Below are 288,358 nucleotides of genomic sequence, written 5' to 3'. Positions count from 1 at the left end.
CAACACCAGCCTGTGAAAGCAGCCAGGAGGGCAACTGTACCCTGCGAAACCATGGGACAGATCTTCCCAAGGCTGTAGGAGCCCACCTCTTGCATCAACATGACCTGGATTTGAGACATGGAGTCAAAGGAGATCATTTTGCAACTTTAAGGTTTATTGACTGCCCTATTGGATTTTGGACTTGCACGTGACCTGTACACCCTATGTTTTGGCTAATTTCTCCCATTTGAAACAGGTGTATCTACCCAATAACTGTGCCCTTCATTGTATCTAGGAAGTAACTAACTTGCTTTTGGTCTTACAGGCTCTTAGGTGGAAGGTAATTGCCTTGCCTCAGATGAATCTTTGGACTTGGACTTTTAAGTCAATGCTAAAATGAGTTAAGACTTTAGGGAAGTGTTGGGAAGGCATGATTGTGCTTTGAAACGTGAGGACATGAGATTTGGAAGGGGGTAAGAGTGGAATAATATGGTTTGGCTGTGTTCTCACCCAAATCTCATCTCGAATTGTAGTTACCATAATCCCTATTTGTCATGGGAGGGAGCCTTTGGGAGGTAATGAAATCATGGAGGAGGTTACCTCCATGCTGTTCTCATGATAGTGAATGAGTTCTCAGAAGATCTGGTGGTTTTATGAGGGGCTTTCCCCCACCTTTTCTCTGCACTTCCTCTTGCTGTTGCCATATTAAAAAGGATGTGTTTACTTTCCCTTCTGCCATGATTCTAAGTTTCCTGAGGCCTCACCAGCTATGCTGACCTGTGAGTCAATTAACCCTCTTTCCTTTATAAATTACCCATTGTCAGATATACCTTTAGTAGCAGCATGAGAATGGACTAATACAATAACAAAGCGCACTGCATTTCAGCCTGGGTCTCTTCTGTTAGTATAGCCTCACATAGAACCACGTTCTTTCGATTTATATGGTTTACTTAGAAATAGTAATAATTTGTGTACCTATTTCAATAAAATGTGCCTCCCAACTACACTGTTCATGAAGGAAAGGATTGTACGTAATTTTGAGCACAATTTTATCTTTAGAGAGTAGAAAAATACCTGTCGTTTATTGATAAATTGAATAAATTACTAAAAATAAAAGCAAGCAGTAAACTGAGTCCAGCAAAGTGTAAAAATAATTCTATACCAGGACCAAGTGGGATTTATCACAGGAAGGCAAAGTTGCTTTAACATCTAAAAATCAAAAAAAAAAAAAAAAAAAAAAAAAAAAAAAAGCCCACCATATTAATAAGTACAAAAAAACCACATGATTATCTCAAATGATTCAGAAAAAATACTTGACAAAATCCAACACCTTCATGATAAAAATGTTCACAAGCAGCTGGGCACGGTGGTTCACACCTGTAATCCCAGCACTTTGGGAAACTGAGGCGGGTGGATCATGAGGTCAGGAGATCAAGACCATCCTGGCTAACATGGTGAAACCCCATCTCTACTAAAAATACAAAAACCAAATTAGCCAGGCGTGGTGGTGGGCACCTGTAATTCCAGCTACTTGAGAGGCTGAGGTGGGAGAATGGTGTGAACCCAGGAGGCAGAGCTTGCAGTGAGCTGAGATTGCACCACTGCACTCTAGCCTAGGCAACAGAGGAAGACTCTGTCTCAAAAAAAAAAAAAAAAAAAAAAAAAAAGTGTTAACAAGCTAGTAATAGAAGGTAATTTTCTTGATCTAATAAGAGACATATAGGAAAAAATAAAACAGAGCCACATAATGGTGAAAGACTGAATTTTTTTTTTTTTTTTTTTTACTTAAAATCAAGAACAAGTTAAGAATATCTACTCTTTGAATTCTATTTAAAATTGTACTAGTGGTCCTAGCCAAGGCAGTTAAGTAAGAAAAAGAAATAACGGATTCGGCACAGTGGCTCACACCTGTAATCCCAACACTTTAGGAGGCTGAAGTGGGCAGATCACTTGAGGCCGGAGTTCAAGACCAACCCGGCTAACATGGTGAAAGCCCATGTCAATTAAAAATACAAAAATTAACCAGGAATAGTGTTACGCACCTGCAATCCCAGCTACTCAGGAGACTGAGGTGGGAGAATCACTTAAACCAGGGAGGCAGAGGTTGCAATGAGCCGAGATTATACCACTGCACCCAACGTGGGTGACAGAGTGGGACTTCATCTCAAAAATAAAAAATAAATAAAAAATAACAACATCCAGGTTGAAAAATAATAAATAAAATTAGTTATTTTCATATATGACATGCACTTATAGAGATAAATCCTAAGTAGTCTATGAAAAGTTATTAGAACTGATAAATAAATTCAATAAGATTTCAGGATAAAAGATCAATACAAAAATATGAGTATTTTTATATGATAACAAAGAGTATTCCAGAAATAAAATTAAGGAAATAATTTTTATCTGAAATAACATCAAGATCAAAAGGCTTAGAATGAATTTAATAAAAGAAGTATAATACTTATGCAATGAAAGCTACAAAAGAATAAATTAATGAAAATATAAATAAGTGGAAAGACGTACTGTGATATCCTGGATCAGAACATAATGTCCTAATGGATTAGAAAACATAATATTGTGAAGATGGCAACACTGCCAACTTCATCTAAAAAGTTGATGCATTCTCTATCTGAATGCTAAATGCCAGATTGGTGTTTTTTGTAAAAACTGACAATCTGGCCATAAAATTTATATAGAAATGCAAGGGATCCAGAATAACCAAAACAAAATTTTAAAAAAGTTGGAGAACTAACACATCCTCATTTCAAAATTTACTACAAAGCTACAGTAATCAAAAAAGTATAGTACTGGCATTAGGAGAGATTATATATCAATGGAAAAGAATTGAAAGCCAAGAAATAAATCTTTACACTTATGGTCAGATGATTTTCAACAAGGATGTCAAGACAATCAAATGGAAAAAAATACTCTTTTCAACGAATGTTGCTGAGTCAACTGAATATCTACATGAAAAAGAATGAAGTTGAATTCTCACCTCAATCATACACAAAATTAACTCAAACTGGATCATAGACTTAAAAGTAAGATTTTAACATTTAAACTGTAAACTACTTAGAAGAAAATATGAGAATAAACATCCTTAACTATTGATTAGGCAATGTTTTCTTAGAAAGGATAATAAAAACGTAATAAAAATAGATAAATTGAATAACAAAATTTTTTAATGTTCATTATGTGTTTCAATAACACCATCAAGTGAGTGAAAGATAATCTGCAGAATGAGAAAAATGTTTACAAATCATATATCTGATTAAATACTTGTATCCAGACTATATAATGAACTCTTACAACTCAGTAATAAAAATACAAATAACCCAATTAAAAGTAGAAAAAGGATCAAATAGATATTTTCCAAAGAAGATATGCAAATGCTCAATAAGCATATGAAAAAATACTCATCATTACTCATTAGTGAAATACAAATTAAAATCACAATGGGATACCATTTTACTACGGATATAATAAAAAAGACAAGTGTTGGCAAGGATGTGGAGAATTAGAATCTGCAGACTTTGCTGGTGATGATGTAAAATCACCAAAGTGCAGCCACTTTGGAGATCAGCAATTCTTTCAAAAATGTAAATATAGAGTAATCATGTGACTCAATTATTCTTCCCAAAAGTGAAAACATGTATCCATACAAAACATCTACATGAATCTTCATGGCATTATTATTCAAAATAGCAAAAAGTGGAAAAAAATGCAAATATCAACAAAAGAATAGATAAGTACTAAGCAGCATATTGAAACACTAGCATATTATTTGTTAAATAAATGAAATACTAATACATGCTATACCTAGATGATTCTTGAAAACATTATACTAAGTTACAGAAGCCAGTAACAAATGCCACATACTGTATTACTGAATATTAAATATCCAGAATAGGCAAATCTGTGGAGGAAATCTGATTAGAGGTTGGTGAGGGATAGGGGTGCTGTGGGGAGGCAATAGATATGGAGCTGATTTTAGGTGGGAAGAAAATGTTCTAAATTTAGAGTATGGTAAAGGTTTCACAACCCTATAAAATATTTTAAAACATTTAAGTTTATACTTTAAATTGGTGAATTGTATGGTATATGAATTATTTCTCAACAAAGATGTTTAAGAAAGATTGAATGAACAAATTAATACTGAAAAATGGTAAACATTGAAGATAATTAGAAATAAATATATTAAGTATGTTAAAGTTTGTTGTATGCTTAATGAAAGAAAATGTAAACTATTCTAATTGCTATGTTAATTAGATATTTCCAACCATTTCTAATGCAGGCTTTATGGAGGCCATTAGCAAACAACAGTTTGAATGTGTAACCTGTTTGTATCGTTCCTAAAACAGTCTGTGGTTTTTATTTCCCAACCTTGAAGCAGGGCTTGACTTTTCATCTTAGTTCTCTGACTTTACTTTTTAAAAATTTTTATATTTATTTACTGATCTCTGAAAAAGATTGAGAAGCCTTCTGACTTCAAGTCTACTACCACATCATTAGTGAGATGTGTGTAGATTTCAGTTAAAAAAGGTGGGGGGAGTCATATTTAGGAGAGGAGATAACAAGTGTTTATAAAAAATTCCATGTGGAAAATATTTTAATAAATATATCATTTGGCACTTCAATCCTCCCATAAATTTCTTCTTCACCTGTCACATGTTTTTCACCTCTCTGTCAACTTTCCTCCCACAGTCTAAACCTATTTTTTTCCTGCCCAATTGCTTATTCAGAATTTCTTGGTGTTATTACAGTGCCAGCTCACCCACAGCCCTGGACATATAGCTTCTCTCTTAGTCAGTCTTGTGTTGCTATAACAGAATTCTATAGACTGGATAATTTGTAAAGAAAAGAAGTGTATTTCTTACCATTTTGGAGACTGAGAATTCCAAAAGCATGGTGCTTACATCTGGTGAGAGCTTTCATGCTGCAATATCCCATGGCAAAAGAGCAGAAGGGAGAGCAAGCACATGCAAGAGAGCAGAACATCAGTGGCTGGCCTCACTTTTATAACTACCCTGTCATATGATAACCAACCCATTCCTGTGATAACAACATTACTCTATTCATGAGGGTGGAGCCCTCATGACTTAATCACTTTTTAAAGACCCCACCTCCAAATACCATCATAGTGGCCATTAAATTTCAACATGAGTTTTGGAGGGGACATTCAAATCATAGCAGCTTCCAAGTTTATCATGTTTTACCTCAATAAAACTATTGATATTTTGTTACTATGCAAACACATACAGAAAATTTTTTTTTCTACATCTAGATCCTTATAAATAAATTAATGAATATTGTTAAGGTATTTTGAAAAACTGAATTTATTAATATGAACAATTAACATGTTCATGGTACAAAAATTTTGCAATTTAACCAGTTTTATTTACTAATATTTATTTATTAACACTATGTGTCAGATATCATGGTAGATGCTGAGTATATCCAAATATTGAAGTCATAGTTCTCCCACATAATTGAAATTCACAATTCAGCTCTTTCACAAGCATGATCTGCATTTACATCCCCCCAACTGTGAAAGGAAACTAAAGCAATATGAGAAAATTAAGGCTCTGGAAGATGTTGATGAGTCATGCAACTACTGTCCAGATTTGTACTCACAGTTTCTAATAATAAATGTGTGGGTTTTTTTTTAATTGGGCCAGTGAATCACACTGACTACAAAAGTGTGCATACATTATCTGATTTAGGTTTCATATAATCCATTTTTGGATTCAGAAATATTTAATCAGCATAGCTTGGATAGGTATCATTAACCCCTGTATCTGTCAGGCCAGCTCATGTTTTTGCATCTATGTATTACCTTCCTTCCTCCTGCCATAACTGCTTCGTTAATGAACTCAAGCAAAATCTGAGATGGTTGTATAAGAAAAGCTAATTGATATCAACAGAGTGGTTTATTTTGTTAATTACTGACCATATCCTCAGCAGCTGGATGAACACTCAGATAAGACAGTTTCTCCCAAACTATACTCATTTCAAGAAAAACCTTTCCAAATTTTTACCAACATTCTATTCTTATTTACATAAAACAGAACCCACTATTGCTAATTGATATAGTTTGGCTGTGTAGCCACTCAAATCTCATCTTGAATTCCCACATGTTGTGAGAGGAACTCAGTAGGAGGTGATTGAATCATGGGGGTAGGTCTTTCCTGTGCTATTCTTGTGATAGTGACTAAGTTTCATGAGATCTGATAGTTCTATAAGGGGCAGTTTCCCTACACAAGCTCTCTTTAATCTTATCTGCCACCATATGAGAGGTGCCTTTCACATTCTGCCATGATTGTGAAGCCTCCCCAGCCACATGAAACTGTATCCAATAAACCTCTTTTCTTTGTAAATTGCCCAGCCTTGGGTATGTCTTTATTAGCAGCATGAAAATGGACCAATACAGTAAATTGGTACCGGTAGAGTGGGGCACCACTCAAAAGATAACTGCAAATGTAGAAACAACGTTGGAGCTGGGTAACAGGCAGAGGTTGGAACAGTTTTCAGGATTCAGAAGATGACAGGAAAATGCAGGAAAGTTTGGAACTTCTTAGAGACTTGTTGAATAGCTTTAACCAAAATGCTGATAATGATTTGGACAATGAAACCCAGGCTGAGATGGTCTCAGATGGAGATGAGGAACTTGTTGGGAACTGGAGAGATGATGACTCTTGTTATGTTTTATCAGAGAGACTGGTGGCATTTTGCCCCTGCCCTAGAGATTTGTGGAACTTTCAACTTGAGAGAGATGATTTAGGGTATCTGCAGGAAGAAATTTCTAAGCAGCAAAGCAGTAAAAAGGTGACTTAGGTGCTGTTAAAGGTATTCAGTTTTCAAAGGTAAACTAAGCATAAAAGTTCAGAAAATTTGCAGCCTGACAATGTGATAGAAAAGAAAATCCCATTTTCTGGGGAGAAATTCAAGCTGGCTGTGAAAATTTGCATAAGTAACAAGGAGCCGAATGTTAATCCCCAAGACAATGCAGAAAATGTCTCTGGGACATGTCAGAGGTGTTCATAGCAGCTCCTCCCAACACAAGCCCCGAGGCTCAGGAGGAAAAAATGATTTTGTGGGCCAGGCCCAGGGTCCCTGTGCTGTGTGCAGCTAGGGACTTGGTGCCCTGCATCCTAGCCACTCCATCTTTGGCTGGAAAAGGCCAACATAGAGCTCGGGTCATGGCTTCAGAGGGTGCAAGTCCTAAGCCTTGGCAGCTTCTACATGATGTTGAGCCTACACGTGCACAGAAGTCAATAATTGAGGTTTGGAAACCTCTGCCTAGATTTCAGAGGATGTATGAAAGTGTCTGAATGTCCAGGCAGAGGCATACTGCAGGGGTGGGACTGTCATGAAGAACCTCTGCTAGGGCAATGCAGATGGTAAATGTGGGGTTGGAGCCCCTCACAGTATTCCTACAGGAGCACCACCTAGTGGAGCTGTGAGAGGAAGGCTATCATCCTCCAGACCCCAGAATGGTAGAGCCACTGACAGCTTGCACTGTACACCTGGAAAAGCCACAGATAGTCAACACCAGCCCATGCAAGCAGTCAGGAAAGAGGTTGTACCCTGCAAAGCCACAGGGGTGGAGCTGCCCAAGATCATGGGATCCTACGTCTTGCATAAGTGTGACCCAGATGTGAGACATAGAGTCAGGGAGATCTTTTTGGAGATTTAAGATTTGACTGGTCTGCTAGATTTTGGACTTTCACAGGGCCAGTAGTCCCTTTGTTTTGACCAATTTCTCCCATTTGGAATGGTTTTATTTACCTGTACCCTCATCGTATCTAGGAAGTAACTAATGTGCTTTTGATTTTACAGGCTCATAGGCAGAAGGGACTTGCCTTGTCTCAGATGAGACGCTGGATTGTGAACTTTTGAGTTAATGGTGAAATGAATTAAGACTTTGGGGGACAGTTGGGAAGGCATGATTGGCTTTGAAATGTGAGAACATGAGATTTGGGAGGGGCCAGGGGTAGAATGATGTGGTTTGGCTCTGTCCCCATCCAAATCTCATCTTGAATTCCCACATGTTGTGGGAGGGATCCAGTGGCAGGTAACTGAATCATGGGGATAGGTCTTTCCTGTGTTGTTATCATAATACTGAATGAGTCTCATGAGATCTGATGGTTCTATAAGGGGGAGGTTCCCTTCACAAGCTCTCTTTTCTCTTGTCTGCCACGATGTGAGAAATGCCTTTCATCTTCCACAATGATTGTTAGGCCTCCCCAGACAAGTGGAACTGTAAGTCCAATAAACCTCTTTACTTTGTAAATTGCCCAGTTTTGGGTATGTCTTTATCAGCAGCATGTAAATGGACTAATACACTAATTTGAGATAAATGAAATTAATTACAGGACATTCAACATGTGGGTAGCATTTTGGCATGATAGTTAGAGGGGCCACACTCATTTTGATGCTTTACAACGTTTCTGGGACCACATATTTTGGTTTGGGGAAAGAAGAAAATAGCACTGTATATTAATTGCTGATTCAGAATATATACTACCTCCTGAAGAACTGTTCCAAAGCATCTCAAGGTGTATCTTCTAGCAGGTGCTGTAACTGTCTTCAATATTCTTTTCCTCTGGTAGTTTCTAATTCAGATGATTTCTAAGTGATGAGGTACATAATGAAGACAACAAATTCTGTGACCATAAGCTCCATTGCCTTACTACTTTTGCAAGATGAGTTTCTTGAACAGAATAAATATTATAAATAAATAAATATCATGGTATTAAATATTTTATAAGATATGAGTACAGTTATTACTGTTCTTAGAAGTGTAGTAGGCAAGAAAATTATAACTATATACCAAATATGTGTTTATTACAATAAGAACAAATTTCCTTCTAATGGAATTCCTAGTTGAAGGAAATCTGGTATGAGGTGGTTTGTTTCTTAATCATATAGCCATGTGGAGGGCTTGGGGCCGGAATTGCTGCTATTAAATCACGTAAAAATTGGTGCAGAAAAGTCAGCTTCAATGATGGCTAGCTTGTGCTTCTGTGTCTATGTATTACCTCTATTCCTTCTACTGTAGCCATTTGTTAATGAACTCATTATACAAATTCTGGGGTCGCTGAAGAAAAAATACTGATTGAAAGCCATACAACACTTTATTTTGTTAACTTCATTACTGAGCATATCCTTAGAAGCTGCATAAGCTTTTCTGTAGGACAAACTTTCTGTCAAACTGAACTCATTCCAAAAGCACAACTTTCCAGTTTTTTGCCAAATCTCCATTCTTATCCCTTCCAAGTCCATGATTATCTTAATCCATTTTTAGATGATTCTCTAACATTTAAGATGAACTTTAGTGTGTGTTATATATACATTATATTATACATTATATATATATAATTTCCAAGAAAAAATTTATATTTTGCCTATGAGGAAGTTTACTCTGTTGCTCTTTAGGGCCAAGTCCAGGTGGGGTGATAATGCAATCATAGTCCACTTCCAGAAAGCGCAGCCACATTGCATAAAGCCATTTGCAAACTAAGCTGGTGGGACTTACTATCATCTCTACCATGCACGGACACTTCAAACACTAAGGTGCTTAGGGAAATGGCCTGATAACAATACTGTCTATGAAGAAAGCTAAAGGAAACTTGTTTCTTGTAGGTAAGCGCTGCAATTTACAATTTTCACACAACTAGAAATTGAGATCACATACCAACAGCAAATCTTATTACAGAAAGCACTGAAGGATGTATTTACAAATAAGAAAAAGTATTCAGTAAAGAAGATCTAAGGGTGCTAGATGAAAAAATAAAAAAAGAAATTGGTAAACAACTGGGAAAATATAAAATAGCAATATTACCTAATTTGGAAATTTAACTGAAGTTATATATATAATGTATAATTTTATATATAGCCTAATATTTAATCCAATTACTGAGACTGTGTAAAATTCAGATATGTGCTATTTAAAGGAAATGTAATTAACAGTAAGCATACAGAAAGAATGAAAAATAAAGAGAAAAGAACACGCCACCTAAATACTAACCAGAGTAACGCTAGATAGTGATATGGTTTGACTGTGTCCTCACCCAAAATCTCATCTTGAATTGTAATCTAAATTGTAATCCCTATGTGTTCAGGGAGAGACCTCGTGGGAGGTGATTAGATCACTGGGGTGGCTCTCCCACGCTGTTCTCGTGATAGTGAGTTCTCACGAGATCTGATGGTTTTATAAGGAGCCTTCCCCCACTTCGCTCTGCACTTATCTCTCCTGCTGCCATGTAGAAAGACATGTTTTCTTCCCCTTCCACCATGATTGTAAGTTTCCTAAGGCTTCTCCAATCATGTGGAACTGTGAGTCAATTAAACCTCTTTCCTTTATAAATTGCCCAGTCTCGGGCAGTTCTTCAGAGCAGTGTAAGAATGGACTAGTGCATATGGCTATTTTAGAAATAGATAGAAATCAGAGGACTTGGAGCAAGATGACTAAATAAATGCCTTCAGTGATTGTCTCCTCTGCGGGAATACCAAATTGTATCCACACACAAAACAATACCTTCATGAGAACCAAAAATTGAGTGAGCTCTCACAGTACCTTGTTTTAACTTCGTATCACAGAAACATATGAAGGTTGTAACTTCATGTCACAGAAGCAGGCACTGAAGAAGGTAGGAAAGACTATCTTGAATTGCAGACACCACCCATCTCCTGTCCCCTGGCAGCAGCTGCATTATGTGGAGAGAAAAATGTGTGCACTCGAGGGAGGGAGAGTGCAGTGATTGGGAGATTTTTGCATTGGAACTCAGCGCTGCCCTGTCACAATGGAAAACACCAGACAGAACTCTGCTGATGCCAATGGAGGGAGCATTTAGATCAGCCCTAGCTAGAGAAAATTTGCCCATCACAGCAGCTGGAACCTGAGTTGCATTAATGCTTGCTACCATGGACTTGAGTGCTCTGGGATCCTAAATAAACTTGAAAGCCAGTCTAGGCCGCAAGGACTGCAATTCTTGTATAAGTCCTGGTACTGTGTTGGGCATGGATCTAGTGTACTTTGGGAACACATTACCGAGGGAGTAATCTTCAATCTTTCCATTTGTTTGTGTCCTCTATTATTACAAGTAATCCATGATAGATTATTTGTTCCATTTTTTTCATTAAAAGATAGATCAAACTAAAGTATAAGTTGATTGGAAGGAAATAGACTGACATATAAGGATGAGATTCATTCCAAAATGAATGTTAAAAACTACACAAATTGTACCGAAGTTACAAAATTAACTGTCTCTGTATTTATGTGTTTATTTGACTAATGTGTTTCTGCCATCTTTAAATGTGATCAACCAAAAACCTTTGAGAACAAAGAACGTTTGGTTTTGTTCATCACTGCGTATTTTTCAAGGCCTGACACATGATAGTTTACTTGTTACTTAGTTATAATATAATGCTTATTAGATTATTGTTTATTAATTATAATAAATGAAAAACTATTCAAATATCGGATAATTAAGGACTAATTGACAGTAATCCAGCACATGCCTAATGCTTGATTGATATCTTGACCTTTATATTTGAAAAAAAAAAATAGGTCAATGGGCGTTTCCTAAGGTTTTGCTAACCCCTATTCTAATTTAAGGTAAGATTACTAGTACTGAATTCAGATTTAATTTGAAGTAAGGATTCTCATAAATAGTTAATACGTTTTAACCTGTACTTCCAGCACCATTAGTTTAAGTGGCTTTTCTTTCCTTACTCAATTGCCTTTGCAGCTTTGTATATGTGTAGGGATATTTGAGGACTTTTTCTTCAGTTCCATTGCTCTATTCATTTACCTTTACACTATTTCCATGGTTTTTACTACTGCAGTTTCATTGGAATCCCAAAATAATCTAGAACATCTCCTGAAAATGTGTCCTTCTATTTCAAGTGTTTTCTTTATTCAAGGCCCTTTGTATTTTTCAAGCCAATTTTAGAACCAATTCGTCCATTTCTACCAAAAAAAAAAAAAAAGTCTATTGGAATTTTGATTTGGACTGCATTTAATCTGTGTATTTTTTTGGGAGTGATTGACATCATACTTTATTATTATCTTCCAAATTATGAAGATGATATATCTCTCCATTTATTAGGTCTTATTTAATTCACTCAACAATATTGTATAGATTTCAGTATAGAGCTCTTGCACATCTTGTGTTAATTCATAAGTGTATTATTTTTATTCTATTTTAAATGGTTTCTCAATTTCACTTGCCAATTTTTCTCCTTATATGTAGAAATACACTTAATTTTTGACTCAACATTGTATTCCACAGCTTGTTAAATTCACTTCTGATTTGTTGATTGATTGGGGTTTTCAGTGTATACTGTCATGTTGCCTAGGAATAAAGGTAGCTTCATTTCTTCCCCTCCAAACTTAATTCCTTTTATTTATTTGTCTTACTTCCTTGTACTGGCAGGTTATTATGTTGATAACTGTAGGTATTTTATAGATACATTTTATCAGATTGAGGAAGTTCTCCCTGTAGGTACTATGCTGAGAATGTATTTTATTTATTATAAATGAGAGTTGATTATATTGATTTTTTAAAAATTTATTCTGTTAATAATCAATACAATTGATTAACTTTTAAATATTAAATCAATATTTCATTCCTGGGATAAATTCCAATCAGCTGTAATATATTACACATTTTACGTGTTGCTGTGTGCAATTTGCTAATATTTTGTAAGGGTTTTTGTATCAATTTTCATGATAGTTTTTGGTCTATAATTTTCAATGTGTTTGCATAAAGGTTTACACAATATTAATATTATTACTTTTTTAAAAGTGAATATAATTCATCAGTGAAACCAGCTGGTACTAGAGAATAATTAGTGTATTTTTCAGGTACAGAGAAGAAGAATAAAAGAATTCTTACAAAGAAGTATTTTGCCAATCTTTAACACTAGCCTCTATTTTTTTATTTTCCTCTCATTTTTCATATAATTGTTTAATATTGTGAGTAAAAAGGGAATTGAGACAGTAAAGATATCGCTAAAAATTCCCATCAGAGCATTTCATTTTCCTTGGTGAATAAAACTAGCTGGACAAAATAGAACAGAAACTGCTAAAGGAATCACTCAAATATAATATTATAAACTATACATCTAATAAAGGTCCAACACCCAGAATCTATAAGGAATTTAAACAAATTTACAAGCAAGAAACAAAGAACCCTATTAAGAAGTGGGCAAAGAACATGAACAGACACTTACAAAAGAAGATATACATGAGGCCAACAAGCATATAAAACCACCTTGGCCAACATGGTGAAATCCCGTCTTTACTAAAAATACAAAAATTAGCTGGGTGTGGTGGCAGGTGCCTGTAATCCCAGTTACTTGGGATGCTGAGGCAGGAGAATTGCTTGAACCTGGGAGGCAGAGTTTGTAGTGAGCCAAGATTGTGCCACTGTACTCCAACCTGGGCAGCAGAGCAAGACTCTGTCAAAAAAAAAAAAAGAAAGAAAGAAAGAAAGAGAGAAAGAATGAAGAAAAAGAAAAATGCTCGACATCACTAATCATTAGGTAAATGCACATCAAAACCACAATGAAATACCATCTCACATTAGGCATAATGGCCATTATTATGAAGTCAAAATATAACAGATGCTGGCAAGATTGTGGGGAAAAGGGAATGTTTATACACTGCTGGTGGGAATGTAAATTAGTTCGGTCATGTAGAAAGCAGTGTGGTAATTTCTAAAATAATTTAAAACAGAATTATGATTCCACTCAGTAATCTCACTACTGGGTATATGCCTAAACGAATATAAATCATTCTACCGTAAAGACACATCCATGTGTATGTTCATAATTGCATTACTCATGATGGCAAAGACATGGAATCAACATAAATGCCCATCAATGGTAGACTGGATAAAGAAAGTGTGGTATATATACAGCATGGAATACTACACACACAGCTATAAAATCAAATGAGATAGTGTACTATCAACAATATGGATGGAGCCATAGGCTGTTATCCTAAGCAAACTAACACAGGACCAAACCAAATACTGCATGTTGTCACTTATGAGTGGGAGCTAAATATCGAGTATATATGGACACAAAGAAGGGAACAACAGACTCCAGGGGCTACTTGAGGGTGGAGGGTAGAAGGTGAGGATCAAAAACCTACCTATCGGGTACTATGCTTATTACCTGGGTGATGAAAGAGTCTATAAACCAAACACCTATGACATGCAATTTACCTATATAACAAACCTGCACATTTACCCCTGTATCAATCATACTACTTTTTATAAAACTTTTATTTTGATCTAAAATAAAAGTTTAAGATAAAAGTTTAAAACCTAAACTAATGTAAAACTTTAAAGTTTTTTAAAAAGTAGTATTAGTACAGGAAGTCAGTTGTTCTGATTTCTTTTTATTAAGGCAAAGTTATCAAGGATCAGGAGAGTTTATGCGGGTAAGACAAATGGAACAGTATTTTTTGAAATTAGAGTTCATTCATCTGTTAAAGATGATGTAAATGTCAATATAATCTTCCTTGCAATCAGAATTTCCTCTTAGCTAATTGAGAAATGGATAGATAGAAATTCAAATATCTATGTCTTCCATATCCTCCTCCCTATTCCAAGCCCTGCTGCCTTATTCTTAGAAAAGTGTAGATTAATCTGTAATCAGTAACAACTCTTTGTTTGTCTAATTTCTATTGAGCTAGTTAATATTGCAGAAGTTTAATTCTACAAATACTAGCCTAGTTAGCATGTTTAACACGTATGCATACACACACACACACACACACACACACACACACACACACATCACTCATATTTGAAAACTACCACACATAGTAGTGGCATATAATATATGAAGAAAATCACTGTCCTTTAAGGAGAAAAATATAGCGGAAAAAATACAACCCTTGTTTATGCAGCTCATCACATGCAAAAAGGCAGTACTGGTCTGCTATATTATTATATTGTTCCCCACTTACTTTGCCTTTATGCAGCTTTTTAGCCAGCATTTTTAGATACTTTGCCAAGCAGAGTGATTTACATTTTTAGTTTTTAGACATGGAAGGCACTTTATAGTTCTTCCTGACAAAATTAGTAACATTCCTAAAATACTTATTAGCAAACCTATTTTCCTTTGATATTCCAGAGGTATTAATCCAGAAAATGTGACCTTATTTTCAACCTCCTCTCATAATGACATTAATAATCACAAATGATTAGATGAGATTCAGTTTTTTTATGTTTTAGTTTCAGTTTCCAATCATTATCATTCCTGGTTCTCAGTTGAAAATAAATGAATTCATTTTGGCTAGTTTTAATAGAAAGGCATATTCTAAGGATTATGGACAGCTTTTCCAAATTATCATCGGAGCAGAAGCATTAGCTCTTGTTTGAACCTCAAAGAACAAGGCACTTCAAAGATGCTTCAAATTCTGCCATTTTCAGGCTATTACAATATCAGCAAGCCATAGCAAAAGCTGCTAGTGCCAAGAGCATTTTGACTTTGTGACAACACAACCAGAAAAATATAGATCCCATTCTTATAAAATCTAATTCTGCGTTAGAAAGCCTTGCGTGTTCACATCTGATTGGCTCAAAAGTGATCACATAGTGAGCTAAAGCTGCAAGAGAATCTGAAAAAAAAAATGTACTTTTTATTATTCTATCTCCTCTGCATGAGAAGTGGTTTGGAATGGGTATTGAGCAGTTCATTTACAATATAAAATACTCTTAGGGAAAAACTACTTCTTTTCTGAATAATTAAACCTCTACTCTATCAGAGCACAGAGTAGAAAACACAAAACATCCTGCAAGAGAGCTTCCAAGCTCATCAATTTTCATCTTCTACCTGAAGCCACTGAGGGGACTTCAATAGGACATTATTGCTCTTCCAGTGTTTCTAGATATTGGGTTGCATAACAATACCAGTGAATCTCAAACATATGTACCTATTAGCTTACTTTATTTCTCCATTAAGTGCATTGGTATGCCCATGCACTACTGTGTGGAAATACATGATGGAATGTAGAGAATTTGGTAAGCCCACAGATGACTACCAGAGGTAAATTCAAACTGTGTCTTAAAAGAAAATAAAATGTTGGCTGCTCACTTCATGATGAAAGGGACCTAGTAGAATCAATCTACCCCCAGGTGACATGTAGCGTACCTTAATTCATGTTAGCATAAGGGAGTCTCAGGAATGGTTGAATTGCTTAAAATGTGTGACTTCAGTTGCCACATAGGGTTCCAGATTGTCTTTACCTCCAGATTGAGGTACCTTCTCCTGAACCCCTGACCATCTGACTACACTGTTAGCCACTGGTTGCTCTACCTCTTCTTCTAAGTCAAGTAAATAATAAAAGTGTCCAACTCAATATTCACCCATTGCCCTTTCAGGACACTAGTGATACAAGCTGTATTGGCACAAGATTCTATCTAGATGGAGTGGACTTATTTTTAGCAACTCACAGAAGCTTAAATTTTACTTTATGACATCATCAGTCTAGAATTTGGGATCTAGATTTGAGTCTTTTATGTTATTTAGTGCTGTCAAAAAATACATTGTATATTTCTCTTGTTGTGGCCCCTTTCTATTTGCTTTAAAATTTTATACACTATCATTTGTTCCATTCCTTAGAGTTTCAAACTCAGTGAACTTATGGTCAGTAGATCACAGGAGACAACCTGATTAACTTGTTTTGTCCCCATGTATCATAGGCTACTTGCCATCCTCTGATTTAAAAAGGACTAAATACCTATCAATCTTCCTTGGCCAGACATTTAATTCTAAATATTCCACATGTCCCTAAAGATCTATGCCTAGCATTCACTCTCTGGGACCTATAACTGTGCAATTCAAGGTTCCACTTTGTTGACAAGGAACAGAAAGCAACGCTGGAAAATTTATTGATTTATTTCAAAGATTTATTTTAAAAATAGCTGGGGTAGAAAACAAAAATCGAAGAAATAACTAAAAAAGTGAGGTCAAGAGAAAAATTGAATCAGGAAATTTCTGGAAACATTCACAACAGTAATAAACAGGTCTCTCTAAGAACAGTTCATCAAAGTAATTCTGTTCCATCAAATTCTTTTGTTACGTTGCCAGTTTTCAAATTCCTTGGGTAACTTCTCTGACTCAGTTTAAAATTGTTTTTAAGAGAGTAGATTTGAAAGGGCAGAGGCCAGGTCACATGGCAGTTAAGAGTTAGTGGGTCTCCTGTATTGAGGTTGTGTCCAGAGAAAGGGAAGCCATCAGAATATATTAAACTATTTTCTTAGGACATCATGGTAAGATAGTGAATCATTAATGACACAGGTCATGCTTAATATGTCTCTGAAACTTTGTGTCTAACCCAGATGTTGTTCTTTCCTCTCTACTTTTTCCTCAATATTGGCAGTTATATAAAATTCTCATTTTTTCCCATTAAATTTGGATGATATATTAGTCTCTCTTAGAGTTTACCAGTTGTATTCTTTATTAATACATTTGCTAAAATCATGATTCAACACGCTATTATTAAATTTTTTCCCTTGTAGGGTTGAACCATTTATTTCAGCTAATTTAGTATCTGTTAAATATTTCAACACATGTAAAATCCATAAAATGTATATTTTGCTACATTAAAATTTTATTTCACTTGCCTGGAGCTTTTATTTGCATTTTAAAAAGTTATCATCAGAAATGTGCTGAGAATGGAAAATAGCACTCAAGTTTCTGAAGTAACTATTTAGTCATTTAATTGTTAGTTTTATTTAGAAAGAGTTTCACTAAGGTCAAATGCAAAGAAAATTACTAGACAAGAAGATCATTGCTATTAGACAAGATTCAAGAAAGACAAGAATTGCAAGATCATGGCACCCAATATTATTTTTTACTCTTCCTTTCTGGCTCTGGAGCACTTTAATTCATGCCATGGTCATTTGAATGTCATTGAGTTGGATGTTGTGTTCATGCAAAAACCTTGGCAGGATTGTGTAAATGTAAAAGAAGACTGGAGAAACTGTTGTCAAAAAAAAAATTATTTTGTGATTTGTAAATGAAGGTAGGCTGGATAATTGCTACGTTTGTCACATGAAAGAAGCTATGTGATTACACTTCCACATCTTTAAATAACTTCAATGATTTTACACTTTTCTCCATTGTACATTTATATTGTTCATTTGGCTATGTAATACTGTTTCTTAGTCTTTGAGACATTTTTGGGGAAGATACCAAATGTTTCTGCCTTATTCCACATATTTGGAATAATTTGTGGCTGGCATAAACTCTAACAATAAGAAGATAATTTTTCACAGGAAATAGTTTCTAAGTTACATTTACTAACAATATAAAGAGGTGTGGTTAGAAAAGGTTGTAATGTTTAAAAAATGACTGCTAATCCACACAAGAGCTATGCACACAAATTTACCACTAGATTAATGTACAAGGAGAACATACTGAGGAAGGGGGCTTGAAAGAATAACTTCAATGAGGGACTAGACCTTGAGGCATGTGAATGTACTAAGCCATGATACAAAACAAACTGAAAAATGAATATTGTATTATTAAGAAATGGTACTGAATAATCAAGTATAAGACACAATGTTAGTCTTCAGAAGGTAAAGAAACATATGTTTGCTATGCTCTTTGTTTCCATTTTAATTAAATCCATATGTGTACAAATTAAGTAGAATTGATTAAATACTATTTGAATATGCCAATAACATAAGAACACAGGATACAGTCTTGGCTACTAATAGTCTTCACAACAAGACAGAGAACCATTTGTGTAGGTGGAGACATTTATTATATACATTATATCCTGCAATTTTAGATAAATGTCTGCATTGGGCACAAAGAAAATAAGTAATTTTTTAATATTTTGAATGAAAAGTATGAATAATAAGCATAAGATTTATTTGGCATGAATAAATGTAAAAGAATTGTTTTATTTGGGTGACTAGTGTCTCCTGCTATAAATCACCCCTAAGAATTTATAACGGATGCCAGGACAAATGACATGTAGGCACTAATGTATATAAAATAAAGTTTATTACTCACACAGTAAGCCACAAAAATATTTCCTAAGGTGAAGGGCTCAGATTTTGAAAGAAATGAAACGAGAAAAGCAGAGGGCAGACTTTGGGGTCCTTATAATGGCTAGGGGTTGTGGCTGGAGAAGAGACCACATGCAGGGTGGGAATTCACCAGAGTTTGCACCCAACCTCAAAGGATAAATGGAGCACAGAAACTCCTTTATCTTAGTTGCCCAGTGTGGGGTAGCAGGAAAGAAAGACGGGAATCTGAAAGCCGCCAGGTCAAACACTAAAAGAGGAACCCATCTCTTAATTATTAGAATAAAAATAGAAGAAATCAATTGTTTTAGAAGCTGTGGTACAGTAGGAGAAGATGGGGATAGGAAACAGGGCTTTAAATTAGAAAATGAGACACTTGTATAGGTTTGTCAGGTGAGAAAATTGCTGTAAGTCTAAGAATTTGGGCAAGACCTGAGCACTATCTCTGGGAGTCACGTTTATGTGACTAGGAGCTGGAGTGTGCTAAGAGGTAATTGAGAAGGAGAGGATTTGAGAATGGTTTTGACAGGGTCTACTTAACTGATGTTACTTACAATAGTAACAGGGGATGTGGTGTGAATATCACGGGGGAATATTTCCTTTTCTCATTCAGAGAAATGTCCAAAGCAGGTAATGCATGTTGGGTTTGAGAATTTAATAATAATCACCTTTAGTAAGACAGAGTATTTAAAGTTTCTTAAAGTAAAATTATACATTTTCTGAAAAATGATGTAATCTATAAATATTTATTGAAAATCTACCTGATACCATGCATTGTATTAGAAGCTGTAGTGCATATAAAGATTGATATCTTCAAAAGCATAAATATTATCCTAGCATGTAAAATATTGTTTTCCAGAAATATAGGCTTTGTTGGGAAATACTGCATATTATAAAACCTGATTGTTTTCTATATCTTATATTCAGTAAATATTTTTTTCCATGCTAAGAGACAAAACGTTATGCCACTCATTCATCTTAAACATTTTTTTGGAGGGTGCTATGGTTTTACTTGTTTTTAATTTTTATTTTTAGTTCTGGGGTACATGTATAGGATGCACAGGTTTGTTACATAGGTGAACATGTGCCATGGTGGTTTGCTGCACCTAGCAACGCATCACCTAGGCATTAAGTCCAGCATGCATTAGCTATTTTTTCTAATGCTTTCACTCACCCCACCTCACCCCCGATAGGTTCCAGTGTGTGTTGTTCCCCTCCCCGTGTCTATGTGTTCTCATTGTTCAACTCCCACTTATAAATGATAACATGTGATGTTTGGTTTTCTGTTCCTGCATTAATTTGCTGAGGATAATGGCTTCCAGCTCCATCCATATCCCTGTAAAGGACATGATCTCATTCCTTTTTATGGCTGCATAGTATTCCATGGTGTGTATATACCACATTTTGTTTATCCAGTCTATCATTGATGGGCATTTTGGTTGCTTCAATGTCTTTGCTATTGTGAACAGTGCTGTAATGATCATACACATGCATGTATCTTTGTAACAGAATAATTCATATTCCTTTGGGTATATACCCAATAATGGGATTGCTGGATCGAATGACATTTCTGCTTCTATATCTTTGAAGAATCACCACACAGTTTTCCACAAAGGTAGAACTAATCAACATTCCTACCAACAGTATAAACTCCATCTTGAGTGAATTTATAACGTGTGAGGAAGGGGTTCAGTTTTTTGTTTGGTTTTTTTTTAATTTCTCCGCAACCTTGCCAGCATCTGTTGTTTCCTAACTTTTTAATAACTGCCATTCTGACTGGCATGAGATGGTGTCTCATTGTACTTTATTTGCATTTCTCTAATGATCAGTGATGTTGAGCTTTTTTCATATGTTTCTTGGCTTCATGAATGTCTTCTTTTGAGAAGTGTCTGTTCACCTCCTTTGCCAACTTTTTAATGGAGTTGTTTTTTTCGTGTAAATTTGTTTGAATTCCTTGTAGATTCTGGATATTAGACCTTTTTCAGATGGATAGATTGCAAAAATGTTCTCTCACTCTGTAGGTTGCCTGTTCACTCTGATGATAGTTTATTTTGCTGTGCACAATCTCTTTAGTTTAATTAGATCCCATTTGTCAATTTTGGCTTTTGTCGCAATTGCTTTTGGTGATTTCATCATGAAATCTGCCTGTGGCTATGTTCTGAATGGTATTTCCTAGACTTTCTTCTAAGGTTTATATAGTTTTGTGTTTTACATTTAAATCTTTAATCCATCTTGAGTTAATTTATAACATGTGAAGAAGGGGTTCAGTTTCAGTTTTCTGCATATGGCTATCCAGTTCTCCCAGCATCATTAATTAAATAGGGAATAATTTCCCCCTTGCTTGTTTTTGTCAGGTTTGTCGAAGATCAGATGTGCAGTAGATGTATGGTCTTATGTCTGAGTTATCTCTTCTGTTCCATTGGTCCATGTGTCTGTTTTTGTACCAGTACCATGCTGTTTTGGTTATGTAGCTTTATAGCATAGCTTGAAGTCTGGTAGCATGATGCCTCCAGCTTTGTTCTTCTCGCTTAGAATTTTTTGGTTATATGAGCCCATTTTGGTTTCTTGTGAATTTTAATATAGTTTTTTTCCTAATTCTGTGAAGAATGTCAGTGGTAGCTTAATGGGAATTAAGCACTGAATCTATAAATTATGTTGAACAGTATGGCCATTTTCACCATATTGATTCTTTTTATCTATGAACATGGAATATTTTTCCTTTTGTTTGTGTTCTCTCTGGTTTCCTTGAACGGTGATTTGTAGTTCTCTTTGAAGAGTTCTTTCTCTTCCCTTGTTAACTGTGTTCCTCGGTATTTTATTCCCTTAGTAGCAATTGTGAATGGGAGTTTATTCATTATTTGGCTCTCTGCTTGCCTGTTGTTGGTATATGGGAATGCTCTGCATATTGATTTTGTATCCTGAGATTTTGCTTAAGTTGCTTATCAGCTTAAGAAGCTTGTGGGCTGAGACAAATGGGTTTTCTAGATATAGGATCATGTCATCTGCAAACAAAGACAATTTGACTTCCTCTCTTCCTATTTGAATACACCTTCTTTCTTTCTCTTGCCTAATTGCCCTGGTCAGAACTTCCAATACTATGTTGAACAGGAGTGATGAGAGAGGGCATCCTTGTCTTGTGCTGGTTTTCAAGGGAAATGCTTCCAGCTTTTGCCCATTCTGTATGATATTGGCTGTGGATTTATCATAAATGGCTCTTATTATTTTGAGGCATGTTCCATCAATACCTAGTTTGTCGTGAGTTTTTAACATGAAGGTATGTTGAATTTTATTGAGGGCCTCTTCTGTGTCTATTGAGATCATCATGTGGTGTTTGTCTTTAGATCTGTTTATGTGATTAACTACATTATTGATTTGCATATGTTGAACAAGCCTTGCATCCTGGGAATGAAGCCAACTTGACCGTGGTGGATGAGATTTTTGATTTGCTGCTGTATTCAGTTTGCCAGTATTTTATTGAGATTTTTTGCATCAATGCTCATCAGGGATATTGGCCTGAAGTTTTCTTTTATTGTTGTAATTCTGCTGCTAGGATTTTGGTATCAGGATGATGCTGACCTCATAGAATAAGTTAGGGAGGAGTCCCTCCTTTTCAATTGTTTGGAGTAGTTTTAGAATTAAAAAAATGATATCAACTCCTCTTCATATTTCTGGTAGAATTCAGCTGTAAATCAATCTGGTCCTGGAATTTTTTTGGTTGGTAAGCTATTTATTACAGTTTCAATTTCAGAACTTGTTATTGGTCTATGCAGGGATTCAATTTCTTCCTGGTTCAGTCTTGGGAGGTTGTATGTGTCTGGAAATTTATCCATTTCTTTTAGATTTTCTAGTTTATTTGCATAGAGATGTTTATAATATTCTCTGATGGTTGTATTTCTGTGGGGTTAGTGGTGATATCCCCTTTATCATATTTTATTGTGTCTATTTGATTCTTCTCTCTTCTTCTTTATTAGTCTAGCTAGTGGTCTATTTTATTATTTTTTTTCAAAAAACCAGCTCCTGAATTGATTGATGTTTTGAAGAAGTTTTCAGGTCTCTATCACCTTCCGTTCCACTCTGATCTTGATTATTTCTTGTCTTCTGCTAGATTTGGGGTTTGTTTGCTCTTGGTTCTCTAGTTCTTTTTTAGAGTGTCAATTTAAGATCTTTCTAGCTTTTTGATGTGGGCGTTTAGTGCTATAAATTTCCCTCTTAACACTGCTTTAGCTGTGTCCCAGAGATTCTGGTACATTGTATCTTTGTTCTCATTGGTTGGAAATAACTTATTGATTTCTGTCTTAATTTCATATTTACCCAGGAGTCACTCAGAAGCAGGCTGTTCAATTTCCATGTAGTTGTGTTGTTTTGAGTGAATTTTTAAATCTTGAGTTGTAATTAGATTGTGCTGTGGTCTGAGAGATCGTTCGTTATGATTTCACTTCTCCAGTTATGTAATCAGTTTTAGAATAAGTGCCATGTGGTGCCAAGAAGAATGTATATTCTGTTGTTTTGGGTGGGAGTTCTGTAGATATCTGTCGGGTATACTTGATCCAGAGCTGAGTTCAAGTCCTGAATATATTTGTTAATTTTCTGTCTCAATGATCAGTCTAATACTGACAGTGGGGTGTCAGAGTTTCCTACTATTATTGTGTGGAAGTCTAAGTCTCTTTGTAGGTCTATGAGAACCTGTTTTATGAATCCCGGTGCTCCTGTATTGGGTGCATATATATTTAGGATAGTTAGCTCTTCTAGTTGAATTGACCCCTTTACCACTATGTAATGCCCTTTTTTTTTTCTTTTTTTAAATCTTTGTTGGTTTAAAATCTGTTTTGTCAGGAACTAAGATGGCAACCCCTGCTTTTCTTCTGTTTTCCATTTGCTTGGTAAATTTTCCTTCATCTTTTTATGTTGAGTCTATGTGTACCTTTGCATGTGAGATGGATTTCTTAAATACAGCACATCGATGGATTTTGACTCTTTCTAGCCTGCAGCTCTGTGTCTTTTAATTTGGATATTTAGCTTATTTACATTTAAGTTTAACATTGTTATGTGTGAATTTGATCCTGACATCATGATGCTAGTTGGTTATTTTGCAGACTTGTTTATGTATTTGCTTCATAGTGTCACGGGTCTGTGTACTCTGTATGTTTTTTGTAGTGGCTGGTAATGGTTTTTCCTTTCCATATTTAGTGCTTCCTTCAGGAGCTCTTGCAAAGCAGGCCTGGTGGTGATAAATTCCCGCAACATTTGCTTGTCTGAAAAGGATCGTATTCCTTCTTCACTTATGAAGTTTAGTTCGGCCAGATATGAAATTCTACATTGGAAATTCTTTTTTTAAAGAATGTTGAATATTGGCCTCCAATCTCTTCTGGCTTGTAGGGTTTCTGCTAAGAGGTCTGCTGTTAATCTGAAGGGTTTCCCTTTATGGGTGACCTGGCCCTTCTCTCTGACTTCCTTTAACATTTTTTTCCTCCATTTTGATCTTGGAGAATCTGATGATTATGTGTCTTGGGGTCGATCTTCTCATGGAGTATCTTACTGGGGTTCTCTGGATTTCTTGGATTTAAATGTTGGTTTGTCTTGCTAGGCTGGGGAAGTTCTCCTGGATGATATTCTGAAGTGTGTTTTATAATTGGGTTCCATTCTCCCCATCTCTTTCAGGTACCCCATCAGTCATAGGTTCAGTCTTTTTATATGATCCCATAGTTCTCAAAAGGTTTTGTTCGTTCCTTTTCATTCTTTTTTCTCTAATCTTGTCTGCCTGTCTTACTTCAGCAAGATAGTCTTCAAGCTCTGATATCCTTTCTTCTGCGTAGTCTATTCAGCTATTAATACTTGTGTTTGCATTATAAAGTTCCTGTGTTCCAAATGTCCATCAGTGACAGACTGGATTAAGAAAATGTGGCACATATACATCATGGAATACTATGCAGCCATAAAAAAGGGTGAGTTTGTGTCCTTTGTAGGGACATGGATGCAGCTGGAAACCATCATTCTCAGCAAACTATCGCAAGAACAGAAAACCAAACACCGCATGTTCTCACTCATAGGTGGGAACTGAACAATGACATCACTTGGACTCGGGAAGGGGAACATCACACATCGGGGCCTATCATGGGGAGGGGGGAGGAGGGAGGGATTGCACTGGGAGTTATACCTGATGTAAATGACGAGTTGATGGGTGCTGACGAGTTGATGGGTGCAGCACACCAACATGGTACAAGTATACATATGTAACAAACCTGCATGTTATGCACATGTACCGTAGAACTTAAAGTATAATAATGATAAAATAAAATAAAATAATGATAAAAAAAGTTCCTGTGTTGTGTTTTTCATCTCTATCAGATCATTTATGTTCCTCTCTAAACTGGTTCTTCTGATTAACAGCACCTGTAATGTTTTATCATGGTTCTTAGTTTTTTTGCAGTGAGTTAGAACATAATCCTTTAGCTCAGTGGAGTTCATTATTACCCATTTTCTGAAGCCTACTTCTGTCAATTCATCCATCTCAGCCTCAGCCCAGTTTTGTGCCCTTGCTGTAGACGTGTTACAATCAACTGGAGGAGAAAAGGAACTCTGGCTTTTAGAGTTTTCAGCGTTTTTGTGTTGATTTTTTCTCATCTTCATGGGTTTATCTACTTTGATCTTTGAGGCTGTTGACTTTTGGATGACATTTTTGAGGGGTCTTTTTCTTTGATGTTTGTGTTGTTTTCTGATTGTTTTACTTTTAGCAGTCAGGCCCCTCTTCTGTAGAGCTAATGTGGTTTGCTGGGGGTCCACTCTTGACCCTATTCTCCTGGGTCTCTCCCACCCCTGGAGATATCACTGGTGGAGTCTGCAGAGCAGCAAAAATGTCAGCCTGCTCCTTCCTCTGGGAGCTCTGTCCCGGAGAAGCACAGACCTGTTGCCAGCCAGAACGCCCCTATATGCAGTGCCTGGAGACTCCTGTTGGGAGGTCTCAGTCAGTCATGAGGACCAGAATTCAGGACCCATTTAAATAAGCAGTCTGTCTGCTCCTTGGCTGGGCAGGTGTGCTGCACTGGGGGAAATCCCCTCATCTGGGCTCCTCTGACTCTCCAGTACCAGCAGGCAGAAAAGACTAAGATTGCTGATCCATGATGCCACAGCTGCCCCTCCTCCTATGGTGAGTTTCTATAGCATTGTGCTTGGGACCCAAGGCTATGGTGGAGTGGGCTCAGAAGGGGATTTCCTGATCCATGGGTTGCAAGGATCCATGGGAAAAGCATGGTTTCAGGGAGGGGAAGCATAGTCCTTCACCACCTCCATTGGTTGGGAAAGGGAGTTCCCATTTCCCCATGTAGCTCCCGTGTGGGCCCTTGCTCCACCCTAGTATTCTGCACTCTCCAGGATTCACACCAACCACCAAGTCAGTCCCAATGTTCCTTAATTGAAGATGCAGAGCTTACTCGCAGTTTTCACCCTTCTTGGTGGGAGCTGCAGAGCAGAGCTGCTTCTATTCAGCAGCTGCTCCCCCAGTGCTATGATTTTAATGTGTCCCCTCCAAAGTTCTTGTTAAAGTTTAATCCCCATTGTGGTGGCGTTAAGAGTTGTGGCAGAGTTTGGGTAAGCAGACCCCTCATGAATGGTTTAGTGACTTAATTAAAGAGCTAGAGGACCTAGCTTAAGTCCTTTTTTGCCCTTCCACCTTCTGCCATGTGAGGATAGTTTTCACCTTCTGCCATGTGATGATGCAACAAGAAGACGTTCACCAGACATTGAATGCCGTTGCCTTGATCTTGGACTTCTCAGCCTCCAGAACTGTGCAAATTCATGTGGCTGTGTCACCACTTATGGGGTGCCACCAATGTTACTAAGTAACAGGGGATGGAGGGACAGGCAAGGCAATCCCCACTTTGAGGGGAGAACCAGGCTGGGCCCAGAACCACGCAGGCTGCCATTGAGGCCATCAGCCAAAACTGTGTTTTTTAGTAGTTTAATTAATAAGTCTAATAAAATGTGTTTCATATTTTTTTACATATTTTTATAGAGAAATCCAGATTTGCTTTATATCTATCTGTATCTTTATATCTATTTTTATATCTATTCCAGTATGAGAATTATTTTTATTTATTTAGGACTGAATTAAAGACATGTCATTGAAACAGGATTCTTTTTCTATTTTTAGGTCATTCCAATAAACTATCATAGTTCCAGCAGCCTTTAAGGGCTTAGTACTGACTGGTGTGTGGTTAAGAGGAAGAAATTTCTTAAGCAAGGTTTTAAGATATGGCATTTGGAAAATTAAGAAAAAGTCATGAATGGTCTCTTTTACTTCATTAGCCAAAAAATAAATTATACTATAATAGTATTATTTGGGTAGCTTTCAATCCTGAAACTCTTGGCATGCAAAGAACTTAATTACAATTTGATTGACAGATGGACCAAAGACCTTAACAGACACCTCACCAAAGAAAATATGCAGATGACATAGAAAAAGATACTCCACATCATATGTCATCAAGGAAAAGCAAAGTGAAACAGTAGTGAGGTCCCACTACACACCTATTAGAATGGCCAGAATCTAGAATACTGATAGCATCAAAAGCTGGTAAGGATATGGAGCAACAGGAGTTCTCATTCAATCCTGCTGGAATGAAAATAATATAGTCACTCTTGAAGACATTTTAGCATTTTGTAAACAACTAAACATACTCTTATGATATGATCCAACAATCACACTCTTGGTATTTGCCCAAAAGAATTGAAAACTTATATTTTCACATAAGTACACAAAAGTTTGTACTAAGATGTTTATAGATGTGTATACATAAGTACACAGAAACTTGTACATATATATTTATAGAGGCTTTATTCATAGTTGCCAAGATATCCTTCACTATGTGACTGGATAGTTAAACTGATATATCCAGATAAGATAATACTGTTCAGAACTAAAAAGAAATGAACTATCAAACCGTGAAAAGACATGGAGGAACCTTAAATGTGTATTACTAAGTGAGAGAAGCCAATTTGAAAAAGGTACATAGTATATGATTCTAACTATATGACATGCTGGAAAAAGCAAAACTATGGACACAGTGAAAAGATCAGTCAGTTAAAATAAATAAATATGGGCCAGGCACAGTGGCTCACGCCTGTAATCCCAGCACTTTGGGAGGCCGAGGCGGGTGGATCACGAGGTCAGGAGATCGAGACCATCCTGGCTAACACATGAAACCCCGTCTCCACTAAAAATACAAAAAATTAGCCGGGCACGGTGGCGGGCGCCTGTAGTCTCAACTACTCAGGAGGTTGAGGCAGGAGAATGGTGTGAACCCGGGAGGCGGAGCGTGCAGTGAACTGAGATTGGGCCACTGCACTCCAGCCTGGGCAACAGAGCAAGACTCTGTCTCAAAAAATGAAATAAAATAAAATAAAATAAAATAAAATAAAATAAAATAAAATAAAATAAAAAGTTTTTAAAAGTCAGTAGTTTCCAGGTATTAGGGAGGAGATAGGGATGAATAGACAGAGCATAGAGAACTTTTAAGTCAGGGAAATGTCTTTGTATAAAATTCTGTAGTGGTACATGCCATTAGACATTTGTTTGATCTCACAGATTGTACAGCATCAAACATAAATGCAAAATAAACTGTGGAATCTTGGGTGATAATGATATGTCAATGCAGATTCATGAGTTGTAACATATGTACCACTCCAGTGGGGAATGGCTATAATGGGGAAGGCTATGTGTAGTGGGACCTCATTATTGTTTCGCTTTGCATTTCCTTGATGACATATGATGTGGAGTATCTTTTTCTATGTCATATACATATTTCTATGTCATATGCATAGGGGCAGAAGGCAAATGGGAAATTTCTGTATCTTCTGTTCAATTTTGCTGTAAACCTAAAATTGCTCTAAAAATAGCCTAAGAATGGTTTTATAATAACAGTATGCCATTATTCATGTTAGCATTGTCATTATAGTCATGAATATAGTCTTCTGTTGACTATAGGGAACACAGTGCTTTTAGATTTCCTAGCATCCATTTAGCTTCCATGTTAAAAATAGAACAACACTAAGAACTTCTATATCATATGCACTATAAAACCATATATTGTAGCTCACTAATTTATTTGGTAATAAATTGCTAATTAGTGACATAATGCTCACTTGAACAAGTTAGCTGAATGGTGCTAATAATCCTAGAACACATCCTGAATCTCCATCAGACTTCTTTTTTTTCATTCAGTTGGTCACAAGGAGAAATAGAACAAATGTAATGAATCAAAACACATCCATAAATTATACTAGAGAAAATAGCTCAAAATATATGTCCAGCAGAGTTATTCAGTGCTGTTAACTCCCATTTCCCTATTACCATTTGATTACTACACAATACAGTTGAATTCAACCCTCGAGCTCTTTTTGCTTTATTTGATGGTTATATTTATTGTGTATATCAGGGATACATATTTTAGTGTATCCAATAGCGAGCCACATTAGTACATTGGACCTTGATGAGCTTAATCTAAAATTATAATCTGCAATAACTTTGTAATACTACATAGAATATTACTAAGCCAATAAAACATTCTCATTTTTGTTTACCTTTCAATTTACACATAATTTAAATCTGCATTTTATCTAATTAAAGCCAGATTGTTGGACTCTCAAATGTCTTGAGTGATCTATCACTTACTGAAGTGCATGACACTTTTAAAACATAAATGAAAACTTTAGAGAATTACAATTTATATTATACAAATACAACTTCTGTCAATTCTGTCACAGTCAAAACATAACCAGCTGCCTCTGCAATGATATCAAGTGGCAATTAAAATAGCACCAGTAATGTTACACTACAGTGAGGTGCAGAAAATATTTTGTCTAGTAAAAGCAAGAATTATATTTAGATGGTTGAGATTCATGTTCCATATTAAAAGAACAAATGTTCTGAAAGATTAGTCTTTGGTGCCATCATGTCTATTTGTGCATAATCCTGGACACAGGGTGGCTTGCATGAGGCAGATATCTGTCTTGTCCAACTTTAGTCCACTAAGCCGTGGTCTCCACGTATCTTCTGCAGACCATTAGTTCAATGAAATACTAACAGGAATTTTGTCAAAAAATAGGTTCTATGATCACAGAGGATTTGGAAATGCTATATTAAGCTTGCACATTTTTCTCCCCAATGAATTGTCAACTCTTTAATGTACTCACATGCACTATGGATTTTTTTAAGAGAAAATGCATAACTTCCCCCAAATTATTTAATTATGGAACATATGCCAGAATAACCATTAACTTAGATAAAATACATGTTTGGGACAAGCAAAGTTGGAAAAAATTATGTCGTTATCTGATATTTGCTTAAGCCATCAAGGAAGTTAACACCAGGAAAAATGAAAATTTTGTTGGCTTGGTTACATTTGTTGCACAGTCTAATGTGCTTATTTTGGTAAGCATAGTGGGTGTAAACTTGATTTTTTTTAGTGCTAACGGCCTTTAATGGAATTGATCCAGAACTCTTTTTTCAAGGAAGATCTACTGGAGTAATGTGGCAAGGAACACGTTTACAGAATTGCATTCTAAATCCCATTTACCACATTTGCCATTCTGCTCATCTAAAGATACTAAAACATTTTTCCGCTTAGAAGCTTCTAATACCACCAGTTCCCCTGGAATAACTAGGGATCTGATGTGGCTGTCTCAGGGCTCTCTAATAAAATACAAATTCAGCCACCCTCTTAGAATGTATGAGGGCCAAGGAGCATTTACAACACATAGTGACACCAAGGAGGTCTTCTTTGAGCAGCTAGAGGCAGTGGGGCAAAGTGACCTGCAGTAACCCACATTCTCCTCTTTCTTAAGTTAACAAGGATTCTGCTTGATGCAAGGATTGACACTTGACATTAGGACCAAAGCAGGCAAAAATAGCAAAGCCAGTGATTTATTTTTAGTAGCTCCTTTTTCAGTGTCTTTCCTTTACTCTCATATTCCAGCCAACCATCTCCCTGGCACCCTTGGGCAACCTTCTCTCTTCTTATTCTGAGCCTTCTTACTCCAACACCCACTCCTCCACTGCTTCAAAATTACGACCCTCATTGACCATTGGTGTTTATGTGTTCTCTTTTCAATACTCAATTCAATGACAGTAAATGAGTTTTTGCAATGGCTTTATTACGTTGAAGAAAAAGAACTGGAGCACATACAACATAATAGAATGGAGAATCATAATTGACTTAATGAAATGGAGGAGGTTAAAACCAAGTAATTTTCAGGGAGGCATACAAGGACAAGTAAGGCAGTTTGCCCTAAATAACTCAAGAAAAGCTAAAACCTTTAGAGCTATCAAATTCACAAAATGCAAGGATTATGTGGAACTAAAAACAGAGGGATTGGTCAAAAGCAAAGTTCTGTAGATCTTTGGAATCCATTACTATCTTAATTCCCAGAATCCGGAAACCAGCATGCACTGCTTGCCACCACCTCAAAATGAAAAGATTATTAAATCAAGAAAATGACAGAAACTAAAGGGTCCCAGGGAAGAAATACCTACCAATATTGATAAATGAGATGGGGATAATGAAAAGCTTGATTTTACCATCATTATAGTGAAACGAACTAAATCAGTGCATCTCAAACTTGAGTGTGCACATAGCAAGAATCTGAGGTCTTATGAGAATGCATGCTTTAGTTGATTGGGTCTGGGGTGTGGCCTCAGATTTAGCATTTCTAATACTTCTGCATTTCTGCTGGTCCATGAATCACACTTTGAATAAAAACACAAAAGACAACAAAGTACATTTGTACTCAGAATAACTAGCCCCTTTTTACTACTTCATTCTTGAATATGTGTAGACAGATAAAAGTTGCCATCTATTTGAAGGAAGCCTCCTACATGAAAGACAGAGACCAAAACAGATATTAAGAAGAAAAGAAAGTAAAGTACAGCTAGAGTATAGCTCTAGATATCATCATAGAGATATGAAGTTCATTTATGGAACTAGAGAAGAATTCTAAGAAAAAATAAAAATCAGAGAGCAAAAGCATGATTCTAGGAATTTAAAATACATGAGAGACCAGGTGCAGTGGCTCACACCTGTAATCCCAACAGTTTGGGAGGCCAAGGTGGGTGGATCACTTGAGGTCAGGAGTTCGAGACCAGCCTGGCCAACATGGTGAAACTCCGTTTCTACTAAAAATACCAAAATTAGCCACACCATAGTGGTGCACATCTGTAATCCCAGCTACTCAGGAGACTGAGGCAGGAGAATTGCTTGAGCCTGGAAGGCAGAAGTTGCCCTGAGCCGAGATTGTGGCACTGCACTCCAGGCTGGGCGACAGGGTGCACCCTGTCGCAATAACAACAAAATAATAAATAATTAAATACATCAGAAAAATATCAATAGAAGTTTCAGAAAATAAAATAGAGAAATTGCCTAGAAAGTTGAGTATACATCAAAAGATTTAAAATAAGAAAGTGGTTCAAGACCAATCCAAGAAAGCCAGCATATGAAATATGATATGTTTAGTAACAGAAAAAAAGGATGGAAAAATACTAACAAGACTTATCTAAGAAAAAATATTGAAACTAAAGACATACGTCTTCAGAATGAGTTCATGTCCTTTGCAGGGACATGGATGAAGCTGGAAACCATTGTTCTTAGCAAACTAACACAGGAACAGAAAACCAAACACCACATGTTCTCATTCATAAGTGGGAGTTGAACAATGAGAACATATGGGCACAGGGAGGGGAACATCACACACCAGGGCCTGTCAAGGGGTGGGGGGCAAAGGGAGGGATAGCGTTAGGAGAAATACTTAATTCAGATGGTGAGTTGATGGGTGCAGCAAACCACCATGGCACATGTGTACATATGTAACAAACCTGCACCTTCTGCACATGTATCCCAGAACTTAAAGTATTAAAAAAAAAAAAAAAAATACAAAAATTAGCCAGGCATGGTGGTGGATGCCTATAATCCCAACTAATCAGGAGGCTGAGGCAGGAGAATCGCTTGAGCCCAAGAGGCAGAGGTGGCAGTGAGCCGAGATCATGCCACTGCACTCCATCCTGGGTGACAGAGCAAGACTCCTCTCAAAAAAAAAAGGAATATAAGATAATATTGTAAGATACTGTGGGATAAACTAGAAGGGGGTGAAGTAATTTATTTGGGGCTTAATTTTAAAAACCATTGTTTTTTCTTACATTATATAATTTTGAAAAATAAAATACAATATATTAGAGACAATGTTAAACACTTAGAAAAGAAAAAGACCCCCTAAGATATTTCAAGAAATATCAATATTGTACACAGCAGCAATATATATTTAACCTCAGAATCTAAAAGATAGCATATAAATGCCATCCAAATTCTGAGGAAAAATTATTTCTATGCTAGAATTCTAGGTTAATTCTGATTCACCTGTTGTGGCAAAATAAAGACATAGATACAAGGACTAAAAATGTGTCTGCTATGCATGCAGTTTAGGACATTTCCAGAGGATGTACTGTAGCCAAATGAAGCATTAAATTAAGAAAATGATAGACTTAGGATCCAGGAAAAAGGCAACTCATTAAAGGATACTGGAAAAACTAATTTCCAAGACAATGAGAAAGAAAATCCCAAATGGACAAATGCATAGCAAGTGCAGAAATAAATGAGTTTAATTGGATTTGAAGAATCAAGAGAGGAAAAAATAGAAATAATGTACTTGAGTATATAAATGGCAATAATAAATGTGGTGAAAATGTTCCACATTTGGAAAAAATGATAGACTTTTGTAAAAGGTGAATAAATCAATTTGGCAATCATCAATTCCAGGGAAAAAAATGGAGAAACAGGAATGGAAAAATACATTTCATAACTTAGTTGTTTTATCAGTAAACAACACCTGCATAGTCATAATCATGTAATGTAATCAGTGACTAGTGGTTTTTTTTTTTTTTTTTTTTTTTTTTTTTTTTTTTTTAAAGCACAAGTTATAACTATGTAGGAGGAGGAGGGAGCGATTATGTGGTTGAGGAGAGTATTGACAAGTTAAAGCATCATCCATCATGGGCAGAAGTAAAGGGGTCATCTGTAATATTGATGAATCATGAAATAACAGTATAAGCCTATTAATTAGAAATGCAGATATAAATATGTTAAATTCTGTTTGTCTCAAAGTGGCCTCCATACACAATGAGCTGTACCTTAGCTTGATGTTTAAACAAGTTGTAACCTAACTAGTAGTATACCCTTAAAATTAGGCAGCTGAGTCTCGCTGATCTCAAATAGAAAACTGCCAAATTTTGCTGAAATAAGGCAAAGGCCAAACTGTACTAATCAGTTTGCTGCTCATGTTGTAGGTGGGGGCATTTTGAACCATCTTCAGTTGGAAGCAGCCTGCTTCTAGAATCTTTCTCTCTTGTTCCAATTAACTTTATTAAATTTAACTGATCTCAGTATTTTTTTCAGCGAATACCATAAACAACAGTTAAGAGAGCTGATAGTAATTGCTTTGATAATAATGTAATTAATTTTAAAAATAATATGAGCCAGGGCAAGGACAATCAGTGTTCCAGTAGTTTTAGCTGTGGCATACCCAAAGTCGAGCCTTTATCCCTCCAGTGGGGCTTTACAGAAGAATGGAGAACAGAAAACTGCCATCCCTTGGTGGTACTTGCCTAAAACATCCCCAGCATCAGAAATCTGGGGGAAGGATGAGGAATGAGGGCTTTCCCCTCCCTAGAACATAAGCCAGGAGCTGCATGGAGAGGGCTCTGTTCTTGGCTGCACCAGCCTAGGGTGGAGTTTCCTTCTTCCAGACCAGGAAGAGATGATGAAAGGAGCGGGGCTTAATTCAAATGCCATGCTGAATTTTAGTATATTTTCTTTTTTTTTTCTTTTTTTTTTTTATTATACTTTAAGTTCTAGGGTACATGTGCATAACGTGCAGGTTTGTTACATATGTATACTTATGCCATGTTGGTGTGCTGCACCCATCAACTCGTCAGCACCCATCAATTCATCATTTATATCTTGTATAACTCCCCAATGCAAGCCCTCCCTCCTCCCCCCTCCCCCCTCCCCATGATAGGCCCCAGTGCGTGATGTTCCCCTTCCCGAGTCCAAGTGATCTCATTGTTCAGTTCCCACCTATGAGTGAGAACATGCGGTGTTTGGTTTTCTCTTCTTGTGATAGTTTGCTAAGAATGATGGTTTCCAGCTGCATCCATGTCCCTACAAAGGACGCAAACTCATCCTTTTTTATGGCTGCATAGTATTCCATGGTGTATATGTGCCACATTTTCTTAATCCAGTCTGTCACAGATGGACATTTGGGTTGATTCCAAGTCTTTGCTATTGTGAATAGTGCCGCAATAAACATACGTGTACATGTGTCTTTGTAGTAGAATAATTTATAATCCTTTGGGTATATACCCAGTAGTGGGATGGCTGGGTCATATGGTACATCTAGTTCTAGATCCTTGAGGAATTGCCATACTGTTTTCCATAATGGTTGAACTAGTTTACAATCCCACCAACAGTGTAAAAGTGTTCCTATTTCTCCACATCCTCTCCAACACCTGTTGTTTCCTGACTTCTTAATGATTGCCATTCTAACTGGTGTGAGATGGTATCTTATTGTGGTTTTGATTTGCATTTCTCTGATGGCGAGTGATGATGAGCATTTTTTCATGTGTCTGTTGGCTGTATGAATATCTTCTTTTGAGAAATGTCTGTTCATATCCTTTCCCCACTTTTTGATGGGGTTGTTTGTTTTTTTCTCGTATATTTGTTTGAGTTCTTTGTAGATTCTGGATATTAGCCCTTTGTCAGATGAGTAGATTGCAAAAATTTTCTCCCATTCTGTAGGTTGCCTGTTCACTCTGATAGTAGTTTCTTTTGCTGTGCAAAAGCTCTTTAGTTTAATTAGATCCCATTTGTCAATTTTTGCTTTTGCTGCCGTTGCTTTTGGTGTTTTAGACATGAAGTCCTTGCCCATGCCTATGTCCTGAATGGTACTACCTAGATTTTCTTCTAGGGTTTTTATGGTATTAGGTCTAACATTTAAGTCTCTAATCCATCTTGAATTAATCTTCGTATAAGGGGTAAGGAAAGGATCCAGTTTCAGCTTTCTACTTATGGCTAGCCAATTTTCCCAGCACCATTTATTAAATAGGGAATCCTTTCCCCATTTCTTGTTTCTCTCAGGTTTGTCAAAGATCAGATGGCTGTAGATGTGTGGTATTATTTCTGAGGACTCTGTTCTGTTCCATTGATCTATATCTCTGTTTTGGTACCAGTACCATGCTGTTTTGGTGACTGTAGCCTTGTAGTATAGTTTGAAGTCAGGTAGCGTGACGCCTCCAGCTTTGTCCTTTTGACTTAGGATTGTCTTGGCAATGCGGGCCCTTTTTTGGTTCCATATGAACTTTAAAGCAGTTTTTTCCAATTATGTGAAGAAACTCATTGGTAGCTTGATGGGGATGGCATTGAATCTATAAATAACCTTGGGGAGTATGGCCATTTTCACGATATTGATTCTTCCTATCCCTGAGCATGGTATGTTCTTCCATTTGTTTGTGTCCTCTTTTATTTCATTGAGCAGTGGTTTGTAGTTCTCCTTGAAGAGGTCCTTTACATCCCTTGTAAGCTGGATTCCTAGGTATTTTATTCTCTTTGAAGCAATTGTGAATGGAAGTTCATTCCTGATTTGGCTCTCTGCTTGTCTGTTACTGGTGTATAAGAATGCTTGTGATTTTTGCACATTAATTTTGTATCCTGAGACTTTGTTGAAGTTGCTTATCAGCTTAAGGAGATTTTGGGCTGAGACGATGGGGTTTTCTAAATATACAATCATGTCATCTGCAAACAGGGACAATTTGACTTCTTCTTTTCCTAACTGGATACCCTTGATTTCTTTCTCTTGCCTGATTGCCCTAGCCAGAACTTCCAACACTATGTTGAATAGGAGTGGTGAGAGAGGGCATCCCTGTCTTGTGCCAGTTTTCAAAGGGAATTTTTCCAGTTTTTGCCCATTCAGTATGATATTAGCTGTGGGTTTGTCATAAATAGCTCTTATTATTTTGAGGTACGTTCCATCAATACCGAATTTATTGAGCGTTTTTAGCATGAAGGGCTGTTGAATTTTGTCAAAAGCCTTTTCTGCATCTATTGAGACAATCATGTGGTTCTTGTCTTTGGTTCTGTTTATATGCTGGATTACGTTTATTGATTTGCGAATGTTGAAGCAGCCTTGCATCCCAGGGATGAAGCCCACTTGATCATGGTGGATAAGCTTTTTGATGTGCTGCTGAATCCGGTTTGCCAGTATTTTATTGAGAATTTTTGCATCAATGTTCATCAGGGATATTGGTCTAAAATTCTCGTTTTTTGATGTGTCTCTGCCAGGCTTTGGTATCAGGATGATGTTGTCCTCATAAAATGAGTTAGGGAGGATTCCCTCTTTTTCAATTGATTGGAATAGTTTCAGAAGGAATGGTACCAGCTCCTCCTTGTACCTCTGGTAGAATTCAGCTGTGAATCCATCTGGTCCTGGACTTTTTTTGGTGGGTAGGCTATTAATTGTTGCCTCAATTTCAGAGCCTACTATTGGTCTATTCAGGGATTCAACTTCTTCCTGGTTTAGCCTTGGGAGAGTGTAAGTGTCCAGGAAATTATCCATTTCTTCTAGATTTTCTAGTTGATTTGCGTAGAGGCGTTTATAGTATTCTCTGATGGTAGTTTGTATTTCTGTGGGGTCAGTGGTGATATCCCCTTTATCATTTTTTATTGCATCTATTTGATTCCTCTCTCTTTTCTTCTTTATTAGCCTTGCTAGCGGTCTGTCAATTTTGTTGATCTTTTCAAAAAACCAACTCCTGGATTCATTGATTTTTTTGGAGGGTTTTTTGTGTCTCTATCTCCTTCAGTTCGGCTCTGATCTTAGTTATTTCTTGCCTTCTGCTAGCTTTTGTATGTGTTTGCTCTTGCCTCTCTAGTTCTTTTAATTGTGATGTTAGAGTGTCAATTTTAGATCTTTCCTGCTTTCTCTTGTGGGCATTTAGTGCTATAAATTTCCCTCTACACACTGCTTTAAATGTGTCCCAGAGATTCTGGTATGTTGTATCTTTGTTCTCATTGGTTTCAAAGAACATCTTTATTTCCGCTTTCATTTCGTTATGTACCCAGTAGTCATTCAGGAGCAGGTTGTTCAGTTTCCATGTAGTTGAGCAGTTTTGATTGAGTTTCTTAGTCCTGAGTTCTAGTTTGATTGCACTGTGGTCTGAGAGACAGTTTGTTATAATTTCTGTTCTTTTACATTTGCTGAGGAGTGCTTTACTTCCAATTATGTGGTCAATTTTGGAATAAGTGCGATGTGGTGCTGAGAAGAATGTATATTCTGTTGATTTGGGGTGGAGAGTTCTATAGATGTCTATTAGGTCCGCTTGGTGCAGAGATGAGTTCAATTCCTGGATATCCTTGTTAACTTTCTGTCTCGTTGATCTGTCTAATGTTGACAGCGGAGTGTTGAAGTCTCCCATTATTATTGTATGGGAGTCTAAGTCTCTTTGTAAGTCTCTAAGGACTTGCTTTATGAATCTGGGTGCTCCTGTATTTGGTGCATATATATTTAGGAGAGTTAGCTCTTCCTGTTGAATTGATCCCTTTACCATTATGTAATGGCCTTCTTTGTCTCTTTTGATCTTTGATGGTTTAAAGTCTGTTTTATCAGAGACAAGGATTGCAACCCCTGCTTTTTTTTGTTCTCCATTTGCTTGGTAGATCTTCCTCCATCCCTTTATTTTGAGCCTATGTATGTCTCTGCATGTGAGATGGGTCTCCTGAATACAGCAGACCGATGGGTCTTGACTCTTTATCCAGTTTGCCAGTCTGTGTCTTTTAATTGGAGCATTTAGTCCATTAACATTTAAGGTTAATATTGTTATGTGTGAACTTGATCCTGCCATTATGATATTAACTGGTTATTTTGCTCGTTAGTCGATGCAGTTTCTTCCTAGCCTCGATGGTCTTTACATTTTGGCATGTTTTTGTGATGGCTGGTACCGGTTGTTCGTTTCCATGTTTAGGGCTTCCTTCAGGGTCTCTTGTAAGGCAGGCCTGGTGGTGACAAAATCTCTAAGCATTTGCTTATCTGTAAAGGATTTTATTTCTCCTTCACTGATGAAACTTAGTTTGGCTGGATATGAAATTCTGGGTTTAAAATTCTTTTCTTTAAGAACGTTGAATATTGGCCCCCACTCTCTTCTGGCTTGTAGAGTTTCTGCCGAGAGATCTGCTGTTAGTCTGATGGGCTTCCCTTTGTGGGTAACCCGACCTTTCTCTCTGGCTGCCCTTAAGATTTTTTCCTTCATTTCAACTTTGGTGAATCTGGCAATGATGTGTCTTGGAGTTGCTCTTCTGGAGGAGTATCTTTGTGGCGTTCTCTGTATTTCCTGAATTTGAATGTTGTCCTGCCCTACTAGGTTGGGGAAGTTCTCCTGGATGATATCCTGAAGAGTGTTTTCCAACTTAGTTCCATTTTCCCCCTCACTTTCGGGCACCCCAATCAGACGTAGATTTGGTCTTTTTACGTAATCCCATACTTCTTGCAGGCTTTGCTCATTTCTTTTTCTTCTTTTTTCTTTTGGTTTCTCTTCTCGCTTCATTTCATTCATTTGATCTTCAATCGCTGATACTCTTTCTTCCAGTTGATCGAGTCGGTTACTGAAGCTTGTGCATTTGTCACGTATTTCTCGTGTCATGGTTTTCATCTCTGTCATTTCGTTTATGATCTTCTCTGCATTAATTAGTCTAGCTGTCAATTCTTCCACTCTTTTTTCAAGATTTTTAGTTTCTTTGTGCTGGGTACGTAATTCCTCCTTTAGCTCTGATAAGTTTGATGGACTGAAGCCTTCTTCTCTCCTCTCGTCCAAGTCATTCTCTGACCAGCTTTGATCCGTTGCTGGCGATGGGCTGCGCTCCTTCGCAGGGGGAGATGCGCTCTTATTTTTTGAATTTCCAGCTTTTCTGCCCTGCTTCTTCCCCATCTTTGTGGTTTTATCTGTCTCTGGTCTTTGATGGTGGTGACGTACTGATGGGGTTTTGGTATAGGTGTCCTTCCTGTTTGATAGTTTTCCTTCTGACAGTCAGAAGGACTGTCTGTTGGTCTGTTGGAGATTGCTTGAGGTCCACTCCAGACCCTGTTTGCCTGGGTATCAGCAGCAGAGGTTGCCGAAGATAGAATATTGCTGAACAGCGAGTGTACCTGTCTGATTCTTCCTTTGGAAGTGTCCTCTCAGGGGTGTACTCCACCCTGTGAGGTGTGGGGTGTCAGACTGCCCCTAGTGGGGGATTTCTCCCAGCTAGGCTACTCAGGGGTCAGAGACACACCTGAGCAGGCAGTCTGTCCGTTCTCAGATCTCAACCTCCGCGTTGGGAGATCCACGGCTCTCCCCAAAGCTGTCAGACAGAGTCGTCCGCGTCTGCACCGGCTCCCGCTACTTCCCCTGTTGGTCTTCAGCTGTGCGCTGTCCCCAGAGGTGGAGACTACAGAGACAGGCAGGCTTCCTTGAGCTGCTGTGAGCTCCACCCAGTTCGAGCTTCCCAGCGGCTTTGTTTACCTACTTAAGCCTCAGCAATGGCGGGCGCCCCTCCCCCAGCCTCGCTGCTGCCTTGCGGATAGATGGCGGCAGACTGCTGTGTTAGCAGTGAGGGAGGCTCCGTGGGCGTGGGACCCTCCCGGCCAGGATTGGGATATATTCTCCTGGTGTGCCTGTATGCTTACAGCGCAGTATTGGGGTGGGAGTTACCCGATTTTCCAGGTGTTGTGTGTCTCAGTTCCCCTGGCTAGGAAAACGGATCCCCTTCCCCCTTGCGCTTCCAGGTGAGGCGATGCCTCGCCCTGCTTCAGCTCTCGCTGGTCAGGCTGCAGCAGCTGACCAGCACCGATTGTCCGGCACTCCCTAGTGAGATGACCCCAGTACCTCAGTTGAAAATGCAGAAATCACCGGTCTTCTGTGTCGCTCGCGCTGGGAGTTGGAGACTGGAGCTGTTCCTATTCGGCCATCTTGCTCCGCCCCCCTAGTATATTTTCTTTAATAAATATTTCTTCATTTATTCTATGATCTTAGAACCATCTCTAGAAACTTAAATGTTTGTTTTATCAAAATAATCTTTGCCAGTTTGACTGGGGAGTGGATCCATGGAGATCCTTACGCTGTAATGCCAGAACTCGCCCTCCTCTAAACAGCTTTTGATTTTTCACAAGCAGCTCACCTTCTCTGAGATTTGTTGTCTTTTATTTAAAATGAATACTGTCTAATTTTCAAGGTTTTCATTGGCATTGAAGAAAATATGCAGAAAGATGTTTAATGTAATTTTTGTCACATGGAAGACTTCTTTTGTAAAAAAAAAAAAAAAAAAAAAAAAACTATTCTTGTCTTTGAAGTAAAGTGATTATATGTCATGTATTCATTCATCCACTCAAATATGGCTTGAGCACCAGATATGTGTGCTATTCCGGATGGTGGAAATTTTGAGCAAAGCAAAGGCACTTCCTTCACAGAGCTTGTTCTAATGGAAGACATAGACAATAAAAAGTGAATATATAAAATGATGTCAGGGATTGATCAATATGATGGAGAAAAAGAAAACACATGAAGAGTTAGAAAGTTATATGAGACTGCCATACATACAAATGGACATATGGAGAAAATGGCCTATTTTCTCCAAGAATTCATCAAGGTAAAATTTTCAAATTTTGCCATTGAAATGCTCTTTGCCTTTAGAAGTAGAACAAATATCTTTTGCCAACACCTCCTAGTAAATATGGACCTGGTAAATTTATATATGTGTGTGTATATATACACATATATACATATATACATAAATATGTATAGTTTTATATATACTATATAGTACATATATATACTATATACAAATATATATACATATATATGTATTCAGCTGCAACAGAGGCTAAGCTTCCACAGCAATGCTTAAATGTAATAACTTTTACATATTGCCTCTATTCTTATAAGTTCAAGCCTGCCTGAAAGTGTGGGATAGTATAATAGACTCTTGTTGACTTCTAATTTTGTGCTTCTATGACATAAAGATGTGTGATATATATGAATGGGAGTACAGAGATAGTGAGGGAGATTCTACTAAATATATTATAAATGCTATAAACCACTACTAGTGTTAAAATATTGTGGATGTCAGATTTTATTATCTTGAGAGTGACTTTGAAAAGAGAATGAAATATAAAATATAATATAAATTACATAGGAGAGCTAATTACTAAATTAATTTCTATGCCGTATTCTCGCAGATGATAGAATGCCCTCTTGACTATTCTCTCTAAATCACAAACACTGAGATTTCATTGAGTACGTTATCAGAGAGTATGTAATTATTATGAAGACATACACCCTATCTTCACGGAGTTTGTATTATAGTAGAAACAATAAAACTAAAGAAATGGCCCTGTAAAGTTCATATCTTGAGACCACCAGCATAGGATTCATGTTAATAAGTTAGCACTATAGCTGCTCTGATGCTGAAAATTCTTCACCTACTTCCTTCTGTCTCAACAAGGATAATGAAGAATTTAAGGGACACGGATTATTCTTTGAATGTCTTCCGCTTTGTCCTACTCCTGGTTTTCCCCAGCAACTCTTAGAGGATCAGGTGCTGCTGGAAAAGTTCACAATTGGCTGTTTCAGCTACCAGCCTCCCATGCAGCAACAGGGATTAGGAGATGTGGAGGGATGCTATTCCACACATAGTCTTCCTTTGCCTTAGGCAGGAAGTTGGGTGCTGAGAATTTGTGCAGATAAAGTTGGCAAACTTTTATGCCACAGAGAGAAACAAGAGTTTTAATACCCAGGCTTCTGCTCCCTCTGAGACAACTGCTGTATTCTACACAACCATCACCATCATTCACCACTGGCTACCATCATGCATGGATTATTCATTGCAACATCTCCCCACAAAGTGCTCTTTTCATTGCCTATAATAGCTTATTTGCTTCTCTCCGTACAGCTTCAAGAAGCTGTTGGCTATGCCTTTCCAACTTGCCTCTACATGTTTACAAATTATTGATCCGGTTGTTTCATGACTGACCTGAAATTCTCTCTATATCCTTTTTTTCTAGAAGACTTCTAGAAGTTCATTAAAAACCCAGATTACCCTTTTGGAGCCTCATCTGTGCCAGGAACAACTTCTAATTCTAGTCAACCAATCCCCTTCCCAATGCCACCAGCAGATTTGTTTTGAGAGGCTTGGAGAGGAGAGAATTGATATGAAAGACATTTAGAAGGCAGAAAGGGCAAAACTTAGTGACCAGTTGAATGTGTTGTATGGCAGACTGGAAAGAGTTATGGTCAGTTTTCTGGATTCTGGTATGGGCATGTGGGTAGAAGACAGAGTATAGGAATTCAAGTAGGTGGGGAGAAGAGAAGAGAATTAAAAGGCTTCAGTAATTGTCATGATTACATTTCAAAATTCTTGATGTATGTTCAGCTTCAGAGGGGTAGAATAAAAGTAGAGCTAACATCAGACAGAACACAGGCAAAAAAGAAAAAAATTGCAGGCCCTAAAACAATTAGACTGGCGTGGATGATACTATTCATGGGCACCACTTGAGGTACTTGGCAGAGTTTCCATCCAAGTGATAGCATTCAAGAGTCCAGGCCAGAAAATTCTTTCTTTGTTGAGAGAGAGAGCAGTTACTTGATCATGCAAAATAGGTCTATGGCTGTGCTCTGTTCTTAATAAGTTCAAATACCAAGTAAGATGGACATAGGTAAATGGGAGATAAAAGATGGATATGTGATCTGGGAATGAGACAATGAAGTGTCAGAGGTGGAGCAGTTCTGGATTATTTAAGGAGTAACATGGAGATAAAGGAGATTGGAAATATAGAACATCAACAAATTGTGAGTCTAGTGTATTGGAAAGTGCATTGTCATGGGGGTTTATATTAAACAAAATATCAGATAGAAACAAAGCAAAGTACCATGAATAAGGCAGATTATGTAAAATTTTTATTTGGAGCTAAGTAACTACCATAAGGGGAATGAAATACATTTTTTTGTGAGGAAGAAAGCGAGTATGATATTCCACAGCAGCCCTCTCTAATAGAATGTTCTGTAGTGGTAGAAATGCTGTATATCTTCACTGTCCAATATACTAGCTACTAGCCACATGCGATATTGAGCACTTGAAATATTACTAGTTTAACCAAGGAACTGAATTTTTAAAATTATTTCAGTATATTTAATTTTAATTTCATAAGCACTTAGGGTAATGGCTATCATAATGGACTGTATAGTTCTACAGATCTAGAAGAACAATGGACTGAAAATGGTAAGAGTGAGGTAGCACATCGCTGACTGTCCCACCAAAGTGGACCACAGGATGCAAGCGAAATTTGTAATCTTGCCCATTTATCTTTCTAGCCTTCTTACTATCTACCCTGCCCTTTTGAGAGTACAATGGCATGAAGACAAGAAAGAGCAATCATGTATAGGAGGCAGGGTGTATGCCATTTATAATTATAAGCTCTTGTTAACTAGGTGCTGTTGATCAATATGTGTGGTTTCAGTCTTTAGGTATGCAATTACTTCTGCCAGCATGTTCTTCAGGCTTCTGTATAGAGCAGCAATATCTAGAGTTTGGTCCATGGAACCCTGAGGGTTCTTAGGATCCCTTCAAGGGTTCCAGGAAGTCAAATTTACTTCCAAAATATACTATGACATTATTTTACATTTTCTGTATGCTGACACGGTACTGATTTTATGCAATCCATGATAGATAAAACAGCACCAATCAAGGCAGTGGCACAGAACTATGTAAATCATTATTGTATTCTTCACAGCCAGGCACTTGCAGCTTTTTTTAAAAAAGAAAATTTTATTTAAGAATGTCTTTAATGAGGCTATCATGATTATAAATTTTATTAAATTTTAACTCAATTATTCAACTTAAAAATATTCTGTATGACAAAAGGGGAAAATACAAATAAAGCACTTGGGCTGGGCACTAAAAAACAGTGGTTATTCCAAAAACGCTGTGCAATTGAGTTGTGATCTGAACATCTTTTTCACTCAAAGGAATAACTGAAAATTGTTATGATTCAGAATTGGGAGTTTGGCAGACATTTTCTGGAAAATGAACAAAGTGACCCTATCACTTCAAAAAAACAAGTTGTTGATGTTATACACAACCCCTTTGAGCTTTGACAGGAAAGTTTGAATATTGAAAAATGTATATTTTCCACTGTGAGCTTGACTGTTTCTCAGTACTTAAAGACTCTTCTGAGGATATTGGTAATGACATTAATGGATATGATTTTTATGGTGTATAATGAAATGTGTCAAAATTTTGAAATTGTAATTCTGAATAATTCCACAAACAGTTTTCAAATGATCAATATATAATGATTTGAAGATAAAATATCAAAGTGCAAGACAGATCAATTGATTTTACTGAAACAGGCAGGGTAAAAAAGTTTACTGATACAGTTTCAGAATGCACATTACAACGAACATGTAAGAACTTACTACTAGTTGAGTTTTAGTGTAATACTATTTTTAGTTATCTGAAAACACTGTTAAAATTATTTTCCCTTGTTCAAGTATATACCTGTATGAGGTGGGACTTTCTTTACATATGCCAATCAAAACAATATTCTGCAACAGATATAATGCAGAGCAGATATGAGAAACCAGCAGTGTTAACCAGACATTAAGAAGACTCACAAAATTGTAAAATAATGATATTCTGCAAACTCATATTGCTGATTTATTTGAAAATATTGCAACTTTTTATAAAAGAAAAATATGTTTTAATGTTAACATGCAATGATTTTTATTGTTATCTGTAAGTGAATTAATAAAAATATGTTGTAAATTTTGGTTTTAACCTACAATGTAGTAGATATAGATAAATATAATGCATGTAAACAGAAGAATTTTGGCTCACTCAGTTACTTTTAAGAGCATAAAGTTGTCCTGAGACCAGAAAGTTTGAGGGCCACTGATGTAGAAATATCTTATGCATTTTGCAGGACCTCAGTCTTAGAAAACCTTTTCCTGACTCCACAGCTACTCAATCCTTGTTTTTTGTTAGTATAGCAATTTGTGTAAATGTTTCTTTGAATATGTTTATACTGTATGAGAGAGAAACAAAGTTGAAAGCAAGCAGACAGAAACGAACACAGGTGGAATTAAGCAGTGGCCCTTTTTATAAAGTGGAAACAGTCACATATTTATTAACAATAGACAGGGAAAATTAAAAGGAAATAGTGGAACAATGAAAGAGGAGCATTTGACAGGTTTATTTAAGAGACCTAGTTGTGAAGAAGAGTCAAGGTAAAATAATTACGCATGGAAAGGAACAACTGCATTGTTATCTACACTGAGATAGGTTAGTATTGATAAAAATTCAGCACTGATGAAATGAAAACTTAAAATGGTAAGTGCTATGGTCTGAATGTTTGTGTTCCTTCCCTTTCCCCAAAATTATTTTATTGAATGCTAATCTCTAAGGTAGTGGAATTAGGAGGTAGACCTTTTGGGAGGTGAGATTAATGTCCTTATGAATGAGGCACTAAAGACCACTTACCCCTTCCATCATGTAACTACACAGCTAGAATGTTCCATTTGTGAACCAGAAAGTGATAATATCAGATCATTTATTACATGTAAAGAGAAATAGATATTATTTCAATAATTAATTGTAGCCACAATTTATTATAAAATGCCCCCTTTCATACTGGACTATAATTTCCATAAAAGATAGAAAAAATGTATACTTATCCATAGGTACACCCTTACCCATAGATTTCTTACAGTGCCTTACACAAGCTTGGTTCATAATGAAGTAGTGCTGAATGCCTGTCAAATAAGTAAGTGTGGGTTAATCTGTGTAAAAACATAAACAGCCCAGAAACAGAAACTACTAAGTGTTTCAAACAGAGAAAATAAAATTCTAGGAATTGTTTACATGGGTTAGAGAAGAGCTGGTGGGTCAATAAGGGTTGGTGAGGCAAGCCAGAGATTAACAGCAGCTGGAAGCAGGACAACCCTGGAGCAGGGACAAAGAGAAGAAATGGTGATGACAAATCTATAAGGGAGGCTAGATTCCTGGCCAGGAACCATCATATCCTAGAGAGAGGGGCTGTTCTGTTATGAGCTGAGATGATAAAGCCACTGCTAAAAATGTTGCCATGGTATCTAACTCTCTCCTAAGAAATGAAAAATACTTTTGTTTCTCTCTTACTCCCCTTTTCCAGTTTTCACCATTAATAAACTTGCTCAGAGGCTGACTGGCAAGAAAAGCTCCCTGGCAGGAAAATGGCATTCCTTGTGATCTATAACAGTGAAGAAAGGGGCAGGAAAGGGACTACTAGAGTCATTAACAAATGCCCACTACAGTGGATCCTTTAAGCTACCTGGTAGACTGATTTCTGAGGGAGCTAGCCTGCAGCCAATGGAACACAAAAATAATTCAGTATAGAAAAATTCAGTGTAGATGTCTTTTCTGGCATTATTATTTCAAAAGAGAGTGGAACAAAATATTTCTGTTTAGAAAAGAAAGTGTTATACAGGCATTAAATCTACACGTGTTCAAAATATGTTACATAATGTATAGGAAAACATGTTTTGAGTAATGAGTGAAATGGATTATACCCATAGACAAAGAAGAAACGTGGTGAGAGTAATTATTTCTGGCATGTAGAGCATGTAAGGCTGCTGGAAACACAAGACGCACAATAGCAAAAGTATTTGCTTTTACATAAGTGGGAAACATTTACAGCTTCTGGAATATAAAACTGTGTGATCCTAAACAATCTTCTGTTTCTCAGACCTCACATTTACGGTGCAAGTCATAAATTTTGACCATCAGAGAAAACATTTCAGACTTTTTATTTTCATGTTTTCATTAAAGAGTTAAAAGGGAAATGAGAGAAACATAGTCAATTGCGTAAATATGGGGGATTTTCAACAAGTAGCCTCTGTCTCTAGAATAAAGAAAATATTATTAGGGTAAAGAGGATGTTGCCTACTCTTGGTGAAACAAATTACATGTTTGTGTATCTGTAATATCGACATCAAAGGTACCCAGGAAAGAAAGTAAAACCACAAATGATATCTTATTTCTGTCTCCTGGTACAATCTCCTATGAAATAAAAGGAATGCAAGAAAAAAATGAATAATTTGAATTTAAATTGCCAAGAAAATCTAGTGTTGTACTTTAAAATATCTGGGCACTTGATGCAAGCTCAGTAGGTAAATGATTAAATAAATATTTGAAGTTTTGCAGGTGGAAAAGTTCTTAGACATCATCAAGTAAAATATCCTTATTATGTAGATGAAAAATGAGACCCAAAAAGAACAAAACGTATTCCAGTTTGTATATACATGATGGATAACAAAGAGTTCCTTTTCTTGACTCAAACACTTGTAGTTGGTCCCTGAACTGACACTGTAGTCAATCAGACCTGGGAAATAATTCAGAGCTCTGCTACTTCCTCTTGTGTGATCATATACAATTAAACTCTTTTTGCCTCAGTTTTCTCATCTGTACATAAAGATAAATGTATTACCTAACTCATAGGATATTTGTAAAGATGAAATGAACTAATGCATATAATGCACTGAGCGGAGTACATAAGGACACAGCAGATGTTATCCTATTCTTGTTCTGCATCACTCCCTGACTTTCCATCAAGCACTGACTAGCTAAGCATTCCAGTTGAAAATATGGTCTACATCCTTATGGAGACCTATAGAAGGAGGCAGCAGTCACTCAAATGCTCTTGTAATATTTTCTTTATGACTCATTCCAATGCCTTCCCACTATCATGATGGTATTCTTATACAGCCTTGATTTCTTCTACCCTGATTGCTTCTATTACCCATAATGAACAGGCTGCCCAAGAGCAAACTGGTCGCTGCAATCTTTAGAGCATTTGGACAAATCACTTGGTAATGAAGCCTTTATTAAAGATGTGGTAATGAGGAGTTTCAGTAGGGACAATACTAGGTGGCTTCTGCACTGAGGGGTGGATATGAGTTTCTGGGGCAATTCTCTGCCACACTGCTAATACAAAATAAGTCAAAAAAAAAAAAAAAGGCCATGTAAAGTAACATGATTTGTATATGATTGGATTTCATGAAGTTCTGTTGTAATACAGTGGATCAAATGATATGTAATTGGAATTTGTGCCAGGCATGATAGGCATAATTTATCTCATAGTCAAGGCAAGTATGTCATGGGTTTTTCAAATTCTTAGCATTCATTTAGAAAAAAAATATAATCCATATTATCAGTAGTCATCATAAAGGCAAAAGTAGTGTGGTCCAGGAAGGCGTCACTATAAAGATACTATTTTAAAATTGGCTACCAAAGGTGGGATGCGGTGGTTCACTCCTGTAATGCCAGCACTTTGAGAGGCCAAGGTGGGTGGATCACCCGAGGTCAGGAGTTCAAGACCACCATGACCAACATGGTGAAACCCCATCTCTACTAAAAATACAAACAAATTAGCTGGGTGTGGTGGTGGATGCCTATAATCCCAGCTAATCGGGAGGCTCAAGTAGGAGAATAGCTTAAATTTGCGAGGCGGAGGTTGCAGTGAGTCAAGATGGCACCATTGCATTCCAGCCTGGGCAACAGAGCAAGACTCTATCTTAAAAAAACAAACAAACAAACAAACAAAAACTAACAAAAGGTGAGGAAGTGCATCTTGTAGCTATGTGAGTGAAAGAAAAGCATTTCAGTTAGAGGTCCTGAGGTGGCTGAAATACATTGCTTCAAGATTCCCCTTAGACCTCTAGGCCTGTGGACTGGCCTACTCTGCCTTGTGAGAAGGTAATGGTACCCATTGTTTGAGGACTCTGTGACAAGTACCTTACAGGGCAACCTTCACCTATTCAAAAGCTTCATTCACCTACCCTTCCTGGCACCAGACCAATAATTTTGTCAAATCTGAGAATAAGCTGATTAGGGAAGAGCTCCATATGTGAAAGCAGAACAGGAATTTTATACCAAAGGAACTATCAGATCTGGTGAAAATGTATAATACGTACCCAAAATAATTGGTGAGTATGACTGGGAATATATATTGAAGGTACTGAACCAGAAATCACAAGAATATAATTATGAACATGAGTTTTCCATTTGGAGCCCCTCCCCCATGCCAGGAATTAAGATACACGCACAGGCCTTTGGAGATGATTTTAATATACTTCCTGGATGACTCTTAGAAACTTGGAAAAGGCAGTGACCTACATTGAGTTGGAAATAGCAGAACTGCTGTGGAAGAATATGGAAGAATGGATCAAAAGTCTCAGAGAAGAGCCTATGCTAGAATGAATGTTTGTAAGACTCAAAGAAACACCAGCTGAATATGCCAAAGCAATAAAGGATGCACTGGCAAAAGAAGCACCAGAATTCCTGAATGCCTTAGTAATGATTGTCCTCTGTATCACAGGGCTGACAGTGGGAGATTCTGTCACTTCCCCTTAAAAGTGGGAGTGAGAGAATCTCAGAATAGCAACAGCCAGGGAGCAGTCCTTAACCATTAGAAGTGAAGTGGGTGTAATGATCATAATGGGCATCTGAGTTAGAATGGTAGCTCTGAGATATCTAATATCTGACCCAGAAGATGACACATAAAGCATGATATACCAGAGGTACCCAATAGGAATATTGATTGTATATAGCTATAAAACCTCAGTGGTGTAATTTATATTTTAGAGTTCTTGGTGGGACTAGACTAAGTCTCAACAAAGGGCTGGGATTTGTCTGAAACTACATGTTATGGACTGCTTGTGTTCTCTAAAACTCATATGTTGAAACCCTAAGCCCCAAAGAGATAGTATTTGGAAATGAGATCTTAGGAGGTAATAAAAATTAGATGAGGTCATGAAGGTCAGGCCATCACGATACAATTAATGTTCTTGTAAAAAGAAATACCAGAGAGCTCTCTCTCTGTCTCTCCCAGCATGCAAATAAGAGGTTATCTGAGAACACAGGGAGATGTTGGCTGCCTACAAGTGAAGAGAACAAACAGGCTTCAAAATAAAACCTACTTTGGTGGAAAGTGGATCTTGAACTTCTAGCCTCCAGAACTGTGAGAAATAAATTTCTGTTATTTAAGCCACACAGTCTATGGTATTTTGTAATGGCAGCCCAAGCTAATATGACATATTTGCATGGTTTCTTCATATTCTGTCCTGCTTTCTTCTCATCCTTACAGGTTTCTCCTGAGAGCGCTCTCTCAATCAAGAGTTCCCATCTCAGGATCTGCTCCTACAAAACCCAACTTAGGATAGTAATGATGTTTATCACTTATTAAGTGAGCATGTGTCAAGTGCCATACATGCCTACACTCAACATGCAGTGGCAAGCAAGACATTTTACCCAGTTTACAGGGCTCAGAGGCTTGTGGTCTCACTAGTGTGATTTACTAGGTATTTTATTAATCAAAAATTACAGTAGTTTGTAAAAATACCTTTGTTAATGTCATAATTATTTTGACATTAGCTTCTGAATTTATGGTATTCTCATCATAGAATATGTCATGTAATATCTGCTTTAGGAAAAATGTATTAGGAACTTAAAACATCTCATACATATTCTAGAAATATTCAAAGAGAAAGTATATTACCTGACTCCTCAACCTGGCTTTTACTATACTTTTCTAGCCTTGCTCCATATGTTATGGGGTCCTTGGGGTGTTGCTTCACCAGCCAGGGACCACTGTGGACAGTGGTGCCTTTGCCTGAGTTTTGTTCAGTACCACTGGGCCCACTCAGCCTGGTGGACTGTGCTTGGTTTGCGCTACTGGCCTGGATCCCATGCCTGCCAAGGGTGAGTGGAGTGCTGAGGGTTATGTGAGCAAGCATGGGGTCCAGCCACTGCACGCAGCCAGGCACCTTGGGGGCTGTGGTGGGATTGGCAGCTCCAGGCACTGGTATGGGCACTGGCTCCCTGCAAGGCTGTGGCTGAACCAGGCACACCGCTAGCAGCTTCCATGGCTGGCACCAGAGAAACATGTTGTCACCCAGAAGCTTGGAGATGCCAGAAACCAAAGAACCCCAAAGAGGGTATCACAGCCCTGGCTTGGAGAACTCCTAGGTCTGGGCTTCCCGAAGGGCTGCAGCTCTTCTTTCCCTCTTGTCACCAATAATGTGGCAAGCAAGGGGTGTGTTTCAACCTTGTTGACACCCAGGGCGACCGACAGTGCAGAGTGCCCGGATCCGCAGCTACAGCTTGGGCGGCTGCTGATGCACCCAGGAGGGCAGGTCTCCTGCCTGCTGTCTGTCCGCAAGAGCAGAGGGATGCCCGCGTCTGCAGGGACAGCTAGGTGCTTGCAACTGCGCCCAGGGATCGCGAGGCTCCACCCTGTCAACTCGGAAGAGGGCAGGGCTTCCTCCTGTTCCTGGCTGCCACCGGCTGGGTACACAGGAAACCCCAACCGCACCTCCCTGACTGCTGCTGGCATCACAGCAGCAGCCACGTCTGGGGCCACCACTGCCGTCACCTAGATGCCATATTGCTACTCATTGAAATTGCCAAAGAGGTGTCTTTTAAAATATTGTTTGGCTGGTTTCTTTATTATTTCTTCAATCATTTTCTTCCTGTGTTTTCATAATTTAATGGATTTCTTTACTTGTTTTTTTCAGTATTTAATCATAGTTCCTGTGTTCTTTGGTTCTCCTCTCTATGGATTCTGCCTAAGAATTTGCCAACAATCATAGTATATCAGTTTCCTTGTTCTTTGCACATTCTTCTTGGGTACTATTGAAAACTTCAGTGCATAACCAATAAGGCAGGCTGGGATACGTGATTTCAGGCTACTTCTTGGTGCACAAGTGGCACCTCTTTGGTGTATTTCTGCTTTAAAAGATGATCTTATTTTGTCCTCTGCCTGTCTTCTTATATTTCCAACTTTAATAACTACAATTTCCAGTATCCAGGAGTACCGCATGATCCTTTAGTTATTTAGCTCACTTTGTTCTCAAGGACTCTACCCTACCACCTGCATTTTAATCTACATGTTCTTTTCACAAAGCGGGTCCATTGTGATCTGTCAGCCACAGCCTCTGCATGGATGTGGAGCTGTAGAGGTGTACATTAGAAGTATTCTGATCACACTAAAGGAAGTCCCCAAAAATAGATAGAAAGACTGGTTGTATCTAATATCATTTTAGTAGCCAGGTGCCTAATTTCTGATTTTCTTTGTCTTCATAGAAATTTGAAAAGAAAATTGTGGGGTAGGACAGAATCAAACACCACTAGTAAGAAACCTTTTAAAATTATAACCAATCAACTGCATTTTGATATTTTTCAATATAGTCCATACAGAAAATATGCAAGATAAATCAATATTCTTTCTCTAGTCCCCAGTACTTGATCCAATCTGGAAGACAGAGAACAAAAGAACACATGGATGTTGTCTATATGGATAAGTTACTTGTTCACAGATCATTGCAAAGAATAGTAGACAATGTATCTGGTTTTATTAATTCGAATCCTTATTCTGGTAACTCCCCCGTCAGGCTCCATACATCAACCCTATTACCCTCCACCTGCCCTCCAGTTAATATTTCATAACAGTAGAATAATTTCAGGAGAAACTGACATATGATCCCCATTTTATTTTTATAACTTTATTAGGGTTATCTTTACAAAATTGAATGAAAATTTTTAATGTATATACTATGTCAAAATATAAATAATAAAATTAATTTTCTAATATGCAAATTATCACTAGATTTAGTGAAACACTATACCTTTCAATGATTTTTAAACTTGGAAACATATATGATGCCAGTTAGATAAGAAACAGTATGTACCCCATTAGAAACAATATTGTATAAGTCACTGATTTTTGTGCTGCAATTACTAGATCAAAAAAATCTCTTGGGTCAGGAGGAAATTGAATCCAATGGTCACATTATTGCAGAGTTTGGTACACAGTATGTTTTTCACAGAGTTTCAATCATCAGTTCACTTGACTGTAAATTGCCAGGCATTCAGCCTATTAAAGAAAAGCTGACTGAATCTTACCGTGTGCTGCAGCATGGTTATTTGCCAATGAAGTCTAAGTCACACTTTCTATTCATGTGCTGCTCCACAGAACAGCTCAGAAATGTCAGGAATGTTACTGAGCTGCCAATATGTCAAATGCATGGTAGAAAGTACATGGTGGAAAGCTTTCCCTTTTGTTTTCTTGATTACATTAGTGTATTCAGAGCTCCTTTATGGCTCCAGATGGGCACCACTTGAACAAGTGCTTTTCTTTTTATAAAATATTGCCATGCCATTATGACAGGGAAATATCCATTGATGTATTACATTCTGTTTTACTACAATATTATTAACCCAAACCCTTGAGGATTCAGTCTTGTTTTTCAAAAATTGGAAAGAGCCACAGGCTTTGAAATCTCTTGAATAATTCTCAGTCTGAAGTTGAGAATAGGATACTTTTTCTTTAGTAATTCAAACCAAATATCTACCGGCCAACCTCCTTTTCCTATTTCTAAATATCCAGTAGCAAATAAAGATAGAGGTTCAATTATCAGACAGCTAAAACTAAGCCTGCAAATTCTACCTCTTTTTTTTTTTTTTTGAGACAGAGTCTCTCTGTTGCCCAGGTTGGAGTGCAGTGGCACAATCTCCGCTCACTGCAACCTCCACCTCCCAGGTTCAAGTGATTCCCCCACCTCAGTCTCCCCAGTATCTGGGACTACAGACACGCGCCACCACACCTGGCTAATTTTTGCATTTTTAATGGAGACATGGTCTTGCCATATTGGTCAGGCTGGTCTCAAACTTCTGACCTCAAGTGAACCCCCCACATCAGCATCCCAAGGTGCTGGGATTACAGGTGTGAGCCACCATACCCAGTCAAATTCTACCCTCACATTTCTGAACTGAAGCAGAAAATACACTACTTTTTTGCACTCAAGGCCAGAAAAGAGATTGGAGGTGCAGAATATGAGAGGCAATGAGTCTAAGAAGTCATGTGTTATAGGAGAAAGCTCAATGAGTAAGAATAAGGACACCTGGATTCTACTCTTAATTCTGTCCCATAACACCAACTAAATCTTTTAGCTTCGGAAACCTTATCTGAAGATTGAGGATAATAGCAGTTCACTGCTCTAGTTTATTGGATTATACTGAGAATCAAGGAAGATTGTATTATGACATTAGAAAATGCTACAGAAATAGTAAAGTTCTGTATAAATACAACACAAATGAAAATAGCAGAAGTAAATTGTTATATGAAAATATAACAATATTAAATAGCAATAAAAATACTATTGATACACACACACACATACACACACACGATTCCCAATAAAGCCTTTCTATACAGAATAATCAAGGCTTACAGACAATCATTTGGGAAGGCAAAAATATGATCAAAGTAATTAATATAAACTTTTATTACCATGTTTACCAAAATGTATTTCATGGAAATTCTTTAAACAGGCTATTTATAAGTGTTAGGTTAAAGGAAGGGAGGGTGGAAGGAAGGAGGGTGAGAGGAAGAGACAAAAAAAAGGGAGATTCCATTGTAAAATAAAATAAATTTGGAGATTAAATTTAAACAGGTAAGATTTTTCAGACTTTAATATTCTGATATTTAACCTCATAATTACATAAAGTGGGGTATAGAGAAGGCAGAATTTTCCAAAATTTTATGTCAGTTGAAACTGCTGGAATATACTTTGAAAAATGCTGTTATAGAGGGATTTGCTTAGTCAAGTAATTCTGGAAAGCAGCCAAATCCTAGAACAGTGAAGTTAGCAAGTTCCTTAATGCACACAGAAGATCAAAGTAAACACCAAAAAGAATAACCATGGCTAACATTTGTTCAGTAATTCACAGATAATGAAACATTCTCACATAATTATCTCTTCTGATTCTCCACCCATTTTTGATAAATAAGTATTATATCCACATGTGCAGATAAAGAAGCAAATGCTATTGGAGTGTGTCTAAGATCACAAAGCTGGTGGCAGAATATTAGTCTCAAATGTAAAGTGTCCAATCCATAGAGTTTCCATTATAACCTGCTGCTTTACTGTTGCAAAAAGGAAGAGGTCTTATTCTTGTTATAAGGTTACTAGTCCTAGCTTAAAGGTCCCACCGTCATGACTTCATACAACCTTCGTTACTTCCCAATGACCTTATCTCCAACTATCATCTTATCGGAGGTTAGGGCTTCAACATAGGAGTTTTGGTGAGGAGACACAAACATCAAATTTATAGCAATATCATTTTGTACAGTTGAAGACAGACTTGAGGCATAAATCATAGCTCATGGACTTGTGGTAAGAGAAGGGGGTAGAAAGTGGAAGTAGCATGCCAATTAAATAGATTAGTGGCATCATTGTAGATAGAAATGATTTTATCAAGGTCCACCAGTTCAGACTGACCTGCTGTCTAAGGCCTTACACTTTAGCCTTACACAGAATGCCCTTAACTACTTGCCAGGCTGCAGATCTATGTCAGTCATTCCATTCTAGTTCCTGGATGAAGAACTAAAACTGCATACTATATGTGGTCACACACAGTATTGGTGACCACCTAACAGCTAACAGAATATGGTTTTATATCTGAAGGTTAGGGAGTATAGCTTTTGACAACTTATTTGTCCTCTGTAATTTTATCCTTGATCACAGTTACTCATTTCCTTGGAGCGGGGAAAGTACCTTGAAACTTAATAAGGACAGAAATCTCCAAGTACCTTCAAAATTATCTGGGTATCTGAATGATTGAATAGGGCTTTCAATTACCTTGATGCATGCCGAGTGTATTGAGTTCTGCTAAATGATTAAGGTGTCCTCTGTTCTAGCTGAATCCCCTTCCAAGGAAAGGAGCTGTTAAGCTGTGTAGAGTGGCAACTGGTCAAATTTTAGGAACACCTCCTTGGCCACAGCTGTGTCCTGGAGTATGTAAAGTCCTAGGTTCTCTTACCACCTAATCCAGCAATTTGAAGCTGTGAAGTAGAACGAGTTTGGGACTACCCTGTTAGGCACTGGCCTCAGGGTTTCAGGACAAATGGTAATTCCTAAAAACTTGAGTGAAATGGAGTAATCGTTTGAGGATTGCTTGCTCATTTGGTGGGCAGTTCAGCAGAGCACTGGGATGCTTGAGGTGAGATCTTTATAGATGGGACCTGAGCCTGAAATTGGAAAGGATGAGGGGGTTGGTGGCTTTTGGCATGGGTAAACTGAATGCCAAATCTAGGTCTTGATAGACGCTAACTTGGGGAAGCAAAAACAGCTAAAAAACTTCCATCTACGAGATAAAAGTAAAGTATATAATCTGTAGGGTCCAGCCCTACAGGGCCTGTGGGTTTTTCTCTTCATGTGCAGAGACGAGAGATCGTAGAAATAAAGACACAAGACACAGAGATAGAAGAAAAGACAGCTGGGCCCGGGGGAACACTACCACCAAGACGCAGAGACCGATAGTGGCTCCGAATGTCTGAACACACTGCTGTTTATTGTATACAAGGCAAAAGGGGCAGGGTAAGGAGTGTGAGTCATCTCCAATGATTGATAAGTGAGTCACGTGTCCACTGGACCAGGGCCTTTCCCTTTTAGGTAGCCGAGGTGGAGAGAGAGAGGACAGCTTACGTCATTATTTCTTCTATGCTCTTCTCAGAAAGATCAAAGACTTTAATACTATCACTAATTCTGCCACTGCTATCTAGAAGGCGGAGCCAGGTGAACAGAGCGGAACATAAAAGTGAAACAGGAGCGTGACCACTGAAGCACAGCATCACAGGGAGACATTTAGGCCTCCAGATGGCTGCAGGCAGCCTTGACTGATGTCAGGCCTTCCCCAAGAGGTGGTGGAGCAGAGTCTTTAACTCCCCCGGGAAAAGGGAGACTCCCTTCCCCGGTCTGCTAAGTAAGGGGTGCCTTTCCAGGCACTGGCGCTGCCGATTGACCAAGGTCCGCTAGGCAACAGGCACCTTCCCAGGCACTGGTGTTACCACTAGACCAAGGAGCTCTCTAGTGGTCCTGTCCGGGCGTGACAGGGGGCTCACACTCGTGCCTTCTGGTCACTTCTCACTCTGTCCCTTCAGCTCCTATCTCTGTATGGCCTGGTTTTTCCTAGGTTATAATTGTAGAACAGAGATTATTATAATATTGGAATAAAAAGTAATGCTAGAAACTAATGATTAATAATATTAATATATAATCATATTTATATTCTATTTCTAGTATAACTATTCTTATTCTATATATTTTCTTTATTATACTGGAACAGCTTGTGCCCTCGGTCTCTTCTTTAGCACCTGGGTGGCTTGCTGCCCATAATAATCCAATATAAATGCTATATGGTGTGTGCGTGTGTATGTGTGTGTAGAGAGAAAGAGAGAGTTTTAATTTTTTCAGTGATATGTCTACTTTTTTGGGGGAAGAAATAGGCCACAGGGCAGGCAATTTTATCCAAGTTGGCTGAATCATTATATTTCTTCACTACCAGTTACTGATCCATGAAGGGTGACTGCTAATTCATATGCTGTCTTTCTTTGCATTAATTTTAAAAATAGAATCACTTTCTAAAAATACTTTAATTCCAACTATCAGAAAATTATCATAATATACATATTTTGAGAGAATAACTCATTTTACAGACATCTGCTGGAAAATTGCAGTAATAAATATACACAACTATGACTTTTCTATAAGAATGGCACAAGTGTAATAGTAGTTTTGTACCCTACAACCCCATCCAAATCACAGTGATTGACTGTAGTGTATGTCCATGATCTAAGCTGGATGTATAAAAATTTTCTCCTGGGAGCTTGCTGTGATGACCATCCTTTTTCTAGTTGTAAAGTTGTGAAAATGTGAGCCTGAATTTACCAGTGATCAAGGTTCAACTTTGTGGAGAAAATGGTATACAGGCAAGAAGCCAATCCACAAAAGGGGAGTGGGAAATAGAGTCGGAAAGAAATAGTCCCAGTGATTCTAGAATTTCTGGCTCCAATTCTACCTGAGGATATTTTTATCCTCACTTTTCTATGGTTCAACTATGAGACAATTTTTTTCTGTTGAGTTGAGCAAAATTCAGATTTTGTCACATGGTTAAAAAGTCTTCCAATTAACATACATTGGATGTTCTCTTAATCCATTTGGGCTGCTATAATAAAGTACCACAGACTGGATGGCTTATAAACAATAAAAAATCATGTCTCACATTTCTGGGGCCTGTGAAGCTCAAGGTCAAGGCATTAACAGATTTCGTGTCTGGTGAGGTTCTGCCTCCTCTTAGAGACAGGTCTCACTGTAGCCTCATATGATGAAAATAGGGAGGAAGCTTTCTGGCACCTCCTTTATAAGGATACTAATCCCCTTCATGTGGGCTTTGTCCTCATGAATTAATAAATCCCAAAGGCCCCATCTTCTAATACAATTACCTTGGGAGATAGGATTTCAAATTAATTTTGGAGGAATAATCAGACCATAGCAGAGGTCAAATAAAATGAACTCACTCTAGTTAAGAATGAGGGCAGGAAGAGATACTCCGAGTAATCCCACTTTGTATTAGAGTCATGTAGAGAATTATCTAATTGTTCCTGCTGGGATTATGTCTAATTAAATCTAGTGGCACATCTACTCTTAGCATAGATTCTTGCTCAAGCATTTAAAAATATTTGTTGAATTGAATTAATTTCAAAACACACAGAGACAACGGTTTACTCATTCATTCATTTTGTTAAGTATTTATTGATCAGCCTTTTTGCGATAGACAGAGTTCTAATTTCTCAGGATATTGTGTTCAGTACTTGCATTTAAACTCTCAGGTCTCATTTTTTTAAACCTATATACATCAACAGTAGATAGTCATCATGCCAAAAGCAGTTGATACATTAAAAGGAGACATTGTCCAGAACAATAGAGACAATTCAACAAAATGTATTAGTGAACAAGGAATTCTAGCTCTCAATGCATTGTTCCCTAGATGCGATATATTGGATATGCCATTTAGCCTACTAAGGTCTTAACATTTAAGTAGATGCTCTTTAGATTTATACTTATTTAAGATTTATCTAGATGCTCTTTAAAGCTTATAACAAAGAGAAATTTAACTAGATGATTTTTAAGGCTTATTCCAGGTAAAAAGAAACTTAAAGTCTTTATTTTAATCTCTCAAATTGGTGGTTTTCAAAGTATGGTCCCCTACCAGCATCCTAGAAATTTGTTAAAATACACATTTTAGACCTCACCCTAGACATACTGGACTACAAACCCTGGGGCAGGGAGCATAGCAATCTTTTCTTTCTTTTTTTTTTTTTTTTTTTTAGAAGGTCTGGTGGGTACTACAGTTTCTCAACCACTGCCTGGACATATAAAATATATTTAATAGTAAATATATGTATGGAAAACTTTTCTAATTTTTCACAGCCATATCACTGATATGGTTAGGCTTAGTGTCCCCACCCAAATCTCATCTTGATTTGTAATCTCCATAATCACCACGCGTCAAAGAAGAGACCAGGTGGAGGTAACTGAATCATGGGGGCAGTTTCCCCCATGCTGTTCTCATGATAGTGAGTGAGTTCTCATGAGATCTAATGGTTTTATAAGGGGCTTTTTCCCCTTCACTCCACACTTCTCCTTCCTGCCACCTTGTGAAGAAGGTGCCTTGCTTCCCCTTGACCTTCCCCTTGACCTTCCCCCATGATTGTTCTGAGGCCTCCCCAGCTATGCTGAACTGTGGGACAAAATATTTTGGGAATATTCTTATGCTTTTTGTGAATTTAAAATTATGTCAGTGTCACAGAGTTTATTTCCTGTGGGTTAATTACTAGGGATCAGCTGCAGTGGATTAAACACACACACACGCACACACACATATGCACACACTTGAGAATACTGATAAAGGCTTGTAACTGAAGAAACAAAAACTAGATGATCTCTTGTAATTATCCAATTCTTCCTGTTACAAAACTCAGAAAATGATTAATAGAGAGACAGGGAGAATAAAATCCTGGGTTTATAATCACTTCTGTAAATGAGTAAGACCCTCCTTTATTTAGAAATCCTTTCTAAGTTTATAAGTAATGTGGTTTGGGTGTGTACATTTGCAGCTAGCACTAGTACATTAATGAACTTATAGAAAGATTTACCAGAAATTTTATTAGGTGTCACTTATGCTGTTTGATCTCTACAACTGGAGTCTAAAACATCCGATATACTGATCTCTGAGAGAGTCTAGGATTACCCAAAGGAATGAAAGATTTTTCCATAGGGTAATACAAAAATAGGAAGTAAATACACTTGATTTATATTCATAGGCCCTTTTTATTCTGTCTTCTTCTCCTCAATATTTTTAACTCTCTTTATAAAACTTTCTTCTTTAGACATATTTTATGGAGATTTGCTTTAAGTGATCCTTAATGACTAAAGATAGGGACAGACACCACTGCTACAATCAATCCTACCAGCTTTCTCAGTTTGGGCCTGGAAGCCCGTTTTAACTTTTCCCTATTCAGTTAACTCCATATTGTATAAAGATATAGATAGATAGATGATAGTCATTATCTCAGAGTGAATTGTGATATGGGTGTGGGTAGTGTGTTTCTAAGCAATAATTTTGATTTGATTTTAAGCCAGAACTATTTGTTTCAGTAGCAGCAGTGGATATTAGAGTATCAGAAGATAACAGTTTTCTTCCTTCCTTCCTTCCTTCCTTCCTTCCTTCCTTCCTTCCTTCCTTCCTCCTCCCTCCCTCCCTCCCTCCCTCTCCCTCCCTCCCTCCCTCCCTCCCTCCCTCTCTCTCTCTCTCTCTCTCTCTCTCTCTCTCTTTCTTTCTTTCTTTCTTTCTTTCTTTCTTTCTTTCTTTCTTTCTTTCTTTCTTTCTTTCTTTCTTTCTTTCTTTCCTTTTTTTCTTTCTTTCTGACAGAGTCTCGCTCTGTCACCCAGACTGGAGTGTAGTGCCGTGATCTCGGCTCGCTGCAAGGTCCACCTCCCGGGTTCAAGCAATTCTCTCCCTCAGCCTCCTGAGTAGCTAGGATTACAGGCACCCACCACCATGCCTGGATAATTTTTGTATTTTTAATAGAGATGGGGTTTTGCTATCTTGGCCAGGCTGGTCTTGAACTCCGGACCTCATGATCCACCCATCTTAGCCTCCCAAAATGCTGGGACTACAGGCATAAGCCACTGCGCCTGGCCTGTGTGTATGTGTGTGTGTGTGTGTGTGTGTTTAATCTTTAGTGAATGAGATTCAGAGTAGCATGGATATCTTCTTATATTGTGGGAGGATTATTTTGTCACTGTGAAGGAAAACACAATTTCCTTTCCTCCTCTCCAATATCCTTGTCTAAAGTTTGACTTAACTTTGAGTTTGGGGGCTTTCTTACCCACTTGCCTACTATTAAGAGTCAAAAAATAATTCTAATCTAGAAGAATAGTACTTTCTCTTTTTCCCTACCATTAGCTCTGGCTATTTTTGACAATTTTGGAGAGTTTGTAAACCTGATGTAATTATTTTAATGTTATATTTTTATAAAATGAGGAATTTGAGGATATAAAGGATGTTTTAAAAAATCTAATTATCCCTACCTCAGAGAACTCAAGCATATTACTTATTTAACACTTATAATCATTTCTTCTCTTTTTCTTTTCTCCAGTTTGCATGTTGCAGACTTGTTCTTATAATCTCTTCTTAAGTCTTCCCAGCAGCATCTGCTTTTCACCTTTCCTCATTTCTTCCCCTGATTTTTCAATGCAGTTTTCAATGGTTTTCTTTTGACATCACTTTCAAATTTCATTTTTTTCTTCTATTCTCTTTCTTCCTCTATATTCCATATATGACTTCCAAAGGTTTTGTAAAGATGAATTGTCCAGGATGAAGAGAGTGATTGATTAAGAGCCTGCAGAACTGGGAAGAGGAGAGCTGCCAAGATTTTCTTCATGTGTAGAAGCACAGTGGAGCTACCCAGAGTGTGAGAAGCAAGAAACAGAGAGCCGTGCTAACGCATGACGAAAAGCGGAAGCCTATTAAAACAATGATCTGGAGGAGTGTGTAGTGAAGAAAATAGAGTCAGCCTGCCGGGTCAGTAGCTAATAGCCCATGGGTTTGCAACTAAGGAAATTAAAACTCTAGCTAATGAGAATTGTAGACACCTACTGAGAGTGAACCGAAGGCTTCCTATTAACTTCTCTTCTTGGGTCTTCTTGACAGAAAAGTCAGAAAGTTGTTTCCTATTTGTATAGTAGCAAAAGAGTTGAAATGGAGGTTTAAAAATGATGAAAGAGAATTTGGAGGCAAACTCTTACTCAGCTCCTTCACGAGGTCCAAATAAGATGCCTCCCCCACTCCACTCAAAATGTAAATCAGCATAGGTCACAAAAAGAGGAAGGACAGTTTAAAAAAAAAAAAAGTGTTGGGCCAGATAAGACATACAGCCAAGACGACTCAAGACAGTCAGCGGGGATTTGGGGTGTAGGGACTCCAAATTAATACATCCGATATTAGCTTTGTGGAATTAGCAGGATTAGGGTACCTCTTTCAAGAACACTGGTTAAATTTCATGATTTCAAAAGATGACCATTAGCTATTACTATGTACCCCACCCCCCCCTTTTTTTTCCTGCGGAAGTTAAAAAGTTTGTTTGACTCGCAGGTCACCAAGAGATTGATTAGAGGCCTCCGGACATCATTTGGGTTTGGATAAATCTGTAGGGCCACTTTACAGACTGTCTACAACTCCTGATCCCACTGTGGTTCTTTCTGAATTGATCCAGGTCCCTGCTAGCAAGTGAAGCAGAAAGAATCCAGGCTAGTTGTGAGATGACATACAGCAGGCTGAGATGATGGGGACATTTCAGAACCAAGAGGAGGTGGCGGGCAGGACACAGACTTGTGTCCCCCACCTTGATGCCAGCGTGATCTGAGAGAGATCTCGAAGGGTAACGTCGAGGGGACTGCTAGCGTCAGCCCGGGCGCCGCGGTCCGTCGCCCCTCTCCGCGGGCGGGGAGCGAGCGCGTGTGCGCGAGAGCGGCGGGCGGCGGCAGGAGGAGGCGCAGGCGCGCTGCTCGCCCGTCTGCAGCCCCGCGCCGAGCGCCGCGTCTCGGGAGTTGATGGCAGCACCACTGTGCGGCCGCCCGGCCGAGCGCGGAGCGCAGCCACACGCCGCTGCCCAGGGAGCGCCCAAGATGTGGGGGGACCGGGGCGGCAGCGGCTGTACCAGCGCCAGGGACGGGGGCACGCAGCAGCCTCCGCTCGCTCGCCTGTCCTGACCTGCCTCGCTTGCCCCCAAAGAATGTCAGCCAAGTCTAAGGGGAAACCCTCCTCGTCCTGTCCAGCCGAGGGACCGCCGGTAGCCTCCAAAACCAAGGTGAAGGAACAGATCAAGATCATCGTGGAAGATCTGGAATTAGTCCTGGGCGACCTGAAGGACGTGGCCAAGGAACTTAAGGAGGTGAGAGGCGCGGGGGTGGGGAGGGAGTTCGGCGCCCCTCGACCCCTGCGGGGTCCGCTTCCCTTTTTCGGCAGGGACCGCCAGATTTCCAAACTCCTGGGAAACTACAGAAAAGGCGCCTGCAGACGGACTTTCTTTGCTCCGGGTACTCCTGAGAGGAGTTGTTGTTGCACTTTTTAATTTTTTTTTTTTTTTAATCAGGAAGAAATCAACTAGTGTTTTAATCGATGGACCTGGGCTGGTGGGAGGGGTGAACGCACGCGTGTCTCTGAATCTGTGTGTGTGACGGCGGGGGAGGGGGTTAGCTGGGGGTGTGTCGGCAGAGGAAGTCGTGAGCAGCCCGGCCGGAGCGTGCAAGATGCTCCTCTCCTGCCCTCTTGCTTCCCCAGAGTCCTTTGGCAAGTCCGCTGCCTATCTGGCGGCCTCCCCAAGTCGGGACTGAAGAGGGGCCGGGTTCTGGGCCCTGGGCCAGATCGGGGAGGGCAGCCTGGGGCAAGCTTGGCTCAGACTCCCCTCCGTGTCTCCTGAGCCTTGCTGCAGGGAAGGCGACTCGGGCTGCTGGCAGCCTTGGGGCTAAGGAGGGGAACTGGGACTTTCTCACTTTCTCCGTTTCTGAGGCATCCCCTGCTCTCCTCCGAATGTCGTTCCCAGTAACTCTGGGCCTTCCTGACACCCTACCTCTCCTTCCTTCCTTCCACCCTGTCGCCACTTGGCACTGAACCCGAGGAGCAGGACGCGCAGGAGAGTGTGTGTGTGGCCGGGGTCTTGCCACTGGCCTCGTGGCTCTCTGCGAATGGGACTGCTTCGGTTCTTCCCCTCTTTTCCTCTATCTCACTGATGTTCAGCCCTACTCCCGCCCGCCCCTAGCCCCAGGTGATCCAGAAGGAAAGAAGCAGGGAAGGTGTCAGGGTTGAGGCTGCGTAACCCAGGCGGCGGCTCCGGCGGGGGCGGGGGCCGGGCTGGGAGGGGTGGGGTCTCCCGGGCCAGGCTGGCTGCCGGCGGCGTCGCGGAGCTGGTGGCAGAGTCCCAGCGCGCCGCTCACTACTGAATGGGCTCCTGGTGCGGTTCTCGGTGAGGGAGTCCGTAGCTCCGCTTGCGTGAGAGCTAAGACTGGAACTTCGAAGGTGGTGGTGGCTGCAGCGGGAAAAGAAGGGGTGGGGCGCAGTCTAGGTCCAAAATTGTAATCCTGTTTCTGAAGCCAAGGGGGAGGAGACTGAGGGTTGTTTGGATGACTGGCCTCTAGAGATTAACCTCCTGTATTCAATTTCCAAACCAAATTTCAAGAGCCCCCTCGTCTTCCTTCCCTCCCCCCATTACCTCTATGAACTGAGCTCCGCATTTGTTACCTAATATAAGTCTGTTAAAATGGGCCATTCGTCACCAGGGTTAAGTTTGCCAATGGCAAATGTCGTTCCTGTAGGTTACTCCATAGATAGAACATAATTACTACTGAGGTCCTGAGAGTGGCTGTTAATATAGATTCAGGGATAAAACTTGTTCGTGTTTTCAGGGTTTCTCTAGGATTATTGCTTCACAACTGGTTGACAGATGGTGGGGTTATGCATTGAAATTCAGATCTAAAAATGCTGTCCCTTTCTTTGTTATTCTTTTATATGACATCTTTGGCAGACTGTGTTTTCATCTGAAACATTATGGCGTTTTATAAAATGAAACTGGGCATATTCCTTTCGGCAGAATTGTGCTTAATAATTGGTAAGGTTTCTATGGGGAATGTGGAAAACCTACAGCGGCTCGGAAACGTATTTACTGGTTTCATGAGGCTGAGACTAAAAGAAAGGTAGTTAAGCAGAATTCTGCATCTGTGAGCCATACTTCCTTATGTTATAATGCCAGTCTACTCACTTTTTTTGCACAGAATCAATGAAACTACACATGGTCCTGGTTTTGCTTTGCATCATTATTTATGGACATTTAGAGATCAAGTAGATCTGTAGTGAAATCTTCAACCTCCCTGTGGTTATTGGGTAGAATCACAAAAATGTAAATCAGGAAATCTGTTGATACCACTTTCTGTGTCTTCATTACTGAAGATTTTTTAAGGTGAAAAAAAAAAAACGTTGTTTATAAGAGGAATAGAAAGCAGAGATGATGTACAACCCAGTAGATGAAAATATCTGACAAATCTAGAGATACAGTTTTGACTCAACATTTTGGAATATTTGTTTGCCTTAATGATCTGTTTGAGTAAAAATCTCACCATGAAACTGAAATTTATGACTAATAAATAATGTGATGTGATTGTTAATTACTTTTGTGGGGTATCATCATCCTAGATTTGCACAAGAAAGTGTACCTACTATGGCCAAATCCCAAAACATTGGCTATTCATATAATATGAATGAAAGTATTTTGAGAACAAAGTATTTATAGGGTATGTTTAACCTGTGACATCTTGCAGTTGTCCAGCATGTATCTTTTTAGGATAATCCTGCATATGTGAGTGAACATGTCTTTGGTATAGTTTTGGATAAAGAAATAACAAAACTTTGTATATTACAAAGCTTGTTGGTTTCTGTAAATGAATGTTGCTGTTCATCAGTTGTCATATTCAATATTCCGGCAGTTTAAAATGAGTACATGTTAAATATACACTGCTATATTTAGAATTCTAACTCCTTTATTAGCAATGCTATGCTTTTAGACCATAATATATTTTAATATAAATTATCGGCGAGCTCTTCTTAACTTGGAACAGAAATTAAAAATAAAAAAGTAGTTATGACTATATCACTATGTCAGTCATCACATAGTATTTGTTTTTTCTTTCTGCTTTCAAAAAATATCTAGTTAAAATGCAATCTTCTTTAATTCTGTTCTTTGTTTTTGCATAATTTCTGCACCAACGATATTAAACTTTGGTTTGAGGTTATTCTGAAATTGCTTTTCTTCATAGAAGTTCTCTGGGCTTAAGTCATCTGAAAACTCAGGTAGTGGAATAGATTCAAACATAACAGTAATTGCTTGAAACACTTTAATAAATAGTGACAAAACTCGAGTCTGCTCAGCAAGATGAGCTGTTATTTTGGGTATTTGTTTTATGATTATTTAGTTATAATTGCTTAATCAGTTATAATTGGATTACATATTAGAAGCAGAGGAACAGGCTTTCTAGAAAGTCGAAGAGCAGCCTTATTCTACTGTCAGAATTTAGTAAAATCTCAAACAATTTGACTTTTCAGAAATAATATGGGTCCTTTAGTTTTCTATGCAATTAATTTATTGGAAAAGCCTTAAATATAATTCAGTATACTTTTTGAGCACCTACCATGTTCAAAGTACTAATACCACCTTTTTAATTGCCACCAAGATGAATAAAGCATAGTTTCTAGTCTCAGTGAGCTCCAAAGGTTAGGTAGGGATATATTTATCCTGTCTTTCAACCTCAGCGCTATCAAAACGCATTGTGGCCTTTAGTGGCCACTCTCACTGCAGGCTTGGGGAAATCGAGAATTGAGAATAATAATGAGTATATGTTGATTTATAAAATGATACATGCTGCATACTTAGTGGTATGGCAAGTCTTTGATGAAGAAAGAAGCTTAAAAAGATTAAAATATATGAATTTTGAGAAATTTGCAGTTGATTTAGTTTGTCATGATTAACATAAATGGATCAATACCATATACAGGAGATAACATGTTCAAATGTTGTAACTAAATATTGAAGATTTCCATGAAAGGTAAGTCTTTTGGAGAAATGGAGAGTTAAAAAGGAAGATTTTGAATTCTTCTTTTTCTTAATGTAAATCAGGTTTTAAGAGATAGTCAGAAGGTAAAAGGAAATAGGTTTAGACTACATGAGTAATCCACGTTGCATTTTTCTACACATTGAAAAAAAAAATAAAAAGAAAATAGTGGTGAAACTCTAGAGTTTTAGGGATAAAATTAACCATAACTGGTAGAGTAGGTGTGAGTGGTACTTTTTCACTGTGAAATGTAGAAACAAGGCAATTGCTTTTAAAAATATTTCTGAAATAATCTAATGCTTTTGAGTAGCAATATGCCTGTTCTTTTTTGAAGATCTCACTGGTAAACTGTTTTGCATTAAATGCAGGTATTAATATGGGATCACATATCTTACTGGTCACAGTGACACTGGAATCTCTAATAATCAGCCTTTTATCTGGAAACAAACTTAATTGCAGCTTTAGCAGGATTCTCTTCTAGTTTAGACTCGTTATAACCTTGAGCTTTTCTTGTAGTGTTTATTTTTATGATTTGAAGCAACAAAGCTACTATATGAGTTGAAAAAACATTTATGTAAATAATTTCTTGAGAGGATCTCTGAGTAGACATGACTCTAATGGAGGAACAAGTTAAAATAAGTTGTTTTGTTGTTGCCTTAGAATCACTCAGTGACTGTGGATCTCCATTGGTGAGAAGTGTGTCAGCATTGTTGCCATGGACTGGAAAGCACCCATAATTTGTCTTATAGTGGCATAAAGTGAAATAAATTTAAGTTGAATTTTGAAAAATTTGAAACCCATAGGAAACAGTCTGATTTGAACTGATGAAAACAGAATTAACAATTATCTGAAAAATATTTTCACTTTTAAATGTTCCCTTTTTTAATGCCTTAACCACTTGATATTCTATAGTTTGTTGTTCTGGAAAGTCCTACTGAGTATTTTTTGGTTAATGAGCCCATGCATAAAAAATTCATTACAAGAAAAAATTATAGAGAATAATCTTGGAAGTATTTTCTTTTTGTTTGAGACAGAGTCTTGCCCTGTCACTTAGGTTGTAGTGCAGTGATAGAGATCTTGGCTCACTGCAGCCTCCATCTCTTAGGTTGAAGGAGTCTTACCACCTCAGCCTTCTGAGTAGCTGTGACTACAGGCATGTGCCACCATGCCTGTAGCCTGGCTAATTTTTAATTTTTTTTTTTTTGGTAGAGATAGTATCTTGCTATGTTCCCCAGGCTGGTCTTTAACACCTGTCTTGAAGTCATCCTCCTGCTTAGGCCTCCCAAAGTGCTTGAATTATAGGCATGAGCCACCATGTCCACCCCAAAGTATTTTCCAAGTTCTAAAGTTGTGAATAAGTAGAATTTAGTAGTTCTTTTAATTGTAGCAATAGTCATACTTTTACTACTTTATACAACAGTCTACCTCCCCAAATTGTGGTATATTTACTAAATGCTAAAATGCTCTAAAATTTTTCTTTACTTAGGCATGATGGCCTAGCATGTTACCAAAAATAATTTTGAGAACATAAATATAGCCAGTAATCATCCATCATTGTCTATTTCCAATGAGTTAAAACATTCAACACTTAGAGAATTAGCTGATAAGAAATTCAAGCAGACTTAAAGTAATAGACAATGTGTTTCAGGAAATAGTGAAGTCGTAGATAATAAAGCCCGTCTAATAGGTTTCATTATTACCTGGATTATGTTCTTTTCACCCTTGCTTCTTGAGGATCTCAGATGCTTAAATCTGAATGTAGGAAAAGAGATAGAAATGCAAGTTGGAGCAAAACATGTTTTCCCAAACTATAGAACTTTCTTTCTGTAGAATAGTTTATGAAAAATTTCAGGGTCAATTTTTGAGAATTCGAGTAATAAAATTCCAGTAGGTCGCTGATGCAACTCTGATTGAAATATACATAACTGACATCACGCTGCAAATACAAAATTAACAAACAACAAAGGGCGCTATTAAAAAAATCAAATTTATTTTTTCTGATGTTAGGAGCAGTACATGAATATTATAGAAAATTTGCAAAAATCTAAAGAAATGTAAAAGAGAAAATAAAAATTATCTGTAGTACCACGTAAAAATAGATATACTAAGTATTTTGTTATATTTCCTTTTAGTCTTTTTGTATGCATATTTTAACATAGGTGAAATTATACAAAGTTATAGATTATAAGCAATGACATTTTCTACTTTCTTGAGTAATATAGATCATAACTATTACACAGATTTGCTATAAGTTACTTCATACTTCCCTTAATGTTGGATAGTCTATTTATTTCCAGCTTTTCATGGTTATTAAATATCACTAGAAAGAGGAGTTTTGGCAATATGAATAGCTAACAGAGGTCTTACTCTCTGCCAGGTACTCTTCTCAGTGCATTTATCTATATTAAATTATCTAATTCTCAAAACAGATAGATGAGGAAGTTACTAATATTGCCCATTTTACAGATAAGAAATCTGAGGTCCGAGATATTAAGTCATTTGCCCAACTCACTTGACTTGTAAGTGAAGAAGTGAAGTTTCTTTGCCAGATAGCATGGTGTCAGAGAACAGCATTAACCACCAAGCTCTATCACGTTTCCTAATTGTTTTTAAACATTTTCTTAGATGTCAAGGATCTAAAACTTTATAATTCTCAATGCATGTTGCCAAACTGTCTTCCAGGGATTTTCACAGATTTTTGCTTGCAGCAGCAGTATATATGTGGACACTGTTTCTTAAATTGGGAGTGAAGCTAATAAACCATTTCATTATTTCATTAAGGCTTGCTGTAGTTTATTAACATGGTAACAGTCTTTGTTTTTGTGGGTTGCAGAGAACAGTATTGAGACAAAATTAATACTGAGTAAATTAGACCTTGCAATTTAAAATTTGTGAATAAAGAGGTGCTGTGATTAATTACCTTTAGTTTATTCTACAAAAATGTTGATAAGAATATTACATAGCACTTTACTATTCTGACTGAGAAAATAAAGGAACAACTAATATGGAAGCTTGTTGATATCTAGCATTGTATGTAATTGTTTCAAATGAATAAAAATAATTTGGAATGTATTATTCTCTTTTGTTGCTGTTAAATTACCTTAGAAGAGAGACAGTATCCTTAAGTTTTCTGAGATGTTTGGGGTTTGACAGTTTTCTTGTTTTCTGCCATGACTGATGAATTAGAGAATCTTGTTGAATTCTTTACTAGGAGCAACATTACTGAACTGGCTAATGATGTCATATGTTTATTATAATTTGATTTCTTGTATTAACTTTAGTGCTGTCAATTATAAACCACGTCCTCTCTCCCACATATAAGGGGTATAAGAAATGGCCTTATTCTAAAATTGTTTTCTTTTCCAGTGTATTATGAATAGAAATATTTTTATTGTGTTAAAAGTTAGTATTCATTTGGAGAATTACTCTGAATTAAGTTTCCCACAGGAACTGGGAACCCAAAGCCAGCAGTAATTCATCTTTAAACAAGAACCAGAAAGTAGCATTAACTGAAAAGAGAAAATAAAGAACGTATCTAATATCCAAATCAAAGTAGACTCACAAGGTAGTCTGTCAGCTCAGGACAAATGTTGTCTTGCTTATATGGGATAAGCTATTTATTTATTTAGAAAGGAAAGACATGAGGATTCCAAACGATTTAAACTCCCAGACCCCACTTTCAGGCAAGAAATATTAACATTGTTAGGACTGAATTTATATTCATCATCTTTGTTTTCTCTCTTTCTACTTTGCAAATGGTACTTCAGATTGGTGTTTGAGATAAATGTTTACTTGTAGAATAATTGCAATTTGGCAAATTACATACTTATCCTCAATGAGACAGTTATCATGATGTTTGGGACACTATAAATAGATTTTCAGCTACAGATAACATATGTCATCCTTCTCTGGAAAAAGCAAATTTGATGATTTCTGACAGGTTCTTTCTCTAGTGCCACACAAATGGTAACAGATATACTGGTGTGCATATTCCCCTTTCATAATATCACATCTTATCTCAAGATTTCAAACTGTATGTTTATATGAAAGAAAACACTGGGTTAAAAAATATCAGTCAAATCGATTGCCTTCTAGCATCAGTGGTTGTTAATATTCCCCCTCCCCCCATATCACAAACACCTTCAAAAGAAGGAAAAAATGTTGGGATTATTTCTTCTGGAACAAAACATCACACAAATGTGGTTCCTGCGCATGTTCAGAGAATCTTGAGTGGGTGGGAATGACTCAGGTAAAGAGACAAAACAAGTGGTTGATTGCCATTTTATTTTTTAGAAGTTTTAGCTAATTGTTTGAGGTTCAGCTCCATAATTTTCAGAATTAAAAGTCCTGGCTCTACAAAAAGAAAAAAATAAATACTGATGGCTGTGGTTTGATGTTTTTTATGTAGGGGAAAAAAATGAGTGCCATATCCACAGTTGATTTCTCTTAGAATGTGATGTCAGTGTGAAAATAGATAGCATATTTCTAATTCACTACTTTGCAAAAATTGCAGAATGTTGTGTGTCTAAAGGTTAACTCTCTCATTTTGTTGTTTCTTATGATGTGTGCCATAGTATATCAGTAAACAGATGGACAAAAAGTTTTCAGAACTCATTGTAAATTAAGCATATTCTCTTCTTAAAACTGATTCCAGAACAGCATTTTTCTTTATTTTATTATTTTCCTGTGTGACATTAACAGGAATTATGAAAGACAGATTGAATTATTGATATATGTAAGTCACTATGCTAAAGAAAGTAAAAGATGCAAATATGAATAAGTTTAGTGATCTGTCCTTGAAGTAACTATTTTCCGTTTACTCCTGATGACAGTGATAGCACTGTAGGCTGGCTATTATTAATTGAGATAACTTTGTAATTTTAAAGCCCAAATATCAGAGATATATTTATGTTTATTCAATTTTATATATATAATAAAGTATAAATTTGATTGTCTCTTTATTGCACAGATCAATGTTTTTGATAAATGTTTGGGGTTATCTTTTTTTTCATTAGGAGAATTTTAGTCTGTGTTACTCAGTAAGGTGGCATAGTATAGAAGGGTGAGAGCGCAAACTCTGAAGCCAGACTGCTTTTTTTTCAAATTACTCTGCTGTGCAATATTGAGCACATTATTTAATTTCTCTCTGCTTTCATTTTCTCCTTAGCGTGGCGATAGTGACAATGTTACATGCAGTATAAGTTGGTTACAAAGATTAAATGAGTTCTTTGTAGAACGTTTAGAATAGTTCCGATGCATAAAGCAAGCTTTGTATGTGTATCTGTCGTTATTATTATTATTTGAATTTGTCTGAGCCCCTTTATTCATTGATTCAACAAGCAGTGTTTAACACCTACTGTATACCAGGCACTGTTCTAGTTTCTAGGGATATAGTGGAGAACAAAACAGACAAATTTCCTTCATGGAGTTTACAGAGTAGATGGAAAGGGCAGGGGGAAGATAGGTCAGTAAAATAAACACCAGTTTACATCAAATATTAGAAGGTGATTGATCTTTTTTTTTTTTGTTTTTTTTTGTTTTGTTTTGTTTTGTTTTTTTTGAGACGGAGTCTCGCTCTGTCGCCTGGCCTGGAGTGCAGTGGCCGGATCTCAGCTCACTGCAAGCTCTGCCTCCCGGGTTCACGCCATTCTCCTGCCTCAGCCTCCCAAGTAGCTGGGACTACAGGTGCCCGCCACCTCGCCCGGCTAGTTTTTTTGTATTTTTAGTGGAGACGGGGTTTCACCGTATTATCCAGGATGGTCTTGATCTCCTGACCCAGTGATCCGCCCGTCTCGGCCTCCCGAAGTGCTGGGATTACAGGCTTGAGCCACCGCGCCCGGCCAGAAGGTGATTGATCTTATGAAGTACTGAAAGATTATAATGGGATAAACAGTGATGAGGAGGAAGTGCAATTTTCAATAGGATTGTCCAGAATAAGCCTCAGTGAGAAAGCGGCATGGCGGCATTGGGGGGAGAGCTTGAAGGTGAAGGAGCAAGCAGTAAGGAAATCCAGGGGAGCGTTTTCCCAAGTAGGGAACGGCAGCCCAAGGACCTTATAGTGGGCAAGTTTCCCATGCATTTGCAGCAGAACAAGGGGCCAGGGTGGCAGGAGTGGAGGAGCAGGGCAAGAGTAGCAGTGGTAAGGTCAGATGGATATGGGGGACATGTCTAAGGATTTTGAGTCTTCCTTGGAGTAAAATGGGACTGTTGAGCAGAGAGGTGACTAAATCTGTTATACTTCCATCTTTTTACCTTTAATCTCTGGCTCAGGGTTTCTCAAACTCTGCACTGTTGACATATTGAGTGAATAATTCTTTGTTGGGGGGATTGCCCTGTGCATTGTAGGATGGTTGGCAGCATCTACAACTAGATGCCAGTAGCAACCAAAAATGTTGATGTGACCATGGAAATGTTTCTAGATGATCCCAAATGTCCTCTTTCTACTTTGCAGTAGTAGCACTAGGAACCCAAAGGGCTGCTTTGAGAACTACTGCTCTTCCTCTTCCATCTTATTCCATATTACTTAATACTGCTTTTGCTACCTGCCTTTTTCTTTCTTTATGCTTATCCATCAAGCTTTGAGACTTCGTGTCTCCTTCATGTCTTGTATTTGCTATCTTTTTAAAATACCATTATTTGTATTTTTCTTCACATTTACCTCATTCTTTTTTCCTTAATTCAACCTACTTTAAAAATACACCTTCCAATTTCCATCCACCGCTTCATTTTTCTTGCTTTCCATTTTTTTCACAATGAAATAAAAGTTAAATTGATAATTTTTAAGGGATTTGGGTAAATATGTGTGTTTTAGGATTGGGGAGAAAAAAGGAGAAACTCAGAAGGAATGAAGGGAGCAGTCGAGGCTGAGGTGTTTGTCTTCTTGTGAGATCAGAGGCAACCTTGATTAGTGGAAGGACTTTTGTCTCATCCATCAATTAGTCTTATGCTGCTTCTGCCGTTTTCATTTCTGTAGACAGAAGAGAATTTAGAATGGTTTCACTGCTGTCTGGTAGGGGACAAATTATGGATGATGATGATACTGATGACTGACAACTGTTAAATGCTCACTATGTACCAGGGACTATTGTGAGTTAACTACTTTAATCCTCATAGCCACCCTTTGAGGTACTTGTAATTATTCTATAGATGAGGAAGCACAGACAGAGAGGTTAACGAAAAGCAAGTGTTGGAGTTGAACTCTTGATATTTCCCCCTTTAAGCCCAAGTCCATGACCTGCTTCCCAATTCCTGGCAGCCACACAGTCGCTCTGCTATTTTTCAGTCTTCTAACTTTAACGTAATTTCTTTTTACTCTTTTTCATCTTCTGCTTTCGTTAAATCATGTCTCTTTTTCCTTTCTTGTTTTTCTCCTTTCTCCTCAACTTTCTGTCTTACTTTTTTTCTTCTGTTTTTCTGCCTTTTGCTTCTTCCTTAACTTCTTTGAAATCCATATCTTATTTACTCATTAAATTTTTTTTTGACACTTTGGGAGGCAGAGGCAGGAGGATTGCTTTAGGCCAGGAGTTCAAGACCAGCTTGGGCAACAGAGCAAGACGCTGTTTCTGTAAGAAATGAAAAATAAGCTGGATGCTGTGGTATGTGCCTATAATCCCAGCTACTCTGGAGCCCGAGGTGGGAGGATCGTTTGAGCCCAGGAGTTCAAGGTTCCAGTGAACTGTGACCATGCTCCTGCATTCAAGCCTGGGTGACAGAGAAAGACTGCCTCAAAAAATAAAAATAAAAATAAAAATAAACCAAGAAAAATATTTCTTATATTGCCTACTGTATGCAGGGTACTGGGCTAGTCCATATGGATAAAATAGTCAGCAAAACATATGTAGCCCCTGCCATCTTGGAACTTACATTTTAATAGAGAGACATTATTCAAATAACAATATAAATAATGTTTATGGTAGAGTATTAAGGGTTATAAAAGAAAATTACAAGATGCAACAAGAGCATATAATCCTTGTTAAGTCTTGTTGATTCTTGCTGAGAAGGGGATTTTGATTAGCTGCTTTCTTTCCCACTGCCACCTCTCTAATCCGTATGCTGTTAATTTCATGGATGGTATTTTAATAGCCCTAGAGCTCATTTATCTGCCTTTTGTTCTCCTCTGCCAGTTCATTCTCTAAACACTGCCAGATTAATCTAATGTACTGCTTTCTTTGGGCCAGTCCCCTGCTTAAAGGATCACACACTATCTCCTATTACTTAAAATGTCAAATGACCAAACCCAGCCTTCCAGCCTGACATCCAATGGTCCAGTCTTTCCAATTTGGCATTATCTCTGTCTTTCATTCAGTGAGTAACACAGAGACCATCCCAGACAATCTTGACATTATTACAATATTTTACCCAACTTGATATCTGTACCCCTTGTGTTTATAATTACTACCCCACTATCTTGGATTTGCTTATGTCACTTCAAAGTTATTCCCTGTTTGTGCATTATTTTAAGACCTAGTAATCTTTCTCTCTGTGTTGATTACTAACTATATAACTTTCAGGAAAACATTTTGAAAGTCTCACTGTTATTATCTGATCAGGAACTTGAACTTGAAAATTCAATTCCATGTAATATTTATTAGGGACCAAAAGCCAATCATTCTACTTGTGTGTGAGAGCCCATTATTTCCCATTTACTCAAGAACATCATGAAAAATCTTCCCCTATCTCTCATATACCATCATTGTTTTCTCCCTCCTCTAAATGATTCCTATCAGCATACAAATGAAATAAGTATTAAAACCCTGTCTTAAGCCCTCTTCCCCTAAAAATTACCATCTGATTTCTTAGTTCTTCTTTAAAAAATAAAAAAATCTAAAAAAAGTGAAAGAGTTCTCTGTACTTTCTGTCACCTATTTTCTCCTGTTGTTTCCTAAATCCACTCCAGTCAGATCTGTACTCTCACTACCATACCAAAACTGCCTCTATCAAGGTTGTCAGTGACTCCATGTTATTTAATCCAATAGTCAACCCTCAGGCCTAATCTAGCAGCAGTTGACAGTCTCTTTAATAATCTTTCTTCACTTAGCTTGAAGAATTACCATTTCATTTCACTGATTTTTCTTTTTGTTACCTTCACTTATTCCTCCTCTAGGATGTCTAAACTGAAATTTTCATTCTTTAAAAAAGTACTCTTCTTGGTGTTTTATTCAGCCTTGTGGATAAATTCCATTTATATGTCTATGACTCCCAGCCCAAACCTTTTTTCTGAAATTGTGTAGCCAGCAGTCTACTCCCTATCTCTGCTTGGCTAAGAGACACCTTAATTTTGCCACATAGCAAACTGAACCCAGATCTCCTCCCTCCCGCAAAACCTAATTCCATGCAGTTCTTCCCTCATCAATTGATGTCATCTCGATCTTTTACACCTGGGAGTCATTATTAATTCCTCTTTCTCTCATGCGTTATGTTCAATTCACTAGAAAGCCTAGTTAGTCCCATCTTCAAAATGTTTCCAGAATCTGACCAATTTTTATCTCTTTCACTGTTACCATCCTGGTCCAAGCCACACATTATTTCTCACTTTGATTGCTACAATAGCCTCCTGACTATTCTCCTTCTCCTTCGCTCTCTTAAACCTTTCTCAGCATTATCAGTAAGGGTAAAGTTAGACCATGTTACTTTTTTCAGATCCCTGTAGCAGTTTCTCATTTTACTCAAAGTCAGAGCACTTACTGTGTCTATGAGGCCTTGCACAGTGGTCCTCTTTCCTTGTTATGGTTCTAATGTCCTCCCCTATTTACTACTTTCTCTGTGGCTCTCCTTACTTCAGGCTTAGTTGCAGTAGTCGGCTGTTACAGGAACAGATGTGCTAAGCACATTTTCATGCCTAAATCCCCACCTGAGCAAACACTCACCTCACTCAAACTTTGCTCCAGTGGCACCACACCGCAGCCTGTTCGGACAACTCCACATGTTGTTGTATGCTGCTGCATTTCCTATTTTTCTTTCCTTTTTTCTTAATAATTGTCAGCCTTTTGTATACTGAACAATTTATTTCTCATATTTATTATTGTTTCCTGCTTCCAGCTTCTGAAGGTCAGTGACATATTTTTGTTCTCTTTTTGTATTTCAAGTTTCTAGAGCAGTGGCTGGCATGTAGTCGATGCTCATTAAATGAATTAATAAATTACCAATCTCTTTCAACTCTAAACTCATCCTTCCAAAGTTCTCAAGGATCAAACTATTACCTTTTACTTTCTACTGCAATCCAGTATTTGCAGAGAAGGAACAAGGAATAGATATTTATTAAATATTTCATATGGATTATTTATCTTCTTGCCCATTATATATGGTGGTAGTTTTTGGATTGGCTGAAGGGAGCTCTTGTTTCTCCTACTTTGATTCCATAATCTACTAGTTTCATTAAACTCATCCCATTCCCATTCAACTCAATCCATGTTCTTATTTTTTGGACTAGACAAGGATCTCTCAGCAATAGCTAGTACCCTGAATGCTTACTGTGTGTCACAGTTCTGAGTTTTCAAAATATATTAGCTCATGAAGTCCTTACCCGTCTCATCTCCCAACCAGTGGCTCCCACGTTGTCCCTCCTATGTAGAAATTTTGGAGACACTGTGTCTATGTAAACCCTAAATGTAGCCTGGAATCTCAGGATTTCATCTTCAGACAAAAGTCTGACCCTGATTTAGGAGTGCCCATTTTTCACTTTTGCCTAGGAATGTAATTTTAAACTCTTCGAAGTACTTAGAATTATATATTCTAAATCAGATGTAATTCTACTTTCTTCTAATAGAATATATAAACTAAAATGGGGAGAAAGTATGTCTACTTTTTACAACCTTCTCTGTTTTTCTGCTTCTTGAATATCGTGCATTTTTCTTGCCTTTAGTCATTACCAATTTTAAATTAACTGGAAAATGACATTTAAAAATGGATATTGGATACTGTTTAAATAAGTTTTAAGCATTCTACTTATGTGCTTTAGAAATAAGCAAGCAGATTGGTAAGACCTAATGCAATTTAAAACACTGAGAAACTAGGTAATATCACTTTGACTTCTTTTTCTTTTCTTTTGTATACTCCCTCTAGTGTTCAAAAATATGGGTACTTACAATCAGCCTATTCAGATACTAAATAAAGTACTATAGTCGTTAAGGTAGAAAGAGGGCTTTCCTAACCTAATATTGTTTGGAGATTATACTATCAAGTTACTGAACTTTCAGTATATTGTATACGAACACATGCTCTCTTTCCTTGCTTGTGGGGATTGAGTCATGCGAGGCCTTTTCATATGCATTTTCAATCTGTCCACTTCAGTCAGGTAGACTATTGGACCTCTGTCTTTAAAGACCATACTATGTTGCAAACTCTCCCTCAGTTTTTATAACTGAAGTCCAGGTTTTAGTTGTGCAATCTGAATATGAACATAAACCTCCCAGCATGCTAAATTTATGCAAAGAAAGAAATACTATGTACTGGAATAACCACTACTGGATTATTTAGAACACAGAAATTAAATAATTAATGAGATCATTTTGCTTTAATATATTAAAATGTTATTTAAATACATTAATTTCAAACTGCTTTAACAAATCACCAAGAAATCCCTAGGAACAACAAGTCAAAGAAAAAATATATACTGTTGTCATTTAATATAGTATATTAATAGTTACTAGCACATGTAAAGAAGAAGATAACTTTAAATTGTAAAAGTGACTTATTGCTGTTTACTGATTTTTTAAAATCAGGGACTAGTATTTGAATTAAGTTATTCTAAACTGACATCTGATAGTATTCAAATTTGTTTGATGCCCTATAGTTTTTAAGTCACTTTGATACCTACTAGTTCAGTTAGTCATCGTTAGACAAAGTAAAAAACGTAGAATAAATTACTTCCAATAACTTTCTGAGACATTGTTTCGTAAGCTGTATTCACTTATGGAAGTACTTTATGTTATAATGATTAATTCATTTAAAAATAAAATTCAAAACTAGACATTCACCCTGTAACATTTTTTAGGGAGATTTATACTTGATACTGAAACCTTACTCATAACAGGCTGCATTGTATGCCCTTGGGGAAACTGGCATTTGTTAAAATACAGAATAATATGGCACAGCATGCATGTTTGTGATTGTTTCATTAATCATAGACAGTATGCACCAAAATATCCAAGAGTTTAACATCTGCTTCCTGAAGTTACTAATACTCATAATGTGCAATGAATTCCAATACTCACCAATAACCTCTTAGTTCTATAGCTCAGGTAACGTAAGATTTACTTTGCATGAATACTGGATTAGCCTATAACATTTCTAGGATTTTATTTTTTGCAGGGTGGGAGATAGTTATCAGGAAAACATCCAAGACAATTTTTGCTCATAATGTTTTTCTTTTTGTGATTTCACTAAAAAGTGAAGTCATACTTAGTATACTGACAATGTAGTATTATCTAATGGAGCTAACTCCTGTAGTATACAGATTAGCTGTTGCTTAGATTTGAAATATGTCTAACCATATTATGTCCTTTTCGGTTTCTGATAATGTGTCTGCAGACTGATGAAGAAAGAGATTTAATGAAAAAACACTGGCACCTGAACAGAGATGCAGAGAGCAAGGAAAAACAGGGAATGAAGAATATATTTAAGTCTTGTTTTGTATAAACAAGATACTATTGTTAAAATATTTAGTGAACCTGCAGATAGGCCATTATTTACTAAGCTGATACAAGATGATGATTGTCTTAAATTGTGAGGAAAGTAAACCAGTTAAGTATTTTTTATTAAGAAACTTTGATTTCCTATGCAATTATAATATTAAATGTTCTTTTTTCACTCTGTGCTAACAGTAAATAGATGAGGTCTGACTCACTTCATGTCTTCAGAAGTCTTCCTTTAAACCACACTAATCACATTAGCATTGACTTGAAGTATTTTTCAATATGAAGTACATGGCAAGCAATACTTTGGCCCATCTAATTCCCTTTTATATTTGTGAATTTTCAGATTAAACACAGCTACTTTACAAATGTTTTAAAATATATCTTATTTCATTTTATTTTTTTTTTTTTTTTGGAGATGAATTCCCACTCTGTCGTCCAGGCTGGAGTGCAATGGCGTGATCTGGGCTCACTGCAACCTCTGCTTCCCAGGTTCAAGTGATTCTCCTGCCTCAACCACCTGAGTAGCTAGAACTACAGGCATGCGCCACTATGCCTGGCTAATTTTCGTATTTTTAGTAGAGATGGGGTTTCACCGTGTTGCCCAGGCTGGTCTTGAACTCTTGAGCTCAAGCAGTCCGCCTGCCTTAGCCTCCCAAAGTGCTGGGATTACAGGTGTGAACCACCACGCCCGGCCCTTTTTAAAATATATCATTGCCAATGTTGTTTCCACTATTAGTATAGGAAAGGAATTTAACATACATGTATTGTATGCATAATAAAATTATGGAAGTCTTTGGAAGAGCTTCTGTTTTTTGAAAAATAATACTGTATTATTTTAATAACGTTCCTTTTAATTGTAGAAAGCAGATTACATTAATCAATACAGTGGAATATGTTCGATTAACATGGCTAGAAATATAATTTAAAAATAAGATGTTTCTGCAAATTTAAGAGAAATTTTCTAACAAAAGTGGTGCTTCATGTACTGTGTCATAGAAACAGAATTTGGTTAGTGGTAAAATTTTAAATTGTAGCAGTTTTGTGAAATTTGTTTCAATTTGCCTAGAATAATTTTCTGTTTCAAAATAAATTTTGAAATCGTTTAATGGTTATATTCAATTAGGTTTCCATTACACAAGAGAACCAAGAAGTATCTAATTTGATTTGGTCACAATCTGTCACTCTAACAGACAATTGACTAATAGTTCTTTTTTTTTTTTTTTTTTTTTTTTTTTTTTTTTTTTTTTTTTTTTGAGACGGAGTCTCACTCTGTCGCCCAGGCTGGAGTGCAGTGGCCGGATCTCAGCTCACTGCAAGCTCCGCCTCCCGGTTTTACGCCATTCTCCTGCCTCAGCCTCCCGAGTAGCTGGGACTACAGGCGCCCGCCACCTCGCCCAGCTAGTGTTTTTTTTTTTTTGTATTTTTTAGTAGAGACGGGGTTTCACCGTGTTAGCCAGGATGGTCTGACCTCGTGATCCGCCCGTCTCGGCCTCCCAAAGTGCTGGGATTACAGGCTTGAGCCACCGCGCCCGGCCAATAGTTCTTTTTAATTGTTGTTATGAGTGCCATAATTTTAATGTGTCTTTAAATGAACTTTAGCATGGGAACAGAAATTACGTATGTTATCTAACACAAAGAATGAAAAATTTGTCACCTTTTTAAAAAATGAGCTTGTTGCCCACTGGACATTTTCTTTCTTTTTTGAAAAAATAATTTCAATTTTTATTTTAGATTCGGGGGTACATTTGCAGGTTTTCAACATGGGTATATTGTGTGATGCTGAGGTTTGGAGTACAGTTGATCCCTTCACTCAGGTAGTGAGCATAGTATCCAACAGTTTTTCAACACTTTTCCCCCTTCTTCTCTCCCCCCACTAGTCCCCAGTGTTTATCACTGTTGTCTTTATGTCCTTGAGTGCCCAGTGTTTAGCTTTATAAGTCAGAACATATATTTGATTTTCTGCTCCTGTATTAATTTGCTAAAGATTATGGCCTCCAGCTGCATCCATGTCACTGCAAAGTACATGATTTCATTCTTTTTTATGACTGTGTAGTATCACATGGTGTATATGTACCATATTTTCTTTATCCAGTCCACTATTGATGAGCACCTAGATTGATTCCATGTCTTTGCTATTGTGAATCGTGATGCGATGAACATGAGTGTGTGTGTTTTTTAGTAGAATGATTTATCTTCTTATGGATATATACCTGCTAATGGGATTGCTGGGTTTAATGGTAGTTTTGTTTTAAGTTCTTTGAGAAATGTCTGACTGCTTTCCACAGTGACTGAACTAATTTTTAGCTCCATGAGAGTAAGAACCTTGTATGCCTTTTATGTTATTTTACCCTGTTAACTTATGACAGTGCCGATCATGTAGCAACATAGCAAAGTATATTTAATGAAGATTTATAAACATAACATTTTAAATTTTTTCTCAACAAGTATATTTAGATGACATAGGATGAATAAGGAATTTTCAGTGTCTGAACAACTGTAATTTTAGTTTTATGTTAGCTCCCTTTGTGTCACTTTCATTATCTTAGAATTCAACTATATTATTGGTTTTGGTAGGTTAGGTAGGTTAGGATATGCTGCAGTAATAAATCAACCCTGCTATTTCAGTGGTTTCAATCAACAAAGGTTTATTTGTCTAACACAGTGTATTCTCCAGTGCGAGTTGGCTAGGAGCTCTACTCCAAAGAGTCTCTCAGGAACCCAGCCTCCTGCAATACTCTATTTCAACATATGGTTTCCAGGGAAAAAAGAATGCAAGAATTCACACCCACAGCTGTATATTTTAGTTTCTAAATGACACAGATTACCTGTGCTTAGAGAACTGTATCCCCAAGTGAAATGCAAGAGAAATAAAGCCTTCTTATAAATCTATTATGAAAAAAAAATCAATTTGGACTTGATGAACCCAGTATTGTCTTGGCTACAACTTTACTATTTTTGGATTCTTCCTTTTCAAAATAAGGTTTATGGAATATTTATTTTATCAGATAGGTTTAACATACATACATACATACGCAGCTTCTCACAGAGGATTTGCTAAACTCAATACATTTGACATTATTTCTCATATTTATTGGGATAAAGATTTTGATTTTCGGAGTCCATATGTCAGAGCTAGTATTCTGTGAAGCAGTTTTAGGAAACAGTGTTTTTGATCATGTCAATTGAATAAATATCAGAATGTATCATAAACAGAAGAAACTAATTTTTAATGAACTCTTTAGCCTATAGTAAATTCACAAATATATCAGCTTTTATTGTGCTTGTCAGTAAAATTTTAAATTAAAAAGTAAAATATTGTTTAGTTTATCATGAATATAAATTTCTGAATATCTCAGATAGCAGATCTCGCCAAGAACCTGGAATTAAATGGGAAAAGAAATGCCTACAGTTGATGTAAGTGATTCTTAACAAATTTGCATGAAGATCATGCACTCAAACTTACTTTATTTCAATCAGTTCCAACTTGGCCTTAATTGGCACAGAATATTAACAATCTTAATTTTCAGTCTATAGTAGATTGAAAATTACTATACTTCTAATACTGAATTAGAAGGGGTTGCAAATTTTCTTTCCTTCTAAAAATTTGCATACTGTCAGAGGTATGAAACAGCATACAACTCAACAAAGGAAAAACCCAGGATAACATTTTTTAGAAAGCAAGCATGTAACTAACAGTATTGTTTAATAGAAGAAAATATTCCTGTTTCTTAACTACTCGAGTTATCTGAACAAAGTTTAATTAAGATTAGTATACTCACTTTTAAAATGTGAGGCAAATGTGTAAAACATTTGAAATGATTACCGATTCTAGTACTGAAAGTTAAAAAAGAAAATATATTTCTTATATATATAATGTATAATAATTTATATTATATATAAAATATGTAATATAAGAATATTATATGTGAGATCTTATATATAATATATAAGAATATTATATATGAGATCTTATATATAAGAATATATACAATCCTTATGTATAATATATATCTTATATATTCTATTTTATATCTAATACATATTTATATAACTGTGTATAAGATACATATAGTATACATAAATGTATACACAATATAATGCATAATTGTATATTATATATACATTTACATATTATACTTATATATGCACTTATATATAATACATATACACATTTATATATTTATATATTTTATTCCTAAAAACTGAAACCTTCAGAAACATGGGATTTTCAGAGCATATCATTTTTTCCATCAGTGTTAAATTGCAACACAAGGTCATAATGCTGTCTTGAATTTGTAAAATAAAATATGTCGTACAGACTTTTTCCTTATTTTCTTTTCTAGTAAGATTACAGAATAATTAGGAAGTTGGTGTCTATTCTTGTAAGGAGTTGTTTAAAATAGTATACATACATATGTTTTAATGTAATTTAATTTCTTATATACTTTAATTCTCTGATTTAAAACACTGTATTTATTTTTTGTCAATAAAAATACATATGATTCCATGGGAGAAGCAATAGATAATTTTTTCTTTCTTGAGCTTCTGAAAAATAATCTTTACTCTGATTTAAATAGTATAGCTGATTGTCTGATTTTAGTATATTTATTTCACATATACAACTTTTGTTAGCATTTTAAATGAGCAGTTAAGCACTCCTAATTTACAATTTTAATGAAATATTAATTAACTTGCTACACATTTATATTTTATGTCTTAGTCCATTTAGAAGAGTGGATTTGAAAGTATTTCTCTATTTTTATATAATAATTGAGCTTTTGTAAGTAATTGTGACATGCTTTTCTTGAAAATGTTTTGCATGGTTCCAAAAAAGTATTAGGATAAATATTGATCATCCTGTTTTAGACATTTTATTAATGAAATATTATAAAAAGACCATATGTGATTAGGTATACTTTTCAGCATGTTTCTTAGAGGCATTTTGGTTAATGGCAAATGCCAACATGAAGCAGACATTGACATGATTATCTACATGTTTACAACATCTGCTATTTGTTCTTGCAATGGATTTGCTGAAGTTCTCTTAAATGGAAGCAATGATGCATTGTACACAGAATAGAGTAAGCCACAGTGAACTGTTCATAATGAGTTACTAGTGGGACTTGCAGATGCTGGTGTAAATTATGCCTAGATTTAGTTTTTAATGTTTCCCTGGTGTCACACTGAGTATAGCATGAGAAGTCACTGGTAAAGAGTGGAAAATAACTTGAGATTAATTTTCTGGGAAATCTGTAAGCCTGACATTGAAAATGCATTATAAATACTATTTATACTATTTCTTAATCATTTTCCCTCTTGTGCATTCTGTATTAACTTAGGTACAAGACCTAAAGACATACAGTCCTTCCTCCCTCCCTCCCTCTCTCTCTCTCTCTCTCTTTCTTTCTCTCTCTCTTTCTTTCTTCTTTCTTTCTTTCCCTTTCTTTCCTTCCTCCCTCCCTCCTTTCTTTCTCTCTCTCTCTCTTTTCTTTTCTTTCTTTCCCTTCCTTCCCTTCCTTTCCTTTCTTCCTTTCTTGATGGAGTCTTGCTCTGTTGCCCAAGCTGGAGTGCAGTGGCACTATCTTGGCTCACTGCAACCTCTGCCTCCCGGGTTCAAGTGATTCTCCTGCCTCATACTACCGAGTAGTTGGGATTACAGCCACCTGCCACCCAACCCGACTAATTTTTGTATTTTCAGTAGAGACGGGGTTTCACCATGTTAGCCAGGGTGGTCTCGAACTCCTGACCTCAGGCAATCTGCCCGCCTCAGCCTCCCAAAATTCTGGGATTACAGGTGTGAGCCACAATGCCCAGCTGACCTACACTCTTTATTTTTATCGATTTCATTTTTTAGAACGATCTCCTATTTTAAGGAAATTATGTCACTTCCCAAATCATAAAACTTTGATAACAAAATTCATGAGGAGTGTTTGATTGAATCAATGCATTTAGAATGACACAATTGCCAATATAAATATTATTACAAAAATGTGTATAGGGTTTATACATTATAGTGTTCACTTTCTTTGATCACCTTTACTGTTTTTTATTTGTTTGCTTTCATTTTGTTTTGTTTTTTTTTTGAGACAGAACCTTGTTCTGTCACCCAGTCTGGAGTGCAGTAGAATGATAACGATCCACTGCAGCCTCAGCCTCCTGGGCTCAAGTGATCCGCCAGCCTCAGCCTTCTAAGTAGCTGAGACTGCAGGCATATATCCCCATGCCCGCTAATATGTGTGTGTGTGTGTGTGTGTGCGCGCGTGTGTGCGCGCATAGAGACAAGGTCTCCTTTTTTTTTCTAGGCTGGTCTCTTAATTCCTGAGGTCAAGTGATTCTCTCATCTTGGCCTCCCAAAGTGCTGGTGTTACAAGCCATCTTTACATTTAATTCATATATAGAAAACACATAGTGTTCAGTTTTCTAAGGATAATTTTTCTAACTATTATTGGATTTTGCTTATTCGGTTTTTAGTTTAAAAGCCTTATTGATTGTGTTATAGACCACTCTTTTAATTTATTTTTATTTCTATGTGTTTTACTTTTTAAAATTTCAGTAGATTTGGGGGTACAGGTGGTTTTTGTTACATGGATGAGTTGTTTCGTAGTGAATTCTGAGATTTTAGTGCACCCATCACCTGAGCAGTGTACACCGTACCCAATGTACTCTTTTATCCTTGCCCCTTGACATCGCCCATGAGTCCCCACAGTCCATTATATCACTCTGTTTGTTTTGGGATCCTCATAGCTTAGCTCCCAGTTATAAGTAAGAACATATGGTATTTGGTTTTCTATTCCTGGGTTACTTCACTTAGAATAATGGCCTCCAATTCCATCCAAGTTGCTGCAAAAGATATTATTTTATTCCTTTTTATGGCTTAGTAGTATGCCATGGTGTTTATATACCACATTTTCTTAATCCACTCATTGGCTGATGGACATTTAGTTTGATTCCACATCCTTGCAATTGTTAATTGTGCTGCTGTAAGTGTGTGTGCAAGTGTCTTTTTCATATAATGACTTTTATTTTCACGGTAGCAGGATTGCTGGATTGAATGGTAGATCTACTTTCAGTTTTTTCAGGAATCTCTATATTATTTTCCATAGTGTTAGCACTAATTTACATTCCCACCAGCAGTGTTAAATGGTTCTCTTTTCACCACATCTACACGAACATAAACTATGTTTTTTTTCTTTTTTTTTTTAACTTTTTAATTATGGCCCTTCTTGCAGAAATAAGGTGGTATCTCGTTGTGGTTTTATTTTGCATTTCCTTGATGATTAGTGATGTTGAACAGATTTTCACATGGTTGTTGGCTATTTTATAATCTTTTTTGAGAAACATGATTGTGTTATAGACTACAGAAACACTTTTACACTTTTTCTTATTTCTCATTTGACCAGTCTTTAATAAGTTGATACTGTTTACTTTTTTAATTTAAGCTTTTTATTTTGAGATCATTGTAGATTCTCATTCAGTTGTAAAAAATGATGCAGTTGTAAAAAATGATGCAGAGAGATCCCATTTCCCTTTACCCAGTTTCCTCTTGATGTTACCCAGTAACATCTTGAAAAACTACAGAATAAGATCATGATCAGAATATTTACATTGATATAGTCAAGTTACAGAACAGCACCATTACCACGAGGGTCTCTCCTGCTGCTCTTTTGTGGCTATACCCACTTCTCTACTGTTGCTAGAGACTCCCTAACCCTGGACAATCACTAATCTGTTCTCCATTTCTGTAGTTTATCTTTTCACGATTGCTATATAAACAGAATAAAATGATATATACTCTTTTATAATTAGGCTTTTTTCACTGAACATAATAATTTGGAGATACATTCAGGTTGTGATGTGTATCTATGGTTTATTCCTTTTTTTCCTAACCCATTTTCCATGGTACAGATGTACCATAGTTTGTTTAAACATTCACCCATTGAAGGACATTTGGGTTGTTTCTCGTTTTGCACTATTTTTAACAAAGCTGCTATAAACATTTATGTACGTGTTTTTGTGTGAATGCACATTTTTATTTCTCTACAATAAATGTCCAAGCATACAATTACTGGATCAAATGCCAGTTACGTGTTTAGTTTTATAAGAGACTGTCAAATAGTTTTCCAGAGTGACTATATTATTTTCAGTCCTATCATCAGTGTATAAATTATTCAGTTTCTCTGCTTCCTCACCAGCATTTGATATTGTCACTACATTTTTCTTAGTTATTCTGAGTGTAGTGCTACTTCATTGTGGTTTTAATTTGCATATCCCTGATGGCAATAATGTTTTAGCATCTTTTCATTTGCTTATATGCTGTACACATATCCTCTCTGGTGAAATGTCTGTTCGTGTCTTTTATTTTTTTGTGGCGATGGGGTCTTGCTGTGCTGCCCAGGCTAGTCTCAAACTCTTGGCCCTTATCAATCTTCTTGCCTTGTCTGTTGTGTCTTCTGTCCATTTTGAAATTTGTTTTTTTCTCTTTGCTATTGAGTTTTGAGGGTTATTTATATATCTGATATTAGTTCTTTGTCAGATATAGGGTTTGATAATAAATTCTCTCATACTGTAGCTTGTCTTTTCTACTTCTTCACAAGGACTTTCTTAGAGCAAAAGTTTTAAAATTTAATGAAGTTCAATTTATCAATCTATAAATGTTATGAATTTTGTTATTGGTGTCAAGTATGAGAACCTAGCTCTAAATTCTGAAGGACTTCCTCTATCTTTTCCCTTACAATTTACATTTAATTCTGTAATCTATTTTGAGTTAATTTTTGTACACAGTGTGAGACATAAGTTGAGGTGTATTGTTTTGCCTAAGGATGTCCATTTGCTCAGCACCATTTGGTGAAAAGACTAGCTTTCTTCCACTGAGTTGCTTTTGCACCTTTATAAAAAAATCAGTTCTGCATCTTTTTGTTGTACTATTTATGGATCTGTATTCCATTCCATTGTTCCGTGTGTCTGTCCTTCTACTGATACCACATAGTGTTGACTACCGTAGCCATGTAAGTCTTGAAACTATATACATTGATTCTTCCCACTATATTCTTTTTCAAAATGGCTTTCGCTATTCTAATTTATGTGTTTTTTTTTCTTTTTTTACATTTCAGAATAAAACTTTAGGCTAATTGTGTCAATATCTACTATACTGCTGGAGTTATTACAGAAATTGTATACTTTCGGGCATAGTTAAAAACTTTACAATGTTGAATCTTCTTATCCCCGAACATGATTGTCTATTTATTTGATCATGTTAGATTTATTTCATTATCATTTTGTAGTTTTGAGTGTACAAGTCATGTGTATGTTAGATTTCTACCTATTTTTTTTTTTGAGTGATTGTAAATACATTAGTCTAATGGTATCCATGGAGCATTGGTTCCACATCCCCTGATAATACCAGAATCTGTTCATGCTGAAGTTTCATATGTAAAATGGTATTTGTGTATAACCTACACACAGCCTCCCGTCTGTAGATTACTTACAATACTTAGTAAAATGCCTACAATATCACTTTGTTCATGTGGATTCAAAATAGTGCTCAGCACATGGAAAATTCAAGTTTAGGTTTCTGGACTTTGTGGAATTTCTTTCCATAAATATTTTCCATCCACAGTTGGATGAATCCACAGATAAAGAAGACTGACTGTAGTATGTTATTTTTAATTTTGGTAACTATCTGCTCATTCCTAGTGTAGAGAGATACATATGATTACCTTGTATTCTGTAACTTTTCTATTATTTAGAATATTTTATGTAGACAATCATACCCTTTCCAAATAAAGACAGTTTTGGTGCTTCCTTTCTAATTTGCATAACTCTTATATCTTTTTCTTGCATTATTCCCTTGAATAGAATAAGTTCAATAAGAGTGGTGAGAGTGAATATCCTTTTCTTTGTCCAATTTTAGGGGGAATGTATTCATTCTTTCACTGTTTAAATTAAATTAAAATTAAATTATTAGCTGTAGTTTTTTTTTATAGATGCTCTGTATCAACTTAAAGAACTTTCTTAGTATTTTTACTCTTCTGAAAACTTTTATCATGAATGGATGTGTAATTTTCACAGATGTTTTCACCAATTGATAGGATTATGTGATTTTTCTTCTTTAGCTTTTTAATATGGTTGATTAAACCAGTATTACGTCCCTTAATTAAATGCTACTTGATCATGATGTATCATTAATTTTATATATAGCTCAATTCTATTTGGTAAAAAAATTGATAAGGATTTTTATATCTATAGTTATGGTATGGACATTGGTATATAATTTTGATGGGTTTTTTTGTATTGTTCTTGATCAATTCGGGTAACAGAGTGATAGTGACTTTATAAAATGAATTGGAAAATCTTCCCACGTCTTCTATTTTCTACAAAATATTATATAGAATTTGTAGTAATTCTTCCACGAATGTTTAGTAAAGTTCTCCAGTGAAACCCTCTGGAACTGGAGATTTTCTTTCTTGGGGTTTTAAAAATTATTAATTCAGTTCCCATAATGGTTATAGAGTTATTCAAATTATTTATTTCATATTGGACATGGTGAGGTAGTTTATGTTTTTCAAGGAACTGATGTATTTCATGTAAGCTGCCAAATTTATGTTTGTAGAGTTGTTTATAGTATTCCCTTCACATTGTTTAGATATCTGAAAGACCTGTAGTGATAATCCCAATTCCATTCATAGTATTGGTGTATCTTCTCTCTTGTTTTCTTTGTCGATCTTTTTAGAGATTTGTAAATTTTTTTTTTAAGTAAAAGGGCTCTGTATTTGATTTATTTTGATTTTGTCTATATTGTTTATGTGTTTTTGATTTTATTGGTTTTTACTCCTATATTTATTGCTAAGTTCCTTCTGCTTGCTTTGGTTTATTTTTCTCTTCCTAGGCTCTTGAAGTAAATGCTTAGATTATTGATTTTAGACTTTTTCTCTTAGCTGATTTAACTGTGCAGTGCTACACATTTCCCTCTCAGCACTGCTTTAGCTGTTCTCCACATATATTGACTTGCTGTATTTTCACTTCTACTCAGTTCAGTATATGTTTAAATTTTTCTTGAGATTTACTCTTTTACCTATGAATTATTTGCAAGTGTGTTGTATAGTTTCCACCAGTTTCAAGATTTTAATGTTCTCTTTTTGTTATTAATTTCTAATTTGATTCTATTGAAGTCAGGGAACAGACACTGTTACGATTTCAATTCTAACAAAGTAGCTGAGGATTGTTTTAAGGCTCAGAATATGGTCTATTTTTGTATGTGTTTCACAGACACTTGAAAAGAATGTGCATTCTACTCTTTCAAGGAGTGTTGCACAGATATTGATTAGATTCTGTTGGCTCATGGTATTGTTTACATATATCCTTGCTATATGTTTCTAGTTGCCCTGTCAGTTTTGAGGAAGGAATGTGAAACTGTTCAACTATTCAACTATACTTGTGTTTTTTTTTTTTTTTCTCTCTCTCTTTTTCATTTTAGTTCTATCAGTTTTTGCTTCCCCTATCTGTTTGATGAATTGATTCTTTTTTTTTTTTTTTTTTTGGAGACGGAGTTTTGTGCCGTCACCTGAGCTGGAGTGCAATGGTGCGATCTTAGCTCATTACAACCTCTGCCTCCTGGTTCACGTGATTCTCCTGCCTCAGCCTCCTGAGTAGCTGGGATTACAGGCGCCCGCCACCACACCCAGCTAATGTTTTGTATTTTTAGTAGAAACGGGGTTTCACTCTGTTGGCCAGACTGGTCTCAAACTCCTGACCCCGTGATCCGCCCGCCTCAGCCTCCCAAAGTGCTGGGATTACAGGCTTGAGCCACCACACCCAGCTGAATTGATTCTTTTATTACATAATATTTGTCTCTCCTCAGAAATTAACATTATATAATGATAACATACAACATTATATTATAATCACATATTTTATTTTATATTATTATATACATAACATTATATGTTTTCTTTGAAATTTACCTGCTCTAATATTAATATAATCACTCTTGCTTTTTTGATTAATGTCTGCATGGCATATCTTCTCCCATCTTTAATATCTGTCTATATCATTATATTGAAGTGAGTTTTTAATAGACAGTATATAGTCATCCATTTTACTAACTCTTTTAATTGATATATTGAGGCTATTCACATTGAATATAATTATTAATATGTTAAGGTTTATATGTGCCATTTTAATTTTTGTTTTCTGTTTGTTTTGTTTTTGGCATTCCTTCTCTCTGTTTTCTTCATCCTGACTTCTTGTGTGTTACTTGAAAATTTTTAGAATTTTGTTTTTATTTACTATTTAGAAATCTATTTTGACATCTGTTTTCTGTGTTTGCCTTTTTATATAGTCTTTTTGAGTAGTTTTTCTAATAGTTTTTCTAGATATTATATATATATGATATGTGTGTGTATAGATATATAAAATACTTATGTTTTATTTATCTATACATATACATATATACATATATATCTATACATATCTCTATCTATCTATCTATCTATCTATCTATCTATCTATCTATCTATCTATCTAAAACTTACCACAGTCTTCTTGTGTTGCCATTTTGCCAGTTTAAATGAAGTATGGAAACCTTAACTCCTTTTAATTCCCTTTACTTTCTTTCATTTATGGTGTATTTGCCTTAACTATTTCTCTACATATATGTAGAAGCACATCAGACAGTGCCGTGCTTTCTTTTTCAACCATTAAACATAAGGGAGAAAGCTCAAGAGGAAAGGAATTGCATTTATCCGTATTTTTGTTTACTATGTTCTTACAGATATTCTAAGGCTGTTTTTTTTATTGTTTCCTTTTTGGTTTAAAAAACTTTCTTTAGTCATTCTTTTAGGAAAGGTCTTCTTGTGACCAGTTCTCTTAGCTATTTTTTCTTTCTTTCTTTTTTTTTTTTTCATCCAAGAACATCTTGATTACTCTTTCTTCTTTAAGAATATTTTCACTGGTTATAGGCTGCTAGGTAACTAGTTTTTTTCTCTTAGCATTTAAACATGGTATGCCATTTTCTTCTTGTCTCCATGGTTTCTAATAAAAATTTCTGCTGTCTTTTAAATTATATTTTTCCCTGTAGATAAGATGTTATTTTTCTCTTACTACTTTAAAGATTATTTTTGTTTGCCTTTAGTTTTGCGGTTGATTATGACGCATCTTAGTTTAGATTTCTTCACATTTATCCTATTTGGGGTTTCCTCAGTTTCTTCAACCTGTAGGCTTGTAAGTGTTTTGCCAAATATGGGACGTTTTCAGTCATCTTTTTTTTTTTTTTTTTTTTTTTTTTTTTTTTTTTTTTTTTTTTTTTTTTTTTGAGACGGAGTCTCGCTCTGTCGCCCAGGCTGGAGTGCAGTGGCCGGATCTCAGCTCACTGCAAGCTCCGCCTCCCGGGTTCCCGCCATTCTCCTGCCTCAGCCTCCCGAGTAGCTGGGACTACAGGCGCCCATCACCTCGCCCGGCTAGTTTTTGTATTTTTAGTAGAGACGGGGTTTCACCATGTTAGCCAGGATGGTCCAGATCTCCTGACCTCGTGATCCGCCCGTCTCGGCCTCCCAAAGTGCTGGGATTACAGGCTTGAGCCACCGCGCCCGGCCCATCTTTTTTTTTTTTTAATCACTTTTTTTTTTTTTTAAGACGGAGTTCCGCCTTTGTTGCCCAGGCTGGAGTGCAACGGCGCGATCTCGGCTCACCACACCCTCGGCCTCCCGGGTTCAAGCGACTCTCCTGTTTCAGCCTCCCGAGTAGCTGGGATTACAGGAAGGCGCCACCACGCCTGGCTAATTTTTTGTATTTTTAGTAGAGACGGAGTTTTTCCACGTTGGTTAGGCTGGTAATCACTTTTTAAGCCCTACCCTCTTTCTCAACTCTCCTAGAGCTCCGATGACATGAATATTAGCTCTTTGATTATGGTCCATGGATCCCCGAATCTCTTTTTGTTGTTTTCAGGCTGGTTTCTCTCTGTTGTTCACATTGGGTGATTTCCATTTCTATTGTTATATCTTCAATTCATGGATTCTTCTGTTTCTTCTGTTCTGCTATTGATTCTGTTCCCTGGGGTTTTAATTTTGATTTTTGTATTTTCCACTACTATAACTTGCATTTTACTCCTCTCTATATCTTATATCTTTGCTGAGGCTTTCTTTTCCTTTTCTACTTCTAACTGTTATTTTGTTGCAATATGTTTCTAATTATTCTTTGAAGCATTTTCTGTTGACAGCTGTTTTAAAACCTTTGACACCTCTATCATCAAGCTGTTGACATCTACTGATTATCCTTTTTTTTTTTTTTTTTTTTCCATTTCATTTGGGATCTTCCTGATTCTTGGTGTGTTGAGTGATTCAAAATAAAACCTGGACATTTTAGGTGTTACATTATGAGAGTCTCGGAAGGTGGTGTAACATATCACTACTCCCAGGAACGTATAGAAGCCCAGTTTCCCAACACTCTTCTGTTAACACTGGAAAGAGGGAAAGTAGAGTGGAGGAGGGAAGCTACTTTTTACTGCTTTTTGAATATTAACATCCAGTCTCTCTCCTTACTCAGCTTTTTCTGATACCATGCCAATGTGGAGTGGAAGTACTTCTTTACAGCTTCTTGAGGGTTAGACTCTAGCCCACCCTCTTGGCTTTTGCCGGTGCAGATGAGGGTGGGACTCCAGTTCTTCTGTGCTGTTTGCTAGGATTAGAACAACAATAGTCTGAAAGTTTTCTGTCTTGCTAGACTGTTTCTTTTCTCAAGCCTCATGACCTTTCCAGGTTGCTGGTTTCTTCAGCTGTAAGTCTGGACTATATTAGGCAAAAAGAATACCCAAGGGAACTCACCACCTCTTTTTTTGGCTGGAGATTGGTTCTTGAAGTCCCTAGCTTGTCTTTCTTCTTCTATCACCCTTTTGAAGTATCTCATCTTAGTGTTATATATAATGTCCAGGGTTTTTAGTTGTACTTTGTGGAAGTTAAAGACAAAATTACATTTACCCCTTCTGTCTGGAAGCAGAATCCTTAATGCCTTCCATTTTAAGACCAAAACATTAAACTTATTCTGTATTTGATAATAAAGACATGCATGTCTTAAAAACTAGAATTTTGCCTAAAATGTTAAATTTTATGTCATGAATCTCAAAAATAGGGCAGGTGCCGTAGAGAAGCATTTATTCTTGATTTCTTGCCTATTCCAAATTAGATAATGGAAATACCACATGGAAAACTTATTCTTTTTTATAAAATTTTCATATCCTGTCAATATCACTAAGTAAAATGCAAATATACAAATTATACTAAAGGACATAACATATTTTATTTTCTGTTGTTAAAATAACATATTGTTAAGCATGACAAAGTAAATTCATGAGATCATCATAATTTATTAAGTTCATGCTAAATCCTATAACTTTTTTTTCCTTTGTTTATCTTATAAATTAGATATAATTTAATGATTGGATAACACTCCCTTTTGTGTTTTTTTCCTGATCTTATTCCTATATAATAACTAAGAACACTTAAAAAAGGAAGTGACTATTAAATGAAATACACAGAAATATCAAATGACAGATTATTTTCTCCTAAAGAATTCAGAGAGGAAACATTTAACTTCAGCAGCATAAAGTTTTTTAATGTAAAATAATACAAAAGGTTTGGCAGGAATATATAAAGCAAATGTGAAAAGGCTTAGGAAAATGCTTAGAATTAATTTAATGACAAAATCCTCAGAACTAGGTTTACTCTTTGTAGGTGACACATTTAATTTAATAACACAAATTAAGTAGAGAATTCTACCATTAACTTATGTGAAAATAGGTTAAAATATACATTGAGATATTATTGGAAAAGAGGGAGAATATCCATCAAAAGCTTAACCTGTTGCCAGATGTTTCCTTTGTCTAGAAAGGAACAAAATGTGACTTGGAGATATTAAAACACACACACACACACACACACACACACACACACACACACACACAAATAAATTGAATCTTTATAAAAAAGTAAAAATAAATCTAGTTTTTTTGTAGTATATTAAAAAAGTAGTTGTTTGTCATCTTAGGGAACATCTTTTATAAACAATATTTTCCCTATGGTTTAAAAGATTTTTCTATGAAGATGGCATTTCCATATTTTGGTGCAGATCTCATTCATAGAAATGAGTGGAACTATCCAAATTGAAAACTGAACACATAATGTAGTCCAGTTGCTCATAAAATAAGAAAAAGAAATGGCTAGTATAAAAAGTTACTGTGGAAGAGAGGGGGGACTCAAGTACTCCTCAAATGAAGTATGCTAATAAAAGTGTGAATTGGAACAACGGTTCTGGAGGGAAGTTTGCTAAAATTTATCGGAAGCTTTGGAAGTCCTTTGTTTCAGCAATTTCACTTAAAGACATCTGTCCTAAGAAAATAATCAGAGAAGCATAGACAATTTTAAATAAAAGAGTATACATCAGAATATCCGTAACAGTTTCCTTTTATATGTTTTCCTTTGTTCTTTAATTTTCATTATTCTGTTCCTGTTTTTCAACTTTAGCCAACCAAAAATATTAATTCCTAGTTAGTAAAGAACCCCAATAAATATGATTTCCAAATATATATTTTGTATATATTATATATATATTAGAAATTGAATTATAATCCATTTGAACTACATGTAATAGGCACTCAAGGGTTAAGTTTTTTCTTACTGTCTTTGTTATTTCTCAGGCATAAAAAAGTTCTTTTAAATCTTCTATGTGTTTGTGACAGGAATGTTTTAAATGGTAGAAAACAGAAACTATAATGGAAGGGTAACTGATACGGGAAGAGGCTCTGTGTGCTTAAAATGCAAGGCCATCTACTGTGGGAATTCAGAGGTCTTGGTTTAGATTCTAGCCCTGTTACTAACCTTGGGCAAGTCTTTTAATCCCTATTGGAGACAATTTTCTTTTTATTAGTTGAAGCATGTGACCTTGCCATTTTTGTTGGTCAAAACACTTTCATACCAGCAATTTCTAGTTCAACCTAATAAAAATGAGTAACAGACTGTCTCGTAACTCCAACAAACTGTGGGTCCATTGTGAAGTTAATGCTGTTGTGTCCCAAAAAATAATAGTAAGTAGTTTCTTCTTATTCAAATGATCTACTTTTAGGAGGCAAATGATCTCCTTTGGCCACTCAGAAACCTTCTCATATCATATAGCGAAATGGTTAGCTCAGCAGACCTGGGCCTATTCTTTCACTTAAAAACAGATTTTTTTCTGTTCACAGTTCCATGTTATGCATTCAAGCATATAAAATATTAGAAGCCACTCGGTTAAAAAAGATAATTGCTACAATTTTAGTTAATCTTGGTTAAAGACATTGAAAGCTCTTCAATAAATCAAAGAACGTTTAAGAATAAATGAGTAAATATGAGTACTGAACATTTTTGTAAATAGCATTAAAAAATCTTAAGTCTTACATAGTTTTCAGACTCTAGGGCCTAAATTTCATGTTTGACGAATGAGGGAAAAGGAGCAAAATTGTAGAAAAATATTGACTTAAAAAGGGATGCAAATTCTAAAGATTTAAAGTTACTTTAAATAATGTTTCATTAATTTATAATTTCTGTAAAGTGCCATAATTTTCCATGTTTTCACTTAGAGCTAAGAAAAATTAGTTTGTTGATGTGGTGTGAATGCCCTAATAGAAATAATAACAGACTCAGAGTTATTGCAGGGAAACCATGGACATTTTCTTATATAAATATGGAATTTTTCTTACCTATTGTATGGTAAGATAAAAAAGAGAGCAATTAGATTCAGAAACCTTACGAGCGGAGAACATTTGTTAACACTCAAGTAGGAGTTACACTTCTTTAGGAAAAACCTGTTTGCACAATAATTCAGCTGTTGGAGGCAGTGATATTTGGCAGAGGTTCAGGCTCCTCACCGACTCTCTTCTTCCTTCTGCACTGGCCTTGGTGCTGATTCTGCTAGAAGTAAACAACCAACCATGTTGTATCACCTCAAGTTGTAAAAATGGCATTGGCAACACACTCGAATCAGTAGTCTTTTGAAGTCTTACATTCAGATTCTAGTGGAGACAAAACAAAAGGGACAGGAATTATTTTGAATTCCTACCAAGTGTCTCTTAAACATGGAACTGATAAGTTACAGAAGAAATTGTGGGGATATATCTAAAGTCTTTTTCATCTACTGTCTTGAGACTGCCTGCTTTGAAGTAGTCTGTCACATACTGACTGGGATGACATGTCTTTGAGAAGTAGTTCCAATTTAAAAAGAGCAGTGAGTCACCCTTCACGGGGTTGACATGGACGGTGATCATTGATGTAAGAAGGTCAGTCTTTGGAAGGAAATGATGTGGTCGGAAGAGAGGAGCTCAAGCAAAATTCAGAGAAGGGCACTGAGCCAGTTTCTTGCTTCCCAGCCAAGCGAGTCCCTCAGCTACAGGGATCCCCTTTGAAGCCAAGACTTTTAAGGGTATGATAAAAATTGGGCATTTTCATGTCACTTCTTAGGTATATTCAGTGCCAAAGAGTCACATGCCCTGGGATTACCTGTGCCATTCCAATAAATCCCCCAAGGCCCATAGTTACAGATCTATAGGCAAAGAAATGCCTTGCATCTTCAATGATTTGATTGCAGTAAGTCATGGGAACAGGAGAAGGGGTTGATGATAGAAGGCAAGAATACTTTTATTGTAGCACCTCTCAGGTTCTTCAGGCTGTTATTTGTTCCTGGACATTTGGAATATAATCTGGAGAATCATGCTATATTTCAGTTATTTCAAAATAATACTAAAAAAGAATTTCATGTGATTAATTTAATCCTCCCCTCATTTCCCTCTCCTGCTTTCTTTCTTCTCCCTTTCCAAACACTTTTCTGACTAGTGGAAATGAGTTGCACGATAATATAAACTTAATGAAGTTTCTCATAAATATTTGAATTGAAAACTCTAATGTCTAAAGAAATACTGAAGGGGTCTCTAATAAAGAAACAATTTCTAATCCATTTGGTTATTAAAGCATTCCTAAGCAAATGCATTAAAACAATCCAAGTCCTGGATAAGAACACTTACAGGGCAGGGAAAAGGTTGCTTAAAAGGTGTTGAACGTGGCTGTTGCTTCCTGCTTGGGCAGGTGTCCAGTCACAAATGGACTTCCCAAATGGGCTCCTTTGCACCCCACTTCATACTTGGAGAGGACTTCAGTAGTTGAGACTGAAATTCCAGAACTTGTTTCTCAGAATTGACTTTGAGATTATTTATCATAAGAAAGACTAGACTATCCATCACTGGAGGATGAAGATTGAAAGCATTTGGTGACTGTACAAGTGTCAATTATTTCAATGAAAAAAGTGAATTGGGATTTTACACTTTTATTTTATAACAGATTGCTGCAGAGTAAAGTTTTAAACAGTTCAGAACCTTCTGTTGTCCCCTTTTCTTTGATTAATTTCTCAAAAGCTATAAAGATAAAACTTTTCATGAATTATTTAGCATGTATACTTTAAACTGATATAGATATATACTTTTTAAGTTTACTGCTTCTCTTCTGAAAGTGTGTGTGTGTGTATATATATATGTATATATACACATGCATATACATATGTGTATGAGTAATATGTATATATACACATATATAAGGATATATATGTGTATGCATGTGTGTGTGTATACATTTTTTTTCTGCATAGAGTACATCTAGTTTCATCACATTCACTTCATCATGTGTTCTTGTAAGCCCGTAACATATGACAAACAATGAGACTTTTCTTGCCTTGAGAACTTAGAAGTATTGATTTCCTAGAAATGATGCTTTACAAATAAACAAACAGACAAACATATATTCTGTACAGAGGCTGTGGAGGGTCTTTCACATGAATTCTTATTGAGTTACCATGTGTGTATGCTTGTTTTAATTTGCAATTTTCACAAAAAGTAGGTTTTAGGTATTCTTTACAACTTTCACATGTATCTTTTTTTTAAGGAAACGATAAATACAATTTTATTTTAGAATAAATTCTTGCATAACAGTACTAAAATATATTGAAATGTATTTTGACTACCTATTTCTAAAGATAAATAAATAAAAATCTGTCAGAGATATGGCCTGATGTACAAGGAATAAATATAATGTAAGCTGAACTGATTTGTATCAATTAGGACTGTGTTCAGCCTTGAATTATGGAAAACATGATTAATGGTGGTTTAAAGTTATGCTGGCCATTTTTATTATATAACAAGAAGTTCTGGGTAAAAACCATTTTAACTGGAGTGAGATGATACCTCATCATAGTTTTGATTTGCATTTCTTTGGGGCAGGCAGTCCAGGGATACAGCAATAGGTCCACAGTGTTATCAAAGGCCCAGGCATCTTCCTTCTAGTTCTCTGTCCATTCATCCTTTCTATTCTAGACATGTTGTGTGACTTTTCTGTTATGGTGGCAAGATGGCTGCTGCATCTCTAAGTGTCACATCAGTTTCCAGACCAAAACAAAAACAAAAGAACAACAACAACAACAACAAACCAAAAAAAAAAGGGAAAGGAGGAAAAGACTAAAAAAATGCTAAGAAGAGCTTGCTAGCTGAGCCTATCCCTTTAAATTTCCCATTTGTTCCCGTCTTCTCTTTGAGCACAGTGGGGTCCCAAGATCAGAAGGGAGGCCAAAGGGGGTCAGCATTTTAGCTTTCTGGCCTCAATAGAAGAAGGCAAGAAAACTGTTAATGGCCTTGGGAAGTAAATTCAATGTCTGTGACTCCATTCATTTCAACTTACTACCAGTGGTAATACCAGGCTAAAGAAAGACAATAGGAGAAATCCTTTCTGTGAATAATTTGTCTTAAAGGATAATCCTATTTTTATGTTTGAGAATATATCTAGAATCACTAAAGAAACTAGAAACCTAAGCGCACCATCTCTTGCATAGTATGCCACAAATGCACTTTGTGTGAGATATAATACCTTGTATCTATAATATTTAAAGATTTCTACCCTTTAAGGCATTTTTATGTTGTATATACCTATGCTGTCAAAAATAAAACAGACATTAAAACTTATTTCCATTTTTGATGAAATATGTACATAAAGTATTTTACTTAAATTGCAAAACAAATGTTTCAGTGATCATCATTCCTGATTTATCAACAGTGTTTCTCAGCGTGAAAAACCTTATAGTTAGCAAAAGTGGCAAATGTGTGACTGCATGCAGAAAAGATGGAGTACCTTATCAATTTATTTTGATCATCTTACAGAAAAAGTGTGATTCCTTCAGGATTAATAGTAAGGAGAGAAGCATGATAGTTGGACTGACATGACATAGACATAGTTTGTATATATAAAGCCTGAAGACTCATATTCAGTGTTTTTGTTATTATTGTTTCATTTTGCTTTGTTTTATATTTTTTTAATTAAAAGATTTTTTTTTTATTTTCTTACCAACAACTGCTAAGGAAAAGGCATGCCAGTGAACCACTTTTTTTAAGGTTGGTCTGAATTGTTGAATATGACAGTTTAAGCTTGGATGTCTTTAAAACAACATTACTGTCTGATGCAAGAATCCATATAAACTTTCTATTTTTCAGACACTTTCAAAACCATATTCTATTGGATTAGATGACAGCTGGATGACAAAGCAGTGCATTTATAACAAGGGCAGATACTGCTACTTGCCTACCCACTATTTATTCCCTCCTTCTCCCTTAACGTCAGAACCTCTCTTTGGTTTGAGACACTAATGGGCCACTAAATAACTATATTTCTCAGCCTCTCCTACTAAATTGTGGTGCAAGCAGACCAGTGGTGCCTAAGTATGTCATTGGCGGGTTTTCTGGGAAAGCTTTTAAAGGGAGCAGACTCAGCTGCACATACCTTTCCTCTCTTTTGTTCCTTTTCTTCCCTTTCCCCTTCCTGGAATAAAAATAGGAATATAATGCAAGAAGACACAACTTCCATCTTAAGAAGATGAGGATGAAAACTCTATGCTGAGATGAATGGCATCTGGAGTAGTTACTATACGCTTGTTACATCATCCTGGATTGCTTGAAATTTGACTTCTTGTTATGCAAAACTCTGTGTGCTGAAAACAGTGTTGTTTGGGTTTTCTTTTATATGCAATTGGACATAATTTTTAACTGTCACAGTAACTTAAAGGAGAATGTGGGGAGTCTGATGACAATTGAATCTCTTCATAGCAGTCTGCTGCAATATTATATAAGCAGTGTATTTGATGCTTTCTTCAGACAGATAACAAGAAACCTCAGTTGCTTTAGAAATCAGAAAAAATAAAGGCTTTAGAACAATGGTATTAGCCCCTCCCCATATCATTAGGTTTCCATATTTGTAGGGCTCAATCTTCTCCAATATATCCTGAATATCCTTATAAATTGTGTCTTTGATTAACAGAGCCTTATTTGGATAACATCATTCTGCAAATATTTTACATTTTTGCTTTGGGTATTTTCCCCACATACAGGGATCATCTTAGGTTTTAAAGCATTAGTTTAAGGACGACGCTATCATACAATTATAGGTATCTCATCGACCACCGAATATATTAAATATGTAATTGCTGCCCTGGCATAAACTAAATCATGTCATGAGAAAGTCTAGGGCTATCATTATCTGAAAATAAATATTTATTACTATATGCTCCTTTTTGTAATATAACCTGTAACTTTTAGTTGGGTGAGGGGGGGATAGTAAAGACAATTTGCTTAGTCAAATAAAAATTGTAAAGTTGAAAATATACACTGATGGGACTAGCTTTCTGTAAAATAGGTTGTTTAGATTATATAGCTCTGTCTTATGTTTATGTTGCCTGTGAATCTCGATAGTGAATTTTTAATTAGCTGGCAAAATGTAGTAGCACAGTAAATCTTTGTCTTTTATGTACACATGTGTTTTGTGTTTCTAGTATTCATCTTGTAAATTCTTTAGCTCACATGGTGTGTAAGCACCACAGGCCCTCTATGGTGTAATCATACATCTGTAGGCCAGATTTTCTCCTTGATTTCTGTTGAGTTCTCTTCATCCATCTGTAGGACCGTTTACAACCATATGCTTTTGGTATCAAGTGAGAATAAAAGGATTGACTGAGGCCACCAGTAAAAGGATGATCAGTCATTTGGGGCTACTGAAATGTTTTGCTTGGGTATAGTCACATGCTAGAACATCTGCTGGGTTGCTGAGGCTCTGTTTTTCTCAGAGTGAGGCATAAATAAGAATGGTTAAGAAGGGTTCCTCCACTGAGAGTTTATCTATCCATTGCCAGTTCCTTTGTTCATTTCTCATAGTTAAATATAGTAGTATCTAGGCATTATCTGGTTGGAAGGGGTTAAATTTGAGAAGAGGAGTTATAAATTTTAGGCCACTGACTGCTGTCAAATTTTCAATTGTCTTTTGATGTTACAGACATCAGAGTTTTACCCTATAGTATTTGAATTAGAGTAGGAAGAAATTAATGTGGCCTGAAGTTGTCAGGTGAATATCAAGGCAATTCATTTTTTTAATCTGTTCCATCAGAAACTTTGACTAACAGGGAGTTAATTACCTTCTAAATTGGAAATTTGTGTCAGCATTGAGTAATATTTAATTCATAATGGCCTTGGAGGTGTTCAAGTTTTGTTTCTGGGAAGTGATCCCAATTGAACAGGCTGAGCTTCTGACAGGATAACTGATTCCCTATTCTGTATACTGTTCTTTACATGTCCATGTTTGGACTAGTGCATCAGTGAGGCTTTTACTAGCCCAAAAGAAGCTTTCAAAAAGAGCTGGTTTATGATAAGTTAAAAGTCCTTAGGTTAGAATGCACAAAACTGGGTGAATACACATTTTGTATGAGCTAGGCTTATCGCTTAAAGGTGCCCTGTCTTTTGTCATTAACTTACTCTGACTTAGTGTTAATTTCTCAACTGTTAAAGTAAGAGAATGATTTATACCTGTCTCTAAAGCAGTGTTATTATGGGCAAAGTATTTATGATTGGCAGAACACTTTGTGTTCTCAGAAAGCTATTTAAGTACCAAATAATAACATTCAACGTGTTACATAGGAGCTTGTTAATGCATGTGAGATTACAGTTCATAATGGAAATATGAGAGTGGATAGGTCTTGACAGTTGAAACTGCTCCTTAGTTGAAATTGCTAAAATGAAAAATTACTCCCTGGCACGCTTATCATTGTGCAACAGAGGCTGCTATCTGTGAGAGATTATTTTGCACTTCCTATCATTTGTAGGAAAAGATTATGTCCCATGAAATGGCATCTGCATTCACATATTAGATGTTAGACATTGTGTGATGCTACAGTTTTTCAAACTATCAGTAGCAGCCTACATATAGCAAATGAAGGAAATAGAATGCACTGGGTGATGGATGGGGACTTAAAAGATTTAATAGGCCAGGCGCGGTGGCTCAAGCCTGTAATCCCAGCACTTTGGGAGGCCGAGACAGGCGGATCACAAGGTCAGGAGATCGAGACCATCCTGGCTAACACGGTGAAACCCCGTCTCTACTAAGAAATATAAAAAACTAGCCGGGTGAGGTGGCGGGCGCCTGTAGTCCCAGCTACTCGGGAGGCTGAGGCAGGAGAATGGCGGGAACCCGGGAGGTGGAGCTTGCAGTGAGCTGAGATCCCGCCACTGCACCCCAGCCTGGGTGACAGAGCGAGACTCCGCCTCAAAAAAAAAGAAAGAAAATGATTTAATTAGATAAATGACTTCTATTTAGCATGGTCTCCAGGTTGAAATACCTACAGGATTTATGCTTACCTCAAATCTTGAAATTGAGACAAAGTCAATAAATACAGTGTTATATACATTTCCGATGCACTAAGGTTGTAATGGAATGAAAGGTAAACAAATATTGGAGGCTCAGATTATGGTCCAGGTTCTGTCACACATGACTGTGTTTCTTTCCTCTGAGAAATATGGGGCTTGCCTTGTCCCTACTTGTCTGGGGAAACTAATATGATGTGGATGAGAGTACAGCACAGTATTATGTGATACGGTCTGGTTTTCAGCTTTGCCATGTCAGAAACCTGACTTATTGGCATGCTGAATGTGGATCTGTCTCTTAGGGCTCCATACACAAGCACCCAGAAACTAATGAATCAAAGCAGAATGTCAGTGTATTAATGTGTAATGAGAAATAGCACTGCCAAAGGGGCTATCATTTTTAGCTATCTGATTTTCTCCCTAAAGGCTGGAGGAACTAAAATATCATTAAAAGCCTGTACAGGTTGCGTGGAATCAGTTTAGGTTGAATGACATCAATTTAAGGTAACTTAATTCATGCAAATAAAGTTTTCTTTGTCACTGGGACCAAAAAAACCATATTTTTGGGCCAAAATGGACTTTACCTTGGACTGAGCCTCTGAAAATGTTCATTTTGCACATTTTTCCAAACTTTCATTGCTGACTCTCCATTTGTTATTATTTATTTTAGTCATGTTATAGCCAGTTTTCCATGTCTGGGAGCCACTTTGGGCTTTACAAAATGCTTGTCTTATCTCTGACCTATTATATGGTGATTTATAATTTAATTTTCAGAGGGAAAGCTTATCTCCCTTATTTCTAAGTTCTTCATGGAAATTTTTGCTGCCTCTGCTCCCCTACTGTCACTGCCTATGGTAGATTAATTCAGTATTTAAAGAACTCAGATCTAGGGCAACTGTCTACTCAATTAATGTATTTATTTTGAGAGTTCTTAGTGTTTAAGAGGCAATTAGACTTTTCAGATTTTAGTCTCATCCTTTAGAAAAAAATATTGTTTGAAATACTAGCTAGACAACAGAGGAGAACTAGCATTATCTTTTTGACACAGTTTAGTGTCAAATAACAAGACAAACAGAAACTTGGAGGGGCCGCTGCAGTTGTGTGCTTCACATCAATTTGGTTTACCTTAGAAAAGTGAGAAAACTTGCTCTTTCTAGGGGTCTTCTAGGAAAATGAAGAGCTATTGTTTTTAAACGTTTTGGTGAAAGAGAAATCTGTCTGAAGCCTCTAAGCCCACAGTTAAATTATTCAGCTCTATCATTCACCCTTGCAATTAGGTAATATTTTATTAGTGTAGTCAAGGAACCCTGAGAGGAAAGGCATTAATGGGGTTTCACAGACTTTCCCTACCACAGCACGGCTGAGTTTCAGCACTGCCCTAGATTCAGGCATCTGCTGATTCAGCTTTGCAGGCTCCCAGCTTTACCTAGAATCCCCTGCTGTTCCTGGAACCCTCATCCATTGACCTTGTTTCCCCTCCAGATACAGAGATAGCATTCAAGAGACATATCTCCTTCCCTCCCCCACCTATTGCCCTTAATTTTTCTGTGAGACGTGACTTTCCTGGTAGCTTTGAGAGCTTGAGGTTGTGAGGGCTCCAGGTGATCAAATCCCTTAAAGATCACAATTGCCTGGAAGTAGTTCTGCTCCTAGCTAGAAAAGTCAGCAGTCTTGGAGAGGAGGTGAACACTGCCAACCAACATGGGCAATCTCTGATAGAGTTTCTTAGAGTGGCCTCTCTTGCTCTGAGAGGTCTGCTTCTGACCGTTATTCCCAGTTATTAGGAAGGGATGAATTTTGCATCTTACGGGTCAGTGGTTTCTGGAGGCATAGAAAAAATCTGAGACTAGAATCATATCTTTTCCTACCTGTGACAAGAATATGGAATTGGGAATGTTCATAAAGATCTAAGATATCTAATTATATTAGAATATTTTCTACTTGTCTAGGATATTCAGTTTATCTTTTCTTCAGGCACTCTCCAAACAGCCTGTGTAACAATGAAGCCATTCCGTTGCTGGTAGGGCAGTTCAGGTTCTTGTCTTCACCACACAAAAGAATTTGAAAAGGAGACCAAAGTGAAAGTATAGAAGGTTTATTGGGGAGGGAAAGAAAGTACATGCTTAAGAGAGGAGCGCAGACGTGTTCAAAAGAATAAGACAGCACGACATGGTCAGGGCTCACATACTATATGGATAAGCATAATGAAGGTGCAGAATATGCTATAATAAAGGGAGGGGATTTCCTGTAAATGGGCAGGCAATTCCCCTAATTGGGGTGCCACTTTTTTCTAGACTAAATATGGTCAGTCCAGAACTGTCATGGCGTCAGGTACATGAAGGGAGTGGGAGGTTTCCCTTCAGAAATTTTAGGATAATAAGGATGTAATATAGCCAAGTGGTGGGGGTCAGTCAAGCTTTCAGCCATCTTGGATTTAACCAGTTGTGGGTGGTTTCTTCTTTGCTACATTCCTATCTATGCCTAAAGCAGGATGTCTGCAATCTGTCTTCATTGTTGCAACCTCTCATAACAGTTTCTTTCTGCTAGGGGAAGGGTACTTGTGTTCACCTGTTTGACTCCATTTGTATTTTAGCTATCTACAAGTAATCATGCTTGTTCCCTTGCTAACTGCCTGCCTCAATTCCTCTGTTTAGACCCCTTTCAATGAATTCCTGATGAAGATGGACTTCTCCTGATGGTAATGTCTTATTGTCTATTTTTCCAACTTTTTCTCACACCTTCCTCTCCATTGCTCATTGCGCTGTGACCCCACTGACCCCTTCCAGTTCTCCAATACTTTATACTCTCAAGACTCAAGGACTTCACATGTTTCCTCTGCCTGGAATTTTGTTGCTTATTCTCTTTACCTGGCTTCTGGTCCTCAGACATTCGTTGCCCAGCTTTCCGCCTACTGGCCCTCCCCATCACAGTATTCTCTATGACATCACTGTGTGTTTTCCACAGAACTTGTTACAAATGAGACTTACATACATTTATATATAGCTTTATTTAATGTCTCTCTCAATGGATGGCCAGACTTATGAACATAGAGATCACATCTGTTTTTTTGTTTGTTTGTTTGTTTTTGAGACAGGGTCTCACCCTGTTGCTCAGGCTGGAGTGCAATAGCATGATCTCGGCTCACTGCAACCTCTGCCTCCTGAGTTCAAGTGATTCTTGTGCCTCAGCCTCCTGAGTAGCTGGGATTACAGGTGCCCGCCTCCATACCCAGCAAATTTTTTTGTATTTTTAGTAGAAATGGAGTTTCACCATTTTGGTCAGGTTGGTCTCAAAACTCCTGACCTCGTGGTCCACCTGCCTCGGCCTCCCAAAGTGCTGAGATTACAAATGTGAGCCTCCATGCCTGGCCACATCTGTTTTATTCACTATCACATGCCCAGCATTTAGCATCATGTTTGGCATATATTCGGTGCCCAGTAAGTATTTTATGAATAATTATGAATATATGAATCTAAGATGCCATTTCTAGCCTAATGATTTACTGATTCTCTATGCCATTGTAACAAGGAGCGGGCGCCGCTCTGGATACCTTGCTCTCAAGGCGGTAGCTTGCCTGGAAGTTCTCTGAAATCCCTTTGGTGTCATTCTTCCATTGTCTTGATGAATAGAACCTGGCTTCCTACCATCCATGTTAATCTCCTTAGTAAAAGGTTGCTTGGTCCCCTTAGTATTCTCTCCTGAACAGCACGCTTTTCTATTTACATAGCCCGGCTGAGAGTTCTCTAGATCTTTCCATTCTGCTTCCCTTTTAATTATAAATCCCATCTTTAAATTATTTCTCTTTTCTGCCATTTTATTCTAAGCTGCCAAAAGAAGCCATGTAGTACCTTGAATACTTTGCTGCTCAGATACTTCTTCTGCCAGATGTCCTAGCTCTTAAGTCTTAAGTTCTACCTTTTACAAAGTCGTAAGACAGAGACACAATTTCACCAGGTTATTTGCAAGTGTAACCAGGATAGCCTTTACTCTAGTTTCCAATACCTTATTCCACATTTCCATCTGAGACCTCATCACAATGTCCTTTTATTGTCCACATTTCCACCAGATTCTGATCACAATAATTTAAGAAAAAGCTCCAGACATTTTCTCCATTTCTTTCTTTCTTCTGAGCTCTCACCTGAATTACCACTGATGCTCTGTTTATGGCAATTTGGGCTTTTTCTAGCCTGCTCTTTGAAATTCTTCCAATTTGAATCTGTTACCCACTTCCAGAGCTGCTTCCACACTTTCAGATAGTAACAGTTTCTTAGAGCAACAGTCCCACTTAGCTTCTCAGTACCAATTTTCTTTCTTAGTCTGTTTTGTGCCTCTGTAACAATACTTGGGACTTGATCATTTATATACAACAGAATTTTATTTGGCTCATGGTTCTGGAGGTTGAGAAGGCCAAGATCAAGTGCTGCATCTGGTGACAACTTTCTTGCTGTGTCATAATATCCCAGAGGCATTAAACGGGTGAGAGAGAGCACAAAAGGGAGCAAGAGGTGGTCCAAACTTGCATTTATAATGAACTCACTTTCATGATAACAAACCCATCCCCATGATAATCACATTAATCTGTTCATGAGGGCAGAAGCCTCATAACCCAATCACCTCTTAAAGGCCTACCTCTCAATATATTTGCACTGAGATACATTCAAACCATAGCAAAAATGTCACATATTTTATCCTATTTTCAACACAAGTCCCTTTCTAAAATAATCTCTTGTAAATCATTGAAAATTAATGTGTGATTAATAATGATGATATAAACTGGTGAAGACAGGGATGAGGGGAACTTTGTAAAATGTAACTGAGCATAGTCAATTTCTATTTCCTTAGAAATTGCTTGTGTTAAATAACCTCAGGGATACCCTACATTCTGATTACTTTCTTTTTAAAATCTCTATTCTCTTACTCACTGAAAAAAAACCCAGATTAATAGCTTATTTTACCAATATTTGATACAATCTATACATGTATGTGGATATTAATTCCAGTGATGACGGCATATTTCTCACAGTCAATTTGAAGGAGTATGTTGTGAAAGGAGAAGTACAGTGTGCCTTGTGTGGAACGAGGGTTATGCAGTGATGTTGCATTAATTGCCTATATAGCATTTATGTATTATGATAATTTTATGCTTTATTCAGTTGGAAGTTATTTTTGTATATATTATATTGATAGAGTTTCTTTCTTCAAGAATCTCTTGTTTAGGAGAGCCTCACCTAAAATATCTATCTATCAAATTTAAATCTATAGTGTTTTTCTTTTTCTATATTGACAATTTTGGGTAAACAATTTTCACTTTCCTGAAAGTTCCCTCTTTTTAGTTCAACTGTTTCCCTAGATTGTCTCCACAATGCAGTTCAAGACTGAAAATTTTCTGCTAGAAAGCAAAACCAAACCAAACCAAAACAAAACAAAGGCTGGGCGTGGTGGCTCATGCCTGTATTCCTAAAACTTTGGGAGGTGAAGACGGATGGATCAGTTGAGGTCAGGAGTTTGAGACCAGCCTGGCCAACAGAGCGAAACTCCATCTCTGCTAAAAATACAAAAATTAGCTGGGTGTGGTGGCGAGTGCCTGTAGTCCCAGCTACTCAGGAGGCTGAGGCACAAGAATCACTTGAACCCAGGAGGCAGAGGTTGCAGTGAACCGAAATTACACACTGCACTCCAGCCTGGGTGACAGAGAGAGACTATGTCTCAACAACAACAACAAAAAAAAGCAAAAGAAAGAGGTTTTGTGGTATCTCTTAGGAGGGAAGGACACACGCACACACATTAGCAATTACAAGGCATTTACACTGGGCTTTAAAGCCATCCTGTTACTACATTGGTTTTTAAAGAATATGAATGCTGCCGAGAAAAGTATGCCCTGCATGGATTTTTAAATATTTTTTCTTTTAAAATGTGGTTATATCAGGCTCTAATCAAATAAGTAAAAAAGGCAATCAGCAGAATACACTGAAAAACTATTTGATATCTTGCCATGGGTTGGTGATATTTCATAGACCTTGGACATTTCAAAGGCAGAGATATTTTGCACCATAGACTAATGTTAATTCTACCATAACAAGGGACTCTGGCAGTTTCAGAACCTGCTGCTTTATTTCCCGTTTTAGCAATTTCCATATGGCTCATATGGTACCTACCAGCAGGCTTTGTCAGGCAGGGCCACTGAGTCACCTGTGGCATTTTGAACATCCTGCTGTGTTTGTATCATAACCAAGAACAATTTCTATTGTTAGCAAATTCTGTGAAAAATTCTCATGAGGTAAATACAGCCCAAAGAGAAGGCTGCTTTGGGATTTCCCTGAGTCAGAGTAAAATATTGGTAGGAAAAAAATCTTTGGCAGCAGATACTTTTATCCTGCTGTGCAGGAATAGTCTAGGAGAAATTGTTACAACAGAGAATATACTGAGGCTGATTTGCTTGATTTGAATCCCTTTGTGAAGGCTATTTTTCTTCATTTTAAAATATTAATTTAAATGTTTTATTTACTTTACTAGAGTTATACAATCAATGCATGAATTCAATTTATTTCCCTATAAATAAACTGGAACATTACACTTGAAGCAGAATTCTGCTCTGACCATCCACCACAGTGTGATTCTTTATTTTCCTACTCTCCCTCACCCCTACCCATTCCCACAAACCCTCAGTAACCATGCTTGAGACTTTTGCTTGTATTCCTGGAGAATTATGTTTTTTTAAAAATCTTTTCACATATAGGAATCGGTTCCCATAGAAAATATATAATTTTCTATTCTTCTTTAAAGAACATAAACTGTAAGGAAAGAAACATTTGACATTGATAAAAATGTCTTGCAAAATCTCCAGGGTTTAAAAAAATAATAATTTCGTGCATTTTCTTTCTTTTAAAACTTAGCTAAAATTTTATTGATTGTTCTTTTTCGAAAGTAGAACTCCAAAATATCCTGGTTAATACTTTGTAGATAGTAGAAGAGTGTTCCTAGGGAAAGCTTGGCTTTGTATCTGTCTCAGTAATTCTTTACTCTGTTTCTAAAGGAAGGGGCCAGTGTGAAGTGGTGGCTGGACACTGTTTTGAGTACTAGAAGGCCTGGGTTGTGATTTCATCTTTGCCACTGCTCTCTTTGTGATCTTTCTACTTTTGACCTCTGTGAGATCTATGAGGACTTCCTGTACTCTGAAGTTCTAGGATTCTCTACAATGCATCAGTATTTTTCCAAGCTGAATAAATTATCTTGGCTGGGGAAAAAGTTTTGTGTCATTATAGTGATGGATGGATAGCTCTTGAGTTACAGGATCTGGTGTCAAATTGTCTGGGATTGAAACTATCTTGTCTGCTTTCAGATGTCTATGACCCAGACATGTTACTTACCCTCTTTTTACCTCAATCTTTTTTATCTAGAAAGAGAGTGACAGTAATACATATCTCTCATAGGCAGCTTATGGGTTAAATGAGGTAATGTATAAAGAACATTCAGAAAAGCAAGTGTTGAATACATCTTAATTCTCATTAAATTTTGCAGGTATCTATTCAGTTCCGGGGGCAATAATTTCCTCGTCTTCAATCATTTGTTTTAATTGTATATGGATATTTGTAAAGCAATATACTGACTCTGTAAGAGATAAATTGTGATAACTGTGGGGTCTTTGAGAGGGAATTCTTTGTATGAAAAGGAGACTAGGGATGAGGCTTCAATATGGGTTCCAGGAGTGGCATGGAAACTGGTATCCAAGTGCATCTTGACTCAGTCATCTTTGCAAAGCTTGTTTACCTTCAGAGAGAGAAAGTTGTGTTTGTGAATTGAAAGGCATTCCTCATTAAAATCTTTTTTTTTTTTTTTTTTTTTTTTGATAGAGGCTGCTAGTTGTCTCCAGTATTTAGCCCCCCTGTGTAGTAATAAATTTTTTCCTGGACATGTGGCCTTCTACAATAAACATCACATTTCCAACCCCCTTTGTAGTACAGTGTGGCGAGATGACTACATTTTGAACAGCGGGTCTGAACAGAGGTGATGTGTGTAATTACTACACTTTGTTCTCAAAAGCGTGTGTGGAATGCAGAGGGAATGCATATGACTTCCCCTTGCCTCTTTTCCCCTTCCTGCTGGGTAGATTATAAATGTGGTGGCTGGAGCTACAGGAGTCGTCTTGCACTGTGAAATGGAAATCACCTTTTAAGGATGTTTGAGAACAAGATAGAAAAGGCAGTAGTAAACTTATCTTGTTTAAGATACTATTGTTATTTTATTTTATTAGTTAAGCCTATATGTTAACTAATGCAACCTTAATGGTTTGGGGATAAATAATCCTGTGATTGAACCTTCTCCTATTTTCCCCATTCCTAACTGAATATAACCTGCAAGGAGGGAGTATACCTTCTTATTTCCCAATAGATCATTGAGTTTGGAGGGCATGGAGAGAGGATCTAGACACTAGGACATAAAAGACAGCAGGTATGTGCTTCTCAGGAGAAAGATCCGTGCTGATTCAACACAGTATTAATTTATTATTCACTGAGTATACAAGATAGCTGTAGATGTGCTAATGGCACATATAAAAAAAGATATTCTGTATAGTGATAATTATATAATAAAAAGAAGAATGCTAACTTCTTAGACATGAACTGATTAGAATTTGTGTTATGAATCTTTATATGATAGGCATTGAGTGATGAAATAAAACATTTTTCTCTAGTAGTTTTATAATATAAGCATTTATTTTTCTGTCGTGACCATTCTACTTCAAATATGAAGTTTTTGAAGAGTAATCCTGTATTACTTCACTCAATGAAAATTCCACATCATATGATATTAAAAGGCCATTTGTCTTTCCTGAAATTAACTTTAGTAAATGTTAATTATGATTATTTTCATTTATAAACTTAAAACTCTTAGAAAGCCATTGTATGTCTCAGCTTAAACATCTCTTCTACCAACAATGAAAGAGCAGCTTTTATTTTTAAAAAAATAGAAATTAAGAGAAAAAAAGAAGAAATGTGTGCCAGATATTTTGGGGGGCCCTTAAGATTCTGGGTAAATAACATAAATAAAATCTCTAGCTTCCTAGAGCTGAAAAATAGTAATTTTTATGTTTTTTCTTTCTCATTTAAAAAAAAAAAAAACACTTGATTATGTCACTTTTCAGGTTTCTCCTTCTTTACTGAAGGAATCTAATTTTTTCTTTAGTTTGATACATCCATACACTCATTTCTTCAATTGTTTTATTATGAATCTTCTTTAGATACCATTAATCCTGAACATTATTAACAAACATTGCAGGAATGAAAGCACAAGAGATTCATTAAAGTGTAGAAAAAAATTTCCTATTTTGATGCAATAATGTCTAATATTTTATTAGAATTTTGCACACAAATCCCAGCACTTTGGGAGGCCAAAGTGGGTGGATCACTTGATATCAGGGGGTTTGAGACCAGTCTGGCCACATGGTGAAACCCTGTATCCACTAAAAATATAAAAATTAGCTGGACATGGTGGTGGGCGCCTATAATCCCAACTACTCAGGAGGCTGAGGCAGGAAAATCACTTGAATCTAGGAGGTGGAGGTTGCAGCAATCCGAGATCATGTCACTGCACTCCAGCCTGCATGAAAGAGTGAGACTCTGCCCCAAAAAGAAAAAAAAAAAAAAAAAATTTTTTTGCGCATGGAGTTTGCTCTTCCTGAAATTATAGTAAAATCAGAATAAAAAGGAAGCAAGGCAAAGGGACGTTGTAGGTAGATGACAGCTTTATTTTAAAAGAACCCAGGTTGAGAGAAACTCTTTATTCAAATCTTGGTTCATGATGGTTTGGTATTTTAACATCTGAAGCTTCTAGTACTTTTACTACTTGTAGCGCATTAAAAAGGAATCTTTTTTGGTTTGGGTGAAGTTTTCACCGTTGCATTTTATTGTTCTCAATTTGATCATCTTATGTGAATTGTCACATATGTGTTACATCTGAAAATTACAAAGTCCTGTATTATAAAATGTGTGAATTAAAATGGTAGTATTTTGTTTAAAGCTTTGAGGATCTATTCCTCTTGGAGTTCTGTCTCTTTCTACCAAAAAATTTCTTAAATATTGTATTGATCATATATTTTCTTTTAATTTATGTTGAATTTGGTAAACATTACTTTTTTTTTTTTTATTCACAGCATCATAGGTCATGTTCCCCCATGAGATGGAAATTTGTCCACAAGAGGCTTATTAGAAGTGCCACAGGAAACATCAATAAGGGAATAAGTAAAGCAGAGGGGGAATTTGAACTGTGTTGTATTTGCAACAGTGGATACAGTCAATTCTAGTGGAGGCTCTAAAATTGGTTTGGCCTTTAGAAATGTCTGATTTGAGACAAAGATCTTTGTTCCTCTGCATCAGCCAAACCAAGGAGAGAGGATGCTCCAATGAACGGAGCATAACCTTGGATGAGACAATTTCCTTTGGCTCAGGACAAGATGAGTCCTCTTTTTTTTTTTTTTTTTTTTAATGTATGTTAAGGTCTTACCTAAAATGTGTCTTGAAATGGATTATAATAATCAGAAAGAACAGGTCTTTAGTAATGCAATTTTTTAATCCTATAGATTTTTTGATTTATTACAATTGTGGTTGTTATTGTTATTTGGTTCTGATGGAATGTATGTACTTTGTTTCCACATGACCTATATGTGTATATCATTAGAACTACAAATTACAGTCTGCTCATGTTTATGGGACTCATTTTTTTCTTAACTTTTTATTTATAATTGGCACTTAATAATTGTCCATATTTATGGGGTACAGTGTAATGTTTCAATATGTGTATATCTTGTGCAGTGATCAAATCAGGGTAACTATCACATGTATCACTTTAAACATTTATCATTTCTTTGTGGTAATAACATTTGAAATCTCTTTTTTTTTTTTTTATTATACTTTAAGTTCTAGGGTACATGTGCACAACGTGCAGCTTTGTTACAAATGTATACATGTGCCATGTTGGTGTGCTGCACCCATTAACTCATCATTTACATTAGGTATATCTCCTAATGTTATCCCTCCCCTCTCTCCCCACCCCACGACAGGCCCCAGTCTTTGGTGTTCCCCACCCTTTGTCCAAGTGTTCTCATTGTTCAATTCTCACTTATGAGTGAGAACGTGCAGTGTTTGATTTTCTGTCCTTGCGATAGTTTGCTGAGAATGATGGTTTCCAGCTTCATCCATGTCCCTACAAAGGACAAGAACTCATCCTTTTTTTATGGCTGCATAATATTCCATGGTGTGTATGTGCCACATTTTCTTAATCCAGGCTGTCGTTGATGGACATTTGGGTTGGTTCCAAGTCTTTGCTATTGTGAATTGTGCCGCAATAAATATACATGTGCATGTGTCTTTATTGCAGCATGATTTATAATCCTTTGGGTATATACTCAGTAATGGGATGGCTGAGTCAAATGGTATTTCTAGTTCTAGATCCTTGAGGAATTGCCACACTGTCTTCCACAATGGTTGAACTAGTTTACAGTCCCACCAATAGTGTAAAAGTGTTCCTATTTCTCCACATCCTCTCCAGCACCTGTTGTTTCCTGACTTTTTAATGATTGCCATTCTAACTGCTGTGAGATGGTGTCTCATTGTGGTTTTGATTTGTATCTCTCTGATGGCCAGTGGTGATGAGCACTTTTTCATGTGTCTGTTGGCTGCATAAATGTCTTCTTTTGAGAAGTGTCTATTCATATCCTTTGCCCAGTTTTTGAGGGGGTTGTTTGATTTTTTTCTTGTAAATTTGTTTAAGTTCTTTGTAGATTCTGGATATTAGCCCTTTGTCAGATAGGTAGATTGCAAAAATTTTCTCCCATTCTGTAGGTTGAGACAGAGTCTCATTCTGTCACCCAGGCTGGAGTGCAGTGGTGTGATCTTGGCTCACTATAAGCTCTGCCTCCTGGATTCATGCCATTCTCCTGCCTCAGCCTCCCTAGTATCTGGGACTACAGGCGCCTGCCACCATGCCTGGCTGATTTTTTTTTTTTTTTTTTTTTTTTTTTTTTTTGTATTTTTAGTAGGGACAGAGTTTCACCATGTTAGACAGGATGGTCTCGATCTCCTGACCTCGTGATCCGCCCATCTCGGCCTCCCAAAGTGCTGGGATTACAGGTGTGAGCCACCGTGCCTGGCTCAAAATCTGTTCTATCTTGAAATATATACTACATTGTTATTTGCTGTAGTCACCATACTTTGTATAGAACTTATTCATAGGATTCATTTTTATATTAAAACTGTGAACTTGTTATCTGCTTTTTGACTTAATTTGGAATCATAGAGCATGTATCCCAGGCTCTAAGATTCTAAATTAACTTCAAAAGAGTTAACTGGAATGATTTGCCTTTAAATCTTTCATTTACTTGTTGCTATCTTATAGAGGTGGATTTCACTGCTTGTGCATTTTTGGAAAATAGTCCATCTCATCATTATATTTATTTGTGGTTCTCGTCTAATTTTAATAAATAGCTCAACACTGGTGTTATGAAAATATTTGAAACTTTTTAAAGGTATAATTGCCTCTTAGGTTAGATATATTTTGTTGGAATAATTTAGTTATAGCATATGGTATTAAGTCTGTTACTTAGTAGTTAACATTATTATTATTTTTATTATTATTATTATTATTATTTTACTAATGAGGGAAGTACTGTCTTGAGTTGCAGATATGAACTTTGTCATAGCACAGTATAATACATTTATTTGTATTTGTGAGTATTATAAACAGCATTTAATGTCAATGTCAATGAATATGGTTTTTTAATACTGCTTGTTTTATCTTTAAGTTGCAGCAACATTCGTTGAAGAAAAAATTATTTAATTAAAATTGTTTGATTTAATTTTTATTTTTAAATTGAATTTTTTTCTTTGTACTGAGCTATAAACATTACTTTATACCGAACTATAAACATTACTACCTATAGTCAGTGACTTATTATGCTTGAAATTATATGCATATTTAAATTAATACCTCTTTTCTAGTGGAAGTTGCTCTAAGCCAAAATTTTCAGAGTGAGTGTGTATGTATGTATTGATATATTGAATACTTTTAAACCTAACTTATAAATGATTTAAGCTTATGCCAGAAATACTCTAATAAGAGTGGAACAAAGAAGAAATAGATAATTAAACCCAAGGGAAACATACAGAATTAATAATTGAAAAGCAGAGAGTGAAGAATAACCATATGTAGACCACAAGTGTCAATATGGTAATTGAAGACGAACTTCCAACTTGGCTCTGCCTTTTTCAGGAGCCAAACTAGAAAGAGAAAACTGCTTAGTTATATGACATTCATTGTTAGAGAGAGTAATAGCATTATTTTCAATGTGCAGATGAGGAAACTAAGACATAGAAGTTTATATAACCTGCTCAGTGGCACATAGCAGCTGGAACCAGGATTTCAACACTGCTAAGCTGACTTCTATGTCTAAACTCTTAAAATCCTTCTGTATGATATAGTTTTTAATATCTTCCCAAAATATTCTCACAGAAAATATAGTACCAAAGTCTAGAGTTTGTTGTAGCCAAATTACCATTCTGAAAAATGTTCTTAGTGTATTTAATGATAATCGAAAGCATGCCTTTCTTTATAATTATTCTGTATTAAAGACATAATATATCTAATGTACAAGCTACAAAATTAAGTATGATTGAACAGATTTTGATGCCTTAGAAAAGGCAGATACACGTTTTTTTTTTCACTGATATCCAAACTATTAGGTTGACAATTGAACTCATAAACATAGAGAGTAGAACAATGGTTACCATAGGCTGGCAAGGGTAGTGTGAGGGACAGGGGAGGAAGTGGGGATGGTTAATGGATACAAAAATAGTTTTACATACAATAAATATCATCTAGTATTTGATAACACAACAGGGCAACTTCAGTTAACAAGAATTTACAGTACATTTTAAATAACTAAAAGAGTATAGTTGGATTGTTTGTAACACAAAGAAGGGATAAATGCTTGAGGTGATGAATACCGCATTTACACTGATGTGATTATTATGCCTTGTATGGCTGTATCAAAATATCTTATATACTCTATAAATATATACACCTACTATGTACCCACAAAATTTAAAAATTAAAAAGCCAAATAAACTATTCAGTTGAACATTTGAAATGGCTGGCATAAAGGTTAACCATTTTTTACTGTATTGCTCAGCCTAATATTGGAAGAATATCTTAAAATATGATAATATAAAAATGTCTTATTTGTTAGTAAGGTCATAAGGAGATTTCTTATAGTAGGACTTTCAATCCTGTCTTGCCAGTCTATAAGTCTTCTTGAAAATATTTGGCATGATAACCTCTAGAAGGCAACTTGTCCTGGCAAGTCTCTCTTTCTTATGAGAATTTACTTATTTCTAATACAATTTTACCGATGTAAGGAAATAAATGTACTTAATACGCTTTGTAAACTTCAAAGTGACATGTAAATATGAGAGGGCCCCATCATATATTTTAATATGTTAAATCAGATTGTCTTCAAATTCACGAGACTCTTTTCAAATTCTTTCATTCTTAATGACTACATTACATGGACACAGTATCGCTCCATATTTCTGCCAGTTCTTCCATATCCAGGCTTAAACTTAATAAATTAAATATGAATTATAGCTTCATTGTTGTTTCTCTTTCTTCTTTCTCTTTTAAATTTATGCTATCTTGCTGTATTTTAAGAATCTTTTCAAGCCGTCTTAAATAATATCTGGAACATAGCTTACTATAAATACATATATTTGTTAAATAGAAGTATTATATAATAGTGATCGGTCCACAGACTACTATGAATATGCAATATTGACGTAATTTAAGAACACATATATTTCCTTCAGTAGCAAAATCAATATTGCTTTTTTTCTTTTTTCTAACTCCTAGGCAGGAAATTTTGCTAGATATTGTCAGGGACATTATCTTGTGAAAGTTTTACTTGAAAGTAATTAATGTAGATAAAATGGACACATGTGAAACAGGTAAAGAACATGTCAGTGCTTAGAAGTCATTAGTAGACTTTAAAACATAAGCCTTGAGGAGGACCCAGGATCATTCAAGTGGTCAAGCTGGTGCAGTAGATGCTGAGCACATTTTTCAATGAGGCAACAAATTGATTATTAGGCAATGATAAGTTTTGCTCCCTGGTTCAACAATTATAAAGAAGAATCAACAGTTTTGGACAGGTGTTTCCTCATGCAGTAACAACAGATTAAACCAGATCTGAAGAAACAAATTTGATGTAATTCATTTTTGGCTGGGAAGGGGGCCGGGAAACAGTTAGATCCACAATCTCAGATCTAGTTTTTCTGTTCTGAGGGGGAAGTTTACCTGTGTTATGAACTGCAAAGTAACTGTATAGGTCATTCAACTGTATGAGCTGCAGCGTTGTATTAACTCCCAGAGATACTGTGGGTCTGGATAATAAGGATATCATCCTATGGTCAGCTCCTTGTTATTAATATGTAAACTTTGTAGACTTTTTCCTTTTCGTACACCAGATTCCACTTGCCTTCTCCTTCCCAGTAAGAACACGAATTAGGCCATCTTAGCCTCTTGTTGTCATTCCTAAATCTATTCATACCACGATTTTCAGATCTGTGTATCTTCCAGAAGCATTTTTGTTATTTAAATATAATTGTGTGCCATTTCTTTCTCTTTCTGAATTTGGAATACATTGCTGTGCTATTTATATTTTTCCCTCAGGCAACAAATCCTGGCAATAACATGAATTATTGCCGTTCCCTCCTTCACTTACTCACGTTATAGTGTATTACTGAGCTCAACTGTGTGTCCAGCCCTGAGTAGGGAACATAATTGGTAGTAGAGCCACTGCCACATGTATCAACTCTGCTCTCTACCTGAGATTGGAAATCACAAAATAATATTTTCTGGAAGTGCAATAGTTGATTAAATCACACTCTCAAAAATTTTGAATGCCATGATCACAGAAAAATCATAGCAAAGTAACAAGATGAAAGAATATACAGTAATTATTTGCTGTTTCCCAGCATTCTGAGACTATATCTACTTTTTCATTATTTTAGCAGACATTATTGTAGCAGAACTATCTTAACTATACCACATATATCTTTGAAGAGAACTAATAATGTATGATTTGACTGGCCAGTATCAGAATAATTTGCCCACTTGGGATCCCTACTCAGATAGTGTTCTCTAGATTGTATCACTGTATAGGTGTACTTTAGAGTCCTAGGATTATGCAAAGATAGAATTGGAAGAAACTTCAGTAATCATTAAAGTAAAAATAGTAAACATATCAAGAAAGTAGCAGTCCTGTGAAATGAAGCCAATGTCACACAGTGAGTTAATAATTGAGGTGGATTGATAACCTAGGTTTATCTACTGCTAAAGCATTGGCTTTCCTGATAATTTGTTTTTCCTGTAACTCTGTATACACCTTCACCTTGATAATGCTTCTCCATGTTATAGCCCACATAGGCTAATTCCCAAGTATAACATGCAATGAATCAGAACAACCTCCCTTTCCCATGGTCTCACCCTCTAACCCCACATTTCTAGCCAAGTCTCCTAATTTCAGGAAAGTGAGATCTGGCAGTGATGGCTCATTCTTAGTCCCTCGGTTTTGGCTTTGGTCTTTGCCTCTGTCCAGAGTCCTAAACTTGACTTTGTGATTTAAATAAGATCAGGGTACCAGAAATTCACATTAGCATCGGACTATAGCTATTGCTACATTTCTAAATCCCCATGTCAGTATGGCTGCTTATGCTGCTTCTGAGTGGGAGGTGGAAGGAAGAATGAAAAACAGTGAAACATTCCTACAATTAGGACAAATGGAAACTGGAGATAGTTAAAGGAAATTTTGAGAAGGAGAGGGTAAACAACAGGGGAGACAATATTATATTGATAAAAATAGAGGCTCTGTGTTAGGTGAGCTGGTTAGCTTTACTGAGCCTCCATTTCATCATCACCTTTAAAAGAGAAGTAATGCCTACCTTAGACGGTTTGTGAGATATATGAAACCTAATACTGAATAAGCATTGGGACAATGCTAGTAATGAGTATTAATTTGAAAACAGTAAAACCTGTTTTAGTAAGAAAATGAGGATAGAGGAGTCATCAGTTACTCCTTTAATTAATATGCATTATAACAAGCAGAAAAGCAAAGATACACACATAGATTAATCTGGAGAAATATAATGTGAAACTCCTAGAATTCTTGCCTTAATTGAAATCCTGTGGAATTCATCTTTGGCATTCTGTGGAACATCTCCAGCTAAGTGTTCCTGTGTTTGTTTTTCTTTTATTGTAGTAAGAACACTTAACACAAGATCTTCCATATATATATATATATTTATATATATACATATTTTTTTTTTTTTTTTTTTTTTGAGACAGTGTCTCACTCTGTCACCCAGACTGGAGTGCAGTGGCATGATTTCGGCTCACTGTAGCCTCCACCTCCCAGGTTCAAACGATTCTCCTGCCTCAGCCTCCTGAGTAGCTGGGACTACAGGTGCGAGCCACCATGCCTGGCTAAGTTTTGTATTTTTAGCAGAGATGGGATTTCACCAGGTTGGCCAGGATGGTCTCCATCTCCTGACTCATGATCCACCTGGCTTAGCCTCCCAAAGTGCTGGGATTACAGGTATGAGCCACCACGCCCAGCCCCTCCATAAATGTTTAAGTATATAATACATTGTGGTTGACTATAGTGGCAATATTGTACAGCAGATCTGTAGAATTTATTCATCTTGTTTAGCTGAAGCTTTATGCTCCTTGATTAGTAACTACTCAGTTCTCCTCCCCACAGGTCCTGCTGATTACCTTTCTACTCTGATTCTATGAATTTGACTCTTTTAGGTACCTCATATAAGTGGAATCAAGCAGGGATCAGCAAACCTTTTCTGTAAAGGGCCAGATAGGAACTATTTTAGGCTTTGTGCCTGAGAGGCAAAATCACCAATATTTGTATAACAAACAAATTTCCACAAATTTTAATGATGAAATTCAAAATAATTGAGTTCAACTTTTTGTACATAAGTCTACTGATGAGAGTAGCTGAGTTCTTTTTATTGGGATGGTTAGTGTTTTCCTTAATTATTGGTCAAACATAATATTCCCTATCATCAAATTGATTGCGAATGTTCATCTGTAAAAGCCATTCCTAGAGCTTATGGGCTGTACACAACCAGGTGGCAGGCCTGATTTGGCACACAGCTGTGGTTTGCTGACCCTGGTCTTAAAGGATTAAGAAAGCAGGAGAGCTCTGAGACATTCTGATCAAATAAATTCTCTAGAAGTACATGCTAGCCTGGAAGGGAAATTGACAATAAGAATGGAAATTAACTTTGTCTTTTGTATATGCTTAATGTGAAAACAATGTGAAAGGTGAAGGGAAATCCACAGATATTCCCCAGATCCCTTTCTTACAGTTTTTAAAGATCCCAAATTGAGTTATTTGGTAAATATTAGTTTAGGTAAAAGAATGGAGAGGTGTACAGAAGTCTTAATAGTGATAGGATGCTTATGTCCTCCTGCCATGCAATGATGAACATCTTATGATCCTGGGATGGATAGAGAGAATGTCGTTTACCTGCTGCTCTAGGATATTCTAAAAGTTAGGTAGAATGGAGAAATAAGGTCAATAAATGGAATCCAAGTGTGTCACCACCCAAGACAAAAATACTTGGGTTTTCGAACTAAGTCAGCACCGTGGAGAGTCAGAAGGAGGAAGACAGAGAGCAATTGTTGAAGAAAGTCAGGTGAAGTGTGGTAGATTTGGTGTTGCCTTACAAAGACCTACATTTCAGTGCAATTGAATGGTGATTGCCAGACACATTATTTTGTAGGACTCAAGATACCGACCAGCTCTGGCAACTTTGCCATATTCTGGTGATGGGGTAGAGAAAATAAACTGACATAACAGGGAGGCTATGGAAAAGGAGAAAATAGGGAAGAATGTGGTATTTCAGAGGAAATACAAATAATCTGTAAATCAATTATGAATTTGAGTTCAGTGAAAGCATTCAAGTTTCCAGCTGAGCATTAAGGATTCAATGCAGAATGGAGAAGGATGGGGACCTCAATTTTAAGAGTACAAAGGAACTGTAGTAGAAAACCCAGATCCAGAGGTGATTTATGGAAAGTTCAGTCTGAGCATGATGCAAGACCATATTTTACCCTGGAAGCGTCAGAGGCAGGCTGAGGCAGCCATCTAAAGACGGTTGACAGCCCCAACCACCCGCATGCTGAATGGGGATGGACATGCTGATGAGGAGTACAAGAGACAGATTATTATGGATTGCACAAATATCTAAAATAGTTTTGATGTTCTTCATAAGCTAGCTAAAACTATGGACCCTTGTGAAAAGAGGCAATGTTTGGCTTACCCTGCCGCAGATTTACCTGGCTGGTATATTATATCTTGAGTGGAAAATCATATTTTTCCATTTAATTAAATCACTATTTTTTATGATTCAATTTTTCTCTGTTCCCTGAAAAACAAACTTAATCTCAACTTAGCAGCATTAGTTCTTATTTGAAGGGGTGGCCTGCCCCTCCACACTTGTGGGTGTTTCTCGTTAGGTGGAAACGGAAGACTTGAGAAAAGGAATAAAACACAGAGACAAAGTGTAGAAAAAGAAAAGCGGGGCCCAGGGGACCGGCGCTCAGCTTACAGAGGACCCACGCCGGCACTGGCCTCTGAGTTCCCTTGGTATTTATTGAGAATTATCTTAGTCATTAAAAGGATAAGGGAATGGCTGGACAATAGGATTATTGTAGGGAGGAAATCGGCAGTAAGACATATGAAAAAATCCTTGTAATATGAATAAGTTTAAAGGAAAATGCTGTGCCTTGAGATGCATATGCGACATCTCCATAAACCTTTTAGCAGTATTGCTCCAGCAAGCCCCACCTTATTCCTAAAGGCGGTTTCTCCTCACTCAGTAAACAAGGCACACAATGGGTATTACCCGGAGATGTTCCATTGCCCAGGGAGGGGCAGGAGACAAATGTTTTTCTCTTTCTTGAGATTTAAGAGAATGGTGATGACTTTTAACCACAAGCAGCCTTTAGGCACTTGTTTAACACATTCTGCACAGCCCAAAATCCTTTTAACCTTAAATCACCTTCGCACATGTCTCTTGCAAGGACAAAGTTGAAGGTAAGGTCACAGATTAACAGCCTCTCAAATACAGAACTAAATGGAGTCTTTTATGTGTACTTCCTTCTATATAGACATGGTAACAAGCTGATCTCTCGTTCTTTTCCCCACATTATTATGTAGGAGAACAGTACACTTCCACTGATGAAGAACAAAGCAACCAATCTTTACTATATTTGCTTTTCTCTTTATACCATTAGTTGAGGGCCCACTAAATACCAAGTGATATACTTGGGTTATAAAGATAAATATGACATGATTTCTGAATAAAATAGCTTTAGAAATTTTGTTAATTATGATATGATCACTACTAGCGAAGAGATACATAAAATTGGTGCAGAGGCACAGAGGGGATAGTAGCTACCTATTTTTTTCTTTCTGACAGTGTTCAACAATGGCTTATTGGCAATTCAAATCATGTTTTAGACCACAAGTGTACTAAAATAATGTATGATGCATCTTTATTTTTTAAAAAAGTATCTGTCTCTAAAACAAAAATCTGATTTTTCCTCTGTAAAACAACGAGCAGAATACATAACCTTCTTGGTTATATAACAAACTCTGGTGATATTTATCTATTTGAATTAAGTGCAAAAATTCCTGCTGGGCATTTACTATCACAGAGTGCATCAGCTTCCATGGCCTGAGAACTGTTCCTGTTCAAATCAGCTTGATGAGGGGTGAAATAGGACAGGGAAAAATCCTTAAACATCTACTTGAAAAATGTGGCAAGGAAGGTAAGGACAAACTTTTGTAGTGACTGTGAGTCTAAGGATTTAAGAATAGAGTGTTTTTAACCACTTTTATTGGTTTGTATTAAAATAGAATAATTGTCAAAGGATCTAGTTACCATGGTAACTTACCATATTTTAAGATCATGTAACTAAAGTCACCCTTATAAGACTAGAAAATATTAAACACAATACAACAGGCATTTTTTTTATTTTTTAACATTAACTTTTACTACACAAAAATAATATAAAATTGAGTTTTGGGTGCTGGGAGGAAATGAGAAAAAGAGAGCACATTGTAATTTGTTTCACTTTTTATGAAGTTTACATTCTTAAAACATTTTTTTCTGTCATATAGCAAACTAACAAAACCTATTTAAGAATCAAGTACACACATTTCTCATGTGAAAGAGTTGACCTTGTAAATATGCTACAGACATATATGTGTGTGTCTATATATATGCAGTGCTTATATATATAGAATATATATAATATATAAGCAAAGAATTGTGCTGTTTTATCTGCAGTGTGTGTGTGTGTGTATATATATATATATATATATTTGTATTTTACTGCACACACTGTATGTAAAACAGTTAGCACAATTCTTTCCCAGAGTAAGCCCTCAGTATACATGAATGTCAATAATTCTCTGCTTGCCCGATCTTTTTCTTCTGACTTCTCCTCTCTTTTTTTTTGTCCATTATTCACTTTCTTTCATTATATCTCTGTGTACTTTTTGTTTTGTAGTTCCCCATATTGCCTCTTACTTTCTTTTTTGTTTGCTTCATTGTTTTCCTTTAAATACTTCTGCTTTTCTTAACCAGTTAAAAAATAAGATTAAGTGTGAGAGACTAGTGTGAAACTGTGCTAGAATAACTCGATGGTCATAAAGCAGCATATTGTTAAAACAGCATATTTGAGCAGCATTTGATTCTGGATGAGGTGAGGTGTAGGAGATATTGGGGAGACGGGTAAGAGACAGGGATGGTAGGGTGAAATTAGTTCAAAGGCGAAAGATAAAGGTTATTTAAGGGATGGGAAAGAGACTGCCTGGCATCACTCAGGGTGGAAGTTTCTGTTTTCCCATCTAAGCCAGGCAGCTTAAGACAATCCCTGCTACCAAAATAGTAGAAGGATTTAGCATGAGGCTTTATTAGAGTAAGACAGAATTTTACAATTTTACATATGTCATTTCATGAAGTGCATACCTTAGTGCAACAAAAGTTAGAAATAGATATATAGTTGGTAAAAATAATTGAAATATAAAAGATATGCACTGGCAGCCTCTTTCTGCCAGATCAAACATTCTCATTGCTTAGCTTAACTTTCTCTGTATTCAAATTGTACTGGCTCAGAAAACTAGGTAGTTTAAAAACCCAGACTACAAGTTGTCTGTTCCCATGCATAGGAAGGAAAACTGTCCACCATGAACCTTTGTAGAATATAACATTTTTTTCCTCTTTAGTGGTGGTAGTTTGATGGCAAATGACTTAAATTATCCTTTTGTTTTACCATGGATAGAGTTGTTTGGGGGGTGTAGCTCAGATCTATAACAGGATCGTTTGGGGGAGCTTGCTGGCTTCTTCCACGCCCTGCAAAGCCCCAGACAGCCAGGGGTCATTGTGACCTAAATGCAGGATGCACTGTAGTGAGATACAGCATGCCTGGTATCCAGCTTTTCATCCATAATGCCAGTCACTCCCAAATAAGGGGAACCAATCAATTGATTCATGCATTCTCTAGCAGGTCATTCCAGGTAAGCTACATTTGAGGTGTTTTCCTGTATGAAGTTAGTTGAATCTTTTGATTTCCACCTTCATGTTTGTATCTTCATTTATTTAGGTGGCTTCGTTTTTGATGTTTTGCCACTGTCACTGTCTAAATGATACTTCACAACTCCCTAGATTGGCATGCATTTGGTAGAGAAGAACACAAGCAAAATCACAGAAAAGGAATATCTCCTAAGCAGAATGATAAATTATAAATATTTAATTTGTACACATATATTTAAATATGTAAATATGCTACAAAGCATAATTAATTTATTGACATAACTGCTGAGCTATTGTATAGTAAGTTGATGAGATAGTGATACAAATGTTGTTAATTAGCATGTAATACATTGAAGACAACCATATCCAACTTGTTAATAGTTAATTGGAGAGCTAATTATAAAGAAGCTCCATTAGAAATTCCTTTTTTGGGTATGTTCGGGCTCTCTTCTCATATTATGAAAAAGTTAGCATGAGTTGCATTTTTTATCAACAAAGAAAATGAAAATAAAATTTATATGGTGATTGTACAATATGTTCTCAAAATCATAAAAGCCAATGGGTTGTGATCCGGAGAAACTAATGTTGCCCAATTCCTTTCTTAGGCAAGATTACACAGAAATATCATGATGCTTATCCAGCCATGCCATTTTAGGTAAAGATATTATACAAGTGTTTGGAAAAATTTTCTGTATTTATTACTTATATATAGTTTCTTTAGGAAAACTATAATTCCTTTGAAGGATATTAAAATAATTTTTCTCCTTGAATTTACATAGTAGACTTTAAAATTCTTTAAGTTTGTGGGTTAGCTTTTATCAAGGACTAGTAGGATAACTATCCCTGAGTGCTATGGATGTTAAATAAGAAAAAACAACAACAAAATTTACACTCCTTTTTAGATATAATTAAATTAATTAGAATATTTGTTGAATCTTATATGACATCAGGCTTTATAGGAATTCTTAATAATTTCATTTTTCTGGTTTTGAGAATTTTCCAAATGCAAACCATTGTTCCTTAAAGTGGTTAAAAGTTTTATAATGTACAATATTGCACTGAAGAATCTTAGAAGAAATTTAAAATATTCAGTTTTCTCTTTCAAGAATATTAACTTTATTTTTTATTATGAAGCCTACAGGATTTTATTGGAAATTTTATTTTTTTAAGAATTAACTTTTAATTGTATAGGAATTTTTAGGAAAAAAATCCACATACTAGAGAAATGACAAAGAAGCAAAAACCTATCCCAAAAGCCATTTACCCCCAAAAAGTAATTAGTAACATTCTGTAAATGTCATTACAGAAACTTTCCTCTATACAAATAAAATGAATAGAATGAGTGGACCTGGGTAATGTCTCTTTAACTTTTAGTACTTCTGAGCCGTTCTGGCTCAGAGCAGCTGTTTCCCTGAAGTCACAGGCAGATTATTGCTTCCCTGCTTTTTCATCCCCGCTTCACCTCTGGCTGTTTCCACCTTGGGGGTCTATGGCAACTTCACCCTAGATGTCAGATAGAAGATAATAGGATAGTTTACACTATAATCCATTGTTCCTGCCCTTTTGGAGTGATCTAGATTTCTGTGGAGAAATTTTCATGTGTTTTCTCTTCGTCCGCTGAATACATCCTCAAGGAGTCAAATTTAGTAATTTCAAATCAACCTCATCTTCCACATGAAGTATTTATTGGGTGTCTATTATGTGTTAGGCATTGTTGTAGGGACTTGGAGATACATCAGTAAATTAAGCAGACAACGATTCTTGCTCTGTTGGAGTTTAAAATTTAAAAGGAGATGGACATTAAACAATAACCATAATAAATCAGTAAATTATATAGCATTTTAGAAAGTGATAACTACTGTGAAAAAAGAAAGGTGGACTGACATGAAGGGGATTTGAGTGCTAGCAGGGGTAGGGATAAGTGCTATTTTCAGTAGAATAATTGTGGAAAAGGTGATACTTGAACAAAGATTTTAAGGCCAGGGAGTTGGCCACGTGACTGTCTTTGGGAAAAACATTCTATCCAGTAAAACCACCAGGGAAAAGTTTCCAAAGCAAGACCATGCCTGATATATTCAAGGAAGCTTGTGTGGCTGGAACGGAGGGAGCAAGGGAAGGGCACTAGGAGATGAAAACAAAAAGGCAGCAAGAGTCTGTCCACTGACTGTTGCAGTCCGTGCAAAACTTTAACTTTTCGCCCGGGCACAGTGGCTCACGCCTTTAATCCCAGCACTTTGGGAGGCCGAGGCAGGCGGATCACAAGGTCAGGAAATCGAGACCATCCTGGCTAACACGGTGAAACCTCATCTCTACTAAAAATATAAATACTTAGTGAGGCGTGGTGGCGGCGCCTGTAGTCTCAGCTACTCGGGAGGCTGAGGCAGGAGAATGGCGTGAACCCGGGAGGCGGAGCTTGCAGTGAGCTGAGATCCGGCCACTGCACTCCAGCCTGGGCCACAGAGCGAGACTCTGTCTCAAACAAAACAAAACAAAAACAAAAACCTTTAACTTTTCTCTGAGTTAAATAGGGGACTACTTCAGACTGTTAAGTAGAACAACACGTGACCTGAATTACATTTTTAAAGATCATCCTAATATTTGTGTTGAAAATAGCCTGCAGGATTGCAAGGACAGAAAGAGAGAAAATTACAAGGCTATTGAAATAATCTGGGATGAAAGATGACACAGCGGCTTGGAGCAGAAAGGCAACAGTGGAGGTAGTGAAAAGTGGCTGAGTGCTGGGTATGTGTTGAAGGTACAGCAAGGCTTCCTGAGAGATTGGAGTCCAAGGTGAATTCAGGTTTTGTGACCTGAACATTTTCAGGTGCCTCCGTTAAGATGGGGAAGGCTGCATGTGGGCATGGAGATTAATCAGGAGTTCAGGTTTTAACAGGGGGAGACTGAGTTGCTTATTAGACATCCAAATAGATATCTTGAATAAGCAATTGTATAAACAATTTAAGAGCTTGTAGCAGAGATCTGAAAGGGAGATATAAATTTGGTTGCCACTGGCAAACGGGTACTCTTTATTTAAAGCCACAAAACTAATGAGATCACTAAGAGAGATAGAGCAGAGAGTCAAAGATTGAGTCTGGAGCCTTCAGCATTAGGAGAATGAGTACCTGCCCCACACACATCTATTGGTTTTTGCATATCTTAAAAATATTATATTTTTCCTTTTATCTATTACATTCCAATATTCCTTGTTTGATAATATATATATATATATATATATATATATATACACATATATATAGGATATAAATGTGCTATTCACAGCACCTAACAGAAATGCTCATGTTAGACTCAAGCCCAAATGTTTTACACTCTATTGCACTTAAAGTATCCTATGGTATCTTTTTTGTATATATCATTTTATAGATGGAATTATGAATCTATTTGTACTTAAAAATGTGTTATCTGTCACCTTATTTCTATCTCTGACCTTTTTCTTCTCTCCTTACACGCTCAACATAAGTGGGTCCATCATTTTGTTTTCAGTATATTTCTAAAGATTCAGTGAATTTCCAAAGATTATCTTAAAACGGATCTTTATAATGTAAAATCTTGCATGTCTGTTGCCTCTGTGTATTTAGATGTGACCCTCAACTGTCCAAGTTGGAGAGGAGAGAAATACAGTTTCTTAAGTCACGTAAGTATGCGTAATATAAAAAAATTTGCATGAAAGATTTTGATTTTATTGGTATTCAAAGTGTTTATTGTTTTAGAAATGACATTATAATGAACCAAATATTTTATCAGGACTTTGTGGGGCATAATTATTTTTAAACGTATGTATTGTGATGAGTAACATACATGCATCAAAATAATGTAATGAACCAGATTGTAAGGGATATGTAATTGAAATGATTATTTGAATTCACTTTACACATGTGTGTATGTATAAAAGCTTCTGTGAGGATGCTGTTGTCTGTTGCTTTGCTCCTGCCCTCAAAGTGATGAACAGCATTTCAGATTTTGGCAATAGTTTATTTACTGAGTATCATCATGAAAAGAGTAATATGTTTTGTAAGATATTTTTTAAAAACTTTTTAATTTGAAAGGTTTTTAGTCACAGAGAATTTGTACAATTAGTAATTGGAATTCTTGTGTACCCAGATTCTTCAGATGTTAATATTTTACCAATTTATTCTGTCTTTCTTACTCTGCAATTGTTTTATCAAAACATTGGTAGTAATTTGTATACATGATGCCCCTTTAACTCTTAACTATGTTTGTGTACATTTTCCATAGAATAAGGACTTTCACTTACATATAACAAGAATACAGTTACCAAGATTAAGAAATTAACACTTCCTGGGTGCAGAGGTTTATGCCTGCAATCCCAGCACTTTGGGAGGCCAAAGCAGGAGGATCGCTTGAGCTCAGGAGTTCAAGACCAGCCTGGCCGACATGGTGAAATCATGTCTCTACTGAAAATACAAAAATTATCCAGATGTGGTGGCTCACTCTTGTAATCCTAGCTATTTGGGAGGCTGACGCATGGGAATTACTTGAGTCTGGGAGGTGGAGGTTGCAATGAGCCAAGATTGTGCCACTATACTCCAGACCGAGTGACAGAGTGAGATCCTGTCAAAAAAAGAAACAAACAAACAAACAAGCAAACAAACAAACAAAAACACTTGGTCAGGCACGATGGCTCACTCCTGTCATCCCAGCACTTTGGTAAGCTGAGGCGAGAGGATGTCTTGAGCCCAGGAGTTCAAGACCAGCCTGGGCAATACAGTGAAATCCCATCTCTATTTTAATAAAAGAAAAAAATTTAAAAAGAAATCAACACTTATACAATGCTATTATGTAGTCTATAGACCTTTGTCAAATTTCACCAATTATCTCATGTTTAGTCACTAACCACACATCATTTATTTTCATTAAATGACAAACCTTGTTTATAAAATGTCACATCAACTAGTGCCGGTGTTTAGTTACAGAATTGTGATAGTTGGCATAGTTAGTTAGCAAATGACATTGTGTGTATAACCTCTCTGTGATCAGCAGCGTGAGAGTTCTTACTGCTTGAATCTCCTTAGTAACCAATTGATTTAAATATTAGTGATGCACTGATTCCCATTTTGCTGGGAATCTAGCAATAGAATTCACAAGTAATTCATCTGTGGAAGCAGTAGTCATCTATAAACCTCAGCTGCAAAAATTTGTGCTGGTTGTGCATACCTCTTTTTTAGTGCTACAATATTGCACATATTTTCTATTATAATAAACTTTATAAAGTTACTTTATTTTTCCAGTTAAATATTTGATACTATCCAGTTCAAAGACTCCTACAGATGAAATGTCCCAAAATGTCTCCTCTTTTTTTATTAAAAAATTAAGTACACATATACATTAAATTTACACAAAACATATATGAATGAATGAAGAGAAAACATGTTCCTGAGAAAGGACGGCAGTTTTGTTATGTGGAAAAAGGTGTGGTATATGTTTATAGTTTAGTGCATCTACCTCTGTCCTCATTGGTCACTGATGAATTAAGTCAGAATACTAGGATTACCTATTGTCTGCCTTTGATCCACTAATATAGTCCCCTTTTCTTTAAGATTTATTTCGATTAATGTTTTTAATCTGAGCAGTTAGCACTGTAATGTGATTGATAATTATTTGATTCAAATATAATTTTAAAAATATACATCGTGGAATAGTATGCAACCATAAAACAGAACAAGATCATGTCTTTTGCGGGAGCATGCGTAGAGCTGGAGGCTACTATCCTTAGCAGATTAGCACAGGAACAGAAAACCAAATACTGCATTTTCTCACTTATTAGCAGGAGCTAAATGGTGAAAACTCATAAACACAAAGAAGGGAACAATACGCTGGTGTCTACTTTAGGGTAGAGGGCGAGAGGAGGGAGAGGAGCAGAAAAAGTAACTACTGGGTCCTAGGCTTAATACCTGGGTCATAGAATAATCTGGACAACAAACCCTCAAGACATGAGTTTACCTATGTAACAAACCTGCACATGTACCCCTGAACCTAAAAAAAGAGTTAAAATGTTAACCATATAAAAATCCTAGAAGAACATTCATTTATGAATTAAATTTGAATGCATGGAAAATTACATGTATATTTAATTTGTTTTGCCAAATTAACTCTTAAAATAAATTTTCTATTATGTCTGGACATATATTTAGCACTTTTGGAAAAGGTGTTATTAACTAGACTATGGTATAGTGTTACATTTGCTTAATTTACCATGATATAAAATTCCTCAATTACTATAGTACACATGTTGCATACCAGGCAAAACTCAGTGGATCTCCAGCAAGTATTACACAAATGTTACCCATACTAGTATAAAAATATTTTATTCATTGTACTCGTGGTTATTGTATTGGAAGCTTCCCCACTCCCACCCCACACACACCAATTGCTATTAAGCAAAATGAGTTTAATTTGGCCAAGCAAGATTACAGAATTACCTTGCCCATGACTGAAGTTAAAGTGCTATTAGTGGAACGGAAATAAAATTGGAGACAGCAAAAAATAAGTTGTTTTTAAACTTTTGAATAATTTTGTAGTCAGAGATGGTGACCCATATAACTTGGGATTTTTTATGTTATTTATAATGTAAGCATAATATTAAAAGATACTTGGAAATATACTTTCAAAAATACTTTCTGCTAAATAAAGAGATTAAGACTGAGTTGTCTATTCATTGATTTCATTTATGTTGAATACTTAATATTTAGAAAATACAAGCAAGTTATTATTGTTTCCACTTCAAATCTGAACAAGGTATTTCTACTATCCTCTTTCAAGCTACTGGTTTAGTTTAATTGATAAACATTCTGAGATTTTTAAGAGAAGCTCTTGAGAAAACATGGCATTTTCAGTTGTATTTCTATGAGTCAGGATTTGTCACTACTTTGCAGCCAAAATGGAATCCACACATAATTTTTCTATAGAAACAGCAGTCATCTATAAACCTCAGCTGCAAAATTTTATTGTTAAAATACATGTAATTCAATTTATTGGATATATGTACTGCAATTTTGAACTTACAAACATTAATATATGCTATTAAAATGCCACTTTTAGTGGAGATTTAGGGGACCAAATAAAGGTTTCTGCTGTTAAAACAGTTTGATAACTGCTTGGTGGTTTGAATTTCTCAGAAATGAAAGAAGTACAGATCTATAGGGTGCTTTTATAAGCTGAAAGCATCTTCAGCATTTGCATTGATGTGTTGCAGTTGCAGATAAAAAAGAAGGTTGTCCTTGCTTCCCACACTTTCCTAAATGGTTCCAAATAATCCTGTTCCTTAAGGTATCAGTCATCTGAATTATCTCACTGCTGTCTTTCCCAGTAGTTACAGTTGGGCCTGGAGTCGGATGAGCACGTGCAGCCTGCTTAGGGCTACTGCTGGGAGAAAGTGTTGGCTGCTGACTAGCAATTGCATTGTGAGTTTGTTCCCTGGAGGAAGATTGCGAAAAAATGGGTGAAGTAAAATATAGAGAAAGAAAATTGGTATGAAGGAAAATGGCTAAGTTAGGAGCAGACGAGACCACTCCAAGGACAGAGAAGGTACCTGGGCTCCTGAGAAAACAGAAAGGAGTAGCTCAGTATGGCTCTTAGCATTTTGTGAAATTTCTCACAGGCAACTTTGAGGCCGTTTCTATGCCATAAAGAGAAAAACTGATGCAGGTTCTCATGAATATTTTCTTTTGAAGAATACTAGGTTGTTTGTTTGTTTGTTTGTTTGTTTGTTTTTGAGACGGAGTCTCGCTCTGTTGCCCAGGCTGGAGTGCAGTGGCCGGATCTCAGCTCACTGCAAGCTCTACCTCTGGGGTTTACGCCATTCTCCTGCCTCAGCCTCCCAAGTAGCTGGGACTACAGGCGCCCGCCACCTCGCCCGGCTAATTTTTTTTTTTTTTTTTTTTTGTATTTTTTTTTAGTAGAGATGGGGTTTCACCGTGTTAGCCAGGATGGTCTCGATCTCCTGACCTCATGATCCGCCTGTCTTGGCCTCCCAAAGTGCCGGGATTACAGGCTTGAGCCACCGCGCCCAGCCATAGGTTTTTAAAATCATGGTATTGGCAAAACAAAGTAATAGTAAATATTATTTTATAATATTTTTCCTGGAAGATTAAAAATATTTTAAATTAATATCAAATATTTAAAATAACAACAACAAAGAAACCAAAGCCAAGAAGCAATGCCCATTGGTATTCCAAAGGATTTTAATATAGATTTTATTCTGAAATTTACAGGAATACTATTAAATAATATTTGAATAGTCATCTAAGACTTTAGTGGATTTATGTGTTATCTTCAGGAAAAATTTTGCTATGGATGGGAAGAGGATGAATAATGGAAAACAATCTCTCGGGTGTTATACTGATTACCGGGTGACAAAATTATCTGTACACCAAACCCCTGAGACATGCAATTTCCCCATGTAACAGACCTGCACATGTGCCCCTTGAACCTGAAATAGAACTTGAAAAGAAAAAAAAAATTGCTGTCTTTGTCAGTAAAAAGGGTGTAGGAAGAGCATTTTGAGTCATGAGATTCTTGTATTATTCATTGGTTAATGAGTATCTAAATTATCAGTTGTGTATAATGTAATTGGATGTTGTGAAGAGCACGGTATGAATATTAAGTTTTTTTTTCTTTTTTCTTTTTTTTGGATGAGTAGTTAACATGTGTGATGGTAGAGATGACTGAGTAATTTTTAGAGCCTATTGTGTTTTATATTATAGGTTCTTGCTGTTTCAAAATCCCTTTTTGGTTGAAATTCATGCCTGGCACTTTTAAAGCCTGAGAGTACGGCTGCCTTCCAGAGGCTCATACCTGGGTAGAGCGTAGAACTTGCCATGTTCCGTGTTTATTTTGAAACTAATTTACTTTTGGTGAACCTAACAGGGCTTCTTATTTTGATGGCTCATTAGACAGAAAAGACAGCAGTAACAGTGTTTTATTTTATTTTACTTTGTTTTATTTTATTTATTTATTTTTTAAATTGAGTCAAGCACATTTGCACACTCTATTTTTTGTTCTTGGAGAGCCTGCCTTCAGACCAGGACACAAATTCTCAGCAGGGCCATTGCAGAGGCCCCTGAGGAACCTCTTATCTGTTTGCACACAGCAGCTAGATTGTACTTTTTTGAATTCAAATCTAAAAATGTCTCTTTCCTCCTTAACATGATTTTCAGGCTTGGTCTTGCTTTAATCAGAAAATTTGAGGTTTTTAGACACCATCCAGATTTCTGTCTCAAGTCCTTATAAGGTCCTGTGTGCCCTAGCCAGGCCTCTCTTACCAGATTCATTTTGTACCATGTGCCCCTAGGCAGTTAGTATTTTGGTCACATAGCCCTGTATACTGTCCCTTGAAAATATGATGTCCCTTCCTGTCCTGGACTTTAGATATGTGGTATCCTCTCTCCTTTGGTCTGTCCTAACCAACTCTTTCCCATCCTTAAAGACAACCCATTTATGCCTAGTGTTCCATTATTGGAACACTAAGTCTGTGAGAGTTATTTATATCCTACTGCTCAAGGTCATCACCAAGGTCTGATTGCAAAAATTCCAAAAATCACAACCTCAGGCATAAATGGGTTAAAGAACTCAGCCTCCTAGTGACCACAGAATAGACCAACACTCTCTTTTTGCTATCTCTTAGTATTATATACTGCTACTTTCTAACATGTGTCATATCACAACTGTTATTAAATTATTAATTTTGTGATTGGAACTTCATTTTCAGCCTGCCCAGACAGAATATAAGCTCTGTTTAGGCAACTGGAACAGTGCCATGAGCATGGGGATATGCAACAAATGCATTTAGATGTACACATACACACATATATGTATTTTATAAAGAGATTCTTTAGAGGTCTTATAATTGATTGCTTTAGTATTCGAGGCAGGACAGAGGTAATACAGACTAGATATATAACAGTAAATGACTGTTTTGTTGTGGTTGTTTGTTTTAGTTTTTTTTTTTTTGGGGGGGGGGGATGGAGTCTCAGTCTGTCACCCAGGCTGGAGAGCAGTGGCGTGATCTCGGCTCACTGCAACCTCTGCCTCCGGGTTCAAGTGATTCTCCTGCTTCAGCCGTCTGAGTAGCTGGGATTACAGGTGCGTGCCACCACGCTCAGCTAATTTTTGTATTTTTCGTAGAGATGGGGTTTCACCATGTTGGCCAGGCTGGTCTCAAACTCCTGACCTCAGGTGATCCACCCACCTTAGCTCCCAAAGTGCTGGGATTATAGGCACGAGCCACCACGCTCAGCCAATGACTCTTTTTGAAAAGCCTGAAGGTTTCTGCTTCACTACTCTGCATCATTTCTAGTCACAAGGATGTGATTTTGTTCAATCTAGACCAATATGAACATTAAACTGCATTCTAATTTCAAGAACTAATGATAAGCATTTAAATAATATATTCAGCAGATTTGGGCTTTAAAATGATTGCTTAAGGGCATTTAAAAAATATATCTGTTTCCTAATATTTGGAGTCTTATACTTTCATTTCTGCCTTCTTTTTTTTTTTTTTTTTTTTTTTTTTATAATAAAAGTTAGTCTCTGGAAAGAATTGTGGCTCTAGACATGGGAGTGTTCCTGCCGGTATAATTGGGGTCATACAACTTTCAGGGCTTAAATGGGCTTTGGGGAATAGATGTTTTCATCAGCCAAAAAGACATTTCCTCTAGGGTATCTTGGCCACGTCCTATTCTCATGATCATTTTTGAGTTATCAGGCAGAATTTTTCCCCCTTCCTTTCCTCTTTTTTTTTTTTAAATTTATAGTCTTGAGTATTCATTTTAGCCACAAATTAAAAAGTAACAATATATCTTCTTGATATTGCCTTGTTGAAACCAAATCATTGGCATTTCTTTTCCTTTAGGTGTTACAAAGAAACTGAAAGGGATACCACTTTATTAGCTAAAATTATTTTTGTGTGTGTTATATTTCTTAGGGGCACTGTAATTCAATTTTGCAGCCACTTCTGGGCCTTGTTAATGCCTGGAGTCAGCTTGTCACAAGGTTTTGAGTGGTGATACTTATGCTGGAGTAGCTTTTTGAAAAAGTAAATTAATATTTTCTTCAAGATAAATATATAACTTCTCTTTTTACTTCTAACTGATACGGCCCTCTCATCTTTATTAATGGTTTCTCAGTATTTTTAAATAAACCTTTTATTTTGGAATAATTTTAGATTTACAAAAAAGTTGCAAAGATAGTACAGGGAGTACCTATATACTCTTCACCCTATATCACTATTAACATTTTCATTACATGATACACCTGTCAGAAATTAAGACATTAATGTGGATAAATTAATATTAACAAAACTCCAAACTTTATTTGGAATTTAACAGTTTTTCCACTAATAATCTTCTATTTCAGGACCAAAACCAAGATACCACCTCTCATTTAGTCTCCATCTTTTCAACATAAAAACAAAAACGGGCAAAAAATGAGATAGAGATTAACCAAAAGATTGATTGATCCAAGGTGTTATGGTCTATGTCAGTAATGAGAAGAACCAGGATGGTATATCTTATATATATATATATCTTGAAGGCAGTGTCATCCCCTTCCAGTATTGTGTAGCTGTTACTGTAAATGTTCTTTGGAGATGGATAAGTTTTTGCTTATTCACATTTATTTGTCTTTCTTGTGAAGACACCTAAGATAGTGTTTATATTATTAGCAGTCATTATTTAAAGAATCAAGAATAGAGATAATACAATCATTAATGAGTGATTATTCAATGTGTGGTTTTAATGCAGTGTTTTTAACTATTAGGAAATAATTTGATGATTTTTGAAGATTTTAAGTTTTAGAATAGGTAAGAATAGAGCCTTTACTGAGGATTATTACATCTTTGTCCTTTTATAGTAATTCATCTGATTCTAATAAGTATGGTATAACTTGTCTTTATTATAAATCCATAGGCTGAAGTATAGTCCCCTTACCTTTCAGATGCAGAGATTCAACTTGTAATTATCAAACTCTTAAGAAAATGGTTGACATTTTTCTATATTGTAAAATACTTGCTTGGGAAATTTTTATAAAAGATGTCAAAAACTGATGAAAACTTGCTTAAAACTACTTAATAGGTGCTTAAGAAATATATTTAGGTACAAGAGTGTGGCGGTTGGTGAATATGTTGTGGGGTTATTTTTTCCATAACTGATGGAGGAATTTTATGAGCCTGGTGTTGACTTTTATCTGAGGACTATTGTGTCAAGTTGTATTATGGACACACTTCTCATTTTAGTCATTGAGAAATCAGTCACTTATTTCTAGATATTGTTGTGTAACTGAGTTGTTCATACTTAAGAGTATACATTATGTAGTAATTAATCTATACCAATATATACCCCTTCAATTGAACATACACTTGGAAATTGTAGATAAATAAGGAAACTGATGTGAACAAAATATGATGTTGGAAAGAATAGAATAATGATTGCTAATATTTTATTTCTATCATCTATGTCCATATTACTGATAGATAATTTATGTATAACCACATTACATTGGCTTTGTTATGCCTCAGCAATGATTTTGCTGCCTTTTATTTCTGAAAATTATTTAACTAAGGGCAGTTATGCATAATTTAAATGACATCAGGATGGTAGTGAGGAGAACTTCTAATGATGGAGCTATTACATTAACTCAGTGATCTCTGGTATTTTATTTGTTCTCTTTGAGTCTCAGTTGCCTCATCTGTGAAATGAAATGTTTAGACTAAAAACCTCTAAGGAGTGTGTTAGCTTTACAGATGGATGATTTTGTAGTTCTTTCTTTTTTTTTTTGAGATGGAGTTTCGCTCAGTCGCCCAGGCTGGAGTGCAGTGGCGTGATCTTGGCTCACTGCAAACTCCCGGGTTCGTGCCATTCTCCTGCCTCAGCCTCCCAAGTAGCTGGGACTACAGGCGCCTGCTGCCACGCCCGGCTAATTTTTTGCATTTTTAGTAGAGATGGGGTTTCACTGTGTTAGCCAGGATGGTCTCAATCTCCTGACCTCGTGATCCGCCCGTCTCGGCCTCCCAAAGTGCTGGGATAATTCTTCCTGTTTTTAATCTTGAGGAGTTGTTATTCAGTGTTTGGCTGGCTGTGGAGATAATCTAGGCCAAATCATGGATTTCTGTAATAACCCCTTGGTCTGTGCGATCATCATGGGAGCAGAGGTCTATACCAAATGTGACAAGTACAAATGCTTGAAGTTATCTGCTGGGTACAGAACTGAGTGGAAAAGGAAAACGTAGGCCCCTGATGATCCAGAGAATCCATGCTCTTTCTAGTGGTGCAGCTATTACTTAGCTGCTAGGGACTGTGGCCCAGAGGAGTGCCAGATCTTCTGACCTTTCAAAGGATACTACATAAAAGGCTGTTTATGTGAACTCTCACAATCTTCAAATGTTAGCACATAATTTTATTTAAAGAAATTCACTCTGTGGACTAAATTAAATATTCAGTATGCTGGAACCCATCCTTTGTATGCTAGTCTGTAATTTCTGTTCTATTTCAGTAGACTTCAAACATTTCTGCTCATTCCAACATTAAGCAATGCCTTTCTCATCAAAACCTAGTATACGCACACACATGTGTATGTGTATGCATGTGTATATATATACATCTATTTATATATGTGACACTAAAACTAAAACTTTATACAATAATATGTATAATACAATTATGTTTTCTATTTTATTCTATATGACATTTTAAAATTCTGTTCTGTATATTTATATTTTATTTCTTGAAAAATGTAATCACGCTCACATTCATAAAGTCATTCATGATTTACCAATGGGTTGACTTATTTTTGTAGAGACGGGGTCTCACTATGTTGCCCAGGCTGGTTTTGAGACTAGGAGGCCTCAAGCTTGGCTTTCCAAAATACTGAGGTTACAGGTGTGAGCCACTACACGTGGTCAAGGGTTGACTTCTTGTTCATGACTCTTTTGAAAAATTTAGATGACAATATTCTTGATACTTGAATATGATTTTCCCACATACAGATCAGAAATCTGAAATATCTCAGAGGTGATTTTCTCAGCTTGATATCTTAAGAAACATTCCCAAACCACTGTATATTGTGTGCTGATGATTTGAGGTTTCCTTGTAGCCCAAGTCATCAGTACACTGGGAAACAGTAGTGTCTCCAAGAAGACAAGACTGAGCACAGAAGTAGGAGAGAAGAATCAGAGATATGCTACTTAGGAAACTAAATTTGAACATCACATTTTTTCTTCTTTTTAATTGCCTACAGATGGCTTTTTTTTGTGCTTATTCACATGCAGAGCTGTGTCTATGAACATCCTTGTCTCTTCCAAATGTTTTAGTGTTTCTGGCAAATAAAATTAGATTTTGTTAGATAATAAATATAGGTGACATTATAGATTGGATTCTGTCCATTTGATTTATATTATTATTAGACAATTTATTTCAAATCAATCAATGTTCTCTACATAATGTCAAGTTCATCAGTAAAGTTTCTTTCAGCTTTCACATCTTGTAATTTTACAGTTGAAAACTCATGTATGGTGGTGGCTTTTATAACGTCACAAAGAAGCCTGAAAAAGTTCACCTTATACTTTTTATTCTTCATATGAATAGGGCTTACATTTACTGATAAAAATTATTATACATATATAAAAATAAGCACTAAATAAGACATTTAGTGCTTTATGAATTAAACTCTTTTGAAAATGTTGCATGGTGTATGTTATACTTTTATAGATATCTGTGGAGAAATATCCTAAAACCATATATTTTGTTAATGAGTTATTGAATATTAATGCCGTATTACACTGCTCTTGGTGAATCATTTGTATTGTTACAAATAAGATTTTAAAAATTTGGGTAGCCTTAGATTTGATCTTTTTTTTTTAAGACTTTCTTTAAAACACATTTGATCCCCAATTCCCAAACTTAACTTGAAGGAATATGTCATTCTTCAACAGATTGAAAAGTAGGCTGTGTTCTTGCCAATTTGTTATTAGATAATTTAAAATACACCCAGAGTCTCTATTTTGTACTGATTTTGAGAGCATGGTTAGGTGATGATATGGCTTTCTGCTATTAAGGTTGATATGGACCAGCGTTTGTTGAGTACTCACCATGAAAATTGGTTTTCATACATTATTCATGTTGAGACCACTCGCATAGAGTATTTTTATCACTTTCATTTTACTAGTAAGGAAGCTGGAGTTAATAACAGTGTTGCAATGTTAGTGGCAGAGTCCATGTTCTTAACTATCATGTTGCTCTATATCCATATTTAGTGTAATAAAGATCTACTCACAATCTGCTGATAATTACATCACCACACTTCTTAGAATATAGTGGGAATGGTTATATACATAAGCATGGTTAATATTCATTCAATACACAATGGTAAAGATGTACCTGTTGGATTATGAAAATGCTGCAAATTTTTTTATAAATCAAAATTAGTTGTGCTCCATACTGCTCCCTCCCTACCACTCAAAGTCTCTCCCCAGTACCTCAACAGGTCTTCCATGATTAAAAACTAGAAGATTCTTGATTGCATGGTATTAGTAGGAACTAACCACAGCATGCCCCTGTGCTCAGACCCAGGTTGTTTCTGAATGGCTGATTTGGTCAATTGATTGCTACATAGTTTGAAATCATCCTTGCATGTCAGTGTTTAACTTGAGGAGACAGGTATGCTTTGTCAACTAACACTGCTTCATCTGCTGAAGTGAAAGCACACAGAGTGAAGATGAACAAGGATTCAGCTAGATAATTTTTCTCTGGTCTTAGGAGAATTAAGAGTGAACATGGAAATTCAGTCATCTCAATGAAGGTGATGCAGGGCAGTCAAGCCCCCAAACTGGGTCTTAACCTGGAAGGGTTCTTGACTTCACCCAGAAAAGACCTCAAGGGTGGCCCACTGGTAAAAGAAAGCTATTTAATTATTAAGTGTTCAGTAGAAGTATTTCTCCTTGCATAGCAGCACTAACCCGTAGGCCATGTCTCCAGAGTGGCAGTATATGGGCTATTGGCTAGTTATATTGATACCCACTCTTAGTTACATGCAAATTAAGAGAGAGGTCATTTAGAACTTTCTAGAAAAGAGATGTGGAGTTTCTGGAACTATAAAAGGTAAATTTTGAGTTGTTGCTATGGTGCATTGCCATGGCATTTGTAAATTGTCATGGTGCTGGTGGAAGGTGGGAGTGTCTTCATGATAATGAGCAGTTAGGGCAACTAGAGGTTGCTTTTGTCACCACCTCCAGGCTTCAGCTGGCTGCTTCATTGACCAGATCCTACTCCAATTAGCATGCTCAGAACCAGAAAAAAAGTACTGCCTATCTCCTACCTCAGGCAGGCCTTGATGAATTCTAAAGAGCTCAAACCATTATCCATTTCCAAGGCTGGCAAAATACTCCCAGAGTCTTAAATCCTTTGTTCCTGAGAAAGTACTTTAAAAATGGGTGGGTGGCAATATGTAAATTCTTGGTATATAATCTTGGTTTCCAGGTGAGACAGGAAACAAGGATACTTCACTAAATGCCATCCACTCATGGACTACTTAAGAAGGTTGAGTATCTCTAAACTTAGAGACTCTGTTTACTTTTACATGTGTTTCTTCTCTTGGAAGGCAAATTATCCTCGTTTCGATGCATTTTCATTTTTTTTTTTAAACAATAGTAGCTATTATCTTTTGGCATTATCTACAAGAACATAATTGATAACAACAAGGTTGTGTTTTGTTATCTGCCACAGGATGTTAAAAGAATAGAATGTCAGTCACTGAAGTGAGCAAAGTACTTACTTAGTTGAAAGTATTTAAAAAATTCTACAGCAAGTATTAAGTCCTTTCTGTACTATGAGACTTGTAAACATTCAAAGGAATGTGAAGATCTCTGAGTCTATATGGGTATAATATATACTTATTTCTTCAGGAATTGATTAAAATGCACAATGAATTTATCAATTTTTATAAAAGAATGCACCCATACAGGCAGTAGATGAGACATGTTATTCAATTTTCATAGGAGTTTAGCAATGTGAATAAACTGCCAGGTAATGAGAATAAAAATACCAAACTTTTTGATGAATAACCATGATAAATTATAGATTTAGGTTGAGTTTCCTCAGCCTCTGTTTGCTGGTAATGACAGTGTTAAGTCTAAAGAGATACTGAGGAGAGGAGAAACTGTTTTTCAAGTAAAGAACCTTGATTTTAGAAAAAAACACAAAAATGTATGTCCCCATTTTCAAATACTGTAGATAGATCAGACATGATTTACATAACCATTTACTTTGTTTCCTAAACTGTATCTACTTTGCAGTAAGCAACTGTAAATATATTCACTTCCTTGATGCTCAGCAATGCTTGCTTACCTGAGCACATGCAGATATTAGTTTTTGAAGGTAGATATGTCAATGTTTCCTATTCATTTTTTTTTACATTATTGCTACTCTTTTGCAAGTTTCTCCTTAAAGCTCAGCTAGCCTTTAGTTAACAGTTCTTTAAGGAAATTTTTAGAACAGTCAATAATAAACAGAAAAATATTTTAAAATAGTGTGTACTTTTCACTATTGATTAAAGGTAACTTTTTCACTTTAGTTGAATCAGGGTTGTTTTAAAGATAAATTGGGATGTGTCTAGAAAAATAACAACTCAGTTATTTTAGGCTGTTTGGGTTCTTTCTGGATGACAGAATAACTTCAGTTTGAAGTGTCAGATGTTACAGTTAGCCCTCAAGTTTTGTGCTTGTTCTTTTGTTGTCCTAGAACTCTCTTTTTTATCAGTAGAACTGGAAATAAATTAGGACTTGACATGTTCTTTTCATGGATTGATTGTAATGTATCATTGTGAAGGCAACTGACTTGCCATTGGCCAAGAGGTGACTAAGGAATCAGGGAACAGTGATATACACCACTGCATGACTGCCATCCTGTCTGCTTTTAGTATGATTCTCCAAATTTGATTTTGATGCATCGAACTGAGTTTAAATGCACTGATACCCGAGTGCTGAAAACTTTGAGACATGCTGGTGTTAAAAACAAACTGTCCCCTCTTACTCTCTTTTCATGCATGTACACAAACACACACCCATGCACACTCATATATCCATTTGGTTTCATTTCCTATTATAAACCCAAGTTGCCATTCTAAAAGAGCATATTGACCTATTTTCCTCATACCTCTAAGTTGCCTAAACTTGTATGTTTCTCTTTTATTGATTGATTGATTGAGAGAGGCTCCTCCAGGCTGTAGTATAGTCGGGTGAATACTGCTCACTGTAGCCTCTAATTCCAGAGCTCAAGTGATCCTCCTGCCTCAGTCTCCCAAGTAACTGGGAGTATGTGTGTGTGTCACTTCACCCAACTCATTTTTTTGTTTTTATTTTTTGTAGAGATGGCGTATCGCCATGGTCTTAAACTCCTGGGCACAAGCATTCCCGCCTTGACCTCTCAGAGTGTTGAAAGTACCGTTGTGAGCCACCACACCCAGGGCTCAGGCTCCTTAATTCTTTACAAGAGACACTTGTTAGAATAACCTTTTCAAAACACAAATTCGAGTGTGTCCTTCCTATTATTAAGAATTGGAGGTGACTCTCTGTGGTCTGTTCCATAAACTAAAATCTCAGACTGGGTTGTAAGACCCTTCTTTACCTCTAGTCTTTCTATTTATGGAAACATTTCTACTGTCTTTTCATTGTCTGCAAGACTCAGGCAGGCCTACTTTCTTTCCTTCAGAACATCTTATCATTTAGCAGCTGAACATGTCATGGCTAAAGTAGGTAGGGTGGGATACTAACAATTAAAGTAAAATTCAAATCTGGTAAGCTTATTATATTTCACGGGTACATATTTGTTTTATCTTGACTTTAGGTGATTAATTTGCAAATTAATTAATTTAACAAACGCTTATGGAGCATGTACTATACACAGAAACATTGCCAGACACCTAGGGATACAATGCTGAGTAAAAATAGTCAAGTCTGACTTCCTGGAGTTTATATTTTATCCTGAGGTACTAAAATTTTATAAATCCTCACAGAAATGTACAATCGTAACTCTCATAAACATGGTAAAGGATGACTAAGGGGATGTGGCCCAGAAAATCAGATCAAAACTTTCCTAGAAGAAGTTGGAGAATGGATCAAAATTAACTAAATGACAAGAGGAGATACATATATGCTAGACAGAGAAAATGTGATTCATAGAAATGTTATTAGAAAAATTCGATATTGAACAGGATGTTCCATAGCATTTATTTGTCATTATTACTAGAAAAGCATCTCCAAGCAAATAGTCCTGTATTCCTGCTTAATACATCCTCTAAATATGAAGTTCAAGACATCTCAACATTTTTCGAGAAATAATGGATCTGCACATTGGGTTTCAATAGCTTGTCTTAGTTTTTCTAAAAAATTTAGTAGAATAGAAATTACTTGACTGTAAAAAATATGGAAAAGCCTAAAGAAGTAAGTGACAAAGTGTGGGTTATGTTAATTTTACATGCACAGGGTGTAGGGCATTCCTGAGTTCAGTGGTGAATAACTGAAGATGAAATAAAGTTTTAGAGAGCAGCTACATTCCACTCTTATGAGAGGAGGAACATTTCCACTGCCTCTTGTGTTGATTAAGACCAACAGGAATGAGTGGACTTCAATGCACGCCGTAAAAGCGTGTTTGAAAAATGCATCATCTATGAGTCAGGCCTGGATTTGAATCCTGGTGCTGTTATGGAGTGACTTCGCCATTGGAAAACAGAAGCAACACTAAGAGGATTAATTAATATTTGTGTAAGTGCTCAGCATAATACCTTGAACATAGCCATTTCTACCATTATTTTGTGTTTTTCTTAACCCTCATTCCTTCTTTTCTCACTGTTAACATGAATTTTAAAATTCAGCGTGCCTAAAGCAGGGAAGGACAGAAATTGGCAGATGCCTGATTATTTCAATATTTTCATTCCTCTTTACCAGCTCTCAGTACTGTTTCTCCTTTTCATTTACTCAAGTTTACTAGTATACCTGACAAAAAATTGTATATATTCAAAGTGTACAAGGTGATGTTCTGATACATGTAGACATTGTGAAGTGATTCACACAATCAAGCTAATTAACATGTGTATAACTTCACATAGTTAACTTTTTGTGTGTGTAATGAGAATATGGAAAATCTACTCTCTTAAAAATTTCAACTATACAATACATTATTATTTGTAACTGTAGTTACTATGCTGTGCATTAGGGTCCCAGAACTTATGCACCCTTTGAACAACATGTCTTCATTTTCCTGTCATCCTTGGAAATCATCTACTCTATGTTTCTGTGAGTTCGACTTTTTAAAATTCTGCATATAAATACGATCACACTGTATTTGTCTTCCTGAGTCTGGCTTATTTCTCTTAGTATAATGTCTCCCAGGTTCATCCATGTTTCTTCTTTTAAAAGAAAAATGAAAATTTGACGTTCATAGTTAGATGAACTTAAGTTAAAATGCTGGCTTTTTCGCTAACTGGTTGTGAGACCGTTAGCCAGTTATATCATTTCACTTGCCGCTTCATCATCTATTAAATATGGATAATAAGAACTGCCTCATCAAGTTGTTGTTCTCTTAGCATAGGGTCTGACATATAATCAATGCATGATGAATGCATGGTACTTTCTTCTGTATACTGGAAATAAGTCAAACTTAAAGTTAAGCTTTAGCAAATATCACTGTATGTTAAATACAATGTTTTCTACTAACTACCAATGATTGCTTTGATCAGTGGTTAAGACCTGTGCATTTATATAAATGTAGGATATGATGAACATGTAAGAGAAATTGCTGTTGATGTGGAACTAATGTCAAGGCAGGGGTGTGGAGAAAGACCTCGGTTGCACTGGAAGGGTTGCTTGGCTCACCAGAGAGAAGATACTAGTAGGTTCTCTGACTTGGTAGAACAGAGTCTCTTGCTGTGCTAGCATCATGTCTTCTACACTTAATAAATAGCCACTATTTAAGTTTATGGATGAATATTTTCACCAAGAATTCAGTTCAGGATATACAGAGCATCTCATGGACTTACTGTCTCATTTAGGACCAGAAAATAACTTTCTTGCTGAAGGAGCCATAAATAAAAGTGAGTGTTAGACATCCTCTCAGATCCCAATTCACAATCCTCTATGATATCTGAGGACACATAAAAGTGACATGTATCTTTCATAGTAGTGGCAGGCTATACAATGAGTGAACCATTTTCAGAAGACCACGTGAACCTGTGAGGTTTATACTGAGTCAAGATTCAATTTATGTTTTTCAAAACCACTGATGGCTCTTTTTATTGACACTGTTAAAAAGATATTGTTGTCATTGGGAAGTATTTCTCTTTTCAGGCTCATTATATTGCCTCCAGTGATTGCACTGGGAACTAGGTGCTTGATTCTTTCTTATTGATATTTGCTGGGGTTATCATAAATATGATCTATAAAATGGAATCATAGTAACTATAAATGGAGTCAAAACAATAAGGTGTACATATTATTTTGGGCAAAGTCAGATGGAAATTGTAAGGCAGTTACTGAAACACAATATTTATCATTTTTACTATTTAGGATTTATCCCATTTATATCATTTTAAGATAAACTTGCAAATAAGAATATATTTTCTGATTGTATATAGATTATTTCTAGCTTGTTCTGAAAAAACTGATGTAGTTGTTTGTTTTTAGCCAAAAATAGTTTTAGAACGTTCTTGTCAATCAAAAACTAGTATTTTTCATATATAAACTAAACCATGTGTTTTGGTTGTGGAGCATCCTTGTGGAAATGAACCACATGCGTTTTTTCCTGCAATTTTCTAAGCTTATACAAATTGTATCTTACAGTAATGAAAATTTTGCTGATGAAATCTTTGAGAACATCATGACTGTCGTTTTTATTTCAATAGTGTGTCATACCTGAAGTTATTTGGCATATATTTCCTATTGATTTTGAAAGTCATTCCCTGCATGTTGATAGTGAAAAAAAGATTAGAATTCAAATAGGGAGACCTGAGGTCTGAGCTTACCTCTGCAACTAACCAGTTTTATGAGCCTGACTAAATATTTTGAACCCTCTGGGTGACACGGTTCAGAGAATAGACCACGTAACTCCGAACTCAGACAACGTCCCTTTAAATCATTTTCTTCAGTTTAGTGAAAAATAAAATATAATGAAAGGCATATAAAGGTTAGTATTCTTGCAAAATTCTACATGGATTTATTAAACCACAGTTTGAGAATATATTGAAAAAAGCAGTGATGACCAGAGTGTATTGTAGATTCCCTAAGAACGAATCTCATCACATTCATTTAATGTTTGGTAGGACTACTAAATGATAAATTAAGGACTACTCTGTGCCATAACTTGGTATTAGTGAGGCATTTTGCAAAGAGTCTCATGATGTCTTTGTTACATAGGAAGGACTGTTCTCAAACCCAAGAGGAAGGGCTGTTTTGGATTATTGCTCACAGTTTATCAAACACATAATCTTTCCAAATAATGATGCATGCAGGGCTGAGTTTTGGCAGCTTCTTGATTTTGTTGTGGAAGTACTTTCTCTTGTTTAAAAAATAATTTTCAATCTGAATATCTTTATTTTCAAGGTAAATATACTCCATTGTCTTCACAAAGTATTTGTAAGATCATTAGATCATTATAATCTTTTTTTCTTCACATTCTTGCAGAGAGATTTTAAAGCCAAACTCACAGCAAGGAGTGAATCATTTTCAAAAGTTGGTAATCTCTTATTGTGTTTCAAAGCAATCTGTAATATGTTACTAACACATACAGGCATAATAACTGTCTTTCATTCTGCAATTCTGATTATGTGTTGAATTTTTTGTAGTTCTCTATACCACAATCAATTATCATGCTTGAAATAATTACCTCAACAACATTACAACATGGTATATGATTGCCAATGGAAAAAAACACACTCACATTATATCAACTAATAGTAGTCTTTCATTGAATGAGATTGGATATAGGAAATTTTCTAGCAAGTCCTGCAGTAGGAATTCAGTAAATGTTCTACTTAAGTCTAACTGCCAACACCTTCTCTAATCATGCTGAAGTAAATTCTGTTTTGTTTTGTCTCTTTTCAACATTTTTTAAAATTAGTTAAATTCATAGAATGAATAACAACTAAATTCACGATCAAGAATGAATAGTAAACATATTGAAACCTAGAATCAAATTCTTAAAATCAAGTTTGTTTAATGCTTGTGTGGAAAGAACCAGATGTGTAGGCAGGACTGCCATCTAAGATTTTGTAGGTTCTCCCTGCAAACTCACCTTGGGAGGATATTTGCCAATATATTCTGTGCTTTCTTTCACGGGGGTGTCCATAAATATATAGTGTTTATTTGCTTGTCACATTTACAAGATCACTTACAATATTACCATCTGCAATGGTGGGCAGAAATCATGCACAAATTTAACAGAGGATTTAAAATACTAAACTAATATTTTAAAAATTTATGTAACTGTAGAATGGGTAAACATTTTTTAAACAAAACTAGGTATTAAAGAACTTTAAGGATTGTTTTGTTAATATTTAGTGAAGGTATGAAACAATGGAATAGTAATACAGGAATTCAGGGATAGGAAGAAAAGGTAGTAATAAAATTGAAATTGCAACTTGGGTTCAATCTGAGAGGAAATTCTATTGCCTGAATAGGGACAAGACTGGTCAGATGTAAATAAGAGAACTAGCATTTGTGACTAAAGACTATGTTTTAGATCTCCTGTTAGTTATTTTGCATATAGTATTTCATGTAAGTCTCACAACAGCCTAGATTCCAGCCTTCCTAGCTCACATTAGTCAGAGTAGCTTACTGTCTCCAGTTTGATAGAACGATAATTTGAAGCATTGCAAGTTAAGTTGGGATTAGAAGGAAGGAACATACCAAAAACACCTCTCATAATTTCTTAAGAATTTTCTTGAACACAAGAAAGATACCTAAACACAGCAGAAGCAGCTACAGCATATGTTTCTTTATCTCCATGTTGCAGTAAGGGGAAGGCATGAGAGAGACACTCTCCATTTAGTGAACATGGTACCAGCATTGAGGATGCAGCCAAATGCTTGCTAGGTCACTGCTCCTTTATAGCAAGTTTATATTGCCAGTTTGAGAGGATTTATGTTAATAATCTCTACACATTCTTTCAAGGGAAATTTTTAAATGTTTAGTGTTTATTTATTTATTAATTTACTGAGCAAATTCAGCATTCACAAGGCGATATTCTTATTCATGGGAAGGCAGAGTTGATTTTCTCATTCAGAACATTTTCTCTGCTCCAAATTTTTCATATTCTAACAAGCTCTTTCATCCCAGAGGTGTCATATAAGATTTATTTGAAAAGAACTGAGCACTGTTAAAAATAAGTCAGTTTTGAATAACATTGTTTGGGACCTGTCAGCTTAGGCTGACACGACAAAATCATATAAACCGTGTGGCTTAAGCAATGGGAATTTATTTCTCTGTTCTGGAGCAAGAAAGTTCCAAATTAAGGTGCTGGCCAATTTGGTTCTGAGTGAACATCTGCTTCCTGGCTTACAGAGGAAAGTCTTCTTGCTGTATTCTCACATGACTGTGGAGTGCGGTGTGTGTGTGTGTGTGTAATTTATCTAGTTGGCTTTTTGGGTGCAGTCTTGCTCATACTAACTAGGAGCCCATGTCAACTTTTATGTTGATAATTTCTGTGATCACAGTCCTTCAGCTGAAGGCCATTATTTCTGTGCTTTCCAGTATACATCTCTGGGACTGACTTGATTTGCTTTAAGAATTAAACAGATGCAAAGCTATTTCCTGAGAAGAATACTGGTATAGCCTGTAGATACTCATTTATACTGCCATCAATTAAAGGAGACCAAGGCTCTATCTTTCATTTTCTCGACAGTTTCATTTTTGCCATTCACATGTAAGAGTGTTGCTGGCACAGCCTGTATGTTTTTGTTCAATTCAGGTAAAAAGAAACTCCCTCTGAGCAGACAGATTACAAAAACCCTCTTCCTCTGGGTTGACTAGCCTATTGCACATCTTGGAAACTGAAGAACTGGCTGGATTTCTGCCCTCACTAATCCTCAACTAGCTCTCTTCAGAGCTGATCTTACAAAATCATATGTGGAATCCTTGCTTACTTGCCTGGTCCTTTCCCCAAACAGTATTAAACAACTTTCTTTTCAGCTCTGAATTGTCTGAGAGTTCCTATAAATAACCAGTAGACCCAACTGCTACATAAAAAAAAAAGTCTTCTAGGGTATGTTTATTTTAGAAGATTCTACACTGTTTGTTTCTACTACATTATAGAATAGTCTTTATAGAACCAGATGTAACACTGGACCCTGGATGTTTACTGAAGATTGCTATGACACACAACAATAAAATTTCTTAACTTCTTGAAATCTGTTGAAAACAGGTATTGTTTATGAATAACATTTTCTTAAACACTCATAAATTTTTTTCAGGTCTCAGAACGAAGAAATATTTTTCTTTTCTGAGGTATTGATATGTTATCTTTTCACAAAAGGAAGTTTTCAGTAGTAAGTAGGAAGTAATTGTAAAATTGAAATTCTAGATGTAAGTAATTTCCAGTTTTTTGCTTGTTTGATAGTTTTCCTCAGAGTTTGTATAGCTCTAAATCTAAATATATAATTGCATATATCTATATAATACATATGTACTTTTTTCTCCCTGTTTATATTTTATTCTACTTACATGATACTTGATTTCATCGTATCTGTGTTCTTTATGGAAATTGCTTCAAATGATCATTACTAATACAACTAATTAAACTTACACTGATATGATGAAAAAATATATGCACTGAGTTTCAGAAGATCTGAGTTCAAATAATTCACCCTGTCATTAGTTATTTTTGTGACTTTGGGCAACTCTTTGGTAGTTCTGGTTCACTTTCTCATGCAAAACAAAGGGTTTGATTACATATAGTTGCATTTCCTATGGTCTCTTTTTATTCTTAAATATGGATTTTAAGATATCATTACATTTCAATCCATTAAATACTTAGAAAAAGAATATGAACCATATCTGATAATTAGATTATTGACAATTTGAAATCATTTAGCATCTCTTGCAATGACATGCTTTAATGTAGATATTTCTCAAAAATCATTTTGGAACTCATGCTACTTGGAACCTCATAATATTTAGAAAATATTTCAAACTTGGGGAAGGGGAGGACATAGGTGTTCGGTCGAGGTTTAGATTTAATAGCACGAAGTGTAGGTTCTTGTTAGAAATTAGGCATATTACCATCTTCAGGGTTTTTAATTTTTTTGTGGGTACGTAGTAGTTGCATATATTTATGGGGTACATTAGATGTTTTGATATAGTCATGCAATGCATAATAATCCCATCATGGAAAATGGGTTATCCATCTCCTAAAGCATTTATTCTTCGTTTTACAAATAATCCAATTATACTCTTTTAGTTCTTTTAAATGTGCAATTTTAAATTATTTTGACTATTGTCACCCTGTTGTGCTGTCAAATACTAGGTCTTACTTATTTTTCTAATTATATTTTGTACCAATTAACCATCCACACCTACCCACTACCCTTCCCCAACTACTCTTTTCAACCTCTGGTAACCATCCTTCTACACTCTATCTCCATGATGAACTAATCATGTTTTGATTTTTAGTTACTACAAATTAGAACATGTGATATTTGTCTTTCTGCGTCTGGCTAATTTCATTTAGCAAAATGACTTCCAGCTCCATCCATGTTGTAGAAAATACAGAATATCATTATATTTTGTGGCTAAATAGTACTCCACTGTGTATAAGTACCACCTTTTCTTTATCCATTCATCTATTGATGGATTCTTAGGTTGTTTCCAAGTCTTGGCTATTGAGAACAGTGATGCAACAAATATAGGAGTGCCGATGTCTCTTTGATAGGCTGATTTCCTATCTCTTGGTATATACCCAGAGTGGGATTGCTGGATCACATGGTAGCTCTATTTTTAGTTTGTTGAGGAACCTCCAAACTGTTCTCCATGGTGGTTGTACTAATTTACATTCTCACCAACAGCGTACTAGGGTTGCCTTATCTCCACATCCTTTCCAGCAATTGTTATTGCTTGCCTTTGGACAAAAACCATTTCAACTAGAGAGAGATTATATTTCACTGTAATTTTGATTTGCATTTCTCTTATGATCAGTGACGTTGAGCACCTTTTCATATGCCTGTTTGGCATTTACATGGCTTCTTTTGAGAAATATCTATTTAAATATTTTGTCAATTTTTAATTGTATTATTATTATTATTTCCTATAAAGTTGTTTGAGCTCATTTTATGTTCTGGTTTTCAATTATTTGTCAGATGGGTAGTTTGCAAATATTTTCTCCCAATCTATGGGTTGTCTCCTCACTTTATTGATTATTTCTTTTGTAGTGCAGTGATTGTTTCTTTTTAACTTGATGTGATCCCGTTTCTTTTTTCTTTGGTTGTCTATGCTTGTGGTATTACTCAAGAACCTTTTGCCCAAGCCAATGTCCAGGAGAGTTTTCTGAATATTTTCTTTCAGTAGTTTCATAGTTTGAAGTCTTAGATTTGTTTTTAATCCATTTTGATTGGATTTTTGCATATGATGAGAGGTAAGGGTCTAGTTTAATTCATTCAGCATATGGATATCCAGTTTTCTCAGCACCATTTATTGAAGATTTATTGAAGATACTGTCTTACCTAGTGTATGTCCTTGGTACCTTTGTTGAAAATGAGTTCACTCTAGATGAGTGGATTTGTTTCTGGGGTCTCTATTCTGTTTCTTTGCTCTATGTGCCTGTTTTTGTGTTAGTACCATACTGTTTTGGTCACTATACCTCTGTAGTATAATCTGAAGTCAGGTAATGTTTTTGGTAATTGTTTTTGATCAGGGTAGCTTTGGCTGTTCTCGGTCTTTTGTGGTTCCATATACATTTTAGAATTATTATTATTTTTCTATATCTGTGAAGAACGTCATTAGTATTCTAATAGGAATTGGCATTGAATCTGTAGATTGCTTTGGGTAGTATGGACCTTTTAACAATACTGATTCTTCCACTGCATGAGCATGGAATATCTTTCCAGTTTTTTTTTGTCCTCTTCAATTTCTTTCATCAGTATTTTAGAGTTTTTCTTGTAGAGATATTTCACTCCTTGGGTGAAATTTAATTGTATGTATGACTATTGTAAAATATATAATTTTTTATTTATTTTTCAGATGTTTGGAATTGGCATATAGAAATGCTGATCTTTATGTGTTGATTTTGTAATTTGTAACTTTACTGAATTTGTTGATCAGTTTTAATATTTTTCTTGTGGAGTCTTTAGGTTTTTCTAAATATAAAATCATATAATCTGCAAACACAGATAATTTGACATATTTCATTCCAATTTGGATGCCCTTTATTTCTTTCTCTTGTCCGATTTTTTTAGCTGGGACTTCCATTACCATGTTGAATAATGGTGATGAATGTGTGCATCTTTGTCATTCTCCAGATCTTAGAGGAAAGACTTTCATTTTTTTTCTTTATTCAGTATGAAACTAGCTATGGGTCTCTCATATGTGGCTTTCATTATGTTGAGATTTATTACTTCTATACCCAGTTTCTTAAGGGTTTTTATCATGAAGGAATATTAAATTTTATAAAATGCTTTTTTCAGCATCAATTGAAATGATCATTTGGTTTTTGTACTTCATTCTGTTGATATGATGTATCACACTGATTGATTTACACACGTTGAACCATCTTTGTGTCCCTGGAGTAAGTCACACTCGGTCATGATAATTGGTGTTTTTAATGTATTGTTGAATTTTGTTTGCTAGTATTTTGTTGAGGATTTTCACATCAATGTTCATCAGATATATTGGCCAGTAGTTTTAAATTTGATGTGTCTTTTTCTGATTTTGGTATCAGGGTAATACTGACCTCATAGAATGAGATTGTAAGTATTCTCTTCTATGTTTTTCAGAATAGTTCAAGGATGACTGGTAACAGTTCTTTAAATGTTTGGCAGAATTCAGCAATGAAGCTACTGGGTCCCACACTTTTCTTTACTGGGAGACTTTTTATTATGGCTTTGATCTCATTACTTGTTATTGGTCTGTTCAGGTTATGGATTTCTTACTGGTTCAATCTTGGTAGGTTGTATGTGTCTAGGAATTCATCCATTTTCTCTAGATTTTCCAATCTGTTGGCATATAGTCGTACGTAGTAGCCACTAATGATCCTTTGATTTTCTGAAATATCAATTGCAATGTCTCCTTTTTTATTTTTGATTCTGTTTGTCTTCTCTCTTTCATTCTTGGTTAGTCTGGCTAAAGGTTTGTAAATTTTATCCTTTCAAAAAACAAACATTGCTTTGTTGATTTTTTTGTTTTCTTTGTTTTAAATTTATTTATTTGTGCTCTGATCTTCATTGTTTCTTTTCCTCTACTAATTTTGAGTTCAGTTTGCTCTTTCTTTTTTAGTTCTTTAAGATGCATCATCAGGTTGTTTATTTAACGTTTTTCTTCTTTTTTGATGTAGGTCTTATAGCTATAAGTGTTTTTCTTAGGAATGCTTTCACTGTATCCCATAGGTTTTAGAATGTTGTATTTCCATTATCATTTGTTTCAATAAAGTTTCCAATTTTCTTCTTAATTTCTTTATTTACTCACTGGTCATTCATGAGTGTATTGTTTGATTTATATGTGTTTGTATTGTTGCCAAAATTACTTTTGTTATTGATTTCTAGTATTATTTCATTGTGGTCAGAGAAGATCCTCAATATTATTTCAATTTTTTGAATATTTTAAGAACTTATTTTATTCCCTAACATATGGTCTATTATTGAGAATGACCCATATGCTGAAGAAAAGAATGTGTATTCTGTAGCCTTTGGATGAAATATTATGTAAATATCTATAATATGGTTTGGCTCTGTGTCCCCACCCAGATTTCATCTTGACTTGTACTCCCATAAATCACAGGTGTTGTAGGAGGGACCCAGTGGGAGATAATTGAATCACGGGGTGGTTTGTCCCATACTGTTCTCGTGGTATTGAATAAGTCTCATGAGATTTGATGCTTTGATAAGGAGAAACCTGTTTCTCTTTGCTCTCATTCTGTCTCTTGCCACTGCCATGTAAGAAGTGCCTTTAACCTTCCACCATGATTGTGAGGCCTCCTTAGCCAAGTGAAACTGTAGGCCTATTAAACCTCTTTTTCTTCCCAGCCTCAGAACTGTCTTCATCAGCATCAGCATTAGTTTATTCTCACAGACAATACAATATATTAGGTTTATTGTTTATTTCTAGAGTGCAGATTAAGTTAAGTCTGATGTTTCTTTGATGAGTTTCTATCTGGGAGATCTGCTCAATCCTGAAAGTGGGATGTTGAAGTCTCCATGTATTATTGTATTGAAGTCTATCTCTCTCTTTAGCTCTAATCATAGTTGCTTTTATATATCTGTGTGTTCCAGTGTTGGGTGGATATATATTTACAATTATTGTATTCTGTTGCTAGATCAATCCCTTTATCATTATATAATAGTCTCCTTTATCTTTTTAAATACTTTTGTCCTGAAATCTATTTTTTCTTACATAACTACTCCTGGACTTTTTTGGTTTCCATTGTCATGGAACATCTTTTTATCATCGCTTTATTTTCAGTCTACGTGTATTTTTGTAGGAGAAGTGTATATCTTGTAGGCGACAGATTACTGTGACATTTTTTAATATACATTCAGTCACTTTTTTTATTGGAGAGTTTAATCCATTTACATTCAATGTTATTATTGATGAGTAGGGACTTTCTCCTGCCATTTTGTTATTTGCGTTCTGATTATTTTGTAGTCTTCTCTTCCTTCTTTTCTTCTTTCCTGACTTCCCTTTAATGAAAGTGATTTTCTCTGGTGGTATGTTTTAATTTCTAACTTTTTATTTTTTTGTGTATCCATTGCATGTTTTTGGATTTGAGGTTACTGGGAGTCCTGTAAGTACTATCTTATAACTCATTATTTTAAACTTATGACAACTTATCACTGATGGCATAAACAGACAAAAACATGGAATGAAAACAAATAAAAACTTTACACCTTAACTCTGTTCATCTGCTTTTTAACTTTGTTTATTTTATGTCTTATCATATTGTTGATGTCTCGAAAAGATTTGTAGTTATTATTTTTTATTGGTTCATTATTTAGTCTTCCTATTTAAGAGTTTGTATATTCTTTTTTTTTTTTTTTTTTTTTTTTTTGTGACGGAGTCTCGCTCTGTCACCCAGGCTGGAGCGCAGTGGAGCGATCTTGGCTCACTGCAAGTTCTGCCTCCCGGGTTCACGCCATTCTCCTGCCTCAGCCTCTTGAGTAGCTGGGACTACAGGCGCCCGCCACCATGCCTGGCTAATTTTTTGTATTTTTTAGTAGAGACGGGGTTTCACCGTGTTAGCCAGGATGGTCTCGATCTTCTGATCTCGTGATCCACCTGCCTCAGCCTCCCAAAGTACTGGGATTACAGGCGTGAGCCACTGCGCCTGGGCCTAGTTTGTATATTCTAATTACAGGTTATAATATTCTGTATTTTTCTGAATGCTTACTATTACCGATGGGTTTTGTACCTTCAAATGATTTTCTATTGCTATTAACATCCCTTTCTTTCAGACTGAAGAATTCCCTTGAGCATTTCTTATAGGACAGGTCTGTTGTTGATGACATCACTCAGCTTTTGTTTGTCTGGGAAGGTCTTTGTTTCTTCTTCATGCTTGAAGGATATTTTTGCCAGATATATTATTCTATGGTAAAGTTTTCTTTTCTTATGCTGAGTCAGATCTGAAGCCAGAACAGCACTGGGTCTCACCAAGACCTGCTGTAACCACTACCTGCTACTACTTGTGTTCGCTCAAGGCCCTAAGGATCTACAATCGGCAGGTGGCAAAGCCAGTGACATTTGTGGGCTTCCCTTCAAGATGGCGAGTTCCCCCATGTCCTAAGAGGCTCTAGAGATGCTTTCTGGGAGCCAGGGATCAAAAACCTTAGAAATTAGCCTGATGTTCTGTTTTACTAAAGCTAAGCTGGCACCAAGCTACAATACAAAGATCCTTCCTGCTCTTCCTTCCCCTTTTTAAAGGCAGAGGAACTTCTCCCTGTGGCTACCACCACCAACAGCCCATGGAGGGTTCTTCCAGGCCACAGGCTCATGTTCATTTAAAGCCTAAGGGCTCTTCACTCAGTTTCTGGTAAAAGCTGCCATGTTTAAGACTCACCATGGGCCAGTATGACCTCTGCCCCGGGAAGATCCAGAAATGCTGTCCAAGAGCCTAGGCTTGGTCTTGGAGATCCAAATGCCTGCCTGTTGCTCTACCCCACTATGGCTGAGCTGGTATCTACCTGATATTTATCCATCTGTCTGGTGTGAGACAATGTCCCCTTTACTTTTCCTTCTGCTTTTCTCAAACAGAGGGAGTCTTCCACCATAGCCACCATAGCTGGGGATGTGCTGGTTCATCCCTAAAGTCAGCATGTCTCAGAGCCCAAAGCACATGGCATACTAATTGGGTACTACTGCTGGTTATTCGGGGTTCAAGGGCTCTTTAGTCAGCTGGTGATGAATCCTGCTGGGACTGTCCTCTTCTCTTCAGGGCAGTGAGTCCCTTTTGGCCCAAGGAGTGTCTGGAAATCTCATCCAGGAGCTAGGGCATGGAATAGGAGCCTTACAACTCTGTGTAGTGCCCTATCCTACTGTGGCTGAGCTGCTATCCAAGATGGAAGACAAAGTTCTCTTTACTCTTTGCTCTCCTCCTCTTAAGCAGAAGGAATGAGTCACTTTTGTTGCTGTGAGCTGCAATGCCTGCGGTTGGGAGAGGCGTGGTACAGGAATTCCCAAAACTGCTCCTGGCTGGTGTCTCCTTAAGTCACATGCTACCCTAGGCCCCCTGCCTCTGAGCCCAGCCCAACACTAGAAGTTGCCTAAGAAATCCAGTCTTTGGGTCCTAGACTGCCTTTCAAGTTTACCTAGGATCCCAGAGCACTCTGGCCTGTAGTGGTGAGGCTTCCCGTAAAACTCCGAACTTCCGACCACTGGGATGGGCATATCACCTCTAGCTAGGTCTGGTCCACATGCTCCCTACATGCAAGGGCACTGGCTGAGGCAAGCATGTCTTTGCTCTCCACTGTAACAAAGCGGCACTGAGTTCAATGTAAAGTTCCCCAGTCACTGTACTCTCTCTTCCCCAAGTACACAGACTTTCCATATGCACAGCCACTTTTGGGTGGTAGAGAGGTGGTGTCAGTGATTCAAGCCCTCTTCAGTGCTTCTTTAGGTAACATGAAGTTAAAACCAGGTACTGGCCGGGCACAGTGGCTCATGCCTGTAATCCCAGCACTCTGGGAGGCCGAGTTGGGTGGATCACGAGGTCAGGAGATCAAGACTATCCTGGCTAACATGGTGAAACCCCATCTCTACTAAAAATACAAAAAATCAGCTGAGCGTGGTGGCAGGCGCTTGTAGTCCCAGCTACTCCGGAGGCTGAGGCAGGAGAATGGCTTGAACCTGGGAGGCGGAGCTTGCAGTGAATGGAGATCCCACCGCTGCACTCCAGCCTGGGTGACAGAGAGAGACTCTGTTTCGAGAGAAAAAAAAAAAAAAAAATGCAGGTACTGTGATTCCTCACCTCTTTTTTGGTTCTTGTGATGGTGTTCTAATGTGTGCATATAGTTGTTAAAATTTTGTGTTCTTGCCGTGGGGACACATGGTTTAGGATTCTGTTCCACCATCTTGCTCTGCCTCCTTCTCAGGGCTCTTTTTTTTAACCTAAGATTACTTAAGCACTTTCATGTTTTGGGGAGGGGGTTTGGTAAGTGTAGAAATCAAAAATTTAAAGAACTGTTGTCTAAAATAATCCACCTTTCAACAAAGCAGTGTAAAGGCACTAAGGTTTTCTTCCTTTAAAGGCTGAAAGAGTATTAAGAAGTAAATTAGAAGAATGACTGTGAAGTAAATTCTTTCTTTGTATAAACAATATGTAGCTGTAGAAAGATAAAGAACGTTGGGAAGCGTTGTAAACAGAATCAGCCCTCTACTTTTATGTTTTATACATAAAAAATTTTGAAAAAAAATATACCTCTTGTCACTAGACACTACTGCTAATTCCATATGTAACTTCAACTATGGTTTTGCATAACTCTTATTTTAAGGAAAAATTAATCATATACTCCTGGGAAATAAATAGGTCATTGTAGTTGTCTTTGAAACCTTTTTCTAAATCCTTTTAACCAGTAACACTAAGTATTCAGTATCTTTCCATTGTCCTTATATATCCAATTTTCTAAGGAACTTTATTGCCTGCTTTATATGAGTAAGACATCTTGTATTCTGAATTATGACATTACAGTAAAATATACAGGCTTCATTTGATAATTTGGTGATATTTTTGTTTTGGTTATTTTTGGACTACAGCACCCTAGAGTACAGATTAACATAAAATATTTCAATGGCTTGTGTTAGTAATTCACAATTCAATGTATGCAGCGGCATAATGGATTGTAACAGTTTGTGGGGAGCTAGTATTCTGACGATCCACTTATATACATGTGTTTGATACTTGTGCTAAAATCCTAGCGGAACTTTTCAATTTCTTTTCTTTTCTTTTCTTTTTTTTTTTTTTTGAGATGGAGTCTCGCTCTGTCGCCCAAACTGGAGTGCAGTGGCCAGATCTCAGCTCACTGCAAGCTCTGCCTTTCGGGTTCACGCCATTCTCCTGCCTCAGCCTCCCGAGTAGCTGGGACTACAGGCGCCCACCACCACGCCCGGCTAGTTTTTTGTATTTTTTTTAGTAGAGACAGGGTTTCACCGTGTTAGCCAGGATGGTCTCGATCTCCTGACCTTGTGATCCGCCCGTCTCGGCCTCCCAAAGTGCTGGGATTACAGGCTTGAGCCACCGCACCCGGCTCAATTTCTTTATGTGTGATATATTAGAAGTTAACTGCATAAAAAATAATTAAAAAACATATTAAGGCCAAGAATAACCTTGAAATACCAAGTGGTAAGTTGATGTAGTTGTACATGTCATTGAGATGAGATGAAATTTTTAGTTTCTATATCTGTAGAAACTAGCCCATTCAGATTAATCTGATTAACCTTGCCTAAATGTGTGGAAGACATTCAATACTAGGATTTTGAAAAAGAACCAGTTCTGCCATGTTTGATTGAATTTCTAATTCATCAAAATGTGACGTGGAAAAATCATACATAATTGAAATAAATCCTGAATTTAACTCCTGTCTCTAACACTGGTTGCAAGATCTCCAGGAAATCTCTACTCTCACACATAAAATAAAAATAAATAATCCATGCTACTGAAAGACTTACAGGATGTAAGAAAAGAAGACATTTTCCTATGAAATAGCTTTATTAATTCTAAAGTGCATTACAAGCCTTAGTAATTATCTTCTTCAAAACTAATACCACTGAAATATCATTCTATTTTATTGTTTTGAGTACTGGGCTTACTATAATTGCGATTAACTTTACATTTGTGTCATGCATTCTTTCTGTCACAGTATTTGACATCTGAATTTATTTCAAATAATTTTTCCCCTGAATTTTGATAGTTTCATTTAGCTTATTATCACACAGATCACAAGATAATCTATGTTAAATATATAACTATGGCATGGTTGATGCTATGGTTTGAATGTCATTTCCAAAACTTACGTTGAAATTTAATTGCCATTGCAGCAGTATTAAGTTAGAGACAGGGCCATCACAAGGTCATTAGGCCTTGAGGGCTCCTTTCTCATGAATAGATTAATGCTGTTATTTCCATAGTGAGTTCCTGAAAAAAAGGAACCCAGCCCCATTTTTTCTGTCTGTTCAGTGTGCTGTCACTCTCTCTCACCGTTGTCTCTGTGTGATCCCTTTCTCAAGACCCTCACCAGATGTGGACTCTGAATCTTGGACTTTCTTGCCTCCAGAACTGTGAGCCAAATACATCTCTTTCCTTTATAAAGAACCTAGTCTGTGGTTTTCTGTTACAGCAGCAGAAAATAAACTAAGACAGCTGACCAGGTTGTGTGACTCTTCCTGCCTGTTCTGGTGAATGTTACCAGACTAATAACATAACTGCCATATACTTTTGAATCTTGTTGAGCTTTACATATATTATTTTGGTATTTCTTTTTACCAAAAGTCTAGAATTTATTGGTCCCGAAACTCTTTAGTACTATGTTATTTGCTGAGGTGCTATTGGCTGATGGAAGTATTTTAGATCACTGATTTAAGAATATCATTTTATCCATGTATAAAAAAATAAAAGGGAGAAACGGAAACACTTCTTGTTTTAAAAGTGATTAATTTTTGAATAGCTGTACACACTATAAAATTTATATGTTGTGAAATGGCGTGTACTTTACAGTAAGGTTCTTCTCTCTCAATGTCCATGTCTGTCAATCTTTCAATGACTGTTAATGATTTCTTGAATAGCTTTCCATAAATATTCCTGAAACAATTCTCTATGAATTCAGTCAGGAAAGAACTCTTTCCTTAACTTAGCCAGCATTATTCTGTTTTTAGATTTCACTCTGGTCTTTGATACATTACTTTTAAGTTGATAAAAATGTGATTTTCTTCTATGTCTCATGAAATTCCGTGAATTTTTTTTTCCTGTTCCTAAGGCATACTCAGTTCCTGCACAGTTTCAAACTAACAGTTTTTCAGCAGTTTGTATTAGGCCCTTCATGCTTATCAAATCATTTTGTGCTATACTTTCATGCTTATCATATCTTATAAATTGGTGTAGAGGAATAAATCCATTGTCCTATGTTCAATGTCTCACATATGCCATTTAAGCCTATAATGGCATTCTTTTATTTGTCCAATGACCAGCTTTGGTCCATCACTGGAAAATGCATGCCCAGTCTATGCCACTGGGCTTTGGCCTACTTTCTCTTTTCTGCAGCACAATCTGCTTGCCTAGGGTCCTGACAACCTGCCTACCTCTGATAGGACTTCTTATCTGAGAGACTGGACCTTGGCTCTTAAGTTCACCTTTCTGTCACTGTGCTTTACCTATCATATGTGACCTCTTTAATCAGAATACTCACATGGAATAGTCAGAGTATACAGAGGGTGGTGGTAGGATGTTATCATTATTACAACTTTGTATCTTCTGACGGTCAGCCCTGTGCAGCACATTGATGTGGTTTGGCTCTGTGTCCCCACTCATATCTCATGTTGAATTGTGATCTTCAGTGTTGGAGGAAGGGCCTGGTAGAAGGTGACTGGATCATGGGGGCAGATTTCCCTCTTGCTCTTCTTATGATAGTGAGTGACTTGTAATCAGATCTGGCTGTTTAAAAGTGTGTAGTATTTCCCCCTTCACTCTCTGTCTCCTGCTGCCATGCCAAGATGTGCTTGCTTCCCCTTTGCCCTTCCGCCATAAGTGTTAAGTTTCCTCAGGGCTCCCCAGCCATGCCTCCTACGCAGCCTGTGGAACTGTGAGTCAATTAAACTTCCTTTCTTTATAAATTACCCAGTCTCTGTCAGTTCTTTATAGCAGTGTGAGAACAGACTAATACACACATGATTAATCACTTGGGATCAGGCCCTCTCTTACCCAGGTCCACTCCACTTTCCACCCATCCCACTCAGGCCTAACATGTCTATTGGGTACGGCTGCAGTTTCAAGATTCATTACTATATGATATGACTGCATTGCTTGGATTGTTAACACATTTAACACATTAGTAGTACCTTCTGGACAAATGATTATAAGATTTATGTGATGATATAATCATTTCTTTGCATATTAATCATCATATTAGAGGTTTAGAGAACCCAGAAAAACTGATACGGATGTGACCAGGCAGTGAGCAGTAATAGCAATGTTTGCAAAGGCAGATACATGACCCTTGTAAGCTGGCTTTGGAAAATTAAAGGATTCCAGTTCCACTGAGGGAGATTCTGGATTGATAGAGCTGGGATAGGGCCCAAAGTAACTGTACTTTTAAAAACTGCTGAGGTAATAAGTCTGTGCAGCTAGTGGGGAATTATTACCTCATGGAGCAAGAGATGAACTTTCTGTCATTGTTTATGATCAGGGATATGAGATATTTATGGGAAAGATCTTTCCTGAAAGAAAACAAAATAAAGTTGTCTGGGAAAAATGACTTTTTAGTGTTCTATATAAAAGCAAAAATAAAAGACCATCTCCTTTCCCTCAGTCTCACCACTTTCTCTACCACCTAATCAAGGGAACCAATTCTAAATAGAAAATACTGTTTAATATTTGTTGATTTATTGTCTATATTATATACCATAGCAGATATGTCATAAAAATTTTGTAGTGAACAGGGTAATACAAATATGAGAATTACACATTCTTTGGTAATTATAGCTTATATACCAACACAAAAATTTTTTTAAGTGATTCAGATGCTTTTTTGGTGAGCACAATTTAGACATTAATTGTCTGATGCACTAGGTTAACTTTTCAGAACCATCTGAGTAGAATTTTTATGAAATGAATTTAGCTAAATTTAGAAAAAACAGTGAAATATTTTTGGAATGCTGTCATCACTGGTTCCTGACAAACAAACAGAATAGCATCACCAGCCATCTCTCAAAGCTTTGAGAATAGATCCTCTTTTTTATGCCCCAACTACTTAACTTTTTATTTCTCACTCTAGGATCGCATTAGATCAATTAATTCCACTCATAGTTTGATACTCACATTCTATACATCCCTCTAATCAGTATCCTGTTTTTTGGAGTTATTTATTTTTCTTTTTGTTTATAAATGCTTGTGAACATTTTGTCAGATGTGCCAAATTTTTCTGCTGTATACTCATGAAAGACTTTTTACCAATTGTTTACTATATCATCTATAAGTATTAAGCCATGTTTTAAAAATGTGTGCTTTTATAAGCTTGTGAATTTTATTCCTGTAAAAACTTATAAAACTAATATATAAGCAGAGCATACAGTTTGATACTCTGGAGAGAGGTCCTTGATATGCAAAGGTTAAGGCATGTGCATTGCTTTAGTTTTTGCAGTGATGGGGTTATAGGGTTTTCCCTCAAAACAGAAGCTGTATCTTTGAAATGGAGAAACTGGAGTGAGAATTTGGCTACCACATGGAATACGCATAGATGCAGCGTGTTTATTTAATAAAGATTTACTGTCTTGGAAGACATAATGAAATAAAACCCATGGCCCCTGAACTCAGAAAGCTTACAGGTTGGATGAAGGGACAGACACATGAGAAGATGTCCATTAAACAGAAGACTGTAAAAGAGATGATAAGAACAAAATATCACCCCACAAAGAAGCAGCAGAAAAATGACATGGTGTCCTGTCATGTTCCAGAGTGATCAAGGCAGCGTTCATAAAAGGCATGAGAATAAAGCTGGGATTTGAAGAGTGGGTGACAATTTGCCAGTCAGAAGTAGGAAATAATACATGCCAGTTAACTGTTTGAAAACAAGGGACCTGACTGGGAACATTTGAGTAAAGGGTTGATATACAGACAATAATTGAGATAAAATTAGGGATAAAGTGAAACAAGTAACATAAACTCTGCTTAAAGAAAAAGAAAATGGGAATTGTTAGCTCATAAAAGCTTGCAATTCCAAGGATAGAATTCAATTTAGATTTGGCTTATTCAGACCATAGTAATCCTCCAGATGTGACCAGGACCTGCTTTCCCTGTTGTTGTTTCTTGACACCGTGTCCCCAGGATTTGCTTCATTCCCATATTATGAGCCTCATATCTTTCATTAACAAATGAAGAGATGAGAGCATGTTGTTGATAAATTACATGGAAGATAAATACAACCCTTCCTCCCAAAAGCTCCAGCAAAGATCTCTAAATGGCTTACCTAGCTATCCATGAACCAGTGATACCTGTGGATAGAGAGGACAGGATGCATTGAATGGCCCTGTCAGTCAGTTCTATTCCTAGGTCTGGCACCCTCCTAAATGGCTGAAAATGAGAATGAAGGGAATTTATCAAGAAAAAATTAGGGTACTCTTGATGGAAGAAAGAGGGGATAAATGGTGAAAAGTCAACCACCAAATGCCCTCATAGGTAGATATGTTGGGCAAGATGTATAATGTAGGGACCTAGGAAGCTTAAATGGTTTTCAGTGGAAACAGGACCTAATGCAAGAAGAGTAATAGATAAAACATTATATGCAAGTACCCAGGATAATGCTAGGTGTATGGCCAAGTAAAATTCTCATAGATAATACAGTAGAAGACATATACAATAATATTTATTGTAGCTCTATTCATAATAGCAAATCTGAAAACCATCTTAATCCCAATAAGACAATAGTGCATAAGTCCTTTGCTGTATATTCACAAAATAATACCTTAGGCAAAATGAACAAAGTATAAAAACGTGAATCAGTATGGATAAATCTTAATAATAAATTATATGAAAAATGGATTCTCAAAGATTATAAACATGATAGCCTTTTTGTAAATTTAAAAACAACTAAGGTTTAAATTTATATAATTTCTTAAAGAAGAATATGAATACAATAAAATACAAAAAAGTATGAGACAGGAAACAAACAAGTGAATAGGTATTATAGATGGCAATGTTTATGGTTCAGGAAAGAAAATAAATAATGTAAGATGTTAGGCCAAGCTGGAATGGGGTTATTGCAATGTTATTTTATATATGGTGGTCACTGAAGTCTTCTCTTAGAAGATGGCAGTTGAGCAGAGGATGGAGGGAAGTGAAGGAGTGAGCCATGTGAGTGACGAGAGGAAGTCTTCTGCGCAGAGGGAAGACCAGCCTCGCCAACATAGCAAAACCCTGTCTCTACTAAAAATACAAAAATTAGCCAGTCATGGTGGCATGCATCTGTAATCCCAGCTACGTGGGAGCCTGAGCCATGATAATCACTTGAACCCAAGAAGCTGAGGTTGCAGAGTCGAGATCGTGCCGTTGCACTCCAACCTGGGAAACAGAGCAAGACTCTGTCTCAAAAACAAAAACAACAACAATGAAAAAAGAGGATATCCAAATCACCCATAAATATATGAAACAGTACTCAGTTTCATTAGTCAAAGAGAAATGCAAATTAAAACCACTTTATAATATTTGTAAGCTGAAATTATTAAAATAAAAAATATATATTGAATATTGGTGAAGACTTGCAGCAACAAGAACTCTCATACACTGTTGGAAAAATGGAAATTGACACAACTACTTTGATAACTGTGTTTGAGAGTGTACTAAAGCTGAAAACAATGCAAACATTAAAACCCAGAAATTCCATTTGTAGGTACATACCAAAGGAACTTGTTCATATACTGCAGTCTCCTCTTATTCATGTGTTTTCTTTCCACAGTTTCAGTTACCCATGATCATCCATGGTCTGGAAATGGGTGAGTGTGTTTCAATAAGATGTTTTGAGAGACAGAAATCACATTCATATAACTTCTATTATAGTGTTATAGCCTTTTAATTATTACTTATTATTGTTAATCTTGGACTATACCTTATACATTAATCTTTGTCAAAAGTATGTATGTGTAGGTAAAAATATAGAATTTATAAGGTTCAATATTATGCATGATTTCAGGCACCCTTTGGGAGTCTTGGGACATAGTTAAATGAGGACTGCTGTATTTACCACAAGACGTGTAAAAGAATGTTTATAGTAAGATTATTCAAAATAATCAAAAACTGGATGTCCTTGTCCAGACAAGGGCACACACACACACACACACACACAGACACACACACACACAGACACGAAAACCACCAGCCAATATCTCTGATGAACATAGATGAAAAAAATCCTCAACAAAATACTAGCTAACTGAATACAACAGCACATCAAAAAGATTATTTATCATGACGAAGGGGATTAATCCCAGGGATGCAAAGTTTATTTAACATACTCAAACCAGTAAACATGATATATGAGATCAACAAAATGAAGGCCAAAACATCATATAATTATCTCAATAGATGCAGATGAAGCATTTTAAAAAATCAACACTTTTTATGATAAAAACTCAACAAACTATACAAGAAACACCTCAACATAATAAAGGCCATTTAGACAAACGCAAAGCTACCATCATACAGAATGGGGAAAAGCTGAAAAAGCTTTCTCTCCAAGATCTAGAATAAGATAAGTATGCCCAGTTTTACCACTTTTATTCAACGTAGTACTGGGAGTTCTAGTCAGAGCAATCAAGCAAGAGAACAAAATGTAAAAAAATTCAAATTAGCAAGGAGGAAGTCAAATTGTTTGTGTTTGTGAACACATCTATAGCCAGTTGATTTTAAGCAAAGGAGCCAGGTACACACAATAGAGAAAGAAAAATCTCTGCAATAAATAGTGCTGGTATAACTGGATATGATGCAGAAGAAGGCAGTTTGACTCTTAATCCCTCACCATATATAAAAATGAATTCAAAGTGGATTAAAGACTTAAATGGAAGACCCATATACTACAAAACTATAAGCATACAGGACATGACTCCATGACATTGGTCTAGGCAAAGATTTTTTCGATAAAACCTCAAAGGCACAAGCAACAAAAGCGAAGACAAACTAAAAAACTTCTGCACAACAAAGAAAACAATCACTGGAGTGAAGAGATAAGCTATGGACTGAGAGAATGTATCTGTAAACTACACATCTGGTAAAGGGATATATTCCAAAATAAACAAAAGACTCAAACAACTCAGTAACAACAACAATAACAACAGAAAAAAATAACCTGAATAAAAACTGGGCAACAGTTCCTGAGCAGATATTTCTCAAAAGAAGATATATAAGTGACCAACAGGTATATGAAAAAATGTTCAATATCACTAATCATCAGGGAAATGCAAATTAAAACAACAATGAGACATCACTTCATTCCAGTTAGAATGGCCACTATTGTAAAATTAAAGATAGCAGGTGTTGGTAAGGATGTGGAGTAAAGGAAACCCTTATACTCTGCTGGTGGAAATGTAAATTACTATAGCCAGTTGAAATCCTGAATAGAACAAAAAGGCTAACAAATAATTGTTATGTGGGTCATAACAAAAAGGCTATGTGGGTCAAAAGAGACTCCTGCCTGGCTGCTTAAGCTGGAACAGTGGTCTTTTCCTTGAATGATACAGTTTGAGACCCAAACTGATAGCAGATCTTCCTAAGTTTCTAGCCTCCTGGCTTTCAGACTGGAATTTACAACATCAGCTCTCCTGGCTTACAGGCCTTAGTACTCTGACTGGAGCTCTGCCATTGGCTCTCCTGGGTCTCCAGCTTGCCACCTGCAGATCTTGAGACTTCTCTGTCCCTATAATTGTGTGAACCAATTCCCTATAATAATTCTCTACATGCTTTCTCACTCTCTCTTACATCTAAATATATGTATATACACACATACACATATATATGTGTATAACATCCATTTGTTGTATTTCTCTGGAAAACTCTAATGCAAATAGCATTTTTAAATGATTCAGTTTTCCAATGCTGAAATATTCTTTTCTTAAAGCATGAGTGTATTTCAGGAAATGGTTAAGAATGTGTGAATAATTGCATATTTTTGTGAGTTTACACTAATATGACTCACATATATATCATGATATAGCCAAACAAAATCCATATGTGTTCTAAGGATGTGCACTGAAATTTTAACCAAGCAATTCCTAACAGCAAGGTTTTTGTATTTTATCTGAAATGTCCTTGTTTAAAACTTTGCAACATTTATATTGAGAAGTCACTTGCATATAACTTGGCAAATGCTGTAAACTCAGAAAAATGTAGAAAGTAGAGAGAGACTGTTTTATTGAGGTTTAGAGAATGATCTTCGTGCACCCTTCATGCCCACAGGCAATAATTTGGTTGGCATACTAGTTCAGTTTTGAGGAAACCAAACAGGGGCAAAGGAATAATACCAATGTTCGTTGGGTGGATTTCTTCTTTTTTGTAACATGGACACCTTCCTGATATTTTCAGGAAACACCATTTCACAAACACTACCTCCTGGGAGTCTGGCAAATCTTTTTGCACAAGTCAATGCCACAGGAAAGAACACAAATGTTTACTTTGGTTAGGTAAGGTTTGATGTGCCTTCTTCTATTAACAAGACTGAATTTCTCTGAAATTAGGTAAAGGAGGACACAGTGGGACAAATTACAGGCAAAATATTACATAGTAACAGATCCCATTTATTGAATGATTAACTCTGTAGCAGGGACAATACTAAAAGCTGTCTATTATTTATTTATTTTTCCCAGCAATCGAGGATGGAGATGCTATTATTGTGTTAATTTTTACAGATTTGGAAACCTATGAGCTTACTAGCTTACATAAGTTCACACTGTTAGAAAGTGGCTGGGATGTGTTTAAACTAGTGCTTTCAGAATCCAGAGATCAAACTCAAGTGGTATACTAACTGATGAGTGAAGAAAATAAATATAATGAAAAGAAAGAGAAAGCAATGATAAGAAAAAGAATTAATTTAAAAATACCTTCCATTAGAAAACACTTGGAAAAATAACAGAAAACAGAAAAGAAATAGATCAGTTACATACCCCAAATCCAAGGAAACCTTTTAAAGCAGTTTTTCCTTGGTTAATATGCTGTGCATAAATTTGCTTGATTGTGATTTTATTGTCCTACTACAAATACTCTTGCTATCCTATTTCCTTACTAATAATTATACCTTAATTTCATGAGTTACTATAATTTTTTTCCTTATTTCTTCTAAAAAGAAAAAAGAAAAAAAAAACAGGATACATATGTAGAATGTGCAGGTTTGTTCTATAGGTATATGTGTGCCATGGTTGTTTGCTGACGTGTCCTCTAAGTTCCCACCCCTCAGCCTCCACCCCGCAAAAGGCCCTGGTTTGTTTTGTTCCCCTCTCTGTTTCCATGTGTTCTCAATGTTCAGCTCCCGCTTATGAGTGGTGTTTGTTTGGTTTTCTGTCCCTGTGTTAGTCTGTGTGAGTTTGCTGAGGATGATGATTTTCAGCTTCATTCATGTCCCTGCAAAGGGCTACATAGTATTCCATGATGTATATGTACCACATTTTCTTTATCCAGTCTATCATTGATGGACATTTGAGTTGGTTCCATGTATTTGCTACTGTAAATAGTGCTGCAATAAACATATGTGTGCCTGTGTCTTTATAGTAGAATGATTTATATTCCTTTGGGCATGCAGACTATAATGGGATTGCTGAGTCAAATGGTATGTCTGGTTCTAGATTCTTGAGGAATTGCCATACTGTCTTCCACAAGGGTTGAGCTAATTTACATTCCCACCAACAATGTAAAAGCATTCCTATTTTCCCGCACCCTTGCCAGCATCTATTATTGTTTCCTGACTTTTTAATAATTGCCATTCTGATTACCATGAGACGGTATCTCATTGTGGTTTTGATTTGCAGTTCTCTGATGATCGTTGATGTTGAGCTTTTTTTCATATGTTTGTTGGCTGTGTAAATGTCTTCTTTTGAGAAGTGTCTGTTCATATCCTTTGCCCACTTTTTTATGGGGTGTTTGTTTTTTTCTTGTAAGTATGTTTAATTCCTTGTAAATTCTGGATATTATACCTTTGTCAGATGGATAGATTACAGAAATTTTCTCCCATTCTGTAGGTTGCCTGTCCACTCTGATGATAGTTTCTTTTGTTGTACAGAAGCTCTTTAGTTTAATTAGATCTCATTTGTCAATTCTGGCTTTTGTTGCAGTTGTTTTTGGCGTTTTTGTCATGAACTCTTTGCACATGCCTATGTCCTGAATGGTATTGCCTAGGTTTTCTTCTAGGGTTTTTATAGTTTTGGGTTTTACGTTTAAGTCTTTAATCCATCTTGAGTTAATTTTTGTATAAGGTGTGAGGGAGGAGTACAGTTTCAGTTTTCTGCATATGGCTAGTCAGTTTTCCCAGCATCATTTACTGATTAGGAGATCCTTTCCGCTTTGCTTGTATTTGTCAAGCTTGTCGAAGATCAGTTGGTTGTAGATGTGTGGTGTTATTTCTGAGTCTCTGTTCTGCTCTATTTGTCTATATGTCTGTTTTAGTATCAGCACCGTGGTGTTTTGGTTACTATGGCCTTGTAGTATAATTTAAAGTCAGGCAGCATGATGCCTTCAGCTCTGTTATTTTTGCTTAGGATTGTCTTGACTACATGGTGTCCTCTTTATTTCCATAAGAAATTTAAAATAGTTTTTTTTTTAATTCTGTGAAGAATGTCAATGGTAGTTTGATGGGAATAGCATTGAATTTACAAGGGCAGTATGGCCATTTTCACGATATTGATTCTCCCTATCCATGAGCATGGAATGCTTTTCCATTTGTTTGTGTCCTCTCTTACTTCCTTGAGCAGTGGTTTGTAGTTCTCCCTGAAGAAGTCCTTCACTTCCCTTGTTAGGTGTATTCCTAGGTATTTTATTCTCTTTGTAGCAATCGTGAATGAGAGTTCATTCATGATTTGGCTCTGTGCTTGCCTATTGTTGGTATAAAGGAATGCTTGTGATTTTTGCACATTGATTTTGTATCCTGAGACTTTGCTGAAGTTTCTTATCAGTTCAAGTTTTGGGGCTGAGCTGATGGGGTTTTCTAAATATAAAATCATGTCATCTGCAAACAGAGACAACTTGACTTCCTTTCTTACTATTTGAATACCTTGATTTCTTTCTCTTGCCTGATTGCTCTGGCCAGAACTTCCAATACTATGTTGAATAGGAGTGGTGAGAGAGGGCATCCTTGCCTTGTTTTCAAAGGGAATGCTTCCATCTTTTAACCATTCAATATGGTATTGGCTGTGGGTTTGTGGGTTTGTCATAAATAGCTCTTATCATTTTGAAATATGTTCCATCAATACCTAATTAATTGATAGTTTTTCACATGAAGGGATTTTGAATTTTATCAAAGACCTTTTCTGCATCTATTGAGATAATGTGGTTTGCTTTTGGTTCTGTTTATGTGATTGATTACATTTATTGATTTGCATATGTTGAACCAGCCTTGCATCCCAGGGATTAAGCCAACTTGATCATGGTAGATAAGGTTTTGGATGTGCTGCTGGATTTGGTTTGCCAGTATTTTATTGAGGATTTTCACATCAATGTTCATCAGGGACATTGGCCTAAAGTATTTTGTGTGTGTGTGTTTCTTCCTGGTTTTAGTATCAGGAGGATGCTGGCTTTATATAATGAGTTAGAGAGGAGTCCCTCCTTTTCAATTGTTTCGAATAGTTTCAGAAGGAATGGTACCAGCTCCTCTCTGTATTCCTGGTAGATTTCACCTCTAAATCCATCTGGTTGGGGGCTTTTATTGGTTGATAGGCTATTAATTACTGCCTCAATTTCAGAGCTTGTTATTGGTCTACTCAGGGATTCAACTTCTTCCTGGTTTAGTCTTGGTAGAATGTATGCATCCAAGGAATTTATCCATTTCTTCTAGATTTTCTGGTTTATTTGCATAGATGTGTTTATAGTATTTTCTGATAGTAGTTTGTATTTCTGTGGGATTAGTGGTGATATCCCCTTTATCATTTTTTATTGTGTCTATTTGATTCTTCTCTCTTCTTCTTTATTAGTCTACCTAGTGGTCTATTTTGTTAATTTTTTTCAAAAAACTAGCTCCTGGATTTGTTGATTTTTTGGAGGGTTTTCCGTGTCTCCGTCTCCTTCAATTCTTCTCTGATATTAGTTATTTCTTGTCTCCTGCTGGCTTTTGGATTACTTTGCTCTTGCCTCTCTAGCTCTTTTAATTGTGATGCTAGTATGTCGATTTGAGATCTTTCCAGCTTTCTGATGTGGGTATTTAGTGCTATAAATTTCCGTCTTAACACTGCTTTAGCTGTGTCCGAGAGATTCTGGTATGTTGTCTCTTTGTTCTCTTTGGTTTCTGCCTTAATTTTATTTTTTTACCCAGGTGTCATTCAACAGCATGTTGTTCAATTTACATGATATTGTGTGGTTTTGACTGGGTTTCTTAATCCTGAGTTCTAATTTGATTTTACTCTGTTCTGAGAGACTGTTATGATTTCCGTTCTTTTGCATTCGCTGAGGAACGTTTTACTTCCAATTATGTGGCCAATTTTAGAGCAAGTGCCATGTGGCACTAAGAAGAATGTATATTCTGTTGTTTTGGGTGGAGAGGTCTGTAGACGTCTACTAGGTCCACTTTATCCAGAGCTGAATTCAAGTCCTGAATATCCTTGTTAATTTTCTGTCTCGTTGATCTGTCTAATACTGACAATGGGATGTTAAAGTCCCTCACTATTATCGTGTGGGAGTCTAAGTCTCTTAGAACTTGTTTTATGAATCTGGGTGCTCCTGTATTTGGTGTATATATATTCAGAATAGTTAGCTCTTCTTGCTCAATTGTTCCCTTTACCATTATATAATGCCTGTCTTTGTCTTTTTTTTTTTTTTTTTTTTTATCTTTGTTGGTTTAAAGTCTATTTGGTCAGAGGCTAGGATTGTAACCCCTGCTTTTTTTTGTTTCCCATTTGCTTGGTAAATTTTCCTCCATCCCTTTATTTTGAGCCTATATGTGTCTTTGCACATAAGATGGGTCTCCCGAAAACAGCACACCAATGGGACTTGACACCTTATCCAATTTGTCAGTCTTTGTCTTTTGACTGGGGCATTTAGCCCATTTACATTTAAGATTAGTATTGTTATGTGTGAATTTGATCATGTCATCATGATTCTATTTGATTATTTTGCACACTAGTTGATGCAGTTTCTTCATAGTGTCATTGGTTTTTATATTTTGGTGTGTTTTTGTAGTGGCTGGTACTGGTTTTCCTTTTCCTATTTAGTGCTTATTTCAGGAGCTCTTGCAGGGCAGGCCTGGTAGTAACAAAATCCCTCAGCATTTGCTTGTCTGGAATGGATTTTATTTCTCCTTCACTTACAAGTCTTAGTTTGGCTGGTTATGAAATTCTGGGTTGAAAATTCTTTTCTTTAATAATGTTGAATTTTGGCCCTTACTGTCTTCTGGATTGTAGAGTTTCTGCCGAGATGTCTGCTGTTAGTCCGATGGGCTTCCCTTTGTAGGTGACCTGGTCTTTCTCTCTGGCTGCCCTTAACAGTTTTTCCTTCATTTTGACCTGAATAGCTAGAACAATCCTAAGTAAAAAGAACAAATCTGGAGGAATCACGTTGCTTGAATTTCAATTATATTACAAGACAACAGTAACTAACATAGTATAGTTCTGGTATAAGAATAGACACATAGATCAATGGAACAAAATGAGGACCCCAAAATATAGCCACATACCTACAACCAATTGATCTTTAACAACCAATGATCTATAAAAATAAACAATGGGTAAAGGACAGCATATTCAATAAATGATAATGGGGAAATTAACTAGCCATATACAGAAGAATGCAACTCTACCTCTTCCTCTCACTGTATACAAAAATTAACTCAAGATGCATAAAAGACCTAAATGTAAGACCTAAAACTATAAAAATTCCTAGAAGAAACCTAGGAAAAATTCTTCTGGATATTGGCCAAGGCAAAGAATTTATGAAGATCCCAAAAAGAAATGCAACAAAAACAAAACAGACAAATGAAACTTAATTAAACTAAAAAAACTTCTGTTCAGAGAAGGAAATAATCAATGGGGTAATCAAACAACCACCAGAATGGGAGAAAATATTCACAAATTATGTCCCTGACAAAGGACTAATATGTAGAATCTGCATGGAACTAACAAATGAACAAGTGAAAAACAACTCCATTAAAAACTGGACAAAGGACACAAGCAGACATTTGTCACAAGGAGAAATACAAGCAGCCAACAAACATAGGAAGAATGTATCAACGTCACTAATCATCAAAGAAACACAAATGAAAATCACACTGACATACCATCTTACATCAGTCAAAATGGCTATTAATAAAAAGTCAAAAAACAACAGATGTTGGCATGGATTTGGATAAGAGGGAATACTTACACACTGTTTAGGGGAAGGTAGATTGGTTCAGCTTCTATGAAAAACAGTATGGAGATATCTTGAGGAACTAAAATTCATGCTACCATTTGACGCAGCAATCCCACTACTGGGCTTCTGCCCAGTTCAAAATAAATTATATAAAAAGGACACCTGCAATGGTATGTTTATCGCAGCACAGAACGGAAGTCATGTAACCAACCTAAGTATCCATCAACAGTTGACTGGATAGAGAAAATGTGGTGTATATAAAACACCGGATACTACACAGCAATAAAAACAATGAAATCACCTTCTTTCAGCAACATGCCTGGAGCTGGAGATCATTATCCTAAGTGAACTAACTCAGAAACAGAAAATGAAATATTTCATGTTCTTACTTATAAGTGGGAGCTAAACAATGGGTAGACACGGATATAAAGTTGGAAATATAGACAGTGGAGTCTCTAAAAACGGCATAAGTAGGGGAATGAGGGTTGGAAGAATATTTATTGAACATAATGTTCAATATTTGGGTGAAAGTTACACTAGAAACCTAATTCCAATCACTATGCAATATACCTGTGTAACAAACATGACATGTACCCCCTGAATCTAAAATAAAATAAATTAAAATTTATATATTCTTATTTATTTAAAAAAAGGCATAAGGAAGTAAATTTTAAGAACAAAAGCAAAACAAATAACAAATCCACAAACTATGCTCTTTGATCTATGCTAGAGAAAATATAGTTAAAAATAGATAGAGAAATATTGTTAAGGACTTTAAAAACAATCTAGGGACTTTTACCAAACAGGAATTTGGTATAGTATTTTCTGAATGATTTTTTAAAAATCTCTTTCATAATGGTAATATTTAATGTAGAAATGTGAAGTTCAGAGTGGTTATTTTCAAATAGTCTGTCAATAAGAAATTGCCCAGAGTATGGGAAGTCTCAGACCACCTGAAGTCTAGCTATAAATTGATAGTCCCAAGTCTTGGCAGTCTGCCAGATCTACATTGATTATGTATTGCTGCATAATAAATCATTCTAAAACAAGGTGGCTTGAAACAGCAATAATCACCTATTATCTCTAATAGTTTGTGTGGGTCTCAACTGGAAGTCTCAAATATTGAAGGTTGAAATTATCTACACTTTCATTCTCTCACAGATCTGATGGTGGGGCCCTGCTGTGGCCGTTTTTTTTTTTGTTTTTTTTTTTTTTTTTTTTTTTTTTTTTTTTTTGAGACGGAGTCTTGCTCTGTCGCCCAGGCTGGAGTGCAATGGCGGGATCTCAGCTCAGTGCAAGCTCTGCCTCCTGGGTACGCCATTCTCCTGCCTCAGCCTCCCGAGTAGCTGGGACTACAGGCGCCCACCAGCTCGCCCGGCTAGTTTTTTGTTTTTTTTGTATTTTTTAGTAGAGACGGGATTTCACCGGGTTAGCCAGGATGGTCTCGATCTCCTGACCTCGTGATCCACCCGTCTCAACCTCCCAAAGTGCTGGAATTACAGGCTTGAGCCACCGCATCTGGCCCCTGCTGTGGCTTTTAATTGGAAGGCCCACGTGGGGCATCTTCATGTTGCCTGGGCTACCTTACAACATGGTGGCTGTGTTTCAAGAGCAACTGTCTCAAATTAGAGGGTGAGCCAAGCTAAAGTCATTTTGTCTTTTACACGCTAGCCTCAGAATTCATGTAGCGTTACTTCCACTGTATTGTATTGGTAGAGGCAGTTACAAAGGTCCAGCCAGATTTAAGAAAGGAGCACAGATTTCACATTTCACTGGAGGATTTTCAGTGTCACATTTTAATGGGTAATACAAAATACTGTGTGTGTGTACATGCACGTAATGCACGTCACCATGCTTGGAGAATACAACCTGCTCTTCTGTCTGAGAAGGCCTAGAAAACCAGGTGGAAAGCAATGAGCCACATTTTCCTTCTGAAGGTAATTAATTAAACATGGCAGGGGTGAGGCCAACTCACAAGGGGAGACTTTATTTTGTGTCTCTTAAATTGGTATTTGTACTGAGAAACGGGTAATTTTCTTTATGGACCATGACTGGAGACAGACCTAAAAATGAAAGAACTGTGTCAAGACTGCCATTAAAACTGTAAATATTGAGATTTGGGTATGGTGAACTGTCAGTGCTAAGCTTAGTTGCCTAACACAAAGATATTTCTGGAGGTTGCTGGATCCTTTAGGGTGGTATTGTTTGTTGTTTGAGTGGAAGTTACCTCTTAAGTGCTGGGCACTCAGACTGTAGGATATTCACTAGTTGCCTGATGTTACAAAGGGATCTCAGACCACTGGCACTGTATCTGTAATCATTTAGGCATTTGACCCAAGCTGTCATTGGTACTCTAGGGAGTCATAGGAAGTTTTCAAGATTGTCATGACTTTTCAAAAATTTATTTAATTTAACACTTACTAAGTATCTGTTATGGGTCAAGCACTGTGTGTTGTGATGAAAGTATAGAGGTGAGCAAGATCTCCTTTGTTTAGTAACACATCTACCAAAAGTGAGAGACATGCAAATAGGCCATTTCACTGCAGGATGGGAAATGCCATGATAAAAGGTAAAAGCAAGGGAGGTCTTCTAGGCAAAAGGACACCACTTGAAAAGAATAGAGAAATGGTGTCCCACGGACTAATTATATATTACAGGACAATGTGGGAAGTGATAGGAGTTGAGGCTCACATGATAAGTGGTATCTAGGACATAAAGGAGAAGTTTATTATTGAGGAGACTTACCTGAAATGACTATATAAAATGCCTTTGTTTTCTTAAGTCCTATCTTAGAGACTTGGCAAGGAGTTTTTAAAAGAGGACATCAAAAATTATAAACCTTAAGAGTTGGAAAGAATCTTAGAAGGCATGTAGCACGTAGTTATATAATTCTAGTGAAATGTAGGGTAATACATTGGGCTATGAAAGTGAAAAGATACAACAGTTGATTAACAGACTGAACATTTAATTGCTAAAACTTTTTCCTGCTCTTATTCTTGAATTTTAAAAAGTATTTTATGAATGCTATTTGAAATGAATTATACTAAATTTATATGATATTCTGTTCCCCAGGCATTTTCTAATTTGTGCTTAAATCATTTTTCTTTTTTTTAGATAGGCACAGAGAGTAGATTATCTGCATTTTATAATGGACTAACAGATATTTTGTATGGGTTGTGAATAACCCATGATCAAACACTTAGTAATTTCCTCAACCAGGAGTAATATTTCTGATTTCTAACTTCAGATATCATGTTTAAGATCACAATACTTACAAAATAGTAGTCTTCTGTGTTTAAGAGTCTTCTATGAAGAAGGTCCTCTAGATGCTACTTTCATATGTTACCTTATTTTCCTTCCCAATGATCCCATGAGATAGGTGGTGCTATAGAGACACCAAGACTTGTAGACACTGGATCATTTCAATCTTCCTCAAAGCAGAAGGGGGCTGAAACTCCTCTTCTCTGATTTCAAGCCCCCTGGTCTTTCTGCCTCACTAGATCAGCTTAGCTGTTGTCTTCACTCTCTCAAAAGTACTCTTTGAACTCGACAACAAATATTTGCCCTTCCACCTTGGGAAAGACTCAATTGTTGAAACAGCTTTAAAATTAATGGACTTTGAAATGTTAAATAAGAATAAGACAGCTATGTCAATTCCAACTATATGCCTGAGGAAAATGTGTTTCCTTATTGAGGGCTATACTTTTTATTATTTAAATTTTGAGTCAATTGGACTAACAGCGCATACAACTACACAATAGTATAAGAAAACTGAGCTGATGTGACGAATGAAGGACAAGGTTTACTGTTTGGTTAAGAGTTATAAAGCTCAGCTGGGCACGGTGGCTCATGCCTGTAATCACAGCACTTTGGGAGGCTGAGATGGGCAGACCACTTGAGGTCAGGAATTCGAGACCAGCCTGACCAACATGGTGAAATCCCGCTTCCACTAAAAATACAAAAATTAGCCAGGCCTGGTGGCAACTGCCTGTAATCCAGCTACTCAGGAGGCTGAAACAGGAGAATCGCTTGAACCCAGGAAGTGGAGTTTGCAGTGAGCTGAGATTACGCAGTTGCACTCCAGCCCGGTAGACAAAGTGAGACTCAGTCTAAAAAAAAAAAAGAAAAGAAAAGGCTGGGTGCGGTGGCTCAAGCCTGTAATCCCAGCACTTTGGGAGGCCGAGGCGGGCGGATCACAAGGTCAGGAGATTGAGACCATCCTGGCTAACACGGTGAAAAAATACAAAAACTTAGCCGGGGTGGTGGCAGGCGCCTATAGTCCCAGCTACTCAGGAGGCTGAGTCAGGAGAATGGCGCGAACCGGAGAGGCGGAGCTTGCAGTGAGCCGAGATCCCGCCACTGCACTCCAGCCTGGGCGACAGGATGAGACTCCGTCTCAAAAAAAAAAAAAAAAAAAAAACTCCTTCTTCACATCACTCCTTCTTCATATGCAATCTCCCCTAAATAATGCAACTTAATTTTTGTTTGTCTCCCATAATATTTACATTCCATGAAGAACTTCAGCTGTATTATTCAACACTTCAAGTTAGCATTTCAAGCTGAACGTATGTGTTTCAGGTACATGTAAACATATTACCTACATTTCCAGGATCCCTGTTATCTTGAAGTGTATTCACTACATAGAGAAATAAAATACAAAAATGTATTTTTGGGCCGGGCGCGGTGGCACATGCCTGAAATCCCAGCACTTTGGGAGGCCGAGGAGGGTGCATCATGAGGTGAAGAGATCGAGACCATCCTAGCCAACATGGTGAAACCCTGTCTGTACTAAAAATACAAAAACTAACTGGGCGTGGTGGTGGGTGCCCATAGTCCCAGCTACTCGGGAGGTTGAGGCAGGAGAATCACTTGAACCAGGGAGGCAGAGGTTGCAGTGAGCCAACTCAAAAAAAAAAGAAAAGTTTTTTTGATTGATGAACACGACAACATCTTAATCATCAGATGCAATATGTGCAACAACTGTAAGAAAAAAAATTGACTAGGTGATAGGTCTTAAAAAAAGAGAGACCTAATTTACCAAACTACTTAGAGGAAGGAAAGCATACTTTTGTCTTAATTTCAACTGTAACAGTAAATAATCCTCTAAAGTAATACAGGCATACCTCATTTTATTATGGTTCACTTTTTGGGCTTTGGTTACTGTATTTTTCACCAGTTGAAAATTTGTGGCAACCCTGTGTCTAGCAAATTTGTCACCACTTTTTTTTCTAAAAGTGTGTGCTTTGTATTTCTGTGTCACATTTTGGTAATCTCTACAAGTTTTTAAAAATTTATCATTATTATTACATCTGTTATGGTGATCTGTGATCAGTGGTCTTCTATTGTAATAATTTGGGGGTGCCACAAAAATGCCTATATAAGACTTCCAACTAATTGAGAAATGTTGTGTATATTCTGATTACTACACTCATTGGCCATTTCCCTCTCTTCCTCTCCTTGGTCCTCTCTATTCCCTAAGACACAACAACATTGAAATTTGACCAGTTAATAACCCTGTAATGACCTCTAAGCATTCAAGTGAAAGGAAGAGTTCCACATCTCTCCTTTCAGTGAAGAGCTGGAAATGATTAAACTTAGTGAGGAAGGCATGTTGAAAGCCAAGATAGGCCAAAAGATAGGCCTCTTGCACCAAACAGCCAAGTTGTGAATTCAGAGGAAACGTTCTTCAAGAAAATTAAAAGTACTTCTCTGGTGAACACACAAATGATAAGCAGAACAGCCTTACTGCTGATTAGAAAGTTTTAGTGGTCTGGATAGAAGACGAAACATTCCCTTAAGCCAAAACCTGATCCAGAGCAAATCCCTAAGTTTCTTCAATTCTGTGAAGGCTGAGAAACTTCATAAAGGCTAAAAGGTGAGTAAGATGTAGAAGAAAAATCTGGAGCTAGCAATGGTTTCTTCATGGGGATAAGGAAATAAACCGTTTCTATAACATAAAAGTGCAATGTAAAGCAGCAGATGATGATGGAGAAGCTGTAGCAAGTTATCCAGAAGATCGAAGATAATTGATTAAGGTCGCTACACTAAATAACAGATTTTCAATGAAGATGAAATAGCTTTCTATTGAAAGAAGATGCCACCTAGGACTTTCATAGCTGGAGAGAAGTCAGTGCCTGGATTCAGCGTTTCAAAGGACATGCTGACACTGTTTTTCGGGGCTAATGCACCTGATGACTTTAAGTTGAAGCTGGTACTTACCTGCCATTCTGAAAACCCTAGTGCCCTTAAGAATGATGCTAAACCTACTTTGCCCTTGCTCTAGAAATGGAACAACAAAGCCTGGATGAAAGCACATCTGTTTACAGCATGATAAACTGAATATATTAAGACTGCTGTTGAGACCTACTGCTCAGAAAAAAATATTTGTTTTAAAATATTACTGCTCATTGGCAATGCACCTGGTCACCTAAGAACTCTGATGAAGAAATACATAAATTAATGTTGTTTTCATGCCTGTTATCACAACAGCCATTCTGCAGCTCATAGATCAAGGAGTAATTTTGACTTTCAAGTCTTATCATTTAAGGATAATATTTCATAAGCCTATTGCTGCCATACATAGTAATTCTGATGGATATGGGAAAAGTAAATTTAAAACATTCAGGAGAAGAGTCACCATTATAGATGCAGTTAAGAACATTTGTGATTCATAGGAAGAGTTCAAAATGTTGACATTAACTGGAGTTCGGAAGAAGTTGATTCCAACCATCCTGGATGACTTTGAGAGGTTAAAGTCTTCAGTGGAGGAACTGCCTATGTGTAAATCGCAAGAGAACTGGAAGTAGTGCCTGAAGATATAACTGAATTGCTGCAATTTTATGATAAAACTTTAATGAATGAGAGATATCTTTTTATGGATAAGCAAATAAAGTGGTTTCTTGAGATTATATCTACTCCTGGTAAAAATGCTGTGAACATTGACGAAATAACGACAGATTTGGAATATTGCATAAACTTAGTTGTTAAAGCAATGGCAGGGTTTGAAAGGATTGACTCCAATTTTGAAAGAAATTCTACTGTGTGTAAAATGCTATCAAACAGCCTCTCATGATACAGATAAATCTTTTGTGAAAGGAAGAGTCCATTCATGTGGCAAACTTTAGTACTGTCTTATTTTAAGACATTGCCACAGCCATCCCAACCTTCAGCCACCACCACCCTGATTATTCATCAGCTATTGCTATCAAGGCAAGAGCTTCCACCAGTAGAAAGATTTCAGCTTGCTGAAGGCTCAGATGACCATTAACATTTTCTGGCAATAAAGTATTTTTAATTAAGATATGCACATTTTTTAGACATAATGCTATTACATGCATATAGACTACAGTGTAAAGATAACTTTTATATGCAGTGGGAAACAACAAAAAAACATAGTATGGCTCTGGAACCAAATTCACAATACCTCCAAGGTATGCCTGTATTTGTAAATTATATGCCTTGGTTTTAGCTTTTTATTGTGACCTTAAGTAATTCATCATTGAATGTAGAGCACAAATTCTGACAGCATGCTCTTAACCTGGAATAAAACTTCCTTTTCTGTGTTCCTAATTTCTTTTTTAAAATAATAGGACAGTCAAATCTTTAATTTCTCTAAATCGCAAGTAGGTTTTCTCTCTAAACAATAGATTTTTTTTATACTAAAACCCAGTTCTACCATTAATTTCTAGGGAGAAAAGTCCTAGTAAACTTCCTGGATTAGAATCTTGCCTCTGCCATTTTCTAGCAATGTGACTTGAAATTACTTAATCTGTCTGTGCTTCAAAATATTTTAGAATCTAAAAAGTAGAGATGATAATAAAACCCACTGGATAAGGTTATTATTATAAAGATTAAATGAGTAAGCTTTTTATCCTAATAAGTAATAAAAATTAAGCTCATTAACCTGATTTTCAAGGTTTTTTACTATCTAATGTAATGGCATTTTCTGGAAAGTATGTTCTTTTTTAAAATATGCATACTCCAGCACTTTGGGAGGCCGAGGCGGGCGGATCACGAGGTCAGGAGTTCGAAACCGTCCTGGCTAACACGATGAAACCTCGTCTCTACTAAGAATACAAAAAGTTAGCCAAGGGTTGTTCCAGGTGCCTATAGTCCCAGCTACTCGGGAGGCTGAGGCAGGAGAATGGCATGAACCCGGGAGGCGGAGCTTGCAGCGAGCCGAGATCGCGCCACTGCAATCCAGACTGGGCAACGGAGCAAGACTCCGTCTCAAAAAATAAAAATAAAAAATAAAACATGCATACTCCAATTAAGCTGAAACATGCCTAATTTCTGAATGTTTCTTATTGACTGCAACTTTTACGCCTCTGCAAATGCCACTCTCTTTAAATAAAATATCCTGTATCTACTTTCCAATTGCCAGAATCTATTAACATTTGCTATAACATAGCTCAATCCTAGGATAATACTCACAAATTCTCAAGGTATAGGAATGTCCAACTTAGTACAAACTCTATTACCACTTCCCACACAGGCTTAGTATGAGGCTATAGATTTAGGGTGGTGTATTAGTCTGTTTTCACACTGCCGATAAAGACATACTGAGACTGGGAAGATAAAAGAGGTTTAATTGAACTTACAGTTCCAAATGGCTGGGGAGGCCTCAGAATCATGGCAGGAGATGAAATACACTTCTTACATGGTGGTGGCAAGAGAAAATGAGGAAGATGTGAAAGCATAAATCCCTGATAAAACCATCAGATCTCATGAAACTTATCCTCTACCATGAGAACAGTATGGCAGAAACCACCCTCATGATTCAAATTAATTATCTCCCACCAGGTCCCTCCCACAACACGTGGGAATTATAGGAATGCAATTCAAGATGAGATTTGAGTGGGGACACAGAGCCAAACCATATCAGGCAGTAATCCTTTAACCAACTGATCAAAGGCCACAAGCTAAAGAGAAACTGGATTTGGAATTTGCTTGCCAAGAAGATTTCTCAGAACTGAGAGTAGTTTTCCCTTAAGTGTATGGTGATAAATAGCTTTCCTTCCCTACTCAAAAGATTTCTATGATTCTTCCCTGATTTAGTTGATCTACTTATTAGGACCTAAAGAGCTAAGTTTTTTGCTTCATTTATAAGACATGATTTTCAGAAAACATTTAGCTGTAAGAGTAGTTTTACTCTCAACAGATTATAAACCAAACCTAAGTAACAATAAGGTAAAATTGCTCTATTACCTTAACAAGGCCTCATCTCCAACCTCTCCCCAATTTGATCCTTCAGGATCCAGCTCAGATTCTTGATCCTCCCTTTTAATTCATCTCTTTCTTCTCAATGCCCATCATAATTTTTGCCTCTCTGGCTGAACCCATTCAGTCCTTCTGTGTCCTATTCTACTGTGTGTAAAATGCTATCAAACAGCCTCTCATGATACAGATAAATCTTTTGTGAAAGGAAGAGTCCATTCTTTTTTTTTTTTGCACTTGATTTATCTCACTAAGAAATAGTGAGCAAACTTGGGGGAAGTTTGCCACATTTTTCTGTTCTCCACGAGTATTTTGTCAGTAGGAATTTCTTAATAAATATTTTACTTTATACTTATTCTGTTGTGATTGGTAACATTTGATACTCATTCTATAAAGCCTGATTCAGTGTTGAAGGTTGAAGTTTTAGAGAATTTGACTTCCTTTAAAAAGCTTGAGATTTTTGAATTGTAGCGAATTTATCTAGAGTTGTCAGAAGCTAAGATTTACACTTGAAGAAGTTATCAGGAGACTTCGAAGTTAGACAAATCCTGATTCATATCACTATGTGGCTGCTTCTTGATATGTGACCTTTCCAAGTTCCAGCCTCTACAATTATAAAATAGAGAAGCAAAATTTTAAAATGGTATTAGTGAATGTAGAATGAGACCTTGACTACAAAGTCAAGCTCCTGTCTCATGATATGCATTCAGTGAGGATTAGCTGTTATTGTAAATATGAATAAAATGAGTATGTATATCTGTTACTCATAATTGTTCATCACAGTTCTGGTATAGAGTAGTGCACAATAAACAAAGTTTCTTTGTAGGCCAGGTGTGGTGGCTCACGCCTGTAATCCCAGCACTTTGGGAGGCCAAGGTGGACAGATCACGAGGTCAGGAGTTCGAGACCAACCTAGCCAACATAGTGAAACTCCATCTCTACTAAAAATACAAAATATTAGCCGGGCACGGTGGTGGGTGCCTGTAATCCCAGCTACTTGGGAGGCTGAGGCTGGAGAATCCTTTGAACCCAGGAGGTGGAGGTTGCAGTGAGCTGAGATTGTGTGATTGCACTCCAGCTTGGGTGACAGTGTGAGACTCCATCTCAAAAAAAATAAAAATAAATAAATACATAATGGTACTGTATAGATCCTTTTATAGCAATTCCTCGATTTTCAGAGAATTCTAGGAGGATATATATGTATATTCCATATATCCCTTTCTTCATTTGTCATAATCATTATATTAAAGGCTATATAAATTTTTATAAAGTTATTTTTATATAAAAGCAATAACTGCTTTTGTGGTTTTAAGTAGAAACAAATATTATGTTAATTTATTTTATTTTTTCTGAATTATTTGTATAATTACTTTCTGTTATCTCAGAACCAACCTCATAGCCTGTGTTGGACATGTAAGTCGCCTTGGTTGCTTTCAATTTTCAGAATTATAGCAATTGATGTGTAATGTCATGGTAAGGATAATGTCATGGTGAGGATAGTTTTAAAACAGTAAACTCAGAGATTAATCATGTTGTAAATGAAAATGCACAGAAGGGCTGAGGAGTTCTTATCTTGAATCTTCAAAAGTACCAAGTAAAGATAGAAATTTTAATATGGTATCTTCTTGAAGAGACGTGTTGAAACAGTTTTGTAAGAGTAGCTTATGTTCCCATTTGATATATATAAGATAAAAACCCCAGGACTGCTATTATAGTCTTTATTTATTATGCAGTACAACAGCTTGAATCTTTGTGTAGTATTTTGGACATCTATCACTTTCATCATCGAAATGTCTGAAGAGACAAAGTAGCATAACTAAGGCATTATACTGTGTTACAGTTTTGCCATACATAATGATAAAGATGTCATACTACCCTTCCATAAATTTTGGTAACAAACTTAACTTGTTTGAAGGCTGCATGCTGCTTCCAAAAGACTCTCTTTTTAACATAAATTTCAGATTAAAATACTCGACTTACTAACATGAAAAATATACTTGTAAATCTGAAGAATAAAATGCAGAATCACTCTTGTAGTAGTAGGAGCCGTATTCTGCAAGTGGATGCCTAGTGTTCTTGACTGAATTGATGGTAAATACAACTAGCTTGTAAAATGGTATATTCTGGACAACACAATTTGTTTCTGTTTTGATTTGGTAGATAGTGCTTCAAATGATATATTAAATTCATATGAAGTGAATTCATAGTAAGTAAGAATTTTTTATGTTATGAATTTAAGAATATAGGCTTTTGGTGAATGACAGAACCATAATCTTTTGTGGTGGTTTATTTCCAAAGCAATCTCAAATACAAGTGCTTTACACATTATTTATCTCTCCCTTGTCTTTGTTGCCCATGTGCACATAACCCATCCCTGTGAAGACCATAACTTATTGTTTAAATGGAGATTTTTGTCTCCATATCTTAGCTAACAAATGACTTTAGATTTCATAATAATGGTTGTTAATGTATAGGGCATGTAGAAGGATTTTGTTATATTGCTAACATTTTATTATCCCCTGTGTAATATTCCAAAATGTCAATGTTAAGTTACTAACTTCTAAAAATATGTTACTCTTTTTTTTAGTGAAGCATGAGATAATTGAAGCTACCTTCTTTAATAAATTACAAAAACCTAAGATATAATTTACTTCATTCGCAATTTATCTTTTAATTACTAACTTAGAAATAACTTTGGAACCCATACCAGAATCTCTGGGTCACAGCTAAGGCCATGTTAAGAGGGAAATTTATAGCACTAAATGCCCACATCCAAAAGTTAGAAAGAGCTCAAGTTAACAATTTAACATCACAGCTGTAAGAACTAGAGAAGCAAGAGCAAACAAACTCCAAAGCTAGCAGAAGACAAGAAGTAATGAAAATAAGAGCTGAACTGAAGGAGATTGAGATAGGAAAAACTGTACAAAAGATCAACAGATATAGATTCATTTTTGAAAAAATTAATAAGATAGACTACTAACTAGAAGAAAAGAAAGAAAATCTAAATAAGCACAATTATAAATGACAAAAGGGACATTACTGCTGACCCCAAAGAAATACAAATAATCACTAGAGACTAACAGGAACACATCTATGCACACAAATTAGAAAATCTAGGAGAAGTGGATAAATTCCTAGACACCTAACACCCTCCCAAGCTGAACCAGGAAGTAATTGATTTCCTGAACAGATCAATAATGAGCTCCAAAATTGAATCAGTAATAAATATCCTACCAAGAAAAAAAAAAGGCCCAGAACTAGTTGGATTCATACCTGAATTCTATCAGATGTACAAAAAAAAGCTGATACCATTCCTACTGAAACTATTCCAAAAAATTCAGGTGGAAGTACTTCTCTCCAATTCATTCTATGAGGCCAGCATCATCCTGATACCAAAACCTGGTAGAGACACAACGAAAGAAAGAAAACTTCAGGGCAATATTCTTGATGAACATAGATGCAAAAATCCACAAGAAAATACTAACAAACAGAATCTAATAGCACATCAAAAAGCTAATCTACCACAATAAAGTAGGCTTTATCTCTAGAATGCAAGTTTGGTTCAGCATATGCAAATCAATAAATGTGATTCATCACATAAAGAAAATTAAAGACAGAAATCCCATTATTATCTCAATAGATGTAGAAAAAGCTTTTGATAAAATACAACATGTTTTCACGTTAAAAACCCTCAAAAATGAGGCACAGAAGGAATGTACTTCAAAATAATAAGAGTCATTTATGACAAACCCACAGCTAAAATCATACTGACTGGGCAAAAGCTAGAAGCATTCCCTTTGAAAACCGGCACGAGACAAGGATGCCCTCACTCAGCATTCCTATTAAAAATAGTATTGGAAGTCCTGACAACAGCAATCAGGCAAAAGAAAGAAATAAAAGTCAACCTAATAGGAAGAGAGGAAGTCAAACTATCCCTCTTTGCAGATGAAATTATTCTATATCTAGAAAACTCCATCCTCTCTGCTCAAAGGTGCCTTGAGCTGATAAACAACTTCAACAAAGTTTCAGAATACAAGATCAACGTCCAAAGTCAGTAGCATTCCTATACAGCAACAACATCCAAGCCGAGAGCTAAATCAGGAACACAATCCCATTCACAATAGCCACAAAAAATAATAAAATACCTAGGAATACAGCTAATCAAGGTGGCGAAAAATCTCTACAATAAAACACTGCTGAAAAGAAATCAGAGAGAGATGATACAAACAAATGGAAAAATATCTGATGTTCATGGATAGGAAAAACAGATATTACTCAAATGGTCATATTGTCCAAAGCAATTTACAGATTCAATGCTATTCCTATAAAACTACTGAAGAAATTCTTCACAGTAGTAGAAAAAAACTATTTTAAAATTAATAAAGAACAGAACAAGAGCCCAAATATTCAAGGCAATCCTATGCAAAAAGAACCAAGCTGGAGGCATCATGCTACCTGATTTCAAACTATACTACAAGGCTACAGTAGCCAAAGCAGCATGGTACTTGTACAAACACAGACAGGTAGACCAATGAAACAGAACAGAGAATGCAGAAATAATGGTGCATACCTACAACCATCGATCTTTGACAAAACTGACAAAAGCAAGCAATGGGGAAAGGACTCCCTATTCAATAAATGGCATTGGGATGACTGGCTAGCCGTATGCAGAAAATTGCAACTGGACCCATTCCTTACACCATATGCAAAAATCAACCCAAAATGAATTAAAGACTCAAATATATAACCTAAAACAATAAAAATCCGTGGAAGATAACCCAGGAAATGTAATTCTGAACATAGGAACTAGCATAGGCATCATGACGAAGGGCAAAGATGCCAAAAGCAATTGCAACAAAAGCAAAAATTGACAAATGCAATCTAATTAAACTAAAGAGCTTGTGTACAGCAAAAGAAACTATCAATGGAGTAAACAGACAACCTATAAAATGGAAGAAAGATTGTAATATCCAAAATCTATACGGAACTTAAAGAAATTTAGAAGCAAAATCAAACAATCTCATTAAAAATTGGGCAAATAACATGAATAGACAATATATAGACATATAGAAGACATATATGCAGTCAACAACCATATGAAGGAAAGCTCAACATTACTGATCATTAGAGAAAAGCAAATCAAATCCACAATGACATACTATCTCACATTAGTCAGAAGGGCTATTATCAAAAAGTCAAAAAACAAAAAACAAAAACAAAAAACAGATGTTAGTGTGGTTGTGGAGAAAAGGAAATGCTTGTACACTGCTAATGGGAGTGTAAATTAGTTCAAACATTGTCGAAAGTAGTGTGACAATTTCTCTATGAGGGAGAATAACTAATTAGGAAAAATAACTATTTTTAATATGCTTAGTACCTGAATAACAAAATTGTCTGTACACCACACTCCATGACACAACTTTGACTGTGTTAACAAACCTGCACACACACCTGTGAACCTAAAATAAAAGTTAAAAAAATTAAGTGACTCAATCGCTTTGTTCTCAGAGTCTTAATAGAATGCATGATGTTCTTATGATTCTCCTTTTGCCCATTTAGTACACATATTTTTCATATAAATGCTTTGCAGATTTGTGGATCTCTAATATTGCTTTATCTTGACAATAGTCTTATTTAGAAAAATTTAGCTTTGCAACTTGAATATAACTTTAGTATTCCTATCATTAAAAATTACCTAACATATTTCCTGCCAAAATGTAGTCTTTTGTAAGCACATTTTCAGTTTGAGGTTTTCATAGCAAATCAAAAGATGAGCAGTGACTGTGAAACTTGCAGAAAGTTCTTATCAACATTAAAGATGGGAAATAGAACAGCCTTTTTATGACTTAAAATTTTATTTCTCTCTCTCTTCATCCATCCATTTATCTGTCTCATTCCAGATGTTCTTTTTTTATCTCTTGTCTTTTTTTTTTTTTTAAGTCCATTGGCCATTGTGATCAATTTAGTTATGAAATCTTGATTTGGACTCATGGGATATGAGAAGGAACCTGCTGAAGCTTATGGGAAAGTCTTTTTCTTTTCCTACATAAGGTACCTAAACTTCATCTGGATACAGTGGTAACATGGGACAGACTCTGCCCCCAGAGTGAAGTTAAAACATCTGAAGGAAGAGCTGAACAATTTCCACAAAACTGGAACCTGATTGTATGGAAAAACCTGAGGACCAAACTCTTCCTGGAGTTTCCCTTACCATTGTAACTTCATTTATTTTGGGCCATTTAATTACTTTTGTTTTTATTCTTTGTTTTAGGCATCGCTTTTCTCTTCATTATTTTTAACATAATGAAATATGTCAACTATATGAAAATTGCACAGGATGAGATAATCAATACCTCTATATCAATTGCCCAACTTAAAGCAAATGTTTTTTTGTATTTGATTTTAAACATTTTTACACCAAAGTATCACAAATACAACTTACATCATTTGTGTAAGCCCCCTAATTCAACTCTTCTCTTCTTTTTCCCTTTCTCTGTCCCTGCATGTTAACCAAATCCTGAATTTGATATTTATTATTGTAATGCATTTTTTCTATATTTATTTTCTGTGTATGTGTAAGTCCAGATATAATATGCATAATTTTTAAATTCTGTCTGGTTTGTGTCATATGTATTTGTGAAAAAAATTATGCAACAGTCTTCTTTCTAGAACTTCTGGTTATAGTTTATGCATTTTTATTTCCAGGAAGTATTTCATTATAGAATATGAAGGGCATTACCTTGTATACATATAAAACAATTCATGTACTCACCTGTTGAGTCACAATCATGGTTTTTAAATTTTTGTTATTAAGGGTTTTACATTTTTAATTTAATGAATGTTTATTTCTTGATTACAAGTGTTCATTTGCCATTTGGTAATTTTTTTGCTTACATAATTTATATTTTTACTGGATCATCTCTCTTTTTACATTGATTTATAGAAGACTTTATTTATTGTATTTGAGTACTAGTACTTTATAAGGGGTATGCTTTAAAAATATCTTCCATTCTATTGGTTGTTTTTAATATTGTTCATATTATATCTTACAATTTGTAGTAAAAATTTTCACCATTGCTATGCTTTTTGCTTTGAACTTTGTGAGTCTTGTTAAGAAGTCCATTTGTATTCCAAGGTTATAAAACTGTATTTTCCTGTGTTTTTTCTAAAATTTGAAAGTTTTCTCTTTCATTTTTAAGAATTTTTTATGTATTAATGTTTCTCTATAATTTCTAAAATATTAAAATTCTGACTTTGACATTTAAATATTTAATTAATACAGATTTATTTTGGGATGTAATAGAAGTAGGAATAAAGATATTCTAACATCCCGTATTTATAGCATATTCTCAAACAACATGTAGTCTTTCCCCTTACAGATTTATTATATCAGGTCCCTATCAGTATGGGTGTATTTCAAGGATTCTGTTCTCTTGCTTGTTCTGAGTAACATGATCATAGACTGTGTAACAATATTATATTTCCTCAATTTCTATAACTGTAATGTCTGGATATTTAGGAGCGTAATTCTTCCTAATCTGTAAGGCTCAGTCACCTTTCTACTTCTCTTCCTCCATCTCCTCCTTCTAAATCTTTTAAATGTTCTTGAGTATTTTTCTCCCTTTGCCTTTTCATTTGAAATGTAAGATCAACTTGTCAATTTTTGTAAAACATTCCTTTAGAATTTTAGTGAAATCTCTTTGGATATGTAGAATAATTTGGGGGGAATAGCTGTTGCTATAATATGGAGGTCTCCCAGTCATGAATATGGATTATGTATACAAATATGCAGGACCATCCTGATGAAGTTTCATAATATTGTCCTTGAAGATCTACTTCATCATTAAAAAATACTTTTTTGTTAGTTTATCTATAGATAATTGTGAGAATTTTTTTCATATTCTGTCAATTTCTACCTTTCTATATATCTGGATTGAGGGCATACGTGTCAGATTTTTTATACATTTCTTGTTAATTGTTTCTTTTACATTATGTAGCAATCCTCTTTTTTATACAGCATAAATGTAGGCAATTTTTGTCAGTTTAAAAAAACTAATTAATTAAAAAGAATTAACTCCAAGATATTATATCTTGTAGCCATTGAAAATGTTTTGGTATGGCTCCCTCCTGTCTTTTTCTTATGCAAGCAGTTGTGACTGTGTACGTTTTTTTTCTTTTTCAACTTTTATTTTTGAATCAGGGGGTAATGTGCAGGTTTGTTATAAAGCTATATTGTATGATGCTGAGATTCAGGGTATGACTGAACCTGTCAACCGAGTAGTGTGCATATAACCCGACAGGTAGTTTTTCAGCCCTGCCTCCCTCCAACACTGCCCCCTCTAGTAGTCTCTGGTTCCTGTTATTCCCATTTTTATTTCCATGTGTTCTTAATGTTTAACTCCCATTTATACGGGTGAATATGCATGTAGAATTTGGTTTTCCATTTCTGTACTAGCTGACTTAGGATAATGACATCCAGCAGCATCATTGTTGCTGCAAAAGACATGAATGTTTTTATGGCTGTGTACTATTGCATGGTGTATATATGCCACATTTTTTCTATCCAATACCCAGCAGTCTTCTTTATTCTTATTAATGCTTTTGGCTTTAAAATCAATTTAATCTGGTATTAATGTAGTTAAGTTAGCTTACTTTGTTAGAATTTTTTGTTCATTTTTAAAATTAATCTCTTAATTTCTTTATATTATAAGTTTGCCTTTAAAATCAGAGTATAGCTTTTTGGAAAATCTGAGAATATACTTCATGGGATCTTTTGTTCAAACTTGCTGTTGTTGTAATATGTTTAGTCTCATTACTATGATTGTATTTTGTGCACTCTACCTATTATTGTCTTGCTTTGCTTCTTTTTTTCTGATTTTTTTCTTTCTCTCTTACCTTCTGGTTGACAGATAAAATTTTCTATGCTGTGCTTTTTCCTCTTGTAATTTGGAAGCCATGTGTGCTGATTCTTTCCTTCCCACCCCAGCTTTACATTCAAAACCATTGCGTAAGTCATACATAAAAATGTAACCATGTAAAATATTTGAGTCTAAACTTACAAATTTTGCATTCTCCCTAAAGAGAAAATTTCTATTTCTATTACGTGATGGATTTCTTTAAATTTTGAATATAGTTACTGAAATATTAATTCCTTCAATGAAGTTTATGTTTACTTACTGGTTCATTCCCCTTCTTTAAGGAGACAGAAAACATTAGCACTTTTTAACCTCTCATTTGTTTAAAAATTTATTGACCTCTCCTCTGAGAAAGTTTGTATTCCTAGATCTCTTTAAACATATAAATATGCTTATTTTCAAGTTTTTGTCACAGTGTCCTAAAACATCTTTACTTGGAGTGATTTTTCTTTCACTTACTGATTTTGTTGCCTAGATTAGCATTCAATTTCTTAACATGTATTATCATTTTCTGAGTTTATTTTTGCTTGTGTTTTTCTAACTCACTGTTTACCTTTCCCCATCTAGTGGTTAGTGGTTGCCTTGACCTGGCCTCTAGCCCAGCCTCTTTCAGTTTAGAACCAAGTTTAGAAACTCTTTCAGTTTCCCCATGTGTTATTGCTGACATAGTCCAACCAGTTACTCAGATATTAGATAGATGGGTCAATTTCCTCTTTCTGGTTCATAGGAGCTCCTGATGTTCTCTAACCCTGTGCCCACAGGACCGCATAAAACTCATGTCAAGGATTGCAACAGATTTCCTTCAGCCTTCGCCTGTGAATGACTCAAATCCTCAGTATAGTTTTAAGCCCATCAAGTTTCTGATTAAAAAGTTCCAGAGTTTTATGTGCATCTAGGTGCACTTCTGAAGCATAACAGTCATGATTAAATCTGGTTCACCAATTCTCTTTTCTGTTATGATTCTATTTCATGGATATGTTCTTCCTTTTGTAGCCCAGCCCCATTTTTGTTTGTTTTTCTGTTCCTGTTTTATCAATCATATCATCTATGTTTGTAGGAGAGTGGGGTGTACTAAGACATATACTTACTATGCCAATTTGACTAGAATTTCCCCTTTTTTGTTTAAGCCCCTTTGACTTACCTTCCTTTGTTTGACCCCAAAGACTTTGAACTGATACAATATGTACACCTTCTCATATTTTAAAAACTTTCTCAAGGTGTTTTTAGTTTTGTCCTTTATTTATTGCTCCAACAACTCATAATGATAATTGGGATTATTTTAATAGTTCAGAAATTTGCAAACTGAATAGAGAATATGAGACTTGCTAAGAGCACGTGTAAGAGGTAGCAGGGTTAAGACTAATGTCTGATGATATGGTTCTTTTTTCCCCAATGATTTGATTTCATTTTATAATTTCTCTTTCAACTTTTATTGTAGGTTCAGGGGGTAAATGTGGAGGTTTTTTATAAGCGAAAATTGTGTGTTTCTGGGATTTGATGTACAAATTATTTCATCACCCGGATAGTGAGCATGGTGCCCTATAGGTAGTTTTTTGGCCCACATCCTATTCTTACCCTCTCTCTGCAAGTAGTCTCAGTGTCTACTGTTTCCATCTTTATGTCCGTGTAAGCAGTTTTCTTTTTTGTTGTGTCTCTGCCAGGTTTTAGTATCAGAATAATAATGGCTTCATAGAATGAGTTAGGTAGCGGTTTCTTCTTGATTTTTTGGAATAATTTCAGTATAGCTGGTACCAGCTCTTCCTTGCATGTCTGGTTGAATTTTCTGTGAATTTATTTGGTCCAGGGCATTTCCTGGTTGGCAGGTTTTGTATTACACATGCACTTTGGAACTCATAATTGGTCTGTTCAAGATACGAGTTTCTTCCTGTTTTAATCTTGGAAGGTTATATGTTTATAGGAAGTTATCCATTTCTTCTAGATTTTCTAGTTTGTCTGCATAGAGATGTTCATATTAGTCTCTGATGGCTTTTTGTGTTTCTGAGGGATTAGTGTTAATGTCACCTTTGCCATTTCTGATTGTGTTTGAATCTTCTCTCTTTCTTTATCATCTTAGCTAGCAGTCTATCAGGCTCATTTATTCTTTTGAAGAACTGACATTTGGTTTCATTGATCTGTTATGTGAATTTTCTTGTCTCAATTTTATTCAGTTCAGGTCTGATTTTGGTCATTTCTTTACTTCTGCTTGATACGGGGTTGGTTTGTTCTTGTTTTTCTAGTTACTCTAGGTGTGATGTTAGGTTGTTAACTTGATAACTTTCCATCTTCTTGATGTAGGGATTTAGTACAATATACTTTCCTTGTAACGCTGCTTTAGCTGTGTACCAGAGATTCTGGGATGTTGTATCTTTGTTTTAATTAGCTTCAAAGAATTTTTATTTCTGTATTAATTTCATTTTTTCACAAAAGTAGTTCAGGAGCAGGTTAATTTTAATGTGATTATATTGTTTTGAGAGATATTATTATTATTGATTTCTTTTTCATTGTGCTGTAGTCTAAGAGTGTTGGGATGATTTTGGTTTTTTTGAATGTGTTGAGAATTGCTTTGTGGCTGAGTATATAGTCAAGCTTGGAGTATGTGCCATGTGAAGATGAGAAGAATGTATAAGCTGTTGTTGGGTGTAGTATTCTGTGGATGTCTGTTAGGTCCATTTGTTCAAATGTTGAGTTTAGATCCCAAATATTTTATTTTTATTTTTATTTTTTACTTCCATGATTTGTCTAACACTGTCAGTGGAGTTTGAAGTCTCCCACTGTTATTTTGTGGTTATCGAATTCTCTGTGGGTCTCTAAGAACTTGTTTTATGAGTCTAGGTACTCCCGTGTTGGGAACATATATATCTAGGATATGTAAGTCTTCTTTTTGAATCGAACCCTTTATTATTATGTAATATCCTTCCTTATCATTTTTGAACGTTGATGATGTAGTTCATTTTTGTCTGAAATAGGAAAAGCAACCCCTGTCCTTTTTGTTTTCCATTTTCTTGATAGATGTTTTTCTATCCCTTTATTTTTAGCCTATATGATCACTGCATATGATATGGGTCTATTGAAGACAGCATACAGTTAGTCATGCTTCTTTATTCAACTTGCCACTCGATGCCTTTTGAGTGGAGTTTTCAGTCCATTTCCATTCAAGTTCAATATTGGTATATGAGGATTTGAACCTGTCATCATATTGTAAGTTGGTTATTATGTAGCCTTGATTTTATAGTTGCTTTATAGTGTCAGTGGGGTATGTGCTTAAATATGTTTTTGTGGCAGAAGTTTCTGTGTTTAACTCTCCCTTCAGGACCTCTTGTAAGGCAGATCTGGTTATAACCAATTACCTTAGCATTTACTTGTCTGAAATTGATTTTTATTTCCCCTTCAGTTTTGTAGCTTAGTTTGGGTGGATATGAAATTCTGTGTTGGAATGCTTTTTGTTAAGGATGCTGAATACAGGCTCCCAATCTCTTCTAGCTAGTAAGGTTTCTCCTGAAAAATTCACTGTACCTTTTATATATAACCTGTCCCTTCTCTGTCGCTGCCTTTAAGACTTTTGTTGTTGTTGTTAACATTGACTTTGTACAATCTGATGACTCTATGCATTGGGGATGGTTGTCTTGTGTAGTATCTCACAGGCATTCTCTGAATTTCCTGAATTTGCATGTCAGCCTGTCTAACAAGGTTAGGGAAATTTTTGTGGTTTTATGGACAGTATTCTCAAATATGATTTACAATTTGCTTGCTGTTTCTCCATCTCTTTCAGGAATCCCAATGAGTTACAGGTGTGGTCTCTTCAGATAATAATCCTGTATTTCTTGGAGGTTTGTCCATTTTAATTTTTTTTTTTTTTTTTTTTTTGGTCTACTTGAGTTGATTCATAGGATTCTTTCCTCAGCTTAGTCTATTAATGCTTCAAATTGCATTATTAAATTCCTATAGTGAAATTTTTATTTCCACAAGTTCAATTTGGTTCTTTCTTAAAATGTCTATGTTGTCTTTCAACATTCGAATTGTTTTACTGATTTCCTTTGATTGGGTTTAAACTTTGTCCTGTATCTTGTTGAGCTTCCTGACATCTAGATTGTGAATTCTGTGTTGCCATGTCAGCCATTTCCATCTGGTTAAGAATCATTGCTGCACAGCTAGTGTGGTCACATGGAGCTTAGAGGATACTCTGGATTTTAGAGTTGTCAGAATCCTTATGCTGGCTCCTTCTCCTCTGTGTGGACTGATCTACCTTTAATCTTTGAAGTTTTTTGGATGGGGCTTTTTGCTTTTATATTCTTTGATGCCCTTTAGGGTTTGATAGTTATATAAGTTGGTTTTAGTTTATTGGTTTCATTTTTGTAAGCTTTTCAGGGCCAAGGCTCAGCTCAGCACTCCTGGGCTGCATGCTCTTACCCTGTCAGGCTAGGACCAGGCATGTAGCTTTGTTTTCTGGTCCCTGGAGGTCAAATATCTGCTGCACTTAGTAGGGGTCCATACATTCTCGGTCCATTGGCAACAACACTCTAATGGGGTTGCCAGCAAAAGCACTCCAGCCAGACAGTGGAGGGCCACAGAGGAGTATGCTGTGGTCAGGGGCCTCCGGGCTAGTGCACACCCACAGAGGCAGGGGGGATGCAGGTGAGTGCACAGTGGTGGGGCAGTTGTGGGTGCATTTGTGTTGGTGCAGCAGTGGGGCATGTGCACACTGCATGATGGTGGGACAGCCATGGGCACGTGTGTGCTGGCAAGGGTAGAATTTCAAAGAAACTTCAAAGTTGTTAAGTCTTGATGTAATGCCATTTTCTGGTTTCCAAGATGTGCCAGCGTCCTTTCTACACATCTCCCAGTACCTACAGGTAACAGGGCAACAGAGGCTGTGATGGAGCCTCCTCAGCACTCCCAGAGCTGAGGAGACAGAGCAGTAGGCATCCAATTATATGGCTTTTTGACTATTTGACTTATATAAAAGAAATTTCCCACACATTGGTCATTTATATTTCAAATATATATTTTTTAATCACATTGACTTATCACCTGCATTTTTATATATGTTTTTATATTGACTTTTTCATTTAAATATATTTCTTTGAAAATGAACATTTCTGTTACTGGTTTGGTAAGCTAGTTATGTTTTTCTAAATAATATTAAAATAAATACATAATTACTAATTATTTTTTTCATTAATCACCTAAAGTCACTTTCGTCATCAGTTGATGCTCTTAGGAAAAAATGTGATAAACCATCTGAGTGCAGTGGTTCTTGCACTTAATTACATAATCCCAGCATGTTGAGGCCAAGGTGGGAGAATTCCTTGAGATCAGGAGTTAGAGTCAAGCCTGGGCAACATAGTGGGACCTCATCTTTACAAAAAATGAGAAAAGCAATTAGTCAAGAATGGTAGAATATGCTTGTGGTACCAGCTACTCAGCAGGCTGAGGTAGGAGGATTGCTTGGGCCTGGAAACTCAAGGCTACAGTGAGCTATGATCATCCCTGTACTCCAGCCTGGGAGACAGAGCAAAATACTATCTTACAAAAAATTGTGGTATGCCATACTGTTTCCTTTACCTAACATTATGTATTATTGGCTCTAGGTATTTAACAATGCAAAGATCCAAGTAATTTCCAAAACATGGGCAGTGCTTTTTGGATCCATTTAGAAAAGAAGATCATTTTATTCTATTAGATTCTTGCATATAGAAATTTTAAGTATTAGTGAATTCTTTTTTTTTTTAATTGCCTTGTTGAAACCTGTAAATAGTGGTTCCCAATTTACTTCTTTTAATAAATTATTTGAGGGCCGGGCGTGGTGGCTCAAGCCTGTAATCCCAGCACTTTGGGAGGCCGAGACGGGCAGATCCCAAGGTCAGGAGATCGAGACCATCCTGGCTAACACAGTGAAACCCCGTCTCTACTAAAAAATACAAAAAACTAGCCGGGCGAGGTGGTGGGCGCCTGTAGTCCCAGCTACTCGGGAGGCTGAGGCAGGAGAATGGTGTAAACCCGGGAGGCGGAGCTTGCAGTGAGCCGAGATCCGGCCACTGTACTCCAGCCTGGGGACAGAGCGAGACTCCGTCTTAAAATAAATAAATAAATAAAAAATAAATTATTTGAGACACTAAAATGTACCCATAATTTAAAACAACATTGTTCACGTAGGCAGATGTACAATATGTATCTTAGGTTTTTTTTTTTTTTTTTTTTTTTTCAAAGAGAGACTGTCTCTTTTCACCTTTTACTGAAAAGTGAAGAGATCTTAGTGTTTGCTTTTTATATACTCTGTTTCACATTCAATGACATGATGTGAAATATGATAATTATTTTTATCTTGTCATCTGTAAATGGAAGAAACTAAAACAAACTATTCTTATGTTTTTCTCTTTTGGAGATAAATAGTTTCTTTGAAGATATTTTACCATATAAAGATTTTGTTTGAGACTTACAGAGATTCATAGGTGCAGATGGAGTTGGGTCCCAGAGTTGTGCTGTGAATGTGGATGCTGCAGTAGGCACACTTGATCTGTGCTTCATTAGAGTCTTGTAACCATCTCCATGGTTGATCTTGGTTTCAAAGTCTTTTCTACCACCTGCTTCACAAGGATAGCAATTTCCTCCCAGGGCTTCTCCACTTCTCATACTAAGAAGGATTTTTACTAACTTAGAAAGAGATCTTAGAATTCGGGTTTTTTGTGGTGGTGGTGCTTTTGTTTTCCTAGAGATGATAACCATGCATGTGTTTGTGTGAGTGTTTCAATTCTGGTAAACTCATTTTTGATAAAACAAGATGAATCTTATATACCTGACACATTCTAAGACATTCTCACCCTTCTTTATTTTATCTCCCCTTGTAAATACAGAAATAAATCAATAGTAGCAAACCTCATATGTAGAGTTGTACATTTTTGTATCTTTGAATCACGACTTTCTCCAATTTATCCATCCAGTAGGTATCAAATCTAGGAGTTGCCATGCTGGAGTCACAGGCATGCAGGCAATGGAAATAATTTGGTTGCATGTTCTTGAGCGTCAACATCTTAAGTTCATAAGAAAAGGGGAGCATATTTTGGTAGAAGCCCTTCCCTTATGTTTCCTGAAAATATACCCAGCGCTTAGTTTTGAATCTAAGTTTATAAGAAGTGAAATCCAGAGATTTCTGGTAGCACAAGAATGGAGTAAAATTTTGCCTTCCCTGCATAATATCCGTTTTTTCCTTTGTTCTTGGCCTTTTTAAATGAGCCTAGGCTTGAAGTAAAAAGAGTGTGCTACTTATGCAAAACAGATTTATCAGACTAGGTCTCTGACCAGATCGATGCCACTGAGCTCTTCCTATGTATGAATGTTGAAACCAGCACTGGTATTCAGAATTTAATTTGATTACATTAGTTTTCAACATAAGGGGCAGAAGTGAATAATACAAAACTATCCAACTAATACAAAAATAAAACAAAAACAAAAATATAGACATGTTCACAAGATGACTGCTTGTTCACTGCTTAACAGTCCAAATTTTTCAACTAGTAGTTAGAGAAAAAAGACGAGTTCTTATCTGTGACTTAATATACCAAATAAATGATTTAAATCTATTCATGATAGGATTTTTTTCTATTAGGCTAGATTTTTTTCTAACTTATTTTCAATTATAGAATTATTTTTCTTTTAAAAAGTATATTGCAATAATCATTAGATCTTGTTAATCCCCTAGATGATGTTTCATCTCTCATTGCTTTTTTTTCTTCTTGCCGTGATCCAGGTTCTATTTGTATTTTGACCTACCGAAAATAAGCTGGGATTGACCTATTTCTGGTGGATTTCTGGAATATAAACCGGGGTCTTCATTTCCTTTATACTTCTTTCAAAATCAGAAGGGTGTCCCAAAGAGGGGATCTCCTGACAGTCTTGGTATTCTGTTAAGAAAAATAATCCTTGAAACTCTTCATATTCAAAAGAGAGCTGATTATTCATCCTAAAACGATCACATCTTCTAAAAACATTTTCTTTTCTTTCATAAGAAGAGATATTCTTTTTTTTTCAACAACTATATTCAGATATACTCCACATACCCTGCAATTCACTTATTTGTACAATTCAATTGCTTTGATATATTGCATTACTAATTTTTAAAAACTGCGGTTAGATATGTATAAGTAAAATTTGACATTTTATTCATATGTATAAGCACCATTCAGTGGCATCATTTACATTTACAATGCTGTGCAACCATCATGATTATCTATTTCCAAGCCTTTTTCATCACACCAGACAAAACTCTGTAATCAATAAATGAGAACTCCCCACTTCTCTCTCCCTAGAGCCCCTGGTTACCTCTAACCTACTTTTTAAAAAAAAAATTTTTTTAAAGGAATATTCTTTATTGAGTTGTTTACTTAGCTTTTCTTTTCAAATTGTTTTGAGGTCATTGCCAAATTATTATAGAAACAGAAATGATCTCAAGATGTAGAGCCATTATCTAAGATTTTCGACAATGAAGAGCTTCTAAGTAATATTAAAATAAAATAATGGATATCTCATTGAATTTTTTTTCTTTCTTTAGGTGAAATCTGAAACACTTATACATTTTTAAAACATGTTATTTTCAGAATTTGATATGTGTGAGTGATACTTGTATATATCCTACATTACTTATGCAATGAAAAGACAGAAAAGAGAAATAAACATGTTATTTTTACTCTCTGGAAATTGTTACTCCATTTGCTTTCCCATTTCTCTGGACTGTTTCTGGAACAATAAAGTCTAAACCTCGAGGAAAGCAGTCACAGTGTCAGTTCTGTTCCCATAGTCCCAGAATTACTTTTTGCCCCGCACTTAGCTTTCCAAATTCTCAGGTGCCTCCTGAAGTGCTAGTTTCTTTGGTTTTGAGACTTGTCTTCCTGCTTTGCCTACATTTCATAAATAAGGACATTTATTTCCAGGCAGTCCTGACACAGTCTAATCCCAGATATGTGTGGCACCCTTCACGGGCCCATTTAGCACCTCCACCATTATCCTGAAAAGGCAGGTGCAACAGCAATTCATTCCCTTTGCGGTGGAGGAAGGTATCCTCCATTGCTCTTTATCTGTTTGCTAGTACCAGTTGAATAAATTCACTTGCTCTACAGAAGTAACTGGTCCAAAATTAAATACTGCCTGAAAATATTCTCTATCAAAACTGCACTCTTTATTTACACCCTGAATGCCTAATGTGACAGCATGGGTTTTTAGTTTTCAGGCAATATTAATTTAAATTATATTTAAATTAATTAATTTAAGCAGTTTAATTTAGTTTAAATTATATTTAAATTAATACAATTTATTATATTAATTTAATTATCTTAAATTTAAATTATATTAATTTAATAAAGTATATTTATGAAATAATAAATATTTATTTTAACTATTTAAATAAAACCTAAAGCTAAAATTAGTTTCAATACATACTGATATGGTTTGGTTATGTGCCCACCCAAATCTCAATTTGAATTACATGTCCCAGAATTCCCCTGTGTTGTGGGAGGGACCCGGGGGAGGTCATTGAATCATGGGGGCCAGTCTTTCCCATGCTATTCTCATGATAGTGAATAAATCTCATGAGATCTGACAGCTTTATCAGGGATTTCTGCTTTTGCTTCTTCCTCATTTTCTCTTGCCACTGCCATGTAAGAAATGCCCTTCACCTCCCGCCATGATTCTGCGGCGTCCCCAGATATGTGGAACTATAAGTCCAGTTATACCTCTTTTTCTTCCCGGTGTTGTCTATGTCTTTATCAGTAGCATAAAAACAGACTACCACAGTAAATTGGTACCAGTAGAGTAGGGCATTACTGAAAAGATAACCTGAAAATGTGGAAGTGACTTTGCAACTAGGTAACAGGCAGAAAGGTTGGAACAGTTTGGAGGACTCAGAAGAAGACAGGAAAATGTGGGAAAGTTTGGAACTTCCTAGAGACTTGTTGAATGACTTTGCCCAAGATATAGACAATAAAATCCAGGCTGAGGTAGTCTCAGATGGAGATGAGAAACTTGCTGAGAACTGGAACAAAGATGGCTCTTGTTATGTTTTAGCAGAAAGACTGGCAGCATTTTGCCCCTGCCCTAGAGGTTTGTGGAACTTTGACCTTGAGAGAGATGATTTAGGGTATCTGGTGGAAGAAATTTCTAAGAAGCAAAGCATTCAAGTGGTGACTTGGGTGCTGTTAAAAGCATTCAGTTTTATAAGGGAAGCAGAGCATTAAAGTTTGGACAATTTGCAACCTGACTATGTGAAAGAAAAGAAAATCACATTTTCTGGGCAGAAATTCAAGCCAGCTGCAGAAATCTGCATATGTAACAAGGAGCCTAATGTTAATCTCCAAGACCATGGGGAAAGCGTCTCCAGGCTATGGCAGAGAGCTTCAAGGCAGCCCCTTCCATCATAGGTCCAGAGGCCCAGGTAGAAAAAGTGGTTCTGTAGACTGGGCCCCAGGTCCCCATTCTATGTGCAGCCTAGGGACTTGGTGCCCTGTGTTGAAGCCACACCAGCCTTGGTTGAAAGGGGCCAATGAAGAGCTCAAACTGTGGCTTCAAAGGGTGGACGCCCCCAAGCCTTGGCAGCTTCCATGTGGTGTTGAGCCTGCAAGTGCACAGAAGTCAAGAATTGGGGTTTAGGAACCTTCGCCTAGATTTCAGAAGGTGTATGGAAATGCCTGGATGCCCAGGTAAGTTTGCTGCAGGGGCAGGACCCTCATGGAGAACCTCTGCTAGGGCAGTGCAGAAGTAAAATGTGGGGTTGGAGCCCCCCACACAGAGTCCCTACTGGGGCAATGCCTAGTGGAGCTGTGAGAAGAGGGCCACCATTCTCCACACGCCAGAATGGTAACTCCACCGACAGCTTGTACTGTGCACCTGGAAAAGCCACAGTCACTCAACACCAGCCAGTGAAAGCAGCCAAGAGGGAGGCTGTACCCTGCACAGCCACAGCGGTGGAGCTGCCCGAGACCATCGGAACCCACCTCTTGCATCAGTGTGACCTTGATGTGAGATCTGGAGTCAAAGAAGATCATTTTGGAGCTTTAAAATTTGTCCCACTGGATTTCAAACTTGCACAGCCCTGTAACCCCTATGTTTTGACCAATCTCTCCCATTTGGAATGGCTGTATTTACCCAATACCTGTATCTCCACTGTTTCTAGGAAGAAACATTGCTTATAGCTTGCTTTTGATTTTACAGGCTCATAGGCAGAAGAGACTTGCCTTGTCTCAGATGAGACTTGGGACTGTGGACTTTTGGGCTAATGCTGAAATGAGTTAAGACTTTGGTAGACTGTTGGGAAGGCATGATTGGTTTTAAAATGTGAGGACATGAGATTTGGAGGGGCCAGGGGTGGAATGATATGGTTTGGCTGTGTTCTGCCCATCAAATCTCAACTTGAATTGTATCTCCCAGAATTCCCCCATGTTGTCGGAGGGACGGGGAAGGTAATTGAATCATAGGGGCCGGTCTTTCCCATGCTATTCTCTTGATAGTAAATAAGTATTATGATATCTGATGGGTTTATCAGGGGCTTCTGCTTTTGCTTCTTCCTGGCTTTCTCTTGCCACCACCATGCAAGAAGTGTCTTTTGGGTCCTGCCATAGTTCTGAGGCCTCCCCTGCCATGTAGAACTGTAAGTCCAATTAAACCTCTTTTTCTTTCCAGTCTCGGCTATGTCTTTACCAGCAGTGTGAAAACAGACTAATACACATATATATTATTTGATTTGATTCTTTTTGAAGATATACTAGTTTGTATTCTAAAATGCTAATAAATGTAATTCTTTTTTATTGCATTACTTAGTGAAATATGTATATGATATTACTTTCACAAATCGTAAAAGTTCTTAATATGAGTATTAATACATGTATTCCCTTGAGACTGGACACTCAAATGGGATGATCGTATTTTAATCCTGTGAACTCATATTTTTATTTTGCTAATGTGATGGATTAATAAAGAAGTCACTCTGTCCTATTTTCTGTAACTCAAAACACTTATTGGGCAAAGACAAATAAGCATGAGGTATACTTTTTAAAGATTATGAGCAGAGCATACAATTGGCAGTTCAGCAGAAACTGAAAAAACTTGTAATGCAAATATTTGCCCATGAGTTTACACATGGAGCATGGCTATAGTGTCTAAGGAAAGTGAAGGAAACCTAGCAATTAAGCATGAATTTTAAAACAAAGGTCGTGTTTGTTATTTAACTGCTGATTTTCTGAGTATTCATAGAATACATAATTCAAACCAGTATTGGTATTTTATAAATAAGAAATACTAGATTTGATATCATATTTTATCATTGCTTTTTTATAACTTCAGTGGAAATAAAATTTAAAGCTTCATAATTTATTTTTTCTGTTTACATTTTTAAAAATCTTACTATGTATTATTTTGTTATAGAAAGTCATGCTTTGTATTTTTTCAATAATTACTTAAGCCTATTACTAAGATTCATGTCTTAAACCCCACAAAAACATTATCAAATAACTTACATGTAGGCTTCCATTTGAGAAAAAATAACTAAAACATATTAAAACTTGTTAGAATTTTGTTTAATTCATATGATTGGTTTACATATGTGATCTATTATATAATTCAATCCAGTTTTAAGCATGTATATTGTAGGACTTTCTCGGGTCTTCTATGCAATTTCAACAGCATACTTATATTCTAATACTTTTAAAATACTTTTCCTTTAAGGCACTAACACATTGTTTAGGTGATGGCCACTGAAAATGAGACTGAACCTTGCATTTCAGTTTTTTATATCCAGGCATATATGGCTCATTTAAGAAATCCAGACTGAGAATACAATAGCCCTCTGCTGCTTAGCCTAAGAGCTGAGCTTTCATTGTGTTCAGCCAATAAACAAATTTCCTTTGATTCTCAGAAGATGGTGTCGTAAAGATGAGTAAGAGGTTATCGATTCCCTGAAGGAACTTTTAATGTAGTCAGTTGGGTAACGATTAGCATTTGAACAGAGCTTTCCTTGGTAAAGCACTTTCGCACACACACAGATTCAATTGGTGAATATTTGCAGCTTGTAGTTTTTGTGTGTTTGCTTGATCTCCAGATAAATCTGATGGCTTAATACACAAACATGTTTTTTTTCTGTAATCAAACTGTGACCCTGCACGTGAGACATGTTTTACAAATATATGTCATTGAGCATAAAGGAAACAAGGTAATGTGGCAAGTTGAATGTAAAACCTATCACGACTCCTCAAAAACCTATTCAAGTTCTGTTCTCATACTGTGGGCTGTTTTGTATATTCTTATTGGAAGAATAAGCAAATGTTTAGGGTGGAGTTTTTAAAACAGATTTGGGATGTTGATTCATTCTGCACAGGCCAAAAATGTAAATGCACATTTGTCATGAATTCAGGTTTGGTACCCTCCCGTCCAACAAATTCAAATCATTTTCTGTTGTTTTCCAATGGCCAATGCCAAGCCTAAACTTTAGACATTTTCCTTGTAGTATGGATACTCATACTTTGGATAATTGAAAACACTTTAATGATTTACTTCAAACCCTCACCAGATAATTTTCAAGCCTTTTCCACTTTGGTTTGATTAGCCGTGTCTGAGACTGTGTCTAAAGTACACGAGAGGAACAAAAGAAGGAATTGTTCAGCTTGTAGTTGGCAGGAATGTTCTATTGCTGCATAAGTTCACAAGTTATGGCTGGAATGATTTGGTAATAGTTTTTCCACTGTGCATAGCCAGACAATCTCAGCCAACCAGCAGAACAGAATCTATACTGTCAAAATGGAAAAAGTGGTGGCAATTATGAAGCCGGGGGTTCTGGCAGTACATGCAGAATTTGGCTCCTTCATTTTGCCGTGAGGAGGAACATATGGGCACCAGCTATAGCAGCTTGGTCTGCTGCTGTATTGCCCGGAGAATATCTGACACTGAAGATTAATTACAAAGCCCAAGTTCTTGGTTCAGAATTCTTCATTCAAGTGCTCTGAGAACCTCTGTCAGTAAAAATTCTGACAGGCGTTGTTACTTCCCTGTTCTGTTGACTGTATAACAGAAAAAAAATAGCAAACATTTGTAAGCACTTATGATGTGCTTTTAAAAGTGTGAAATTATTTACATATATTAACTTAGTTAACTCTCACATTAACCCTGCAAAGCTTGTACATTTTTTAGCCCTCTTTTCAAAGATAAGAAAACAGAAGTACAGAGAAATAGCCCCCAAGTACCTTGCCTGGGATTACATAGCTAGTGAGTCTGACTATAGAAACCACACTTCTACCACCATTCTTTAGTGTCTTGAAATGAAGAACAGAGTTCAAGAGGAAAATCTATATTCTCTTCTATAGGCCCTTAAGCCACTTTCTATGGATTTCTTTTTCTTTTTTTTTTCTTTTGATAAAGTTTTTTTTGGGGGAGGGTGGAGGTGGATACAGAGATATGTAATTTTCTTCTGAAGTATTAATATAGAGAAAATGGTGTTTGCCATTTTCTGTTTTTCTACTTCAGCATTATAATTTTATGGACGTCTAATTTTTGTTAATAATGTCAGGAGTATTCATTGTAGATTTAAAGTGAAATATGATTAGAAAATATGATAGTTCTTGTTTTTGATTGTTGGTGTTGTTAAATGTTTTAACCATAACATTAATACTATATAATAATTAAATAGTGCCTGCATACTCTATTGATTCGATTTTTTAAATTAATATTTTGCAGTCAAATGTTATAATTTGGTTATAATTTAACAGAAGTGTTTTCTGTCATCCATGTATATATAATTAAAATGTGGGTGAGAATTCTGGACATTTTATTCATTGTCATGTTCCCAATAACCAGGACGGTTCCTAGCACATACTTAGTGCTCAGTGAGAGTTTATTGAATATATTCGTGGGTAGATGAATGATGAAGTTAAATACCTTGAGCTTATTCAAATGTGTAATTTTGCTTTTCTTTACTAAATATTCAAGTCATTGTTGATAAAGTCAATAACATTAGAAGCAGCAAGAAACAGAATAGTGGGCCCTTTCTCAACCCCCACCCCAGACTGATTCTTTTGAGCTCCTTGAAGAAGAGTACTTTTTCACTCATTTCTGCATTCCTAGTACTGACATAGCATGGTGCTCTACAAGTAGCTAACAACAGAGTGAGTCAATAATTGAGCAAACTCGGCTATATTAGTAACTCACTGGGCTATTGGATTCTCAGTCCAGATTTCTTAAATGAGCCATATATGCCTCATTAGCAAAACAATATTGAATGATGAGTCAGTGTTAACCTACAGAAAGCATCCAATGATATGCTGTGGTATACTGTTCTCAGAGAATAGGTACTCAGTAAACGTTCTTGAAGACTTGATTGATTGACTGATCGATACTCATAGTTCTTATGTTTTTACTCACAATACATGGTCTTTCACGTGCACTTCCTTCATAGACGTGTTCCTATGTTCACTCTTCTTCTCTTCCATCCATGTGTAATTTCCATCGGTATATCCTATTCTTTCATGATGAATGCCCTCCATCCATTCATAACCTCCTACACCATGTCCAGTCCAGTGTTTTTTGGAAAGTCTAAAGTAAATAAACTAATTTTTAAAGTTTTCTAATTTTTTTAACAGAAGCTCCATTACCTACTCCCACCTCCCCACATGATGAAACAGGGAAACAGAGCTGCAGGCATACAGTGACAACAGGACATCAGGAAATGCCCAAGAAGGTCAGCCCCACCTTAACATGATGTTTTCAGAAATTTGAACAGCACATACCAGAATTCTAAGAAACATGCAAGACCAATATATCATTTGTAATTCAAAATATATGTAAGAGTTGCAATTAACAATAAGGTCTCTTTGAATATTAAAGTTATCAAATGATGACCATGAATAACGTGATTAATGCTCACAGCACTATTTATCATCACATAAATGATCATATTTTCAGTCTGTGTTTTATGTTTAAATTCCACCTAGGGAAACAAGTATAATAATATCATGAATTTCAGCAATGTTTTATTTTTAAGGCTCCAAAAATATTTTAAGAAATGTTTGTGATTTGTTCGAAATTGCAAGATTTAACTGCCAAGGTATCAGAATTAATGAGGTCATATTAGAATATTCACACTTTTTATTAACAAAATCAGTTTACACTTTGATAATTTCTCTTTATATATGTCGATTTTAGAAAATTAATTTTAATCACTAAAAAACAATAAAAATTGTATTAAAAATATGATAATTTAAAATCAGATATTAAGCCAATAGTCCTTTTTTAAAGATTGGTTTATGGTGCACAGAATTCATTCATGACATCAGAAGTATATTCATAACATAATCTTGGTTGTGCCATATGTGACCATAAGAAGGATCATTACCTTTAACAACTGTGAATTCCCAATGAAGTGAAAACATGCATAGTCAAGTTCAATAATTTTTTTATTGCAATTTTCCATGTTCCCATCATCAAAGGCTGTCAGTAAGGGTTTCTTTGATCTCAGTATTTTTCTGCGTATAAAAGAACATGTGTTTATTGCTCGTTATGCTCTGGTGCTTCTGGGACAATCATTTCAACCCCCTAATCTATATAAGAATCTAGTTACTGTTTGTGTTAAATATGGATACTAAATTTTTCCACTTCTAGATAAAACCTGAAAGATGCCATGATTAGTTAATTATTGGATTTTAATAAAGATCTATTGTATTTAAAATCAAATAAAAAAGATGTCTGGATAATGTCAAATAGTAGAGATATATTAACATGTTTACAATTACTGTTTTTCTTTAATCAGTTACCTCCTTTTGTCATGCATTTGACAACACTCTATTTGAATGAATTCCCATGAGTAGTATTGATTTTGTTGTTGAGTGCCTATTAAATAAAATTTCTATATTAGTGTATAGTGATTTTAAGAATGTAATAAGTAAACTATTTTTAGTTTTGAGATTATAGTAATTATACTGTTTTTTAACAGTTTGTTAGGTGTTGTTTCATGAATCAAGTCTTCATTTTAATGTGTTTGTTCTAATTGCTGTAAAACAAGAGGGAATGGTATTTGGAATTTAGCTATATTTATCTTCTCAATCAAATCTACTTCAGAGGTAAGTAAAAAAGAAGTTATAGCACATCATATAAAATGGAAAAAAAGGTATACTGAAAAGAAAATAAATTGTTGATTATCTCAGGATAAAGAGGAAAAAGTAAATTTAAAAGTCTCCCTATGTCTGTTATTGCTAAGAGAGACCCATGGATAAATACTTGGAATTATTGTTTTTTTTTGTTTCCTTTCCTTTTTTATAAATTATGTTAATTCACCTCAAAACTACACAACTCTGATATTAACTTGCCAATTAGCAGTTCGTCAAGTCACTTATTCAACTTGAATTCCTGAGACCTTATTCAATTGAATTCATAAGACGTTCAGCTGACCCAAAGGACCAGAAAATTCAAGACATAGTGTCCACATATTCTGTTTGATGTGACTTTTACACAAAAAGAAAAAAAAAAAAAAGTGCTGTAGGCCTAGTTTTTCCCACTGGAATAAAGTCTTGATGGTCTATAACCAGACAGCATTCTTCTTTATCTAGAAGAAATTACCTGGGCATAGATTGCTAACTCATGTTGTTTGGGGATGCCACATTGGCAATATATTCAGAGGCAATTCTCTGTATATATTACATGATGCCCCACACATCATTTCCTAAAGTCAAGTATTTCGTACCCTTTAGACTGCTGCTGCACTTATCAGACAGGCACACCTCTCAAACTGAGTTCTAATTTTTCTTGAAGAAAGAATCAGATCTAAATATTTAACTGTTTGAACTGAGTTCAGTTGAATAAAAATGATGAATTGACTGTTGAAGTAATTGTAAAGTTGACTAGTAAAAATAATAGTGTGGAATATGCAATGTCTTTCCATCATTACTATAGGGGCTATATATTTTGTTAAAATACAAGAAGTATTTGTTGCATTGAGCAAAAGAGAGAACCAACCATTTAATGTTACTATTGATTTCAATCACAGAGCTAGTTCCTGAGAATTGAAAACATATCATAGGTTAATCGACTAGCAGTTGTCACTCAAAATGGTTTGTTGTTATACTAGCATACTAATGAAAATTACATACCCAAATAAAGATGAAGTAAGAAAGCATGAGGGACTGATGAATCTCAGGAATGCAAAAATTTCTCCTAAGAGTCTATATTAAAATATAATAAAGCAGTTGTTTGATATCTTTATCATTTTTGTCAAACCAAAAATTAACAGTCTACACTAATCTAATCAATTATTTAATTCATTATTTTACTCAATAGTTATTGACCATGTACTTTGCGTTATGCACTGTGCTAGAAAAAAGAAATATAAAGATTAATAAGACACAGTTCTACCCGTGATAGGTTCACTGTCAAGTAGAAGACTAAAACAAGGTAATACAAGAGTATATCGATGTTTACGTAAAAATAATTGTTTTCTGCTTGAGTTGGAGGTAGATCAGAGAGAATATGAAAGTTAATAAACTGGGCCAGGCGTGGTGGCTCAAGCCTGTAATCCCAGCACTTTGGGAGGCCGAGACGGGCGGATCACGAGGTCAGGAGATCGAGACCATCCTGGCGAACACGGTGAAACCCCGTCTCTACTAAAAAAATACAAAAAACTAGCCGGGCAAGGTGGCGGGCGCCTGTAGTCCCAGCTACTCGGGAGGCTGAGGCAGGAGAATGACATAAACCCGGGAGACGGAGTTTGCAGTGAGCCGAGATCGTGCCACTGCACTCCAGCCTGGGTGACAGAGTGAGACTCTGTCTCAAAAAAAAAAAAAAAAAAAAAAAAGAAAGTTAATAAACTGAGTTTTATGAAGTAAGGATGTATAGTGATATTAGAGAGGAGCTAAAATTAATGTGCCTCAAAAACTGGAATAAGTATTGTTTGTTATCTGAATTTCTAAAGAAAGATTCACAATAAATTGGCAAGTCATGGTAAAGTTTGGTGTTTTTGTGAAATGAAAAGAAGATGAAAAATTCAGACCAGAACTTTTACAAGATTGTAGAATTTCATAATAACATAGTGCATGAAATTTATCTTTAATTTATTTATCACTAAGAGTGACCTTGAATATTATAACAGCAAAGAATTACAGAGCATTGTGACACCAAAGCCAGAAGTTGCAATGGTGAAACAGGCAGACGAGCTTCATGATTATGTTGCAATGCTCCACAGATAGGTACAGTGATTAATAACCTGCAAGAAAGTGTGCTTTTGAGGTGAGGTTGCTTGATTTTGTTGTCAAATCAAAACAACTATAGATATTATTCCTGAGAAGCAGTCTTTAACCCGGCTTTAATCAGAAAACAAGTAGTTCTGTGATGTAGGTCAGTGAACTTGCTGTGATAGCAATGATGTATGTGAGAGTGCGAGAGAGTACTACATTTTGTTATTGTCAAAATGTTATCTGTCAAGGTTCTATGTATGGAACAGATAAATTTACGTTTTCTCTTCTACCTCTCTGGCCGCCTCTTGTTAGTATGTTTTGCTGAGTCCTTGCCTCCTCAGCCACTAAATGTTACAGGGTCCCAATACTCAGAGCAAGACTTGTCTCTCCCCAGTTTACTCCTCCTCCACCTGTTTATCTCTCTGTGCTCCCCATCCCAGCTCTTTTTGCTGATCTCATCCAGCCCATAGCTTTCCACACCAACTATATATGAATGAATTCCAACTTTGTATCATTAGCCTCTCCCCATTGTCTCCATTGGATGTTTAATAAGCATCTTAAAATAAACACACTGAAAGCGGGAACTTCAGAATCAATACTGGGGCCTATATTTCTCTTTCTCCTTTAGTTTTCTCTATGTCAGTTAATCACACCCTCATCAAGTTGCTTGGGCCAAAACTCTGGGTGTTGTTTTCCTTTAGAAAGTTTTGTCAAATATGCTTCCAAAATGTATACTGAATCCTTCTTTTCACTGTCTTCACTACTTGCAACTTTTCTGTCCTCATCTTTAAATTAGACTGCCCTTATATGAATTCCTTTCCAAACTCTACTCCTTGCTTTCTTACAATTCACTTTTCTCAGAGCGGCTAAAATAATGGGGCTTTTTTTTTTTTTTTTTTTTTTAATATAAAGGGATTCATACTATGCTACACTGAAAACTTTTGCCACTTGCATTGCCACTTGGGCTCCTTCATGCTGCTTGTCTTGGAGATCTCTATTTTGTAATCAGTCTGTTTACTTTGTGATCATTCCCCTGTGATCTGTTGACCTTGTGATCAAACCCTGTGATCTCTTCTTAGCCAGAGCTAACCTCGTCTCAGTCTGTGATCCCCCTGTCCAGTACTTTACCATACAAGACATGTTTTAGGTCTCAAACTCATTCCCACTTGATATAATTAGGCTTTGCATCCCAACCCAAATCTCATCATGAATTCATCCCCATAATCCCCATAATCTACAAGTGTCAAGGGAGAGACCGGGTGGAGGTAAAAGGATTATGGCGGCAGTTTCCCCAATGCTGTTCTCATGATAACGAGTGAGTTCTCACGAGATCTGGTGGTGGTGTAAGGGACTCTTCCTAACTTGGTCAGCACATCTCCTTCCTGCCACCTTGTAAAGAAGGTGCCTTGCTTCCCCCTGGCCTTCACTGTGATTATAAGTTTCCTAAGGCCTCCCCGGTCATGCTGAAGTGTAAGTCAATTAAACCGCTTTCCTTTATGAATTACCAAGTCTTGAGCAGTTCTTTTAGAGCAGTATGAAAACAGACTAATACAACACCTTTGGTCCTTTCCACTTAGCATGCACAAATTGACTCACTGTATTATTTAGGTTCCATTTCATGTCACCTTTTTCAGAGGTGTCTTTGCTGACCACTTAACCTGAGCATTAGCTGTTCATGTACATCTCTCCCACTCACACACTTAGTCACTTGGTACAATTCTATTTCTCACAGTCCTACCTGTAGTTTTTTCCATGGCACTTATCACTTTAGGATTTCTTGTTTTTGTGTTTCTTTTCTTCTTTGCTGACTGCCTCCCCCTGTCAAATGTAAGCCCCTTAAGAGCATGAGTCTCGTCTCCCTTTTTTATTCCTGAGACCTCAATATCTAGAAAAGTATGGCACAATAAGTGTGTATGGAGTGAAGGAAAGAGATTCTACAGTTAATTCTTGTTTTCTATCTTTAGAAGCTTTAGAGAGATTACCTATATATATATATATACTTTTTAAGAGATACACAGAGCTGAAGATATGTCTTTCTCATTACTCTGATATTGCCTTCTGAGAGCAAAGCATGACAAGTGTTTATTTTTTACAAGTTGGCATTCCATATTTTATTTATTTGTTTGTTTGTTTGTTTTATTTTTATTTATTTATTTTTTGAGGTAGAGTCTTGCTATGTCACAGGCTGGAGTGCAGTGGCGCAATCTCGGCTCACTGCAACCTCTGCCTCCCGGGTTCAAGCAATTCTCCTGCCTCAGCCTCCCAAGTAGCTGGGACTACAGGCACGTGCCACCATGCCCAGCTAATTTTTGTATTTTTAGTAGAGACGGGGTTTCACCATGTTGGCCAGGATGGTCTTGATCTCTTGATCTTATGATCCACCCGCCTCAGTCTCCCAAAGTGCTGGGATTACAGGAGTGAGCCACCGCACCCGGCCACAAATTGGCACTTCATATTTTAGCTACTTCTTGCACTCTTTAAATCCTGTACTTTTTACATTATTTCTTTTTTGTTCTTTAAAAGACTGTGTGTCAAAAAGGAATTTGATTTGCAGAAACTAAATGTTAGCACTTTGAAAGAATGCATATACTCTTAATTCACAGAGAGGGAATAATAAAAATGTGTAATTTTCTATTTATAAACACAACACATTTTATGTCTTGGAATTAGGGATTAATTTGTGATATTTTTTCACAGAATTGAAGGGTAATATAAAGTAATGTATTGACTTCAGAGACATTTTATTATTTTCAACTATTTACAGAATATACCACCACTTGAAAATGTACTGTTACTACAGTCATTTTAGGATAGAAAGAGAAGAAGAAAAAAAATGTTATGGTCATTAGACTCCTCAGTGAGGAAAAAACGCACACACACACACACACACACACACACACATAAAAAGGGAAAGGTTTTGTAATGGCAACAGTATCAAGAGTTAACATAAATTATTATGAATAAATTTTATCTATCATTCCTAGATTTTTCTTGGTAATTTTCTGTAATTATCTATGTCCTAATTCATTCCTACTAATCAGGATTCTACCTGTATAAATAAACTGATTGCCTGGGACAAAGTGGGAGGCACTTCAGTGTAATTATTAGAACATGGATTTTGGGTTTAGAATACCTAGCTTTGAAACCCAGCTTCACTACTTACTAGTTATGTGGCTTGGGCACATTACTGAGTTTCTTCTTGTGTAAAATGAGGATTCATTAATGAATACCTAATTTATGACATTGCTTTGAGCATTACATAAGGAAATGTTAGCTAATATAGGGTTACTCTATTTATTATTATCTTCACCCTTACCAACGTTATCATATATTATTAGCTCTTGTATTTACCGTGTCATAGACCCCAAAAGTTATATTAGAATAAAAAGTAATTGTATTAGTTTGTCATGGATTCATTAGACATCCAGAGCAGCAGTGTTTTCCAATGTAGGTAAATGGGTGTTACACCGAGGAAAAGCAGACTTCATTATTTTAAAATTTGATGACTACTGAGTTAAATACCTTTAGTCAGGACTTTTCAGAGCCTTTAAAATGTGAATAAGGATGAATATGTTAATGAGCTTGATTTAGTCATTCTACGTAATATATATTATTTGTATATAAAAACAATGTATAGATACATAACAACTGTATGTTTTTAATTTTTTACAATTGTATACTTAATGTTTATGTGATTAAAAAGTTAAAAAAATTAATATGCATCATTATCTTCCCACGGGACATAAATTGTGCAAGATTTTTCGCAATGGGGCATTTTTCCACAGACGCTCTGCTACTCTTAATTCACAGATAAGGAAAGAATGACTGAGTAGGAAGAGAGCATTCTTATGGTCAGGTTAGGGATCCTTTCTGCAGTATTAAATAAACACATCTGTGAACTTGAAAAGCTTTAGTTTTTCAGCATTACACACATATAAAATGGATAAGAGGATTTAAGATGAAGCTGAAAGTAAGATATAATTTAGACCTGGCTTGTTTCACTCCTATTTGAAAGAAACATTTTCCTGTGACTTAAATAAACCAAATAGAGTGATTAAAGAATATTGGTATGGTATATATGTAGAACAAAACTGATCATGCCTCCACTTGCCTTTTCCAAGAATATATTTTACTTCGGTAAAATGTTTCTACTTCTACTAAAAGAGATAACATAGCATAGCAATGCAAATGTAAACACTGGAGCCAGGTTGCTGAGTTTGAAACTCAGCTCTGTACTTATTAGCTGTGTGACACTGATCAAATTACTCAACATCTCTGTGCCTCAGTTATCTGATCTGAAAGTGGAGATAATAAATACTAATTCATAGGGGTGTTATAGATTTTAAATGAGTTACTACTCTTAAAGTATTAAGAACTGCTCCTGATCATAATGTGCACAGCATATTTGTTAAATAAGGTAGAAAACTACTGATATGGTTTGGCTCTGTGTCCCCACCCAAATCTCGTTTGTAGCCTCCATAATTCCCACATGTGGTGGGAGGGACCCAGTGGGAGATGATTGAATCATGGGGGTGGGTCTTTCCTGTACTGTTCTTCTGATAGTGAATAAGTCTCATGAGATCTGATGGTTTTAAAAAGGAGAGGTTCCCTGCACAAGCTCTCTTCCCTTGTCTGCCGCCATGTGAGATGTGCCTTTCACCTTCTGCCATGATTGTGAGACCTCCTCAGACACTTGGAACTTTAAGTCCAATAAACCTCTTTCCTTTGTAAATTGCCCAGTCTCACATGTCTCTTCATCAGCAGTATGAAAACAGACTAATATAGCTACATAATTACTTTGTACTTTTTTTTTTTTTTTTGCCTTTCTTTTTCACTGTGTCTAGTATCATATTCATAAGGAAGTGATAGGAGGAAGAGTGAGTGTTCCCTGGTAGAAATCTAATTCTGCTGCTTTGTCCCTGAACTCAGTGATGTTCCATCTTGAAGCAAGTGGTTATTAGAGAGTCCCTTCCCCACCAGTTACTGTGTGGTAGTGATCAGATGGGAAAATATGTTTTTAGTTTGTTTTATTTTTTTGAGACAGGGTCTTGCTCTGTTGCCCAGGCTGGAGTTCAGTGACACAATCACAACTCAATGCAGACTGCAACCTCAACGAAGTGATCTTCCCTCCTCAGCCTCCTGAGTAGCCGGGACTATAGATGTGATCCACCATCCCCAGCTAATCTTTTAATTTTTGGTAGAGACAGGTTCTCACTATGTTGTGCAGCCTGGTCTCAAATTCTTGGACTCAAGCTTTCCTCTTGCCTTGACCTCCCAAAGTGCTGAGATTACAGGTAAGAGCCACTGTGTGTGGCCAGAAAATAAGTTCTTTGCTACCCTCTTTATAAAAATATGTGGGTTTGTGCCTGATAGTATGCCATGTTAATCAAGAGTGAGGTTTGCATCTCTTAGTAGGAAAATAGAGTCAGATATCTTCTAATCATCTTGTTTTATTAGCACTACCACTTTCTTGATGTATTTCCATTATGATCTGGTGCATAGTTGTTATAATAGTTAACATCAAATGAGCACTGTGCTAAATAAGTGTGTTTTGCATCATCTGACCCTCATGACAAGCTTATTTATAAAGGATCCATTGTCATTATCTCCCTTCTATAGCAAAGGAAACCAAGTAATATCTTGCTTAATTTAAAACTGGTACAATATTAAATTGGTTGAGAAACTCAAAGGATCCCACTCCAGAATCTGTGCTGTTAACCACTCTACAATTCAATCTCCCTTGGAAACCTTAGAATAATAATCAAGCACCTGGAACATCTAAATTTATGCTTTGCATATCTTAGTACCAATTTTCCCAAGGCTCGGTAAGCATTATAAACATGTGTATACCCATAAAACTGGATTGTGATGTCCATAAATACATTATTTATCATACTCAAAAAATGAAAACAATCCAAATGTTCATCAACTGATGATTGAGTAAAAAAATGCGATATACCTATACAATGGCATACTGTTTGGCCATGAAAAGTAAACAACTGCTGACACATGCTCCAACATGGATGAACCACAAAAAGGCCCCACAGAAATAGTATGTTAAATAAAACAAACCAGATATAAAAGACTATAGTGAAATGTCCAGAAAAGGCAAATCTATGGAATCAGAAAGTAGATTATTGGTGGCCTATGACTACAAGTTATAATAGGGATGTCTGCAAATGAGCATGAGGGATCTTTTGCAGGCTCTGAAAATGTCCTAAAGCTGGATTGTGGCAATCTTTGCACAAATCTGTAGATTTACTAAGTATCATTTATCTAAAAGAATTGCACACTTAAATGGAAGAATTTTATCATATGCAAATTACACTTCAGTACAGTTTAAAAAAGACACAAATGAATTGAATCATGGCCCAGAAGTACCATAGTTTAATGATAAGCATAAAGCAGACTCAAAGTTTCAATTTTACAATTCATTGTAATTTTTAAACTTAGCTGTGTTCCCTCCATAATTTGTAGAGTAAAAGATAAAACATAATTGTTTTAACATAAAAAATAAACTGGCAATAAAATAGGAGTCTTATTTATTTAGAATTTGGTACTGACCTTATTTCTCTTGAATATGATAAACTGAATGTCTCACTTTGGAAATAAATTAGATTTTGTCCTTCATTTAAAATTTGTCTCTTCAAATGAAAAGGTTTAATTGGAAGTTTTATCATATTACTGTATTTATATATAAAGTAAGATCTGCAAAGTTTAAAAGAAATCCACTACCTGTACCCTGGATAAGTAACTAATATGCTCCTTTATAGTCAATCATCCAATTTTATTATGTTCAGTCCTTTGATTTTCACTAAATTGTACTTCGTAATATATGCAGGGCATTCATTTACTATTTCTCCCCTTTCACAATCTAGACAACAGAGTCATATAGGGATTAAGCCCAAATCATGTAGCTTTTAAATGGCTGAGATGTGACTAGCACTCCGTTTTCCTCAACACTAGTCTTATATGATCTGTACATAATCCTGCTGTGCTGCACTCATTGCTCAAATTAGTAGATATTTAACAAGTCCTGGTTAATTCTGTAGAGCCATGGTAGATATCATAGCTGGGTTATTCAACAGCTATATTACTACCATCTTTTAAGATTCTTTTGGCAGCATATAGTAAATGGGAACTACAAGCTACAAGGGTTTAAAATTTGACTGAGGACTGATGAATTATAATAGTCTTTGATGTGCTTCAGGCATCTACCAATAGACAGATGCAGAAAAGAATGATCCTACACATATACAACATATCTATCTGAAAATAATGTTCCTGAATGCATCATTTTTCACTACTGGGCTTCAATCTTTGTGAAAAAAAAATAGGAAAGTATTATAGATTATTTAACTATTGTGCTGGCTGGCCATACATCAAAGCAAAAAAAGAGAGCCACCCTGCTGCTTTTTACAAAAGGTGTAATTAGGCTCTGATGGAGCTCCAAGGTTTTCTTCCCCAAAAATATTCTGAATGGCAGTTTTCCTGATGCTTAAAAGCCTTAGATCTCAGTCCATTTCTTATGGACTCAACAACTTACTATGAAAGAAAGACTTGTCAAAAGCTTACAAATCAATTTTCTCTCTTCTTTCTTAGTGTTTGTCTTAAAGAAATAAAAGAAGTTCATGTGTGTGTTTCTTTAAACCAATATCTCTTGATCTATTCTTAGTATAATTATATTTCTTAATAATATTTCCTTTCTGTTGTCTTTACTCTGGTGAGTGTATTGCTTCTTCTAGCAACAACATGTATCATACAATCGCTTTTTCAATTGCTCTGGTTATCATGTGGATTTATGTTTCTTACATGTGAAAATGGATTGTTCCCTAAAAGGCTGGACATCAAGCCTGCATATTTTGTTTTTGATTTGCAGTTGTTTCGTTTCACTTAATGTTTTCTGTATTCAGAACCTGATGTGCTGACGGTAAGGGAACAAATATGGGTATCTTTTTCATAAAGCAATATGCATGGGAACTATGGAAACACTTTTCTAGTTATATGTATTTATTTTGTTTTTAAGACAGTTGTTTTTTAGATATAAGTGAGACTGAGTGGGGTGGACTTAATGTAAAGCACATGTGTTGGCCAGTTTGCAGGCACTTGTTAGAGCTCTCTGAGCATATGTGGAATGATGATTCTGTTTCTGTTATGTGTTTCTCATGAAGCCTAGCACTGTGTTTTTAAAGGCTAGGAAGCATATAAATGTATTGGAACCTTTTCTCCCATACAGCAATAAAGTGGAAAGGATAAAAAAATTTGTAGGTAAGAGAGATTAGATTTCTCCAAGATAAAGCAGATTTGTATCTTTTATTTTTTGTATGAAATTTTCTACCTATCATTCTACCCTCTATCTATCTATCTATCTATCTATCTATCTATCTATCTATCTATCTATCTATCTATCTTTCCCATCTAACAGTAAGCATCTTAAGGCAGAAGCCTATGAGTTTAATTGTTGAATTTCCTTAATTTGTTTGAAATAAACACATACATATACCTCCTCGATATGTCACTTAACGAGATATACTTTTTTAACTTTTAAGTTCAGAGGTACATATGTAGTTTCATTATATAGGTATATTGTGTGTCACAGGGGTTTGGGGTACAGATTATTTTATAAGCTGCGTAATAAGCATGGTACCTGAAAGAAAGGTTTTCAATCATCATCTTTCTCCCATCCTCCATGCTCAAATAGGCCTCAGTGTCTGTTGTTCCATTTTTTATATACTCAATGTTTAGCTCCCACTTATGAGTAAGAATATGGGTATTTGGTTTTCTATTTCTATGCTAGTTTGATTAGCATAATGGCCTCCAGCTCCATCATTTGAGATCTGCAAAGGACATGATCTTATTTTTTATGAATGCATATTATTCCATGGTGTATATATACCACATTTATTTACCCAGTTTAACATTGATAGGCACTTAGGTTGATTCCATGTGCTTTTGTGAATAGTGCTCCCATGAACATATGCATGCATGTGTATTCATGGTAAAATGATTTATATTCTTTTGAGTATATACTCAATAATGGGATTGCTAGGTGAAATGGTAATTTTGAGATGAACTCTGCAAGTGATTTCCAAACATTATTTCTAAACATGAGTTTTGTAACATTATTTCTAAAATGCAATTATCAAATGCTATTAAGTATTTCTTTTATTCCTCTTGACCATTAAAAGCATCTTAGAATGTTTTAATTCTGCTCACCACCTTACTAATATTTTATAATTATTTGTTTTATGTGTCATAAAGTAGCCATTACTAGAATTGTTTTATACAACATTGCTTATTTAAATTTACTGACACGTTTTCCAATTTCTTGGCTCACTATGCCTTCACACACCTTTCTGTCTCAGTTTTCATATTCTTAAAATACAACCTTTAGTTCTTTCGTTAAGATCAGTTATTAGAAGGCTCTCTTTGTTTCTGTTTTGAATTATATTTACTTTACCGTTCATTTTAGATTATGACTTACTACTGGGCATAGGATTCTAGGCAAACAGTTATTTCCAGTCTGCATTTTAAAAATATTAATCCATTATTTTCTGGGCTGCACTGTTGCTTTTGAGAAGCCTGAATCAGCTGTCAGCACTATTTCATTAATTGGCAATTTGTCTGTCTCCTCCCTGGTCATTTTCAAGATCTTTTATTTTCTTTTGTCATTGGCCATTATAATGACCCAAGATGTGTAATTAAAAAAAAAATTACACCCGTATCTGATGTTTTTCTTCTGTCTGAGGATTCATGATTTTTGCCAATTCTGTATTATCATTCTTTAAATGCTAATTTATTTCCATTTTTCTTACTTTTATTCTTTCTCAATTTCTATCAATTTTTTTTTCTTATTTTATCATTTACATCTCCTAACCACTTTTTCTATTTTTAATATATTTATGTTTATCCACTTCATTTTGTCTTGTTCATTTTCTTGTTCATGTCCTTAGTCAATTTAAACATACTACTTCACAGATTGTCTTTTTCTATTATCCTAAGTTCTTGGGATTCCATTCCTATTGCTTGTTCTCTGGGCTGACTTTCTGGCACAGTGTACTGTTTTTTTATACATTTTGTCCTTTTGACTTGTAAGGTCATCCTAAGCTTTGAAATCACCTAAGGTCTGACTTTCATCTACTCTGGCAGATGTTCCTGTGCTTTTGCTACAGTCCACTGCTAGACATAATTGCCAAGATGTATAGGTTCTATATGTTTGAACCCCAAACCTAGGTCAAGTTTTTTAAACGTTGCAAAAAAGAACACCTTTTTTTTTTTCTTTCATGGACCCAGAATACGAGGAAAACATCCATGTCTTCTACTTTGAATAGATATATTTATTTTTCCTGTCTACCCACTAACAGATGGTGCAGCTGTTCTAGATTCCTTCTATGATTGAGATATCTCTACCTCCTCATTATCCATGGTCTACATCAGTGTCAATGCCCGAATTGTTTGGTTACCCAGCAAATGATCAACTTTCTCCCCAACAAAGGTTTATTTCCATACCAGCTCATTGGTTTACACTATTGTTTCTTGCCCTTGGAAAGTCCCTTTCCTTTTTAAACAAACCTAGATATGCATTTTGAGAGATGTTTCAAATTATCTAGTCTAGCTAGACTAGTAAATTGCGATAAATATAAGTCTCCCAGAATACTAAGTTATTTAGCTATGGTTTCACTAAATATTGAGGACCAATATCACCCAAAACTAAGCTGATTTTTAATGTTTGTAATCAACTCATCATAAAGAAGCAGAGGACAATAAAATAAATTGATAGTGAAGATTTATTTAAAACATAGTACTTCAAAGGGGATTTAAAGAATTTAAAATAGAGACATCCTTATCACTATATATCACCACAGCAAAGTAAGAGTTGATGATTTAAAATTTATGATTCTGGATCTTAGGCAGGTAAGAGGCAGAACTATCTTGGGTGGACAGAGCAGCGTGTGGAGACTTACATCGTGAACTTTTGCACCAAGAACTATGCAGGAACATACCAGGAAAGCAAAGAGAATCAGCAGACCTTTTGAAGGACTGGATCACCACTGCAGGCTCCCTGAGACACTGAAAAACTGTGAGTCAGCTTGCTTTCTCAACGGGCTGTTCATGGTCTGGGATGAGTTCTCAGCCCTGGTCATTGGTGGCCCAGAAATAGATTTGGTGGCGTTGTGGGGGCACAATGGTACTGGACGTTAGAACTGCCAGCTGTATGGGATTAGGGTGAGGCTGGTGACTGCTGGCATTTCCCCATTTCCCTGGTGACCTGTATGACTCAGTAGAGGCAGCCATAATCTCCCTGTGAATATAATTCCACTGGACTGGGAACTAGACTCCCATTCACCACAGCAGCTAAAACAAGCCCTGCCCAAGGAGAGTCTGAGCTCAGACAGGCCTATCCCTGCCCCGACCTGGTGTTCTTTCTCTACCCACCCTGGTAGCTGAAGACAAAGGTCAGAATCTTTTGGGAGCTGTATGCCCCACCACTGCCTGAGAATCCTGAATACTTAACCAGGTGTCCCTAGGGCAAGTTTACATTCCCCCATAGGACCTCAGCTGATGCACCCTTGAAAGCATCACCTCCTGGCTGGAGGCCAACCAACACAAAACCAGCACACTAAATGAAAACACAACCAAAGACCCTCACAGAGTCCACCTCACTCCCCTACTACCTCCACTGGAGCAGGTGCTGGTGTCCACAGCTGTAAGACCTGAAGACGGATCACATCACAGGACTCTGCAGATACTCCCTAGTACCAGCCTGGAGCCCAGTAGCTCTGCTGGGTGGCTAGGCCCAGAGGAGCAAAGACAATTACTACAGTTTGACTCTTAAGAAGCCCCATTCCTAGGGGAAGAGAGAGAACACTACACTAACGGAGCAACCTGTGGAACAAAAGAATCTGAACAGCAGCCCATATCTTCCCTCTCACATAATCTACCCAAATGATGAAAAACCAGAAAAACAATTCTGGTAATATGGTAAAACAAGGTTCTATAACACCCCCAAAATTTTGTACCAGCTCACCAGTGATATATCCAAGCCAAGACAAAAATCTCTGAATTTCCAGAAAAAGAATTCAGAAGGTCAATTATTGAGCTAATCTAGGAGGCATCAGAGAAAGGTGAAGTCAAACGTAAAGAAATTAAAAACATGTTACAGGATATAAAAGGAAAATTCTGTGAAATAGAAAGCATAAATAAAGAAAACAATCATAATGTCTGGCAACCAAGGACACATTTAGAAAAATACAAAAGGCACCGGAAAGTCCCAGCAATAGACTTGAACAAGCAGAAAAAAGAATTTCAGAACTGCAAGACAAGGCTTTTGAATTAACCCAGTCCATCAAAGACAAAGAAAATAGAATTTAAAAAAAAAATGAACAAAGCCTCCAAGAAGTTTGGCACTGTGTTAAAATTCCAAACCTAGGAATAAATTCCGAACCTAGGAAAATGTTCCTGGGTAAAAAGAGAAATCTAAAAGTTTGGAAAACATACTTGAAGGAATAATTGAAAAAAACTTTCTTGGCTTTTCTAGAGATCTAGACATGCAAATACAAGAAGCTCAAATAACACCTGGGAAATTCATTGTAAAAAGATTATCACCTAGGCACATAGTCATCAGGTTATCTAAAGTCAAGACAAAGGAAAGAATCTGAAGAGTTGACAGGCAAAAGCCTCAGGTAACCTATAAAGGAAAATCTATCAGATTAACAGCAGATTTTCAGCAGAAACCCTCAGGATAAAGAGATTGGGGCCCTATCTTCACCTTCCTTAAACATAACAATTACCAGCAAAGAATGTTTTATCCAAAGAAACTAAGCTTCATAAATAAAAGAAACATACAATCTTTTCCAGACAAGCAAATGCTGAGAGAATTCGCCACTACCAAGCCAGCACTACAAAAACTGCTAAAAGGAGCTCTGAATCCTGAAATACTCCAAAGTAGCATCTTCTTAAAGCATAAATCTCACAGGACCTATGTAACAATAACACAATGAAAAAGAACCAAGCTATTCAGGAAACAAACAGCATGATGAATAGAATAGTACCTCACATCTCAATACTAATGTTGAATGTAAATGGCCTAAATGCACCACTTAAAAGATATAGAATTGCAGAATGGATAAGAACTCACCAAACAAGTTTCTGCTGTCTTCGGGAGACTCACCTAACACATAAGGACTCACATAAACTTAAGGTAACGGGGTGGAAAAAAGATATTCCATGCAAATGGACACTGAGAGCGAGTAGGAGTAGTTATATCAGACAAAACAAACTTTAAAGTAACAGAAGTTAGATAAGAAAAAGAGGGACATTATGTAATGATAAAAGTACTAACCTGACAGGAAAATAACACAATTCAAAATAATATGCACCTAAAACTTGAGGTCTGAAATTTATAAAACAGTTACTACTAGATCTAAGAAATGAGATTGACAGCAACACAATAATAGTAGAGGCTTTGATATTCCACTGACAGCACTAGATAGGTCATCAAGACAGAAAGTCAAACAATGGACTTAAATTATACCCTACAAGAAATGGAGCTAACAGATATTTACAGAACATTCTACCCAACAATTGCAGCATATACATACTATTCATTAGCACATGGAACATTCTCTAAGATAAGCCCCAAAACAAGTCTCAGTAAATTTAAGAAAATCAAAATTGTATCAAGTACTCTGTCAGATCACAGTGAAATAAAACTGGAAATCAACTCCAAAAGGAGTCCTCAAAGCCATGCTAACACATGGAATTAAATAATCTGCTCCTGAGTGATCACTGGGTCACAATGAAATCAAAATGGAAATTACAAAATTCTTTGAACTGAACGATAATAGTGACACAACCTATCACCACTTCAAACTGAACGATAATAGTGATTAAACCTCTGAGATACAGCAAAAGTGGTGCTAAGAAGAAAATGTATAGCATTAAATGCCTACATCAAAAAGTCTGAAAGAGGGCCAGGAATGGTGGTTCACACTGGTAATCCCAGCACTTTGGGAGGCCAAGGTGGGGGAATCAGTTGAGGTCAGGAGATCAAGACAAGTCTGGCCAACGTGGTGAAACCCCATCTCTATTAAAATATAAAAATTAGCTGGACATGATGACATGCGCCTGTAATCCCAGCAGGAGAATCACTTGAACCCAGGAGGTTGAGGTTGCATTGAGCCAAGATCATGCACTCCAGCCTGGGGAGCAGAGTGAGACTCTGTCTCAAAAAATTAAAGCAAAAAATTAAGTCTGAAAGATAACAGATAGTCTAAGGTCACATCTCATGAAATGGGAGAAACAAGAACAATCCAAACCCAAATCCAGCAGAAGAAAAGAAATGACAAAGACCAGAGCAGAACTAAATGAAACTGAAGCAACAGCAACAACAAAAATACAACAGATAAATGAAACAAAAATTAGTTCTTTGAAAAGATAAAATTGATAGACCATTAGCAAGATTAACCAAGAAAAGAAGAGAGAAGATCCAAATAAACTCAATTAGAAATGAAACAGGAGATATTGCAGCTGATATTACATAAATATAAAAAATATGCAAGGCTGCTATGAACATCTTTACATATATAAACTAGAAAACCTGTAGGAGATGAATAAATTCCTGGAAATACACAACCCTCCTAGATTAAACCAGGAAGTTATAGACTCTCAGAACAGACCAATAACAAGCAGTGAGGTTGAAATGGTAATTAAAAATTTGCCAGCAAACAAAAGTCCAGGACCAGACGAATTCATGGCTGAATTCTATCAGGCATTCAAAGAAGAATTGGTACCAATTTGTTTAACCCTATTCCAAAAAACAGAGAATGAGCGAATCCTCCCTTAATCATTCTGTGAAACCAATATCACCCTAATACCAAAACCAGGAAAGAACAACAAAAAAGGAAAACTACTGAATAATATCCCTGATGAACATCAATGCAAAAATCCTCAACAAAATACTGTCTAACTGAATCCAACAACATATCAGAAAGATAATCCACCATGATCAAGTGGGTTTCAAACCATGGATGCAGGAATGGTTTAACATACATAAGTCAATAAATGTGATACACCACATAAACAGAATTAAAACCAACAATCGCAAGATCATCTCAGTAGATGTATAAAAAGCATTTGACAAAATCCAGCATCCCTTTATGATTAAAAACCTTAGCAAAATCGCCACAGAGAGACATACCTTAAGGTAGTAAAAGCCATTTATGATAAACCCACAGCCAACATAATACTGAGTGGGGAAAAGTTAAAAGCATTTCCCTTGAGAATTGGAACAAGACAAGGATGCTCACTTTCACCACTTTTATTCGACATAGTACTGGAAGTCCTAGCCAGAGCAATCAGACAAGAGAAAGAAATAAAGGGCACTCAAATCGGTAAAGAGAAAGTCAAACTGTTGCTGTTTGCTGATAATATGACTGTATACCTAGAAAACCCTAAAGACTCATCCAAAAAGCTCCTAGAACTGGTTAAGTGAATCCAGCAAAGTTTCAGGATACAAAATTAATAGACAAAAATTAGTCATTCTGCTACACACCAACAGTGACCAGGCTGAGAATCAAATCAAGAACTCAACCCCTTTCACAATGGCTGCAAATTAATTAATTAATTAATTAATTAATAAAATAATTAGGAATATACCTAACCTAGGATGTGAAAGACTTGTACAAGGAAAACTATAAAACACTGCTGAAAGAAATCATAGATGACACAAACAAATGGAAACACATACCATACTCATGAATGGGTAGAATCAATATTGTGAAAATGACTATACTGCCAAAAGCAATCTACAAATTCAATACAGTTCCCATCAAAATATTACCATCATTCTTCACAAAACTAGAAAAAATCCTAAAATTCACATGGAACTAAAAAAGAGCCTGCATAGCCAAAGCAAGACTAAGAAAAAAGAACAAATCTGGAGGCATCACATTACCCGACTTCAAACTATACTGTAAGGCCATAGTCACCAAAACAGCATGGAAGCAGTGTAAAAATAGGCACATAGACTAATGGAACAGAATAGAGAACACAGAAATAAAGCCAAATATTAATACTTAAAGCTGACTTATCTTTGACAAAGCAAACAAAAACATCAAGTGGGGAAAGGACACCCTATTCAACAAATGGTGCTGGGGTAACTGGCTGGTCATATGTAGAAGAATGAAACTGAATTCTCATCTCTCACCTTATACAAAAATCAACTCACGATAGATCAAAGACTTAAGTCTAAGACCTGAAACCATAAAGATTCTAGAAGATAATATTGGGAAAACCTTTCTAGTCATTGACTTCGGCAAAGACTTCATGATGAAGAACCCAAAAGGAAATGCAACAAAAACAAAGATAAATAGATGGGACTTAATTAAACTAAAAAACGTCTGCACAGCAAAAATTAATAATAATTATAATAATAATAATAACCAACAGAGTTAACAGCCAACCCACAGAGTGGGAGAAAAATCTTCATAATCTATACATCCAATAAAGAAATAAAATCCAGAATGTACAAGTAACTCAAACAAATTGCAAGAAAAAAAAATCCAATCAAAAAGTGGGCTAAGGACATGAACAGACAATTCTCAAAAGAAGAGATACAAATGGCCAGCAACCATATGGAAAAATGCTCAACATCACTAATGATCAGGGAAGTGGAAATCAAAACTGCAATGCCATACCCACTCACTCCTGCCAGAATGGCCATAATCAAAAAATCAAAAAATAATAGATGTTGGCATGGATGTGGTGAAAAGGGAACATTTTTAAATTGTTGGTGGGAATATAAACTAGTATAACAACTATGGAAAAACATGTGAAGATTCCTTAAGGTACAAAAAGTAGATCTATCATTTGATTCAGCAGTCCCCCTACTAGGTATCTAGCTGGAGGAAAAGAAGCCATTACATGAAAAAGCAACAACAACAGCAACAACAACAACAACAAAAACTTGCACACACGTATTCATAGCAGCACAATTTGCAGTTTCAAAAATATGGAACCAGCCCAAATGCGCATCAATCAATGAGTGAATAAAGAAAATGTGGTATGTATGTACCATGGAATACGACTCAGCCATAAAAAGGAATGAAATAATGGCACTAGCAGTAACCTGAATGGAATTGGAGACTATTATTCTAAGTGAAGTAACTCAGGAATGGAAAATCAAACATGTTCTCACTCATATGTGGGAGCTAAGTTATGAGGATGCATAGGTATAAGAATATTACATTGGATTTTGGGGATTTGGGGGAAAATGTGGGGGATGGCGAGAGATAAAAGACTACACATTGGGTACAGGGCACACTGCTCCGGTGATGGGTACACCAAAATCTCAGAAATCACCCACTTGGGAGAGACTGAGGTGGGAGGATCACTTGCAGTGAGCTGCATTCATGCCACCGCACTCCAGCCTGGGTGACAGCGAGAGACCCCATCTCAACAACAACACAAAAGAAATGTTAGCCAGATTCATTAATTTTTGAATTCCTTTGGTATTGGCAGACATAATAGTAACCTTTGGTAAAATACAAGTTGAGTACCCCTTATCTGAAATGCTTGAGACTAGAAATGTTTCAGACTTCAGATTTTTTCAGATTTTGGAATATTTGTATGTACTTAGTGAAACACCTGGTGAATAGGACCCAATTCTAAACATGAAATTCGTTTATGTTTTATATATATCTTATACAAATAGCCTGGAGATAATGCTATACAATATTTTAATAGTTTTGTTCATGAAACAAAGCTTGGGCTGCATTTTGTCTGTGACCTGTCACAGGAGGTCAGGTGTAGAATTTTCACTTGGGGCAACATGTTTGTGCTCAAAAAGTTTTAGATTTTGGAGCATTTCAGTTTTCATATTTTTGGATTAAGGATGCCCAACCTATGTAGAAATGGCATCACAGATAGCTTGTTTTTCCAAAGTCATCCATTGAGTTATTAGTAATGTGGTATTTTCAAACAGAAGTGTATCTAAAAGCTGCTTAAACAATGTATTTGAGCCATTTTTTAGAATAATTCATGACACATAGAGGCTAGAAGAATTTCAGTAATGGTAGTCAATATGATAATACCACTATGAACCAGGCACTGTTTGAAACATTCCATTTATTGACTTATTTAAGTCTAACAAGATCATGAGATTCAATCATAATCCCATTTAAAGACAAAGTACTCTGAGGTAGCTCTTTCTCAAAGACATGTTGGGATTTACAGCCAAGCCATGTGCAGCCTGGCTCCACAGTCTAGTTGTGAGCTACTGCTCTGCACTTTTTCTTTTTTTAAACACAAATTCATGCACATGCAAACACATACAATACATATGCATACCAACACACATGCCCCAACACACCCACACACAGCCAATGGTGTGATGATTATCTTAGAAATGTTTCTACTTTGATTTATCTCTCTGTTTATCTGATCGGGAAGAAAAGGGACAAATTTTCTCACTCTTCAATTTATAATAGTGGCCCCAATATAATGGATCATCTAATCTAATATAGAAAGATGTTATTTTAGAGGAGTTGAGGTACATATTTTATATGATTGAAGCTAATATCTTATCTGTGCAATTAATTTCATGGAGTTCTGAAATTATTACAACTCTGATTTTGTTACTATTGGAAAACAATATATTTTATTTCAAACAAGTATGTAGTGTCTTAATATAGAATCTGTGCTGTCTTCTAACTCAGAACAAACAAATGAATGACATTTTTTACTAGCAATAACTTATTTTTGTTGCTTAGTCATCTTATGTATAATGATTACCTATTAACAGATATTAGATATTTAATGCATATTTTGGATTTAATTTATTTTTATTGTTTAATAATAAGTCTTTTTGTTATTCTAATTTGTTTAAACCATACAATTGTTTAAAAATAGACCTAAATTATAGTCAACTTTATTTTAAGAAGATCATAAAAATGGAAATAATGTTCTAACTGAATAGGAATAACCTTTTGTTTTCTTTCATGATATATCCAGGTATATCATATTCTATTTTCTTTTATCATTTGACTGGCTAAACTAAGTGAAAAATGTCTATAGAAATGATTTTTACCTGCTCAAAATCCAAAGACCTAAAAGAATGATAGCTTTTCTAATTCTTTTTTGCCTTAAAATACTGTAATGATGAAGGGATGCTGGATTTTATGGAAAGCTTTTTCTGCATCTAAGGAGAAATGCAGAACCACAATGAGATACCATCTCATACTAGTCAGAATGGCTATGATCAGGAAGTCAAAAAATAACAAGTGTTTTCTAGGTTGCAGGAAAAAGGGAACATCTATACACTGTTGATGGGAATTATACACTGTGCAGCCACTGTGGAAAGCAGTTTGAAGATTTCTCAAAGAACTTAAAACAGAGCTATCAATCAACCCAGCAATCCAAATACTAGATACATACCCAAAAGAAAATAAATCATTTTACCAAAAAGACACACACATTTGTATGTTTAACACAGCATTATTCATAATAGCAAAGACATGGAATCAACCTAGATGTCCATGAACATTGCACTGAATAAGGAAAATGTGGTCCCTCTACACCATGGAATACTATGCAGCCATTAAAAAAGAATGTAACTATGTCCTTTGCAGCAACATAGATGCACCTGGCGGCCATTATCTTATATGAATTAACACAGGAAAAGAAAACCAAATACCACATGATCTCACTTATAAGTGGGACATGGATATAAAGGTGGAAATGACAGATTCTAGAAACTACTGGAGGGGGTAGGGTAGCAGGTAGCAGGTCAACAATGGTTGAAAAACCACTGATTGGGTACTATGTTCAATACCCAGATGACAGGATCATTCATATCCCATACCTCAGCAACACACAGTTTATCCATTTAACAAACCTGCACATGTACCCCTGAACCTAAAATAAAAGTTGAAAAAAATACTCTCATGGTCATTTTAAATTATTGCCACTGAGTTTAAATCTGTGACCTATAAATACTACAATGAATTTTATATTCATGGCATTAACATGTTTGGTGACTATATATAGAAAGAGAAACATGAGCTACGCACACATAAAGTTTTCGTGGAAGTGGTCATTCTAATATAATGCCCCCCAACAATAGTCTTGTAATTTACCATCAGTGAAATAGCAGTTTTTAAGGCAGTGTATTCTGTGGAAAAAATAGTGTTTTATTTACACACAGATAGGGAATTGGAATTACATTTAGGCTGGTTGCATGTACTTGTCAGTGGATCATTACATATGGTATAGAACATGAATTTAACTGCTGTTTTGTTCACAAGGTAACTTTTGGCCAACGCTTTCATCTTTATTAAAAAGTAGCTGAATGGTACTGTCAAATGACTTCACTACTCAGAAAAAAATATAAACAAGTCAAAACAAAACACAATTCTCCCTTGCTTCTCTGTCTGAGTCTCTCACCTACAGAGCTACTATTAGGCATTAACCCTTTAAATTGAACTAGCTTATTGGCTAGGCAGTTTTCACTTTGCCATTGTGTGACTTGGCAGTCTATGAATTAGCTCTCAGTGACTTGGCTGACGTTCTGCAGAGCCTAGAGGCAGTGAGCGAGAGAAATATCCGTTGCCCACAATTTTTAAAAAGAGACGATTGTAAGGCCTAGGCCTTGGCAACCAGAAGAACAGAGTACGGGCTGGGAGAGGAGAGGAGCCAAAGGGTAATAACAAACAAGTAAAGGGAAACGGTGAGAGTGAGAGGCTAAACACAACTTTCGTCTAGCTTAAAATTGTGCTGAGGCAATAGCAAATATGACTTGCCTTCTTTGTATGCAAGAAAAATTATTTTTCTTCATTCAGCAAATGCTTATTGAAGATTATGTATCAATCAGTGTGAAAGGGCTGGAGAATCAACAATTAAGAAGTTTTTATACCTGGTCTGCTGGTGCTAACGGATTAACTGAGGAAATTAATAAGGAAGGCAGACAGACCAGTAATTATAATGCCGTTAGATAAATATAAGCAACAATGGAAATATATAAGTACTATATAGTTTCTAAGAAATTGCAAGGGCATGGGAAAGGGAAGAAAATGTTTTGTTTTCTGTTCCTTTTCCTTTAACTATGTTATCCAGCCCTTTTACACTGAAGGAAAACCCTGCTTTCAGGTTGCATCATCACACTGCCCTGCATGAACTAAGGTGTGGCAAAAACAAACCGTAAGCAGCATTCCTGCAAAAGAATGCTACCTATGCCTACAGGGAGACACCCGCTCAACTGCCCTTGATTACCTTGGGCTTTAGTTTTCTCTAGCTGGCTTTCACTCTTTCCGATGAAAAGAGCAAGTAAAAGAAAATGCAACTGTTCTCTCTGAAAACATGTGCCAGGGACAAATCATCCATGTGCAGCTTCACCCTCCATCTGCAGAGAGTGTTAACCAGAATCTGCAGATTAGTTTTCGGTCCTGACCTCAAGGGTGGCATCTTTTGCATATAGATATTTATCTGGATGTCCCTAGTACTTCAAATCCAGTATGTCAAGAACAGAGTCCATCTGTTTCTCCACTGTGCTTACGCTAGGCGTCTCAAACCTACTGCTCTTTAGGTATGACTTACATTGTTCATCCGTTTACTCAAGCCAGAAATTCAGGTTCCTTCTGTAGCTTTCCTTTTCTCTTTACCTTCCACACCTAATCAATCACCAAGTCCCGTCAATCCTACCTTCCACACTTCTCTATTTATCCATTCCTTTGCTCCTTCTTTTAGTCACCATTTTTCCTCTGGATGATGAAGACAGCAGTCTCACTTATCAGTCTCAGCTCCATCAGCCACCAAAGGGATCTTTTTGAATATTTTATTTGCAAATCTGATACTGTCATTTCCCTGTTAAAAATTTCTCAACAGCTGTTTATTTCCCCTATCAGTTGTTTTCAAAGTTGTTTGTGGTGGGCAGAAACCTCATTCAAATGATATTTTATTCCAATTAAACGAAATTGATTAGATGTAAAGTTTAATGTGTGGTACAGAGATGTAAAGAGAGTGGTGGTCTCAGAGAAGTTTTTTTTTTTTTTTTTTTTTTTTTCTTGATAACCTCTCTGGGTATCTTGCTAGATAACACGAGGTACCTCAGTGCATCTGCAGGGAAGAACAGAAACAGCTTGAAAATAACTGATCTGTAGGATAAAAAAGTATAAACTTTCTTGTTGCTTGTTATGTAAACTCTTAATTATTCACCTTTTCAGGCTCATTTTCTACACTCTGCATGTTTGCAATTCATGCTGCAACCATAACTTTTGCTATTTCACATATATACTGAGATTTATCATACCTCTTTCTGAACACTAGTCCCTCTTTCCAGAATGTGTCCCCTTATCAAGAACTTCAAACAACTGGCTACTCATCATCTGAAGCTCAGTGAGCATCATCTGTTCCACGTCACATTACCACTGCCCACCCATAGGCACACGAAAACACTCCTTCTCTATATGCTCCCACTGTATAGCATGTTGTTTTGTAACTCTGTCTTGACACCTGTTTCTCTGCGATACTTGCTGAGGCCAATTGCTGGTTTCCATGTCTTCATTCTTGATTTCTGAGTACCTTACACAGTCTTTCTGCCCATCGTGAGTCATTAATCAGTATTTGTGACATGATTAAATGGATAGCTTGCTCTTTAAATTACTGTAATTAGAATAAAATTCCTTTCAAAGATAAATATACTCATAAATTTTTTTTTTTTTTTTTTTTTTTTTTTGAGAAGGAGTCTCACTCTGTCACCCAGGCTGGAGTGCAGTGGCCAGATCTCAGCTCACTGCAAACTCCGCCTCCCGGGTTTACGCCATTCTCCTGCCTCAGCCTCCCGAGTAGCTGGGACTCCAGGCGCCCGCCACCTCGCCCAGCTAGTTTTTTGTATTTTTTTTTAGTAGAGACGGGGTTTCACCGTGTTAGCCAGGATGGTCTCGATCTCCTGACCTCGTGATCCGCCCGCCTTGGCCTCCCAAAGTGCTGGGATTACAGGCTTGAGCCACCGCGCCCGGCCTCATAAAATATTTGATATAGTGATATGGGCCTTCATTTTTAGATTAAATGAGAATTCAAATGTAAGTTTATTGATAATACAATGTTTGAAACAAAGAAAAGACATACAGGTTTTCTAAAAAAAAAAAAAAAAAAAAAAAAAAAAAAAAAAAAAAAAAAACTATCACTGTCGTTTTCAAATTGTTTGAGACCCATACATTGGATGTGTGATTTTCTTCTTAGCTTCTTTATTTTATTATGAATTAACTTAAATCGTTTGAAATTAGCATGCCCAATCTCTAGCCCATTCAGAGTTTCTCATCTCTATATTGTTGTACTTTGAGCCCTGGTAGTCAGTATCACTACATGTAACTGTTTTTTTTTTTTTTTTTTTTTTTTTTTTTTTTAATTATACTTTAAGTTCTAGGGTACATGTGCATAACGTGCAGGTTTGTTACATATGTATACTTATGCCATGTTGGTGTGCTGCACCCATCAACTCGTCAGCACCCATCAATTCATCATTTATATCATGTATAACTCGCCAATGCAATCCCTCCCTCCTCCCCCCTCCCCCCTCCCCATGATAGGCCCCAGTGCGTGATGTTCCCCTTCCCGAGTCCAAGTGATCTCATTGTTCATTTCCCACCTATGAGTGAGAACATGTGGTGTTTGGTTTTCTGTTCTTGTGATAGTTTGCTAAGAATGATGGTTTCCAGCTGCATCCATGTCCCTACAAAGGACGCAAACTCATCCTTTTTTATGGCTGCATCATATTCCATGGTGTATATGTGCCACATTTTCTTAATCCAGTCTGTCACAGATGGACATTTGGGTTGATTCCAAGTCTTTGCTATTGTGAATAGTAAAAAATGATAAAGGGGATATCACCACTGACCCCACAGAAATACAAACTACCATCAGAGAATACTATAAACGCCTCTACGCAAATCAACTAGAAAATCTAGAAGAAATGGATAATTTCCTGGACACTTACACTCTCCCAAGGCTAAACCAGGAAGAAGTTGAATCCCTGAATAGACCAATAGCAGGCTCTGAAATTGAGGCAACAATTAATAGCCTACCCACCAAAAAAAGTCCAGGACCAGATGGATTCACAGCTGAATTCTACCAGAGGTACAAGGAGGAGCTGGTAACTGTTAAGTTTAGTTTACTTTCCGGGAACTGGATGTTTAAACTCAGAAGTAATAGAAAAATAAGAACATGATTTTTTAAAAAATATTCACCCTTTTTATTTTGGTCAAAATACTACAAATCCTTAGAAAACTAAATTCTAAAGTATAGAGTTTATCTTTTTTTTAACTGTTAAAACCTGATGAATATTATAGGATATATCCTAAAAGTATAAAATTGATTCATTAGCCTTTAGTGTAAGCAACAGGTAATCTCTGTTCCAGGTAGGACCTCAGTAAACCTGGATGAACTAGAGAGTTGAAGATAGCCTTAAAGCTAATGCTCTTTAGGCCAAGCATGGTTGCTCATACCTGTAATTATAGCAGTTTGGGAGGCCGAGGTGGGCAGATAATTTGAGGTCAGGAGTTCAAGACCAACCTGGCCAACATGGTGAAACCCTGTCTCTACTAAAAATACAAAAATTAGCCAGGCGTGATTATGGGTGTCTGTAGTCCCAGCTACTCAGGAAGCTGAGGCAGGAGAATCCCTTGAATCCAGGAGGTGGAGGTTTCTTTTTTTTTTTTTTTTTTTTTTTTTTTTTGAGACGGAGTCTCGCTCTGTCGCCCAGGCTGGAGTCTGGAGTGCAGTGGCCGGATCTCAGCTCACTGCAAGCTCCGCCTCCCGGGTTCCCGCCATTCTCCTGCCTCAGCCTCCCGAGTAGGAGGTGGAGGTTTCAATGAGCTGAGATCGCACAACTGTATTCCAGCCTGGGTGACAGAACAACACTTTGTCTCAAAAAACAAAAACAGACAAGCCTAATGCCCTTTAGATGAGGTCATAGAACTCTCTGGATAGAGCTCAACGACTTGGGTTCTAAAACTGTTTCTTCTCTTACTAGCTGTGTGAGCATTCAGGCTAATTACTTCTCTAATACCTCGTTTCTACTTCAGGAAAACAAGAATGACTATCTCATAATCAGATTAATTGAGATAATGTCTGTAAAGTTTTCAGCTTAATTCTAGGCACAGGGTAAGCATTCAGTAAATGATTTATTATTATTATTATTATTTAACTTTAACATATACAATATTTGTCCTCTGAAAAGCTCGATCCCTATAGCAGGGCTGCCAAGAAAAAAGGTAAAATGAAATGCCCAAGTATGTTAAGAATCTTGGAAAATGTCAAACATTGATATTATAACAAATGATGTTTAATGTTGTTCATATTCTTATTAAAAGAACCTCATGGGATTTGGAGATACATTGGGAAGATCCATGGTGCAGGTTAACACAGACAGGGAGTGCAAAGAGGACTTTCGAAAATATCTGAGAGTTAGCCATTGCTTTTACACCTGAGTCAACAGAAAACTGAATCACATTTACATTTCCACTTAATCTTGCCTTTTGGGTCAAAATGTGTCATAATCTTTTGAGATGAAGTCCAGCATTAGCTCATTTTTTCTGATGCATAGTCATGTTTCTTCATTTGACAAGGCATTTGGAAAGGATGATGCCTGTATTTCTGAGATAGAATATTGTCATTGAAGGTATTTCATATAGTGAAACAGTGTTGCTGGTTTATGTACTTCAGTTGCTTTATTTTGCAAGTTCACGAACCACATGGGAATTTAAATAACTTGACAATTTTGATACAAAGCCTTCTTACCTGATCATTTACAATAGAAAGATCCATCTCTGCAACTAATGCATCTAAAGCCAGCTGTTGACCGAAATCAAATATTTATTCCTGTGCCTCTCTTCTGACTAGATGCTTTGCCAACATTTGTATCTCTTGTTATCTCTGGAGAAGGTCAGTTATTTACAGCTTCTCTGAAACCTATACCTTTATAATTCTCTTTTGAAATGCAGATTATTTAGCTCTATTTAGCATCTGTTATGGAAACAAGACATGAATCCTTTATTTACTAAATCAGTGAAGATTAGAAAAATTGAGTAAATACTTTCTTCTTTGTCTATGTCATCATAAATTTTCAATGTATGTGTTACAATATCACAGGAAACATATTCTAATGAAGCTGAGACTTTAAGCCTGGTACTGTATAGTACATAAAAGTGTGGTTATAAACACACATACATACATACACACACACATGCATACACACACACACACACACACACGAATGCCCACCTGTCCCCACCCCTACACACACAGAGAGAAAGAGAGTGAGAGAATATAAATTATTTTAGTTGAAGTGCAACTTCAATTTTCCCAAATACTATTTTTGATCAGCTATTAGGGGCAAAAGTCATATTAGATCCTGTGGAAATAATGAAGATGAAAAATACATATTCCCCATTTTCAGAGTGTTTACAATCTGATAATGTGAGATATAAGTATGATATTTGCTACAAATTACTAGTTTAAACAAAATGGAAAGTTTTTGAAGTTGCTCAATAAGTAGTTTAAGGATGCATATGTTTGTGGGTCCTTCATGTTTGGTTAAGCCAAAAGCCCAATTATTTTCTCAAGAGCCACGTTTCTTTTGTTGCTCCATCATGTCATCCTTGGTTTTGGTGTTATGCTCAGTCTAGTGATCAATTTATCTGCAGCACTTCCAGACATTACATCTTGAATAACAATGACTAGAAGAAAATAAATATACACCATGTAATGTTGTGGATATCTTTCTAAAGACAGAGGAAATCCTCTGAAGATAGCCCAGGAGTCTTCCCTTCTATTTCTTATTGCCCAATGTGGGGGTCATAATTGATTTCAGTTGATCAATGTTCAGGACTTAGCCACAATCCTCTAAATATGATGATAAGCTCAAATTGCAAAAAAAAAAAATACATATTATATGTATCATAGTTTCATGAATATTATAGAAATATTACTGAAGTTTTATTGAAATGTAAAAGTGGCAAGGGGTTTACAGCTGGGGAAAATGACAGTAATCTCTGTGGTTGTGAAATAAATGAAGAAAGTGTTAAAAAAAAGTTTTAGTCACCTTATTTATAGAATTTTTGTCATCTTACATCTATCGTGTCTATCATACCACCTCTCACATTCGCAGGCATTTATTTAGAAGATTATTTGCTTTCTGTTGTGACACCATACTGGAATTTCATAAGGACAGGAATACTCACAGTCTTATTCATCAGTATGCCCCTCTTTGTTAAATAAATCAAAGAGTGAATGAATGGTTTTGGAGGCTTTGTAGAACTTTAGCAGCCAAGAAGAGAGCATTCCAGGTACAGGGACCATCATTAGCAAAGTTATAAGTCAGGAAAGCTCAGACACTTGGCTGAATCTCCAGGCAAGTATAGTAGAAGACTGAGAATCTATGCTGGGATTATAGTTCAGAGTTTCAGAGTATGAAATGCATGATTTTTTAGCTTCCATTAAGGATAATTAATATTTCAGAGTTGGATGGTGATTGAGTAAGGGCACTGTTTTAGTAAGAAAATCTTGACAATGATATGTTAGATATAAGAGGAAGAGAGTCAATATAGGACTGCTGACTAGAGGCTGTATCAATATTTGGAAAGAGCTAAAATCCTGATTTGGGGTTAACGACTGGGAAAAATGCAATAAATGCATATCTAACAATGTTACAGGTAAGAATTGAGAGGATTTATAAATAAATAGGAAAGGAATAAATTAGCAATGGAATGACTAAGAGAAACAACAACAGAATAATATATATCAGAAACAAGCATTATATTGTTTTGTTTTTTTTCCCCAAGAATCATGGGTTGCAGGGACAGCATGTTGTAATGAGAAAAGGCAATAGTTCTTCTAGTTGAATGACTTGGGTCCAGATCCCTGAGTCATCTATATTAAAAAATGTTTAATATTAGAAATTTTTAAGAATGACACAATCATAAATGTCAGATTAAATGCCTTCAAAAATTAAGTAAATTATTAATGATTTATAGGAGCCTCAAAAGGAGTGTATGATTAAGAAAAGAGTTAGAATAAGGTTATGGCGGGAAAAGTATAGAATGGGAATTAAAAAGGAAATGTTGGAATACATTAACAAATTTTGTCCAACAATTATTCAGTTGTTGCCTAATATATGTCTTGGCTTTAACCATGTATTTGTAGAACAGAAAAGGGTTTCATGATGTCTTCCAATCTTCTGTTTTGCATGCAAGAGATAACAATGAAAATTGTTCAGATACATAAAACCTGCTTAATTTTTAAAGAGATTTCAAAAAAAGAGATTTCATAAATAGTCTGTATATAACTGGGTCACAAATATCAGTCTCTGCCAAGAAATTATTCTTGCAACTAGATTTAATCACATATAACAAAAAGTAAGCTTATTCGTTTTTAGTTTGTCTCTCTCTATAGATTGTATTTGACCAATACCTTTGCTAATACTTGACTTATTTCAAGTACATTATAATATCACCATTCAAATTATTTCTTTACTAATTCTAATCTCTAAAAGAGTAACTGATAAATTCTGTTTTTAAGATCTGTAACTGCTTTTGACTTAACTCTGAACCCTGCTTAAAAATGTATAATCCTTTTAAATTTTATACAGCCTAGAAAATGTTGCAGGTCTTTGCAAAAGGATCCACATGTCATGCCTCATCTTCATGCCATTTACTAAAGCGCTTTACAAAGAACTGGTGTTTTTAAGTAGCAAGAGAAAACTGCCAGTTTGCATAATTTTGTTTGTTTGGAGGGAAGAGGTATTGAGATCTTGAGTTAGGGGCTAGCAGAGAAATAATACAGCAATAAATGCATATTTAGCTGTGCAGAGAAGACTTATTACACTATTAGATACAGCATTTTGGAAAGGAATGGGTTAACAATTAACTAAAATTAGAAGATTAAGGAAAATATGAGAAGTTTTTGGAATGCATATTACTGATAAGTATATTTAGCTTTCTTGTATATAGGACTTCTCTGAACTTTAATATGCTAATTTCCCATGTAAATATATAGAGTTTAGAAAAGGATATTCTACATTGTACTCACTAGATGTTTTTGAATCATAGCTTCTATTTTCAAAGTGGTGATACATTGCTGAACCTAGTTATATGCTGTAAATAACAGCTAATATTATTGAGTATCTTTAATAGTTTCATGTTTAGTAGCTTCATGTTTGTTATCTCATTTCACGTTCATAACTCTGTAATGTAGGGTATTAACTTTTTTTAATAAATAAGGATTCAAGCCTTTGAAAGATCAATTATGTTCCTGGTGTTGAAAATAGCAAAATCAGAGTTAAACTGTTTGTTCTACCACCAATATGCTTCCCTGCCTTCCCTTACATTCAGAATTTGTTAAGCTCAATATAGAAGCTTTCTGCCTGAGAGATGGCTGTTTGGAGTTACATTATTTTTCTATTTTTCTTTAAAGAGAATAAATATTTCTATTATTTTAAAATGAATGACTGTTTTCTTTAAAGAGAATAAATATCTCTATTATTTTTAAATGAATGACTGAATACAGAGCTGAAAGTGGCAACAACCAGGACATTTCCCCAAAACAAATATCTTTAAAGAGAACCAACACTAAAATTTTATTTTCTTTCAGAGAGAGAATTGATGGAAGGGTTAAATATGGGGTTAGTCAGTGATGGGCTGACAAATGTTTTACAACTGGCTTTTTGAGGTGGGAAGGCAAAGCCCTGGTTTGTAGTATTTGCCCGTTCTTACAGTGTCAGTACTCCCATAGTAGCTTATTTCAAGCTACCAACCTATGTCACTGAATGTGGAATTGGAAAGAGATGCACAAAAGCAGAGCTTTATGTAGAATTTTTAGCTTACACAATGGATGTAAATGCCCTCAAGAACATGGATAATAGTAAACCATTAGAAAGTAACAAGTTTTGAATGTTTATTGCTTTTGTTGTTAGTATGATTAATTGTAAGATTATAATTTAATTTTTAATAATGGTTTAACAGTTGGCTCACAAATTCCAGAAGATTTAAGAAATGGCTCTTGTAAGCCAGTGCAAGCTGGTTCCAGCACACCGCTGGGGTGGATTGGAAGAAGATATCACTTAAGTCATGTAGGAAATAAATTATCGAAGGGAATATTTTAGAACTATTTTAATATTCTTTTCTCCTATTATTTTTGAAGTTTAATATGAGTATTAATTTTAATGTAATGGAAACAGTGGTATTTTTCTCTAGGAAGGTTACAACGCATTTCTTGCCGATTTCCATTTATCACTCAGATTTATGGTGTATGACAGTCAAGGAAGCCCACATGATTCATCGTTAGGATGAAGATCAACAGTAATTTTACCCCAGGGATGAATGAAAATAGCAGAATCTATTTTTGAGGATCATTGTCATTTCTACTACTATTGACTGTACAGGATTTATGAGTTATCCGTCTTCTTATTTTTACTTCATTTCAAAAAGAAATATGATAACGGGGTTTAAGCATAAAGTAAACAGATGTAACTCCAGCCTATGGCCATTTGGAAGGTGGTTTAGATTACCAAATGACATTAAAAAGGTGGGGAGTACATTTTATAATTTGCAATATAACATGGGAAAAATCTACCGTGTTATTTTCTGGGTAATTAGATTAAGAAAATATTTTACATATTAAACTGGAGAAATAATGAAAATATATTCTTCAGTCTTATTTCTCACTAGACTTTTAAATACTTTTTTTCTTAGGAGATAAAAATGGTAGTATCTTGCTTGTTTATTGTATTTTTATAAGGCACTCCATAATAAATTAAATTATATAACATATTAATCTTCTATGAATAAATTCTCTCACCATTACTCTGTATTTGTGATATTAACTCTGAATATTATATAGTGTATATTTTTGGACATTTTCTTTAGAAAATCTGAAACTATTGGGAGGCCTAGGCGGGCAGATCATGAGGTCAAGAGATCAAGACCATCCTGGCCAACATGGTGAAACCCCATCTCTACTAAAAATGCAAAAATTAGCTGGGCATGGTGGCAGGCACCTGTAGTCCCAGCTGCTCCGGAGGTTGAGGTAGGAGAATTGCTTGAACCCGGGAAGTGGAGGTTGCAGTGAGCTAAGATCATGCCACTGCACTCCAGCCTGGTGACAGAGCAAGACTCCTTCTAAAAAAAAAAAAGAAGAAGAAAAGAAAATCTGAAACATGCAAAAAGAAAGAATAAGAAATAAATAATTCAAACTTCAACTAGTTCAGATTGTCAAATGATTTTTATACCCGGATTATTTTTATGCTTTCAAGTTCTTTCACTTGGTTTTTTGTAGACTTGGTTTATGACTGTTTCTATGGATGTACATTGATATAAAGATCAAGTCAACTGTTTTGATCATCGATTTAGATGATTCTATGGAAAAGAAATATTTGCAGTAGTGTCTGTGTTTTTTTAATTGATATTCTACGTGGACATCATGAGTTGGACCTATGATAAATGTTCTTTTCCTGTAGGTTTCTGTATAGTATAGCAGTCATGATATACTTTGGAATCATATAAACTTGTTACTTTTAGTATGTATTACTTTCTTCCAAAAAGTACAGTATGGAAAGAGAGAGGAAAAATAAGAGAACTTTATATAGGAGAAACTGACAAACACTACCTGAAGCCAAGTGGACCAGCTTAATATAAATGTAGTAAGTCATATTTTTAGTAAGTGTTATTGATGTGATGTGTTAAGAATGGCGTTTTACATCTGTGGTCTTCTCAAAAACACATTTGCTTAGTCTAAACTTAAGAAAAGTGTAGACAAACCCCAACTGAATGACATTCAACAAAATGCCTGACTAATAATCCTCAAAACTGCTAAGGTCATGAAAAATAAGTAATATCTGGGAAACTGTAACAACCAGAGAGCCTAAGAAGACATGATACATACAGTATCTTCAATGGGATCGTGCAACAGAAAAGGTACATTAGGGGAAGACTGAGGCCATCTCAGTAAAATATGGGCATTAGCTAATAATAATATTAATATATTAATATTGGTTTATTAATGGTAAAACTTATACCATACTAATGTAAGATGCTAAAAATAGGGGAAACTGAGTGAAGGGTAAATGTAACTCTCTGGACTATTTTCTCAACAATTCAGTAAATCTAAAAATGTTCTAAAATAAAAAGGTTATTTAAAATAAAACCACGTATACAACAATGCAGATATATTTCATCATTCACCTGAAATGCAGCCAATTAATCTAGACATAAGAGTGTATATGAAATATTAATCTGTTTAGATAAAGTTCAAGGATAGGCAAAATTAATTCATGCTATTATAAATCAAGAAAAATGGTTTCACTTGGGAGAGGAAAGTGACTGTAGAAGGAGCACAAGGTGTTTTTTGGGGGGACCTGTAATATTCAGATTCTTGGTCTCTATGTTGGTACCATGGATGTGTTCACCTTGGAAAAAAAACAATTGAGCTATAATTATGATTTTTATATTTGTCTGTATATGTATTATAATTCAATAAAAGTAAAACGGCAATGAGAGTATTTTTTCAGTGGCAATTGGATTGTATACATTATAAAGGGTTTTTAAGCATTAAACACCAAAATGCATTTTGTGTAAAATGATTTTTAAAAATTAAGAAACAATATAGTATTAACAATGCAGTATTAAAAAAGATATTAGTATATCTTTTTTGTATTATTTAAATTTTTCCATGTCTCTTTTTAAAAACTCGCAATATACATCCTTAGAAAAACAAAGGTATTCTAGAAATAAGAGATAAATCTTAATCAGATTTAGGAAGGGATATCTGCAGTCAAGAGCACTGATCACCATTTATTTGACTTAGGCCTAGGTTTATGGTGAGTGTACTTCTGTAAATAATTATAAATCAACTGCACAATGCTTCACATTAACAAAAATAGAACAAAGTTAATGCAGTCATTTATTCTCACTAGTAGTGATGCATTTCTCCAGTCCCTGATGGGCAGCCCTTATGTACTATACACCTCATATTTATGTGCCTCTCATGATGGCCTGCCTGCACATGTCAAAATGACCTTTTAAAAGTGAATAATGCCTTAGCTAAACCTCTTTCATGACTCCTCCTCACTATCTGGATAAATATCGAAACTCCTAAACAAGACGGTGGCACAGACTGTTAATTGTCGCTTAACAAATTACTGATTGTTCTTCAATAAAGTAATATCCAAATGGTAACTAGGCAAATGACCACCCTCTCCCAAAAACCTACATTTCTCAAGCTCTCTTGCAACTAGTAGATGTGACAGAAAATGTAGATACAGCCAGTAGAATTTAAGTGATGTGAACAACTTTCAGGAGATACCCTTAGAGAAGGTGTATTTGATTTGCTGCCCCTTCTCCCTTTTTTGCTGCTTGGAATGAGGACATGATGGCTGGAAGTCATCTTGGACCACAAGTTAGAAGATGCAAATTGAACATGCACTTGACTACCTACTTTACATGAGAATAAGAGAATGAGTTAGAACTCATTCAGGCTCCTTTTATTTTGCGTATTGAATCTAATCTTAATGTTTTGTTTCTACCCCCATTCAACCTTTGCTTCTTTGCATAGGAGACTAGCTAATAGACTTACTAGGAGAAGACAAAATTTAGTGGCCTTTTTTTCGCTAGTTTGTAACAAACTACTTGACACATTAAGACTTGTCACAAAAAAGGTCTTCTTTTTTTTTTTTTTAACTTGGTTAAATATAAATACCACCTCCAGCAAAAATTAAATTCAGAGATACATTGCAAAGCTAAAGAAAATCTCAAATTATCTTCCATCTCCATTGGTTCAGGAATTTGAAAGATACACAATGGAGAGAAAAGGTAAGCATCAAATATTATGAATCATTTCAGAATGAGAGAGAATATACTACATCCATTAAAAAGAATATGATTCTATGAAAATATGTAATAAAATAATATGTAATAAAAATAAGAAAGGTTCCTCATATATCAACATATTATGACCATGTTTAAAACTTCAGTAAAAGGGTTGAATGGTAAAGCCCTAAACAGCACAAGCCAAAAAATAGAAAGATTAGGAAAAACAGATAAAAGCATTGTAGGATCAACCCAGGACATCCATTACCCAACCATTAGAAATTATCAGAGAGAGAGAGAGGGAAGGATTAGAGGAGGCAGAATGATCAAAATCATAAACACATCATATATAAACACATCTCAAAGCAAAACATGATGCTCAATGTATACTTACTGAAGTATACATATATGCGTTCTTTATCTCTTGCACACCAATCATAATTATTGATCATATATTACCTGCCAGAATATATACTAGCTACTGAAAAGAAAAAAAATAAAATGATATTTCTGATTTCCAGTCTGCACCCATCACTCTGCTCACTTATTGTTTATGTTAACTCAGGCCTGTGGTAATGATAAATATTTAATAATATGATATTTAATAATAAATGCTTATTTTCTCTTGGTGATTGTGTATATTAGCTGATAGACATTAAGTCTATAAAATTTACTTGTACAAATTATTAAAAAGAAATGTATAATGTTGGGAAGAATTTTCAGTGGATGATATATCTTCAAATCAATAATTGACTTTTTTTAAAAAAGAGGTTTTTATGGTCCCTTATAGTTTAGTGTAAAAACAAAGCATAAAAAGAGATGGACCTCACTTTGGGAGGCCGAGACGGACAGATCACAAAGTCAGGAGATCGAGACCATCCTGGCTAACACGGTGAAACCCTGTCTCTACTAAAAAATACAAAAAAATTAACCAGGCGTGGTGGCGGGCGCCTGTAGTCCCAGCTACTCGGGAGGCTGAGGCAGGAGAATGGCGTGAACCCGGGAGGCGGAGCTTGCAGTGAGCTGAGATCCGGCCACTGCACTCCAGCCTGGGCGACAGAGCAAGACTCCGTCTTCAAAAAAAAAAAAAGAGAGAGATGGACCTATTATTACAGACATATATAGAAGCATGTGTACAAACAAGTAAAAAGAAGGAGAGGAAGTGGTACAAGTAGTAGTTTGAGAATATCTGATAACCAAATTTAGTGCTTTGTTTTTCCCCAAAATATTTCTTTACTCAATTTGTATGAGTAACTCACGGATATGGTCTGTGGGATTGTCCATCAAAACACCCTGATATGGAACACAATAAAATAAAACCATGCAATCACATAACTCATGGTAATGCAAATTGGAATGATAGTAATTGACGATTTTTTTTTTTTTTTTTTCTAAATGCAATCCACATTTTCAAATGAAGGTGGTCAAATGAGAAGGCTAAATGTGAAAAGAAGTGAGACACCCTCTTGAAGATCCAGGTGGGTTTAGGAAAGGTCCTTATATTCTTGGTATCCATCATTCCCAATTCCTTGGATAGGGATGATGAGACAGGTTCCAGCTAACCAGAAGATCCCTTGAATCACTATCACTGTGAGGGAACCCCAGCCAGTCACAGAACGCAGCCTTTTCCCTATTTTCTATTTTAGACAGAGCATACGGTTGCCACCAGGTGGTGCCAAATTCCAACTGGGACTTGGATTTGGAGTACACAGTCAGACCCAGAATTCCAAACCTACTAACTGCTTAGGCTTGTCTGGTTCATTTCATTATTTTCAAAATATCATCACTGCCTTTTACACCAATGACTCTCTGAGACTTCTTACCACATTATGAAAGGATTTTACTGCAGTTTAATTTCTGTTGACTGAAATTCTGCAAGTATACTATCTTCAGGCAATCATGGAAGAAGAAGTCAACTGAGTAGTTAGATTGTATAGCTAACTTATCATATCTTTGCCTATCTTTGGTTCAATTACTTCTTTTCTTATAGCACCTCTCTTCTTAACAGATGTAAGATAAGTGGTAGCTATCATGTGAAAACTGTTATTTCCCTCCATAATCTATCATGTCACATTAAGCTCCAAAGAAAATAGACATTCTTACAGTAGTAATCACTCCCTCAAAAAAAAATTGACTAAAGTACTTACCAGACACACCAGAATAAGGGAAAAATCATTGTAAGTATAATGCCAATATTTAAAATCCAGTATAATTAGTTGTGACAAAAAATACGCTACGAAAAGCACACATTTCAGTTAACATATTTGTATATACCTTGCCAAAGTAGCTTTTTACCAGTTTTAATAATAGCCACTTATATGATTTTTGTGTCTATTATGAACAAATATAAGCAGTTTAAGTAGTCAGCCGATTATTGACTTAGTATCATACATAAGTGATATATTTGTACTTCATGTTCCTGTAGTAAACTGGGAATTTATTTCATTCAACCTACATTTCTTATGAGATTACCATCTGTCTATGCACAGATTAATAGTCCTTTTATTGAAGGCTTCTTCAAGAAGAAAACATATCCAAATGCTTTTCATAGGAATATTTGAGGTTAAAATAAAAGAACTTAGAATTTTTATTCCTTGGGGCTTTGGAATGAGAAATGTCTGCATTTAACTTTAGAGGAGCCGAGTGATTTTTTTTTAATTAAAGAGCTCAGATTGTTTGAAAGAAGATTGCACCTCATGCTATTTTTATAGGTGGAAAAATCATCACAAAATCAAACTGATTTATTTCTTTTATCTTGCTGAGTTCTTAGGATAATTCAGCTACTGTTTTGCTCATAGAGCTCTAAAGGTAAATTAGAAATGATCCACATGTATTTTGGTGTTTAAGGGAGACAAACAATTAGCATGCCTCTTGCCAGCCCAGGTTTTAGACCAATTGAGAATAAACTTAGAGTAAGCAGATTGAAGCTGAGCTAACACCTAAGTGTCTGATAAATGGCAGCTTGAAGAATGACTCATGTGCAGTGATGTGCTTGAGCCAGCTCATAGGGGGTTTGTGAAAGCTAATTATTTACACATTCCCCTAGTTCCATGTTCAATGATCTCATGTTGGTACCTTGAAATCAAATTGTGTGGGAATATTTGCACTATGAAAATCGGTAAATGACACATTGGGGATTTTTTTACCCTGGAGAGCTGGTTGTTGGACATTTAACAGAATACTACCCACTTTCTCCAAGGAAATCTGTGTCTAAATACTGAATCCCAGAGTTACTCATTGAGCCCCACAAGATGAATACTGGGAGACATGCTCCCTGCACCTGGAGCTAAACAAGTGGATTCTCTTCACATAACTTATTCATCAGAGGAAGGGAAAAGGAACACCTTTAATTATGTATACTCTTTCCAAACTCTCCTGTTTAGTCTGCCTTCCCGAGGACAGAAGAAGTGAGGATGTGACAACTTGAAAGAAAGCATTAGGAATGTGAATGCATGTTCCCCCACCTGTTGCCTCCTACCTTCTGCTTTTTTTTTTTTTTTTTTTTTTTGAGATGGAGTCTCGCTCTGTCACCCAGGCTGGAGTGCAGTGGCCGGATCTCAGCTCACTGCAAGCTCTGCCTCCCGGGTTCACACCATTCTCCTGCCTCAGCCTCCCGAGTAGCTGGGACTACAGGCGCCTGCCACCTCGCCCAGCTAGCTTCTTGTATTTTTTAGTAGAGACGGGGTTTCACCGTGTTAGCCAGGATGATCTCGAACTCCTGACCTCGTGATCCGCCCGTCTCGGCCTCCCAAAGTGCTGGGATTACAGGCTTGAGCCACCGCACCCGGCCAACCTTCTGCTTTTTGTTCATATTTTGGAATGAACCATTAAGAACTGGACTTGACTAAGGGTGTGATTGTTGCCATATGGGGAGGACATTGTCATTCCTTTAGGGCGTTTTCTAATGCTATACCAACACCAACCTGCTATCCCAGTACCAACCATTGTTTCTTTTTGAGTACCTTCCTGGGAATACTGGTGACGAGGTTTTGTGGGTTTTGAAGTTGTTGTTGTTGTTGTTCCCAGGGAGTTCTAACTATTGGACCCATATTTGAAAATGAAATATTAGTAGATTTAAATTCAATTTTCCCTCTGCAGATACAACTACATAATGTTCTTGCACTTTTTTTTTTTTTTTTCTGCAACAATATGTGATTTCACAATGGAAGGCGTTCCTCACCTTATACTGAGAAGCTCACAATTGGGTAACTCTCCAGTGTAACATGTATGTCTGCCCAGTATATCAACTCCAGCCTCACTTAGGTTTATACGTTTTCCATATTTCTGCAGCTGTTGTAACAGTTTCCCATGAGTGGGGGGGGAGAAAAAGAAAAAAAAAAAGCTCTGATTTCTCTTGTTCTTCATGGAACCAACACTTGCACAATGTCCAGGCAGCACTAGGGAAACATGAAGCAAATAGGTAATACCTGTGTTCACTTTTTCACTGTCTCCTTTAAGCACTGAAATTGTTCCAAATAAGATAATTAAATAAATTCTGAAAGCTCTCTGTATTCAATTCTAAATATTTACTTGCTAATCTGTTTCTTATCCTGTATTGTTTCCAATCTCACTGTCTAGCAAAAGCTTTGAAATTTGATGAAAGACAAAAATAAGATACTACAACAATACATATGCATATTGAACTCCAAGACACACAGATACAATTTATATAAAGAACTCCAATAATAAAATGCCAACAGTAAGAATCCCTACGTATATAAATCTGCTCCCATTTTTCTAATTATATGAGAGTGAAATCATTATTTGAAAATTAATACTTTTTAAAGCTGAAATCCAGAAATATAGTCTGAAATCAAATTATCTTGCCCTTGTTCATCTAAAAGTCTAAAGAAGTTGTATTTCCTTCTTTTTTTTTTTTTTTTTTTTTTTATTTCTTCATCTCCCTCTCCCTCCTACCCTTCCCAGCCCTTGCCAACTTCTTATTCTTCCCTCTGGTCATAATCAGGGTTCTTTCAGGAGTTCAATGTGGGTTTTCTCTCTCTGTCTCTCTCCCCTGCCACCCCCTCATAGTTCTTTTAAGGTCTCAGATGTTATATTAGTTTGATTCCAAGCATTTCATTAACCATACTTTAAAATGCTCAAAGAGTTCATTGGATGCACACGATGATCGTTAAGCACGGGCCCCACAAAATAAAAATTCAAAGCTGAACCAATTTGATTCCAGGTCCTAGTAGTTGGGGTTTTTCAAAGATCATCCTTTATTTTTATTCTATTTCTTTGTTGGCTAGATTTTGTTGTCAAGTACATTATTTTTTAAAGAAGCATTCAAGATGTCTGTAGTCTGTGTCTTCTTGGTTCCTTGAGAACTTCTGTTTGTTGTCTCTGTAATTGGATAATTTGGCAATTTTTAAATGTCAAATATAAAATGTAATATGTTTCCTCCTTCAGAATGTATAGGCCTACCCACTGAGTATGTTTTTATTGATATATAATACTTGTACATATTTTCAGAGTACATGTGATATTTTGATACATTCATGTGATACATAATGATCAAAACAGGATAATTGGGATATCTATCAGCTCAAACATTTATCTTTTCTTTATACTGATAATATTCAATTTATAGCTATTTTGAAATATACAGTAGATTAATATTGACATAATCCTTTCAACATAGCTTTTTCTTTCATCCTCTGGGTTGGTAAATTTTGGTCTTTTTTACATTCATTGAGTACCTGAGGTTTGAAACTATCTTGTCTCTTGTATTTATACTTGAACGGCAGCTTGGCTAGGTTAACATTCTTGGATCAAAAAAAGACAGTCATCTGAGGGAAGGTTGGTTTAACTTGCAGTGGTTTGAGAATGTACCACTGAGCCAAATCACTTGATGCTTAAAAAGAGTGTCAGATGTTATAGCTGAAGCACCTTCACATTATGGATCGGGTTGCTGAAGTACCTAAGATAATATGCATATCCTCCAACCCAGAGCCCCAGTACTTCTGACTACACAGGCACTGCCATGCATTCTGTAGTCAGATCACTCTTCCTCAAGGCTTAGATTGCTCCGTCCAGATTGAGTGTGGAGTGTAGGGCATAGAAGAGTGTTTCATTACTAAACTCATCCTGAGTTTATGAAACTAGAATAAGGACAGTATAAGTACACTCACAACTTTAGGCAAGCCAATAATTTTGTAGTACACTTAAAAACTTTCTATCTTCTAGTCCTCAAACATGTATGTTATAGTTATTACATAATTTCAAATTGTATTTCTTATGAACAGTTTTGTTCTTGTCAATACATTTTAAATAATATGATATTAGTGGCAACATATTTTATAATTCTAATTTTTGTCATTGACAGACATCAACTTTTAAAGGAAGCATGCCACAGTGCCCTTTATGTTTGTTTCTTAGCAGAGAATCTACATTTAAATAATCTCACATATTATACAATTATTCAAAACTTTTTCATGGTAAAGCAAGTCAATACTTTTTCACTTTTTAACATTTTAAATTATGAACACTTTTAAACATATGTTACAACAGAAAATAGTATAATAATACAAGGTACCAATGATCCAGATTTAAGACATGCTCTTGTTTGACATATTTGCCTAGGGCTTTTTTTTTTTTCTTGTTTAAATGACACAGATACCACAAAACCCCTGATCCTCTTGCTGTGAAGCCAATCTCCTCCATCTCCTTGACATTGTAGCTTATCTTTCCTGTTGCTTTTGAACTTTTACTACGTAGGCCCTCATGACATTATGCAGTCTTATATGTGTTTTTAGAATTTGCATAAATGGTATAATTTCAGAATTTATTTTATATTATGATAGTATTTAGTATTGATTATGGAATATAAAAAGCAACAAAAGGATTTGAAATTCTTTTCTATGTTTGATATGATCCTATGGTGTCAAATATATCATCAAGTCATTTTGCTTTTTTATTTGTGTGTTTGTTTTTAAAGAACTGTTTGAGATCTTGTAATCTGTGTTTTCTTAGATCTTTGAGAGTTTCTGTCAGGTGTCTCTATACTTGAAGGATAACTTAGCAATTTTAAAGTAGTCCAAGATAGCATATTTTCTTCACAATGTGTAGACACCAGGACATTAAATTTTGCTACAGTCTCTTTATCATAGCTTGTCCTTTCATCTTTTGGGAAGGTACATTTTGAGCTTCATATCTTTCTGGGGTACTTGAGGTTTGAAACTGTTATGTCTGTTGTCTTTATACTTCACAGCAACCAGATATGACATTCTTGGGTCACACTTTCTTTCCTCGGAACTTTGTACCCATTGCTATTCCATCTCCTGTCTTTTGTTGTTGCTCTGGGAAAGTCTGAGACCAGCCTGACTTTTCTCTCTTGTGCTTGAATGGCTCCTTTTGCTTGGTTCCATTGAAGTGCTGGATAAATTCTTAGTGGCAATTGTTTGCCAACAGATTTTATTGGAACACGTTGTACAATTTAAATGGCCAAAGTCAGTAGCTTATTCCTTTCAGAGAAATTAGCCTCTTGAATACTCTTTTTTTTTTTCTGTTCTATAATAATGGAGTCAATATGGAAATAATCCTAAAAGTAACATTCCTTATGATGTATATCAACTTTATATTTCCTCCATACCTAGTCTTTCCTTTTCAGTTTCCTTTCTAATTTATTTAAATTTAATACAGAGAGATCTTTGCCTTAGCTACTGTCCTTCAGAACACTATACTCTCTCCTCCTCCAGCTGCTCTATGGGCCAAGCATCTCTGTCCACCTAAAGTCTGTATTTCCCAAATCTGTATTTCCCCTCTAGATCACACTACAGTACCCAAGACCCTGAAATTCCCCAACCATTGTTTCAAAACACATTTCAACAACTCAGAGTAGCTCCTTGTCATGAATTTTCTGTCTGAGGGCAGAACAAACCACTAGTATGTTTATCCTTAGACCTAAGAAATTGTTCAACAATTTGACTATTTGCAGGGACTATGGAAAGAGCTTGGAAGTGTGGGCTGGGGTATCCACATATGTACATATGAGGCTCCTCATGTTATAGGCACAGCTGGGGTGGAAAATGGAGTGCAATGGGCTATGGTCAGGCCTTGGCAGCTAGGGTTGGTTCTTCACTGCTACATACTGACATGGAATGCTGAGTTATCCATAAATTCTGTCTTAAAAATGTGACCTTTCAGATCTTTTATTAAGGTGTATTTTTCAAGGTAGCAGGATAGAATATGTAAACATTTTCAATAGTTTATTACCTTGAAATGACCTTTATTTAATATTTGGATATATTGTATTTTACTCTTACCATAGGCTTTGGAAGTGTTAGGAGCAGGCCTACGTGAGAAATCTCTGATTTTTTTCCCTTCTGTGGTCACAGTGTTTACGTCAATAATCCAGTTGCAATCATGTCTATTCTCCATCCTACTTCATGCATATTATTGGTTTGTCAGTAGTGCTATTCTGAACTCAGCTTTTTTCTTTGACTCTTCAATTCCTCTTCTATTTTATTCCCTTTTAATAAGTATATATCTTATGTATTTTTGTAGCACAAAACACTCAGGGAAGTTTTTCTTCTCTTCCAAACAGCTCTCCATCTGCATTTTGCACTATATATTTCTTTCTTTCTTTTTCTACCCTTCCACACACCTTGTCACAATAGTGTTTACAGAGTCACCTTGCCAGTTCTTTTCATCTTGCTATGTTTAATTTTAAACGATCTGAAAAAGACCTGAAAAGTGTGCTAACTTTTCCTTAACATGTTTCTCTCGTGTCTAAGACTGATGATCCTCCTAGGCAAGGCCGAGCATGAAGGTGAGCTTATTTCATTCCAGACACAGTCCTACAGCTTGAAGGCCTGGGGGTCTTAGGAGCAGGAATGGGGGTGGAGGACAATCAAGGAATTTCTGCTCTTTGTACTTATTGTAGAATAAGTGCAAATGATTATTCCATCATCTTCTCTCTCAACTTTTCACTATGACCTCACTTTTTATAAGTAAAAATCATGCATGTTTGCTGTTGAAAAGGTTAAAAAAGTTGAACAGGGTACAAAAAGTAAAAATAAAAAAAATTAGAAGTCATTTTATTTCCACTTTCCTTCAATGCACACTGCCTACTTTAATTATTTGCTCTTACTGTCCAGAAACTTTTCCTTTGTTACTATTTCCTAGAGATTCCATTCTTCATCATGCCGTCTTAAGTAGATTTTGTACTTTAGCTCATGCTAAAATACTTGAAGTTAAGGAAAGTGAGCTTAGAAACAACTTTTCTCCTATCTAAGAAGCTCTTGCCTCTCTGAGGTACACATTCATATCACTGTAGAGCATGTGTATTTTTGGGAATTGGATTGTTACTTTGTTGCTTTGGACAGTTGTGTCTAAGCTACCTCTCAACATCTTGGTACACTTTGCTAAGCAATAAAACAACTTGTAATAGAAAGTTCCTCAGTGACATGCTATGACGCTCTGGTGCGTCACAACCCATTTTTGAAGTGGACTGAAGGTAACTATTGTTTACTAATAATAAATATTGAAGTTGTGGAATTAATTTACTTTAAAAATTAACTATATTCATTAGTATGCTGATTAAAACAGTGAGTGTGTAAAGAACTGGACAAATCCAGCCGGGTACGGTGGCTCATGTCTGTAATCTCAGTAGTTTGGAGGCCGAGGCGGGCGTATCACCTGAGGTCATGAGTTTGAGACCAGCCTTACCAACATGATGAAACCCTATCTCTACTAAAAATACAAAAATTTTCTGGGCGTGGTGGCAGATGCCTGTAATCTCAGCTACTCAGAAGGCTGAGTTAGGAGAATCACTTGAACCTGGGAGGTGGAGATTGCTATGAGCTGAGATCGCACCATTGCACTCCAGCCTGAGAGACAGAGTGAGATTCGGTCTCAAAAAAAAAAAAAAAAAAAAAAAAAAAAAAAAAAAAAAAAAATACTGGACAAATCCTTATCTGTCTTAAGGTACTCGTGCTGCAATCCTGGGAAGCATGGCCGTGTGAGCAGATCTTGTTAGATGCGATGAGGCAATGAAAGGTTGAGAAAAAATATTTTAAGAGAAAAAATGACCCTCTGCAAGGGCATGCCCTATGAGAATTTATTGTTTAGGAAAGACAAATGCAGTTATTTTACTTTTGAGGAAGATTTATCCAAGTGTTTTTTTGTAACATGCTGTAAGAGAATAACTCTGTGGTGGCTGCATGTAATGACACGGAGTCTTTTAAGCAAATGGCCTCAAAATGTTGACGTGTGTATGAGCTCATTAACTCCTCCAAGCAGATTTGGCACAGCTTGCACAATCAGTTTTTTAAATTATTTTTATTATTACACCAGTGTTTGAAAATCTGTAAATTTCACATAAAAATCATTTTAGCTTCTCTGAAAACCTTTTGAAAAGGGCAATATGAGGCCGCCACACCCTCCCCTCTTTATCATAGCTCCCTGCTTGATGGCGGTGTATTCGTACACCTCCCCCTTTTAATTTGCCAACTCTACAATTTGAAAATGGCTTATCGTTTTTTAAATAATTCCTTATATAGCTCTTATGTGAATGTGAATGATTAGCATTAGCCTTCTGGAAAAATGTGTTATTAGACTAGATAGATATTACAAATTACTCAGAATAATTAGACATTATCCTCTAGTTTTTGATTTCTACATGTGAAAATCATGTGTTCTACAGCCCATATGTCTAATCCTCCACATACTAAATTTGAAATTTTAAAACATGTTGTCAAACTTATAATTTTGAATTACCCAGCATATTTTAAGAGGTGTTTTTTAAATAATGATATTAATTTAAATGCCACAATTGTTTCACCTTTTCTTTTAAATTAGATCTCAGTAAAAGAAAAAGTTTTGTTTTGAAAGAAAAAAGTGTTTCTAGGTTTTACGTTCACAGCGTAACAAACATGCTAATTTATTTTTTAAAGTAATAATTCATAGAGAATTTAGTGAAGTACAATAGAAATATACAGTTTTGAACACTAGGGGGCTTTGATTTTTTTTTTTTAAACGAATGAGAGTATATATATGAAGATAAACAATGGATTTATATGACTACCAAAGATTTTAGGGTGTAATTATAATGTTTTAAATGTTGTAATACACAAAATAAACAATACTTTTATTCTGACCATAAGCAAAATATGTAATATCTTTGATGCACTGTAGGTGATGAAGGCAACGTTTTATATTTGGACATGTGAAAAGTGACAAATAATGCGGATTCACAATGGGATTGGTTTTACAGTTTTCATATGTTCATTGCCTTAACATTTTTAGGAGTTAGAAAAAATATTCTATGTTTTGCCTTTCTCAGTACCACAGATAGAACATGTGTATTTATAGGATCTCCCAACATAGTTTTGTTAAAATTAAACAACATGAATGGCTTTTGCTATAGATACACTAAATTCTCTGTTTTCATAAAGAAAAAAAGTGAATGTTGAAGTCTTTCTGGGATTTGGCAACAGAATGAGAGCTGTAAAATATCAATTTTCAAAATCTCTTGGCAGATTTAAATGACTTATATTTGCTATGTAGACTTTCATTGTTTTCAAATTACATGTAATTTATTTTTATAAAAATTCTCTGGAGCCCCATGACAGTGAAAGGAAATGGTTAGAAAGCCTATTCTACAAGAATTTCAGATTTTAAACCCTCTCTTTCATGTCACATATTCTGGATGATTAAATAAGACAGGAAGATATTGTATTTTAAAATGCAACCCCCTTACTCCATTACGAATGCTGGAACTCCAGCACGGAAAGGAATATCATAATGCTCTATACCTTTAGTGAACCAAGGATAATATCCTCCTGTGCATTCATGCTAAGCACACTCCCCTCATGTTTGAGCCAAACTTGGTATTTTCAAGTTGTGGAGAATATGCCAAAGATGGGATTTAGAGATTTTCAGATGTTTTCACGAACACAAATATAATATGATGTAATCTCACAATTTGTATCATTTTCCGTAATTTCCGTAGGTTTGCTTGTGACAAGAATAATCCTTTTTTATGACTTGCTTTTTGGCACTTTTCCGTTTGAACTGTGAGTGACTGCCTATTACCTTCAGGTAAAACCCCACCCATTAGCATGGTGTTGAAGACCCTTAGGCATTCTCAAACCTGTTTACCTGCATCTTTTTCCCTTTCTGTCTTTACACATTTCCTCCTTTTTCTGGCTTGCCCGTTTATTTACTAAAATCCTAAAATGTGCACATATACACACACCATACCCCTTAACGCTGTACTACATTGGATGGTTTTGTACTCCTAGAACTCTCGTTTTATTTTTCAAATCTTCCTTTTACTGTGCATTTTATTGTGTCTTATGTGCTCCCTACTTTTTTCCACCTCTTCTCTCAAAGATCAGATATCAGAGTTTCTTTTTTACTTTCTTTTAAAAAAATTACAAAGTACAGAGCTAACACTAGAAAAACCCAGTTTTATCATCTCAAACTAGTGAGAGTCCAAATCATGAATATATCCAACCATCTTACCTTTACATGCAGTAGTGTTATCAGTATCAACATTTCTAGTAATATTACTTTGAATTCATGATAAATGCTATTATTTCTACAGTGGAAATATCTGCTTGAGATATCAAGGAGAAGATAGAGTTTTCTGATCTTTTTAACAAGTAATTTAATACTGTGAATAGATACTAAGATAATTTAAGCAAATAAAGTATAATTTACTAAAATGTGCCTTCCTTTGCATTGTATACTAAGCATTTTGCTCAGTATCTGAGATGTAAAAAGTAAAAACGTGTCAAAATGTCATTTTAATGTAAATGTAAATATTTATTTAAAAATATTGATAAGACTAATGCTATATATTTCAAAATTGTTTTAATATAGCACGTGAATACCATCTCTCTATGAAAGTGCCATACATTTTAAATTTATGTATCTCTGTGTGTGTATATATATGTATATGAAAAACAAAGAAGTTATAAATCTCATGAACATAGACTATTTACCACCCAAATTGATTACTTCAAAAGCTTGTAATCATGTAAACAATAAGAATCTAATATAAAAACATTTTGTTGTAAGACTTTTCCTTTGATTATTGTATGTTTATCGTTCATTCATTCAACATATGTTCTTATTCTAGACATAAATGCACAGGATTTCCTGCCCTCTGGGAGGTTACAGTCTTGCCAAGGAGACAAACCTTAAGGGGCTGATTACACAGTGAATCACTGGATCACCATGTGGTACATGGTGTGAAACAAAGGAACAGGAGATCTAGGGCTGCATAACAGGACTTGAAGGCAATCGGGAAGAGTGCCTTGAGGAGATACAGGGGCTAATTCTTGAAGGGCAGGTGAGGTGTGTGTGTGTGTGTTTGTGTGTGTGTGTGTGTGTTGTGGGAGGAAACAGTGAAACGAACTAGTCCTAAGTAGAGAATGCCTTATACAAGAACCCACAGGCAGGAACTTAGCATCTTCTAAGCATTAAGAGAAGTGAAAAGAGTGTGGAGTGAGGATGGGTGACACAGGAGCATCCTGGTGTGGATGGTAGGACCTGGTTCCTCAGAGTATTGTAGCCTTGTTAAGTATTTCCTGTTTATCTTAAGAGCAATTGCAAATTAATTAAGGGCTTTTAATAATTTATATTGTGTGTGTTTGTGTGTGTGTGTCTGTGTGTGTGTATGTGTGTGAAATAGATACATATTTAAAGAAAGTCTTCTCTAACTGCAAGGCAGAGAATGGATTGAACAGAAGAAAGAGTGGATACAGCAGAGTCTTACTCTTACTACCTTACTGTGATGCTTGCGAAATATTTTTTATTGAACTAGTTTAACATCTAGAGGGAAAATTAAAAGAGACAACTTGAGGATTTGTTTAATTCATACTTCACACATACAAAAAGAGATTACAGATATTGAAAGCTATAAGCTTGTGTTAAAGTTTACAGTTCCATTATCTTGAGTTACAGTCTCTTTCTGAACATGATTAACATAATAGAATCATTCTGAAGTGTATACACACAAAATGCAAGTAGTTGCAGCTTTTACATCTATTAGGTTACTAAAGCAATTGTGATGAAGGATGTTTCCTTTGCCATGCTGTACAGGAAGGCTCAGTAGAGCCATGCTGTCTGTTAAAATCACAAGGTAGCTGATGAAAACAGGAATTAAAGTTAGCAATGATATTTCAGCCATTATAATCTGTGAATAATGGTTGTTACAAATGAAAGAAAAGCAAAAACCTCATTTATAAAACTTATAGACAAGTAAACGTGAGAATTACATGTAGGGACTATAACATGTAATACATTTAACTATATGGAACTATGTGATGCTTTAATGCCACTTTCTCCCTTAGTACTTGTTTTATGTTTCTTTTTCCTAAATAGGATTTCGGCATGTGACAATTAGAAGTTAGAACTGGTGCATGATGATTTAGGTCATTTCTACTTATTTCAAGTGCAGTTCACAAATGCGTACGGTTGTGTGACAAAATGAATTAAATGAAACCAGGTACTTTGGCATTATATTACGGGTCTTTAAAAAGCACGTAAACATCTTGTTTTACAAATTATAGTGTTAAAATTTTTACATCATTTAGTGTTTCAATTAACATAAACCCCTGAATCGTGTGTAATTTTTCAAGGCTACAAGGGTCTGTTAACATTTTTACACAAATCTTATCTAGAGTGGAATTTTATATTTAGATATGGGCTGTTTATATACTACCTATGCTATGGCTATAAAATAATTAGACTTAAAACATGAATTTACCAGGCCAGGCACAATGGCTCATGCCGGTAAGCCCCCAGCACTTTGGAAGGCTGAGGTGGGTGGATTGCTTGAGCTCAGGTGTTTGAGACCAGCCTGTGCAACATAGCAAAACCCCATATCTAAAACAAAACAAAACAAAACACCAAACAAACAAACAAAAAAAAAATTAGCCAGGCATGGTGGCACATGCCTGTAATCCCAACTACTCAGGAGGTTGAGGCAGGAGAATCGCTTGAACCTGGGAGGCAGTGGCTCCAATAAGACGAGATTGCACCACTGCACTCCAGCTTGGGCGACAGAGTGAGACCATTTCTCAAAGAAAAGAAAAAAAAAAAACCTACTAAAACATGTGCATTCATCTACAGTCTATGTACAAATACTTCCTACATTTTTTAATCAATCCTGTAAATACACATCTTTTAGGAATTGAGCTTTAAAGTTTCAACTAGTATCTAAAGTCTTACATGGCAACACTACAGGGCCTCCTGCAACCTCTTAACTGTTTTTTTTTTTTTTTTTTTTTTTTTTGGACATGTGTGGTATTGATATACCATCTACCTACTTTATTTTTACCAATATAGAAAAAATTGCCCTTCATACTTGCATGCCACTGTATATGCTGCTGCCTCTGGCAAAAAAAAAAAAAAAAAAAAAAAAAATGGCTGGGTTAAATGTAATGTTTCTTGGATCCTATGCATCTCATCTTTCTTGGATTCCATTTTTATTGTGCCAGAATATCTTCTTAATTAACTTTTAAAGAATGGATGTGAAGGAAGTAAGTGTCTTTGTCCTTAATATCTAAAAATATTTTAATTTACTTTTACAAAATTATTAATTTAGCCAGGAATTAAAACTGGGGTTGAAATAATTTCTCCTGGAACTTTTGAAGTTACTGGTAAAATGTCTTTGACTGTCTGTTCCTCCTGAATAAACTGTATTGATCATGTGAGTTGTATTTTTTCTGAGTGTCTTGAAATTGACTTTTCTTTATTTTTCAATCATTCTTATCAGCATTCAATTGGTCCTTTACATTTGAAGCTCCATTTCTATTGTCAGCCATGAAATCTTTATTCTTCCATTATTTATTTTATTATTACCATCTCACATTTTCTCTTTTTCTGTTTCTGGAACTTCTTAATCAGTTATTGAAGCTCCAATATTGATCTTTATGCTCTATGTCTTTTAACTTTTTTCTTGTAGTTTTAAAATATATATTTGCTTTATATTTGATAATATTTCTAAGTTTTTTTATCTTTCAGCCTATTAATATTTTTTAAATTTAGCATTTGTTTTATATTCAAATTTTTTATTTTATGATTGCTTATTTTTACATATGTTATTATTTTATAACTGCAGTACATTTTCAAGCATCTCTAAACAGATTAATTAGATTTACTACAAAGTTCTATTTAGTTCACTAATAATGGCAGCTTCATCTTCAACATTGATCAATTCATTCATTTTGATCCTTCTGTTTTGTGTTGTTGCTTATCTCAAAAATCTCATGAAACTTAGTCATATGTCTTATAATATAGATGTTTTAGAATCTTCCCATACATGGAGCAAGAGCAAATGGCTGGATGTTGTGACTCCATCTTTATGACTTTCCCAATGGAAAAAATTAAGAGCTTTATTCCGAACTGCTGTTAACCATACTCAGAGCATTCTTATCCAGAGACATTGTTTCATATTTTTATAGCAAGGATTTCAGTTTTTTTCTTAAGGTTATTAGCTGTTACTATGTTGTTACAATTGTGTTGAATGTGAAAGAATATGGGGCCATTAGACACAATGTGTTCTTGTGAAATACAGTGATTCAACAATGCCCCACTCTAACTTTTGTATTACTTATCTCTTCCAATTTTTCTATATTCCACTTTAAAATTTGAAATTCTTCTGGGATGTCATCAGTGCTTTTTCCACCTTTTTTATTAATTCACCTACATATTTATAAAAATCTCTGGTTAGATTTCACTTTTTTCTCAAAGTTTTCTGAGCGTATTACTATACTTACTTCTTTACTCTCATTTAAAGATGATCTGAGGAGGAAGACATGAAGTACATATGGTCAGTCTCATTTAAACTAGAAACTTATTTTTTTATCCTCAGTATCTTACATATTACCAGATGAATAGTGCTTGCACAATAAATATTAATTGAATCCAATTGAACACAGAAAAATAAGACAAATCGCATTATAGTTTTACTTGCTTTTGACAAAAAGTATTAGGCAGTAAATACTTAATTTATCAGGCTCAACTATGAATAATGATTGTTGTCTATTTTAAAATCTGGTTTATTTCCAGAGAACAGGATGTAAGTTGCCTCTTATATACATATTACGAAAGGAAACAACACACCTCCCAAAAATGCACCTGACTCTGTTTCCAGAAAAACTTGCACAAAAAAAAAACTTGCAAAAAAAGTTATATACTTAGTAAACATTTTTAAGTATATATCCTCCGTATTTACCTTCTGACAGTATGATTAGACATGTACCTTTGTGTGGGTGTGTATATTTATTGTCACTGTGTGTTTGTTTTAGTATCTCTTTCAGAGAAAGCTTGTTGCTTTGGAATATCCTTTCTTCTTTATTTTGTAGAAGAACCATATCCCAGATAAATGTCTACATTCCCCAGTATCCATGTATCAAGATGACTTTATTTTGACTGGTGAGATGTCAGCAAATAAAATGTATTGCTTCTAAAACATCTCCTTAAAAAAGAGTAGTTATGACTTCCCCACCCTTTTTCATTCTACCTCTTGAAATGTATATATGAAGGCAGGGCCCCAGTCCTCAATTTGGACATGATAATGGAGCCCACCCCCTTGGTATAGCAGAGCAGAAAGTTACACAGACCTTGGGTCTCTGACAACATCAAGACCGTCTAACTTACTCTGGATTTTTCAAATATATCAAGGAAAAAAAGAAAGAGTTAAATAATACAATTATGGTGCTTGAGATGTTTCAGACTGCAAAGAGAGACATGCTTAGTTGCTTTAGGGGATAAGAACTTAGGAACAATGTGGAACTATGTCAGGAGCTGATTGGCCTCATCTGTAAGAAACAATAATATTGTTAATGAAATGTGATTCCTCTAGAAATCCAAAGACAGGCCTAGGAACCCAATGCAGTTCTAGTCTTCCCTTTGGAAACAAGCATTTAGTGAAGATCTGAGCAACTTTTTCATACTGGACGTTGAACATTTTCAGAAGTCAAAAGAGGCCCAAGTCACTCCTAATTTTAAAGTTTTTATAGATTATTCTACGTAAATAAATACAAAGAGAAGTTAACCAAATTGTGAGATAATGTAAACGTTTCCATTTATGACATTGTTTCTAACGCAAGTAGAATTCAATATAATTTTACCTTTCAGAAGATAACTACAGGGTTTATTCACACATATTAATTCATATACAGTCTATCAGAAATACTGTGATCTAGCAGCAGAATACAGAGTTGTAGGCTGTATAATGAAGTGCTTATTTTCATCCTGTCAGTAGATCATTAGGACAGGTGGGTAGAGATTTTTCACATTTTATGTGAAGTGTGTGTGCGGTGACTATGAACTCAGGGCAAAGTGGCCTTCCTGTGCTGTGTCCTTGCTGGAATATCCTCACTGTTGACTCCACCACTTCCTGCCTCGCCTCTGTTAGGCTTATATCAGGGCTCTTCCAGAGAAGGATATGCCAGTTGCTATCCTATGTATTGTGCCTGTGTTGGACACAGTTCTTTTACCCACCAGCATTTGGACTCAGCTACTGAGAAAGATCAAATCGTTATGGGAAGGTAGTGTTTTTACCTGTCTCCTTCTCTTGTTGGAAATTCCTATAGCTCCCATTAATTTCTCTCTTCAGTTCTTTGCTGATAATGCCACCATATTTAAAATGTCATTGTTTTTATAAGTCAATCTTAAAGATTTTACAGGAATCTATAAATGTTCGTGGAAAGGTTTCAGTCAGGGTTAAGTTTCTTATTTCTCTCCATTAAGTTTGTCATTGAAAATTCTTGTGGTTGAGAATTGTTGACAAGGAGGAGCTAAAGATTCACTCAAATTGAAAGAGGTTTACATTTTGTTTTGTTCTTAAGGCAATTGAATTATATATATATATTTTTATTAAACAATATAAGTAAGATTTAGGTTCTAAATACACTTAGTGCTATATGGAAATTTATTTGAAGAAAAATATATACTTAAACTCTTTTAGTTGTTTTGGAGTTGGACTCAACTGCTTTTTGTGTCAAGCTTTGGAGCAAAGCTTTATGAGTTAGGCAAAATAGGAAGAGAGCTCACCAAGTCTCACCAATTCTGTATTTTTCTCTGTCTAATCCATTTTATATGTCTTTCTGGGCCATCTGGAATTGGAGGGATTAAAGATGGTGAAAATCAGACCCAACCATGGAAAGCTGAGGTAGCATGGAAATATTGGCAATAAATGACTTTTTTCATAGTGTCTATATTTGTTCAATTCCCTCACTAGAGAAATTCTTAGTGAATTCTTACTATGTGCAGTCACTGTGCTCTCTGCCAGGGATAAAAGATGGAAACACATGCTTATATGTTCTGGGGGAATACACATAAATAGACAGTCCTAATACATTAAGGCAATTGTAGTATTAAAAGGACAAAACACAGTGGGAGCATAGGAAAAGGAGCTACTAATAGTTTTCTTATCTTGCTACTTTGCTGAATTTGTTTACCAATTCTAATAGTGTTTTGGTGGAGTCTCTACTCTTTTCTAAATATAAGATCATATCATCCACAAAGAAAGTTAATTTAACTTCTTATTTTCCAATTTGGATTCCCTTTATTTCTTTCTCTTATCTAATTGCTCTAGCTAGGACATCTGAATTCCACTCTAATGATACCTCTATGGTGCCATTACCCTTATTCATTGTAGTTTAAGATTTGTAGAAGTAATATAAACTGAATTTGGATTTCCACAAATAACTTAAATTATATAATTATTTAATTTCTTCTAAATCTGCTTTTCTGTTTCAAAATTAATTAGATGTATTTCTCCATATGTGAAAATACTGAGCTCATGTGATTCCTAACTCATATTTATCACTATTCTTAATTATTCCAGTCTACTGTAGCTTCCTTTTTATACATGGTTTTAAAAACCTCCTGGAATTTTCAAACACAACTTCTGCCATTATTCTTGTTTTAAAACTCTCTTTGTTTCACTGTGATTAACCGAGTCCCTCACAGACCCGACTAGCCACAATTATTTGGACAAATGACTCAATTTCAAGATTGAGATACATTTTTTCTGGATACCTGATGTTTACATGTGGATGTTCCCAGATTTGTGATTGATGCCATGCTATCTTCTCACCTCCAATTGTCTGCAAAAAATCTATCCCTTCAGTCCTACTTTCTTTCATTTTGTTTTTTCTTTAATTTCTATCATGCCTGTGGTTACTATTCCTTTAGGTGCAATTTCATACTTTGAAATACCTTAAGCAAAACAGAGGTGTGCAATTATAAGGATATAGTGGATTCCTTTGCTAGGTGGTTTATTTACTTCTCACTTGGCTGTAATAAAATCTAATTGGTTAAGTCAATAAAATGCAGCACCCTTTAGTATGTTTTCCACATAGCATCTGTAAGGTTTACTTATTCTATTTCTTTCTAAATCATTTAGCTAATGTTAAATATTTACTATTCAACCTTAAGAGAAAGAGGAAGAAACCCTGCCCTTTGCCACAACATGGATGGACTTGGAAGACATTACGCTAAATGAAATAAGCCAGCTACAGAAAGAAAAATATTGCATGATCTTACTTATATGTGGAATCTAAAACAACAACAACAAAATCAGTGGTTACCATGGTCTGAGTTGGGGGTCAGGGAATGGGGAAATGTAAGTCAAAGGATACGAAATAGCAAATATGTAGGATGAATACGTTGAAAGATTTAATGTACAATATGAGGGCTATAGTTAACAATATTGTATTGTATTTAGGATTTTTACTAAATGAGTAGATTATAGCTCTCTTGTTGGGGAGAAATGGGTAACTGTGTGAGATGATGGAGATGCTCATTCATTCCACTGTAGAAACCACTTCACTGTATATGCATTTTATAACCTATGTGTACCTTAAATATCCACAATAAAATTTATTTAACACATGTTAACATTTTCTCAGAATGACTTTATATCCTTTTAAAAGCAATAAAATATTGGTATTATGTAGCTGATGATTTCCCTCATTTGTTCCTGTTTCTCCTTCTCTGAATTTGATGTGTATTATCTATTTCTTTTTTTTTTTTTTTTTTTTTTTTTTTTTTTTTTTTTTTTTTGAGGCGGAGTCTCGCTCTGTCGCCCGGACTGGAGTGCAGTGGCCAGATCTCAGCTCACTGCAAGCTCCGCCTCCAGAGTTTACGCCATTCTCCTGCCTCAGCCTCCCGAGTAGCTGGGACTACAGGCGCCCGCCACTTCGCCCGGCTAGTTTTTGTATTTTTTAGTAGAGACGGGGTTTCACCGTGTTAGCCAGGATGGTCTCGATCTCCTGACCTCGTGATCCGCCCGTCTCGGCCTCCCAAAGTGCTGGGATTACAGGCTTGAGCCACCGCGCCGGCCTATCTATTTCTATGTATTAACTAAACTACCTGTGCTTCTATGCCTAAACAAGATATATCTACTGAATATATTTTTTTATTATTTGTTGAAATATTCAACATTAGGTTTTCGAGATTTATCTCCGCTGATACATATAGCACTAGTTAATTCTTTTTAACTGCTGTATATTTGCTAACACAATCACTTTTCAATAGATATTTAGGTTGTTTCAGATTTCTTGCTATAACAAAAATGAAAAACCTACAGGGAATATCCTTGTGTATTTTCAACCCCGTGAGCATCTATCGGACTTTCCCTGGCATAGTTGAGGCTGTGTTCCTAGTAGAATTGCCACAAAGTATGTACCTTATTCAATTTATAAGATATTCTTTAAAAGTTGTCTGAACTGACTGAATTTACATTTGCACTGACAATGTATAAGTTCCAATTATACACATCATCACCAACAACTGATCATCACCAACAACTGATCATCACCAACAACTGATCATCACCAACAACAGATTATCAGGTTGTTTCATTGTTACCAAATCATTGAGTTAGAAATGTTATGTTGTTTTTTCAAGTTTGCATGACCTCAATTACTAGTAAGACTGAGTGTGCGGTTATTGGTGTTTGGAAATTTGTATTCACTTGATGTGAATTGCTACTTCATAATCTTTTTTCCACTCATATATGTGTGTACACATGAACATGAACTCTAAATTATGTTTTATTTATTCACCTGAGTTGGTATCGATACTATACTGTTGCTTTGCTTAAGAAAGATTTGGACTAAGTTTTGTGCTTGGAATTAATATGGCTGCATCAGGTTGCATTTGGATATTTGCCTGATGTATCTTATTTCTATAACTTTATATTGTCTTTCTGTGTCTCTTTTTGACAGCAATCACTACTTTTATCCATTATTTTAATCTATTTACACTCTTGTGATTACAAATGTATTGGCATCACTTATTCTATTATAGAGCAACTTTCATTTACAGTGCTTTTTGTTGTGATAAAATTTAAGATTTCTTATTCTCTGCCTTTTTAGATTTATTGAATTTCCTTTATTCACTTTTAATTTCTTATTTATTTTGGAAGTGATAATTTTATATCTGTTATTTCAATAGTTTCTCTAAAATTTGCACCTGCACTTTTGACTTATTAAAGTTAATCAGTATCAGATAGATAATAATTTTCCTCACACACACAACAAAGACAATGACCTTAAATAGTTTAATTCTGATTGTCCTACAATCAGACATGTTCTTTTTCCTAGTATTTTAGCTTCCCATTTTTCTTACCCCATCCCAAATTAGTCACTAATATATTATGTTCTGTAATCAATGCATAACTTGACTTACTTGTTTACCAGTACCTTTGTTTATCTATGCTTCTTGCATTCCAGTTCTTCCTTCTGATTATTTACCTTTCACTGAATTTTCATTTATCAATACTTTCAATACTGAGCTAGAAGAGCAATACTCTCTCAGTCTTTGTTGTCTAAAAATGTCTATTTCTCTCACTTCTGTATCAGTTAAACTATATTAACATTCCCAATTACTTTTTCAGTATGAAACTATTTCTAAATTATCTTGGGACCACTGTTACTTGTGTGAAAATCTGTCAGCCTAATTTTTGTTATTCTATAAATATTTGGTGTTCCCGTTTTTGTTGTTGTAAAACTTTTATCATTGTTTTTCAGTGTTCTCTAGTTTCACTATGGTATATCTGGGTGAGAGTTTGTTAATATTTTCTTGTTTGAAACTCTGTACACTTTAACTAGAGGACACTTCAGTTCTGAAAGTACTAATTCATTGTCTGTTTGAATACTCCTCTCACTTCTGCAACTCTTTAAAAGAAAAATATGTGGTACTTTATCACATCATCTCAAAGGCTCTCACAGGATAGCTGCTACCTAACTCTCCAACCTCATCTCTCACAGTACCCTTGAGCCAAAACAGTCTTTAAATCAGTCACACTCAGGTGATCTCTTCTGTCAGAGGGCCTTTATGAGGCTCCTTCCTGAGCAGACTGCTTGAACCACTCTTCTGCCAGTAAGCTCCAACTCATCCTTACAGAATGCTTCACTGACCTTTCTGATGGGGTCTTCCTCTTCCCTTATAACATCTTATATTCTTCAGAGTACCTGAGCTAGTTGCACTTTTACAGTTACTTGTTTGAGGATCTAGTCAAAGTCAGGCCTTTCCACTGGATTCCCTGCTTCATGAAAGCAGTGTTTTGTTTTTTATTCTCTTGGAATTTTATAGACACTCGGGACATAACAACATAGAGACTGAAACCAGGTAGGAAGCGTGGTAGGAAACCAGGTAGGAACTGAGGTGGCATTTATTCATCCTGAAAATCAACTTCACTTCTCTCATAAAAGACATGTTTTCTCTCCTTTGCTGCAGAATTTACTACAATAAAATGTGTGGGGTAGATAACCTCCAGGTGAAATAGGACAGGGACCTATGAGCCAAGACTGTCTGTCTACCTCTCACATTGTTTAGACAGCCTTTCACTTTAGTTTCTAGACAGAGCTGGTGAATATGCAACCAACTCGGTGGTCATTCATGGATACATTCTTTTCTTCCCATTTTCTTCTAGAATAACTGAGCAAGTTTTGAAGTAACAACCACTTCCAAAAATCAAATCGGAAGGAAAATGCCTTTTGCTCACACTTAAACTGAAGAAATAGCCCTCGGAGCATTTACTTAACAAATCCTTGCTGAGCCCCTAATTAATGCCGGTTGTTATGTTAAGCCTTTAGAATGCAATAGGAAAAATTGTAAGGATGTGTCAGAGTTAACTAGACTAAGAGAAGAAGGAAGAGCATCTCAAGAAGAAATAATGTTTTGTGCAAACATTCTGTGGCAGGAAGCAGACAGGCAATTTTGAGGGCCTAAAGAAGACCAGAGAGACTTGGAGCAGAAATACAGAGTTGAGGATTGAAAGTTATTTAGGAGCATGAGACGGTGACTGGAACCGATTCATACTAGCTAAAAAGCCAATCATATTTTTTAAAATTTTGTGAGCTGGTTGGTTGTTAAACATAACAGTTATTAAAAGTGAAACTGGGCCGAAGCGAGTGGATCATGAGATATGCGTTCGAGACCAGCCTGGCCAACATACTGAAACCCTGTCTCTTTTTGTATTTTGTAAAAATACAAAAAAATTAGCTGCGTGTGGTGGCGGACATCTGTAATCCCAGCTACTTGGGAGGCTGAGGTGGGAGAATTACTTGAACCCGAGAGATGGAGGTTGCAGTGAACTGAGATCGCATCACTGCACTCCAGCCTGGGCGACAGTGTGATACTGTCTCAAAAAAAAAAAAAAAAAAAAAAAAAAAAAAGTGAAACTGTATAAACTAATTAAACTAATTACCTTAAAAACAAAAGTTTTCTAATTGTTCCCTGTTATTTTAAATTATTTTACTGCAGTTCACTATTATTTGTGCTCCTGAGTTTATATATAGTATACTTTTTAATTGTGTGCTACTGTACATTTATTCCCAACCTCAGATTCAGTAATGTCGCATTACTAACCTGAAATCAACCACAGTGGGATTTTCCACAAAACCTTTCGAATGAAGACTTCCTTACACTGCCAAGAGCCAGTTGATAAACAGCAGTATTCCACTGAGTGAGACCGTGCAGAATCCTGAAGTCTGTCTTAAGAATTAATCTTTATCACAGGAGAAATGAGCAGACATATAAAGGATTTAAATGGGGAGTTAACAAAAGCACATTTCTGCCTCAAAAAAAAAAAAAAAAGAAAAGAAAAAGTCATTGAGACTACTGAAATGAAAAAGGAAGTAAAGTGGCTTTAGATAGTCCATATGGCAAATCATAGAGGCTCAGAATAGGATGACAGAAGTGAAAATGGAGGAAAGTGAATGGATTTAAGATTCATTATTTAGGAGCTAAAATAGAAGGACTTGTTCTCCTGACCAGAAGGCGAGTGAAACGATGGTATCCAATATAGTTTCCGGATTTCTGATTATTCAGATGTGAGGTTTGTACTGTCATTTGCTAAACTAGAAAATACTAGAAAAAATTTGTGGAATTTATTATATCTGTTGAATGTTTTGAAACTGCTGAGTTTGCAGGCCTTTGAGATATCCAAAGACTGAACCCTGGTGGCATTTACCTGCCTGCTGGAATCAATCACTTAAGAGTCTCGTTGGGAAGAGGTAAAGTCTATATCCTGTCCAACATCTAGATGCTTTTGGTGTTTTCATTTGGAGCCCAATCCTGCCACCATGTGACAAAGAGCCAACTTCACAGTTGATTAAACTTAGACCTAAGTAAAAGAGGAGGGAACAATCTCCATATGGAATAAATGGATGGAAATGTGTGAAATGAAGGAACTGTCTCCTTACATAAACTATTTTTAAAACAGCCCATTAACTTTTCCATTCTCATATATGTATAACAGTGCATATATGGTGGCTATGAGAATAGCCTCCAAGACCTCTGAATGCAGAGTGTAAATGACTGAGGACCCTGATGCTGTACTCTGAAAGCTAGCATTTGAGCAGTGACCACACTGCTGCTCCCAGCCAATGACTGAACAGGGCAGAGACACTAAGGTAGCCCTGTTATGGGAGATGTCAGACTCCCCAGTATCCTTGCCAAACTCTCCTTAGAACTGCATTGTCTAAGATACTTCCATTCAATGTTCCTGTCTTCACAACCTCTCTCCTTAACATGGGTGATGACCTGCCTTATGCTCTGATGCCTCTGCCAGCCTTATCTGAGTCCCTGGTTCCTCTGCCTGGTGCCTGTAGTAGCCCTTGACTGATGTGACTTCCTGTCATTCCCCCAGTGATAGTAAACGTCTGCTTTTTATTAGTTTAGCGTCCTGGGCCCAAATAATTTCCTTTCCCTTTCTGGAAGGTGAGACAGCTTTTGCTTCTATCCTCTCTCGGAAGCAAAAGATCGTTGCCTGCATCTTACAGGTTGGAGGGTTTCTTGCTAACGCACCAGTAAAGGTTCTGCTTCATAAAGGAGAACAGTCTGAGAAGTGGATGGGGTTTTGTGCCTGTGTGCCCAGCTCTCTTCCATCTCTTTTCTCCTCTCAGCCTGAGAGGTCTGTAAAAGGAGGCCATGAGTGAGTACAGATGACACTGTGTCTGAGACTTCCCAGGAGTCTAAATTGTCATAATAGCACATATTCAACCTTTAATTAGTCATCAAAGTTTTAGTTGTTTTCTTTACCCACTCTGATGGTTGCTGCTTTTTTTCCTGTGATTTTCTAAAGGTTGAACAGTTGATGTCTTCTGTATATCCTCAGAGGGCTTGAAACTCTTGACAGTTCAGTGCATTTGGTTGCCTTGTGAGGTCAGATCTCTGTTGGTCTCAAGAAAAGTTATGATTTTGCTGATGATCTTTTTTTTCTTATTTCAAGATTGGAAGCAATGTTCTCCTACAGCTTTCTACGTGTTAAGCAGAAGGGAAGCACTCTCTGATTATTTTAAAACATCAGTTATATTTCTGCATCAGGTTTCATATTCTATGGGTGGGTATATCAGAGTCAGAAATAGAATGCATATGTGAATCATATGTTATGTTCTAGGCATGTGAAATTATGTTATCAAACAGTTGGTCCTCTGTGTGGTGGTCACTAGTCTGTAAATGTATTGACTGAAAACATCAAACAGCGATGGAATGCTCAGTTCAATATCAGTTAAAGCTTCCATAGCAGATTTCCCCTAGACAAAAAGACGTTGTTTCTGGTATACTTTGTTTGGGTCATTCTTCAAAACCATTACCTTGTCCTTTCCACTAGGTGGTTGACCAGATTGACACCCTGACCTCTGACCTACAGCTGGAGGATGAGATGACTGACAGCTCCAAAACGGACACGCTGAATAGTAGCTCAAGTGGCACAACAGCCTCCAGCCTAGAGAAGATCAAAGTGCAGGCTAATGCACCTCTTATTAAACCCCCAGCACACCCATCTGCTATCCTCACGGTCCTGAGAAAGCCAAACCCTCCACCACCTCCTCCACGGTTGACACCTGTGAAGTGTGAAGACCCCAAAAGGGTGGTTCCAACTGCCAATCCCGTAAAGACCAATGGCACCCTTCTACGAAATGGAGGCTTACCAGGTGGACCTAACAAAATTCCAAATGGAGATATCTGCTGCATACCCAACAGTAACTTGGACAAGGCTCCAGTCCAGCCTCTGATGCATAGACCTGAAAAAGACAGATGTCCCCAGGCAGGGCCTCGAGAACGAGTTCGGTTTAATGAAAAAGTACAGTACCATGGCTATTGTCCTGACTGTGATACCCGGTATAACATAAAAAACAGGGAGGTCCACTTACACAGCGAACCTGTCCACCCACCAGGAAAGATTCCTCACCAAGGCCCTCCCCTCCCTCCTCCACCCCATCTCACTCCTTTCCCACTAGAAAATGGGGGAATGGGAATAAGCCACAGTAACAGCTTCCCCCCTGTCAGACCTGCAACTGTGCCTCCTCCCACTGCACCAAAACCACAGAAGACGATCTTGAGGAAATCAACCACTACAACCGTGTGATGTATGCCATTAAAAAAAAAAATGTTTTTTTTTAATTTTCTATATTATAAACATAAAATAATAAGTAACGAGCACTTTCTACTCAAGCAATAAAAAGCCCAAATATATTAATCCTGCATTCAGCAAAGTGGCATAAAAATCACCTGGTAAGTATGCAGCACATTGCTTATATCCTGGGTATGCATTATTTTAAATGTTGTATCATTAAAAACCTCAGAATGATGAAAAATACGAATGCATTGTTTTTGCAATTGACCTATGACAAACTGTGAACCTGCAGATTTCACCTATTTTGATTTACTATAAGAGCTGGGATTTGATTCATTTTATTTATGCCTAAGTCATCTATGCATTAACATGTCATATTCTTAACTTTGATCTAATGCTTTTTACTAGGAAATTTTAATACTGAAGGACTATTTTATTATTTTTTTCTAAAGATGTTTGTCATTAGTTTTTCATTATTAAATGCTGAGGCCAATACCAAGAAGTTTATTTTCTATATTATACAATTATGAATTACATGCTCAGCTATATATGTAATAAAATACTTTGGTCTGTGGAAATACTGTTAAATCAATAAACAATAGTAAATAATGACAAAACCAAATGTTCCTCAGAATTAAACTAAAGTAGTGGTTCATTTAATCTCATTTAACATTCCTCAAAATGGGCAGCAAATCTGACAGAGTTTGGAGAAGTTACAGTGAGTGTATATCAGAATTTTTGAAATGAAATATCATATTCCACATCATAAATAGAAATTTACACACTACATATTTTATATTTCCATTTGGTACTTCAAGAGCCTTCTGTTGAACTCTCCCTGTGTTGCCAAGCCCTCTTCATACTCAGCATTCTTCCAGGATGTACCCTAAACTATTACATTGAGGCTGTAGGGTGTTTTGCCTCCTGCGTTAGCAAACTCTTTGCCTCCCCAAGTGAACCCACATTTATAGGAGAATTATAGGGGGAAATCTGAATGCTTCTGGTATCAGGATGTGTTCAGCATTGGGCATAAGTTTTTCCCCCTCAGAGTTGAAAGATACCATGGGCTGTTGCTGTCCTCTAAAAGAAAGAGAAGGAATCTTTCCTTCTAACATCAAATAAAAGTCCTCCTCTTCAGTCTTATCTACCAGCTTAAGAAACTTTACCCACACATGGGCCAAATTTAACTTCCAATTGCATTCATTTCAATTGATGAGATATTTTGTCCTGGAGCTGGAAATGAGTTTCTCTCCCCTGGAGTTATGATGAGGACAGGTTCCTGAAAACAAAATTGGTTCATTTAGTGGTAAGAGTAGAGGGAGTCATCTTTTGTGGAAATGTATTTACTGCACAACTTGATACAGAATCCGATGGCTTTTATGAATATTTGGCTTTTGCTCTCAAAATTGTAATCTTTGCACAGGGAGGTAGCCTTCAATCATATTTCTTTCTTGCCTTTTTCAAGCTAGATCATGGTAATTTAAATAGTGTTTTTGACAGCTTCCTATTAAAAATGATTATATATTTTAGATGGAATACAGAAAGAAAATAGGCCTTATTTTTTGAAGGGACAATCAAATGGGTAAAAAAACAGAATGTCATGTTAAATATTTACTCAGCATTATGTTTCGTAGATGTTGGACATGAAGATAATGAAAGCAAAATAATCAGACATATAATAATCGGAAAGTTACCAAACATAGATCCATAATCAAGAAAGGCCATAATCTAAAATTGGTATCTGTATTATTAAGAAGTTTAATAGATATGAGCCAGGTAAATAAATAATAGACTTATTAAATACCAAAATAATGTGTTCTTAACTTTTTAATGCATGCATTTAGTCTTGATATAAATAAAGCCAGGGTTTTATCATATTTCTAGGGTTAAATAATTACTTCGTTTCACATGTCTATCAAGAGCCAGACCGTTCAATATTATACACGGTTGTAGAAGACATGTAGTTGTCTTTCTTCAACTCATCTTTTGTCTTCCACCAGTTACTGTGACCTAATAATCAACCTATAATTTAATACTGTGACACTTTTCAATGTCTGGGATCCGAATCTGATCCCGAGGTAGAGCTTTCTAGCAACGACACATCACCCACAGAACAGATAATTTCCTTGCAATAAAGCAAGATGAATAAGTTGAAACATTCAAGTTGGTTGAGTAAAGACATTGAGCCAGACACCTAGAAACAATCGCAGAATTCCAAATCCATTTCTCTTTCTCTAAGTATAGGCAGACCTTCTCCATGAAAGACCATATTTTTCTGTGTGATTGGTGACATATACCAAAACTACATTTGTTTTTATTCAACACATAAATAATTAACTACTGGCTTAGAAATCCAAGTTATCCCCCAAATGTTATAGTTTCGACCTTGCTAATAAGGATCTTACTCTTTTATTTAGCTTATTCATAATCAACATGTAATGTTAGGTTACAGCAGTCTTTGGACTTATTTTGAATTTATTTACTCCATGCTATTTCACTTTTTATTAATGCATGGAATATATTGTACTAATATGTTTTCTTGCCCAAGTGATAATATTGCCACATTCATTGGAACTTAGTTATAGTTTTACATATATACAAACTTGTAAAACAGAAAGCAATTAACATAGAGCATCATAATATTTGCCTGCAAACTTATAATTAAAATGTCATAAGTGGCAGCACAGTTTTTGTAATCAGCCAACATTGCTTTCAAAATGTAAATGTTGAAGTGCAAGCTCTACACATCATCCATTAAATCCTCATAAAATAGAGTACATACTTCCTCTTCCTAAAGACCGTAAACAGAAGTGTTTTCCTCAAATACTTGAGACTGCATTTTGGTAACAATGTGCATTTGAACACTTTTATTTACACATAGTGTTTACCACAGAGCCAGCATTCATACTCCTTTGAAGGTGACGTTTCCACAAAATGTAAAATGGTAATACACTTCTTATGATAATCTCCATTCATACTGTAAAAATGGGGCATATTTCAAAAGGCATGGTACTCATTAATTAAATTGGAATACACAGGGTTTTTTTTTTTTTTTTTACTTTAGACAAAGATTTTCCCATTTTTGGAGTTTGTTGTATTTCTACTGATGAAAGGTGAAAAGAAAATAAAAATTGACCAAAGTTATCTTTCACCCACCAATAGCTGTAGCAATTATAAAGGGAAATAAAACACATTTTTAAGGTCATGCTTAAGCCAAATCTAAAAATATCTTCACAAAAATACAAGGGCATACAAAACCAGAAATTTTTCACTCTTGCAATTTATGTTATTATATCCATTTCTTCCCTCATTCATTGAATAATATTGCAAGAAATGAATCTACTATTAGCAGAAGTGGTTTAATTAACCTAAATTATCCTGTGTTTGAATTATAACTGCATCCTCATTATTCAATGAATAAAGGAATACGATACAGTTGATATAGCTTTCTGTGGACAGATGAGCATGACCGGAGTAGCAGCTACTCACAGTCTCTGAAACTATACAAGACCTTGAATCTACAAAGTTTAATTATAGCTCTTTCTGGGTGCTCTGTGAAGAAAACTCTGCGTAGTTCTGCATATAATTGCACAAGGAATGGTGTGATCAAGTCATGAATCACTGCCTTGACTGAATTTTTTTCCATGGATTGTATGTGATAATGCGATGCTGAGTCTTGTAATTATCCTGACGATTTTGTTTCTTGCTTCTAATTCTCTGTCGGCAGCACATCTTGCTATAACCTATGTTCTAAGTTGTAGCAAAAGATTACATTGCAATGCACTTTGATAAAATACTGATGATTTCTAAGTGGGGAAATGATTTATGAGCAATAAATTCTATAAAAAGCCGTATCACCAAAGTAGATAAAGTGCACAGCATCAGACAATTACTAGACATTTTCACAAAATCACATCACATTTTCTAGGTCAATGTGTAGCTATGACACATTTAAATGTTTACAGTAAACATTTTGGAGTTTTCAAATTCTTCAAGTTACATGATTCTGAAATAATGGCAGATGTGATGCTATGATTAGGGCACACAGTAGCGTTGAATATAAAACTGCAGTTAGTCTTATCTTCATGGAGTAGCAATTATGAAAGCTGTCATTTCATTTGAAGCACTTGGATTTATCATTCTGATCTATTGGGGAAAAAACATCCTGAAGTGTAATATAAAGAAGCTTTACAAATAACTCTATCTTTAAAATATGGTTAAGCCGACATGGGGTATGGAATTGTGTAAAGACAAAGGGAAAATAAGGAGGAAATGTTGCTTATAATTTATAACTTCTAGACTCATCAAATATAGGTAGACTAATATTAACTTCTTTCTCAAACTTAACATATCTCTAATACTAATACATAACATAGGAATTAGTACACTTATTTACAAATGGAGTAATTCCAGACCTCAGTTTCAATATTCTGCCAAAATTTTCCCCTTCATAAGTATTGGGCTGGCATTTTGTGCTGCCAGCATGACTCACCATGCTTTTTCTCTCCACAGTATCGCCACTTAATTGTGTTCTTCATAGCCCCAAACTTTGTAAATCTTTCCTTTATTTCGATCAGTTATTTTGGCGCTTGAAAGGGGTTACCTAATGTTGTTTTGACGTTCTTAATGTGTTTGATCTTTGCAGAATATGAAAGGGATTTCAGGCAATTTAGCTACCATCTAAAATGAATGAGCTGCTGAATAATGCAAGCCTCATTTTCTCATGTATTTTACCAGTGGCTTCACCTTTTAGTTTTTTTCTCTATGTTAAAAGACTATTATTTTGGATCTTTTCCCTAAGAAGTTCTGATTCCGTAGAATTATGCCATTGACCCTGAATTTGTCACTATCATACACTGGTGTTTCACTTGTGAATTTCATCTATTTAACATTGACCCCTAAAGCCGAAAGTAGCAATAGATCTACTCCATGGAATCTCTAAAGAGTGCATTAAAACTCTCTCTAATAAAAGCATTTCTATACTTTTATTATTAGACTATGGATATGATTTCCCTGTATTTCATAATGTAATTGTCAATTATCCTAACCACTCAAAGGGATTTTAGACCAGCTAAATAAAACAATGTGTGCCTCAAGTGGGTCAGGGTTCATGGCAGCAAGATGCGTGCTAGCTAATCCTTATCAAGGGCTTACTTTATTCTAAACACTCTTCTAAGGGTTTTACGTGAATATAAAACATTTCCTCATAACATCATTTTTTCCTTCAACCTGATATCTTGGACACAATTATTATCCACATTTTACATATGAGAAAACTGCAGTTTTGGAAACTGGCTGCCCACGATCTTAGGGCCAGTAAGTGGTCAAGCGGAATTATAAGGCAGGCAGTCTGCCTCCACAATCCATATTCTTTACCATCTTTCAGCACCACCTAAAACATCGGTCCTGCATTGTGTACAGGTAATCTGTAGAGTTGAAAGTCATCATTTTCTGGAATTTGCCTTAGAAGGCTGTTGGGAGATATAAGGTAGAAAAACAAACGTATTTCTGTGTTAGCCAAGATAGACTAGGCTATATGCTATGATAACAAATAACTCCAGTATCTCAGAAACATCTGAGTTCTTTGTTATGAACTCTGTCAGAGTTCATCCTGAGCCTGGGAGAATCTTCAGAGCAGGAGTCTCTCAAGTGGTTTATTCAATAGTAAAGACTGTGTTGACCCTGGGAATCCAACATTCTCATCGAGGATCACCACAACATAGTAAGGGGCAACTGGAGAATCTTACTGATGCTTTTACATCAGTTAAGATTTATGCACAAAAGATTGGTGCTTTGATGCCCTTGCATATGTCATTGGCCAAAACTAGTCACATGGCTTTTTTGTAGTCCCCCTATGCCCAGAAATGGAAGGAGATCTGCATATGGGTGTGGGCCCAAGTCATAGCCATCACAGTTTCAAAGGGGTAATTTTTTAGTGTTTGAATATTTTATAGACTGTTGAAGACTTTATTTTCTTTTTATATTACCTCATGCTCACTTAATCTCTTCATAAACTAGGATGTCATTTTATTTTAAACACAGATAGGAATGAATCTACTATAACTCTGCTAAAAGCTTAGTGGGAGGAATTAACAACATTTAGTATGATGAGGATTGAGGTTTTTTTTTAAACAACTTTTAATAACCATATTTGAATTCTGTCTCAGAATAGTCACCAACAGGCATTTGTAAGTTAAACACTTTAGAATTTCATACTAAATTTTCAGTTGGCAAGTTTCTGAATAAATAATCTTTCAATTATAATTAAGTTCCTAAATGAATTGTCCCCCTAATATTACATAAACCCAATTTGAAGATACATACTAATCTCTCCAGAATAGCCAAATAAATATCATGATGTACTACAGAAATTTAGGACCATGATGATGTAAATTATGATATATGTATATATAACATTAATCTAGACGACAGTATATCAGGATAAAAATATCAATTTGAAACAAGGAAGTCTGTGTTTGAGTCTCGATCCTCCCAGATCTTTTTTTTTTTTTTTTTTTTTTTTTTTGAGGCGGAGTCTCGCTCTGTCGCCCAGGCTGAGCGCAGTGGCCGGATCTCAGCTCACTGCAAGCTCCGCCTCCCGGGTTCCCGCCATTCTCCTGCCTCAGCCTCCCGAGTAGCTGGGACTACAGGCGCCGCCACCTCGCCCGGCTAGATTTTTGTATTTTTAGTAGAGACGGGGTTTCACCGTGTTAGCCAGGATGGTCTCGATCTCCTGACCTCGTGATTCGCCCGTCTACGGCCTCCCAAAGTGCTGGGATTACAGGCTTGAGCCACCGCGCCCGGCCTTCCTCCCAGATCTTAAGTGCTCCTGATAGAATTACTCAACCAGGTTTGAGATTTCGTTTAAAGTATAGATAACGGTGCCACTCTTTCTACCTAATGGGGCTGTTGGGTCATTAAGTATGTATCCTGAGATTACCAGGACTCCCCCATTACAATGTAATAAACAATATCAACAGAAGGATGCTACAATTACACAAACCCCAGATGAACTTCTAAGGCAATGGGACTACAAGCTTTAGTTCTTCCCTAGACAGCAATGCTGAAATGCAAAATGGATGAGGCAACATGGATGTGCAATTTCAGGATTCAACAAGTCTGGAACCTTCAGTTATTGAATAGACAGAGCCACTAAATTATTCTATTTCATTCTTTGCAGAGGTCAGAAACATGTCCCAAACTTTTATAATATCTTCTAGATTGATGCTAACTAGACTATGTATGGTTTCATAGGAAATTACCATTTACCCAATGCTTTGCTTTAAATGTTACTGTGTTATTTGCATGGAATAAAAGCTCTTCTGCTAACACAGAATGGGTTACACACATAGTTAAGGTCAGTTATATTTTCTGTTTATTTACTCAAACTTCAGCTCTTTCTCAACCCATGTCTTTCTTGTAGTAACATTTATAGAAATGATATGTATTACCCCTGCTTAATTTTATCTAATCCTTCACAAGGTCTTGGTCTTGTACTCATTCCTCAAATTACGTGGTTCACACATTTTATTTCTAAATATGTATTTCTCTAGTAACATTAATTGTCTATCTTCTATTACCACTCAGTTTCCTGACAATTTCCCCTGCTTTCCTCCTCTGAAGGACACCACCTGACAACACATTGTTATGAGGCCCTAATTACTTAATAAATGTGAAAATACTAAGAGTAAAACCTTGAACAAATACAAATCATTGTTATTAATTTGCAATACTTCTTACCAAATTATTCGTGTTCTTTGTTAATATGGTGGATTAGTTGATGCTAATGACATTGTTTTCATCTTATTTATAAAGTAATCACTTTACTTAGATATTTTTGTAGTTTATTTTATCAGGTAAGCCTAATGATTTTCTTAGAACCTTACCGATTCATTTGCAGAAGTCTCATTTTTGATGGATTACATTTTGTGAATTAGGAAGTCAGCAAATGAACATGATAGAATTCTAAGAAAACTGAACCAAAAAGTATGGTTTATTAAACTGTTTTGACAAGTGTAGCCTAGTTTTAATTACAATAACATGTAATAGCACATGAATAAATGTATTTGGAATATAATTCGTGAAACTAAAGTCTAATACACAAGTAATCTTTACATCTTCTAAAAATATTCATATAAGAATAAATCATCTTTTGTTTAAAAAAAAGTCTAGGTTTATGGTTTAAAACTTAATTTATCAGTGATATTTTAAAAATTCTGACCAAGCATTAACTATAGCTTTGCTTTAATAAAAGTTTGTGATATATCTGAATACATATTTCAGTGAAGGGCATTTCAAAAGGACTGAGAACTGGAGTCCTATGGTTACAGTGATTTATGGCCTTCACACATTCACCAGTATGAATATTGCCAACAAAAGTCCAAAAATATCATCTGGAACTCTTATTTTCTACCAGTTCAAACCACTCTTTATGACAAAAAAGGAGTATTTGGATTGATGTATTTTATCTTCTTTTAAAAACTTTATAGTTGTATCAAATAATGACTGTATCTTATGTGATATTGAAAATACAGTACTGAAATTCTGGGTTTACAAAACATTTCTTTTTCTAAGTGGACTTATCAATCGGTTGTTAGGGAATTAAAATTAGCTCCTCCATATGACTTCTCAATAATTTTTCTGATTACCTAAACTCCAAATTTCAGCTATAGTTAGCTTTTCAATCTCTCGTTTTTTAAAATCTAAGTAATTTTAACTTTTTGCCATGTCTTCCTTTATAAAGTCATTCCCAATGACTCTCCTTAGATGGGCTTTTGTTGTCTCCCTTCTGAAAGTTGCATTTGCCACCTGCCTACTCATTTGACCTCTTGCCTTAGTTTCTACTCCATCCTGCCAATAGCCAACAGAGAAAATTTCCTCTCACCATTTCATCTCAATCCAAAAATTTTGATGGTTTAGGACTGTCTGCTATTTAAAATTCTTACCTCTGGGCTTGGCAGTCCTAACAAAAACACCTCAAAGTCTGTCTTTAGAATCTCCCAATCTAGCGACCCCAATACTGAGAAGGCTGCTCCAGCTGAGTAGACTAATTACTGTTCCCCTGACATGCCTGGCTGCACCTTTTCCTGGATTTGTGACCCAGCCTGAAATAACTTCGTTTTGTAAGCCTTGCTCTGTAGATTTTCACCATTTATCTGAATTCTATCCTGACTTGTAAAAAAATCTATTCTAATCATATATATATATAAAATCGGGGCAGTGACTCATGCCTGTAATCCTAGTGCATTGGGAGACCGAGGCGGGTGGATCACGAGGTCAGGAGTTCGAGACCAGCCTGGCAAAGATGGTGAAATCACGTCTTTATTAAAAAAACAAACAAACAAACAAACAAATAGCCGGGCGTAGTGGCGGGCGCTGCTCGGGAGGCTGAGGCAGGAGAATGGCGTGAACCTGAGAGGCAGAAGTTACAGTGAGCCGAGATCCCGCCACTCCACTCCAGCCTGAGTGACAGAGTGAGGGTCCATCTCAAAAAAACAAACAAAAAAACCCCACAGTGGTTTAATGAGTACAACACAGGTAAAAATTCACAAACAAAACAAAAATATATAGGGAAAAAATAATTAGTAATTAAATAAATATACTTTTGTAGTGTGCATCTTTTCTTAAATTAGCAGTTTTATTAAAGGCGACACTTACCATACCTACTTTTACTAACAAGAAACTATAGGGTCAATAAAGTTGAAGAAATGTAAAATGATTAAATTGAATTCCTTCACTTTATTGACCTCTTAAAAGGCCGAATAAACTTGTGAAAACACATGCACAGAAATGTAAGTTTCCTCATTTGAGATAAAATATATTCCTATTTCCTCCAACCAAGTGGTTTTCTAGAGAAGATGGACTGCTACAAAGTGGTGTGTTAGTATCTGAATCTTGGTTCAGAAGAGGTAAGCAAGAATATTTGAGCTAATGATGTAAAATGCTGTAATATATTCAGAAAGTGCTCAACAAAAAGGAGAGGAAGTGAAAAATAAATAAAATTAAGAAATATACACTCACCACAAAAATATGTATGTGAAGTAATGCATATGTTAAATTGCTCAATGTAGCCATTCCACAATGTATACATATTTCAAAACATGTTATACTTGATAAATACATATAAATGTTTTATCTATTTAAATAAATAAAAAAAAAGTTTATGAAAGAAATAAGCAATTAATATATTGTGCTTAAAATTTGACCTGAACCAAGAAGATAAAATAAAAGTTAGGCCCTTAAATTAATGCATGAAGATTTAGTTACACTTTTACCACTTAGATTATAATATTTATGTTTACTTTTTTAAAGCAAGTTTGAAAGGAAAACAAATTTGAAGATATTCTCTACTTTGACTGACTTGATGTGGAGAAAAAGTTGCTTTTTCCTCTAAGGAAGCAAATGATTTCTGAGACAGGTCCCTTGTATAAATGTTCCCATGAGGATGAGGCTTTTAGTGAGGTTTATATTTAGTCATTCAATTTCATGCATTTAAAGATCCATCTCATGCTAAACTCCATCCCAATCACTATGGTGATAGAGATGGGACAAGAATGAGTACTCCCTGGTGGCAAATGATCTCTGTGTCAGATACAAAGATAAAAATATAAGAGATAAATACAATTTGCAACTGGAATTGTACAGATGGCATTCTCCTTAAACCATCCTAAACCTGTCCACTTACTGGAATAAACACACAAAGTTATATGAGTTTTCTGCCCAGTGAGAAAATTCTAATAGTTTCAGTATGGTTATGTTCAGCATTTACATCAAATTTATTTTCTAAGCCTAGTGAACTGAAACCTCATGTGGTTTCATTTCCTGTGGAGTGCTGTCATGTGCACTGAATACACAGCATTCTTTCTTTTGTGTTTGATGAAATCACTTTGGTAAAGATACAGCTGCCATCCCAATATGTATTTGTTTACTGAATTCATAGAATGAACAATCAGATGTGAAGTGCTTTATTGATTATCTTTTCCTATTTTCACAGCTTTGTCTATTGCTTTTGTTTAATGTGTTGTTCTTTGCAGTGTTTGAAGAGATTGGAGTAAGATTTGAAAATACTATTTTTATGTCTGTGGTTCCCTGTGTGAGAGTTTTCTTATTGATAGTTAAAAAGTGTGACATTTACTTAGCATGCAGTTATAAAGGTTAGTCCTCATAGATTTCCTAATCCATGA

The 288,358-nt window shown here is 36.1% G+C and overlaps 1 protein-coding gene across 5 annotated transcripts; it reads left to right on the top strand.

Moving 5' to 3' along the window:
- Positions 1 to 64,071: 64,071 nt before the first annotated feature.
- PRR16 (proline rich 16) lies at positions 64,072 to 277,797 on the top strand. 5 transcript variants are annotated; one of them, XM_030926769.1, is made up of 3 exons: positions 64,072 to 64,490; positions 211,911 to 212,008; positions 276,432 to 277,792. In XM_030926769.1, the coding sequence occupies exons 2-3, from the start codon at positions 211,997 to 211,999 to the stop codon at positions 277,185 to 277,187; spliced, it is 768 nt and encodes a 255-aa protein (XP_030782629.1). In that variant the 5' UTR covers positions 64,072 to 64,490; positions 211,911 to 211,996; the 3' UTR covers positions 277,188 to 277,792. The 5 variants fall into 5 exon arrangements, with proteins under 5 accessions (XP_030782629.1, XP_010351184.1, XP_030782630.1 ...); XM_030926770.1 differs by lacking the exon at positions 64,072 to 64,490 and adding an exon at positions 108,237 to 108,262; XM_010352882.2 differs by lacking the exon at positions 211,911 to 212,008 and having other exon boundaries at positions 276,432 to 277,797.
- Positions 277,798 to 288,358: the final 10,561 nt, after the last annotated feature.

This window comes from Rhinopithecus roxellana, chromosome 3 (genome assembly GCF_007565055.1).
Source record: "Rhinopithecus roxellana isolate Shanxi Qingling chromosome 3, ASM756505v1, whole genome shotgun sequence".
Lineage (NCBI taxonomy): Eukaryota > Metazoa > Chordata > Mammalia > Primates > Cercopithecidae > Rhinopithecus > Rhinopithecus roxellana.
Note: the sequence above shows the minus strand (reverse complement) of the source record. Positions and strands in the feature narration are given on the sequence as shown.

What these genes read in the sequence shown, in the direction of transcription:
- PRR16 (XM_010352882.2), top strand. Translation starts at nt 64,332, where the DNA reads ATGTCAGCCAAGTCTAAGGGGAAACCCTCCTCGTCCTGTCCAGCCGAG. An exon ending in TGGCCAAGGAACTTAAGGAG is followed by an intron (nt 64,491 to 276,431) that starts GTGAGAGGCGCG and finishes CCTTTCCACTAG; the next exon opens with GTGGTTGACCAGATTGACAC.